General features: G+C 48.9%; 10 protein-coding genes and 1 pseudogene across 24 annotated transcripts in view; 4 read left to right on the top strand and 7 right to left on the bottom strand.

The window, feature by feature from the left end:
* Window positions 1-794: 794 nt before the first annotated feature.
* TRIM8 (tripartite motif containing 8) lies at window positions 795-15222 on the bottom strand. The gene is made up of 6 exons (XM_039243992.1): window positions 13606-15222; window positions 4425-4520; window positions 3837-4070; window positions 3011-3042; window positions 2757-2872; window positions 795-2403 (listed from the first exon to the last, which is right to left on the bottom strand). Exons 1-6 carry the CDS (start codon window positions 14173-14175, stop codon window positions 1796-1798), a joined length of 1656 nt encoding a protein of 551 aa, XP_039099923.1. The 5' UTR covers window positions 14176-15222; the 3' UTR covers window positions 795-1795.
* An 8334-nt stretch (window positions 15223-23556) lies between these two features.
* Window positions 23557-137580, bottom strand: SUFU (SUFU negative regulator of hedgehog signaling). Of its 3 annotated transcripts, XR_005530475.1 has the most exons (13): window positions 137234-137580; window positions 132242-132376; window positions 99758-99894; window positions 60889-61031; window positions 59880-59965; window positions 59530-59602; window positions 55839-55995; window positions 53667-53778; window positions 39961-40095; window positions 38003-38141; window positions 29198-29266; window positions 27438-27535; window positions 26722-26781 (listed from the first exon to the last, which is right to left on the bottom strand). XR_005530475.1 is itself a non-coding variant. In XM_039243984.1 (12 exons), the coding sequence occupies exons 1-12, from the start codon at window positions 137413-137415 to the stop codon at window positions 26692-26694; spliced, it is 1455 nt and encodes a 484-aa protein (XP_039099915.1). In that variant the 5' UTR covers window positions 137416-137580; the 3' UTR covers window positions 23557-26691. The 3 variants fall into 3 exon arrangements, 2 of the variants coding, with proteins under 2 accessions (XP_039099915.1, XP_039099914.1); XM_039243984.1 differs by lacking the exon at window positions 27438-27535 and having other exon boundaries at window positions 23557-26781; window positions 55839-55992; XM_039243983.1 differs by lacking the exon at window positions 27438-27535 and having other exon boundaries at window positions 23557-26781.
* A 2272-nt stretch (window positions 137581-139852) lies between these two features.
* Window positions 139853-157479, top strand: ACTR1A (actin related protein 1A). 2 transcript variants are annotated; one of them, XM_039243985.1, is made up of 11 exons: window positions 139853-140025; window positions 148722-148786; window positions 149279-149354; window positions 150102-150227; window positions 151042-151166; window positions 153073-153289; window positions 154030-154122; window positions 154494-154668; window positions 154770-154831; window positions 155477-155517; window positions 155690-157479. In XM_039243985.1, exons 1-11 carry the CDS (start codon window positions 139978-139980, stop codon window positions 155790-155792), a joined length of 1131 nt encoding a protein of 376 aa, XP_039099916.1. In that variant the 5' UTR covers window positions 139853-139977; the 3' UTR covers window positions 155793-157479. The 2 variants fall into 2 exon arrangements, with proteins under 2 accessions (XP_039099916.1, XP_039099917.1); XM_039243986.1 differs by lacking the exon at window positions 139853-140025 and adding an exon at window positions 146321-146382.
* A 1263-nt stretch (window positions 157480-158742) lies between these two features.
* Window positions 158743-171360, bottom strand: MFSD13A (major facilitator superfamily domain containing 13A). 3 transcript variants are annotated; one of them, XM_039244010.1, is made up of 10 exons: window positions 171277-171335; window positions 167791-167871; window positions 164229-164471; window positions 163803-163885; window positions 162768-163220; window positions 162502-162625; window positions 161815-161911; window positions 160895-161066; window positions 160624-160817; window positions 158743-159574 (listed from the first exon to the last, which is right to left on the bottom strand). In XM_039244010.1, exons 3-10 carry the CDS (start codon window positions 164394-164396, stop codon window positions 159312-159314), a joined length of 1554 nt encoding a protein of 517 aa, XP_039099941.1. In that variant the 5' UTR covers window positions 164397-164471; window positions 167791-167871; window positions 171277-171335; the 3' UTR covers window positions 158743-159311. The 3 variants fall into 3 exon arrangements, with proteins under 3 accessions (XP_039099941.1, XP_039099940.1, XP_039099943.1); XM_039244009.1 differs by lacking the exon at window positions 167791-167871 and having other exon boundaries at window positions 171277-171360; XM_039244012.1 differs by lacking the exons at window positions 163803-163885; window positions 167791-167871; window positions 171277-171335 and having other exon boundaries at window positions 164229-164292.
* Window positions 171361-178265: 6905 nt separating this feature from the next.
* CUNH10orf95 (chromosome unknown C10orf95 homolog) lies at window positions 178266-179398 on the top strand. Its single transcript, XM_039243960.1, has one exon. It carries the CDS (start codon window positions 178266-178268, stop codon window positions 178923-178925), a length of 660 nt encoding a protein of 219 aa, XP_039099891.1. The 3' UTR covers window positions 178926-179398.
* An 8884-nt stretch (window positions 179399-188282) lies between these two features.
* CUEDC2 (CUE domain containing 2) lies at window positions 188283-195866 on the top strand. 5 transcript variants are annotated; one of them, XM_039243906.1, is made up of 9 exons: window positions 188283-188455; window positions 193874-193960; window positions 194316-194459; window positions 194553-194614; window positions 194703-194833; window positions 194919-195101; window positions 195243-195304; window positions 195386-195446; window positions 195531-195866. In XM_039243906.1, exons 2-9 carry the CDS (start codon window positions 193887-193889, stop codon window positions 195675-195677), a joined length of 864 nt encoding a protein of 287 aa, XP_039099837.1. In that variant the 5' UTR covers window positions 188283-188455; window positions 193874-193886; the 3' UTR covers window positions 195678-195866. The 5 variants fall into 5 exon arrangements, with proteins under 5 accessions (XP_039099837.1, XP_039099839.1, XP_039099836.1 ...); XM_039243908.1 differs by having other exon boundaries at window positions 188283-188394; window positions 193877-193960; XM_039243905.1 differs by having other exon boundaries at window positions 188284-188394.
* Window positions 195867-195985: 119 nt separating this feature from the next.
* Window positions 195986-198488, bottom strand: FBXL15 (F-box and leucine rich repeat protein 15). The gene is made up of 4 exons (XM_039244017.1): window positions 197992-198488; window positions 197667-197820; window positions 196842-197347; window positions 195986-196318 (listed from the first exon to the last, which is right to left on the bottom strand). Exons 1-4 carry the CDS (start codon window positions 198042-198044, stop codon window positions 196129-196131), a joined length of 903 nt encoding a protein of 300 aa, XP_039099948.1. The 5' UTR covers window positions 198045-198488; the 3' UTR covers window positions 195986-196128.
* Window positions 198489-198850: 362 nt separating this feature from the next.
* PSD (pleckstrin and Sec7 domain containing) lies at window positions 198851-215348 on the top strand. 2 transcript variants are annotated; one of them, XM_039244013.1, is made up of 17 exons: window positions 198851-199110; window positions 201760-202496; window positions 202778-202880; window positions 203364-203718; window positions 204438-204878; window positions 206053-206247; window positions 206407-206487; window positions 206694-206806; window positions 207380-207438; window positions 207545-207634; window positions 211289-211332; window positions 212689-212879; window positions 212964-213034; window positions 213144-213301; window positions 213474-213618; window positions 213906-214049; window positions 214539-215348. In XM_039244013.1, exons 2-17 carry the CDS (start codon window positions 201843-201845, stop codon window positions 214767-214769), a joined length of 3075 nt encoding a protein of 1024 aa, XP_039099944.1. In that variant the 5' UTR covers window positions 198851-199110; window positions 201760-201842; the 3' UTR covers window positions 214770-215348. The 2 variants fall into 2 exon arrangements, with proteins under 2 accessions (XP_039099944.1, XP_039099945.1); XM_039244014.1 differs by lacking the exon at window positions 198851-199110 and adding an exon at window positions 200401-200492.
* A 78-nt stretch (window positions 215349-215426) lies between these two features.
* On the bottom strand, window positions 215427-223224 carry NFKB2 (nuclear factor kappa B subunit 2). 2 transcript variants are annotated; one of them, XM_039244016.1, is made up of 23 exons: window positions 223118-223224; window positions 221731-221807; window positions 221378-221459; window positions 221221-221261; window positions 220866-220964; window positions 220635-220786; window positions 220311-220417; window positions 220031-220189; window positions 219636-219740; window positions 219422-219507; window positions 219203-219341; window positions 218868-218996; window positions 218522-218731; window positions 218302-218443; window positions 217763-217877; window positions 217454-217667; window positions 217128-217297; window positions 216903-217005; window positions 216621-216772; window positions 216424-216493; window positions 216051-216223; window positions 215813-215924; window positions 215427-215710 (listed from the first exon to the last, which is right to left on the bottom strand). In XM_039244016.1, the coding sequence occupies exons 2-23, from the start codon at window positions 221749-221751 to the stop codon at window positions 215589-215591; spliced, it is 2703 nt and encodes a 900-aa protein (XP_039099947.1). In that variant the 5' UTR covers window positions 221752-221807; window positions 223118-223224; the 3' UTR covers window positions 215427-215588. The 2 variants fall into 2 exon arrangements, with proteins under 2 accessions (XP_039099947.1, XP_039099946.1); XM_039244015.1 differs by having other exon boundaries at window positions 221731-221827.
* Window positions 223225-228583: 5359 nt separating this feature from the next.
* GBF1 (golgi brefeldin A resistant guanine nucleotide exchange factor 1) overlaps window positions 228584-280532 on the bottom strand; it is a 121853-nt gene continuing 69904 nt past the window's right edge. Inside the window, exons 4-41 of one of the 4 annotated variants that reach the window (XM_039243940.1) lie at window positions 260481-260612; window positions 255421-255539; window positions 254780-254888; window positions 254187-254247; window positions 252871-252925; window positions 252075-252149; window positions 248973-249120; window positions 248416-248639; window positions 247714-247879; window positions 247056-247267; window positions 246620-246718; window positions 245828-246022; window positions 245415-245604; window positions 244311-244451; window positions 243922-244010; window positions 242546-242748; window positions 241971-242094; window positions 241577-241702; window positions 241225-241307; window positions 240322-240558; window positions 239944-240037; window positions 239360-239536; window positions 238739-238803; window positions 238532-238655; window positions 238263-238334; window positions 238021-238115; window positions 237614-237767; window positions 234386-234611; window positions 233469-233629; window positions 233088-233334; window positions 232769-232962; window positions 231461-231611; window positions 231226-231356; window positions 230924-231025; window positions 230530-230643; window positions 230218-230398; window positions 229933-230061; window positions 228584-229443 (exon numbers count right to left, since the gene is read on the bottom strand). In XM_039243940.1, the coding sequence (XP_039099871.1) occupies window positions 229163-229443; window positions 229933-230061; window positions 230218-230398; window positions 230530-230643; window positions 230924-231025; window positions 231226-231356; window positions 231461-231611; window positions 232769-232962; window positions 233088-233334; window positions 233469-233629; window positions 234386-234611; window positions 237614-237767; window positions 238021-238115; window positions 238263-238334; window positions 238532-238655; window positions 238739-238803; window positions 239360-239536; window positions 239944-240037; window positions 240322-240558; window positions 241225-241307; window positions 241577-241702; window positions 241971-242094; window positions 242546-242748; window positions 243922-244010; window positions 244311-244451; window positions 245415-245604; window positions 245828-246022; window positions 246620-246718; window positions 247056-247267; window positions 247714-247879; window positions 248416-248639; window positions 248973-249120; window positions 252075-252149; window positions 252871-252925; window positions 254187-254247; window positions 254780-254888; window positions 255421-255539; window positions 260481-260612 (5486 nt within the window). In that variant the 3' untranslated portion in view covers window positions 228584-229162. Of the gene's footprint in view, window positions 229444-229932; window positions 230062-230217; window positions 230399-230529; window positions 230644-230923; window positions 231026-231225; window positions 231357-231460; window positions 231612-232756; window positions 232963-233087; window positions 233335-233468; window positions 233630-234385; window positions 234612-237613; window positions 237768-238020; window positions 238116-238262; window positions 238335-238531; window positions 238656-238738; window positions 238804-239359; window positions 239537-239943; window positions 240038-240321; window positions 240559-241224; window positions 241308-241576; window positions 241703-241970; window positions 242095-242545; window positions 242749-243921; window positions 244011-244310; window positions 244452-245414; window positions 245605-245827; window positions 246023-246619; window positions 246719-247055; window positions 247268-247713; window positions 247880-248415; window positions 248640-248972; window positions 249121-252074; window positions 252150-252870; window positions 252926-254186; window positions 254248-254779; window positions 254889-255420; window positions 255540-260480; window positions 260613-280532 lie in introns of all 4 variants that reach the window. The other 3 variants (XM_039243939.1, XM_039243942.1, XM_039243941.1) reach the window with 3 other exon arrangements.
* LOC120239581 lies at window positions 266003-266298 on the bottom strand (annotated as a pseudogene).

Genomic DNA, 280532 nt, shown 5'->3' on the forward strand with positions numbered 1-280532 from the left:
ACCCAGGCGTCCCTGTAATAAGCAAGACCCTAGCAAAGCCTTCATGACAGCATGTCTTTTAACTGGGGCACTAAAATGCAGATTCCCCGGCCCTGGATGATTCCCACGGAAGGCCTCAGGAGTCAGCCCTTTGAACAAGCTCCCAAGATACGCTAGAGTTTGAGCCGCTCTGCCAAGGGGGATCGGGGTAGAATGCCTTCTTCAGCTTGCTACCCTACCTCCAGGCGTCTCATAGCCAAGTATTTTCCTGCCTGCTCTTCCTCCATGAGCAGGGGCAGGGGCCTGGACCCAAGCCACCAAACAAAGCATGGAGCAGAGTGACTCCCCCAGTGGTGGTGAAGGCCCAGTTCGACTAAATTCCAAAGACAGGGTCTGCTCTCTTTATGCCCGTGGCCCCACACAGTGCCTGGCACTTAGCAGGTGCTCAATAAATATTTGTGGATTGAAGGAGGTAATTTTGCAAGACTCATAGAAAGGTCTTTCTTTCTTTGTCTGTCCTAGCTGAGAACACGCTGGCAGAACCTCAAAGAGATGCCAGGGCCTATGCAGCAGGGGGCTGGGCCTGGGAGGCCCTCACTCAGCAAATATTTGTCAAATGAACCCAGGGCTGGGTCCAAGAGAGGATGTAGTAAGTACCTGACAAACTGACATTCACAGGCCTGGAACAGTCTAGACCGAGCACAGAATCAAGGCAAGGAAGGCAGGGGCTTCCACCCCTCAGTGCCCTTTCTTGGACCAACACCTGAAAACTCCAGGCATGGGGGAGTGGGTGGGGTAAGAGGCGAGGCAGGGAGTGGGACTGCGCCATTATGTTTATTAGAAGGTTGGATTTCGGTGTGTGCTCTAGACAGATTACAGAATAAATACCTGCGCCTTGAGAACAGGAAGTCCACGATTCATACAAAGTGCTCACTACAGGAAGTTGCTGTGTCAAAATCCAGGCAAAGACCCAACTCAGGGCAGCCCCTCCTCCCCCACTGACCTCAACAAGGGCTGTGCTATGTTTTTTTATTTTATTATTTCTTTTATTTCTCTTTATTATTATTAATATTATTATTATTTGCTTTTGCTGTGGTCACTATCATTGGCAAAGTTCCTTTTCCCCTTTCCTGGACATGGGGTTCCTGTCTTTAAGATTCCACTCTGAGGCTGAAGGTGCCAAAAGCTGCTTGAGAAGTGGCCTTTGAACTCCATCTGGGAGGATGTTGAGAAGAAGGAAGCAGGAGAAATCATTCTTGGTTTAAAAAAAATTAAAAAAAAAAAAAAGAAAGAAAGCCCACAATCTACAGGTCATTTCTTACTCAGTCAGTGATCAAACTGCCCAAAAGAAAAACAGAGGAGAAACAGGCCAGTGGGCACTGGTCCATCCTCCCTGGGCTGGGTGAGGAGGGTTGGATCCCCCAAGGCTTTAGGGGAAGCTGAGGCTCCTACCAGCCAAGGGGGTGGGAAGGGGAAGGAGTGGAAGAAAAAAGGAGAGACAGAGAGAGAGAGAGAGAGAGCTCCATGCCTTGAAGCAGATGCTTTCCCAACTCCAGGGCCACCTGCAGCCCAGCCCAGGCCAGCTCTCACTGTCACCTTGGCGTCCAGGAGATTCATTAAAAAAAAAAAAAAAAAAAATCAAAAACAAAGCCCAAAACAAAACAAAATCCAAAAGGAAAAGACTTGGGGGTCGGGGAGGTGAAGGAGGAAGGGAGGGAAGACAGGAAGGTAGAAGGGCAGGTCTCTGGATGCATAATTCCCGAGCCACTGGGGGCTGGGGGGGAAGATTCCCCAGCTCCCCACTGCCTGCGTGGCGTTAGCTCGTCACGTAGTGTTTGGTGGACGGCTGCCCATACACCCTGTAGAAATCCTGGTGGCCAGGCTGCTGGGAGGCGTCGAGCCAGTCTCTGACCGCCAGGCCAGGAAGGGACTGGGGGACGGAGGGTGTGGGCGGGAGCGGGTGTGAGTACTCCTGCGAGGGCACTGTCCAGGGAAAGTGGCCGGAGCGGGGGTAGGGCTGGTGGCCACCATGGTTGGCCACGGAAGAACAGTAACAGTTGTCCACAGAACAGACGAGAATCTTGCGGCCGCCATACTGGGGGAGCATGGGCTGCTGGGTGGCGGAGCCATTGGGATACTGTGATGGGGGGAACACAGGACTTGAGTGCACTGGTTGGGCGCCGCCCGGCAGGGCCACCAAGTGCTGCGTGGAGCTGCAGGGCCCCAGGGGCTGCCCTGACTGGCCCTCGCCGCTGGCTGTGCCTGCTGCCCCATATTGGCTGCCCACAGGGCCTGACGACGTCTCTAGGAAACTGGCCTCAGGGAAGGCCGTTGAGTGCTTGCGCTTTTCCGCCCCAGAGCTGCTCACGCCACAGGGGTACAGGGGGACGCTCTGCAGGAAGGGTACCGGTGTGCTGAAGGGGCCTGTGGAGAGTTTGGGGCAAAAGTCGCCAAAGCTCCCATCCCAAGCAACCCAGGTCTCCTCTCCCCACTTTCTGTCTATAGGATCAAGCTCATTACATCATGCACCATCTTGGTCAGTGCTGACTACTCCATTAGCAGGTAGATACCATTATTATTCCCATTGTATGGCTTGAAGAAACTGAAGTTTAGGGAGGGGATGTGGCTTTTCCCAAGGCCCAATAGCTAGAAGGGGCAAAGCCAGGGTCTGAAGAAAAGTCTATCTGACTAGGCCATGCTGCCTCTCAGAGAGAAGGCTCTAGGATTTACCCCTGCCCAAAGGGCTCTCTCCTTTCCATTGAGGATACCACCCTCACCTTCTAGCATCTTCCGCAGCTGCTTCTCCTTCTTGGCCACCTCATTCAGGAAGAGCTTGGAGTTCAGGTGGCCGATCTTAGGGGGAGAAAGGCTGCTGCCCGTGCAGGTCTGGGTCCTGGGGGCAGTGGACGGGGCATCTGCTGTGAGGAGGTATCACCGGTGAGCCTGCCCTACCTCCCCCCATTGGGCCTGGCCCTCCCTGCCCTCCCCCAGATGTGTTCGTTCCCCTGGGGGCTGGTGGCCATCTGCTCACCTGTCCATTAGGATTTTCACAGACTTGGTGTTCTAGGGGGAGAGAAAAGGGTTAGTCAGTGGGAAACGCAACACGGGAGAGCGGGCCTGCCCCATGCTCCCTCCCCCCCAGGCAGGGCTGACAGGCTGATTGATACCCGCCAAAGTATGGTAAGGGCCAGGGGAGGAGGGGTGGTCTTCCATTTCTAGAAGAATAGCTAACGTTTATTGAGCACTTACTATGTGACAAACACTGAAAGTGCTTTCTTTACATCCATCATTTTATCTACACAACTACCCTAGGAAGGTGTTCTAGGCACTCAGTCCTTTATCCGAAATCCTTGGGGCCAGATGTGTTTTGGAATTTGGAAACTGCTGGATTGTAGAAGGGAGATATGGTGCCTGACCCTTACATTACATATTATCCCCAGTAGGACACCACCATCCAATACATCAATGTTTCCGCAGCAAAATGTTTGAATTCTTGTGTCAAGCAAGATAAATAAAGCCAACATGAGCTCAGGTCAATTTTTTTTTCTGTTAAATGAGTTGTCAGAATTTTTTCTATTAGTTTTCAGAGATTTTTAAAATTTGGAATTGTGGATAAAGGATTGTAGGTCTGTATCATCAACCCCCATTTTATAGGTGAGGGAATTTAGGCACAAGAAACATGTATCCCCAAGCTCACGGAGCTAGAAAGAGCAGAGGAGGAGGGTTCTGAATCCATGCAGGCTGGCTCCAAAGCCCTGTGAGCACAGTGGTCGGGGAAACCGGTTGGGAGCAAAGAATGGCAGACTCCATTTGAGGAACGACCCGGATCCCACCGGCTGGTCCCGGTCCCAGCGCACCTTCATGAAGCTGACATCTTCTGTCTTGTCGAAGAGCAGCTGCAGGGAGCCCAGCAGCTTCTTGGCCTCCTGCATGCGCTCCCCGAGGTGCAGCGCCTGCGCTGCGTTCTCGCTGCAGAACTTGGCCTGGGCCTTGTCCAGGACCTCCACTGTCTGCCGCAGGTCCTCGTCCAGCAGCTGGTGTAGCTTTTCATACTGCAGCCGCACCTCCTCCTTCAGCTGGCTCACCTTCTCCTGCGGGCACGGGGGCAAGAGTGGGCAGGCAGTGAGCGCCAGGGGCCTCTGGCTGCACTTCTGCCTGTCTCGCATCCTGGGCGAGGGAGTCTGGGACCCTGAATCCCCAGGCTACCCAGGGCTCCAGGGGGCAAGATCTGAACTGCAAATTCCCTGCGGGTAGCACAGGGCTCTGGGCCAGCTACCCCTGGCATCAGTGGGGGCTCAGCAACGGACAGTTCACTGAATAACGGGCCAAGGGAATCTGGCACAGAGTCGACCACACAGTAGATCCTAGCCGGAACAGGGAACCGGCCCAACGCCCTGCACCCAAGCCGACCCACCCCATACCACAGGCTTGGGCTTAGCTACTACCTCCACCAGGCGCTTGTCGGACTCGAGTTTGTACAGCTGATCCTCAATGTCCTGCTCTCGTTCCTCCAGACGGTCCTGCTGCTTCATCAGCATCTTCTGCAGGGAGAGGTGGGGAAGGGGTGTCAGAGGAGGCTGCAGCTCTATCCCTTACCAAGGATGGGTGAGCACCATCCTTCCCGCTACAGACCAGATGCATCCTATAGATTCTTTGACTCTGATGACCTAAATTTCTGCCATCCAACCCTTTCTGGCCCCCTGTGCAATCCCAGGGGCCTGGTGACAGCTGTCTGGCAAGCCTGTTCCCAGGAACAGAAAGCCTGGAATAGCTTCCCACACATAACTAAACCATGAGCTTTCTGAGGGCAGGGTCAAGCCAGCCCCTGTTCTAAGTGCTTTTCCTACACAGACTTATCTAATCATCCCAGTAATGCTGTGAGTTAAGCACTATTATTATCTTCATTTCAGAGAAGAGGAAGCCAGAGAGATTAAGCAATCTGTCCAAAGTCACACAGCTAGGATTCAAACCTAGGTGATCTGGCAGCAGGGTCTGCTCTTATACAAGTCATGCCACTTCTTTCTGGGGAGCCCCATCTTAGAGATGAGGACCCTAAGATGCAGAGGGACAAACAGCCTTCCAAGATCATCCCGGCCCGTTGGCCTAGTCCAGAGATCTCACCCTATACTTGCCTCACTTGCACTTGAGGGTATCAAGGGCAGCTACCCCTTCCTTTGATCTTGATGCCAAGAGCCAGGCCTCTGAAGTCCTTGCTAGCTCCCTCAGCCTCTCATTTGGACCCAAGTGGAAGGGAGACCCTGTGGCTTGCTTAATAACCTGAGGCTAGTCTACTGGAAAGTGCTGGATGAAGCTGCTATTCTCAGCCCTTGATCTCCTGTCTCCACAATCCTCTCCTCCCAGCCCTGTGCACCCCACCTCTTCCATCCACCCTGTCATCCTCCCTTACCACACATGCTTCTTCAAACACGGTCTCTTCCTGCTCAAGAACCCTCCATTACTCCCTCCTTCCAATACTTTGGCAATGACGGCTCTCTTACAACTTGACTTACCCAGCCAGGTGGGCTGGCATCCTGTCCCCAATTCTCTGTGCACACTTGGAATCCCTGCACCCTGCTGATGTTTTTCTACAGCCCACCAGTGCCCCCTTCCTCCCTCTGTCCATCCTTCAAGGCCCAACTTAAGGCCCACCCCCTAGGAAACTTTCCATGGCCCCTGCTGGAAGTGTGCACAGGACAGTCCCTGTCCTTGCCATGCAGCGGGGCTGTCACATTGCGCCTTCCCTCTGCAGCTGTACTGTCCAGTATGGTAGCAGCTAGTCACATGTGGCTATTTAAATTTAAGTAAATTAAAATTTATATTAAAATTATAATAAATTAAACATCAGTTTTTTAGCTGTACCAGCCTCAGTGTGAATGCTCAATAGCTATATGTCACCAATGGCTAATGTTCTGGCTAATATTCTGGACACTGTAAATACAAGACATTACCATTATCACAGAAAGACCTATAGGACAACACTATTCATTTTTAAAAATCATTTACTTATTTATTTTATTTTAGAGAAAAGAGGAGAGTGTGAGCGGGGGAGAGGGGCAGAGAGAGAGAGAATCTTAAGCAGGCTCATGAGGGGCTCAATCTACAACCCTGGGATCATGACCTGAGCCGAAATCAAGAGTCGGATGTCAACCAACTGAGCCACCCAGATGCCTCAGGACATTATCCTGTAGTCTGCCTCTCAAAGTTGGTCTGATTCCCTGCAAAGCTCCGAGCCTGCTGAAAATAGGGTTTTGCTGCTGTCTTTTTCTACCTCCCTTCTCAGCCAGGCAACAGAGAGATCCCAGCACTTGACAGATGCATAACAGGTTGACTGAATAAAGCCATGGTTTTGCCCACAAAATAAGGTTTCCAAAGCAAGTTACATAGAACCTAGCTCACAGTGAGTGTCCACTCAACAAGGAATGACTCTTTTTCTTCCTCTGCGGGGGCCTCAGAGTGACCCTCATGTTTGACCTAAAACCCCCATTCCCACCCGCACCCAGCTGGTTTTCTCAGAGACAAGCCACCACCAATCCCTTCCTCACTCCTCCGACCCATTTTACATTTGGGGAAACCAAGGCCAGCAAGAGAGTTCAGCAACCTCGCTGTGAGTTGCTGGCTGCCCTGGAAACAAAAACCTGGGGACAGAGGGCAATGGGGGTGGGGTGGGGATGAAGCTCTCAGATTCTTAGCTGGAGAAGCCTGGGGCACTGCCTGCCCCATCAACTTGACCAATGACCTAGGGCAGGACCTCTAAGAACCACCCCCAGGCGACCCTGTCCTGTCCCCGGCACTTTGCCCTCCAAGCAGGTCCCCACACCGACCCAATATGCACTGGGGTCAGCAGCCAGCCGGCCTGAGAGTCAGAGCCTGTAAGGAAACAGCTGAGTGGTGGGGGAGGAAAGAGGCAGTCATGCGTCCTCCCTGCCGGTGAAACTGCCCGCAGCTATAGGAAGAGGGTAGCAGCCCCCCCAGATGTATCTCAGATAGTAGACCATTCTTGCCTTCCCAATGCTCAGGATATGGGAAAGCCCAGCCCCCGCCCCACTCCATCCCATACATCTGTGCACTATGGTCTACCTGCCCAGCTAATTCTGACCAAACCCATCAGTATCAGATAGGGGCACACCTGGGGCTAAGTCCCAGCTGAGGAGCAGGAAAGAGGCGGCCCCAAGGTAGGTTCCCAGCCCAATCTCCCTCAGAGGACTGGAGTGGGGGCTGTTCTACTCCCACCCTTCGGAGCAGTGGGAGGCCCCTCTCCCACCCCTCTGGAACCCTTCAAGGAATTCATGGCTGACTCCTCAGGGAAGAGCCAAAGGAGGCACCTCCTGTCCAGTCCTAGGGGTGGAGCTCAGCCCCGGCCCTCTTCTTCCAGACTTTTCTCAGAGCCTTTCCTGGCAGTACTTCTACTTCTGGGACACTGCCTGCCCAGAGCCCTCTGGGGTGGCAGCCCAGTCCAGGGTTAGCAAAGGCAGGGGCCACACACTCTTTAGCAGGTGGCTGGGTTTCACTTCCCCTCCCCCAGCTCAGAGGACACTGAGCTCCTGTCTCTGCTGCAAGGGTAGGTAGGGGAGGGGGCAGGAACGGGAAGGAAACCGGCCAAGGGTTGCCAGTCATAACGGAGGGCTGGGAGGGGCGCCTGGGGACCCACGCTGGCCAGGCCAGCTCACCTTTGCAGGGACGGCCCTCCCTTGGGGCCAGATGATCCTAATCCTGCCACAGACAAAACCTGGGGGAGGCAGAAGACGGGAGGATCACTATTACCTCAGGCTCTGGAAACTGGGGGAAGGGAGGGGAATATTCACTTGTTGCCTCTTCATCACCCCTCTTCTCAGTTCCACCAAATGACTGAATCAAGTTGCTGAGGAGCCAGAAGATGGGGGCAGAGGAAGCAAGGCCTACTTCCCTCCCCACCACCGGCAGCCTCTCTCCATTCCAATGTCCAGGGAATTGCTGAGAGCTGAGGCCCCATTTCCCATCTGGGAAAAACCCACAGCTGAGAGACAGGACCAGATCTGCCAGCTTGATTCAGAGCATGGGCTCTCAATGCAGGGGGTAGGGATGGGGGGGGGCGGGCAGGGCTCTGTCCAAAACCCTCCCAGCCCCCAGGGAGTCACCTGGACTGTGGCACACTTCAAGAGTGCAGTGCGGGAGCAGAGCGGAGTGGGGAACCGGAGTGGGGAACTGTGGCCTAGAGGAGAAGCGCTGGAGGGACCAGGCCTCCAGCAGGAAGGAGGGGGGTCGACAGGCTGAGCTCCACTCAGCAGCGCCTGTCCCTTAGAACCTAAGGCCTTTTGGGGTCTGCTCCAGGTCCCGTGAGGGCAAAAACATCAAGAAGACTTGGGGGCACTCCATTCCCTTCCCATCATACCTGACGGGTATGAGAACAGGCCCCAGAACATCCTGCTCCTCCTACCTGTGGCCCAGTGTTCTAGACTCTCTGTCTTGAGCTGCTGCCTCAGATGCCTCTCCCATCTCAGAGAGGAGGCACTCCTAGCTCCTTACATTCCTGCCCCAGGAAAGCCTCACATCCCGCTGGAGTCTGACTGGTCAGGCCCAGCTGGCATTTTTGATGCCAGACTAGACTGGGCAGGCGGGTGAGGCCATGGGGACTCTGGGCTGCATACAAGTTAATAAATAATAATACTAAAACCCTCAAGTCAACCTTGAAGAGAAGCAAGGTCAGGAGGGAACAGGGCCCCAGGGGTTGGGCCAGAGGCAACCCCTGTCTGAGGTTTTCAGGCAGGGCCAGTGCTGGATCCAGCAGCTCCTGTGCTGTGGGGGGGGGTTGGGGGGAGTAATGGGGGCAAGAGGGGGCTGGGCTCCCTGCTTACACCCCTGCCCAGAGAGCTCCCATTTCAGCTCCAGCTCTGGCTGCAGCCCCTGCTCAGAGCTACCGCATCCTGACCCCCACCCCAGCTTCCAAACCTGCCCCCCACTCTCACTGAAGCCCTCGTCCCAGGATACGCTAGCCTCCTCTCTCCCCCGGGCCACAGCGCTCTCCCCTTGTCACAGGGCAGCTTGCAGGCCTCGGCTCCTACCTTGGGCTCCCATGCGCACCCCCGGGGTAGAGGCAACCAGGGACACAGAGGGAAGAGGCTGGAGGGCAGAAGCCAGGGCGAGGAGAGAAGCAGGCTCTGTGAAACAAGCCCCGGCAGACCCCAGAGAAGGTCTCCCAGCTGCAGAGTGGAATTAGCTTTTGCCATGCAGAGAGCAGCGCTCTGGGGCAGCAGAACAAAGAGGCGAGAGAGAAAGCCCCCCTTTGTCTGGGTTTGAATACCAGGCCGGCAGGGAAGGAAGGCTTTCCCAGAGCCAGGGACAGGCCAGCCAGGCCTGCCTGCTCAGTCCAGGGCAGGGGCCCAAGCTGGGTTCACCTTCGTGGGCCCACCCACACTGCCCCCAACTCAGCATCACCCCAGGATCCACCTAGACCTCTGCCTCAGATACCAGCCACAGGCAACAAGCTGGCCCAAAGGTGAATTCCAGCTTTTCTTCCCCTCCCCAACACCCCCCTGGGTGGAGAAAGTCGCACAAGTCTCAGAGCCCGAGCAGGCAGCCACATGCTAGCAACATGGTGCTGACAGTCACGCAATACCTCAACTTCCGATCACAGGTATACAAGCAAGCAGGCCGTGCAGTCACCCTCCCCTCTCACGGACGCACACTCGCACACCTTCCGGACCCCACTGCCACACACAGGACAACTACAAAATTAAGTAGGTCCCTCACGCTGTACCTTCTCAGAGATACACACAGGGGATACAAAAAATGAGTCGCACATGAGATGTACAACCAGACACCCCGGGGACACGTGCATGTGCACACACCTGCAGACAGACATGGACACACAGCCATCCAGAGCTGCAGGAGGCAGAGTAATCAATAGGGCGTGCATGACAGGCGCCCGGCTGTGTCAGCAGGATCCTGGGGTGGTGGTGGGGGCTGGGCCTCAGCCTCAGCCTCCTCTCTGTCTGGGGCCCAGGGAGGAAGACCGAACCAGGCCCACCTTTCCTGCAGACTCGGGATGATCAAGGAAGGGGCAGTTACATGGCCCTTCATCTAACACAGGTCAGCTGGCGCCCCGCCTGAGAGGTGAGGAGTCTGGTCTGGGGAGGAGGGAGCAGTGGGGTCTGTGCTGCCAGAGTCAGCTGGGCCAGGGCAGCCCTCCCCCCACACAGCCCACCCAGAGACACGTGGGGGTGGAGACCCAGAGTCCCCTCCAGGGTCCCAGGGCAAGCCCTCCAGCTAGAAGCAACGGGACCGTGAAGGCATAACCTCACCTCTAGCAGCTACAAACCCCAAGTTGGCCCTGAGCAGCGGGTTCCTCTCCTTCCTTCCCCTGCCCCAGAGAACAGCTCTCAACACTAAACCTGTAAGAATGTAAGGAAAAGGGTTCTGGCAACATTTCCAGCCTTGATCTGGGGGCCTAGGAATGACACAGGGGCACTACTATGACCTAAGCGCGTATGCACGTGCGCGCACACACACACACAGGCACACACACACCCTGCAGAGCCCCTCATACATATAACTAGGTCTTCTTTCCATGTTGAAGGAGGTCATGAGATAGGGATGCTCTCAGCTTATTTCTACCAGTTCCCTGTTGCTCAGATGAACTCTAAACCTGGGGGCTGGAAGAGGCTTTGACTACCTAGGGCTGTCAGACTCAAGCCCACCTGGATATCCCCCATGTGGGGCCGTTGGCCTCTCAGAGCCCCAAGGGAGAACATATTTTGGGGTCTGGGCATGTCCCACAGAGTGGTCTATGGCCCCCCCCCCCCCAGTGGGCCTCCAGGCTTCAGGGCAACGTGTTCTACACAACGTGTTCTACACAACGGCTTTGCAAGAGCAGAGTGGAGCAACAGAGTTGGCAGGCCTGACTCCCCTGCTAGTGCCCCAGGCTGGAGAGAAGCTCTGCTCGCGTCCCCTGCTGGGCTCCTGCTCTAGGCCACTGGCCTTTGCACATGGAGGTACTTTTGAGTATGTGACTAGAGCCACCAGGGAGAGGTTGATCAGATTTTCCTTTCTAACCGATAGGGCGTTTCAGCAGCACCTCCCACCCCTACCCCACAGAAGACAGAAAAGGAAACACAAGAAGCAGAGCTGTATTTTAAGGGATGTGCCAGGTCTCCATGTATTGGCTCCTATATCCTATATCCCGGGAGAATTGCTCTCATCCATAGCCACAGCATCAGAGGCCCTCAGGCAAGGGAAAAAGAGGCTCAGGGAAAGGCCCTTCCCCCTTGGCTAGAGGAAGGACAGTGCAATGGGTTCTTCCATTCAAATTCCCTATGGCTCTTCCCCTCCCCTGAGGGTGAGGCCCCTTTCTCCACATTCAGTAAGTTTAACTCACGCTTAAGGGGTGCTGGCCTGGGTCACCAGAGAGAATCCGGAGGACCTGGGGGTGCGGGCACCCGGAGGGGGATAAGACTCAGGCTGGGTGCACAGAATTGCACATCTGGCCCTGATGCAACCCCACTACTTGTGCGCCTGCCCACACCAGGAACAGAAATGAACACACAAACACACACACAGGCATGCTCTCAGCTGCTGACAAAGTTCAGAACTTCCTTCTCAACCAGTTCCTTCCACAAGCTAGGATCACGGACCCGGTGGTGGGAACCCCAGAGTACACTCTGCATGCCTGGGCAACCCCCTCCCCCAACAATCCCCAACTATACAGACATACAGACGGGAGACAGGTGCATTTAAGGGCAAAGCAGTCTCAGAGACACTTGCAAACACAGACGCACGTCTAAAGATACCCTCCTACTACCGAACCCGGCACAATTCTGTTTTCTCCCCACCCAAATGAAAAGCACCCCTAGCACTCAGACAAAGTTAAGAGCAAAAGCGTGGGTGCAGGCACACATTCACTCATCACCCTGGCTGCTGCCCCCTCCTCGGTTCCTTTCAGCCACATCTCGGTCTTTTCCCTTCCCGTCACTTTCCACTGCCAAACCCAGGACAGAGAACTGGACAGCGCTCCTTTCTCCTGCCTCTGCGCTTTCCCCCTCCTCCCCTGCCTTTCCATCTTTATTAATAGCAGCAGCTTCCCAATACTGAGAAAAGTCCAGGCTCTGCCTGCCTGGAGTTGGGGGTGGGCACCAGGGGTTCACTGCTTTCTCTAGGCCTCTGATTCTCAACTCCAGGGAAAGGAAGAGAATGGCTCCTCTCTCAATCCCCTACACTTCCTTTAAGAAACCATAGGTCCTGTCCCGGTAGAAAAACCCAGAGTTAGCCCATCTGACTGGAAACTAATTATACAGCAAATTTTATTTGTTATCCCTGCCCTTGGCTTGTGGTGGCCCTTCTGCCTTTTGTTAGTTGTATGTGTGTGTTTTTTAATTGCTAAACAGTGACTCATTCTGACTGGTTCCCCCCCCCACCACAGGAAACAGCCCCCGTCCACAACCGTCCCCTGCTCAGAGCTTCCTCATACCCAAGCTCCCCACTGGCCTCAACTAGCCTCCAGGGCCCCCACCCATTAAACACTCCCAGTGCAACCAAAGCCCAACCTCACCCCCATGATATCACACCCGGGCTCCAAGCTGGGGCTTCTGAGATGGCTCAGCCTCAGGCCAACCCCTTCCTTCTGGTATGACTCAACCCTGAAAGCCAGGGGACCAGGGAGGGACCTAGGAGGAGCCCCCCTCCACTGAAGGGGACGGAAGTATTGCCTCAGTCCAGCTCCAAAGCCAGGCCCAGAGGCCTGAGGGGGAAGGCGGTTTTGACATTGGCCGCTGCTGCCGGGTGTATACAATGGGAGGGGATGCGGTTCTGTAATCACCCAGCCGGCAGCCCAGGGGAGCCAGCTGCCTGAAACCAGATTGCAAGGCAGCTCAACCTTAAACCCACAGGATTCTTTTTCCGTCTTCCACTTCCCCTCCCCAAATGTGGGAGGGCTGTGATAGAGGGCTGGGCTGAGAGAAAAAGGCTCAGGGTGATGAAGACACATACTTTAAGGTTTGTTCATGCAGACGCATGCAATATACACAGACACACAGAGAGCAGTGATTCAAAATACACGAAGAGTGGGCTATTGGGAAAAATCAGAACGGCTGAGACACTGTTCAGTGATGCCGCTGGCTGTCCAGGCCTTGTCCAGATAGATACCAGAGTTCTGTTCTCCCTCCGGAAGCTCCCCTCTACCCCACCCCCCCAGTGTGTTTCCAATAGGGCTTGAAACTAACATGGCTGCTTTTGTTTACTTCCTCATTGGTATGCCAGCATCATGGATCATGTCAGCCACAGCAGCGGCACCAGGACACTCATTACATAAACAGCAGCTGGAGAAGCAGGACCTGGGTCACTGCCTTGGTGACTTCCCATAGGGCCCACAGAAACAAGGCTGGGGGAGGGAGCTGTGAGCAGCACAGAAAAGCAACACCCAAACTCTACCCCTCACCTCAATTCTACAAATGACTTATAAGTGGACCCTATGTGCACAGGTGCAGGAATGTATCAAGTAATGGGGGACCCTTCTTCCCAGGACATTGCCCCCAAACTTTCAGGGTAGAAGAGTTTGGAGGGGGGGCCTCTGGCCTGATGTCACAAGAGTTAGCCTGTCTGGATGGGTGGTCCCAAGGAGGCAGGGAGTGTGAGAGTCTGTGTGTGCAGGGTACTTGCCCGGATCTCATTCCTCCGGATCTCCACGTCGCACACCGAGTGTCCCTGATGCGCACCGCTGTAGTAGCAGCAGTACTGGCACACGGCCACCTGCTCGGCCTCGCAGTGGTAGAGGCGGTAGGCGTTGTGCTGGGGGCAGCTCCAAGCCCGCACGTCGTCCGCCTCCACCAGGAGGTGCCCGCGGGCGGTGGAGGGCTGCTGCAGGTGCGTCTGCACGTGGGACTGGCAGCAGGGCGCCTCGCAGCGCAGGCAGACCTTCTGCGCGGGCAGCGGGGGGCCGCGGCGGCAGAACACGCAGTGCAGCGCCGCCGGCGGCTTCTCCACGTGCAGGGCGTTGAACTTCTCCACGATGTTGGTGAGCTTCAGGTTCTTCTCCAGGCCCGGCTTCTGGTTGTAGGCCTGGTTGCACTCCGGGCAGCGCACCAGGCCGGTGTCCTTGGCCCACGCCTCGCCAATGCAGCCCCGACAGAAGTTGTGTTTGCACGGCAGCTGCACCGGCTCCACGAAGACATGCAGGCAGATGGGGCAGATGAGCTCCTCCTCGAAGCAGTTCTTCCAATTCTCCGCCATGGTTGCTGCGGGCGGGGGGCCCGGGCAGGCCTCCCTCACTGCCCAACTCTGGGGGTACGTCCGGTGCAGCTGGAGACCCACCGAGCCCCAAGCTCCGGCCCCAGGCAGCCCCGACAGTCGCTCAGTCACCAGCGCCTTCCGCGCGCCTGCCCCCCAGAGGAGGGAGCCTCGGTCGTCCAGCCGCGCGCGCAGCCGGCTGCGTCTCCTCCTCCTCGCGAGCGCCTAGCGGGAGGCGGCGGACTGCGCCAGGGCCGCGGCCGGGGCACCAGCCCTGGAGGGGAGCGCCGGGGTCCAAATTCCATATAAGAGGCCGCCCCCCCCGTCCGCGCGGCTAGGCCAGCGGCGGCCCGCGGCCTGCGCCCGGCTTCGCGGCTGACATTGGGGCGCGCCCCGCGGCGGACAGAGCCAGAGAGCTGCACACTTCCTCCAACGACGGCGGCGGCGATGGGGCTCCCGCTCGGGTCGTCAGCGCCGCACCTCGCTCGCCTCGTCCGGGGTCCGAGAGGCCGGGGAAGTGGGAGCGGCCGCGCCAGCGGGAGCGGCCGCGCCGAGGGCGTCTAGATCGGGAGCTGGCGGACGAGGCGAGCTGGCGGTTCCCGAGCCGCGGCGCGGGCAGCCCCCAGCTGGCCGGCCCGGTGCGGGCGCGGGTTGCGGGGCGCAGGCGGGCCGACTCCGGGGCGCTGCGTGCGCGCAGGGGCAGTCATTCAGATGAAATTCCAGTCCTCGGCCAGAGACACCAGCCCGCCTCTGCCTTCCTCCTCCCTTCACAAATAGAAACGGAAGGGGGAGGGAGAGAAGTGGAAAAAAAAAAAAAAAAAGCCAACCAGAAAGGGAGGGAGAAGCCCCGGCGGTGCTCCGGCCTGACCCCCTCTTCGCGACTTCTGCGCTTCCCCAAGGCCCGGCACCCGGTGCCCCCGCAGCAGAAAGACCCCGCTCTCGGTCTCCGCGCTGGGCGGGCGCCTCGGCTGTGCCGAGGAAAACAAGGATTGATCAAACTAGAAAGGAATTTTTCTCAACTGCTAATGAACAGGAGGCTCGGATCCCGGCCCTCCCCTCCCCCCCGCCCCGGCCCTCCCCCTTCGCCACCCCGGCCCCCCTCCCCCCCACTTTCTTTTCTTCTCGGCCTCTGCTCCGGCCTGGAAGGCTCGGGGCTGCGGTCGGAGCCAGCCTGCGGCGGCGGGGCCGGGCCGAGCCAGCCGGGCCAGGCTGCCTCCCTCAGAGCCCAGCCATCTTGGGCTCCTGGCGGCGGCCGCGGTGGCCGGGGGTCCAGGCGCGCTCGCTCGAGGGTCCTGCAGCGGGCTTTCACTCTCTCTCTCTTTATCTCTCTCTCTCCCCTCTCTCGGTGGGATTTTTTAAAGGAGAGGGCTGGCGGCCTCCCTCAAATTAGGAGAGAGAGAAGAGAAAATGCCAAGTCCCGATTTCTCTCCACCTCTGCTCCACCCACCCCGGTCCTTTCCAAAAAATAAAAAAAGATTAGAATTGGAAAAAGTCGGCAGAAAGGCGAGCGCCGGCGGCCCCCGGCTGCTGCCCAGGAGACGCGTCCGGGGCGGGCCCACTCCAGTCGCTCTGTCTGTGGGTCCGTTCGTCCGCCCGAAGCTTCACAACTGAGGGGAGGGCACTTCGAGCAGGGTCTCCGCAGCGGCAGTCGCCTCAGAGCTTTATCTTCAGATCAAAAAAAAAAAAAAAAAAAAGGAGGAAAAAAAAACCCCAACACTCTCATCAGGGCCACCTTCAGCCATCTTGCGCGTATTATTATTATTTCAGGAATAATCTGTTTAATAAAAATAGCTGCGTCTCTAGCCCCCTCCCCCGCATCCTGGGCTCCCCGCCCCCTTTTAATAATAATCTCGATAATAAAAACGAACTGCGCGCCGGGCAGTTCTTTTCCTGCCTCTGCTCGCTAGGGCTCCGGCTCTCCTTCCCCCGGGAAGGGGACGCGGGGGGGGGGGGCGCCCCTGGGCCTGGGAGGGGGTTGAGTCCCAGCTGCCCGCCTGTCGGCCCCCGCCGGCTCTGCACCGAAGGAAGGGCGCCCTCGCCGCTACCTCGCCTTTGCAAAGAGGGCGGGCGGGGGAGGGGCCCGGTTCATGGGACCGCTGGAGGGGCGCACAGGGGTCCCCGATCTTCCCGCCACGGCCTGGCCTCGGAGTCTGCAGCCGGGGGCTAGGGGATACAATGGGCTCCAAGCGGAGTGCGGCCGGCAGGGTGGGGATGCGAGTGGGCAGGGGGCTGCGGTGAGCCGGACTCTCGAGCTACAGCGGAGACAGGCGGAGGGTGGTGTCACTACATCAAGGCCGGTCCCGCTACACGGGAAGGGGGCGGGGAGACGGGGAGGGGGACGCGAGGAGAAAGCGACAGCGCTACGGCGGCGCCTTTAATCGGCACCCGCTGGTTCGGCCCACCCGGTACTGGAGACCCAGACGGACCGAGAGGGGAGGAGGATGAGGGCGGGGCGTATTGTCCGGAAGTGCTGTTACAGCTGCTGTGGCTACAGCCTCCTCCCCTTTTCCCTGTCTGGAGTTGGGGCTGTTCCGGAGGCTGCTCCTGCTATTGGTCTCCAAGCTGAGGCTCCGCCTCTTCAAGGCGGGGCAGCCCCAAGAGCCTCACGTGACTTGCACTTACTTCGGTACATTAAACACTAGGGTGGGAGGAGAGTTCCGCGCTTCTTAAAAGGGCGATGATAACGCTGCGTAGTGGGACCACTTCTTCCTGGGCTTTTTCACCCGTCTGTTTTTACCTGGGAGGAAAAGGAGGGTTTATCAGTCTGCTCCTTCTGTCTGATGGAACTGAGCAGGGAACTGCAAAGGTTCTCTGTGGGGCAATTTCCCGATGTCCTTAACTTTACCCCACATTTCTGACGCTTAAAACTACCAAGCCAACGATGCTCAGCATCCCTCATCAGGGAAATACAAATCAAAACCACACTGAGATACCACCTCATGCCAGTCAGAGTGGCTAAAATGAGCAAATCAGAGAACTCTAGATGCTGGCGAGGATGTGGAGAAAAGGGCACCCTCCTAAACTGTTGGTGGAAATGTAAACTGGTACAGCCCCTCTGGAAAACAGTGTGGAGGTTCCTCAGGAAACTAACCATAGAAATCCCCTATGACCCAGCAATAGCACTGCTAGGAATTTACCCAAGGGATACAGAAATGCTGATGCATAGGAGCACAGGTACCCCAATGTTCATAGCAGCACTCTCCACAATAGCTAAAACATGGAAAGAGCCTAAGTGTCCATCAACAGATGAATGGATCAAGAAGATGTGGTTTATCTATACCATGGAATACTACATGGCAATGAGAAACAATGAAATCTGGCCATGTGTAGCAACATGGATGGACCTTGAGGGTGTTATGCTGAGCAAAATAAGTCAGGCAGAGAAGGACAAATATCATATGTTTGCACGTATAGGAGGATTAGGAGGAACTTGAAGGGGGAACAAGGGGGAGAAGAAGGGCAGAAATGGTGGGGGAAAGGGAGAAAGGCAAACCATGAGAGACTCTTGAATGCTGACAAAAACTGAGGACTGATGGATGTGGGGGGGAGGGGGGATGGGCATGGAGGAGGACACTTGTGGGGATGAACACTGAGTGTTATGTGGAAACTAATTTGACAATAAACTATTTGTAAAAAAAACAAAACAAAACAAAACAAACTACCAAGCCAAATAGGCATTATAATCCCTCTTCTATTAATAAGGGAATGGAGGCTTTGAAATAGTCTGCTGGAGGTCCATTGGTCAGTTAACAAATATTTAACAAAAGTGCCAGGCATTTTCTCGGGGATTCCCTGGAGAACATATGCCTACATACCTACATACACAAACAAAAAATAATAAATATGTAAGATAATTTCTGTGATAGAGTTTAAGGGGCTCACACAGGGCTCTCTGGAAAAGTGACATCTGAGCCAGCAACTGAATGTTCAGGAGGAGTCAGGCCATTGACAACCTGGGGAAAGAGTGCTTCAGTCAGAAGGAAAAACAAATGGGAAAGCAATAGATTAGGCATGTTCCAGGGCAGAAAGGAGGCGTTGTGGTAAGAGATAAGACAGTCATGGCCAGAACACACAGGGCCTTATAGGTTATGGGAAGAAGTTTAGTCTTGAAGCTAGTTATGAGAAGCATCAGATTTGGGATATATTTTGGAAGTAGTGCCAACAGGACTACATATGGGTTAGATATGGGGCGGAGAGGAATCAACCCTATACAGAAACGGGATACGAATGGGATCTAGATGTGCTTATTACTGTATATAGAATATCCTGCTGAACTTTCTCTCTCTTTTTTAAGTTTTTATTTATTTTGAGAGAGACAGAGTGTGAGCAGGGGAGGTGCAGAGAAAGAGGGAGAATCTCCACAGGCTCTGTACTGTCAGTGCAGAGCCCCATGCAGGGCTTGAACTCAGGAACCATGAGATCATGATCTGAGCCAAAATCAAGACTCCGTTGCTTAACCAACTGAGCCACCCAGGTGCCATCCTCCAAAATGTTTTTAAATGATTGTTCAGATTTGGCCTTCAGCAAGAGGCTGGATGGTGGTGCCACTTACCAAGAAGGAGAGAATTGAAGATAATTAGACTGGGTGGGAGAAATTTTCAGTAGTTCTGAGTTAAATTTGTGTTGGTTCAGATATCTTAGTGGAAATGTTGGGAAGACAGACTCAAGGGGAAGGTTTGTCCTGAGATTATAGATTTTGGAGTCATTATCAATTAACATGCTAAATGGTAGAACTGAGATTCAAACCAATTCACTATAACCCATGGGTCACTGATCTTTCCATAAAACCAGAGAGCCTTTCTGCTCTAGGACCTCCATCTCCTTATTCTTGATTGAGGGCGGGGGGTGGAGTGCTAATGCAGGCCCTTCAAGGACAGAGCCCGCAGCACTTGGCATCCCCTCACCTGGGAAATCTTATCCTGAATGAAGAAATAGATGAGTGGTTGCACGTCTGAATGAACAAACAAAGAGAAGATGGCTTCCAAGCCCTAGTCCTTAATTCTATGTTCTAAAGATGGTACAGAGAAACAACAAGGTCTAATTTGGAGCAGCTGGAGGGTCCTTCTCTGACTTCCTCACCAATGCTCTCCAGGATAATCTAAAGGATTCCTCACATTCCTCACCTTTCTAGAACCCTCCTCTTAACTTGTAAGACATCATACTCTCCTGATTTTCTTATCTTTCTAACCACAGACTTCTCCAATTTCCATCTCATACAAGTTGACAGTTCTCAGCATCCTGCCCTCCATCCTTGTCGCTTACTAATAATTGACACCTGCTCCCTGGAGCCTCTCGCTCCGAAAGCTTTATTTCTGTCTGCTGATGACTCCCCAGTCAGTATCTCTAGCCCAGACGTTCACCCTCCTGATTGCAGATCAGTGTAGCCAACCATGTTGTCCACCCAGATTGTCCCACGGGCACCTTGAATTCAATGTGTTGGAAACTAAACTCATCATCTTCACATTCCAGCCTGTTCTCCTCCACTGCATCCCCCATCTCAGTCAGTGGACCTGTCAGCCTCTTAGCTACCAAGCCAAGAATCAGGGAGGCTACCTTAATGTCTCCATCTTTCACCTCCCTTATCCATACAGTCAGTCATCGGGTGTTATAGATCCTTCTCTTAAACATCTCTCAGATTATCCACCCGTATACTAGTTGCCTACTTGACATCTTCACTTGGAGGCACAATAAATATCTCAGTCATTAGGTACTAAATTATACTAATTTCTGCACACCTTCCCCTACTTGCCTCTCTCCCACTGCCATCTCCAACTGCTCAGTGAACATCCCATAGCTAAACCGTCAGCAAATCTTGACTACTTCTTTTTTTTTTTTAATGTTTTATTTATTTCTAGGAGAGAGAGAGAGACAGCGTGAGCAGGGGAGGGTCAGAGAGAGAGGGAGTCAGACTCTGAAACAGGCTCCAGGCGCTGGGCTGGCAGTCAGCACAGAGCCCGACGCGGGGCTCGAACCCATGAACCGCAAGATCATGACCTAAGCAAAAGTCAGACGCTTAACCGACTAAGCCACCCAGGCACCCCAAATCTGGACTACTTCTTAACATCTCCATTAGTTCACCATAATCTCTAGCCTGGATTATCTCAGTAGATCCTAAATGGTTTCTCTCCTTCTGCCTTTACCTCCAAGAGTCAATTCTGAACACAGTAGCCAGAGAAATCTTTTAAAAATGTTAGATTGTGTCACTCCACTGCTCAAAATCTCCCAATGGCTTCCCACCTCAACCAGAATAAAAGTCAAAGTTTTATAATTGCCTGCAAAGTCACACAATCTGCCATCTGTGTAAGTAATCTCCTGTTATTCTTCTTCTCTCATTCTGCTCTAGCCACACTGGCTTCCTCTTTTGTTCCTCAAGCACACCTCGTGTGTCTCCCCAACCCCTGGGGTCTTTGCAGCCGCTCTTTACTTTGCCTGGACCATGCTTCCTCCAGATGTCCCTATTGCACATATCGAGATTGTTTGCTCAAACGTCACCTATGCAGGGAGGCCTTCCCTGACCTCTGTATTTAAAAACAAACTCCACCCCAACCCTCCCTATCTCTCCTTCTCTAATTTTTTTGTCCAGAGCGCATATACCTATGTACTATGTATTCTATTTTAAACAAATATTATCTGCCTCCCATCACTGAAACATAAGATCTGTGAAAGGAGGAATTTTCTTTTTTTAAAAGTATCATTTATTTATTTAGTAATCTCTACACCCAACGTGGAGCTCAAACTCACGACCCCGAGATCAAGAGTCACATGCTCCTCCAACTGAGCCAGACAGGCACCCCAGGAGGAATTCTCTTTAATGATGTATCTCTGGTGCCTAGAATGGGACGTATCACATAGCAGGTGCTCAGTAAATACTTGTTCAATGAATGAATGAATTACATTCTCTCCATCTCTACTGCTTCTACCTTAATCCAGGCCTGTCTGGTCCTTGCCTCTAATCTTGCTCTCTTTCGTTCTCCATCCAACAGGCAAGGGAATGGTCCTCAAATGAAAGCTTGATGCCTTAAACCTAAGGCAATTTGAACTCTTCCAATCCCAAGAAGAGTTGTGTGGCTTTTGCCCTTGTTGTTCCGTCTGAACAGTAAAGCCCCCTCTCCTTTTGTCCCTCATCCTTAAGTATCCTTCAGGTCTTGACTTAGAGGTCACTTCCTTCTGGGAGCCTTTTTTAATCTCCCCAGATTGGGTTGGGTACCTTTTCTATGTCTGTACCCTAGCATAGCCCTTTAATAAAGGGTTAACGCTAATTGAGCAATTACTATGTGCCAGGGGTCTCATGTGTATTAATCCTTGCAAAAGCTCTGTGAAGTGAGTATCCATTTGCAGATGAAAAACCTGTCTAAAATCATGACAATGACTTGACCTGACAGAACAAGGACAATTAGTGGTGGAGCTACTGTAGGACCGAAAGCAGCTTAACTGCCTTTCTCTTTTATGGCTCTTTCTTGCAATTGTTTCCTTTCCCCACTGTACTACCTACTCCTTAAGGCCCGGCCTGTGTCCAGTCTCCCAGCATAGAGCAGAGGGCCTAGCATGCGTTTGTTGAAAGAATGAGTGAATGAACACAGACCATGGACACCCACCAATGGCCCCTTCTCACATCCTGTCCTTAGCTCTCTCCCAAAGACTTCCGGAAGTAAGGAGGAGAGAAGGGGACTGTCCCATGGTACCCTTCATGGAAGGGGCCTGGAAATGATTGCCTCTCCCAAGCCACATCCTGACCTGCCCCCCCCCCCCCCCCCCCCCCCCCCCCCCCCCCCCCTCCTCTGGGCTGCAACCAGCAACCTGTAGCTGCCTCAGTGCCTGGCGGGCTGGGTTGAGTCACTTCCAGCTTGCATTCTCCTGGTCAGGCCAGTTTGGCAAATCTCCTAGGCTCCCATGGCTCTGGAGGCTGTGGGCCCCCTGCAACACAGGGCCCCTGAACCACCCCCCACCCCAGATGGGACAGAGCAGACACCTGGGGGAATGTACGGGTCTTTTGGAGGCTACATTGCATAACACATGGCAGATTTCTCCCCTCCCTAAATCTAGGGTGGGGTCTCTGCTATAGGCACAGGAGCCTCTTTCCAGAAATAACCACAGCCTACTCCTGTCTCCAGGAACTATCAAAACACAGGACCTTGCTATTCTGTACTCTTTGGGCCAGGAACTTCACTCTGACCCTGGGTCCTTCTAGGCTGGTCAGATGAGGAAGATTAGATAATCAACCCCCAACCTCCAAGGAGAAAAGAAAAGGGGAAGGGGTGTGGCCTGGGCCACCCTGTGGTCATCAGCCTGGCTCCATACCCTCCCAGCTCCCTTGCTCTGACTGCCAGAGTGGCTGAGGGCCCCAGACAGGACCTGCCCCACTGTTCCAGGGGCCAGCCACGGTTCAGTAGGAGGTCACAGGGGAAGGAGCACTGACCTCCGCTTGGGGAAAGCCCCCCCAGATACGGCTGGTTCTCCAAGAGGACAGGGAGTCCCTTCATAAGAAATGACCCTCCTTGCATCTTCCCTTCTTGTGATGCCCCCTAGGACCTCTGCCACCCCCTGGGTGCTACAGCTCCATCCTGAGGACCAGGGAAAAGACTCTGCTGTTCTCCAAGATGGCCAGCCAGGCCTAACAGGAAGGGAAAGAACACGTGCAGGCCCAGAGCAATCCTGCAGGTTCTGGGAACCCTGTCTGGGTGTGGATCCTCTCCTGCCGGTCTCTAAGGTCCCAGCCTGCTGCCTTCTCCCCACGGCACTCTGGGGCCTGTTGTGCCATGCCAGGCCCCGAAGAAACAGGAGCTGGGCAATCCATGGAAGGAAGGTAGGAAGGTCCACCACCTCCTCACCCAGGCCACAGGGAGGGAGGGCTGGCTTCTGTGTCACCCAGTGGGTGTGACGGCTCTGAGGCTGCCCCTTCATCCTGCCATGAGGCCATGGGTTAGGAGGCTGAACTTAGATGGTGAGGGGGGAGGCTGTCTCCTGGCCCTAGCTGGAAGGGGTGCAAGGACTCTAAAACGGGAGGTAAGGAAGACCCACCTTCCCAAGGGGAAAGGGCTTTTTGGTGAGAGGAGGGCGGAAGAGGAATAAAGAGGGTCTTGATCCACAGACTCCTCCCCAGACCTGTTCCTTGCTCCTACCGCCATGACCTTAGAGGAATTCAAGACCAGTGAAAGGGAGCCTGTCCCTGCAAAGTCATTTCTGCATGACTGAAGAGTCACCAGCTGCGTGATTCTGCTCCTTGGCACCCCCACGGCTCCCGACTACAGTCTTCCAGGGCCTTCCCCCATCCCGGCTTCTTCTAAGTGGCTGAGTCCAACCAACCCCCTCTAACAGGGCCCCAGGCTTTCCGCTCCCCTACTCCAGGCATCCAGAAAGGAGCACAAGATCCAGGCACTTCTGCAAATATGTTTAATGCACTTAGATTACACAGAGGAAGAGGGAGCAAGAAGGAAACGACATCTAAGTGAGTCACCCAAAAATTCTTACAAAAGTCCCAGGCTGGCTGCAGCCCCCAGGAACCGAGTCACAATTGACATTAGAAACTAATATAAAATTTTACAAAAGTCTGCTCAGTGCAGCATTCAGGTACTTGTACAAAAGGAGGGCTCTCTCTACAGGGCTCCTGTCTTCTAACAGGGACCCAGGTACCTCCCCTGGCACAGAGGACCTGGAAGCCAGAGAGGAAAGACAACTGGATAAAAAAATACAGTTAAGGGAATTCTCTACTGGTCTGCCCCATAGGGGCACCAACCTTCAGGGTTTTTTTCCCTGCTCTCAACTCAATCTCAAACCCCAGTCCCAAGACCCTGTGTTTATTTTTTTTAAATGCTCTAGCCCTTTAGACTCTCCCCAAGGCTTCCTGGTTCCTGCCCTGAAGCCTCACCTTTGGAAGAGGAAGAGAAGGGCAGGAAGAGGCACCCCGTTTCCTAGCCAGACCTGAGACCTTGCATGAGCCGCTCTGTCAGAACCACAGCTGGGTCTGCGGTCCTCTTGCAGCCCACACTGGACCTGAGGATTCCAGAGTCTGCTGTGTGTACGTGGAAGGCCAACTGCATGGGGGAGCCCCTTCCTCTCAGCAGCTTTAGCTACAGGGACCTGGAAGGGAGACACTGGGCAAGCCACAAGGAAGCCTGTGAAAGATGCAGATTTGGGGAGGGAGGCTTCTTACCTCCCCAACTCACTATGTCAGGGCATCTGAAGAGCTGCAGGGAGGGAAAGAGCCATTTAATGAGTACCCACCATATGCCAGGTGCTATGCTGGGCACGCTACATGGTCAGCCTCACTTGGTCCTCAGTGAGGGTCCCTTCTCATCAGCCAGAAGCTCAATAGAGAGGCCCCCTCCCAGAGAAACCTCTGGAAGGCCGGGTCAGAGATGGTGTATGCTCTGCTACTCCACCAAAGCCAATGCACTGTAGGGAAAGGAGATGGAGGCCTGGCCTCAGCCGGACCTTGGAGGTTCCTGACATCATGGGGCAGGAAGGGACCACAGGCTTCATGCTCATGGTCTCAGAGCTCACCTGCTTCCCGCCTGCCTCCGATACTGATGACAAAGCTCAGCCCAGAAAATACCCTCCTCCCCATTGGCCAAACCAGACAGGAAGAGGCAGATCCCCAGAAAGAATTTGTGGAGAGGCAGGTCAGGGTGGCAAGGAAAGGAGACAAGCTAAGGGCACCTCTCTGGCCATGAAACATCAGATGACAAGAGCTTCAAAGGCAGTGATGCTATGGTGGGCGAAGGCCAGAGAAATGTCCTTTTGGAAAAGTCGCTGGAGCAGAAGGCACAGCTATGGCCAACATCAGGTCCAAAGGAGCTTCCGTCTTCATTGGTGGAGGCCCAGAGCCTGCCTTTCCCAGGACTCCAGGCTGATCCACCTCGAAGCTCTGAGTTGGATGGAGTTAACTGGGTAGCCCTGACGGGTGTGCCGACAAGCAGCCAGGCCCTAGTGGCCCCTTGGAAGTCCAGATCTTGCTCCCTGGAGGGCTCAGCCACTGCTCTCACGAGCCCTGGAGGCAGCTCTTTGGCTGAATCTCTCATCAGAGGGGTCCTGCCCCCCATGGGCGTCCTGCGGCACCATGGTGGTGCCCGTGTGTGTAGCGGTGTAGACGGGGCAGGGCATGGTCCTATTTGGTCCCCCACAGACAAAAGGAGTTCGCTTTGGAAAGGCCTGAAGGGCGATCTTGAAATAGAAGACCCTAGAGTCAGAGGTGAGAGGGCACAAAAGGGGCTCGCTGATTCCAGGTCAGAAGTGGGAGAGAACTCAAGAGGAACCCCAAACCCACGGGCCAGAGATCAGTCTGTTTTTGGGAAGACCATAAGATCTGCAGTACGGGGGCTCAGGACTAGGAGAGGCAGGATGCAGGGAAAGAGGCATGGGGAATGGAATGGGGAGGGAAAGACAAGAAAAGAATGGACACAGGGAGGAGGAGGAGGAGGGCGGCAGAGGGCGGTGTTTGCAAAATCAAAGTGAAGGACATGTTGAGAGGTTGATTTTTTCCATTTTTAATATGCCAGCGTCCTGCAGCCTGGAGGCTGGTAGGCCCAAGGGGTGAGGAAATGGGACCCGGAGTGGTCAGAGAGCTGGAGACCTAGGCCCTGAGGGGCAGGTGGGGGCGGTCTACGCGGTGCTGGGCCTTGCCCTCTCTGAGGCAAGTCTGGCTGGGTGGGCCCGGAAGATGGGGCTGGGGCTACCGAGTCTCTGAGACCCTGGTGGTCCTTGAACTCTGCCAGGGGCCTGGTCCACTTGAGAACCAGCAGCACCTCCTCTTGGCCCCAGCGAAACCGGGCTGAAGGCTGCATGGGGGTGTAAGTCAGCTCCCCCCCGGCCCCAGGCTCCACCAGGCCCAGCTGGGAGGAAAAGCTTGTCTGTGAAACCCGCTCCTCCTGGCCCTGGGCTGGCAGGCGGACACCAGCACCTTCTCTGGTGGTGGCTTGGGGAGGGCGAGACAGCCGAGGGCCCCTGTCCTAGAGAGTGAGAGAGTTCATCTGGGAATAAAGTTCTGTTTAAAAAACATTATATACACGGCTTCTGGACATCACTGAAGACCAATAAAATACCATCCGGTTTCTACAAAATAAAATAAGGAGGAAGAAAAGCAAACACAGTCGGAGGAATTGTTCCGTGGCCAGAGGAGCTTGCCTACCAAAGGCTTCTCAGAGCAGAGCTGGGCAGGGCACGCACGCGGCCACTCCACTCCCTCGTGCGGGACTGCGTGGCAGGGGGTGAGTGAGGATGAGGCCTGTCTCCACCTAAGGCCACGGCGAAGGTCCAATGTCAAATCTCAAACCACAACCTGTGGCAGCAGCTGGAGGGGAAGGTTTGCATTTGCCGGCTCCCAGCCCAGGGGGCTTGGCTGGCTGGGTGGGGGGGAGGGGTGGTGAGGCCCCTGAGCTGCAGGTGAGGCGGGGGTGCGGCGGCCGCGAGGTCATCCTCACATGTGTCCTTTTATTTGTGGGAATCTCTTTCACGCAGCTGTTTACTGGAAGTCACCGGGGAGCAGCCGGGCTCTCCCTTGGCCCCTGCAGGGCCCAGCCCAGGCTAGTGCAGCGGACTATCGAACACCACGTCGGGCAGAATGGAGACTTTCAGCTTCTTTTCAGGCCAGCTGTACTCTTTGGGAAGTTTGAACTGTGGAGGGGGCAAGCACAGAGCCAGAGTGCACACAGTTAACAGAATTTACCTTCTTCTTTCCAGGCTGCCTAAAGAGAGGCCAGGGCCCTCACCCATGCTCTGTCCCCCAGGTGCTGGGGGCGAGGGAGGCCACTGGCTGCCTGGCTTCAGTTGCACACGCTCTTCCCAGGTGGGTGGCTGGGGTCAGGCTGCTGGAGTTCGGTGACCCTTTCCTTCCCCTTGCCCTGCCAATAATTAACTGGGGTTGGAGGAGGCATGTTTTCTAACTCTTTCTTGACTGTGCTGACCTCCCTCCAGCTCACTTCCTTGGTTCTGCCTCCGGCCACAAGCATGTAAGGAATCTGCTCCCTGAGGCCCTGGGGCTGGGGAGATGGGGGGCAGGGGGACGGTGCCCATGATACAGGGAAGTGGCTTGAGGTCTGGAACTCTGTGGTCCTGTCCCTGCCATGGCTTCTCTTTCAGAGGCGGGTGCAGAAGGACCCTGGAACCTGCCCTCTGTGGCCTTAGCCAAAGAGTCCAAAGGGAAGGAGGCCCTGGCTTGGCCTCAGTGGGAACAGGGGAGCAGAAAAAGGGTGGCTGGAGGTGATTCCTTGGGCCTGGTGCACCCCCATCCTGCTCTCCTTTGTTCAAGCACATCTGTTACCCAGGGTTACCAGCCTGAGCATGGTGCCAGTGGAAGCCAGAGCAAGTCCAAGTTTTTCCTACCCCAGTCCAGGAATCGCGGATTTGCTCAGTTTTGTTTCTTGAGCTTCTGTTTGGGGTAGGGAAAAGAGGCTAATTAGATCTTATTCCCTCTCAAGGACTTTGCATGTGGTCTGGTACACAGCTGGTGCTTAGTAGATGCTCACTGACTTGGAAACTGGGTCTGCCTTTTGTCTCCTACTGTCCTAGGGCTAGAGGAAAAGTCAGGCCAGGCTGGAAAGGTAAAACGAACAGGGCCCTCAGCCTGCCTAGAGCTGGGACTGGAAGTGGACAGGCCTAATACTTCCTGGCTGGCCCCCTCTCTCTCCCTCTGATGGGGGACTTGTCCAAGCCAGGACCAGAGTGAGTGGAGAGTGGGGCAGGATGTGGGGACAGCCTCTGCACAGAGAAGCAAAAAAAAAAAAAAAAAAAAAAAAGTCATTTTTAGTGACCTACTTTCCTAAGCTCCCCCTGGCTCCTGTCCCTCCTGCCTGGACGGTCCCCCTCCTACCCTCTCAACACCCAAGCTCAAAGCAGCGGTCTGGCACAGTGCCATCCCAGTGCGACACGGCCTCTCCGGAAGCACTTCTGGGCAGCTGGCTCTGGTCTGACTGAATAGGAGCCAGGCCTCAGGGACCAGTGACTCGTGGGGGTTGATTGGCTGGCACAGACTGGGTGCTCAGTGACTTTGGAATGTATAAATGAGTTAATTTATCAAGCCACATCCCAGAGGACAGAGGTGATCTCAGGCTCTGAGGAGTTCCTGTCCGCCTGGAGACCTGGACAGGACAGTCTCGCCCTGTGTACTCTCTTCCACCTGGTGGATGTCAGAGGCCACCATGTCCAGGCTGACACGGCCTTGGGAGCCCCGGCAGCTGTAAACTCCAGCCCTGGCTGAATGCTAGCTCCTGCATGGCCTCCCTCTGGCTTGAAAGCCTGGCCCCTGGGAGGTGAAGGAGTTCTCCCCCAAACACACTTCCCGGCAGAAAGGCCAACAGAAGGGTCTGTCTGTCTCTCCCACGGGCAGAGGAGGGCCCTCCAGAGGCCTGGCTAGGTTGCTAATGTTCCACTAACCTATGGAGCCTTGAGGCCAGGAAGGCTCAGAGCCCACTGGGGTGCAGCTTAGTAGGAGGCCAGGGGAGGGGAACGGGACTTTCCAGGATGAGGTAAGTCCCTGCAAATGAGGATGCCAGGAACAAGGAAGAAAAACAAAGGGGCTTATGGGCTCCATTCCTATACCCTAGATGAGCAGCCGGGGAAGGCACAAGCCCCCACCTGGCCTGTCAGCTCCTCCTGCTGGAAGAGGCAGACCAAGAAGGGAGAGCTCATGGCTGGAGAAGGAAGGAAGCTGACTCCTGGGTGGCCTGAGGCGAGAGCAGGAGTCCCTTACTGCCCACCAGAATTCTCCAGTAGAATGTTCTCTGGAAGTAGGCGTGGGCTTTCTGTTCAGGACCTGCCAGGGAACAGCAGGGGCTGAGAACCACTAGCCCAGAGGCCCTGGCTGCCTCTTCAATGAGGTTCTCGGGAGCCACCAATTCGGACAATTTGCTGGGTGTCCTTACAGCAGCTGGGGTGGGACAGGGCATGGTGGAAAGGCAGAAATAAAGCCATTTAACATCTCCAGGGTCTCCTTTCCAGCCTACCCCCACACCTTGGAGACAGACAGACAGAAAGACACACATGGGCTCCTGGGGACTGGAAGCTGCTGTTAGAGAGAATCAAACAGGCTTACTTCCTCTGGAGAAGTCAAATCTTCTAAGTCCTCCAACATTTTCTCTACAAACTCTTCAGTCAACAGAATCTGGGAAGAAGGCACAAGATAGGCTTGTATTATTATTTCTTAATGAGTGGTCTTTCTGCCAACTGCCAAGCTATGGATCTTTCTTCTGGCCACGGAGGAGATATGAGCCCGTGGTGATCTGTTCTAGGGACAGAGGGAAGTGCTGGAAGCCTCTCCTTGACTGTCATTTTGCCCCACTCCCACCGGCCTGCGATATCAGAGGGATAAGGGCAGTGAAGGAAGGGTATCACAGGACAATGGGGAAGCAAGGTGGGGGTACGTGTGAAGACGGTGCTGCTGGTCCCCAGAAGGGACACGGGAATGGGCAGGACAAGAACCTGTTTGACAGTTGGGGCCCTCTGCATGCGGCAGTGCAGCAGAGGGGAAACAGAAAAGCTAGTGGCTGGGGAACAGCGATTGCCAACATCCTCCGTGCCCAACTGGGCTCACATGTTCCCCCTCACCTCCCACTTGGTAGGACAAACGGAATCTGTTTGTATTTGGAATACAAGCCTTATCTGGAATCTGGAAATGCCCCGGAAGGTACATCCAAGAATGTGTGAGCCGGAGAATTTGCAGGCTGTCCACCAACGTCTCTCATTTTACAGATGGGAAAGGGTCTCTCAACTCTTGTTTCCCTCTGCAGTACCCACATCTTCTCAAGCCAGAAGGTCCCAAACCCTTGCCCTGTTGGCCTCATTTAGCCAGAGTGCTCTAAAGTTTCCTTCGAGAAACCTCTCCTCTAGGTCGCCTCCCAGCTGTCCCATTTCACTGTTCTAGTCTGATGCCTTGCCATGTCATGCTTTGATGTTTGGGACAGCCCAGCCCCACTACTCGGCTGGCACAGCCACTACCCTCACAGGCCTTCCTCAACCTGGTGGGCCATTTTCCCAGCAGGCTCAGGCTGGCTCTGCAGAGCTAGGCCAAGCTCACGCCAGGACTGTACCACAGTGGGCCCAGGCTGAGGATGTCTTTCCTCTTCCCAGCGTGACCCTTTCCCCCACTCTCTTCCTCCCTGTGCTGGTCCATGGGCCTCTTGGTCTCCACACCTGACCTTTCTCGACCCTCCAGGCTGTGGCTCCACCTGCTGCTGTTCTGCCTCCTCCAGCAAACTCTGAACGCCTTGGGTGAGGCGCAGAGGAAGGACAATGGGGTGAAGACCAAGGTGAGTGATTCTTCTGAGGGGAAAGCCCTTTAGAAGGATGGGGATCAAGAACCTGAGAAAATACCCTTCAGGTTTCCCCTGGGAGTTGTCTACTCTGGACAGAAGAGAAGTTTCACTATTTGGAAATACAGGCAGCTTGTGAGATGAAGTGAAATGGCAGAGAAGTGTGGGGACAGCAGCAAGCAGGGCTGCTGGGACCATGGAAGATGGCTGGCTCCATACGAGGGAAGTTGATGGCTTGGAGGTGGGAGCGAGGAATGAGAAAATGACCCCGAGCGAGCAAACCACTGCCGTACCAGGCACTGTGCTGACTGCTCGTGTATCTTATCTCCTGCAGTCTCCTCACAGATTAGGAAACTGAGGAACAGACAGATGATGTAGTTTGCCCAATGTCACATGGCTTGTGTGTGGCTAAGACCATACCCCAGTTGTGCCTGGACTCTAAAGTCATGCCTGAAGTACTGCTCACCCCCTGCACAACATTTATATATTTATTTGTTCTTCCACTCATCTGCCCATCAATCTGTTCAATCCCACAGCATTCCATGGCTGTCTCTGCTAGGCCTGGCCCTGAGTGGAGCCCCAGAGACAAGGCAAAAGCAATCTACACTCTACCTAGACCCGCACCCTCTCCTGGCTGACAGGGGGCCGAAGGACATCTCCTTCCCAGGCTGCAAGCCCACAGTCAACAGCAAACTGGCTCTGACCATTGGCTCCCATCTCATTGATATATATTTTTTTCCGTTTGAGGAGCTCAGGCCTCAAATGAGGACAGAGACCAGATTTAAACAGACAAAGTCAGTAGAGGGAAATGTCCACCTGGGGTGGCCCTTCCCACCCAAGTGCACCTTGGAGCACTCCTAGACCGCAGCGACTCTTTCCCAATCACACCTCAGTCTTCCCACTGCCTGGGCCCATGCCTCTCCGTTATCCCAGCACCCCCCCTCCCAAAGTCCAGAGTTTCCCTACCAGTTATCACCAGTCTGCGGGAGTAGTACAAAAGTCACATTCATAGTTTTGGCATTTCCGGGGCTTGCTGCCATCTCTGCAAATGCTAGCACAAACACAAGCATACCTAAAACCCAATTACATTACAATGGCTCCAGTCTGGGCCAGGCTGGGCTGATTTCTTACCCACAAATAATTTGGAGGGAGGGACTTTCTGCCAGAAAGGTAAATAGGTCTGGGACTACAGTGCTGGGGCTGAGGTAGAGGGGAGGGTTCACCGAGACTGTGACCACCCAGTGAGACGCCAAAGAGCTGTTTTTCAACAAGGGGAAAGGCAGCCCCACTAACACAGAGCTCCGTCCTAAGCCAGTTCCTCTGACAAAGGTCTGGAATAGGCAGTGGAGACAGGGTACACTATCATGGCTTTTAGCAGAAACACCACCAAGCGCATACCATCTGTGTGTAGACTCATTTTATACCCAGCTCGGGGAGGGGATGGCAAGACCAGAAAAGGGGACAAACCCTAGTTACTCCTCAATTTTCACTTTTGGTGCTTTGCTGGTTCCTGCTGGAAACTTTGCATTATTTTAAAAGAATTAAACAGAGAAAATTATACACAAGATCTGCATGATATTAAGGGTGACATTCCCTGCAAAGAAACACGACAGACTGTCATAGCTGCAGGCGTCTAATTTAATTTCCTTTGGGAGTTAAACCTTAGAAGCTTGGACTGAACAAGCAGGCCCTGTTCTTTGTATATTTCAGACCTGGAGCTGAGAATGTTAACAGATCTTATCCACAGGACACTAGAGATAGACAACTGTGACGGAGCAGCTCCTGGGCGCTCTCATGAGCAACAGACTCACTGTTGTGATGCAACTGTGGGAAAAGCCTGCACCGTGCGACGCTTGGGGCTCTTGAAACTCACTGGGTCCCCATGGAGCTGCCTGGCTCTGCCACAAATGATAATGGGATGGTTATGATGACAGTAGCAACGATAACGCCACCAATAGCAGAAGTAGTGCCTCCTCCGTGTGCGGGGCACTGGGCTAAGGGCCTGACTGGTATCATCGCACTGAACCTTCCTGGCAGTCCTGCAAAGGCGGTAGCTATCACCCCTATTTTGCAGACAAGCAGGTGTTGAGAGGCGACAAGGCTCCTGGATTTCAGAACAGTCATCTGACCTCATCGTGGTAGAGGATACTCTTTTTCCTGTCTGGGGAAAATACCTCAATTCTAGAAGGCTTGTATACTCATGGCTAACTCCTCTCTCTCCTCTGAAAGGGGAGGTAAAGGTGATTTTGGCTTCTACAGATGGCCTGGAAAACCAGCCATCCCAACCCCAACCGGCCATATATCTCCTCAAGAGGAACGACCCTGATCAGCTCAAGACGGCTGAGCACCATAGACACCCAGCTGCTCAAAAACCAAGTTGGCCAACTGGAAAGGAAGGAAAACCGTGCCCAAAGATGGTTTCCAAGTGAGAACCAGCAAGGCAAATTTCCAGGCCAGCTTAGTGAATGCATACACAGGGGAACATTTACTCTAACCTAGAAAACAGCAGTAGAAATAACAGTAATAATACTGAAAATGACAATACCACTCAGTAATATCTGCAGTCACCATGAGCTGGGCATAAAACGCTTGTGTTTCTGTATAACCAGCCCTTGGAGGGAAGAGGTTCTCTGGTGAGAGGAGAAAGCTCCCACCAACCAATCTGAACAGCAGACTCCCCTGGAAGCTTTTGAAAATATGGAGGTGCCACCCAGACCTTCTGTATTGGAATGTGCTGGCAAGGCTAAGGGGTCTGCATGTTTGAGGCACCCCGGGAGATCATGGGGGAAATACTCAGGCTCCCAGGGGAAGGGAGTTTGGGCACAGGCTTATGCAACAGGGGTGAGTTGGTGGCTGCAGCTTCATTACCTTCTAGTTGGCCAAGATTGAGTGGAGCAGTGGCTCCTTGCCCCCCGCTACCAACCCACACTTTTGGACAGAGGGAGGGCTTGGAATCCAGACCAGCGGCTTATTCCAAGTGCTCACACCAGGAGCCTTATCGTCACCTGGCTGGCTGGAGATGAGGGAGGGTTGTCAAAAGTCTCCAAATTCACCAAGTCCCAGCAAGGTCCAGAAGGAACTCAAAAAGTGATCTTTTGTGGTGCCTGCCCTGGGCAGGCCCTGCTGTGCTGCAGACAGGAGACCAGCTGCTGCAGATCTGATTCAAATGTCTGTGGTTGGTGCTATTTCTGAGTCTGCAAACAGTGCTGACAATGCCCACTCCTTCCCCTTGATATGACAATCCACACTTTGTCCAGGGCCCTGTTTGCTCTTCGTGTTGACACGTTGTTCTTGCTTCCCAACAAGTTTGGCTTTCTTTTCCCTCTCTTTCCTTCTCTTGGAGGCGGAAATGTGTTGTTTATAGGGTAAGGCCTGCCAAGGAGCTACTCTGGCGCCCACAGTGGCCGAGGAGGAGGCAGGACGAGGAAGCAGTCCAGTCTGTGTCCAGCCCCCTCCCCAGACTCCCAACAGGCCAGACGCAAGCCGGAAAACAGCTTGGAGACCCCCCAGGCTTGGGGGCAGAGGTGTGTGTGGCACACACTCATTTCCTGTTCTCAGTGGGTGGTGAGAAGTTGGCTTTGGTGGCCGGGAGCAGGCTCAGAGCCCTCCTGCTCTGGTCGCTGGCTGGTGAGGGCAGAGCAGGCCATCACAGTATTCTCCTGAAGGGAGGGTGCTGTACTCCCCAGGCGCAGTGCTGGGATTTAAACCCTAATGGGTGTACCCCCTGACAATGAGGTCCCATGATAGCAAAGTTCTCCTGGGAGAACAGGTTGTGGCCGGGTTTACCAGAAGAAAGAGAAACAGAGGCACTGGGGAGGAGCCGCCAGGGGCCGGGGCCAGGGACTGCCAAGTGTCTTCCATACAACATCCAAATGGGTGGATGAGGACAGGAGAAGGCGAGGGCTTGTCCAGAGAACAGTGGTGAGTCAGCCACTGGGCCAGTATGAGAGCCCAGTAGTGATTCCCAAACTTGGCCTGGAGCAGCGAGCACACTCAGAACAGCAGCTGAGCATCTTATACTGAGCCTGGGGCTTCCCATCAGGGCTGGTAGGGAATGGCTGGAAATGGGGGGGTTCCACCTGAGTGAGCTGTCAGACACCACACAGCTGAGAAAGCATTGCAGGGCTTAAAAAAATATTCTCATATTTGGTGATGTGACCCCCATGTGACCTTTGGGGCTGACTTCTCCCCCTCTTTGGATCAACCCTGGCTGGGGATAGATGAACGACTCAGTTCTGGGCTGGGCTCCTGCTCAGAAGACTAACAGCCCAGTGCTGACAGCCTCAAGGGAGAGAGGCTCGTTAAAGCTACCGGGATGTGGAATGCTGGGGGGAAGGTGTGCAAGAGAGGTGCTGGCAGGCCTCCCCCAGGGTCTGAAGACCCTCCCGCAAAGCTCTGCAGTTGCCTGACAGGCGTTACCATCTCCACGAGGATGAAAAGAGCAGATGGTAGGGCAGATGGAGTCAAGGTATTGACCTCCGGAAACTGAGAAGCCTATGGAACTGGCATAGGATTCCTGCCTCTCCAGCTCCTCCAGGAAGCAGGGAGTGTCCACCGAGCTCACCCTGGGGTTGCAGACGGCTCTGCCTTTCTCTGTGCTGGGGCCTTGACTTTCCTGTAGCTGGAGAGTGGGGGAAGGGGAGGAGCAGAGAGGGCAGGTGCAGGCCCAGGAGAAGGTAGGTGTGATGGCCTGTGTGGGGCCTCCGCACACTCCGGTGAGGGCCCAGATTCCCTCACCCTCTGCCTTTTTCTCTCAGCCTCTCCTCTGTCACTTTTCCCCCATGCGGGGTGTCTTTGCCATGCCTTTTCCCCAAGAGATAACAGGCCCAGGCTGGCAGCCAGGACAAGGTGCCAAGGCTGGGAGAAGGGCTTCCAAGGCTGTTGAGGCTGATGTAAGAAAGTCATCCCAGCCCCTCCCCATTCAGCTGGGATCAACAGGGAGAGTTCAAGCAGCAGCCAAGAAAACAGAAGTCTAGAGCTCTTCATGTTCTTGGGCCCGCCGCATTCAGCTCCTTCCTGCTCTTCTGTCCTTACCAGGCCTGGCACACAGAGGCCAAGGAGACACCCCAGATCCTGGGAGCACGAGCAAGAGATTCCTGCAGTGGGGGCCGTCCTCTCAGTGTTGGAGAACTGCCTCCAAAGGGGCCCGGGGCCGTTCTTCGTCCAGGGAAGAGGTCCCTCTTTGGTAATGAGCTTAACCCCGGGCCTCCAAGAGGTCCTGCAGACTCCTGGGGAGACAACCAACCCCAGAGGGAGCCCCAGAGGCCCACGAGTAATTACAAGCCCAGGTTCCCACAAGCTAGGCAGCTGCCTGTGACCACAGTGGCAAGACCCTAAAGGGGAAGGCAGGCTGGCAGTCAGACGCAGAAAGTGCTGACTGCTTTGGGGGCAGGGAGGAGGGCTGTCTGGGTGTTGGCTCCATGGCTGAGGACTGGAGGAGAGTGGGGGGGGGGAGGGGGTACAGGCAGAGGGTTTCCCAGGGCTCCTTAGGCCTGAGAATCCTCTCGGTGAGTGAGGGTGCAGGCTTGGAGAGTGGGGCCCCAGCCAGCCTTCCTAGGAGCTCCCCTGTGAGCTGGCCCGTGCTGGACCACACTAATGAGCCCATAACACAGGCCTTTGATTAAGCAGCTCCCAGCACAGCAACTTTATTGAAACATGCCGAGGCCAGTGGCTGGTTCCCACCGCTCTTGTTCCCTGGGCAACAGTGCATGGGAGGGGCCGTGCCCAGTGCCTCAGCTCCCTGGAGGGGCTGCCCCAGGGTGAGGGCAGTGGGGCTGGGAGCACAATGTTAGTAGCCCAGGAATAAGGGCCTCCTAGTTTGGGGTTGGATTCATAATTCTGAGGTCACTGAGGGCACCATGTCTGCTGAGTCCTCTGGGGAGCTGGGGCTCCTAGGCTGCCGAGAATGGAGATGGTGGCTAACCCCTCCTCAGGGCAGGAAGACTTTCTAAGGGGGAAGGCAAGACTCTAAGGACAGGTTCAGAGTTGAGGATGTGAAACGTAACTGGGGGGAATTTCTTGAGTTTGGGGAGATCCTGGCCCCTACTTTCCCAAGAAAATGTGCTTGAACCTCCAATACACACAAATGCTATGTGAGGATACTTCTGAGACCTGTCAGCGCAGTCGCCTCCTGGGAATGATGACCTGTGAACTCTCAAGCCTGGTTTCTCCTGCTGGGTCCCCACCTCCCCTTTCCTTATCAGCAAGAGGCAGCGTGGCTTCCTGGGACATAGCTGGGGGTGGTGGGGAGGTGCTGGGCTAGTTTCAAATGTTACACTTCAGAGCTTTTGCTACAGTAACTACCAACACCACATGGACAGAAATCTAATGTTACCAAGTGGGACTTTTAAAATGTATTTATAACTTTATGGTTCAAAGTAATTTTGTTATGGGACAATGTAATAACAACAGTGGAAAAAGGCAAGATAATTTACGGGACACAATATTCCTAAAGCACTAGCTTCCATTTCTACCTCACTTAGTCTGAGGAGTGTGGTTGGTGTCCTTTGTTTGCTGTTTGTTTTAATTAAGGGTTAGTTATTTGTGTGTATGTGTGTGTGGGGGGGCTGGCCTGAAGGAGGAGAAATTCAGTGGCAAGCTCGACCACACACACACACACACACACACACACACACACACACACATACACACACACACACAACCGGTTAAGTATGCTTCATAGACCCCCCAGACAGGGTTAAACCCACAAAGCCAGCATAATTCTCTTCCCCGCTACTATAATCATGCCTCCATACACCACAAACAAGGCACAGTCCGTTTCTGGATTAGGGTCAGATCCCCTTTCTCGAGACTCCTCAGAGAGGTAAGGTAGAGTGTTCTTCCTCCCACGCACCCAACAAACAAAGAAAAAAGGATGTTTCCCTAATACATCTGGGAGTGTGCTGGACCAGCCCAGTACCCGTTATAGACCTGGGACAGGGTGGGGGCTGGAAGGCGGCTTGTGGCTCTCAGGCCTCAGCACCCCGCTTGGCAGTGGCTCTGAAGCTGTGCTCCAGCCAGAAGAGCAAAGGAAGGACAAAGTGTTCTGGACAAGCCAGCAGGTTTCCATGCAGAAAAGCTGGGTTTCCATTAGGAGGAACAGGACAGCCATTAGATGAGGGGAGTGGGGAGGCTCTGTCTGCTGAGGCCTGCCCATCCCACCCCAGTCCACATCCACATGCCCATTTTCTAGGAATTTGGGTGGGATTCCACACAGGCACCTGCTAGTGGCTTCCATACTCCATCTTATTCTGCTTCACACTTGGTTTCCTGGACCTTGGTTTACCCGGGGTGCAGAAAGTCTCACACCCCTCAAACCTGGATTTCCAAGGCAAACCAATGGCCAGGGCCTAGAGAGTTATCCCCAGTGTCTCAGGTGACAGTGGAGAGGCCAGAAAGTACTCCTATAGCTGATGGGAGAGGCGGCAGCATCCACACTCCATACGGTTTCCCATAACCAGCCCCTCTGGAAGGGAGTCAACAAGAGGTGCCAAGGGAGGGGAGGGAGAGGCAGGTGTGGGAAGAGCCCACAGAAACAAGGTAGGGAGGGGCTTAAAAAAGAAGGCAGGGAAAGAAAATGAGCCTCTCACTTGTAACCAGGGTCCATGGGCTGCGTAAGGGTGCTCCTCAGTGGCAAAGGCGCCTTCCACTCCCGTGGAAACGAATGTGATGGCCATGTCACCTGTGATACTTTTATATGTAAAGTGCCGTCCATGCAGGAGCCTGCCCCTGGGGGTAGGAACACAGAGACAATGAGCAGCAGGCCTGGCCAAGGCTCAGGGACTGTGGGGACTGTGCTCCCTGGGACAGGGTGCCTGGCAAATGCCCTCCAGAAAGCCCACCTGCCCTCCAACAGGCGACCATAATCAAACATGTTCTAAGAGAAGCCTCTCACGAGGTCTCTACTGCCATTCTTCCCAAGTGCTCAAAGCTGGCAGAAACACTAGATTAGCATCCAAAGGGCCTGCGGGGGAGGGGGGGCAGGGGGGGAGGGACTACACCTTCATGTCCTGGTGAGGAAACTGAGGCTAGAGAAGGCAGTTAGCAATATGCCCAAGGCCATGCCCAAAATTAAGAGCAGCGTCATGTCCCCCCCTTTGTTTTGAAGGTGGGGGTGAAGTAGTACCTAAACAAATTTCCCAAGCCCCTGGGAGGATGGCATAATGCCTTCGCAGCACAACTCCTGTATTCAGGGCAGTGTCTACCACCTGCTCCTGGGACCTCCCACAAGACTACAACGGCTATCCCTGGGGCGCCTGCGTGGCTCAGCCAGTTCAGCATCTGACTTTGGCTCAGGTCAGTATCTTGTGGTTTGTAGGTTTGAGCTCCACATCAGGCTCTGTGCCGACAGTGCAGAGCCTGCTTGGGATTCTCTCTCTCTCTCTCTCTCTCTCTCTCGCTCTCTCCCTCTCTCTCTGCCCCTCACCCACTGTGCTCTCTCTCAAAATAAACTTAAAGAAAAAAAAAGGCTAGCCCCAAGGCCACAAGCATACCTCAAAACAAACAAACAAATCATAAATCATCATCATCATCAAAGCTGAAGGCAAATGGGGTCACTCTGAGGGAGCCACAAGAAGCTACTGCTAATCCCCAGTCCGGAAATACACCTGGGGGGAGGGCAGGCAGGGACAATGTCAGTGGGGGAGAGATGCCAGCCAGCAAAGGAAGCAAAGCCTGTCCTTTGCTTTCTGGGGCTGCCTTGGATTAACCCTTCACCGGTCTAATGATCTGGAGCTTGGGCCAGAGAGGGAGCTGGGAAGGAAATGGCTGGGGTCCTGGTGGGGGGCCCTGCCAACCCCTGTTCATTCTGACCACTTGCTATCTCTACCCTGCTGCCCAGGGTGGCTGGCCAAGGTTGGTTAGCATCCAAACTCTTTTCTCAGGCTCTGGGCTCAGTGGGGAGAGACCAAACCAGGGTAACCCCGTTCTTCCTTGTCACTGCTGTCTGAGTTCAGAGTTATTCTGGTCACCTCCCCTGCTATAAAAGTAAGGATGGAAACCCCCAGGGCTATGCAAGAAGTCAGATGAACAGATCCGGCCCAGTGCACCATCCCCACACAGAGAGCTGAATGCCGGCCACAGGGCTGGGTTTCTGGCACTGTGGACAGCAGCAGAAAGGACACAGCTGGGCTTCTTGGTCCCTCAAGGAGTTTGTTGTGCTGGCCACTGGGTTTGGAGAGCTGAGCGTTATGCATGGGAAAAGCAACAAGAAGAAGAAAATAGAGCCCGGCCCACTAGAGCCCTGCCCTGCGACTCTGGTGCTACTGACGTGGGGCTTGTGGGATGGCAGGGGCGTGAGACTGCCCAGACCACTGGGCCTTCCCAAGGGAGCAAGGCTGAAGGGACACCTCTCTGGACAAAGGAGTGTTCTGCCGCACAGTGCAGGCTACAGGCTGGTTCAGAGTCCACAGCCCTCCACAGGCCCAAGATGGAACTGCCTGGCTGGCCCTCCTCCCTCCCTGGGCCCTAGACTCCACCCAGGTGTGGGGTGAAGGCCAGCACAGGCCTGGTGGCTCCCTGAGGATGAGCTGGGAGCTGTGGGGCTCACCTTAGGCAAAGGGGAATGAGAGCCCCTGACTCCTGGTTGAATTTCAGATGCACACTCTCGAGTTGTCGTGTGCGGATCAGCTCATGGGGAATGATGGCCGTGGAGCTGTCGCTTTCCAGGCTGTCTTTGCGGCTCCTGCAAGCAAGCACAGGGACAGGTTTGGCACAAGGTAAACACCACGAGGAGGGGCAAGATGGGAGTCTCTCAGGCTGGGCTCCTGAATAATGACAGTGACTGTGATTGATGATAGTGGTAACAACACCCACCGTTGACCGTGTGCTGGCCAAATGCCAGCAGCTGTGCAAAGCCCTTCTCACTGACTCCTCCTCAGCATCGCCACAAGGTGGGTACTATTGTTACAGCCCTTTTACAGATAAGGAATTGGAGATCAGGGAGGTGAAGTAACTCGTGCTGGTCACATTGCCAGGGAGTATGGAGCTGGGAGTTGGTCACAGTTAGATTGGGTTCCAAAGCCTCATCTTTGGCCAATATGCTATATAAAAGTTTATGTCGCAGTGAGTGGCTTGTTCTTCCCTATATAGCAGCAGGAGCATCTGGGAGCCCTTCTTCCCCGCCCTGGAATCTCAGTTCCCAAGTTCTCCAAAGCTGGGGAGCTAGAGTACCAAGAGGTGCAGCTCCAAGAGCTTCCTTCCAGCCGACCTTGAAAAGGCTGTGACTTTCAGCAGGTTCTGAGCACACACGCTCCTGCTAATGGCCAAGAGCTGCAGGGACATACACATCCTTCACCTAACCAGGAAATGTTACAATCCTCAGTGAGGGGGCGGAAACCAGATTCTTAGGAGTCAGACCAGTGGGCCTGGCTGGGCAGCAGAACCAGGCCACCATCCTGCTGGGCTTTGAGGCCCCAGGGGCCCTGTACCAGATTCCTCTTGCCTGTGGCCTTGGCCACAGTGAGCTGTCCCTGCTGCCTCACACTCCCTCCTGTCCTGCTTCCCGCCAACAGCTTGCCCACAACTGGGCCACAGGGTCCCTTTGCAATCTAAGATATGTTCTTTCAAATTCAGCTGCCCCCACTGACAGCCTCTCAAATATGCCTCAGCCAGAAATGAGGGTTACCCACTGATCCTATTCAAAAGGCCGGATTCTGGTTTGGGCTGTGAATCTCAGAACAATTCCCCAAGTGTCCATCAAAATACTGGGTGAGAAGCTCTAGTTATTTATCATGCAAGGGGCAGGAGCCACCCAAGATGTCTAGGCTCCACAGTGAGCCAGCCAGTGAGGGGCAGGCCCAACCTCTTCACACGCTGCGGGCGCTGAGGTGCTAGGGCCTTTGGCTACTGAGGCACCCCGATAGGCAGAGAACCTCCCCAGAGGGAGGGTGTGAGGTCAGCAGGCAAAAGGATGGAGGGTGACATGGGGCGGCCTGGGAGTTGAGGCAGTGGTTTATGAAAGCCCCTGAGGTACTGGGGACCAGTCCTACCAGCTGTGTGGACCCGCCCCCAGATGTAACTCCTCTTTCACAAAGTGGTCCCTTCCTCTGGTTTCCCAAAGTGAATTCTGAAACTTGTCCTTTCCCCTAGCTTCTCTTTTGACAAACCCTTTCACAAGACCCATGAAGGAGATAAATGCTACGGCCAAGAAGGTCATGGAAGTTCAAGACTGGAAGGAAACTCTGAGAGGTGGTTTAGTGTACTTCTTTCCTTTACGAAAGAGAGCTGGTAACAAGTCCAAGGCCACAGAGCTGGTCTGTGGCAGGCCAGTGTGGGAGCCTAGGACCTCTGACTACATCGTTTTTCCCTTACCACCGAACACCACATCTCAGCGGGTGCCCCCAGGGCCCAGACAAGGGCAGAACTCAGAACAGCAGCCCTATTCCACCCTAGAGCAACGAGGCCATAGACTCACTTGCTGAGTCCTCACAGCGAGCATCCCATGTATATTCTATGGTTAACCCTTCTTTCACAGAGGAGGAAATGGAGGCTCAGAGAGGTGAGGTGACAAGCCTGTGGTCAGAGTGAGTTTAAGGGGAAGAGCCAGGGTGCTTCTTACAATCACTTCCCTGTGCCGTTTCTGACAATGGGCCCACACAGAGACATACCACCATGTGCCCGAAAGGGGCTGACGCCTGGCTGCCAGGCGGGGCTTCTGAGCCTATGGGGCCCACTAGAGGATACCCGCCTCTCTGGCATAGGCAAAACACTGATGAATAGCAATCAGGGTAGGGGTGGGGGTGGGGGCCTGAGAGAGAAGAATCAACTGCACACAGGGCTAGAGACATCTCACGCTGGAGGGAAAAATAAATTGTTGAAAGTCAGCTAAAGTCACCTTGGTAACTGCTACAACACACTCACCCGGAACGAGGACATCAAACCCAACTGCAAACAGCTTTAAAGAAATGGAAAAGAACTTAATCATCTGAAGAATTAATGTGACAAGTGCCCACATTTACACCTCCCACCAACCTTCAATCATTTGAAAACGTACTTTAATCTTTTAAGAGAAAAAAAAATTGCAAAATGCTAGATCTGCAATCCTGGAGCTTGGGTATTTCCGGCATGCTGCTTCAATGGAAACACGGCTGCTACACACACACACACACGCACACACACACGCACGCACACACACACGCACACACACACACGCAGGAGGCTAGCTTTTTGCTGATTTGTTTTTTCTGGACATCGATGCAGAAGCATGAATTATTTGTGTGGCTGGGTGAGGTATTAAATCTGCAGCCAACACAGGTTTGCAATGTTTTGCATGGTTGTCAGCTTAATCTTAGTCATAAAAAAATAAGTACTGTGCTCGCCAGCGTGGCCTAATTTTTCAGCTGGGCTGTTTTTGCCCTGAGTTCCCCATGGAAGAGAAGGCAGAGCTTTGGGGGGCTGGAAGGGAGAAGGACTCCCTGGGAAGCACCCCGTACACCCACTGGGGACTGCCAGGGATAGGTGGCCAGGGGGTGAAGGAGGAGCTATTGCTCCAGGTGGCAGAATGGCTGACTCACAGGTTCTGAGCTCGTCACTCTTGTGACCTTAGGAAGATAACATACCCTCTCTCTAGGCACCAGTACCCTCTTGATGGGAATAAATAATAATACCTTTTTGTTGTAGGGATTGAACAAGTTGACTGACACAAAGCATCTGACAGTGCCTGGGATGTGGTAGGGGCCCAAAATATATCTGGAATGTATCAGAAGGCTGCCTCTAAAAGTCTGTCTGCTCTTCCTGCAAGAATGCTGATAGCTTAATAGTGACTTATTTGCCTTTACCAACCGCCTCTGCCAAATCAGTCCTTACTTCTGCACAAAGGTCCCTGCCCTGAGCTTGGGAGACAGGACTTCTGAGATGGGCCTTAAGGGGCTCCTGACTCCCTGAGAAGATACTGTGGGTCCTGGTCAACTGCTGGTCCTCTGAGAAGGCCCAATCACAGGCCAACAAAAACCCCTGAGGCCTCTGTTCTTCTAAGGGAGGTACTAGCAGAGTCATCTTCCTTCTACAAAGCACAATGGTCTTCCTGCAATTCCCATCTGCTGGACCTCAAGCTACCCAGAAGTCATTTAATCTCTCCTCCCATGCCAGCCTTTCAAATCCCCAAGGCTGCTCCCACAGGCCATCATCAGTTTCTCTCTTCCAGTATCTGTGGCCCCGACTTTCAGCTATATTCTTTTTTTTTTTTTTTTAAATGTTTTATTTATTTCTAGGAGAGAGAGAGAGCGTGAGCAGGGGAGGGTCAGAGAGAGAGGGAGTCACAGACTGAAACAGGCTCCAGGCTCTGAGCTGGCAGTCAGCACAGAGCCCGACGCGGGGCTCGAACCCACGAACCGCGAGATCATGACCCAAGCGAAAGTCGGACGCTTAACCGACTAAGCCACCCAGGCGCCCCACTTTCAGCTATATTCTTAAGACATGGCTCTGAAATCTCCCAGCCAGCCACCCACATCACTTTCCCTTGCATTTACTCTAGCTTATCAAAGCCAGAGTGTCGTGTCCAGAAGGGGAGTGCTGTGTGTGGAAATAAATACAGCATGTGGTCTAACCAGGGCAGATCAAAGAGGGACTATGAGCTTTCTTGTTTGGGAAACTTTATTTCTATTAGAACTGTCATCAAACTGTCTATTCTTTATAACTTCAAATTACCAACTCTTACAGCATACCCTCTGTCAACAACATCTCCCTCAGGCTCTCTCCCATGGTCCGCACTTGGACCTCCTCTCCCCCATCTTGTATGTACTGTGGATTAGTTGGAGCCAAGAGCCAGACTCTGTATTATCTGGCTACTGTTTCTAGCAGTCCAGGTATTTCTGAAACCTGATTCTGCCATCCATTGTACTGGCATTCCCTCCTGACTTCAAGTCACTGACAAAACTGATAAACTCACCATCAATGTTCTCATCCCAGGCTTTGATTAAACAGTGAACAGGACAGGACCAGGCAGACAGGCTGACATCATTACTCCTTGGGTAGGCTCATCCAACCAATTATAAATCTACCCAACCATCCGTCACCAAGCCCTTCCCCCCTCGGTCTTGCCAGCAATAATGTCAGAAGACATTCTGAAAATGTCTTGCTAAACCCCACCTATAGAAGATCTATTGCACTTCCTTTGTCTATCAGGTAGAAATCTTTTTACGGTGAATTTTTTTTAAAAGTTTTTATTTATTTATTTATTCATTTAAGTAATATCTACATCCAATGTGGGGCTCAAACTCATAACCCTGAGATCAGAGTCTCAAGCTCCTCCAACTGAGTCAGCTGGGCACTGCTTGCCACCCCCTGCCTCCCGTCCCTGGCCCTCCCCATAACTATTTCTAAAAATAGATGAGGATGGTCTGGCAAGCCTGATTCTGATTCTTTGTGAATCCATGCTGACTCTCAGTGTTCACTGTGCCTCTTAAAGAGTATTCACAGACTGTTTGACTTATAATCTAGTCCAGAATTTTCCCTGATGGTTGACCCTAAGCGTACTAGTTTGGAGAGTGCAGGATGCTTTTTGCATTTTGAAACTTTTGAGTGCTTTTAGTCTGCCAACACCTTTTTCTTATTCCTGCGAAGGTTAGGGACACCAGCTTCGTAAGTCCCATTTGCCAATTCTCCTGGTGTTCTGGGGCACAACACATGTGGACCAGGCAATGTGAAATCGTGGCTTCCATCTCCTCCTCAATGCCTGTGTGACTCTACTCTGATAACCATTTTTGTTTTTTTTTTTTGAGATGGAAGCATAACAGAATTCGAGTAAATCTCATTTTTTCTCTGCCAGTGATTAAAGTTACTGTGTCCAAACGATGGAGCCTAGATTTTCTTCTTGTTGCTATTCCAAACAGAAGTACAAAAAATAAAGGCCTTTTTGCTGGTCAGAGCATTGTGTTGCAAGACTCAGTTCTTGAGTTTCAGCCTATCTTGACCCTGTTCCTTAACAGTCCGTGCTGGTATAACATACTTCTCCTTCCAGATTTTGTTAAAATTCTTCAAGAAATCTGAGGTAAGTAAAAGATTCTCTATATATCTGTAGTGGTCCCTGGATGTACTGCACCACTTTTCAGTTTCCAGGGGACTAGTCACAATGATGATAATAAGAGGTGCCCTTTACTGAGTGCAGACGTGGTGCCATGGTGCCAGGTCCCTGTGAAGGCCCTTGACATACTTTGCTTCCTTTCATTTTCATGGCAACTCAATCAAGAGGTATTCTTTTCCCCAATTTACAGATGAAGAAACTGAAACTCAGAGACTTAAATAACTAGCCCGAGGTCACACAGTGAATGAATAATGGGCTGAGACAAAATCCCCAGGCCTTCCTGACACCAGTTACAATCACCACAGTATTTCTCCTTAAGAACTTCCCATTCCTTTGAGTGGGCTTTCCTTCTGGGGTTTCAAGGCCATGAGGACACATCTATTTTTGCCCTGAACTCTTAAAAAGAAAAACAAAAAAACCCTACTTCCTAGAAGCCAAGGCAGGACCTCCCAAAGGGTATTTGATGGAATCTTAGTTTAAGGGAAACTCATAGAAAAGCAGATGGGGGCAAGGGCTGGATGCAGCACACTGGGTCTCTCTTGGGTTAGAGACCTAAAATGTTGGCATTTTGAGGACTCTGAGGAGGACTGTGGAGGGCAAACCAGCCAGTTTCATTTTATGTAAGTCAGCATCTTGAAACCTTAGTCATGGAACCCCCTTTCCGCTTAACACCCAGCAACCCCCCTAAAAGGCTGTGAGGACCCTCCATCTGGGGAGGACTGACCAGGCACTGCTCTGACAGGGCACAGGGTTTTCCTTCCTGATGTCGCTCTGCCCACATGCTCTCTTCCAGCGCGCTGTCACTGCCGCTCCATCCGCCTCCACTGCTGGTCAGCAGCAGGTGCACAGCCGAGCGCCCCTCACTGTTCCCATTATGGCAAGATAGCTGCTCTGAGGGGGCCTGTCAGGCAGCTACCCCTGCTAACCTTCAGCGCTCAGCCTGGTGCTGGGCAGCTGAAGTGCCTCTGCATGACCAGGGCTGCCTCGGTGCCGGTTCTGTGATTTTCAGTGGGAATGGTTATCCTTCCCTTTCGCTGGACGGGGTGAGCTGTAACAGCTCCTACAGTATCACTTCTTGGACTTTTATTTATGATTCTTTTTAAAGTTTAAAGAGTCACAGAGTCCTGGTGAGTTCATTCCAACAGCCAGCAGTCTTCCCAAGCCACTCCTTGGAGACAACAATGCTCCTCTCTGTTGGCTGACTCTTGGTGTTTTCCTCAATATTTCTAATAGACTTAATTTCTTTCTATTTCCCGGTATTCCCCTCTCAGGTTTTACCTATTGACTTCCTAATAAGGAATATGAGCTTTTAGCTCTCTTCTGTCCCCTACTCCCGCCCTCCCACCTTCCCAAGAGAACTATATCGTAAGTTGGTTTGGATCAGTATTAAGTGTCTATATTATTATACGAAACCAAGACTGCTTACAACTGAGCCGTGGAATGTGCTATGATGTTATACTCTTAGGAAAGTATAATTTTCTGGTGCAGTTTTCTATTTTCCTTGGTTTTAACAACAATCTTGGTTTTCTATTGTGTTTATTACTAATTCGATCCTAAACTATCAATGGTCTACAGATTTCCCCAAGATACTCAAATACACCAAATATTCATCAATTTTATCTCTTTTTAAAAATTTTATTTGGGGGAGGGAGGGACAGAGGGAAAGAGAGAGAATCTTCAGCAGGCTCCACGCTCAGCCTGATGCAGGGCTCAATCTCATGACCCTTGGGATCATGACCTGGGCTAAAATCAAGAGTCGGACACTCAACTGACTGAGCCACCCCATCACTCCTAAATTTTATATTTTCAAAGACCTTCCTCCAGAAGTCCTTCCAAACTGGCTGCCTTCCATTCTTGCTGCACACCTGTCCTCACCGTCACCCTCGTGTTCCCCTTGTCTCTTTCCCATGCTGGACCTCATTTCCTGTACTCTGCATGTATTCCTCACTCATTCTGGTGGAGTAGTGAACAGAGTTCTTTTCTCAGACTTGCTTTTCTCAAACAGCGCCCGCTGACCTGCCACCCTCATGGGTTTCGAGGCAAACTAAAATACCAGTTTTACTCTGTACAGTGGTATATAAACTTCCAAGGCCTACTTTCCAGCTATTTTTTCCTATGAATTGGCAGGAACCCCCTCCACTTTATCCTCTTTTAAAGGCAGTACCCAAGTGGTGAGGAGGCCTGGATCAAACAATCCAATGTTCAAATCTTGGCTCTGACAATGATTCCCAGATTACTGGCCCTAGATAAGTTATGTAATCTGTCTGAGCCTCTGTGTTGTAATGGGTACACGGGGACAAGAGCAGCCCACAACATAGCGCCCAGCACATGGCAGTACTCAATAAACACTGCCTGCACAGCCACAGGGGCCTGTCCAACCCAGGATTCTGCCGGTAGTGGGAGCAGCGAGGGGTGGTATATGGGACAGCTTAGATGCACACCTCAGTAGTTCAGGAATTGATCTAAATCTTTCCATTTATTTCTTTACCACCTGTCTATGTAACACATTCTATATTTATGCTTCCCACTGCATAAGGTGACTTTTTACATATCCTAAAACACTCTCTCCTTCCAGTGTCCAGAGAGATTCCATATTTCTAGTACTGTATAGTTTGTGGAACGTGCCCCTGTTCACCGTACCCACACTTTACAGACTGACAGAACTGTATCCATAGCTCCTCTCCACCTGGGTCTCTTCAGATCAAAAAGTCTTAATTTTTCCATTTTAGCCTAAGGGCATTTATCGGTCATATTCTATCAATGGCAGCAGGCATGGAAAGGAGAGGAGCTGAACCTCTAAGGCTCCTTTGGGCCACAATCCCAGTCCTGTGACAGTGGTGACATCTGGACTGGCCACACGACTTGGGGCCTTCCCCTTGGAGGTGCCCGGGAGTGGGAACCAGGGCATCAGAGCTGGCAACTATTCAACAGTGAAGTGGGTTTGGCATGCAGAGGCCAGCCCAACCTCTGGCTTCCGCCTCTAGCCTGGGAGATTATTCCTTTTGCTTTCAGACTGCTGATGAAAGCTCTGAACTTTCCAGAGAAGAAAACCAGTTGAAGGTTCCCCTTCAGGGCAGGATTGGGACAGGGTATAGGTGTGGGGTGGGGTTAAATGCACTAGCTCAGTTCCACAGCTACTACTAAGCACAAGGCTGTATCACCTGGTAAACACCAACAGCCAAACGATAAAGAACAGTATTTTCATTGTGAAGACCCCAAGGACAGGATGTGACGATGGAACAGTGGGGCAGGGTGTGGCTAAAGAAGAGAGAGTGAGCAAAACTGGCATGCTGATTAGGGGATTCCTTAATCAACCATTAACTCTTCTGGGCACCAGGACCCCCACTCCCTTGCCCGGCCCCCTGACTTGAGTGGGAGATGAGGATGCCTGCTTTCCTGAGTGAGCCCACTCTCATCAGAACTCCTGGCTTTCTGTTTTCTGAGACACTGAGTCATTTCCTCTCTCCAGCTCTCACCTTCGAGCCTTCCTTTTCCCTTCCCTGGAGAAGTGACTCACTGCTGAAGTGTTGGGTGACACTGAGGATCAAAGATGGGCGATAAAAATATTCCTGATTGTGCAACTTGAAGAAGGGGGATGCAGTGTAGACTGAGGATTCAACATGCTGGCCATGAACTCTGAGGCTACGGTGTAAACAGTGGCCATGGCTCCGTGTCTCTGGGGTAGTGGAGCAGAGCAAGGAGTTCAAATGCAATCTGCCTGGGCCGGATTTGCCATGGGGCCCCCTGGTGCGTCCCTTCAGAAAGGCACACAAAGGCAGGCACTTAGCACAACACGCGTAGGTCACAGAGGCCTGGGCCCTTCCTCCCATCAGCCCTGTGGAGCCTGGCTGGGGCCCTGTGAGCAGGGCTGTTTCTTTCTGGGTTTTCTCTCCAGTGAAAACAACCATACTTCTCCCACGTGGGAGTTGTGAGGGAAGCCAACGTGACAGACTCAGGCTCGGGGCTGGCCGCTGCACTGATGTGATGGAGCCTTTCAGCAGGGTCACCCTCGACTGCCCTGCACGTGAGCGGTGAGCACCAAAGGCCCAGCTGTTTTCCCGGACCAACACTCACATTCCTTCACCTAACTTACTGGATGCAAACTAGATACTTTCTTCTTCTAATTAATCATCATGGGCCTCAAAGGGTGAGCAAAGCAAAACACAAGGTTCTCTAAAGGATGACTCCCTGGCCAGGTTCTAAGCTATTCAAGATGGGAACGGAGGCAGCAAAGTCACTGCATCCAAAAGGCAAACAGATGGGAGCACAGACACTCATAAAAGTGGGGAGAAATCTATGTGCACACACACGTGTGTGTTAGGAGGGTTGTGCAGCAGTGACTGTCACAAGCGGAGAATTCATGCTAAAACCCTTAATTTTTCAGGAAATTAAGGCAAAAAAAGCAAAAATGAAAGAAAAAAAAAAGGCTTAAAAGCTGTTGGCATGATCCCAGAAGACTGAGAAACTTGGCTCAGAAATGATGGTTAGTTTGCTTTTTAAAGGTGCCTCAACTACAAAGTGGTTTTCTCACAGTCAGGAACCTTCCCCTGCCAGCACATATATACACACATGCATGAGCCCTGCCCCTCTGTGGGAGGGTACGCGACCCAGAGAGCTTTGTAAAGGTCTTCCGACTTCAGCCAGTGAGGTCTCAGCGGAGGGAGGAGGAGGTTCTGGAACATTACTGCAGGTTCCCAGCATCAGAGAAGATGTTTGTGAAAATGCAAAGCTCTCCACCCAATGCACCTGACCACACACATCCTCTGAGTCCCTGCACAGAGGCTGGGGAGCAAAGTCCAAACTCCGTATAACAGTGTAGGCAGCCTCAGACAGAGAAGAGGCCCAGGGCCTCTTTCCCCACTCCCATCCCTACGAGGGCCGGCAGGCACAGTCCCTAAGCCAGGCTCTCCTCAGTGGCAGAAAGGACTTGCTTCCCATGCTTCCCAAACTCACCCGGGCAGGCAGTGGGAAGGGAGGCGCCAGCAAGCCGAAGGAGGCTTTTCTCAGCTGATCATCTTGGGAAAAGCCAGATACAAATTTCACGGCTGGAATGCAAGGGTTGTGAAACCCTGAAAGAAGCCCCCGAAAGGGGCCAGGGACTCTCCTTCCAGGAAGGCGGTGGGAGGAGGGCTGGCAAGCACAAGTAGGAGAGGGGCAGGTTACCCAGAGGGGCCTGACTTTCTGGGAAGCAGGAAGTAAGGTCTCAAGAAAGAAAGAAAAAGAAATCCCCTAGCCCTGAGGTGGTAGAGGGGACAGGGGTTTTGTTTCTGAACATAAAGAAAACTAGGCTTTGTGTCAAAAAAGTAATTCTGGTATAAAGGAGCCAAATATGATACAGCTTGTTATCTCTGGGATTTGGGAGCACCAATGCTGACCACATGCCCTCCGCCCCGAGTTTAATATGCATAGTAAGCTTCTACCACGGAGCTTAGTCTTGTCCTCAGTGTCATGTGAGAGGTTCCTATTCCTGCCTCAACTAGTTAGATGAAGTCCACCAAAGAGGATCACTAGTCCCTCAGCCTTGTGTGCCCCTCATGCGGTCCTGAGAATGGGGTAAGGAAGGTCACACGTAGGGAAGACTGTCCTAAGCTCCACCCTTTTCTGACCTGGGACAAGTTACTTATTAGCCTCTCTATACCTCAGTTTCCTCATCTATAAAAGGGGGATAATAAGATTATCTACTTCACAAAGTGACTCTGAGAATGAATTAAGTCCATGTGGCATAAAGCACTTGGAACACGACTTGGCACCCAGAAGTCACTATGGAAGTGTCGGCTGCTTTGGGGGTGCGAAAAGAGCAAGGACTTGACTGCCCCCCACCCCCAAGCATGCCAGAGGTCAGCTGCTAATGCCCAGGCTCCTTTGGCTCTTCTGAACCGCAGCCTTCTCAGACCATATCCAGACCTATGTGGAACCAGCATGCCCCCGCCTAGAAAGCCTGACTAAAGGAAAATCAGACGTGCACACACAATAAGGCCCATGCTGGTTGTTCCCCCACAGGGAGAGGAGCAAACACTAGTGCCAGCACATTTTGGGCCGGCTTTCTCAGTCATGTCCATGTGGTTTATCTGAAATGGGGTCAGGTCCCAGAGTGGGCAGCATAGATATTACAATCGTGCTTGCTGATCTAAACTGAGTCCATCATCATCGATCGTGAGATAACAGCAAGTTAGAGCCTCGAGACACTTGAGGGTGTGCTGGAAAAGGTTTGTGGCAAAGCAGGAGGAACCTTTTCTCAACTAACTGCTAACAAATCGGTAACTAGCACTGAGAGCCTCAGAAGAGACATTCTAATTCCCTCCAGGCTGCAGATTCCAGCACTTTGGAGACATGACTGGGCACCTGAGCTGCAAGGAGCGGGGATAACCCCAAAGGCCCGGCACCCCTGATCTCTTTCCACCCATCTACAGCTAGCCTTTGGACCAGATCCACTGCCTCTCTGTCCAGTCGGGCTGTATGTACGCATCCAGGGAGCCTGAGACCTGGGTCCCTGCAACATCTGAAAGTGCGGCAGCCAAACATATGCCCAGAATAGGGTGTGAGATCTCAAGCCTGTTCTACATATACAAGAGGGGTAAGTGGGATGTGTCTCTGCAGGAGCCCCTGTCCTTCTTCCCAGAAACCTGGACCTTCCAGAGCTGACGGGGCCATCTGAACTGAGAGGGTCTACAAGTTATAGGCAATATACTTGAGCCTTTAAGCCTTCAAGTACCTCTAGGTCAGTGCCAATGGGGCCTAGAAGGAGAAGCCAAGCTCAGAGCATGGGAAGGAGCATGCCCCTGGGACAGGGTCCAGACTCCTAGGTGGAGAGCTTCCAGATGCCCCACGCCTCAGCCTGGCCATCTGCTGCTGCCAGGGGACGATCATGGTGCCTCACGCCAGCTACATCAAAGCAGATGGCCAGAGAAACCCACTGGCTGGAGTTGAAAGCTGCTCAGAGGTGGCAGTGGAGGCTTCTCCAGGCTCTTGCCAAAAAGTTCAGCTCGTCTGGCTTCTGGACAGCAAATTCACCAGGTGAGCCCGCTTGGGCAGCCGGAGTAACCCTCCCTCCTCCCGTTAACCAGCCAGGCTTCCCCTGTTCCACCCATGTCAGCTCCTTCTCCTGCTTGAAAATTCTAGGGCATCTTCAGGGTCCGTCTCATGTTCTTTCTCCTCCCAAGCAGCCCTCCCTAACTATGCCAGATCATGTTGACTTGTCTTTTCTGTAGACTAGTAGATCACTACCACTTCTGGGAATCAGGGATGAGCAGCTGGAGCTAGAATTCAAAGATGTAGCTATTTCTAACAAAGTGCATCTGCAGCCAGACTCACACCAGCTTCAGTTCGTGCCCCCCTAAAGGAAGAGCCTATATCCTAGATGGCCCCCTGGGCCCTGAGCTCGCCACACAGAAAGCGGGTAATAAAAACTTCTCAGGAGAAGGATAGATCGCCCTGGTCTTGCAGGAGTGCTGTGCTTCCCTTTTAGCCTGGGGCGCAGCAACTTCCTCCCTGGCAGGCAAGGTTTATGCTCTGGGCTGCCAGCTCCCAGGCAGCCCCTGCCAGCAGCCATTCCCTACAGCTTCCCTGATTCAAAGGGCAGAAAGGGGTGCCCAGCTCCAGCCCTGCCTACCATTTATCCCCTATCAGAGGAAGAGAGGTCAGCAGGAAGAGGATCTGACCTGTGGGGGTGGCCACAGTCTCTCCCAAGGGCTATAGGGGCCCCAAGACAGGCAGCAGAGGCCTGCAAAGCACTTCCCGTCCCTTGCCTGGGCCCCATGGAAGGGAGGCAGGAAAAAGGGCCTCAGCAGCAGGCATCCACTATGGGGCTGGCCAGACAGGGAGGCCCCTGGGGCTGTAGCTATCAGCCGGAGACCAGGCTCCAGGAAGGAAGGAAGGAAGGGCAACTCTGGCCGAGGTCGAGATAAGGAGGGGAGTCGTGCTTAGCACAATGGGCTCCCATAAGGCTAGGATTTTGCCCCAACTTGGCCTCCCGTCTGCTCACACAGCCCATGTAAATATTTACTGATGTTTATATTCCTGGTCCGCTGGGTCCCCTCTGAGGCCCCTTTATGACCCACAGATCTGTGTGCCCCAGAGACCCTGGGCCCATCCAACAAGGGCTATGGACATTGTTCTCTCTCATGCAAGCCCCAGGGACAGACCCTTCAGGACAAAACTTCCCCCCAGCTTGTACCAGCCCTGGAATGCTGCTTTCAGGAAGCTGTACTAGCCCCCTCTGCAGGCAAGGAACTTACGGGGCCCGGTCATGGGTGAAGCCGTTCTGCCGCTGAGGGTTGATTGGCGGAAGGACAGGTTTGCTGTTGATCTCAAGTCCTCTCCTCAGGGTCTCCCGGATCTGCTCCGTGTCTGTAACAACACCACTAAGTTGCCCGATGGCCCTTTTGGCTCCTAACATCCCATTTGGAACCTGGCTCTGCAGACATGCTGGCGAAAGGCCCTGTGAAGGCCATGAGCCCACCCTAGACATCAGCCTTGAGAGCTGGGTGAGAGCAGTGTAAGCACACAGCGCAGATGAGGCCCCATGCTCTCAAGAAACTTCTGGTCTGAAGAGTGCCATTCTTGTAGAAGACAACGGGGCGGTCTCCGGACTTCAGAAGGCAGGGCTCTTCACTGTCCTTTCCCTTGCTGGGCCACAAACCCTAGGTTTACCCTTAACATAGCTCCAGACAATGACTAACAAGGTCTTTGCCACCACCCAAGACCACCCAGGGATGCTGCCCACTGTAATGGATGCCACTAAGAGCTGCCAAGTATCTTGCCACGAATGAACTCTTATATAGTTTCTGGGTTCCTGTTGGTCATATGGTATTTGGCCCCACCACCCTTCTCCTTGGGCCAGGTCAGTGTGACTAAAGTCCTCTCCCTACCTTGGCCCCAGGAACCTGCCTTTCCATGGGTCTGCCAAGGGCCATGGGATGAGAGAGGAATCTCTTGGTGGGACTATTTCTTTGCAATATGCTGTGCTGGTATCTTTGGGAAGAAGCTCACTATTCTGGTCCCCTACAGAGATTTTGGTCTAAGATTTACCTCTGCAAACTGCAAACACATCCAAAAAAGCAAATTAATGCTAGGCATTTCCAAGGATGGGCTTAAAGCGGACTACAGAGGCAATAATACTAACTTTTCTAACTATCTGACTTGTTACAGTGGTGTGGATTACTTTAATAATTTTTTTTTAATATTTTTATTTATTTCTAGGAGAGAGACAGCATGAGCAAGGGAGGGTCAGAGAGAGAGGGAGACACAGACTCTGAAATAGGCTCCAGGCTCTGAGCTGGCAGTCAGCACAGAGCCCGACATGGGGCTCGAACCCACGAACCGCGAGATCATGACCTAAGCGAAAGTCGGACGCTTAACCAACTAAGCCACCCAGGCGCCCCTTTAATAATTTTTAAAAATTAGCCAACCATGGTTGCAATTATGGACGAGACTATGAATCCCTCCTTCTACTACCTATTTTGTCAAAAGCAACTGAATGATTTTAATAACTGCTTACTTTCTCTCGGAACTTCCTATGGGTTCAGCACACCATCAGAACAAGCAGGAAGGCAAAAGGGGGTCTGATATTTGCACCAGGGGTTTAAGTTTGTCCTTTATGGGAAGAGAAGTGCGTTTGTAAGTGCGATATCAGATGTGTAGGTATTTTATTCAGGACTGTGGGTATCTTATTCTTCAAACAGTAAGAAAAGGTAGAGGAATTGGAGAAAGAAAGTAGAAAAAGCTATGAACATATGTATATGTAAATGCCTGCTTTTCTTTTGCAGCTAGGTAGGGATGCCCTCTGCTAAGAAATACAGCTGTTTCTACAGCCAAGACCACCTTGGTGAGCTTCTAACAAGAGAGCCATATCCTCCTTCCCCAAGGCCCTGATCAGAAGGCAGTGGGTACAAGGTGCCTGGCACACAGCCTCTTACACTGTATCTGCAGAACAGTGAGGCAAGGAAGTTGGTGGGCTGGCCTCACACTCAGGCCTCTCTCATTTAAGGCCTGGGAGGGCCTAAGGCCAGAGTGATTCTTGGGTCTGGAATGGCTTTCAGGCCAGAGCTGGGCCCTCTGTCAATTCTGTGGGTGGCCAATGCTTGTTCTTTTGCACTTGGGTGGACTACGGCCTTTTCCTGTAACTGTTCTGTGGCTTCCACTCACCTCCATGACCTCAGATTGCAAGGGGCAAATCTAAAACACAATGGTCACTGCTTGCGGTGCATCTGAAATACACACAGGAAACACAGGAGCAATGGCCCAATAAAGCTCTCTTCATGCCACCCTTTGGGAGACTTCACTTGCTGTTTAGATCCTGCCAGGAAAGGAACTATTGAATGGGCTGCTGTTGTCAGAGACTTGTCCTAGAGGGCCTGAAAACTGGGCCTGGGGCAAGGAGAAGGGGAAGGTTCGGTGGTAGCAGCTACCTTTGCCGGACAGCCGCCGTGGCTGCGTGCCAATACAGATGCTCCTGCTGTCCTCGTCGTCCTCAGGGGGCCGGCTCAGGTCATCCCAGGCACACTTGGCACTGACGCCACTCAAGTTGGAGCCATCTGTCTCGATGCCTTTGTCAACTCTCTCCTGCTTGGAAGGAACCAAAGAGCCAGAGTTCCTTCAGCGAACCGGTGGCCCAGGGTCACTACTGCCTTTCTGGTATTTACTGATTCTTGTAGGTGCTGAGCACAGGACCAGTGCTCGAAGAGCAGGATCTCTGATCTTGTTCTGCCCTGGTTACTAACACGTGATGGTCTCTGCCAGCCACTGGACTCCTCCAGGGGACCCAGGGATCGGGGGAAGCCAGGAAGCATGAAAATCCCAAGGGAAGCTAACCTTCTCTATCTCAACCTTTCAGTAAAATGACCTGCAAACCTGTTTCAGACCCCTAACCCTGCCCACCTCATGCCAGCCCGTGGAGCCGATACAGCAGAGCCAGGAACCATTTCCCTGAGGAAGGGCACAGTCCTTCCTCTCCTCCCTGGCCAGCCAGGAAAAACCCCTAGTTACTGCTCCAGAGGACAGGGCAGAAGCCTGCCACAGGCGAAGAGGCCAGGACTCGCCCAACTTCTCCAACCTCACACCTGCAGTTTCCTCCTCTAACGGCAGAGGGTGTGGTCACCCACAGAAGCGCCACCAGAGAGCAGAAGGGCAGGACTGTCCTAGCTGCATCACTAACTTGTTTGTCAAAGGATTCTGGATGGAGTTTCTTTTCTGTGTCTTAGACTGAAATGGGGGCCTGGAGGGCAGTGACCAACTACAGACCCCACCAGAGGCCCTTCCTTTGTGCAGGCCTTGGCACTGCGGAGCCCAAATACTCTCCAAATAGCCTCAAGGAAGAGTTGTACCCAAACATCTCTGGGATTTCTGGTAAAGCATAGTTGTGTGATGCTGGGCGTTGGACTAAAGGTCATCTGGAAGGCTCTAGCAACATTGCTTATAAACAGCCACGTGGGCCAAATAAAGTTCCTAAGTGAAAGCACCTCAGTAAGAGTCTGCACACCCCTGTCTGCCTAGCCCTCTCCCAGTGGCTCCAGGGGTCCCATACCAGCCTGCTGCTCAGCCAGGGAGCCTATGTGTGCAAACACAAAGAACAGTCCTTATTTCTTGAGACCAGTCAGCAGATGGCCCTGCCCTAATGCCGCCTTTCCAAAAGTCATCTTTCCTCCTTTCCAGCACTACCATCAGCCTAGGCAAAGCTTTTTTTTTTTTTTTTTTAAGATTTTATTTTTAAAGAATCTCTAACACTCAACATGGGGCTTGAACTTAACACCCTGAAATCAAGAGTCGCTGCTCTCCTGACAGAGCCAGCCAGGTGCCCCAAAGCTGAGGATTCTGAGCAAGACAGGGAGAGGCCAACAATAGGAGCAGCTCCATGCTCCAGGTATGGGCCTGGCTTTGCTGGGGGTAGAGTCTGAACTTTTCCCTTTCCATTGGCTGCCCTGAGGCCTTTCACCTAAGCAAAGAGGAGGAGGTCTTTTGAATCAACTAGTTCAGCCCACTTACTTTATAAGTAAGAAAAGGAAGAATTAGGACCCGGAGAAGGGATGTCTTTAGGCACACAGCTGGCTGGTAGCAGAGCCTGGAGTGAAGGAACAGGAGCCAGCTCTAAAATGAACCACCTTGTGCAGGCCCCAGACAGCTACAAACGAGCACAGAAGAGTTCCCGCTTGGTGCACAGGGCACCAGGAAGGAAGGCGGGACTTTCTTATCAAGGTCTCCCTTTTTTTTTAAAATTTAAATTTTTTATTTTTAAGTCAACTCTACACCCAGTGTGAGACCTGAACTTACGACCCTGAGATCAAGAGTCGTGTGCTCCACCAACTGAGCCAGCCCCCCAACACCTCCCACTTGCTTTTCAAGACCAGTTGATGCTCCGGGTCCTGCTGGCTGGTCTCAGCAGGGCCCCAAGACAAGGATGGAGAACCGTTCTTGGCATGCAGAGAAGGACGGGCTGCTTACCCTACTAGTTCAAAGGACCAAGTTCTTTCTTAGTACTTGGCACTTATGACAGGGGCTAAACAGTGCCCCATGCTGGATCCCGGTGTGACTGCAGAACAATGACACAGGGAAACAAACCACAGTTCCTGGTTTTTGCAGAAGCAGAAGCTACAGGGAAACCAAGTATAAAGGAGCGAGCGGTAACAGAGGATTCTTCCAGCAATTTGAAAACTTCAGTGTTAAAGGCGCTAGGAAAATAGAGGAGCATCATCTGTGAATGAGGAGGGCTTCTGCCCAAGGACTCACAGGTCTATAGGAAAGAACCCACAGGCACTGCTGGCTGTATGTCTGCCTGCTACCTCTCCCCGGCCACCTCTCCTTCCTCCTGAAGGACACGGAGCTCCTAGTGCCTGCCCGCGGCCTACCAGATTTTTACAGAGACATAAAAGGTTCAGAGATGGGAATGACCTGCAATTGGTTGGGGGAAGTAGAAGGAAGTGAACACAAGCCAGGGACATTCTTAGTTGTGTGCTGTCCTGTTTCATGAGCAGCCCATTAGGAAGGAAGTTATGCTCTACGTGGTTTTCAAAATTAACTTGCATGCAAAGAGTGTTTCTTTTAAGAAACCAAAGATGTCACTGCACAGCTGGGCCACAATGAGTGGGACACTGCAGGCCTGCATGTGTACAGACTTCCTTTATACATCAAAGAATGCCAGCCTCTCCAGGGGAGGACCTTGGAGTCTGACTGCCCAAGGGGAAGACGTATCTAAAGGGGGGATGCGATCATTACACACATCAGAATTCCCGCCGCGACTGGGCCATGGGGTCAGTATCACCTGCCTGTCGGTTACAGGGTGCTGGGGTGGGCGGCTCCCTGAAGGAAAGTCTATGTTCTTTTAAGACGGGGGAAGTGGGAGGAAGAATACTGGGTAAGCAATATTGATTTTTTGTAGTTGCTGCTGATCTTTTTTTTTTTATGTCAGGTTTACTGATGTATGATTTACATTCAATCAAATTCATTCTATTTTATCCTTAAAAAAATTTTTTTATGTTAGAGAGAGAAAAAGAGTGGGGGTGGGGGCAGAGGGAGAGAGAGGGAGAGAATCTTAAACAGGCTCCATACTTGAAATGGAGCTGGATTCGGGGTTTGAGCCCACAACTCTGGGATAATGACCTAAGCTGAAATCAAGAGTTGGAAGTTCAAATGACTGAGCCACCTAGGTGCCCTTTTTCATCCTTTTTTTTTTTTAATTTTTTAACGTTTTATTTATTTCTAGGAGAGAGAGAGAGACAGCGTGAGCAGGGGAGGGTCAGAGAGAGAGGGAGTCACAGACTGAAACAGGCTCCAGGCTCTGAGCTGGCAGTCAGCACAGAGCCCGATGCGGGGCTCGAACCCACGATCCGCGAGATCATGACCTAAGCGAAAGTCAGATGCTTAACCGACTAAGCCACCCAGGTGCCCCCTTTTTCATCCTTTTTAAATGCAAAAAGACACATGCCAGAGGCAAGCTTTCCTGGCCTGAAATCTCTGCTCCCTGTGTGCTCTGCAGAATTCACAATCATGCATATTTCTATTCATTCACAGATAAATCTCCTCCATTTTCCCAGCATAAAAGCCAGTGTTATTTGGAAGAGGCCTAGGCATAGTGTGCTAGAAAGGTTTTCCTCACTCAAGACATACTTGCAGGTGTGGATCGATCTCAAATATGGTCTCTCCCCTCCGCATGTCAGTTATCAGCCAGGGGCCGCCAGCGCTGTGGACAAGGAAAGGGGACAGGATGGTAACTGTGGGTCTGGGGCTGATGGTCTGGGGATTCAGACTGCCCTGTTTGCTGCCCTAGGCCCAGAACACAGGGGAGCAGTTAGAGGTCAGGGGCTGTCAGGGAGCAAGTCGGCAGGAATCCCGGATCTGAAAAACCAGTGCCTGAAAAGCAACGTAAGGGGAAGCCCACATGTGGGGTTAAGGAGGAACCCCCACCCCCAGGCCCAGGGAGCCAGGCCCCCACCTCAAAGGGTGGGGGGAGTACTCACACGGGCACCGTCCGCAGCAGCTCCAAGATGCCCTGTCCGTTCCACTGCTGGGCTGCGTGGAGCTCCTCGGTGCAGACGCCAACAATCTAAGACCCCAGGGACAAGATGCCATTGTGTGTTAATGACCACTTCCCCCACCCCCACCCCCAGAAGGACCACCACCTAGGCCCTTTTAGGGTCAACTCAAGTTGGGGGGGGTGTCACAGGCAAGATCTGGGGTCAGGGGCCAGTATCTCCAAAATGGGACGGTTTCCTGTCCAGGAGGGAATAGCTGCCTGGCTAGGAGGTGGAAGAGTCCACAGACTGGGCACTAAGGCCCGACCCTTGCCCTCCTATAATGGGCCGGACATCGGTCTGGGGGACACAAAGTCTAGCCCTAAACTATAGAGGCAAAAATCAATCTGGGTGCTCAGCCCATGTCTCTGGAAGCAGCGGGTGTTCAGGGAGATGTTCCTGCCTGGGCTAGGATTGCAGGGAACATGAAGGGAGGAGACTGTGAGACCCATCAAGCTCAGAAGGGCCCCAGCAGTTTGCACAAAAGCTTCCTTCCTCATCAGGGGCTGGGCCTGTATGTAAACCTCAAGGGAAACAAGTGAACCTTCACACAGACCCCACCATGAGCACAAGCAAGCCCAGGTGCAGCCAGGGTGGATGCATACCCTTCGGGTGAGGGCAGGGCCAGCCCAAAGCCACCCTCCTGCTAGAAAGTCCTGTGCCTAGGGCTGTCTGGGTCTCTAATAGTTCACCAAATACCTGCCCTGTTAGCCACTCAACTACAGCCATTCTCCAGCCACCCCTCACCTGGCCCCTTACCTTTCCCCCTTCTCCCATCTCAGCAGACTAAATAGGACCATCTGACTCTACCTGACGAACCATCAGAGGGGACAGAAAATGCAAGAAGACTGAAGACACTCTCCTGTTGCCTTCACTCCCCCTCCCCACACCCTTCTGTCCTACTAGGACTTCTCCCCCAGGGAAGGCTTGAGCCCACGTCCGACCTGCGCCTCACCTGGAGGAATGTAACTACCCCGAAGGGTGTCTGCACGGGCTGCAGCTGGGGGTCTTCTGTCAGCAGCATGTGTTGAATTCTTGACTCACTGTTATCCAAAGGGCTGTGCCAAGACACGTGGTCCCCACTGCAGAAGGTGTTCTCTGAGGGAGAGACACAGCGATGCTCAGTATTGGAGTCCTCGCGTGTAGGCCTGGAGCCCTGGCGTCTAGATGCCCAGGCTGAGGAGCTGCCCGGGCTTCCCAGGGAAGCATTTGCTCATATGGGAGAAAAGCTGGTGGATTTTTCCCCAGAACCGAACATGTCCCCACCTGCCAGTTCTGCCAGCCTTTGGAAGAAGAGGACAGGCTGCTCGTGTGGATGCTCACTTCGCCGGGCACATCTAGAAACTTATTTGGGGTAGGAGGGAGCCATGATCAGGTCTCCAAGAAAGAATAAAGTGCTTTAGTGTGGGGCCACCCGGCCAGAAATTCCTAGGGAGGTTGGAGGGTGGTGAAAGCACTTCCCCTTGGAAAAACACACCCCTGGTTCCAATCCTTTTCTGTGTTGCTGAAAGTGTTCTCAAAGGAAACAGTGACTGTGGAGGGCCTTTGAAATTGGTCGCTGGTTTCCCACGGGTAGACGGTATAGGGATTTCTGAGGACCACTGGAGGCTTTAAGTACATGGAGGTCTAAACAGGGCCTCACACACCTTAACAGAGATGTATAGTCTGGAGGGATGGAGGTTTCCATGAAAACACAGACACTGTGCCCAGACCGACCAAGAGAAACGTGCAAACATGGCCAGCTCACAGCCTCACCACTGCACTTCACACAGGCTCATCACTTCAACAAACGGTTTAGGGTACCATAAACACAGAAGAAAACACCCATGTGGCATGAAGTCACCCGGACCCCTGACTCCTATGCTGGGTCCCCTTCCAAAGGTGCTCTGCACTTACCAGCCTGTGTGCATCTGATAAGTGCAGAGCATCTGGAGAGACTGGCCATCTGTCTCTCCACCTTTTATTTTATTCATTTATATAATTTTGTAATACAAATAGCAGCACACTGTTTTGCATGTTTTGCTTAATGACATATCTTGGGGGTCATTTTGTACCAGCACATAACACTACCTCATTCTTAAAATGTTTTAAGTTTATTCATTTTGAGAGAGAGAGGGAAAGAGAGAGAGAGAATCCCAAGCAGGCCCTGCACCATCAGCATGGAGCCTGACTCAGGGCTCGATCCCATGAACTGTGAGATCATGACCTGTGCTGAAATCAAGAATTGGATGCTTAACCAACTAAGCCACCCTAGGCGCCCCAAAAGCTACCTCATTCTTTTTTTTTTTTTTTTTTTTTTGAGAGAGAGAGAGTGAGAGAGCAAGTGAGTGAGGGGCAGAGACAGAGAATCCCAGGAGGGGCAGAAGGAGAGAGAGAAGTGGGGCTCACCCGAACCGAAGCAGGGCTCATTTTTACCTGAAGTGGGGCTTGTGTTCACCCAAAATGGGGTTCACGCTTACCCGCAGCAGGGCTCAAGCTCACCCAATGTGGAGCTCAAATTCATGAACTGTGAGATCATGATCTACCTGAGATGAAGTCAGATGTTTAACGAGAGAGCCACCCAGGGGCCCGTTACCTCATTTTTTAAATGGCTGTACAGTAGTTTATTGTAGTCTGTCACTTATGACCTGGGAATCTTAATAGCTGGGAATCTTCACTTTTTATCAATATTTAAGGCAAGGTAGAACATGAAAACACACACACACACACACACACACACACACACACACACGAGCCAGGGAAACCTGAGAGAGCTTCTGTTCTCACTTGTCTCAGTCTGAATACTAACTCCCTCCTGTGTCAGGTCTGGTTACAAACTACTTTTCCCACCTAAGAAACAGGCTCAGTTTTTTGGTCCTAACCTCAAAAGCATTCATTCAGGAGAGTGAAGGAAGACTACTTTATCTAGGAAACATGGGGTGATAAAGGGAGAGAAGGTACATCTTCAAGCAGGGCCAACTAGAAACCTTCAATTTTCCCAATTCCTGCTGTGCCTGCTCTTCCCAGATTCCTTCTCCTTTTACAGAAATTGTGACTACGAGCAGCTTGCATGATCTACAAGTTAGAAACAAAGCAACAAGTGAAAAAGATTGAATTAGTTAATTTAAAAGCTTATCCCACAATAAGCTTACCCCATATGACCTCAGTGGTAAATTCTACCATTCTATACATTTAAAGAATTAGTACCAATTTTTCACAAACTTTTCCAAAAAATATAAGAGGTAACGCTTCCCAATTCTTTCTATAAAACCAAAATTACCCTGATACCAATGCCACACAAAGATATTACAAGAAAAGAAAGCTATAGACCATTATCCCTTATTCATACTGACAGAAAAATCCTCCACAAAATAGTAGCAAACTGAACATAGCAACATATAAAAAAGGGCCACATACAATGACTAGGTGAGATTTATCCCAGAAATACAAGGTTGATGTAACATAAGAAAATCAGTGTCATATACTACATCAATAGAATAAAGATTAAAAAATAGCCCATGATCATCTCAATAGGCAAAGAAAAAGCATTTGCAAAATCCAATACTCTTTTATGATAAACACTCAAACTAGGAAGAGAAAGGAACTTCCTCAATCTATAAAAGGATGTCTACAAAAAACCTACAGCTAATATCATATTTGACAGTAAAAACTGAATTATTTCCCTCTATGATCAGGAACAAAACAGAGATGCCTATTCTTATCAGTTCTATTTTACAATGTACTAGAGGTTCTAACCAGGGCAATTAGGCAAGAAAAATAAACAAAAATCTGGGTAAACTGGAAAGGAAATGAAAATATATTTGCAGATGACAAGATCCTGTAGATAGAAAACCCTAAGGAATCCACTAAAAAACTATCAGGATAAACAAGTTCAGCAAGGTCGTAGGATAAAAGCAATGTATGAAAATCACTTGTATTTCTGTACACAGGCAGTGAACACTCTGAAAATGAAATCAGAAGGCACCTGGGTGGCTCAGACAGTTAAGCATTCGACTTCGGTTCAGATCATGATCTCACTGGTGGTGGGTTTGAGCCCCACATTAGGCTCTGTGCTAACAGCTCAGAGCCAGGAGCCTGCTTCAGATTCTGTCTCCCTCTTTCTTCACCCCTCTCATGCTTGTGTGCTCCCTCTGTCTCTCAAAAATTAATAAATGTTAAGAAAACTCATTTACAATAGGATCAAAAAGAAAACAATGCTTAGGAATACACTTAACAAAAGAAATATAAAACTTGTACTCTGAAAATTACAAAACATTATTGAAAGGAATTAGAGAAGACCTAAATAAATGGAAAAATATGGAATATTCATGGACAGAGAGACTTAATATTGTTGATAGTAATATTCCCCAAATTGATCTACAGATTCAATGCAATCCCTATCAAAATGCCAGGTTCCTTTATTGCAGAAATGCATATGGTGATCTTAAAATTCATGTGAAAATGCAAGGGACCTAGAATTGCCAAAACAAGCCTGAAAAAGACAAACGGACACCTGGCTGGCTCAGCTGGTGAAGTGTGCAACTCTTGGTCTGGGGGTGAGTTTGCCCCAAGTTGGATGTAGATATTACTTAAAAATACAATCTTTAGGGGTCCCTGGGTGGCTCAGTTGGTAAAGCGTCTGACTCTTGGTTTTGGCTCAGGTCATGGTCTCACTGTTCGTGGGTTCGAGCCCCACGTCAGGCTCCGCAGCAGCCGTGTGGAGTCTGCTGCTTATGGTTCTCTCTCTACCCCTCTCTCTTTGCCCCTCCCCCTCTTGCTCTGTCTCTTTCTTTCTCAAAATAAATAAATAAACTTCAAAAAAAAATCTTTAGAAAGGAAGGAAGGAAGAAAAAGACAAAGCTGGAAGACTTAATCTTCCTGATTTCAAAACTTGATAGAAAGCTACAGTTACCAAGACAGTGTGGTGCTGGCAAAAGGATAGACATTTGATCAATGTAACAGAATTTACAGTCCAGAAATAAATCCTCACATTTATGGCCAATTAATTTTCGAAAAGAGTGTCAAGACAAGCCAATATACGATAGTCTTTTCAGAAAATGGTGCTGGAACAGCTGGATATCCACGTCTGGAAGAATCAAGTTGGATCTCTTCCTTACACCATAAACAAAAATTAATTTAAAATGGATCATAGGCCCAACTATAAGAACTGAAACTGTAAACCTCTAAGAAACACAGGAATAAGTCTTCAGACCTTAGATTAGGCAGTGGTTTCTTAGACACCAAAAGCACAAGCAACAAAGAAGAGATAAATTGGACTTCATTAAAATTAAAACCTTGTGTGCTCCAAACAGTACTTCCACAAAAGTAAAAAAGAAATGCAAATCAAAACCACAACGACACGATACTTCACAACCATTAGGATGGCTATTCTACGACAAAATAAAATATCACCCAAAAACCAACAAGTGCTGGTGAGGCTGTGGAAAAATTAGAACTTTGGCGCACTGTTCCTGGGAATGTAAAATGGTGCAACCACTGTGGAAGACAGTATGACACTTCCTCAAAAGGTGAAACAGAATTATCATATGACCCAGCAATTCTACTTCTGGGTATATACTCGAAATAATTATTAAGAGTTTTTTTTTTTTTTAATCTTTGTTTTTGAGAGAGACAGACAGAGTGCGAGCAGGGGAGGAACAGAGAGAGGAGACACAGAATCCGAAGCAGGCTCCGGGCTCTGAGCTGTCAGCACAAAGCCTGATGTGGGGCTCAAACTCACGAACTGCAAGATCATGACCTGAGCCAAAGTGGGACACTCAACCGACTGAGCCACCCAGGTGCTTCTATACCCAAAAGAATCAAAGAGACTCAAACACGTATCTGTATACCCATGTTCACAGCAGAATTATTCACAACAGTGAAAAAAGGGGAAGCAAGCCTACTGTCCATCAATGGATGAATACATTAAAAAAATGTTTAGTTTTTAGCCTTAAGAAGGAAGGACATTCTAATACATACTACAAAACAGATAAATCTTGAAGACATTATGCTAAGTAAACTAGTCCCCAAAAAGTGATTCCATTTAGATGAATTTGAGTAGTCAAATTCATGGAGAGAATGTAGAGGGGTGGTTCCCAGGGGCTGGAGGGAGAGCGAAATAGGGAATTAGTGCTTAGTGAGTATCGGATTTCAGTTGTGGAAGACGAAAAAAGTTCTGGAGATGGATGCTGGTGACTATTGTACAACAGTGTGAATGTATTTAACGTTACACAACTGTACACTTAAAAAGGGTTAAAATGGCAAGTTTTGTGTTATGTAGATTTAAATACATTTTTTAAAGATTTTAAAATGTTTATTTTTGAGAGAAACACAGCATGAGCAAGTGAAGGGCAGAGAGAGAGGGAAACACCGAATCTGAAGCAGGCTCCAGGCTCTGAGCTGTCAGTAGAGTTCGACGTAGGGCTCGAACTCACTAACCATGAGATCATGACCCGACCCGAAGTTGGATGCTTAACCGACTGAGCCACCCAGGCGCCCCTAAATACAATTTTTTTTAAAAAAGTGAAAAGGCAATCTACAGGATGGGAGAAAATGTCTACGTAGATCTGATAGGTATCCAGAATATATAAAGAAACTTATAGCCCAATAATAAAAAGACAAATAATCCAACGTTATAATGGGTGAAGGATCTGAATAGAATTTTTCTCCAAAAAAAGATATACAAATAACCAATAAGCACATGAAAAGATGCACTACATGATTAGCCATTAGAGAAATGCAAATCAAAATAGCAGTGAGATACCAATGTTTCACACTCACTAGGGTGGCTGCAATTAAAAATAACAATAACAAGTGTTGGTAAGGAGAGAAATTGGAACCCACACACACTGCTGGTGGGAATGTAAAATAGGGGAGTGGTTTGGAATACAGTTGGGCAATCCCTCAAATGATTAAACATGGGGCTGCCACAGGACCTAGCAATTCCAATCCTACGTATACTCCCAAGAGAAATGGAAACACATTCACACAAAGACTTGTACATGAATGTTCACAGCAGTGTTCTTCACAATAGCCCAAAGTTGGAAACAACCCAATGTCTATCAACTAATGAAAAGATAAAGAAAATGTGGTATGTCCACACAATGGAGTATTATTTGGCAATAAAAATGAAGTATCGATACATGCATTTGCGATACATTTGCGATACACGCAAACCTTAAAAACATTATACTAAGTGAAAGAAGCCAGTTCCAAAAGGACATATGTGATTCCATTTGTGTGGAAGGTCCAGAACAGGCAAATCTATGGAGACAGAGAGATCAGTGGTTGCCTATGGCTAGAAAGCTTAGTGACTCGTAGGCCATTACTTTTGGGGGTGATGAAAATGTTATGGGATTCGTTGTGGTGGTGACAGTTTCACAACTGTGAATTACACAGTATATGAATTATATCTCAATAAAGATGTTAAAAAATAATATAGTAGGTGAAAGGGAGGAAACATGGGGGAGAGGCAAAGTAGTCAAAGCAAAGCCAAGGTCTTGGATTCTTGGTTACTACCTTCTCAGGTAAGCTGAGGCCTGGGAGACACGTGACTCATAGTGCTGAGACATCACAGTATTTTATACGCTACATGACCTGAATGACCAATATTTTCATTTTCTACAAATCAGGAAAGGATCCGTGAGAGAGACTGCCCAAGGTCATGGGGCAAGTCAGTGACAGTGAGCACAGTGCCATATCACCCAAACTTTTGAGTCATCCATAAGATTTCTGTGTTGGTACCACCTGTATAATAACGTGCATTTACCCCGAGGTTGACTCACTTTTTAAAACCTAAACAAATTTAGTTTAAAAGGAAACTTCAGGGGTGCCTGGGTGGCTCAGTCGGTTAAGCGTCTGACTTTGGCTCAGGTCATAATCTCGCGGTTCGTGGATTTGAGCCCCGCATTGGGTTCTGTGCCGGCAGCTCAGAGCCTGGAGCCTGTTTCAGATTCTCTGTCTCCCTCTCTCTCTGCCCCTCCCCTGCTCATGCTCTATCTCTCTGTCTCAAAAATAAATAAACCCAAAAAAATATATTTTAATAAAAACAAATAAAAGGAAACTTCATATTACTAGTAAATCAGGAGAGTAAAAGGAAAATCGGTGTTGCTTACAATAACTGCAAAGCGATTTCATGAAAACAAATTTAATTTCTAACAGCTACTGTTGTCTACCTGACATTATTAAAAACTGAAATGAACCAGAGTTAAAGAGCCATTAGAGGTTTAAAGAGTCATATCAAACTGATAAATCAGCAGGATTGAATCAGAGACCTGAAGAGGGAAGAAAGTCTTCACTGATCGGATCACTGAATGCCTTGTCCAGTTATGAACTAAAGTCTCCAGCTGGCTTTGGCAAACCCTGCTGTCATAGTTAACTTTGCAGTTGGGAAGGCTGGCTTCCTATTTGTCTCTGCCCCCTACTAGTTATAACCCTCGGTAACTTGCTCAACCACAACTTCCAAGCCAGTTTCCTCATCTGTAACCAGGGAATAGTGTGCCTACTCAGTTTGCTTTCTGCTGTTACATGCTATTCTGTAACTGGAGTATGGTACAGCTATTCCTGCCCAGGTGCTAGTCTCTCTACCAGAAATTAAGTATCGATACATGCTGTAACTCACAGCATGTGTCAGTAGGTGGCACCATCGCTCCTGTTTTAAAAAAGAGTCGGTCCAGTTCTCTCCCCTGCCCCACATCTGGCTGTCTGGTCTATAGAAATATACACCAAACCTGGCAGGAACAGAAATTGGAAACACGGAAAAGGCTGAACAGGTTTGGAGCCATGACCTTTATTAACCAGAACTGACCTGGGTTTAAAAATAATTGTTGTACAAACCCAAACTGTTTAAATGAAATAAGAATGACCAAAAAATACCTTGTACAGGTTTAAGTTGGGAAGGGGCCTAATTTAGGCAGCTAGCGGGGAGACCCTAAGCCAGAAAAGGGAGACAGACCCAATTGCTGCTCTGGGACCAATGCGTGTGGGAGCAGGAGTGAGTTAAAAAGACGGAAGGGGGAGGAGAATGCATAACTAAGCACAGAAAGGTTTGGAGTGTGAGATGCTAACAGCCTTCCAGCCTGGGACATGGTCTTTCTTCCCCAGCCCTGCCTGGTGGGGGAACCAGACTTATTAGCTCTGCTGTGGCCAAGAAACAGTCTTTCTTAACAATGAAAGAGCCTTGGTCACAGTTTTCAAGCCTGGGACAAAGCCACAATGGGCTCATTCTTGAGTCCAGTCTGGTCTTTATGGCCTGGATGCTCGGCCCCATTCTGTGTGGAGCCACCGCGGGCCTCAGCACTCAGGCCCCAGCGCCCACCCCAGGAAGCTCTCAGCCCCTTCAGATGGGTTTTCAAATGCTAATAATGCCTCGGTCGGAGGCCCAGCTGTTCAGTCCAGTGGTTAGAGGGGCGCATTCCCTCTCTCATCAGCTCCCTGAAGTGTCCTAACCAAGACATTAGGATGCAAATCCCTGGGACCTCCGCCCAAACCACATTAGCAGAGGGGCCTTCTGAGGTCTCAAGGCAGGCCATTCCAGGTAATCCTGGATGCTCACTTTCCATTCACTTCCCTCTTCCTTTGAGCCCTGCCTCCAAGTACCCTGAGAAACCTCCCTCAGCTGCTGCCTATCTGGGAAAGGCACAGAGGGGAAAGACCACTCCAGGCTGTAGTTGGGTATACTTCTGCCCCTTGCTTAGCTGAGTGAGAGGGTTCACTACTCTGTGTCTCCTTCCCCATTAGCAAACAACTCCCTGGCAAGAACTCTTAAAAGTTGGGGGTGCTATATGGGAGTGCGAGTTCTAACAGGCCCCTCAGATTGGGCCTCCCCCTCCCCCCACCTCCCAAACATTCAGCTTTCGTCTTGCTGTTTGAAGTTGGACTGTGCCGGATATAAGAAGTTAGCAAAATCTAGGGAAACGGGTTGCAGAAGAAAACAGCCATTGTTTGTAAAATAATTAGTGCTGCCTTTGAAACACTGAGGAACAAATACATTCTCTAAGAGTTCTTAATTCATCCCAACTCTGGAAAATGACTGTCAGTCTCCATTCTGTGTGAAAGTAGTCCCAGCGATGATGTTTTACACAACAGTTTGGAAAGTGGTGTTCCACCCCCCACCCCCTCTACTTGAATTAATACACTTGGTCGGAGGAGAACGGGTTAATGTCGTCTTGCAGAGCTGGAAAGAGTGGGTTTCTCATGGCTGAAGCCTGGACCCCCAAAGTCAAAAGCACTTTTGAGAGAGTGCTCTGAGAGGATGAAGGCCAAGGGCAGGAAACCTGGCAGAATTGTGCCAGGTATCAAGCGAGTGGCTAGTATACAAGGGGTATTTCAGAGAATGCAAGGAAACGGGGGGGTGGTGCAAAGCAGGCTGGCAGACTGGAGTTTGTCAACTTCAAGGTCAAATTTTTGAACAATGGGGAAGCCATCACAGTATCTCAAGAAACACTCTCCAGTTTTCTTGCCTTCTTGGTGCTCACAAATCACACCAGTGATCATACCTGGTTTGATAACGTGGCCTTAAGTGTCCTATACAATGACAGAGCTGGCTGGTTGCTAGGACGGCTCAGCAGTTCTTCCCTGAAATGCCAAATGTGCCAGACACGCTGCCAGTAACACAGACTGCTGACAGGGAAGGGTCAGGTAGCCTGTCCTTCTGACTCCTGAAAGTCCCAGCATGAAACCAAGACATGCGGGGGGCATCTGGCAACTGCACGACCCCACCTTCCTTGCTGAGAAGGCCTAAGAAGCTACTGCAGACCCTGTGGCCTGCTCAGCAGAGCTGAGTCCAAAGGCTCCCTCTGAGATTAGAAGGCAGCCTTAGAGTCAACTGAAGGCCCACAAACTGAAATATCCTTTTGGGGCCGACACACAAATCTGCACAGTCCCAGGCAGCCTGATGACACCACCCCCCCACCCCCCCACCCCCCAGTGAGAAGAGACAACCTGGAGGTTTTGCTGAGTGAACTAGCCCTGGCCGGGGCAATGGAGGAGGTAAAGTTCAAAATCAGTCCTGCTGGCCTCTGTCCAGCCCAGATGCTCCTCACTGGGGCCACTGAGTTGGCCCACTGCCCCTGCTGGATCTCTCACGGAACCCTATCCTAATTTCTAAAGCCCAGCTGCTTTTTCCTTGCTCTACACCAAGCTGCGAGGAGGGGAGGGATGTGTGCGTCTTGTCTACTTGTTTCTCGAGCCTACAAAATTTTAGGAGGGCACAGCGTGTAGGATAGCCTAATGTCACTAAAACAGTTTACATTTCTGGAGGCCTCAACACACCCATGAGATGCTACTATGCTGATTCTAGGGAGAGTGTGATCCCAGGCACTGCACTAAGACCCAGGGCCTCCTCCAGGCCTCCACTGCTTTCACCGGACAGCACCTGTCCACTGACTGCGCACAGACCCTCTTCTCACTGGGGAAGATCAGCAGCTCTCCTTCCTCCAGGAATCCAACAAAGCAGTGGGTGAGCGCTTCCCTGCCTGCCAGCCTTTACTCCCCATCTCCAAACCAAAGCTAGGAGTTCAGCTCAGAGACTTGCAGCAGTGGTGAGGCAAGGCCCATCTCAGGAACTCAGGATAGCAGTGGACGGCAGTGATGCATGCACATAAGAGCAAAAAATAAATATGTCCTGGGTTAATTCTCCTCTAACACTTCAGCGTTGCAAAGAGAACATATAAAAGGACGGGATATTCTGGAGCTTAGAGGCTTCAGCTGGTACAAAACAACAGAATTCGGCACCCTGCTCTTCTTCACACATGCATGGCAGACAAGATGCTTGCAGAGCAGGAGAACTCAGGAGCCTGATGCCCCCTACATCCCATTGCAGGGTTTCAGATCAAACTCCTCCAAAGAAAGGCCATTTTCTTTTAAGAAAGAAAAAATAACAAGAAGACAAACTGTGGGGGGAGGGAGAGAGACAGATTCTCTGGACATGTGCTAATGAGCTTTGGGGGCTAGCGGGCAGAGTTCTTTGTAGCTGGACGGTGTACATGGTGGCCGGATGACAAATTTTTCCAACCCGGTCAAGCAGTGGAAGAATGAACTTCTCCCGGCCCCTCTGAAAGTTCTGAGTGCAGGTTCATGACTTGAAAAGTTAAGTTGAGTGTTTGGTTAGAGAGCGTCCCTCAACCAGTTCTGTCTGATATTAATTTGTCTAAATGTGGTTGCAAGACACTGCAAGGGAAATGAATGTGCCATACCGCTTAATTAAATAAAGAGCAAGGGGACACGTTTGTTCTTACAAAACTGAAAGGAAACGTAAAGGATATTCCTTCTAGGTTTTGCCCGGAATCAAAGGAATCGCAAAAGACTAGAAAGCCAGTCAAAAGAGACTCAAAATTGTTTCCCTCTGTATGTATTTTCTCAAAAACCTCTGGCTCCCCAGCTCCCTCCTTCTCCCTCAAAGCCACAATCATGAAGACAAATAGTGAAGCATAAGGAAAATCCCTTGTATAAGCAGAGAAGTTCAGCAACCTGGAAAAGGGGAGGCAGCAAAAGGGGCAGGAAGCTGGCGGGCTGCTGGCGCCTCCGGTGGCTCTCACCCACAAGCAAGTCTCCGGGGCCTGGGTGGGCAAGCACCTCAGTGCAAACAGAGCTCAGTAGGGTTTACCTGCCACAGCTTGCTGCTGTCACAAATCCCGTCCGTCCACCCTCTATGCGCCATGCTCTCCTATGAGGAATATGGATCCTTGCTCTCCATTTCCAGAGAGCCCTGAGTCCTAAGCTGACAGATGCTTTCACTTTTCTTTTAAAGCAGCTCCATCTGTTTGGACACCTGTCAGTATGGGAAGAAGTCTTTTGCCCAGGGGCTTGGAACCGGGCAAAGCCCACCCCTGCTCCTCTCACCCTCCTGAGCCAGCACGGAGGGCCTACCGCCTGCAGGCAGGCTCCTTTGTTCTTAAAGCCAAAATAACCATAGAGGGTTTTAAGTGTGCAGTCCCTATATACATTTCAACCCCCCTCCCCAAAAAAGTGCCAGGAGATGCTTTCAAGCTTTAAAATCAAGCACATGCTTCTACTCTTTCCATCTTTTTCCTGAAGAGACTAGGTAGGTCTACAATGAAAATTCATTTAACTGCCAAGCATCTGTAAAGTAGCAGAGTTACCTTGGAGGGCGGTGTGGCAGAATCTGTTAATATAGAAAGAACTTTCCCTTTGACCTAATCATTCCACCTCACAGTACATATCTGCCCTAGAGCAAAACATGTTCACAAGGAGGAATGAATAAGGATGCTCACATCTGTGTGCTGTTTGTGATAGTGAAGAATGGAAACAACTCGAATGTGCATGAAGGTTAAAATATGGCTTATCCATCCTATAAAATCAGAAGCAATAGTAAAATTAGATAAATCTTTATATGTTGACGTGGAAAGATCTCCAAAATGTACAGTTAATTAAAAAGTCCAATTGTGAAGGACAGAACAGTTGCACTTACATAAAAGGAGGAAAGAGGCACCTGGGTGGTTCAGTTGGTAGAGCATGGGACTCTCGATCTTAGGGTTGAGTTTGAGCCCCACGTTGGGGACAGGGTTTACTTTAAAAAAAAAAAAAAAAAGGAAAAAAGTATATACACAAACCCAAACCACTCCTGTAGGTACCCAGAAAGTGGCAAATGCACAGAAAAAGTCTGGTTGGGTGCAAGGAAGCCACCAAACAGATAAAGTGGTTTGGTGAGGGGCCTGAGATTGGGTCATGTGGTCAAGGAGGACTTTGCTTTATTCAGAGAGTCTGAATTGTTAACTTCTGTTAAGTTCCAAAACGGATTTATGTACTATTTGTACGCTTAAAATAATAAAATGAGAGGGGCACCTGGGTGGCTCAGTTGGTTAAGCACCCAACTTCTTTTTTTTTTTAATTTTTTTAATGTTTTTTATTTATTTCTAGGAGAGAGAGAGAGAGACAGCGTGAGCAGGGGAGGGTCAGAGAGAGAGGGAGTCACAGACTGAAACAGGCTCCAGGCTCTGAGCTGGCAGTCAGCACAGAGCCCGACGCAGGGCTCAAACCCACGAACCGCGAGATCATGACCTAAGCGAAAGTAGGACGCTTAACCGACAAAGCCACCCGGGCGTCCCAAGTTAAGCACCCAACTTCGACTCAAGTCACGATCTCACAGTTCGTGAGTTCAAGCCCTGCATCGGACTCTGTGCTTACAGCTCAGAGACTGGAGCCTGCTTCGGATTCTGTGTCTCCCTCTCTGTCTGCCCCTCCCCCACTTGCATTCTATCAAAAATAAAGATAAAAAATAAAAAAATTTTAAATAAATAAAATAAAGTGAGAAAGAAGCACCCCTCTGTCATGCCTCCAGCATGCAGTGTGACTCCTCTGGCAGCTCCCGCAGCCATCACACTGGCTACCAGCTACTCACTCTGGGTACAGCTGTACAGAACTGGATGGTCCAGGAACCTAGGGGCCCATCCTTGGCTCATATCTAAAATGTCCAGTGGCACTTTTACTAGCTAACCATTTAAGTTCTTGAACAAACACCCCACCTTATCCTAAATGAACTAGGCTAATGATGCTGGTACTCTTGCCACAGACTTCAAACTTTTCTTGTTTATTTTTCTTAGTGGTTATGGTCAGTTACATAAAAACAATCCCCTTTCTCTTCATTGCTGTTTTTGTTCTTAGTCCTATTTCTGTACACTGTGCACTGTTTCTCATTAGCACTTACTGCCTAGCAGCTCAGGGTTAACACAGCCCTGAAAACATCTAAAATCTAAGATCAACATGGTAGACACATCTATAAGAGCAACAGGCAGACAGGGCCAGGTGAGGATTGCTGCACACACCTGCTACTCCCATTTGTTAGGCGTGGACAGAGCTGAGGCACTTCTGCTCTGGAGCATCTGTATCTATGAACATTCTCCAAGTTGAAGAACTTTAGCGCAGCCCTCATTTTGCCTAAATTCCAAGGAGGAAAGGCATTTTGCCCCTTTGCAGTAGTCTGGAAATCTGGAGGGACACACTACTTTAGGATAAACTTTTTTGCTTTGTTATCATTTTGTGTTTGCTTTCGGGAGTGGAGAGAGTTGTGTTCTTGGCACTTACAGGCTAGGGAGGTGCAGACAAAATAAGCATCTTTGTTTTTCCTTCAGGAAAGAGGATGATGAGGACAAAATGTGGCTCTGGCATCTTTCAAAAGAAGAATCTGGTTCTGCCCTGGCCCCATGTACATAAAGCATTAGTTTCCAATTAATATAAAAGGAGAAACCTTCTGGAGCCAGATAAGAAGCTAAGTAGACCAAAACAGACATTGTTATCACGAGTGCTACCCTCATTACAGAAAAAAAAAAAAGTCTATCCTCACCTAGACTGCAAGTTCAAGTGTAATCAAGTGTGGAACTATTCAAGGGCAGGCCTGGTGTGGAGCATTCAGTTTTGCCCCAATACTCTCAGGAAGAATCCGCTGCTTAGTGGCTCACTAGACTCAGTCTGGTGGCAGAGAAAACTGGGTACATCAATCAAACCAAATCAATAAACCTCAATCCTTCTTCCTATCCACCAACCATACTGAAACAGTCTGAAGAGAAAGGAAAGCAGGTGGTATGAAGGTGACCTGAGTACTAGAGAAGACAGTTTCCAAGGAATTCTTTCTCACATAATCCACTAGGGCTTGGCCAACCCACCATACAGCTTTGAACTTCAAATGTCTCCAAAGCACATTAAAAAATTTTTTTTCCACTCCTGGTCTGAAACTTAGGCCTTAAAAACAAAACAAACAAAAACAAATAACTTGTTATGGTGAATTTTCAACCAAAATAGAGAAAATAATACAATGAACTCCCCATATACTCATCCCTTGGCCTCAATAATTATCAACTCATGGGCAATCCCAAATCATCTATAACCCTACCCCCAAATTCCCATACTATCCCCACAGGATTATTTTGCAGCAAATCTCAGACATCATACCATTTCATCTGTAGGTATTTTAGTACAGATCTCTAATTGGTAAGGACTCTTTTTTACTTTTTTTTATTATTATTTTTTTAATGTTTTATTTATTTCTAGGAGAGAGAGAGAGAGACAGCGTGAGCAGGGGAGGGTCAGAGAGAGAGGGAATCACAGACTGAAACAGGCTCCAGGCTCTGAGCTGGCAGTCAGCACAGAGCCCGACGCGGGGCCCGAACCCACGAACGGCGGCGAGATCATGACCTAAGCGAAAGTCGGACGCCCAACTGACTAAGCCACCTAGGCGCCCCGGTAAGGACTCTTTTTTAAAAATTAATTATGATTACAATCATCACACCTTAAAAAATTTGGCAGTAGATTCTGCCAAAGTTATTGTCCAAATTGACTTTCTAGAAATGTCATTTACAGTTGGTTTGTTCAAATTACTATCCAAATAAGGGCCACACAGTGTATTTGGCTGGTTTATTTTTTAAGCCTTTTCCATCCAAAAGTTTTTCCCTTTTCCTCTTTTTTTTTCTTATTAAAGGAACCAGGTTGTTTGTCCAGTAAAATTCTCCAAAGTCTGAATTTCGCTGATTGCATCCCCATGCCATCATTTAGCATGTTCGTCTGTCCCTTGGTGTTTCCTGTAAATGCCAAAGGTTAGAGCCAGAGTTTGTGAGGTTAGTACCATGATGACAACTGCTAGATCCAATATTTCATTAGGTGGTTCCAGAAATGATTCTACCACTCTTTATAATTTTTTAGCTGGAAATCTTTAAAGGTACCCTGAGGTAATTTACATAGGAAAGGCAGATAGTATGGTTCTTTTCCGTTATTTACTATTTTCAGAATAATAAATTATCAAATCTTCTAAACATGATCAGTGAAGTTTTCCATTGTTTGTTTGCCTTTTTAAGTATTATTATGAACACATGGATTTTAATATATTTGATGTGTTTCAATCCACTGCAGTAGTGATTGTTATTCATACTTATACCATCTTTGGCTGGTAGAAGTCTCTAAAAACAGAGGCTCTCCTGGGTCTGTTGATACGACTCTGACAATCTTTGAGGCTGCCTTGTTTTCTGGTATAAAAAGATGTTATAGGCTCATCCTGCATATTTTCTGCTCTAGAATTGGAATCAGACATTTCTCCAAAAAGCCTTAGTTTCTTTTAGACATGATATATGGTGACCACAATCTGGACCCAGAAATGCCTACTGTTACTGGTTTATTGTTTCAAGATTTTTTCAGTAAACAAAGATAAAATATATGGTTTTTTTTAAAGAAAAAAGAAAATAATCTCAAGTTCATTGATATTTCCAGTTAAAATTTAAGAATACAGAATTTCTATTTATTTGATTTTATATTGGTGCTTCTTTTTCTCTTACTGAAAATCTTGGTTCCTAATATAATCATTTATCTGCTTTATCCTTATTATATCAAATACTATTTTCAGACTAATACTAATATTACTATTAACAATATGATCACTGAAAATAGTTTTTGTCTTTATGATATGTAGATTAGAGATCTACAGTCACATTACTGTGTTTTAAAACCTATGTGTATTGGTATGACATCATTGGATATGCTATGAATTTCATTTGTTTCATTTTGCTTATAATTTTTAGGAGTGTTGGTGGCCCCCATAATTCCTCCCACCTCCAGGGTTCATGCCTTGAGTGTGAACAAGACTTGTAACTTGCATCTTGTCAACAGAATACAGCAAAAGTGAAGGTATTCTACAGATGTAATTAAGATCCCAAATCAACTGATGCTTTTTTTTATTTTTAATTGTAGTAAAATATACATAACATATACCATGTTAATCATCTTTAAGTTTACAGTTCAGTCGTGTTAAGTACATCCACGTTGTCGTGCAACCAATCTCTAGAGTTCTTTTCTTACAAAACTGAAACTCTGTACCCATTAAACACTAACTCCCCACTCCCTTCAGCCCCTGGCAAACCACCATTCTACTTTGTCTCTATGAATTAAATTAATTCAGGTACCATATATAAGTGGAATTATCCAATATTTGTCTTTTTGTGACTTTTTTCTAAGTACCTAGCACAATGTCCTCATGGTTCATCCATGTTGTAGCATGCTCAGAATCTCCTTCCTTTTTAAGGCTGAATAATTTTCTATGATATGTACATACCACACTTTGTGCATTCATCTGTTGATGGACATGTGGGTTGCTTCCACCTTTTGGCTTATGAATAATGCTGCTATGAACATGGGTATACAAATATCTCTTTGTGACTCTGCTTTCAATTCTTTTGGATATATATCCAAAAGCAGAAATGCTACATCATATGGTAATTCTATGTGTAATTTTTTTGAGGAACTGCTATACTGTTTTCCATAATGGTTACACCATTTTACATCCCTCTCAGCAATATACAAGGGTTCCACTTTCTCCACATCCTTGCCAACACTTGTTATTTTCTGGTGTGTGGTTTTTGTTTTTTTGCTATTAAGATTTTATTTTTTAAGTAATCTCCACACCCAACATGGGGCTCAAACTCACAACCCCAAGATCAAGAGTCACATGCTTTACTGACTGAGCCAGCCAGAAGCCCCTTCTGTTTTTTAAATAGTATCCATCCTAATGGATATGAGGCCAAATCAAATAATTTTGAGTTAATTAAAAAAATTTTTAACATTTATTCATTTTTGAGAGACAGAGGGAGACAGAGCATGAGCCGGGGAGGAACAGAGAGAGAGGGAGACACAAGCAGGCTCCAGGCTGAGCTGTCAGCACAGAGCCTGTTGCAGGGCTCGAACCCATGGACTGCAAGATCATGACCCAAGCTGAAGGATGCTCAACCAACTGAGCCACCCAGGTGCCCCAATTTTGAGTTAATTAAAAGGAAGATCATCTTTGATGGACTTGACTGGATGAAGGTAAAAGGCCTTTAAAAGAGGACTGTACACTCCACCCCACCTCCACACTTTTCTGCATTGCTTGCTTTGATGAAGCAAGCTGCCCTGAATCCTACAGCTACAAGGAAAGGAATTCTGCCAACAACCTCAGGGAACCTGGAAGCAGATCCATCCTCAGTAGAGGCTCCAAATAAGAATGCAGACCAGGGGTGCTTGGGTGGCTCAGTCAGTTAGAGTTAAGTGTCTGACTCTTTGTTTTCGCACAGGTCATGATCTTGAGATCCAGGTTCATGGGACTGAGCCCCGTGTCAGGCTTTGTGCTGACAGCACAGACTCTGCTTGAGATTCTCTCTCTCTCTCTCTCTCTCTCTCTCTCTCTCTCCCCCTTTCTCTCTGTCCCTTCCCCACTCACATGCATGCTTTCTCCCTCTCTCTGTCTCTCTCAAAAATAAGTAAATAATTTTTAAAAAGAAGAAGAAGAATGCAGCCTAGCAACACTGATTTCAGCCTTGTGAGACCCTGTAAGACTCCAGTGAGGTCTAAGAAATACCCAGATACTAACCCAAAGAGGTAATAATAAATGGTGTTCTTTTAAGCCACTAGGTGTTTTTTTGCTTTATAGCACAAAAAAACTGACACAGAAAAAAATATTCATTTTGATTTGTCTTATAATTATATAAAATTTTAAATGGTTCCAAAGTCATAAATCTAAGAACAAGATTTATTCTGAGAAGTTGGCTTCCTGTCCTCTCCATCTGTTCCCTCTTTCTACCATAGATTACCATTTAAAAAATATTATGGTTTACCCTTCCATTTAAAAACATAAAGAAAAACATGTTTTCTTATATAAATGAAACGTACTGTAGATACTTTTCTCTGCATTGCTTTTTTTCTTTTTTCCTTTCTTAAGTTTGCAATGGCCATAGTTTTATTTTGGTTACACTGCCACCATACACTTGATTCCATATCCCTGAATGTTCAACAAACCTTTAGGCTACATGAAAAACAGAATTTTTTTGCTTGATTAATTTGCTGAACTTTTTAAATAACTGAGAACACCGCCCAGACATTCCTGATGAGGGAGTTCCACTGGTCATCCTCATCAGTGTTACCACCATTGCCATCAAATCTTTTACTGCACAGAATGATAAGGATTCATATTCCCAAATATAACTGCCTAATGTATACTGAAATATCTGAAATAGAGTAGTTGGGTTCATACATTTATTTAAGAGACATCTTGTTAACTTAGAGTGTGTTCTATTTATATGATCAAGATCATAAATCTATAAATGCCGTATGAATTACAAGAAAGATCGTAAGTTCCCTATGGTAACCTGATTGCATTAATGGCCCCAATTAATACCATCTCTGAGGGTATTGACTTTGTAACTTTGTAGTCCCCTCCCTCTCTGACCCTAGGCTTGACCATGGGACTTACTCTGGCCAATGGGACAGTATCAAACCCAAGCAGAGGCCTGACAAAGCATGCACAGGTTTCCACTTCTTCCCATGGCCCCACAGCTGTCATGAGAAGGTCCTTGAGCCTGTTATTACAAACCTGCTTCAGCTAATAGTCACTGGTGAATATCTTTTCATGTTTTTGCTCGTGTCTTTGGGATTCCAAGAAGTGGAACTGCTGCATCAAAGGGTAAATAGATGTGTGTTTTGCTGGATATTGATATGTTCTCCCCCACAGGGAGAGCACCATTTTGCATCCCATCATGAACACATGGAAGTCCTTGTTTCCTCACAGCTTGACAACAGGATATGCTATCAAATTTGGAATCTACCAATCTGACAAGTGAGAAGTGGTATCTGAGGGTAGTTTGACTTGCATTTCTCTTATTTTGAGTGAGACGAACGTCTTTCTTTTCATGTGTTTATGGGCCATTTGCTTGAAATATCAACATCTAACCCAGAGAGCTTTTGGGTTGGCATCATCTCCGGCAACCTCAGAAAAGATAAATTAATGAAACACTAACTTCTCTCAGATCTGTCACTGGCCACCATGGTGTGAGGGGAAGCATCATTCAGCACTGACTGGCTTTCTTCTACCAGATCATGGAGGCAAAGTCACCCTATTTTTTAAAAACTGTTTAATGTTTTATTTATTTCTGAGAGAGAGAGAGAGAGAGAGCAGGGGAGGGTCAGAGAGAGAGGGAGACAAAGAATCTGAAACAGGCTCCAGGCTCTCAGCTGGCAGTCAGCACAGAGCCCGACACGGGGCTCGAACCCACAAACCATGAGATCATGACCTGTGCTGAAGTTGGATGCTTAACCAACTGAGCCACAGGCGCCCCCAGTCACCCTAAATGTATATTTACCCTCAGGTAAAAGGCAAAAACAGATCCTCAAGTAAAGGATCTCCATGCTATGGTACTTCCTTTTGCTTTATTCTTGGGTGCACTTTTCTTTATGACTTGTGTAATTTCTTTGCATTTGTTTCTTTATGTATCAAAACATGATCATACTACCTACCTTGCAGATAGATAGTTTTTAGAATCAAATAAATGAATTAAAATACATAAAAATTGCCCTATGTGCTGAACGTACTATACAAATTAACCAAGTGTTTTTCATTGGAAATAGTCTACCACTGGAAAACACAACTGCTGATTATAAGAAAAAGATTAATCCATCCACTGTGGCAGAGCAGACACCTTCCTTAGGGAGCCAGGATTCTACATTTTGGCTCAGGAAACTAACCTATTTCCATAGTTTACATCAAGAAACACAGCTAAAGTAGTTATGGGTGTTCTCAGAGTTCACCCAGCTGGATGAGACCTGGAGGGTTGTGGGACAGAAAGCACCAAGGAGGTGGAGGAAGTTTGCAGAAAGCCAGACTGGAGCACAGCAGAAGGGGTCATAAGCATACTGGATTAGAAGAAAAATCAACAGGTATTAAGTGGCATCTTGGGCTCAGTGGTCTGAGCTCCCAGATCACCAACCCCATATTCAGCACTTAGAGCCCCTCTACAAAAGCCCTGGCCAGCAGCTGCCCAGGACTTTACAGGGGCAACTTCAGAGATAGTGAGTTTACTGCCTCCCAAGGACTATTCATGTTAGAAAATGATTCTACATCCAAAAGAATAGTTAACAGCTTTCTAGTTCTCTCCTCTGGGCAACAAAGAAAAAATCCAATTCCTCTTCCATATGGCTAGACCTCAATATTTTTAAAACACCTGTCGTAGGTCACAGTTCACTACTCCTCACACCTCATCCCAAAGTCTTTTCCTCAGACTAAAATGTTGCCAGTTTCCTTACTTGTAAAGCCATTTCTCACAGACAGCAGTTTAAGAGCGATTTTGCCAGCCTGAAAGTCACTTTTCTGGGGATACACTCTGAATTGTCCATGTCCCTTGCAGAATGTGGCATCCAAGGGACTGTTGGGTTGGAGACAGAACATGAAGCAGGCACTTACCTCTGGGTATATGTGTAAAGACCAGACCCCCAGCTGTCTGTGTGTCTGCCCACACACTTCCAAAGTTCCCTATCGATCAGACACAGGAAGAGGGCTGAAAATAACCAATTTTGGGTGATGTGGGTATGGGAAGAGGCAGCAGTAAATTATGCATGATAACATTTTGGTGCTTAGGCCAGACTCCTTGCCAGGACATTTCTTCTTGCTTGAAGGGATGGAATAGGGAGTGAACATGAGGGTGAACTTGGAAGTTTAGCTGGGTTTTCCAAGAGCCTTGGAGTCTGCTAGGCCTAAAGGACCCCAGTCTCAAAGAATTTCCTTAACTTTGGAGTGAAGCCAGCCTTGAAGTTACTGAATCTGGAAGACTCCCGTGACTCATTCTGTGGACTTCAAAGACTACGCAGTGCTTCCTTAGTGGCTGGGTTGCCAACTGGCCATGACTATAGGTTACAGCACAGCGGCAGTTGTGACCAGGGGCCAGTCAGCCTCATGGAATGTCCTTCATGGGGGAGAGCTGGGCATATGTACCAAACTGCAAAAGTGGAGACCTTCTGACCCAGAAATCCCACTTTAGAAATTTATTCTGAGACAACTGAACATGGCTACCAAGATGTACATACCTGTTCCTTAAAGCACTGCTTAAAGGGAGGAAAACTGGAAACTCTCTGAGGGTCTGTTTGCACTGGAAGAATCTGTTATCTTACTATCTGTGATATCACGATATAATAAGAAATATGGGTTTTGTCCCTGGCTCTTGCCTAGAGTTTTTTTTTTTTTTTTAATAATTTTATTTATTTCTAGGAGAGAGAGAGAGACAGCGTGAACAGGGGAGGGTCAGAGAGAGAGGGAGACACAGACTGTGAAACAGGCTCCAGGCTCTGAGCTGGCAGTCAGCACAGAGACTGACGCGGGGCTCGAACCCACGAACCGCCAGTCATGACCTAAGCGAAAGTCGGACGCCTAACCGACTAAGCCACCCAGGCGCCCCTTGCCTAGAGTTCTTAAAATGTTTGTCATTTCCTAAGTAACAAAGGTGTTAGGAGCCTCTTTTGTGCTTGGTCTCTGACCCCAATTCATGACAGAGCTCCTAAATTCCTAGAACGTCCTGGATGATAGGAGTGTCTTTTGTGGTAATGAAGCAACTCTTATGGCCTCCTAGGTAGCTTCAGAATGGGAGCTAATAACTAAAAAGACCAAGTCATGATTATAAGCTTGGAACGTTCAGTCTCCACGCTCATCCTATGAGAGGGGGGAGAGGGGCTGCACACTGAGGTAGTAACTGATCATGCCTACATGATGAAGCCTCCATAGAAACCCCTGAAGTATGAGGTTCAGAGACCTTCCAGCTCGGTAGTCAGGTGAAGGTACTGTGAGAGTAGCACACTCAGACAAGCATGGAGGCTCTGTGCTCCTTCCCACACACCTTGCCCTATACAATACATCGTTTCCATCTGGCTGTTCTGAGTGGTAACTTTTCTTTCTTACTGAGATATAATTGGCATATGACATTATGTTAGCTTCAGGTGTATAACATAACAATTCGTATTTGCATTATTGCAAATTATGCACCACAATAAGTCTCGTTAACATTCATCACCACATGCAGCCATAATTTTTTTCTTGTGATGAGAAGTTTTAAGACTTGCTTTAGCAACTTTCAAATATATAATACAGAATTAACTATAGCCACTATGCCATATATTGCATCCCCATGACTTATTTTATAACTGGAAATTTGTACTTTTTGACCACCTTCACTCATTTAATCTGCTCTCTATATCTATTAGTTTGTTTCTTTGTTTTGTTTGGTTTTTTTTTGGGGGGGGGTGGGGGTTATTTAGTTTCACATATAAGTGAAATCATATGGCATTTGTCCCTGTCTGACTTATTTCACCTAGCATAATGCCCTAAAGGTCCATCCACACTGTCACAAATGGCAAGATTTCCTTCTTTTTATAGCTGAATAATATTACAGCATATGTATAAATAGCATTTTCTTTATTTGTTCATCTGTTGATGGACCCTTAGGTTGTTTCCCTGTCTTGGCTGTTGTAAATAATGCTGCAACTGAGTTGTATCCTTTTATAAGAAATTGGTAATCTAGTAATAAATTATTTTCTGTGAGCTGTTCTAGCAAATTATTTGAACCCAAGGAGGGAGTCATGGGAACTCTGATTTATAGCCACAAAATCAGAAATATAAGTGACAACCTGGGGCTTGTGACTGGCACAAGCCAGTCCTGTGAGACTGAGTCCTGACGTGTGGGATTGGACACTGACTCCACAGAAATAGTGTCAGAAGTGAATTGAATTGTAGAACACCCAGTTGGTATCCACAAAGAACTGGAGACTTGCATGGTGTGGCCAAACCCACACGTCTGGTCACGTAAGTGAGCAGAGCAGTGAAGGACAACAGTGCATTTTCCCTTTACTACAACGGAATGCTGTACAACCATTACAAACACTGCCACTGATCTCTATTCACTCAGCTAGAAACACTTCTATGATGTGACGCTGGGTGAAGAAAGCATGCTAATATGTATGGCATTAAGTTAGTAAAACTGTCTATTTTTTGTGTAGAGACATGTCTAGAAGGATGGTAACCAAATGTTAAGAGTTGCTATCTTAGGAGCTGGGATTTAGATAATGTTTTGTTTTGTTTTTTAATGTTTGTTTATTTTTCAGAGAGAGAGACAGACAGACAGACAGAGCACAAGCCAGGAAGGGGCAGAGAGAGAAGGAGACACAGAATCTGAAACAGGCTGCAGGCTCTGAGCTGTCAGCACAAAGCCCAAAGTGGGGCTTGAACCCACAAACTGTGAGATCATTGCCTGAGCAGAAGTCCAATAGTTAACCATAGTAGCCACCAAGGCATCTCAGATAATGTTTTTTTAAAAAATATTTATTATTTATTTTTGAGAGAGAGAGAGACAGAGTGCAAGCAGGGTGGGGGGAAAACAGAGAGAAAGGGAGACACAGAATTTGAAGCAAGCTTCAGTCTCTGTGCTGACGGCTCAGAGCCTGACATGGGGCTCAAACCCACAAACCGTGAGATCATGACCTGAGCCGAAGTCGGACACTTAACTGACTGAGACACCCAGATGCCCCTAGATAATGTTTGTTTTTCATTTTCAATTATATGCCTATTTAAATTACAAAGTAATAGGGCTTCTCATACAAAATTCAAACAACAGACCTATGTATAATGTAAAAAATGAAACTCTTTTCCCATAAGTCCCATTTCTCAGAACCACTGTTAATGTTCGGCATGCATTCTTCAAGATTTTAAGCATATACAATCAAATTCATCGTTTTTTCTTAATTAAAAAAAATACACTCTACCCACTGTTTTGTGACTGTCTTTTTTCATGTTTTCAACATTGCTTGGATTTTTTTTTAACATCATTTTTAAACTGAACAAACAATAAAATTATTTTTGTCTGGGGGAATAAAAATGCATCAGCCAGGACAGAACACAATGCATGTGTGATGTGAGTGGCCTCGTGAAGAAAGACACAGGACAAAGGCTTCCTGTGTTCAGATCACCATGCTGACCAATATGGGTAGAGACCCTGACATGCCCAGTCAGCTCAGGAAACTGGTAAGTGTCCTGTTCTTCCTAAATCTTTGAACCTACAGTAGGACTATCAGAAGTAGGTCCGGGGCTCAGGAGATGCCTCCCTGTGTCAGGGCCCGTAGGTACAACTTCCACAGGCCCAAGCAGGACAAGGCAGAGGAAGGAGACCCACCGCTGTCTGGAAGGCCCCCTGCTAGGTTCCAGCAAACTACCACCATTGCTTGGGCTTGCTGCAATCCCTCTTGAAAAGCACCCAAGGTTCTTTTCTCTTTTCCTCCTCTGGTTCTAGCTTCAATTGTCATATTCCTAGAGAAGGGGTTGTGTGAGGGGTTGAAATGCTGCTGGAACCTCATCAAAACTCCGCAAGGAGGGGCAGGCTGGCCTGCTGGCCCCCGAGTCCTGAAGAGAAATCAAACAACAAGACTCTTGCCACGTCTGCCCTGTAAGGCAAAGAGGTGAGGCCTGACCATGGAGACCTGACACCAGGGGAGCCAGAGCAGGGCTATGTCTGGCTTGGGGCAGCCACTGATTTCCCACTGAGAGAATTATGAAGAAACTGAGCAAGAAAGCAGAAACCCTCACTCTGGCAGATCACCGCATGGTATTCAAAGCGGGTTCCAGTAACCGCATCAGAAGGCACACCCTGAGGTGGTGACTTGTCCTGTGGTATTGGCCTGAGGCTGCTTCTCAGGGCTCACTGTCCTGTCCTCTTGGCAGTTCTTTGAAAAATTCACTTGTGGTTATCCTTTTGGTTTTTCTTTTCTGATAATAACACCCATGCTCTGTGCAGAAAATTCTAAAATGGCAGGAAGGTCCCAAAAGGAAAATGTCAATGACTCATAACTGTATCATCCTAAAATGGCCTCTGTGATACATCTTCATGTGTCTCTTCCAATCATCTACGTGGACAGGTATACGCTGTTAACAGAATTAGGACCCAATTCTATACAGTGTTGTTTAGAGTTTTTTTTTTAAGTCTGTTTCTTTTTTTCCTACAATATGCTTCTTAAACAACAATGTAAATAATATTAATTGCTTCCATCTATTATTCCAGATATAGTACCAGGGGCATTAAATATATTGGGAAGTAGATATTACTATTACCTTATTTCTTAGATAAAATAACCAAGTCTTAGAGATGTACTTTTTTAAAAAAAAGTTTATTCACTTTTGAGAGAGAGAGACCATGAACAGGGGAGGGGCAGAGAGAGAAGGGGACAGAGGGTCCAAAGTGGCTCTGTACTTACAGCAGCAAATCCAATGCAGGACCCAAACTCACAAACTTGAGATCATGATCTAAGCCGAAGTCGGAGGATCAACGGACTGAGCCACCCAGGCGCCCCTTAGAAATGCGCACTTTTGACCCCAGGTCCCCCAAATCCCACAAGGTCAAGCTGGCAACCTGCCTCCCGGGCTCCTACTCCCATCTGCACTATTCTCTAGCCCTCATCATTGATCACCCATTCCATCATGAGCCATTTCAGGGTACCAAAGAGCTTTACCTCCTGCAGAGATGCTGGGTCCACTCCTAACTCTCCAGCTGCTGGGCTCTACTTGCCTGAAGCTTGCACTGCCCCCTGCAGGGAGCATCCTGAAATACAGGTGCTAGAGACAAAGGAGCCACATGTTGTTCAGTCAACAAATTAACACTCCACAGGGGGCCAGAGATCAGAAAACTAGTCTAAGGGTGAATCATCCTAGCTTAATGCCTGTTTCAAATACTGCCCCCCTTTTAAAAAGAGTATTTTTAAGTAACCTCTACACCCAACATGAACCTCCCAAATCAAGAGTCACATGCTCTACTGACTGAGCCAGCCAGGCACCCCTCAATCAAATAACCCCTTACTACTAGGAAGCTCAAAGCATTTCATGTAGTTCTCCAAGTAAAATACAGACCCATGTAAGCTGAAGGAATTTCCCCCAAATCCTGCAGCAGCTCAGCAGGACATGCCTTCACTCCTTCCCAGCAAACCTCTAGGTACTGTGATTCTTCAAACCTGGGCCAAGGCCCAGACCCCAGCTAAGGTAATTCATTTCACTGGGCATCTGGATATATCATAGAGATTTAAAGATGACCACCCCTCCGTGTAAGTAGTTATTCAGAAGTGGAAAACACGAAGTTAGAGGTCAGCAGACTTTTTCAGTAAAAGGCCAGATATCAAGTATTTTACACTTTGAGGGCCATATACTATCTGTTATAAACTACTCAACTCTGCTGTTGCACAGCACAAAATATGCCATAGAGAGTATATAATGGCATGGCTGTGTTCCAATTAACATTTTAGTTACAAAAACAGGCGGCCATCAGGATTTGATCCGCAGGCTGTACTTTGCCAACCTCTGCTTTTGGAGTGTGAGTCTCCCTTAAAAATGCCTAGATTTAATATTGGATAGACTAAAATTTACATGCAAACCACTTAAATTTTAGGGCATACACTCATTTCTGAGGGTTTGGCTTCCTCCCTACCCCCCCCCCCCCCCCCCAGTGGAGTATCTTTCAACTATTAATCTAAAATCTTGGGGAATTGCAGAGAAGACAAGGATTGTTTAACCTTATAGTTGGTTGGTATTACTAACAGATGAAAGGGGAAATATTTCGCAGATCCATAGCAACCAGAAAAGAGGATAAATCAGGCTGAGGGAAAGAAAACGTCAGGAAAATTAAAAAGAGTACAAGGAAGAAAAATGATATTAATATAACCAGGCAGTTCCATTTGGCTTCAGTTAGCTGTCTGGGGCGATGGGCAGCTTATCCAAACCAGGAAACGAGAGACCTCGACAGCTCTCATTGGCAATGATGGAGCGCCTCCTTTCAGAAAACTTTACTTGAGGCAAAGATATTAAGATCACATCCACTTGGGATCTCTAGAAAGAATGCCAGGTAAGCTGCTGCTGAGAAGCTGAACTGCAGCCTAGCAACACCTCACACCTGGGGACATGCTCTAAACTCCTCACTCAATCTTCCTGACTGCCTTCACTCACCTGCAGACCAGGGGTGAGGAAGCAAAGTCTGATCTGCCTCCTGGACCTGGAAAGAGATCCCTGGGGTATGCTGTTGGGCATAGGGATGCAGAAGCTGCTTACGCCCCCAAGAGGGATGAGGGGCCCCTCCCTAGGCTGGAGGGCCTTACAAAAGAGGGGGCTGGGGCCAGGATTATATAATTTAAGGTCCCAAGCATTAGCAGGGCAAGACTGAGAGGAATCCCAGGGACTCCAAGTGCTGCAGGGGCCCTGACACCTTTTGGGGAAGAGCCACTCTCAAAATCAGGCAGAAAGTCTCCAACACCTTGAATCCAAGCATGGCTTAATATTTTAAAAAGGGGGAGGGTGGTTTCCATCCCCAGACTGGTCATTTCACCTTCCTTCAAATCAAAGTCAGATTCTTCACGTGACTCTGAGTGCCTGCAAGCTCAAGCACTTCCCCACGCCTGCTAAGCCTCCAGCTCTGCCTGAGCCCTCTCTGCCCCCTCCCCTCCCTCCAGCCTCAGGAGACTTCTTCCAGCTCCTCATATGCCTCCAGCTCTCCCCCTCCTCTGGGGACTACATACTGTGTTCCTTCTGCAAAGAATGTTTCTTCTCACCTTTTGCCTTCAGTCCTGTCCTTGCCTGACTCTACAATCTAAAATGAGTCCACCATCTTATTCTTTTGAAGCATCTTGATCTTATGGAATCAGATATTTCTGTGCCTGTGTTTTCAGAGTCTCTAATGCCTAAGGGGAGGGACCCGATCTGTTCCACACAGCTTTCTTGGCATCTGGTACAGTCCTTGGCATGTAGCAGGCCTTAAACAGAAAATACAACTGATGAGGGGTGCCTGGGTGGCTCAGTCAGTTAAGCTTCTGACTTCACCTCAGGTCATGATCTCACAGTTGGTGAGTTTGAGCCCCGGGACGGACTCTGTGCTGACAGCTCAGACCCTGCTTTGGATTCTCTGTCTCCCTCTTTCTCTGGCCCTCCCCCACTGGTGCTCTGTCTCCCTCTCAAAAATATAACAGAACATTAAAAAAATTTTTTTAATTAAATACAATTGACAAAAAAATAGCTCCTTTCCTCCAAGTCCTCTCTTCATTGAAAATGTATCCTTGGAGGCTCAAGAGGCTACAGGATGCAAACCAGTGCTGATTAGGGTGTCCCTGGAGGCTCGCTCAGCTGCAGGAAATTCTGCAAGGCTCACCACCTCTCTAGCCCATATCCCCATCTGAAAAGTGGCAATACTAATATCGTTCCCATCAGGCCACCTGCTGCGGAGGTTAAATAAGAGAATGCAAGTGCCTAGGATCACTTGGTGCTTAACAGTTCCTGTTCTATTCACTTACTTTTAATCAATGAAAAAGAAAGGGCCTCAACAGCAAAAGACTGAACTAAAAAGAATAATTTTAACTTTAGAAAAGGTAGGAGGAGGCAAAACTCAAGAAAATGCCGTAATTTATTGAGATTCTGTATATAAAATTTGACTGGTTGTCAATACCTGGAAAAGTCTCTCTGACTTCAGGCGGCAGGTTGTGTCCCTCACCACTTCCAACTTCAGAGCCAAGAAGCATGATGGATGTGTTCCTGTGCTAACTATAAACTGTACAAGACACTGTATAGGGGTCTGTTCTCTTCCTACCCCCACATGTATGCCATTTGATGTGTATTAACGATCTCTCTTGGGCCAAAAACCTAAGAAAGGGGACCAATTCTCAACAACTCAGGAGAGTATCCTGTCGTTATAAAAACAATTTTATATAACAACTATTCGGTTGTTTGTTGACAACAAAAGCATTTACTGCACAATCACAACAGTACTATTCTAATAATACAACCACTCATCTCAATGGCTATTAACATGTAAAATGTTCATTTCACCTAACCTAGCAATCGTGCTTCTAGGAATTTATCCCACAGAAATTCTTAGGCAAGAGTACAAAGACATACATACATAATAAGGATGCTCACTGCAGGTTTGTGGCAGGGAAAAATTGGAAATCACCCAAATGCCCAACAATGGGAGACTAGATAAATAAAGTACAGTGTAGGGACATCGGGTGGCTCCATTGGTTGAGTATCTGACTCTTGATTTCTGGTCATGAGTTCAGGGTCGTGGGATTGAGTCCCACCTCGGGCTCTGTACTGACAACTCAGGGTCTGGAGCCTGCTTCAGATTCTGGGTCTCCCTCTCTCTCTCTCTCTGCCCCTCCCCTGCTCATACTCTCTCTGTTTCTCTCAAAAATAAATAAATGTTAAAACAATTTTTTTAAAAAGAACGAACATACTAACTTGGGAAGATGTCCAAAGGTAAAGTAAAATAAGCAAGCTGAAAAAAAGTATGAAAAGCATGGTCCATTTTTATAAAATAGTGACTATTCTATACAGATCTATGCATTGAAAAGAAAATCTGGAAATAGGATAACCAACGTTTTCTCAGGAGGGGGATGAATTATGAAGGATTTTCACTTTCTGGGTCATAAATCTCTACGTTTCAGTTCTCATAATGAGCAAGTATTTCTTTTATAAATGGGAAAAGGAAAGAAAATGTAAAAAAAAAAATCTCTGTTGGCCTTCATCTGTCAATACCACAGAGTTCAATCAGCCAAAGGCTCTGATGGCTCAGGATGCTCCCCTGTGCCACCCTGTCTCCCTGCTTAGGCTCAAATCAAAATTGAGCAGACTCAGCACATGTCATGAGGTTGCTGTTAAACAGCAGCAAGTGAAGGCACTTGAATTTCCACAGTGTCAGTTACAAGGTTGGGGGGTCATGTTTCTCCTAAAACTCAAGTGAAATTGCCTTGGAATCTGTGGTTAAGGCCCACCAATGGCAGAATGGGGAGCAGACAGTCTCTCCAGCAGAATTCTGAAGTGAGGCTCGGAAATCAAGCCCTGCTGAGTTGCGGAATGGTTTCTCCTTAATGAAACCCAGAGGGTGGGGGGCAGGGGAGCAGTCACTGGCAATCTGAGAAGAAGGAATAAGCTGATCATAAAATTAAAAGGGAATGGGAAGTAAGAGAAACTGGCTACAAAGTGGGAAGGAAAGAAGCTCAAGTGTCTGCTGGTAGCTCCTGACGTATGTACTACAGAACTTACCAAATGATTCATGCCAGAGGCTGGATTTGATTCTAAATCTCCTCCAGCAGGTGAAATGACAGTTCCCCCTGACTGGAACATTCTCTTTCCACTTGACACTTCAGCAGTGGCCGAGCGTACTGATCAATATGCAACGGTCCTCTGATCCCAGGCCGGGAAAGGGCTTCTTGGGTGGGAGTGCAGATACTGTTTCGCCCACCTGGAGCCATTCCCTTCTTTACTAACAAAACCCCAATTTTCTTCCTCTGCCTGTTCTTGGCTGACCCCTCAGGGAACCAGGGCCCATCCCAGCCCTGGGAAGTGGATACTGATCAGTAAACCAATGCAACTGTCCTGGTTCCTGACATACCCCTAGCCAACGAGATGTAAGGGGAGATCAATGAGGGCAGTTCTATGCAGGTGTTGACTGGTCTTTAAAAGAGACACAGGACAGAAGTGTATCTTTTCCTGCTTATGGACTCTGTCAAATGTGATTTCAGGATACAAAGGATAATGGTAGCAATCTTTGGACTATGAGAGAACCATTTCACAAGGCAAGCCAAAGTGCTGAGGAAGGCAGAGCAGGAAACCAGAAGGAACTCAGGCCCTAAACAGATGACCACCAACCCAGGAACTGACCCACTTCTAGATGACTTGTAAGACAAGTGCCATCATTGTTAGGCTATTTTTGTCAGGATGTTCTATTACCTGTAGTCAAAACCATCCCAACAGATACAAGGCAGGACAAAAGGCACCCATATCATCTATGCATTCTCCAATGATTTGACTTCCAAGCATAACTGCACACCAGGATTACTAGGTAACAGGTACCCCACGGCCTGTGAGAGCAACTGGTTTTGCCTACCCAGAACTATACCTAATTTTTCTGGGGAGTTACTCTTTGCTTTCAAGGACTTCTTTCCCACTCCATGTGGCTGGAAGTGAGGAGAAAGGAGAACTTTAAACATAAATTCTGGTGCTCAATCTCAACCACCACCAACAACCAGGGTGGTCACATGGCCCAGGCAGAACTAATCTGAGTCCTTCCCCAAGACTGATGTAGGAATGTAGGAAAAAAGCCCCCTGACTGCCAGGACTACAGACTGAGAGAACCAGGAACTAATTGGTGGTGGTCCAATTTTCCTAGCATGTAGGGAGAGTCAGTCTACAGTACAAGACCAATACATGAATCAGAGACCTGAGGACACTGTTTGAACATATAGATCAAGCCATGCCTGAAACCCTGGGCATCCCATGTACCTGAGCCATAAAGTCTGTTATTGTGTAAGGGAGTTTGAGTTGGGAGTTTCTGTCATTTTCTTATAACTAGAAGCAACCTGACTAAAATAAACACTAACCTGCCCCACCCCTACAGCTTGAATGCTTCACTTTCTCTGGATAGTCTTTCCCAGGCCTCTCTCATTTCTACTTCCTTTTCTCTATAGCTCAACTTCCCACCTCTGAGCACACCAACCAACCATCCTCCAGCTAAGTGACAGGACCATTCTGAGTCATTCTTCAGAGCAGGCTTCAGAGGCAGCCTTACGCAGCCCCACCAGTGGGTGTGTGTACTGCTACCCACCACCACACCCCCCAGACCTCTGTCCCTCTTTCCCTTGCCTATCTCTGCCCTGATGCTACTTCCAAGGCTGTGGGTGCTATTTAGACCTGGAAAAGTAGGTCTAAGCATTCCACATTTTTTTCTTCTGAGAGAGAGAGACAGCACGAACAGGGGAGGGTCAGAGAGAGAGGGAGACACAAAATCCGAAACAAGCTCCAGGCTCTGAGCTAGCCGTCAGCACAGAGCCGAATGCGGGGCTCAAACCCATGAACTGAAAGATCATGACCTGAGCCAAAGCCGGACGCTTAACCGACTGAGCCACCCAGGCACCCCACATTCTACTTGATGACAATGCTCAGCATGTTCTCACATGCAAATAGGTGAGGCACTCCCCTCAAGGTCACTGAATTTGAGGTAGACAGCACAGGTGAGGCAAAACCATCAAGCAGAATTAATTACACATTAGTTACACATGTAGGTATATCTGTGGATATATCAAACATAAAATATGCGTTCTGTATGATAGCAAACGTGTAATCCTTGTAGAGGGTAACCACCCGGGGCCAGAGCAATGCCCACTCACCACAAGGGAGGTTCTCTGCAGCATCAGAAGAACGCTCTGAGAAATCCAGAAAGGCCTAACCTTAGTCTTACAAAACAGTTTCAAGAGGGGCAATATTCACACTCAACAGAGTCAGGGAACCTGGGTGGCTCAGTCAGTGGTTAAGTGTTTGACTCTTGATTTAGGCTCAGGTCATGATCTCACAAGTTCATTAGTTTGAGCCCCGCATGGGGTTCTGCCTCGGCGCTAATAGTAGAGAGTCTGCTTGGGATTTTTTCTCTCTCCCTCTCTCTCTGCCCCTCCCCAGCTCGTGCTTGCTCGCACATGTGTGCATGTGTGCTTTCACTCTTTCTCAAAATAAATAGACTTTTAAAAAATTAAAATTAAATTTTTTTTTTTTCCTAGGAGAGAGAGAGAGACAGCGTGAGCAGGGGAGGGTCAGAGAGAGAGGGAGACACAGACTCCGAAATAGGCTCCAGGCTCTGAGCTGGCAGTCAGCACAGAGCCTGACGCGGGGCTCGAACCCACGAACCGCAAGATCATGACCCATGCGAAAGTCGGACACTTAACTGACTAAGCCACCCAGGCGCCCCTAAAAAATTAAAATTAAATGAAATATTCTTCACCTAATAAAAGGAATTACTACAAGGCCTTACTAAACTGCATGGGCTCTGTTGCACTTAGAATAGGAGTTGATTTGTATATGATTTTACAGGTACTGTCAACTACATAAATCAAGGAGCCAGAGTTGAATTGAATTTTTTTGTTGTATAAGGTGACGAACACAAAGTAACTTTATTTGTATCACTATTATTGATTTTCTTTGTGGGAGAAAGATAATGGCATCAAATATTATCATATCAGCTGAGACAAGCATCTGATTCAGGGACAAGCAAGTTATTTCCTTCCTAACAGGGTTTTGTTGTCCAATGGCATCTTTATTCTCACTGCAAAAAAGACCAAGGTACTCACCTTCTCTATCCATGTAAAGTTTATCTCCTAAGAACATGCACATTATCCCATATATCCATTATATCATATCATACCCAAGGAAGTTCACAGTTGTATATTTTTATCTAATATACAACCTATATTTATATTTTTCCAATTGCCCTAAAAATGTCCTTTTTCCTCCCAATTCAGGATCCAATCAAGGATCAAAAGTGCATTAAAATTTTTTTAATGTTTCTTTTTTTCTAGAAAAAGAGAGAGAGAACAAATTGGGGAAGGGCAGAGAGGGAGGGAGGCAGAGGATCTGAAGCAGGCTCCATGCTGACAGCAGACAGCCCAATGTGGGGCTTGAACTCACAAACTGTGAGATTATAGCCTGAACCCAAGTCAGAGACATTTAACCAACTGAACTACCCAGGCGCCCCCCCTCCCCGCTTTAAAAAAATTTTTTTACTGAAAAGTGCATTTAAACTGTCATGGGTCCTTTAGTATAGCCCTTACCCCCTGCCCTTGTATTATCTTGCATAGCACTGACATTTTTGAAGAGTCCATAAAGTTGTCTTGTAAATTCCTATCAACTAGATTTGTCTGACTGTTTGCTCATGATTCAACGTAGGTGAAACATTTTTGGAAAAGTGCTACTCAGTTGATATTTTAATTATTATTTTCTAATATTTGTTTATTTTTGAGAGAGAGAGAGCACAAGTGGGGGAGAGACAAAGAGAGAGGGGGACGGAAGATCCAAAGCAGGCTCCATGCTGAGAGAAGAGAGCAAAAGCAGGGCTCAAATTCACAAACTGCGAGATCATGACCTGAGCCAAAGTCAGATGCTTAACTGACTGAGCCACGCAGGAGCCCTCCAGTTGATGTTTTACACTTCACACTGCCACACATAAGAAGGTAAATAAATAACAATTTGTTGCATTATTGGTATTGCTACATTTGAGCATTGGGTTAAGGTGATGTCCACCCATATCTTGTCATTGAAAATGTATTTTTCTCTGTAATAAGTAAGTAATCTGTGGAGGTCTCCTCTGAGTCCCTGAGACTATCTTGTTCTCCAACCAATCTTTTATCCAATGGTTTCAAGCAAATGTTGATAATCTGCCTAAATCAATGACCACATTAGTGGTGTAAAATGGTCACTAGTGATGTTTACTGTGTGGGTGAAATGAACCACTGCAGGTTAAATCTTATTTTTCCACTTACTTGCACTATTACTTCAGAACTATAAAGCAGAACTATTTCAGAAGTTCATCTGCTTGACTCTTCCTGACAATGATTCATAATACCCATTTTTACCTTTCTCTGATCTCTATCCACCCGAGCAGATACATTAAGTGGAAACAAACATATTAATGCACTATCTTAAGCAGTGGGCAGGGAATCACCTGTCTCTACAAGCAAGACCTAGTTTTTAGAGTCCCCTTTCCTACAGCAGATCAAACTCTCCATCAAGAAAAGTCTATTTTTCCAAAGACGGTTCTTTTTTTTTTTTCTTACTATTTATTTATTTTTGAGAGAGAGTGAGGTCAGAGGGTCCCAAGCAGGGCCTGAGCTGACAGCAACAAGACCAATGCAGGGCTCGAACTCACCAACCATGAGATCATCACCCAAGCCCAAGTCTGACTCAACAGACTGAGCCACCCAGTCGCCCTTCCTGGCACAACGTGAAAGATGCTGCAAACCACATTAGGACAGTACCAAATCACATGGTCCACTGCTTCAAGCAGCCTGCTCCCCCTGCTCCTGTGAATGTTACTTCTTCCTGGCTAACCATCCTTTAGAGCCCAAACATCATCCCCAGACCAGCTGCATGGAATCGCCTGGGAAGCTGATTAAGAAACAGATGCTTCAGTCTCACCTCTGACCAACTGAATCACAGCAATGCAGGGGGGTTGGGAATCAGTGTGTGGACACACTCCCTAGAGGATCCCATGAGCAGCCAGGTTTGGGATCCCTTGCTTAGAAAGGACCTGCTATAGCCTCCCAAAGGGGGAGTATCCTATAGGACACACAATGGTAGATAGTAGTTAAGGATCAGTCCTATTATGTGACAGGCACCCTGCCAACAACTCACCCCAGGGGTCTGGAACAAGGACAGATGAGTGCAGCCTAGAGGATCTATTGCACCCCCAATTTATAACCTACCCAAAGCTAGGGGGGAAAGTCAGATCTATGGTTATTGCAGAAGATGTACTTATTACAGAAGATGCCAGATCTATGGTTTCCAAATTTAGTCTCCACTAAAACACAGAAGCATCTGGGAACATCACCTGTAAAGACTGAGTCAGAGGTCTCCTGTAGGGTCTAGGAATGAGTGTTTGTAACAAGCTCTCTACGTGGCTCTGATGCAGGGGATCCAAAAACCACACTTTGAGAGACCCTGGCCTAGAGGCTGCTCATCTGTGGCAGTCAATGAGCAAATGGGTTGGATAGAGGTGTCTTGGCCTTCATCTGAAGGCTACTTACCAAACCCAAGAAACAAAATCTGAGGTTATATGGGAAATGTTTCTGAGCAATTAATTACCCACACAGAAACATTCAGATAATAAGAAACCCTTCATTTTTTTTTAATGTTTTTATTTATTTTTGAGAGAGAGAGACAATGTGAGCAGAGGAGGGCCAGAGAAAGAGGGGGATACAGAATCTGAAGCAGGCTCCAGGCTCTGAGCTAGCTGTCAGCACAGAGCCTGACACGGGGCTTGAACCCACGAACCATGAGATCATTACCTAAGCCGAAGTTGGATACTTAACTGACTGAGCCACACAGGCGTCCCGAAAACCTTCATAAAAGGTACTAAATTTTGCCCTAACATTTCATCCCAATGGAGGACAATAGGCATGCTGAGCTAAGAGCAGGAGACCAAGGTGCCAGCACAAAGTCCCCACTTCAGGTACCATGTTAGCAGTCTCTAGAGGGGCAGTAGGAGCACAGGACCTTCTCTGGAGGCCACTTGAATCATGGGAATCAAATGTTTCTGACTGTCAAGGTCCTGCCTGATTCCAGTTTCCCCTTCATACTCTGAGGGAGCAAACCCCTGGCAATTCTCTTTCTCTGCCACACCCTCTACTGTTAATCCAAGCCTTAACCAAGATTAACACATGAGCTTGTGACCCCAGAAATAGAGATGGCTAGGCCACTGGCAGCATGGAGCAAGGACTATGCTAATTATGGGAAATGGGACAGACAGAGAAAGAGCTAGTCAGCTTCATGCTGAGTTGGAATTTGGCTCACTGGGAATCAGAAGAATGACTGGCAGTCTGCAACAAGGGCTCAGGGCATTAGAACAGTGGCAGGAAACAATCTTTGACAAAGCAGAAAAGAATATTCCATGGGGAAAAAAAAACCAGTCTCTTCAGCAAATGGTCTTGAGAAAACTGGACAGTGGCATGCAGAAGAATGAACCTGGACCACTTTCTTACACCATACACAAAAATAAACTCAAGATGATAAAAGACTTAAATGTAAGATAGGAAACCATCAAAATCCTAGAGGAGAACCAACCACCTCTTTGACCTCAGCTGCAACAGCTTCTTACTAGACATGTCTCCAGAGGCAAGGGAAACAAAGGCAAAAATGAACTGCTGGGACCTATCTCATCAAGAGAAAAAGCTGCTGCACAGTAGAAGAAACAATCAATAAAACTAAAAGGCAACCAATGGAATGGGAGAAGATATTTGCAAATGACATATTGGATAATGGATTAGTATCCAAAATCTATAAAGAACTTATCAAACTCAACAACCAAAAAACAAATAATCCAGTGAAGAAATGGGCAAAAGACATGAACAGACACTTTTCCAAAGAAGATATCCAGATGGCTAATAGACACATGAAAAAATGCTCAACATCATTCATCATCAGGGAAATACAAATCAAAACCACAATGAAATACCACCTCACACCTGTCAGAATGGCTAAAATTAACTCAGGAAACAACAGATATTGCAGGAAAAGGGGAACACTTTTGCACTGCTGGTGGGAATGCAAACTGGTACAGCCACTCTGGCAAATAGTACGGAGGTTCCTCAAAAAATTAAATATAGAGCTACCCTATGACTCAGCAATTGCACTAGTAGGTATCCAAAGGATATAAAAATGCTGATTTGAAAGGGCACATGCACCTCAATGTTTATAGCAGCCAAATTATGGCTATTTACTATCAACAACAGCCAAATTATGGAAAGAGCCAAAATGTCCATCAACTGACTAATGGATAAAGATGTGGTATATGTATGTATGTATGTATACACACACACACACACACACAGACACACACACACACACACACAAAATGGAGTATTACTCAAAAAGAATGAAATCTTGCCATTGCAACGTGGACGGAACTAAGATGTATTATGCTAAGCAAAATAAGTCAGTCAGAGAAAGACAAATATGATTTCACTCATATGCAGAATTTAAGAAACAAGACGGATGAACTTAGGTGAAAGGAAGGAAAAATAAGATAAAAACAGAGAGGGAGGCAAATCATAAGAGACTTTTAAATACAGAGAACAAACTGAGGGTTGCTGGGTGGGGGGATGGGCTACATGGGTGATGGGCATTAAGGAGGGTACTTGTTGGGATGAGCACTGGGTATTATATATAGGTGATGAATCACTAAATTCTGCTCCTGAAACCACTATTATACTACATGTTAACTAGCTTGAATTTATATAAAACTGAAACTAAAAAAAAAAGAACTGTGGTAGGAACTCCCACTTGCTGCTGGAGGTCACAGCAGCACATCCTTCTCTTCCCTGGCCCAGATAGCTTTCCACCCAGGAAACACCAGACAAAACAAGCCACCTTCATAAAACAAATGGGATATGGTAGACCCAGGAAAGGTCACTCTACAGCTATCAAAATATACCTATGAGTTCCCAAAGCCAACCAGGCTTATGGCAAAAGAACCCCCACACCAGCCAGCTCGTGGCGCTCTTACCTGACTGGAACACGTATCTGGCCAAGCCCTGCATTAGCTCTGCTGGCCATGTTGGGGGGGCAGACTCCCCTGTTTCTCTCTTCAGACGAAATGTCAATTCAAAGCCAAAACCACTAGGTCCATCTGTTCCTGTAAATCTGAAAGGAATAAAAAGCAAATGTTTTTAGTTCAACTACCTTAGGAAAATAGTTTTTATTTTTTTTATTAAAAAAATTTTTTTAATGTTTTTATTTCTTTTTGAGACAGAGACAGAGCATGAGCTGGGGAGGGGCAGAGAGAGAAGGAGACACAGAATCTGAAACACGCTCCAGGCTCTGAGCTGTCAGCACAGAGCTCGATGCGGGGCTCGAACCCACGGACCGCAAGATCATGACCTGAGCCAAAGTCGGATGATTAACCGACTGAGACACCCAGGCGCCCTGGAAAACACTGTTTTTAAAGTTCATTAAAGTTCTCCCCTATTTTTGGTGGCCTCAGCATCCAAACCCCTTAATCAGAGGAATCTCCCTCAATAGCCTTTAAGGAGCCACAATACTAGTCTTCTTGCCCTCCGGCCAGCCCCGGTACATGGGTATGACCTTGTCTCAGCCAATCAAATTCCCCTGGTGGCACTCTAAATTATGAGTTCCACATTTTGTGACTCTGAAACATTCTACTATGTGATTAAGGCTCTATTACTAAAAATCTTCCTTACTCACACTCCTTATTCCTTTGAACTGTTAATAAGCACCTACTTAGTTTGCTAAGGGTACAATCCTACTGTATGCTCTGTGAGGACAAGATCCTTTCTCCACTCTCCTCTGTACCCTGCCCCACAAGGGTACAACCTTTGGGCTGGGCTGGCTGCTCTCCAAACTCAGCATTTGTGGCCACATCCCCAGGCAGATTCAATACTGGGAGGGCCTGTATTCTTCCTGAAACCCAGCAGCCCACATGCACTCATCAGTCGGCACATGCTCTTCCTGAAACCTGGCACCCTGTGTGTGCCCATCAATCACTGGAACATGGGAGGAAGCACGATTTGCTCCCCCTTCTCATCCCCAGGTGGCCAAGAATGATGACAGTTACTGCCTCTGCGGCCACACTCATCACAGTGACGATGAGGTGAGGATGATGAGCCTGTCTCTGACTGCTAGGAAACGCTCAGGAGCCCCAGGTCTTCAGGGAAGCCCCTGAAATGGACTTCTGACAGAGAGGAAAACAATGTATATGTGATAGTGAGGCCTGACTGGGGGGTGACATGCCCCCTTATGTGAGGGAAGAGTCCAGGGGAGAGATCCTGAGAGCTCAGGAGGCTTGCCAGCATGGGAAGGGTTAAAAGTGAAACTATGTTCATGATATAATTTTCAGTAATTATATCTTGTACAAACATGAGCCACAATGATTATACACATGTAAACTCCTCAGCAGACAAATACAAACCATAAACTAAGATGACAACCAGCACCTCCTTGCTAGACAAGTACCGGAACAGGCAGTCTGAGGCAAGAATTCTGAAGGGATGATGAGGATGCCCAACCCTGGAACTCCACGTGGCACCTTTCCTTCATCATCGGCCTCCTCAGCCTCAAGAGGCCAGGCCAGGAGGTCAGACAGAAAGAGATTCTAAAGTCTCCAAACCTCGGACACCTTGCTTGTATGCCTGGGTGAGCTCAGCCGTCCTGCTCTCGCTGCAACAGGGAGATCACCTCTGCAAAGCTACTGAAAAGGAAACTGTCCTTAAAGTTGTCATGGTTGTGCCTAATTATATCTAAAGGAGGTGTTCATGGTTTGCATTTCCTCTGGGTATCTAGCAATGTGGAAGACAGAATCCATTGTGAGGGTACACATGTAGAATTTCAGAGACCAGACTAGAAGTTGTCTGGCAGGACACTGTGTGAGCTGTTTTCTTCCCCTGATAAACTGTCAGGTTTGAGGGCAATTTGATGCAGGGGGACTGAGGGAATAGTTAAGCAAGCTGAGGCTGGAAAAGTCACCTCCCCGCGGCTGCAAGCGTGAGAGGTGTGTGAAAATCCGAGGTAAATGCAAGACTGACTCAGAGTTAAAACTCCACCAAAGGAGATGGGTCACTAGGCCAAAGGGAAGATTTCAAGAAGCCTCCAATTAGAAGCAGCTTTGTAAAATGTATTAGACCATTATTCCAGGGCTTTCATCTGGGGCCAAGAAAAATACATGATTTCTAACCACAAAAACTTGAGAAACAGACAAAAAGAACATGTTCCTGAGGCTGCGTGATGGGAAGAACCCTCAGATGCAGAGAGAAATCATATGCATCCAAGCAGCACCACCTCTCTAAGGAGGTTGTACGCGCGCGCGCATGCGCGCACACACACACACACGCATGTTGGGGTGTGCATGTGCGCACGTGCACATGTCCACCATCTGCCTGCACGCAGGATGCTTTCTGGGCCAGCTCCGTGGCGGGCAGGCCAGCCCTCACTTGGCTGGCTGCGAGGGACAGGCCCGGCCAGATGGCGTCCACCTGCGTTTGATTACCACCCACCAGGCTGGCTGGACGCAACCTCCAAACTCTGAAACATGCGTTTGGAATGGCCCAGCCTCAGGATAAACACACAACCTGGAGCCTGTCAGAAGGTCTCTTTTTCAAAGCAGACTGCCCAGGCAATAGCCAACTGACAAGGTCACTCAGTCTTTAAAGTCCCCTGGAGAGGCCCAGCTTGCTCTGGACTTCCTCACGTGAGGGCTTCTCCAACCAAACCGGTTTTGTCTGACCAGAGGATGAAGCCCCTCCTAGGGGTGGCTGTCTCTCACATCCTCTGAGAAGGAAAAGCAGGAGAGAAAACTGGCACGTGCTACAGGAGGGGGGAGTTGGGTCAGAGCAAAGAATGTTTCTAACACAGAATTCTGCTAAAGTACTAGCTGGTGGTAAAGAGGGCTGGTGGAATTTCTTCCTACAGAGATTTTAAAGGATTTTAAAGGAATACAATACAGACTCTCCCCAATCTGGTAGGAGGGGGCGAGGGGTTCTAACGGTCTTGATGCAGAAGGATGATTGAGACCGTTTCCAGCTGAAGAACTTTGGATCCTGCTCACTGAGGTCCCCCAGGGGAGAGGCTGGCTTTGGCCCAGCAGTTTGGCGAGCCTAAGAATGGATGTGGCAGCCTCAAGAGTAACACCAGCCTGTGCACAGAAAGAACCTGTACCTTTAATCCCAAACACAGCCGCCCCAAGCACCTGGACTAAGAAGGTATCAGTCAGCCTCCAAGAGGCCAGAATGACCACTAACACCAGGCAGAAGGTGAATGGGAAACCAGGAGACAATTTCTGGAGGAACCACAACAGCCGGGGTGGGCAGAAAAGAGCTGACCTAAAAGCTGGCATTTCACACTCAACACCATTAGTTAAGAGGGAAATTTACATCAAAACCACAGTGAGGTATCACTTCACAGCCTGTAGGAGGACTAAAATAAAAGACGAGAACGTGTGGACAAGTATGTGGAGAAACTGGAACTCTCACACACAGCTGGGGAGAAGGTAAAATGGCAGAGCTGCCTTGTAAAACATTTTGGCAGGTCCTCAAAAAGTTAAACATAGACTCACCATAGGACCCAGCAGCTCCACTCCTAGGTGTACACCCAAGAGACGGAAAATATAGGTTTACACTATACGTGTACATTAATGTTCACAGTGGCGTTATTCGTAATAGCCAAAAATTGGAAGTAGCCCAATGTCATCAATGGACAAACAAAATGTAATATGTTCATACAAAGGAATAAAGAAGATGATGTACTTATACAACATGGATGAACCCTGAAAATGTGATGCTAAGTGAATAAAGCCAGATACAAAAGCCACATAGTGTAAGATTCAACTTATATAGAATATCCAGAATAAACAAATCCAGAGACAGAAAGCAGATTAGTGGTTGCCAGGAGCTAGGGGGGAAGAGAGAATGGGGAGTGACTGCTAATGGGTAGTTTCTTTTTAGGATGATGGAAATGTTCTGGAATTAAATAGTGATGATGGTTGTACAACCTTATGAATATACTAAAAAAAACAACTAACTGTATACTTTAGAAGGATCAGTTTCATGGTAAGTGAATTATACCTAAGAAAAAGAAAAAAACTGGCATCTCAGGTTCATCTAAGTGCTAGAGGAGGCAAGGCAACCACACCAAGTAAGCTGGGTTTACCTGACTCTACCTATTAATAACTGCTATGATTAACTGAATGACTGTTAAGTTCGAGGCCCTGGACTAAGCACTTTTCTTATAGCATTTAATTTTCCAAGACTCACCCACTGCTATCTTCATTTTAACTAACATGAGAAAAAGACACTAGAGAGAGTTTAAGTAATATTCCCTATGTCACACAGCAAGCGATAGAGCTTGGACTTGAAGTCTGCCTGACTCCAAAGTCCATCTTCTTATTACTATGTGACCTCAGCGGGACATTTAACCTCTCTGTACCTCACTGTCCTCATCCATAAAATGGGGATAATAAAACAGTCACTATATCAGAGTTGCTATGAGGATTAAATATTAGAAAATGCCTGGAGTATGTAAGCATTACATTACTTAATGCTAAGTAAGAGGAGCCAGTCACAAAAGACCACATACTGGGGCATGTGGGTGGCTCAGTTGGTTTAGCATCTGACTTCGGCTAAGATCATGATCTCATGGTTCCTGAGTTAGAACCCCACGCATTGGGCTCGCTGTCAGTGCAGAGCCTGCTTCAAATCCTCTGTCCCCCCTCTGTCCCTGCCCCACCTGCATTCTCTATCTCGAAAATAAATAAACATTAAAAAAAATTTTTTTAAAGACAACATATTGGGGCACCTGGGTGGCTCAGCCCATTAAGCATCTGACTTCGGCTCAGGTCATGATCTCACGATTTGGGAGTTTGAGCCCCGCATCGGGCTCTGTGCTGACAGCTAGCTCAGAGCCTGGAGCCTGTTTCAGATTCTGTGTCTCCCTCTCTCTCTCTGACCCTCCTCTGCTCACGCTGTCTCTCTCTCAAAAATAAATAAAAACATTCAAATTTTAAAAAAAGACAACATATTATATGATTCCATTAATATATGACAAACGGTATAACTTGTAACATATAATATAAATTATGTATATATTATATAAAGTGTCCACAATAGGCAAATCTGCAGAGACAGAAAGCAGATTAGTGACTATGCAGGGCCAGGGGACCGAGGACAAATGTGGAGTGTCTGCTAATGGCTATGGGATTGCTTTTTAGGGTGAAGAAAAAGTTCTAAAATTAGATAATGATGATGGTTACATAACTCTGTGAATGTACTAACAACCCCTAAATTATACACATTAAGTGGGTGAACTGTAGGATATGTAAATTATATCTCAATAAAGCTGTTCTTAAAAATTGAGAGGAAAAAGAAAAGATTGATGGTAAAATAAAATCACAAACTATAGATACATAGAGATAGGTACAGATATATCTGCTGTAAGCATACAAGGAGATGTTCAACCTCACTCATAAGAGAAATGCAACTTAAATACAAATTAAAACAAGAGACATGATTCTCATCTATCAGGTTGGCAAAAATTAAAAAGTAGGAAATCATTCTATTGGTGAGGCTGTGGGAAAGAAGTATTCTCTACACTGCTGGTGGGAATACAAGTTAGTACAACCGTTTTGGAGCACCAGGTAGCAATACCTAACAAAATTACACATATTTTACCTTTTCTGAGAGAGAGAGAGAGAGGGTGCAAGTGAGCGAGGGTGAAGAGAGAGAGAGGGAGAGAGAGAATCCCATGAGGGGCAGAGAGAGAGAAGCAAGGCTCGTGCTCACCCAATGCAGGACTTGAACTCATGAACCTTGAGATCATGACCTGAGCCAAAGTCAGATGCCTAACCCACTGAGCCACCCAGGTGCCCTATATTTTACCTTTTGACCCAGTAATCCCACTCCTAAGAATCTGTAATTGCAAAATATTAGATATAATCCAACTGCCTATTCATAGGAGAGTGGTTCAAAGAGGGTTATGCAGCTATGAGGAAGAGCTAACAAATTGATATGGATACTGTCAAGTAAAAAAAAAAAAAAGCACTACAGTATACTATCTGTTGAGGAAGAAAGAGGGGGAAGATAGGAAAATATACATATATCTGCTCATTTGTGCAAAAAGCAACACAGGAATGATAAATCAGAAACTAGTAAGATTGGCTGCCTACAGGAAGTAGGCAGGGACTAGGTGGAAAGGACTGCAGGGCAGGGAGCAGGGACACTTCTCTGAATATCTGTCTTGATGTACAATAGGTGCTCAATGAAGATGAAAAGAATGAGCTAACAGACTCATGCAGCAACCCTTTCCATCCAGTCTGACCCCAGAGGAAGTGACCGCAGCTGGTCTCGAGATCCCCTGATACCCAGTAGAAATGCTCTGGCAATCCTACGGTGTAGCTGACAACAAGCCTTACCCCTCTCACGTCACAAATGTGACCACCCACCTATCTTTTCACGATGTGTTTGCCCACTGCCAGCCCACAGCTCAGGATGTTGCAACATACCTGGGCTGCACAGAAACACTCTAGGCATTGTATAATTACACTCAGCTGGGCTCCAGGCAGAAGAAGTGTGCTGCAGGGGAAGGGTAGGCTGTTAGCCAGCCCAAGCATCCGGGGTCCTTTTACTCCTCTCCAAAAAGCAGCAAACACCCACCAACCATCAAAAGACAATTAGTCAGTAAGAGTCATCATATGATGTGATCTACTGCTCTGTCGAGCAGTTTAAATTCCAGAACACCAAGTAGGAGCCCTGGTCAGTGTGCCCAGAAACAAATGTGGAGAGGCCAGGAAACAGGAAGTGTATCTGGCAACTTCCCTCATCCTTCTGGCCATCTCTGGCCTCCCATGATCTGGCAACGCTCTAGCTCTTGACCTAGTTACTAAAAAGACTTCATCATGGGCCCCAGGACTCCGGTGTTGCTGAAATAAGGTGACCAACTTGTCCTTGTTTTCCCAGTGCTTCCCTGGCTTTAGAATCGAACACCTCATGTCCTGGGAAAGCCATTAATCTTGGGCAAATTGGGACAATCACCCAACATTGAAGTGTCATTATCTGACCCACACAAAGCAAAATTTTGCGAATTAGAAAGCACTTAGTATGCATCAAGAACCACCAAAATGTCAGCAGTGCAGAAACAGTCTTTGGAGCCAGGGGACCTAAGTTCAAGTCCTGGCTCTGCTACTTCCTGGCTGGAGGGCAAATCACTTATCCTCTCTGTGCCTCAGTTTCTTCATCTGTAAGAATGGGGATATGAAGAATAACCCCTAAGGTAAACTACAGAGTATAGATAAAAATGATGTGTCAGTGTAGGTTCACCAATTGTAACAAGCATACCATTCTGGTACTGGATGCTGACAGTGGAGGAGGCTGTGCATGTGTGAGGGTAGAGGGTATATGGGAACTCTACTTGCACCCAATTTTGCTGTGAACCTAAAACTGTTCTAAAAAATAAAGTCTATTTTTTTAATGGAGATATGCTTGTATTCTCTCTTGCTCAAAAATAAACATTAAAAAGAGAGAGACAGAGCGTGAGTGGGGAGGGGCAGAGAGAGGGAGACATAGAATCCGAAGCAGGCTTCAGGCTCTGAGCTGTCAGCACAGAAGCGAGGTTCGATCCCACGAACCGTGAGATTGTGACCCAACCCAAAGTGGACACTTAACCGCCTGAGTCACCCAGGTAAAAATATTTTTAGGGGTAGCTATCATATGGCAACTACTTAAATGAGTTAATATATATGAAACACTCAAAACAGTGCCTGGAACATAGCAGGTACTGTCTTAAATGTCAGCAATTATCTATAGTAGTTCTCAGTTCTGGAAATTCACCCTAAGAAGATAATCTTGTATTTGGAAAAAGTCTTTTGCATAAATATATTCCGTGGTATTTATAATAGGAAAGAATTTAGAAACAGTCTAAATGTTCTACAAGCAGAGGTATTCTAAGTTCTGATGCATCGTGTCTGGTGCACGACCACACAGTCACCAAAAATGAGAGTTTTGAAAACAGAAGGACTAATCTCTGAGCTTTGAGAAGCCAGGGGCTTTACACCTCTACCTGGTGAGAGAAGGCAAGATTATGTCAGAACCCCACTCTAAAGCCTCTATTGTTTGCTGTTCATCTACTGTTAACTATAGAATAAAAGTATAAATAAAGTGGTCCTGAAACTTTATGTCTGGAAGTCTTGTGAGTTGCTGGTGGAAATATAAAATAGTGCAGCTGAAAAACGGTATGGTGGTTCCTCAAAAAAATAAACATAGATTTATCATGTGATTCAGCAACTCCACTTCTGGGTATAACTCAATAGAGATGAAAGCAAGGACTTAAACAGATACATGTATACCAATTTCATAGCAGCATTATTCACAATAGCCAAAAGGTGAAAACAACCCAGATGTCCACCCACGGGTGAGTGGATAAACAAAATATGGTATATTCACACAATGGAATAGTATTCAACCTTAAAAAGGAAGGAAACTCTGACACAGGCTACAACATGGATAAACCTTGAAAACATTATGCTAAGTGATATAAGCTAGACACAAAAAGAAAATGTATGATTCCAGTAATATGAGGTACCCAGAGTAGCCAAATTCATAAACACATAAAATGACATGGTGGTTGCCACATCTCCATAAAAAATGGAGATAAGAGTAACTAGAATAGGGGTGGGGAGAGGGGGGAATGTGAGTTACTATTTAATGAATGCAGAGCTTCAGCTGCGAAGATGAAAAAGTTCTGGAAAGGGATGGTGGTGATGACTGCATAACAATGTGAATGTATTTAACTCCACAGAACTGTACATCTACAAATGGTTAAAATGGTAAATACATATTTCACTACAAATGGTCATGAAAAAGCATGAAGCAAAATTTAATACAAAGTGTAGTGCAAAATAGTTGTGCAGGGCCACCTGGGTGGCTCAGTCGATTGAGTGTCTGACTTCAGCTCAGGTCATGATCTCATGGGTCTTGAGTTCAAGCTGCACATCAGACTCGCTGCTGACAGTGAAGAGCCCGCTTCTGATCTTCTGTCCCCTCCTCTCTGCCCTTCCCCTGCTTATGCTCTCTCAAAAATAAATAAACATTAAAAATACATATATTTGCGGGGCTCCTGGGTGGCTCGATCAGTTAAGCAAACGACTTGGGCTCAGGTCATGATCTCTTAGTTTGTGAGTCTGAGCCCTGCATCAGGCTCTGTGCTGAAAGCTCTGAACCTGGAGATTGCTTTGGATTCTGTGCCTCTCTTTCTCTTTGCCTCTCCCCTGCTCACACTGTCTCTCTCTCAAAAATAAACAAACATTAAAAAACGTTTTTAAATAGGTATATTTATGCATACACATACAATGCAAAAATACATAAAACATGTATGTATGTATGTTTGTGAAAAAGAAAAAATACAATAAGATTATTATAGTGGCTATCACAGTGCCATTTTTCTCTTTTAAAGTCTTTGTATTTTCCACATTTTCTGCTGCTTATAATCTCTGGTCTAGACTGTAAATCCCCCAACGACAGAGCTGTGTCATATCACTACTGTATCTGACACACTTCTCACAGAATCTGTTGGCTAAGTGTATATATTGGACATTCATGATATGACAGGAGAGGTCCATGGGCAGTGCCCCCTTTCCCTCGTGGTGGCTTGGATCTGAAGCAAGGAATGCTTGGCCAGCTAAGGCTGCTGTCAAGGCTCCAGCTTGAGAAGGTGGTACCTCTAAAGTCAGGTCTAGGAACTGTGGCTCAGTCTCAAGCTCAATATTGTCAAAAGAAAAGGAAGAGTAGGCTATTTACCTTGGGAAACATAGGGCACAAGAGGCCAGTCCAGTCCAATTCCAGAACCAGGAGTGATGTGACGTCATTCCCTACAAAAGCTCCTGTTGTCTCTTCTTCCCCATTCCTCTTCCCTACTCCCTTGTTGGTCTTCCCTTCTCACCAGCCCTTCTTGGAAATTAAGCTTAGTTCCCACCCTCTCTGTGTTGGACATTCTTTCCCAGAAGAATGGAGCCTTTAGGTCCTATTCTGGGAACAGACCTACAGATCTTTTCCTTTGATGGCTTCCCTCCAAGAGTACATACACCCCCCCATGCGTGTCTCTAACAGGCAGAGAGCAAAGCCTAGCCTTAGCCCTGGCTGGACACAGAGATTATAGAAAGACCTCAGTCGAAGACCTCCAGGAGCTCTGGGGCTCTACAAGGAGACTGCCTGCCTCTCCACCTCTGCCTCCCAGAGCAGGCCAAGTAAGTTCAAGGACCACTCATCCAAACTCTGGCACTTTCTTAGGGCGCGAAGTTTCTCAAAGTCAGTTTGCTCCAAAGCCCTCAGTGCTGTCCCAAACTTCATGATGCCCTGGAATTAGTCACTGCTCTGTCCCTTATACACACGCAGAGAATAAAGATTTGCCTGGCAAATAGAGGGCACCATTGGAAAGCACTTCCTGGTGCATGGTCTTCACCTGTCCTCTAGGGGGTTTTGTAGGTGATAAAAGAAGGACAGAAGCCAAAGCCCCACTTCCTGCAGTTTCTGCCATCTCCTTACCACACAGTCTCTGCAGGTAGCCACACAAAGTGGCTTCAGGCACCATGCCTCTGTTGAGGATTCCCAAATCTATCCCCAAACAAAAGACCACACCCAGACACCCCAAACTCAATATATGCAAATCTGAACTCAGTATCTGCCCAAACCTGATCCTTCTCCATCTTTCCCTAACTGAAAGAGAGTACTACTATGGTAGCCTATAAAATGGCTCCCCAAAGATGTCCACATTCTCATCCCTGGAACCTGTATATGTTACCTTACATGGCAAAAGGGACTTTGCAGATATGATTAAATTAAGGATCTTGAGATGGGGAGATTATTCTGGATTACATAGGTGAGCTCAATCTAACTGCGTGAGTCCTTCAAAGCGAAGGTGAAAGGTAGAAGATGTGGAAGAATAGGCAGACAGGGGTGGTATGAGGACTTGGCCTGCCCTTCCTAGCCTTGAAGATGGAAGAAGGAACATGAACCAAGGAATCAACGTGGCTTCTGGAAGATGGAAAAGAAAAAGAAAAAACAAAAAACGGATTCTCCCTTCAGCCTCCAGAATGGAATGCAGCCCAGCTGACATCTTGATTTTAACCTAGTGAGACCCATGTCAGACTTCTGACCTTCACAGCTATGAGATCATAAATGTGTGTAGGTTTAAACCACCAGTAATAGGAAACTAATACAGCCACCAAGCCAGAATCCTGAGTTTCATCCTCCAGTCCTGCCTCATTCCTCTGCGTAGCCAGGCAGGCAGTCACCAAGTTGTCAACTCTTCCTCCTCCCTCCTCAGCAGCTCCAATCAATCTTCTTGCCTCCATCCTAGCTGCCATACTATGGGTTGGCCTCCTGCATTCTTCCCCTGGATGTCTATTAACATTCTTCCTTACTGATCTGCTTCTTGCCCTCCTTAGTTATTTGCTCTGACATTCCTAAAGGGAATATATCTCTTCCCTGCTTAAAAATCCTCCAAAGTTCACTCCAATAAACCTTCAGGAGAAAGTCCAGACTTCTCCCCAAATCTCACAATGACCTGGGTCCCATCCACCTCTTCTGCCAAACGCTTTAAGTACCAAGCCTAATGCATGGAGTGGCAGATGTATGGATACCCTAATGACCTCCTTGCCTCCAAGACTCCACATAGGTTGTTCCCTTTTTCTCTGCCCTCTGCCAACCTTCAGGAAGGATCAGGTATTAATTATGTTGTCTGCACCCAGTGTCTGAGCTGAATATTTTCTATTTGGCCTTCCAGATCCATCCAGATTATAGCTGAGGACCATGAGCTACAAATCATAGGCTTATAAATATAAATCTATATCTATAATGGATCTTGAGGTGGCCCCTGTGATCTCTGCCTCCTGGTGCTCATGCCTTTGCGAATCCCCTCTCCCTGAATGACAACAGGACCTGTGACCTGCTTCTAACCAACAGAATATGGCCAGGTGATGGGTTATCACGCCCATGAGGATGTTACATTATATAAGACCATGTTTTGCTGGCAGTTGCTATCTCTGACGCTAGCTTTAAAGAAGCTTCCGTGACCCTTATAGCTACAAGAAAAGGTATTCTGCCAACAACTTGAGGGAGTTTGGAAGTAGATCATTCCCCAGTGGAGCCTCAGGTGAGAATCCAACCCAGCTGACACTGTGACTGCAGCCTTGTGAAATCTGAAACACTGAGCTATGCTACACCTGGACTCCTGACCCAAAGGAGACGTGAGGTAATGTGTATTGTCGTAAGCTGCTAAGTTTATGGTAATTTGTTACGCATGGAAAACCAATATACTCACCTTGCTCTATCTTGTAAAGCTGACCTGTGTGGGGCTCCTAAGCCCTCCAGCTTCCAACTGGGTTCAGCCAGTGGGAGCTCTTAACAGGAAATTAAGAGGGAGGGAGGAGAGAGAGGCCAGGGCTTACTCTTGCAAGACTGCCTAGGGCTGGCAATCCCCCTCGATGGAAGGTCACTGCTAAAGATCACTCTGAAGAGGGACACCCTACACAACTCTTTCCTTGTAGGTTCTCACATCTCAATCCCTCCTTTGGTCCCTTCAGCACTAGGAGAGTGGCAACCAAGCCAATGACTATAAACTTACACAATAAAGAATTACTATTTTCTTAGTTCACAAATGTGGATCGACTTTTCATATTAGAATTCATTTTCCCTATTATGAAAAGAGTAGAACTATAATATATTACAAAAAAGGAAATTATATATGGTACTTTACTTGACCATTGCTTTCTTGTAGGACAGGCGGTTGCTTCCAAAGCTGCACTCTTTTGTGCTTTGGCAAACATCTTGATGCATGTCACTTGCTTGCTTTTTTTTCCCTCAAATAACCTATATTGGGGGAAATCCATATGATTTCCTTGGGTTTAGGAGTCCCAGAATAAGAGACTTCAGAAGCTGATCTATGAGCAATAAGGAAAGAGGGCATGATGCCTAGGATCCAGGTGTGTGCGTGCGTGTGTGTCCAAGACTGTATCATGTGATCATGTGTAGCTAACTTCATCCACCCTTTCGTGTAGGGTCACCAAACTGGTAGGTCAAGAAAATGGCCACAGGTGTCAGGAAGCGTTTCTGACATTGACCTGCCTTTCTGCTCCTAGGTCCATACCATTACCAACACTGCACTGTGACACCCAGCCAACCCCCATGTCCCAAACACATCCCCCACCTCATACCATGATTACTGCTGACCTCTCACCCTGGAAGGCCCTTCTAGTCCAGCCTTATCTTCCCAAGTCCTCTTGTCAAAGCCCTTCTCAATTACCATGTCTTTAAGTAAAACTATGCTTTTTTTTCCCCCACACTATGTTCTCTCAAACATGTTTTGTCTCTAATACACTTCTCTGTGTGGTCTCTCTTATATTTTAAGGAAGGGTCTTTCCCATTACACTGTGGAGTCCTGCCATTCTTCTACCTCTTTGTAGCCCCCAAAGTGACACACACTGAACACAGATAAATGCTGGGTACTTAGTAGGTGTCAAAAGATATTAGATGACTGACTACTGGTGACATGCACATACTAAAACTAAACAAATGTTTACCAACTAGATTGAATCTGAGAAAAGAGGCAAAGTTTTATAAGATTTAGAATGGTAGGTAAGGGGTAAGGAGGGAAATGCCAGCCTTAGGTTATGGGCGGAAGGGCTTAGGCAGAGTGGTAAACCTGCCAGCAGTGATCAGGAAGTGAGGAAATGAGGAAAGCAGACCTCAGAAAGTCTTAGTCTTGGTCTCCCTGGACCCTTTGGAGATCCCAGGCTAGACTTAGGGTGAAAATTACACAAAATTATACTACCCTAGCATCCAATAAGATGCCAGAGAGGAGTCGAGCAATGTGGGCAACGACACAGGCAGAGGAGGTCGCCCGAGCTAACACAAGCCCGGTCCACCACTCCCTAGCTGCCACATGGGCAAGTTAAGTTCCACATGCCCCCATTTCCCCAGCTATTAAATTGGGATAAGGATACTTGCCTCAAAGCGCAGATAGAAGGCTTAAAATGGGATGGCCCAGTGTCTGGCACCTGGCCAGCACCCCCCACCACCACCAGAGGCTAGTGTTCATCCTTCGTGTGCTTAGTGCTCACTAGACACCATCAGGCTCTGTGCATTATTCCTCTCTTAAAACATCAGCAGATGACTCCAAGCTACCAACTTCTAGGCTCTGGAGTTTAATCAGCCTTCAAGGGCTGCCCATGTCTTCCAGTTTTGCCCAACTTCCCAATCTTGGACCTAAACATTTGCAAAGGTGATGTTTTATTTTTGAACAATTCACATTTACATATACTTCATTGGCTGTTCTAAAACCGTGTTTGGGGACTACACAAATATACTGGGCAGTGAAACTTTGTAAAATTCTTTTGAAATATGTTTTTATGGTCATATTTTGGCATACCTAAGATTTTTTTTAATGTTTATTTTATTCTTGAAAGAGAGACAGAGTGTGAGCAGAGTAGGAGCAGAAGGAGAGAGAGACACAGAGTCTAAGGCAGGCTCCAGCCTCTGAGCTGTCAGCACAGAGCCCAATGCAGGGCTCGAATGCTATGATTTTTTTAAAAAACTTCCAGCTATGGGGCGCCTGGGTGGCTCAGTCAGTTGAGCATCCAACTTCGGCTCAGGTCATGATCACACAGTTCATGAGTTCGAGCCCTACATCAGGCTCTGTGCTGACAGCTAAGAGCCTAGAGCTTGCTTCAGATTCTGTGTCTCCCTCTCTCTCTGCCCCTCCCCTGCTTGCACTCTGTCTGTCTGTCTGTCTGCCTCTCTCTCTCTCTCTCACTGAAAAATAAACATTTAAAAAAACTACCAGATATATTATGGTAATTTTTTATAATCGTAAGAAAAGATAGGGAGGAAGGGAAAAGGGTAGAGGGAGGAAGGAGGGAAGGAAGGTAGGAAGGAAGGAACGAAGAACGAAGGAACAAAGGGAAAAAGAACACCCACCAAGACTGCATTCTCACACTGAGCTGGGAATCTGATGAGGTCACGGTGCAGGGCAGCTGCCTCTGAGTTTTAACTCTGAGTAGTAGATGCTCTTTCCACTACACGGCACCCAGATTCATGGAATGCATTTGCCTCACTCAAGTAGATGTTTCCTGAGATCCTTTGCTGGGAGCCAAGGACCACATTCCCAAAGCATTCCTCAAGTTTAAAAACAGTAGCTCACAGGACTGATTCAGCTGAGAATCCAGCTGAGCTCACCTGGCTCTCGACACTTAGGGCATTTAACTCCATCCCAGGCTTTCAGTGAGCAAAGAGCTTCCCCGGACTGAGATATCGAGTCTAAGAAAAACACCAGGCAGTTCAAACATACAAGCTTCCAGTTACAAGCTAAGTCCCAGGGCTGTAATGTACAACATGATGTCTGCAGTTAACACTGCTATATAGTAGATTAAAAAAAAATTTTTTTTAAGTAGGCTCCACGCCCAAAATGGGGCTTAAACTCATGACCTTGAGATCAAGAATCACATGCTCTTGGTGCGCCCAGGTGGCTCTGTCGGTTAAGCATCTGACTTCAGCTCAAGTCATGATCTCATGGTGGGTTTGAGCCTCGCATTGGGCTCTGTGCTGACAGCTTAGAGCCTGGAGCCTGCTTCAGATTCTGTGTTTCCCTGTCTCTCTGCCCCTCCCCGTTCTCTCTCTCTCTCTCAAAGTAAATAAATATTTTTAAAAAACTTAAAAAGGAAAAAAAAGAGTCACATGCTCTAACCAAATGAGCCAGCCAGGCGCCTCAATTTGAAAGTCGCCAAGAGAATAAATCCTAAGAGATCTTATCTCACGTGCGCGCTCGTGTGCGCGTGCACACACACACACACACACACACACACACATTTTTTCTTTCTTTTTTTTAATCCATATAAGATGATGGATGTTAACTTACTGCGGTAATCATATCATAAAATATGTAAGTGAAGTCATTATACTATATACCCTAAACATATATGATTGCTATATGTCAACTATATCTCCATTGAACTGGAAAAAATTTTTATGGTTATTAGTTTATTTATTTTGAGAGAGAGAAACAGCAGTCATGTGGGGGGAGAAGGGCAGAGAGAACAGGAAAGAGAGAATCCTAAGCAGGCTCCACACTCAGCACAGAGCCCAATGTGGGGCTCGATCTCATGAACTATGGGACCACGACCTGAGCCAAAATGAAGAATCAGAAACTCAGCTAAGACACCCAGGCACCCCAGGAAAAAATTGTTTTGATTAAAATAATTTTACAAAAGGAAAAACACCAAGCCAAAAGCAGCACCTTTTCTGCAAGGTGGTGGAGGCTCAGAATTTAGCCTCCCTTAGTGGAGACCTACTATACCTTCTCCCTTCTACTCCCAACTACCAGCAAAAAAAACAAAACATCAGTCCCCAAGGTGGGGCACCAAGCCAGCTGATGCTATATAAGAATTCTGGGCCAATGGGGCACCTGGGTGGCTCAGTCGGTTAAGCATCTGACTTCGGCTCAGGGCATGATCTCACAGTTTGTGGGTTCGGGCCCCACGTCAGGCTCTGTGCTGACAGCTTAGAGCCTGGAGCCTGTCTTCAGATTCTGTGACTCCCTCTCTCTCTGACCCTCCCCTGCTCACGCTGTCTCTCTCTTTCAAAAATAAATTTTAAAAAACATTAAAAAAAAAAAAAAGAATTCTGGGCCAACGAAAAGCATAGTGTTTGGGTTTTTTTGACATCGTTGTAATAGCTCCCACTCTTGGCTTTGGCTTCAACATCTGTACGAAACCTTTTTAAAATTAAGAATAGATGGGGGGGGGTGCCTAGGTGGCTCAGCTAGTTGAGTGTCCAACTCTTTTTAATGTTTATTTATTTTTCAGAGAGAGAGAAAGAGAGAGAGAGAAACAGAGAGAGTGAAAGCCAGGGAAAGGCAGAGAGAGGAGACACAGCATCTGAAGAAGGCTCTAGGCTTTGAGGTATCAACACAGAGCCTGATGTGGGGCTCAAACTCATGAACTGTGAGATCATGACCTGAGTCAAAGTCAGACACTTAACTGAGTGAGCCACCCAGGTGCTGTTAAGCGTCCAACTCTTGATTTCGGCTCAGGTCATGATCTCATGATTCATGAGATCAAGCCCCAAGTTGGGCTCCAAGCTAAGCATGGAGCCTGCTTGGGATTCTCTCTCCATCTCTCTCTGCCCCTCCCTGCTCATTCTCATTCTCTCTCTCTCTCTCAAAGTAAATAAACATTTTTTAAAAATAAGAAAAGATGGGGCGCCTAGCTGGCTCAGTCAGTAGAGCACGCAGCTCTTGATCTCTGGGTCATGAGTTTGAGACCCATGTCGGGTGTAGAGATTGCTTAAATAAATAAACGAAGAAGGAGGAGGAGGAGGACGACGATGTGAGGGAAGGGAGTGAGAGGAGACAGGCTAGACCAACTGTGGTAAGACCAGTCTGATATGGGAAGCAAGATGCCACCTGCATATAGGTGTACAGCTTGGGGCTTCTTACAGATCCAAGGGCCAGAACAATCTGCCCAAGGGCCCTTTGTCCACCCACTATCCTCCAGGACCCTGGGAAGCCAGCCGACCCAGAAGATCAAGACATCTGAAAGAGGATAATGGGAAGAAACAAATCTTTTCAGCATCTCAGTTCCCCAAGGGCAAGGATTGTACTTTTTGTATGTTCTGTACATGGGTACATCATGTCACAGCTGAGCAAATGCTAAATGGTAATCATAGTCCCATTGCCATCCAAAGAGATAATAAGGCTGAGACATTCAACAACAAGCAAGATAAGAGAGTATTAAAAAAGCAATGAGCCTTCCTCTCAGTCACTATCAAAATGACTTAATGGCATTTCCTTTGAGCCACTTTTGCTGCTGTTTCCTTTTTAGGAAAATAAAACACATCACTTGACTCTGTTCCCATGCCTTCATACTGGTGCTGAGGTCCCACACGACTGGAAAAGTTTCCTAAAACCATACTCCTGCTTCCTCCCATCACCTCATCCCTTGGCTTCCCTCGAGTCAACAGATAATTTGTTGAATGTCACATTCTTTACATTGCCTTCAAACTCGCCAGCCTCATCTTGCTCCACTGTCCTTCTCTCTTACCAACTCCCAGACATACTGACTTTTTTTCCCCCGTTCCTTGAACACCTCAAAGTCCCTCCTGCCTCAGGGCCTTTGCTCTAGCTATTTTCACAGCCTACGATTTTTACATGGTTGAGTGACCAGAGTACTGTACAACTCTGAGGAGCACCAATTGCACAGAATAATATGAATGGTGCCCAAGGACTTGTATAATGTGACAGCCCTGGTTGCCACTTTGTCATCAAGTTCAAATGTTTTATCTTCAGGGAAGTCATCCTTGGTTCCCTACTAAATGTACCCTCTCCACCCACCTCAACTCCTACTTCCACCCATGTACTCCCTAGCACATCATTCCTGCTGTATTTTCTTTTTAAAAAAATTTTTTTAAATGTTTTATTTATTTCTGAGAGAGAGACAGACAGCATGAGCAGCGGAGGGTCAGAGAGAGAGGGAGACACAGAATCTGAAGCAGTTTCCAGGCTCTGAGCTAGCTGTCAGCACAGAGCCCGACGCGGGGCCCGAACCCACCAACTGTGAGATCATGACCTGAGCCAAAGTTGGATGCTCAACCAACTGAGCCACCCAGGCGCCCCTCCTGCTGTATTTTCAACACAGCACCAGCACTATCTAAAACTATACATACCTTTTACATGTTTCTCTTATAAGAATGTAAGACCCATGAGCATAGAAACTTTACCCCCATGGCACTCTCAGCATGTCACAGAGTACCACACATTTGGATAACGTGCACTGAACAGGTACAGAAATCAATTAAAGGTTTATCACGTACCAAGCACTGTGTCAGATGCTGGAGGTCCTCCACCACCCCAATAGAGCAAACTTCATTTTTACCAAAATCACACACCTCCTCTCAAAGGAAGGCTCTGACTCTATGAAAATGCTATGCACTTGGATTATCTCCCCTCTAAGGGAAATAAGGGTCCAGACTGAAGGAATCCTCCTGAAAGAGCTAAATGCTCAGATGTTGTGCTGGACTGAGAGAATTCTTCACCTCTAGTGTGAGAATGCTTTCTCGACAGCCAGAGAAACTCCAAAGTGAGGGCTGCCAGTGGGAAGCCACTGGATGGTTCTGAGCAGGGGAGTGACATCCGTCAGCTGCCCTCAGCCAAGAGCTAGCACAGAACTAAGGGGTCCATATCAGCAATGCTCCTGCAAAGCTCCAACCCCAAAGGTTCCACGTGCAGTTATTGCCTTCCTTCTGGGCCTTTTCTCTGCACAAAACCCTGGCCACAGGGATGAAAAATTGCCAGACCGGCTCCAGAAGGGCAGGAATCCAGGGTGCCTGCAACCTGATATATTGGAAAAGCCAGAGCAGAAAGGAGAAGGGGTTAGGGCAAGCCACGCCATCATCAGCTGTCGGTTTTCACTACACTTTCTCCTCTAACCAACCAAGCTTTTCAGAAGCATTTAGGAGTCAAATCCATCACAAGCAGAAATTGTAGCCAGCTGGCTTGACCCCTTGGGATCGGATAGAGAGCCTGGGCCAGGCCCCATTCTCTAGTAGTTACCCCTCCCTATAGGCATGGCTCCTGAGCTCCTGACCTCATGTGGAAAGGCCTGAGATCAGAGTAAGGGAAACCGGTGGTCAGAGGCAGGGCTCCAAGCGCCCCCAGGCATCACATGGTGGTCAGCCCTGGAAAAACAAAAGCGTCTCCTTGACTGGTCTTCTTGTGGCAAAGTCGGTTCTGTGACCGGAGCCTCAAGAAGCCTGAGTAACATGGAAGGGAGCAGGAAGGAAAGGGATCTTTGAAGGCCACTATCTTTTACTAACACACTGATAAAGGGCCTGGAGTCCAGTGGAAGACGTCCCTCTCAGAAGCTGCTACAAATCCATGTTCTCCCCAGCAAATGGGCAACTGGTCTAGCCCCAGACACAGGCCTGGCCATGTTTCTGAACCTCAGGACTCCTGCCTGAGAAAAAGCTTTCCACCCAGCCTCAAGGTAGGGACTGCAGAAAGGAAGGCAAGGAGGTTCCCTGTGAGGACCTAAGGCTCTGAGGCTGTATCAGGCCCACCTGCCCACAAAGCTTTCCAGTTCCAGGACTCTTCAGCCAAAAACACTAGAGGCTCCGTGAAGACCAGACCAGGAGTATGCTGTCATTAAAATATACCTCATGCCCAGAATTGCCCAAGCCGTGACTATCTGTACCAAATGAATGGCTGGCCTCCAAACAGGCTGGTGATTAATGCTGGATGGGAATCAAGTGTCCCCACCCATCACTGGGAGACCCAGTGCCAGGAGAGATCTATTATTAAATTATTTGATTCCCATGTATGGCAAAAAGCCTACACAAGCCCTAAATGATAGCCCATTTATTTCAGGCAATTACCTGAAAAGGATCTCATCCTTTGTGCTTATACTTGTGCTTATACCTAGGAAACTTCTGTGCACGTTGGGTACGAGGAGCCTGGGACACTCTGTAATCCGTCTCAGTCTTCTGTATCCACATACCCAAGAAAGGGAGAAATAAGGAGGCTCATGATGTTGATTTCCAGGTGACGGTGATCGCCAAATCTAATCAACAATCACCCTTCTAAAGGGAAAACAACAGCTGGAACAACACATACCCTCAGGACTGCCACCAGCAGCATGGTGATCTGTACTTAAGGGACTAGGTATTAACTGAGAGGTGGGGGGCCAGTACAGCACTTTTACTATGTAATCTACTCTTCATTCCGACGAGAAGTCAATCAGCAAAAGGATGAGAATGAGGAGAATGCAGTTAATGTAACATGGCAATGGAAAGGAACCATCTTCCCAAACAAATGTACTGTTTTCAGAATTTGGAAACTCTAATAGCTGTGGGCTGATTGAATTTCGAAAAGAGCATTAGCCATGCAGTGGGGACGCTCTGGAAGACGTTAACTCCCAAACTGAGAGTATTGGCACAAGACAGAAGCCCTACACATCCTGGGACAGCAACACTTGCCATGAATTATGTACGGAAATCATTATGAAGATAGACAGAGGATCACAAACAAAAGGTGATAGGATTAGGAATACTCTTTTTCCCTCCCTTCTTTAATTTCCAACTTAATTTGGGTAAAAATGGTTCAACTGTATTTATAAGTGAAAAAACCAAATTTATAATTAAAAAGTAACAACGATGATAGACGGAACAAGAGAAGTATAGGCCAGGAAAGTCTTGGACTTTGGAAAGTCTTCTCCATGCTGGTTCAATTAAGACGGAGAGTTTGAGGTCTGGCTGGAACCTCAAGGAGCCTGCTATTAATTTCTCATCTAAAGCAAAGTGAAGCTCACCAGGATCTACAGTGGACAAGTCTGCACACAAGTCTATCATCTGTATTGGAAGGCACAATCAATCCTGAACCTTGGTATTGAGACTATAAGTCCCAGTAGCAGCTATGGATTTTATGGAAGACACCATCTTTGGGGAAAAGGTCTAGAATTCACGAGCTAGCCCCAGTTAGTACCAACAGAGATGGAGGAATTCAGATGTGGACTCAGCATCTACTCTGGGGAACTAACTCACTTAATTGCTTGAGAAGTGACCAAAAGGCAAATATGCTAAAAACGTAATTAGCCCTGCTGCCTGAACGCATAATATGAGAAAAAGGGTATGTGTGTTTGGATGTGAAGTGGGGAGTGGGAGGGCGTTAGGAACAAAAACCAAGCTATGTCACTGAAGCAGAGAGAGATGGCAGATACACATATGAAAAGATGCTCAACATCCTATGTCATCAGGGGACTGCAAATTAATACAACAATGAGATAGCATTCCACCCCGATTAGAATGGCTAAAATCCAAAAACACTGACAACACCAAATGCTGGTGAGGACATAGAATAAGAGGATGCAAAATGGTACAGCCGTGCTGGAAGACAGTTTGGCTCTTTCTTACAAAACTAAATACAGTCTAGTCATACCATATGATCCAGCAACTTTACTCAAATGAGTTGAAAACATGTCCACACAAAAACCTGCATATGAATGTGTATGGCAGCTTTATTCAAAATTTCCAAAAACTGGAAACAATCAAGAAGTCCTTCAATAATAAATAAATAATAAATTGTAGTACATATGCACAATGAAGTATTATTCAGCAATAAAAGGAAATGAGCAAGACACAAAAAAGGCTTCAAGGGACCTTAAATGTATATTGCTTGTAAAAGAAGTCAGTCTGAAAAGGCTACATTTTGTATGATCTCAACTATGTTGGAAATTGACATTTTGGAAAAGGCAACACTAAAATAATCAGTAGACACCAGGGGCTTGGGGAGAGGGAGGATGGGATAAATAGGCAAAGAACAGCACATTTTTAGGGCAGTGAAACTATTCTGCATGATACTGTAATGGCATTTGTCAGGACATGTATTTGTCAAAACTTACAGGGGCGCCTGGGTGGCTCAGTCAGTTGAGCATCCGACTTTGGCTCAGGTCATGATCTCATGGTTTGTGCCCCGAGCCCCGCATCGGGCTCTGTGCTGACAGCTAGCTCAGAGCCTGGAGCCTGCTTCAGATTCTGTATCTCCCTCTCTCTCTGACCCTCCCCTGTTCACACAGCCTCTCTCTCTACCTCAGAAATAAATAAAACATTGAAAAAAAATTTTTAAAGGGAAAAAAAAAACTTACAAACCTGGGGGTGCCTGGGTGGCCCAGTCAGTTAAGCATCAGACTTGGGCTCAGCTCATTATCTCACAGCTTGTGATTTCCAGCCCTGCATCGAGCTCTGTGCTGACAGCTCAGAGCCTGGAGCCTGCTTTGGAGTCTATGTCTCTCTCTCTCTCTGCCCCTCCTCCATTCACTCTCCGTCTCTCTCCCCCTCAAGAATAAACATTAAAAATAAATTTTTATTTTATTTTTTTTAAATTTTAATGTTTTATTTATTTCCGAGAAAGAGAGACAGACAGCATGAGCAGGGGAGGGTCAGAGAGAGAGGGAGATACAGAATCTGAAGCAGGCTCCAGGCTCTGAGCTAGCTGTCAGCATAGAACCCAACGCAGGGCTCGAACTCATGAACTGTGAGATCATGCCCTGAGCCGAAGTCAGATGCTTAACTGACTAAGCCACCCAGGTGCCCATAAAAATATATTTTTAAAAAAACTTACAAAACTGTATAACACAAAGAGTGACCCTAATGTAAGCGGTGGGTATCAGTTAAAAATAATGTATCAGTATTGGTTCATCAATTGTAACAAATGTATTGCAGTAATGCATGATGTTAAGAACAGGGGAAATAGAAAAAAAGGAAAGTAAAGGTGTGTATGGGAACTCTGTCCTATCTGTTCAATTTTCTATTGAGCCTAAAACTGCTCTAGAATATAAAGTCCATTGATTTAAAAAAATCATTACAGTTCATTCATATGTGGAAATTAAGAAACAAAACAAATAAACAAAGGAAAAAAAGAGACCAAACAGTAGACTCTTAACTATAGAAAACAAACTGATGGTTACCAGACGGGAGGTGGGGGGCGGGGGATGAGTGAAGTAGGTTAGGGGATTAAGAATATATTTATCATGATGAGCACTGAGTAATATACAACATTAATGTGTTAACTATACTGGAATTACAATTTTTAAAATAATTAAACAAAAGTTTTTGAATGTTTATTTTGAAGGGGGGGCAGAGGGAGAGAGAATCCCAAACAGGCTCTGTGCTGTGAGGCTCAATCCCACAAACTATGAGATCATGACCTGAGCCGAAGCTGAACGTTCAATCCACTGAGCCACCTAGATGCCCCTAAAGCTTTTTTTTAATAAACTTTTAAAAATGAATAAAATGGTAAATTGCATGTTATGTATATTTTACCAAAACAAATTAATTAATTAATTTCAGGAATTAAAATGTTTTCAAAGTAACATACTAATTTGCATTAATATTTGGACAGAGGAAAAAAATATCCTCTCCAGGGTGACAAGATACCTTTATATCAGAACAAATATCCTTCCCAGATCAACACTGCTGATGCCTCAGCCATAGGCTGTAGGAACTCCCAACTTTGAAGTGTTCCTCATTTCCACATGCCCTCCCCAGAGAGAGTGAAGGGAGACCCCCACACACCTGGCCAGGACATGCTCTGGGCTGATGGAATGCCGGGCACATCCCTGACCCCTGAAGAAGCGTGACTGTGTGACCTTGACACGCAAGCTAGGAGCATCACCTGTATGCTTTTAAGAGTTGCAGATTTTTCCTGGAAACTTACTACAAACGACTACAGTAAGGCAGCAGAGGCCTTGACTGGAAAGATGACACAGGATCTTGTCACCTACAGTCCGGTTTCACCCTCTTGCCATTACCCAGCGAGGCTCTTTCTTCTCTACGAAGTTACTTCAACATCCAGCTCAACATTTCTCCTACAAAGCACTTCCTGCTTAACTACTCACACTCCATTAAGCCAAGATATTTTGAACTTAGGTGCATAACTGTAACAGCTGCCCCCCACTCTGCTCCTGTGCAAGCAGAGGAAGGGAGGGGTGAGGACTGGTGAAGCCAGACTACCTGGGTTCACAGTCCAGCTCCAGCATTCACTGGCTGGGTGCCTACGTTCCTTAATGTCTCTGTGCCTCAGTTTCCTTATAAAAAAGATATCAATTCTTACCCCACAGAACTGCTGAGAGAAAGAAATTAGACCAGTGCCTTGCACATAGTGAGAACTAAAGTGCTTACAATTATTATAACATATTTTGAGTTTTTCAAAGCGCTGAAGATCACAGGGTGAGGGGAGGCAGCCTCAAAGCCACGGAAGTCAGCCAAAGCCAAAAACACTGCTCCCAGCTCCAAACCCCATTGTCTTCTTTCCCAGGGTCTCTGCTATCTTTTATCAAGCAGATGTGGGGTGTTTCAAGGACAGAAGGCTAGGTATAACCTCTCATTGGACCCCCACCCTATCCAAACACATCACCTTCCCAAATGTTCTGTCTGTATCAGACACTCAAGATAGCTTTGCTGGGGAGATGTGCTATGCAACTCCAGGCTCTGTGTCAGCTCGGCAGGCGGGGCAGTGAGCTACAAGGTACGTGCCGTGTGAGGAGACCATTCCTGTGGAGCTTGGGTCAGAAAGGACGAGATTACTGCACGCATACCTTAGGACCCGACACCTGAACTACACTACTGAAACAGGAAACGTAACTGAGTGGGATACCTCAGAGGCAGGATGGAAGAATGAATTGAGGAGTCAAAGATTAAAGTCCAGAGTCATGAGCCCTGAGTCAGAATTCTGGGCAAGGGAAACGCTGGGAAACTGAGACCCAGAACATGGCAGGTGTGAGGACCAGCATTCAATATGGAAAAAGCCTTGGGTGTGGAAGATGGGACACTAGAAGGGCAGGCTGAACGGGGGAAGATTCCTGGGACTGAGAGACCCAATCATGTCAAACCCATAAAGGCTTCCAAGTCTTTGCATCTCTCTGTGAAAGAAAAGGAAATCTTCCAGCGCTGACCAGCCCAATGTCACTGTGAGAGGCAGTCACTCTTGATAATCAGGCTGCTCAAACCTTGTAGAGTTTGACTGGGCCAGCTCAAGGAACCTCTTCCCAACTGTCCCCTGTCTGAATTGTCTCAACTGTCTGAATTGAAAAATCTGGAATCCTTACCCCATGAAGGAGGAGATGATCCACACTGCAAATGAAATGCTTTTTTTTTTTTTTTAATGTTTTATTTATTTCTAGGAGAGAGAGAGAGAGAGACAGCGTGAGCAGCGGAGGGTCAGAGAGAGAGGGAGTCACAGACTGAAACAGGCTCCAGGCTCTGAGCTGGCAGTCAGCACAGAGCCCGACGCGGGGCCTGAACCCACGAACCACGAGATCATGACCTAAGTGAAAGTCGGACGCTCAACCGACTAAGCCACCCAGGCGCCCCATGAAATGCTTTTTCAAAGGATGAAGCTACATACCCACATAGATCTGCTAGGAGCCCCACAAAGCCTTAGGTCTTCCTGTGGTTACAAAAGAAACGGAATTCTCAACATTTCAAAACTTAAGAGATCTGGGCCCTGAAATCCAACCCAAAGTGGTGGTTTCAGCTTCAAGAAGAATTCTAGCCCTGCTGCTGGCCATTACTCCCTGGGCGAGGGCCAAGGGCACCCCACTCTTTCTAGGTAGCCCAGACCCTCTGCCCTCAGCAGACAGCACCACCATTTCACACAGTCCTCCCGGAACCCGACACCTCTGGGATAACGGCTGAGGGACCAGAGCCTCAGGGAGGCCTGGCCTGCCATGGGCCTGCACAGCACTTCCTCAACCTACTGTGCCAGTCAGCAGGAGGGCCGGGCCTGCCATCTGTGGGTGGTTTACAGAAGGGATTCCAGTCGTCAGCTTCTTGAGAGCTCTGGGCAGAAAGTAAAGGCCCGACCAGAGAAGGGACATGCTCCCAGGATAGGTGTATTACGGCAAAGACAGGATTTCCATTGGAAACCCCGGGGGATGAAATGACACATTAAAAAGTTCCTGCAAACCCAGCTTTCGGGAGGGAAAATTAGCATTTCCCAACTGCAGGGGACCAAGGCCACACAAAACAACAAGTGGAAAAGTTAATCTGTATCCAGTGTTTTAATAAATAACTCATTCGGTACAGAGCCCAACTTAGAGGAACCTGAAGAGAAAAGGAGATCCTCTAGCAACCCAGCAGGGCAGCCACAGAAAGCCAGGCAGCAGCAGGTCCTGCCCCAAGGGGAACCAGAACAACCCCAAACTCCACAGACATACCTGCCAAGAAGCCAGCGTCTGTGGGCCGAGCCCAGAACGACCATGGGCACGGGCTCTCCCCTGCGGAGCTGCCAGCCTGGGGCCCAGCACGACACAGAGGCTGCCTTTGGAACCAGCCGATGCGTACAGGAGATGACCTGCCCTGCGGAATCCCACCAGGGAACCTGGCCTGAGATCACAAACACACTGCGCAACCGGCCAGCCTCTTGCACCCTGGTTTGGCCCCTGGTAGTCTGGGTCCAGCCAGGGCTGCTGGCACTACCAGGGCGGCTAGAAACCCTCGGAGAGCGGTACCGAAGCCACCTCTTCCACAGCCTTGCAAATCGCCACGTTCCAGTCCACAGCTGCCGGCCACAATGGGAAGGGCCACAACCAACGGGCACTTGGCAGCTGAAGCTCACCCCATCCCAGTCCAGGGGAAGAGCCACAGGACGAGCCTGGCCACTGAAGTTGGCTGAGGGGAGCCTTCAGGGTTCATAGAAAAGCCCTCCATCCTCGCCTGCGGCTGCCGGAGCTGGAACTTGCTCCATCTCTCCAACTTCATAAAGAGTTTCTTAAGAGCCTTTTAATTCAAACAAGTGCTCTCTTGTCCTGTTTCCTTTGGTGAAATGTGAAGAGGGGAAGAACCTGGCCATCTCAGGGCTCATGCAACCAGCTTGCTCTTCACTCCTTTTAGGACCATTAGGGTGGGGTCCCCTCCTGCACCCATGGCAAGCCTGCTAGGAGCCAGAAGACATGCACGGGAACCTTGGACTTCTGCTTGTCCCTATCCTTGACAAGCTGTGAGAAGGAAAGATCTTAATGGGAGGAGGCACACTGCAGGCATTTCATAAATGCCAGTAACTGATTAAAATGGAAAGGCAGGGACGCCTGGGTGGCTCAGTCAGCTGAGCGTCTGACATTGGCTCAGGTCATGATCTCACAACTCATGGGTTCGAACCCCACGTTGGGCTCACTGCTGTCAGCGTGGAGCCCACTTGGGATCCCTCTGTCCCCCTCTGGCTGCCCCTCCCCCATTTGTGCTCTCCCAAAAATAAATAAATATTTTTTAAAAAACAAATAAATGAAATAAAATAAAATGAAAAGGCAATACAGCACAGTGGTTCAGAATACAGGGTGTGGGATCACTAGACCTGGCTTCTAATTTGCCACCTATGCAGGAAGTTCACTAAGCCTAAATTTCTGTATCTATAAGCAAGATGTAATAAGAATTCCTTGTGTCACAGAATCACTATGGGGATAACATAAAGGAATAACTTTATAAAAAGAATTTAGCACTAACCGGGAATAGAGTAAAAGCTAAAAAAAAAAAAAATTGCTTCTGTTATTATGTTAAAGACAAACAATGTCCATGCATTCCTTTCTTCCCAGTCATGGAAGACAGCATAGAAGAGTGGGAACACTGGGAGACCCTGCCTCTCTCATTTGCTTGCTGTATGGCCTTGGGCAGGCCACTGTGCTTTCCTCTACTGACAATTAAAGGACACGAACTAGATCAGTGTTTCCTATCTATCTGTGACAATAACAGTACTGAATCATACTTTTAAAAAAAAAAGTTCCCTTTACAATTCACTTTCAATTTTTCTAATCATGTCTAGGGCCAGGCTTTATTTGGTGTTAGTGTATCATTTTAATACCTCTCTCATACTTGCTAATCTCTTGAACAAAGAGAAAGATGGCCTCAGCTTTAGAATCTTCTGTGACAGGCAACAGTATTAAGCCAGAATATAATAACATTGCTTTGTTATCACTGCATTTATTTCTTTTTTTTAATGTTTTATTTATTTCTGAGAGACAGCATGAGCAAGGGAGGGTCAGAAAGAGAGGGAGATACAGAATCTGAAGCAGGCTCCAGGCTCTGAGCTAGCTGTCAGCACAGAGCCCGACGTGGGGCTCGAACCCACGAACCGTGAGATCATGACCTGAGCCGAAGTCGGACACTTAACCAACTGAGCCACCCAGGCGCCCCTCGCTGCATTTATTTCTATAGTTACCTTTAAATTATGGGAAGTGATACTGGTTTCCATACATGGTAGTGACTAAACTTTTAAAAATATATTTATAATAGTTTTATAAAGGGGAGGGTCATTTAGTTTATTTTTAGTGAGCTCTATGCCCAATGTAGGGCTTGAACTCATGACCACAAAATCAAGAGAATCATGTTCCTCCCACTGAACCAGCCAGGCACCCCAAAAGGGGGTTTAGTTTAAAGAGACATAGAGTAGATGATCTTACTACATGGCAAAAACCATGAAGGCAGCACTAGAAGTTTGGGAAACACTGGGCCAGAAGATTTTTAAAGTCCCCTCAATCCTGAAAGTGAGCACTAGCCCCCTCGAGTGTCAGGGTGCAGATCCTTCCTCCTCACCCCACCCCTGTGCCCTTCCTACTGGCCTGCAGCTTGCAGGTGCCTCCCAAACATCACCTCCTCCCTGGAGCTTCTTCCAATCCAGCAGCCCGACTAAAAGTCACACCCTCTACTCTGCTCCCAGGTCATGTTCTTCAGCCATGGACTACAGCATTTATTACCCAGTACTATAACCTTCTCTTTATATTTATTTCCCCTCTAGAACATGAGCTCCTTAAGATAGGAATTATGTCTTGGCATTTTCTCCCTAAGACACCTATTATGATGTTCTGCATCTGGTACAAAATAGGTGCTTGAGGAATGTATGCTGAATAAATGAACCAATGCTTCGGCCCTCTTTTCACCAAATGGAAAGAGAAAAGAGAGTGGGAGAAGAACATTACCAGACTCATTTGCCACAAGTCCAGTTGAATATTTCTTAGCATTTAAACTGGATAAGAGGACACTCACCTTTCTGACCTCAACTTCAAACACTAAACTAAGTAAGAATCTTTAAATCTGTTTCAAAGAGGCCTTGCCACATGAAATGTTTGGAAAAGCAAGCTTTTCTCCAAGACACTTACCAGGATCGAGAAGAGACCAGTCACACCAGCACAAGGCCAACTATAAAGATACTTTTGACTTCTGCAACATAGACCAGAACTGGGTAAATATCCAAGAACATTCCTTCTGTGTCCTTCTAGAGGCAGGACATAATATCAGAAAACTAGATTCCAGTGGTGAGATACAACCCAAATGGAGATCTCACTATTGTCATAAATGACATACAAATATCAAAGTGCTTTATCATACAGAAATGATACACATATAAGGGGATACTCTCAAATGTGGAAAAACAGTAAGGAAGGCCCTCTTTAAAATTCAGAGGTTGCCCCTCTGAAATATGGGGCTTTCTCAATTATGTTCTTCTTGTCACTTTGGGCCTTGGATCCATACCTGATAAGCAGGTAGACTGTAAGATTCCGCAAGCCACATAGGAAATGATATTCTTTTGACTGGAATAAATCTGTCAACAAAAAGGTATAGACTCACTGCACTCTGCAGGTTCTTATTAAAAATATACATTAAAGTCCAGCATAGTGCCTTTACTCCCTACATCTGTTTGCTATTTTATCTCCATTTTTAATATTGTAATGCAGGGTCCCCAGTCAGGCAAGATTAATTCACTGTTCCCAAAGCCTTCTGCTGACATTGCAATGGATCTGTTTGGAAGGCTGTAAAGGCAGGCATTGCACTCGACACATGATCAGTAAGGAGATGAGGCCTGGGCCCCCTGCTTAACAAAAGAGAGAAGAGGAAGTTGGATTGGACCTGTGACCAGAGAGGTAGAGTAGTACAGTAGCCAGACTTTGGACTCAAGATAGTGAATCCTAGTTCTTTTATTTTAGGTAATTCTTTTACCCCTAAGTGACTCACTTTTCTCATCTATAAAATGGAGACAACAAAAGAACCTGGTAAGATTGTAAAGTATTTGATGCAATGATAAAGAAGCTAGTAAGAACTACAACAAAGAAAAAAAAAAAAAAAAGGATTATATCATCTTCATCATGATACCATCATCATCTCCAGAATCAGCCTCTTATGCTGAGGCAGGGCAGGAAGAACCCTGCTAGTCTTTCAACCTACACATGCTAAGTAGTCATCACCAAGATATCGAAAAGATAGTATAAGAGGCAAAAGAAGACAAGAAGCAAAAAACAGGAGACAATATGATAATAGAAATAGAATCAGCTCTTGATTAACCATGCTAACAAGGGGGAAGGGAAGGAAAACAACATTTACTTATTTATTTTTGAGAGAGAGAGAACAAGTGCAAGTGAGCAAGGGGCAGAGAGACAGGGAGAGAGAGAGAAACCTACAAGGGGCAAAGATAAAGAGAAGGAGAGAGAGAGATGCAGGGCTCACCCAAAGCGGGGCTCAAGCTCGCCCGAAGCAGGGAAGTGGCTTGTGCTCACCCGATGCGGGGCTCAAACTCATGAACCGTGAGCCAAATCATGACCTGAGCCAAAGTCACAAGATTAGCCTACTGAGCCACTCAGGTGCCCCAGAAAACAACATTTAAATGAAGAAAAGAATCCTCCCCACGAAAAAGTGTAAATGAAAACAAAACAGAACAAAAAAAATTCTGTTTTAATTACAGATAGTAACTTACTGGAGTACATGATATAATTGTTTAAGAAACAGGAAAGCAGAGTCATTAAGAGGGGTGCCTGGGTGGTGCAGTCAGTTAAGGATCTGACTCTTGATCTCAGGTCAGGTCATGATCTCATGGTTCATGGGTTCAAGCCCCACATGAGGCTCTGCACAGAGCCTGCCTGGGATGCTATCTCTCCTTTCTGCCCCTTCCCTGCTTGTGCACTCTCTCCTTCCCTCCCTCCCTCAAAATAAACAAACTTAAAAAACATTAAAAAAGAAAAAAAAGAGTATGAACTCTGAAGCCAAAATGTCTGCATTGGAATCCTAGCACTACCATTTCTAAGTTATGTGACCTTAAGCAAGTTATAGATTCTCTTTGTGTCTCAGTTTCCTGATCCATAAAATGGGGCAAATATGAGTATCTACCAGTATTATATGACTGTGTTGAAAATAGGATTAGTTTATATATACAAAGTGAAGAATACCTGGCTCATTATCAATGCTTAATAAATGTTAGCTTTCATTATTGTTAGTGTTACTGTTATTGTTTTAGCTGACTTAATACTAAATTTATGTTTAACTTAATATTAAAATGTGTTTAAATTCAGTGATTATAGGGGGGAAAGCAGGTAGGATTTAGAAATGTACAGGGCAGAAATTGGGACTAGACTAGAATAAAAAATGTACTATGAATAATCTGAGTACAGACAACTGTAGGTTAAAAGGAAGTAGGTAAGATCAACAGAAGGACAGAGATGGATATATTCATAATAAAGCAAGTAGGTAAAATGTTAATTGCAGAATCTAGGTAGTGAGTATTTGTGTGTTCACTATAAAATTCTTTCAACATTGTTTTATGTTTAAAATGTTTCATAACAAGCTAGAGGGAATAAAATAAGTAGACTTAAAGGCATCAACTCAAATTCCAGGTCATAGCTATGCTGCCTGTCCCCTGAGCCCAAACACCAAAGCAAGCTTAGGAAAATCCGACGGTTTTGGAACACTTGCTCACCATGAACACTGTCTCACACCAGATGAACAGAGCTCGGGTGCTGGCCTGGATCACTCGGCATAAGCAGATATAAGCAGGGGGCAGAAACCCAGAGGTTCTACCTGAGAGATGCCAATCTCACAGAACTAGGACATTATCACCCCTGCTCAGGGAAACCCCAGAAATAAGGCTCAAGGCTAAGAAACGGACAGGTGGAGGGAAGGCGGTGTCATACACTCACTCATGGACTCTGCTGTCACCATAGAGATCGCTCAGGCCGAAGCTGATGTAGTGCCAGTGTTCAGGGATATTGGCAGAAGGGCTCCCCACGTTCCTGTACATGCTAACATAGTCCAAGGGGTCCGGGCCACCCAACCTGCAAAAGACAAAACACAAGGTAGTCAGTGTGAGCCTGAAAGCAGGCAGTGTGAAGCTAAGCAGTTATGCCTTACAAATCTAAAGGGCCCATTCCAGAGGAACATGGAATGAAAGATAACTAAAAGGAGGCCATACCTCTCTGGGACAAGACCAAGGGTTGGACAGCTAGAAGCTGCCTGATTCCGTAAGCACAAGAGGCTCCCTTCTCCTATCCCCAACATGCAGGAACTCTTTTAGAAATAAAACAGACAGGGTGCTTGTCCCTTTTGCTTGCTCCTGTTTCAAATTACCAATCCCAAATGGAATTGGCAGGGATTATCTCTCTTCCATGGTGCCTGTAAACATGCCAAGCTTCAAAGCAAGAGGTGCATTAGTCAATCAATTGGCTTCTGTTGAAAGACCATCCTGAGCATCTCCAATGGGCATTGTTCCTGGAAGCAGAGGCTCAGCTCCACTCCTGCCTCTTAGACAGCTAATTCCTGAAAGACTATATTGTGCCCTATGTTAATTACAGTTTGTTCTAAACAAACCCAGTGCTTCCAGACCCGGGCCCGCACCCCACAGACCAAAGCTGGTCTTTTATCATGCAAGTGACAAAGGCCAAACCAAGGCTGGCCCAGCTCTGCAGAGAATCGCAGCAGGCCAGGCTGAGCCTTGTGAGCTCCTGCATTTGGAAGATGATCCTAGGAGACTGTCGCCTCAAAGGTAGAGCTACAATATTAAATAATTTGGGGCCTCTGAGGACCACATTAAACTCCCCGCATAATTCCAACAGAGAAGCAGCTGAAGAAGAGATTCAGTCATTATCTTACTCTGAGGATTTAATTCCATAAGGGTTTCCTTTATTCCTTTAGTAGAGCAATTAGTGTTCTTAAAAAAAAAAAGTCCTGTGTTTCTTCAGAATGGATAGGGAAACTTGGAAGACTTGAGAAACAGACTAAATGAAACCATCAGCGGAAGGAAGTCTGCATTTAGCCCCCAAACACTCTGCATTTGAGCTGCCTCAAACATCTGACTGTTCCACAGACTGCAAAAACTCTGCCTGTCCCTGAGACACTGACGGAGTGCTCTTTGCAATTGGGAGCGTATGCTGAAGGAACACTAATAACCAAATAAAATACATGTTACATTTGATCCCAGCACATGTGCCCGTATCATGCAATTTAAATACTATTTAAAAATAGTAGGTCTAGGGGCACCTGGGTGGCTCAGTCGGTTAAGCCTCCAACTTCAGCTTAGGTCATGATCGAGCCCTGCGTCAGGCTCTGTGCTGACTGCCAGCTCAGAGCCTGGAGCCTGTTTCAGATTCTGTATCTCCCTCTCTCTCTGACCCTCCCCTGCTCATGCTGTCTCGCTCTCTCGCTCTCTCAGAAATAAATAAAACATTTTAAAAAAATAGTAGGTCTGGTTTCATCCTCCTTTGTCAGGGTATTACTTGCCTTTATAGAAATCCTTAATTTCTGCTAGGAAATGCTAAATTATTTATAGAACTTGTAAGAGAGTTGCTACAAATAGCTAAGAATCTGAACTAAGTGGATTAGGAAAGGGGACAAATCTCTGTGTCTTCCCTTAACTTTGACTTGGCCAAATCATTAGACTACTTCCACAGCCAGTTGAATACAGAAAAACTTGCTGGGGGAAGGAGGAAACAAAAGGGTAGCTATCCCTGAAAGAACCATACGGTAGGTACAGGACCCCGGAACAGATGGGAGTGACTACAGTCTTCATATCTGCCAGGGTTTGCTGCAAATTCCCAATCTTGCTCCTTCTTCAGCCTCGGTCCATCCAGCAACAAGTGGCAAAACTGCATCCACAGTTCCACGCTCTATCTGCCACACCCCTGCAGCCCTCTTTCTGGCCAAGTCTCTCAGGGGACAGATTATTAAGGAATGAGGATTTACCTTTTTATTTTTTTAGTTTTTGTTTTAATGTTTTCTTTATTTCTGAGAGAGGGAGAGAGACAGCATGAGCAGGGGAGGGTCAGAGAGAGAGGGAGACACAGAATCCAAAACAGGCTCCAGGCTCTGAGCTGGCTGTCAGCACAGAGCCCGACGCAGGGCTCGACCCCACGAACCATGAGATCATGACCTGAGCCAAAGTTGGACGCTTAACCAACTGAGCCACCCAGGTGCCACTAAGATTTATCTTTTTTTTTTTAATTTTTTTATGTTTTATTTATTTCTGAGAGAGAGAGAAAAAGAGAGACAGCATGAGCAGGGGAGGGTCAGAGAGAGAGGGAGATACAGTTCTGAAACAGGCTCTGAGCTAGCTGTCAGCACAGAGCCCCACGCGGGGCTCGAACCCACGAACTATGAGATCATGACCTGAGCCAAAGTCGGACACTTAACCAACTGAGCCACCCAGTCGCCCTGAGGATTTATCTTAAAACTACAACTACAGGGAATAACCAAGAGTCAGACAAAATTAACCTTCTCCCCAAGCACAGAGTGTTTGGTTCTTACAGACCTGACGGGAAGCAAATGAGTATATAGAAAATAAGCATGTTTCGCACTTAGAAAAAGATGTTATCTAAGGACCCAGAGCATCCCTTGATGCTCTTCCTTGAACTTACTTCCTTGAACACCTAACTACACTCCACAAGGCAGGTGCAGGGCCACAGCGGCTCCAGGGTACAGGCTCTGCCTGTGTTTCCGCTCCTGTCCCTAAAGTCTTGGCTTTCAGCCAGGATGTTCCTGCTGGCCAATGTCCACCAGACAAAGACCTAAACTTCCGTCACAAGAAAAAGTAACCTCAAGGTACACGGGGCCACAGCCAGACCCAGGAAGCCTTGGTTAGGCAAACTGCTAATGAGGCCTTGTGGGATCCCAAATGGGAGGTATATCAATGAATTAATTTCAGAATCTTATTATGCAAATCCTTCCAAATCTTAGAACCAGTCACTGAGCTGCTCCTTACATTTTCTGCATCTAGCCAGCATTTCTAATTTCACTAAATGCTCTTTATTTGTCATTACATGTCACCCCAGTTTTGAAGACAGTCCTGCCTGGTTAATAAGTTTGCGACTGGGGGGAAGGTACCAAAATCAGTCTTAGTCCTTTGCATGGGCTTTCATATTTTTAGCACACAACTCTATCCTTCGTGGCTAATTGCGCGACATAAAAGAAGTTGCCCAAGTTCGTGTAGGGATTTCTGTTGTACTCAAAGGAGGCCTGAACAAATACAATCACAGAACCAGGTCTACTTTTCTCATGACACAATCCAATAGATTTCACCACAATACATATTTAAATATATAGGTGCAATGCAAATGGGTGATTAAATTAGCAAGGACTGCTTTTCACTCAGAAGCTCTCTTCAGGAACTCCTCTCAACCAAAGAGCAGTTTGCCTGCCAAGGAGAACTGTTTTGAGGGCCACACCTCCTCCTGGCTACCAGACATGGCCCTCCCGTAGGACCAGGTCCCCAGGTCCTCCGTAGGACCTGGTCCCCAGGCTCTCCATGCTGTCAGCCTCTTTACATCCTCCCACTGACACAGGGAACTGGCCTCAGCCCTAGCCGGTCTAGTTTCTGCCACCTCCAGAGGAAGTTAAGAGGTTATCCTGGAGGAGACTCAGTCCCAAAGGGAAAGATAACCAGCAAAGACATAGATTCTATCAGCCTCCCCCTTTGGGTCTACCTGCCCTGTTGGTTACATTCCAAGCTGCTTCCTGAAGAGTCAGTTTTTCAAGACTCAGTGAAGGGGATCATCTAACACAGTGCCTGCATGAATGGAGCTCTGGACAGATTCATCCAATTCCTCAATTTGGTTCAGAAAGGCCATGAAGACAGGCTCTTTGTCAGAGTCCCTAGAACACCTGTCTTGCCCAAAGACTGTTGAAAGAGGAGGTTGCAAACAGAAATGGGAAACAAGACAGGACCATTCCTACCCCAAGGGCAGCGCTTCTGTAAACAGGTCTGATCGTTACAGAGCCACTTGAGGGTTACTCTCTGCTTCCGAGAGACTACAGCCTAAATAAATCCTGAAGCTGTGGACAGGAAGCTCCTCTTAACATCTCACTGCACTTCTTTTCCTCCGTGTCCACGTCCTAGATTTTCATTATTTACTGTGGTCCCCTTCAATCCCAAACCATGGCTCTCCTGGATCTGCCTCTACTCTAGTCAATGTCCTAAAGCAGAGCAGCCTCAGAGCCATAGGCAGCTCTGCTTGGAGAAAGAACTGTGCCGAGTAAGCAGAAAGTTTATCGAGAAAACTTGCTCCGTGAAACTTCAAACGCGAAAGCACGGCACCGACCTGACGTCTGGGTTTACTGGGGAGGTATCAAAGGAGACCTCCTCCTCCACTCTTCACAAACACAATCTCGCAACTTGCTCCCCCTCTTAATCCACGGGAGAGCCGGGGTTCCCAGAGCAGCCCCTACCCTGCCTGTGCAGTGTCGAGCCCTTTCTCAGCTCCGCCAGCCGCACTCCTCCAAAGCCCTCTCCTAGGCTCCCCAGGCCCCGCCTCACCTCCCCCAGCCCACTTCAGCCGCCCCCCGCCCCCGGCTTCCCCTCGCCCACTAATGACCCCCTACAGGCGCCCCCTCCTTTCACCACGTTTACAGTTCCCTCTCTCCTGTCGCCCCCCCCTACACACACCCCCGATTCACTCTGTTCTCCTAATCCCAGTTAACCCTTCATCCCCCCTCCCTCGTTAACCTTGCTACCCACAGGCTCCGTTAACCCCTTTGTCCCCATTCTCAACTTGAGCCTTAACTCCTTCCCTCGCAGCAGGACGCCCTCCTTCCAAGTGCCTTAACCATTCTCCACCTCCTCCTCCCCCGCAAATGACTTGGCCCTCGGCGCCCTAACCCTTCCCAGCCCGCCCCTGTCCTTCTCCCCGCGGCCCAGGGCATACCAGTACTTGACGATAGCGGTAACCTGGAGCGGGTTCGGCTGGTCAGGGTAAAGGCGGCGGCACTCTCCGTAGATGGCGTGCAGTCCCGGGGGGAAGAGCGAAGCGAAGGCCGGGGGCGCACTAGGGCCAGGGGCTGGGGGCGCGGAGGGGCCGGGGGCGCCGCTAGGCCGCAGCTCCGCCATCCGGGTGCGTAGGGCGCTAGGGGGACCGGGGAGGGTGGACGAAAGGGAGAGCACTGACGCGCCAGCAGGCGGACTCTGTGGGTGCGACTCCCCGAGGCGATGGGGGCTGCAGCGAGGTCTAGGCTCCGCGCCTGCGCACCGCGCACAGTCTGCCCAGGCCGTCGCCGCCGCAGAGACGGCCAGAGGGTGCCTCGGGAGCCGCGGGGCGCTCAAGGGGGCGGGGCGTCAGCGCGCCTTATCCCGGCATCCATTGGCTAGTATGTGTGCCAGTCACAGTTGGGGAAGGCGTGACTTGACAATAGGTCCCGCCTCCCTCTCCCTGTGTTAGGGTATCCCAAGGCTCTTGGTCTCCCCCTAGTGTTAGGAGGAACCCAGGTTTAAATAGCGATGTAGAGGCATTCTGAGGTGCTAGGGTCCCACGAAAGCAATGGGAAGTGCGCCTCCAGAGTTTGTCACTGTTCTACTGACAACGCTCCTCACAAGAATTTAGACATAAATCTGACAATAACGGGTTGATTCATTCGTCCATTAGTGTGACATTAGTTTTAATAGATTATAAATCTGAATGTTTCCTACTGTTTTTGAATGTCTATTGACCTTATTGACTGACGCTAACACCGCCAAATTCAGGGGTCCTATGTGGAAATACTTATTTTGGAGTCCTGTTAAAAGTGGCAAGAGTTAGTTAAACTAGGATCAATTTAAAAGACTTGGTATGGGGCGCCTGGGGGGCTTAGTCGGTTAAGCGTCCGACTTTCACTTAGGTCATGATCTCGCAGTTCGTGGGTTCGGGCCCCGCGTCGGGCTCTGTGCTGACTGCCAGCTCAGAGCCTGGAGCCTATTTCAGTCTGTGACTCCCTCTCTCTCTGACCCTCCCCTGCTCACGCTGTCTCTCTCTCTCTGCTAGAAATTAAAAATAAAAAATAAAAAAAATAAAAGACTTGGTATTTGTTTGTTTATTTCTTTTGAGAGAGAAAGCACCTGAGCAGGGGAGGGGCAGAAAGAGAGAGGGAGAGAGAATCCCAAGCAGATTCCCAAGAGAATCGGCTCTGAGAGCGTGGAGTCCTATGCAGGGCTTAAACTCAGGAATGGTGAGATCAGGACCTGAGCCAAAATCGAGTCAGGCTGTTAACCGACTGAGCCACCCAGGAGCACCAAGACTTGGTAATTTTTTTTTGATAAATGCTTTTAATGATGACAATCTCTTCTTTGTTCTGTTTTATGCAGATGCATGCAGCTTGCCCTGAAGAACACCAAAATTCGTTATCTACTATTAAGCTGCTCTTTCCCATTACCTTTGACTTTCTGTAACTGGGAGAATTTTTTAAAAGATTATATTTTTTAAGTGATCTCTATACCCACTGTGGGGCTGGAACTTACAACCCTCAGATCAAGAGTCATGTACTCCTCCCATTGAGTCAGCCAGGCATCTCTGGGAGAATTTTTAGTTCCCAAGGCACCAGGCTGAGAATTATTTTCTTGTGTACAGTAAAAAATTCCAAGAGAAAGGAATAGAAGGGAGTCCTAATTACCAATGCTATTGACTAAAGGGTCCCTGCAATTTGAAGAGGGGGGTTGCCTAATCTGGAGATAAATCACTGAGGTCATTTGAAAGCGGTAGACACAAAACTTCTCACCTCCATTTTCTCATTCATCAATGTCAATTCTAATTCTCCATGAAAATTAGAGATACTAATTTTATCTTAGAGATACTAAGATTAAAAGCAGTTCCTGAAACCAACTTGACAATAAACTATTAAAAAAAAAAAAAAAGCAGTTCCTGAAGCTATTAAATGAACAATGTTTTAATGACCAAAAGAACATTTGTGCCCGTAGTTACAAATGACAGTCTTCAGGCCAATGTTAGCCTGTTGCATGGTTTACACCTACCCAGGGAAAAATGTGAAGAGAAGCAAAAATGTGCTGGTTTTTTCCAAAAGGCAAATTTTATAAAATGCATTTTCTTTTGCTCTGAGAGTATGTCCTCCTTCCCCGTGTGTGTGTGTGTGTGTGTGTGTGTGTGTGTGTGTATTAAATGTCCCTTTATTAGAATGTGATGCTGATAAATGTTTATTGATGTCTTATTGACCCAAATAAAAACATAGCAACCTTATATTGTACAGGGGAACTGGTGGCAGGACTGACCTGGAAAATCTAAACATACACGAATTACTGGCCAATTGAAACCCAACTACAGACAAGTACTCAAGAAAACTATATACTTCAGCATGCACTGCGAATCCCTTCAGTGAAACTACAGATCCAGGCATGCAATACAGCCATCAATCTTGCGTCCCCGTCTATTCATCTAAGGAGACTACAAAACCCAGGGTACTGTGCGTCGAAATGCGACACCGCCCTACTCAAGCTAGGCGGGGCTCGAAGGGGCCTGGCACGTTAAACCCAGGTGTAAGGCATGCTGGGGGTTGTAGTTCTTCGGAGGAGAGGTCCGGCCGCTCCCCAGCCGCCTTGCACCGGTGGCTAGACTGCGCATGCGTGTCGGTGGCGTTAGCAGCAGACCCGGCTGGCAGTTCCTTCTTCGGAAGGAGATACTCTTCTGCCATGGAGTCCTACGATGTGATCGCCAACCAGCCTGTCGTGATCGACAACGTGAGTTGCGTCTTTCCTATCTCTAAAGGGGTTTATGTTATCTTCCCCAAAGGGATCGCTCCCGGGTTTCGGCCTGGGCCACCGGCTCTTTGTCACTGGCCCAGCCTGTCAGGCGGGTTCAGCCGCCGCCGCCTCCGTCTTCCCCTCACCCGTAGTCCGCAGGCAGGGCGGCTGGCCTGCAACCATTGGATGGAGAACTTTGGGATGGATGTAGGGAAAGGCTGTAGTCCGAGCCGGGTCCTTGGGCCCTTGGCTCGAGGGGCCTTAACCGCTCTGTGAGCCGGCGCCCGCCCAGTCCCCTGTTCCGATAACTCGATTGGCTACTCTGGCTGTCCATCTTGACCGGTGACCCCGCCTCTGGGCCTCGCCGGATGAGGGCAGCCCTCCGCAGTGATTGGCTTGCGCTCCTGCCGTTCTTCCAGGCCGCCATAGTAGTTCCTCTCTCTAAGGGGCGGGCGGGTGCGCGAGGGCTGTGGGGATTGGCTTCCGGAACTCAACGGAGGGGCCTGAAGGGCCAGGGCCCGCCCCCGCGTGGGGAAGGGCTAAGTTTCCTTCGGTCCCCAGCAGGGCGGGCGACTTAGCGGTGTATATGGGTGGGGCTCGGGAATCTGGTGCCGGAAATGGTCAAAGGATTGCAGTAATTTCTGCGATTATAAATTATAATGTTAATAAAGGACCAGAAGAAAAGAAAGTGAACAGGCAAGCAGGGAGGTACTGTCCTTTTCGGAATGTGGGGGAAAAAATTACTAAACGTATTTGCCAGGTGCTCTAGCACATACAGGGGGCTTTCACATACATTTGAATTGGAAAATTGGGTGCATGGTTAGGCAGGAAGTTTGATCCTCGTTTTACGAATGGAAAAAAAACAACAACCCTGAAGCATGAAGTAGAGTGAACCCAAGGTCGCACAGTAAAGGTGACCTAAAACCGGTGCTTTATCTGCTATTCCTCTTGCTAGTAGCCGTCGTTTATGCCTCAATAGTGACCAACGGAAAGAATCCAAACACTGCTTTTATTTTCGGCGGAGGGTGATTGTTGTAAAACAACTCAGTTTCTGCCTTCCACTTCCAAAGCCTTCGTCCTGTCGAGATTGGTTGGTACCTTCTGCGCCCCTTCTAGGTCTCTCTATGGAGGCAAAACTGTCAGTTCTATCTGTTCTAAGCTATCAGATTCATTATGCTGATCCAGCCCTTGAGACTTTAGGCATATTAAAAAGGTGCTTTTGTTTGCGTCATCTCGTTTAAGCGTCAGCTCTAGCAGGTGGATAGGAATTACTGTCCCCCGTTTATGCAGAAAAGTGAACCTTAGAGAGGTTAAATAACAGTATTCAAGCCACCTGTCTTTTTTTTTTTTTTTTTTACATTTATTTATATTTGAGAGACAGAGTGTGAGCGGGGTACGGGCAGAGAGAGAAGGAGACACAGAATCCGAAGCAGGCTCCAGGCTCTGAGCAAGCGGTCAGCTCAGCACAGAGCCTGACCCCGGGCTGGAACCCACGAACTTCGAGACCAAGCGGTCAGCTCAGCACAGAGCCTGACCCCGGGCTGGAACCCACGAACTTCGAGATCATGACCTGAACCGAAGTCGGACGCTTAACCAACTGAGCCACCCAGGCGCCCTTCAAGCCGCCTGTCTTAGAAGTTGAGGTTGGGGGGCGCCTGGGTGGCTCAGTTGGTTAAGCGTCCGACTTTCGCTTACGTCAGGATCTCACGGTTCGTGGGTTCGGGCCCCGAGTCGGGCTCTGTGCTGACTGCCAGCTCGGAGCCTGGAGCCTGTTTCAGTCTGTGACTCCCTCTCTCTCTGACCCTCCCCTGCTCACGCTGTCTCTCTCTCTCTCCTAGAAATAAATAAAACATTAAAAATTAAAAAAAAAGAAGTTGAGGTTGGGCTCCAAGTTCTTCACTTTGGGGGAGGGGGGTTCTCTCTCACTAGACTGTTAAATGCTTGGAAGAAAAGATGGTATTCCTTCATTTGTTTGTTACTCTACCCTTCCCACCTTCCTCCATACACAGCACCTAGGGCCTAGCACCACTGTGTGCTCAGTAAATGTTTTTTTGTTGTTGTTGTTGGATTGATGGGTGGGTAGATGAGTGACCAAATATCACAGTAACAAAGATGCCCCTAAATAAAGATTGAGGTGGGGAGAGAAACCTAGTCAGTTGCTGCAGAGGGCTGAGTAGGGCTCCCTGTTAATTGCTTTTCAGAAAACACTGTTTCTATCTTCAGCGAGTTTATGGGTATTTCATCTACCTTTTTCTTAATTTTAAAAAGAAAAAAATAGAAATGAGCAATTTCCTGTTTTCATCAGCAGTGCAGAAGGAGCAGTCTGTCATTGGATCCTTTGATTCTGGAATTGTTGAGCAGGAGTTCCATCTCCAGCCATTTTCTTTAATGTCACTTAAGCAAATGCTTTTTAGTTTCTCCTTTCTCTTTCTTCATAGTATATTTGAAATGCACCGAGGCAGTGGTGCATTTTGAGTTTTAAGGTTGATTTGTCTATTTTCTCTAGTATGCCAATAATAATGCCAAAAATTGAAGTAGGAGAAATTTTCCCACATTAAAAAAAAATTTTTGTGTTTAATAAAATAAACTTTAATGTTTATTTAGTTGCGAGAGAGCACGAGTTGGGGAGGGGCAGAGAGAGAGGGAAACAGAATCAGAAGCAGGCTCCAGATTCTGAGCTGTCAGCACAGAGCCCAATATGGGGCCTGAACCCACGAACTGTGAGATCATGACCTGAGCTGAAGTCAGTGACTCAACCACCTGAGCCACCCAGGTGCCCCTCTTCCACATTGTTAGGTCTGGGGCCTCAGATAGTTCTTGCTGTTTGACATTTAGAGAGCTTTGTTTTGTTTCCAAGCGAAAGATGGTTTAGGAAAAATAATTTGAAATGTTTGAGCCAACTTTATGAGAATGATGTGTATCTAGCAGATTTAACTGCTCCATTGCTTAACACATTGCTACAATTTTATTTCTGGGCTACAGAGTGTGTAGTTAAAAGAAAGGAGAACAAAGAACAGGAGAAAGAGGAAAGAGCCTCATTATCATTTCATAACCTTTCTCAGTCTTAAAATAATTGTTGACCACTCCTTTCTACCTATTCTGGCACCAAACCAGTTCATCAGAATTTAATGAGGAAAATGGAAGAAAAAAACTAAACACAAGTCATTCTTCCCAAAGGTATGTAGCAGATAGTAATACCAGAGGAGGGCAGCTCCCAGGCCACATTTTGAGGACTTATTTTCCGGCTTTCTTCTTTTTATTATAGAAAATATCAAACAGAAACAAAAGGAGAGGAATATATAACAAACATCCACATATTCACCTCGCTGTAACAGTTATCAACTCTTGGCTAATCTTTATTCCCACCTACTTCCCTCTCCCATACTTTTTTTAAAAACTTTTTTTTTAATTAATTTTTTTAAGTAAGCTCTATGCCCACTGTGGGGCTTAAACTTACAACCCTGAAATCAAAAGCCACATGCTCTATGCACTGAGCCAGCCAGGCGACCTCTCCCACACTCTTTTAAAGACATAATCAGCATACTATTATCAAACCTGACAAAATTAATAATTCCTCAATATCATCAAATGTTCTGTCAACATTCAAATTTTTCTGATGGTCTCAATTTTATTATTTATTTTTTTACAGTTCGTCATCAGCTCTTGTGTGCTGATTCACTTAAATTTAGGAAACACTAGAGTTAGCTAAGGAACTCACTCTATTTACTTTACACTGTCACTTGCGATGTGATATTGAGCCTGTTGGTTGTACAACAGCAAGAATCTACCCCTAGTTTCTTGGAAAGGCTGAAGAAGAGATGACTTACAGAGACAGCTCCCTGTTCAATTATGTGTATTTCGACAGCCAAGGATGTGCTTCACACCTAAACAAACGCTCTGAGGGTAAAAAAGAAACCAGGTACCATGTGGAAGGAGATATATCATAACTTAGTTTCTGGGAATGCCTTGAATAGGAGTGTCAAACTCAGTGCTTGAAGAGACCAAGCAGGAATATAAAAAGAGGGAGGAAGAAGATAGCTTAAAGAAGGCTTGAGGACTCCGAAAGGGCTCTGAGCATGCCTAACCAAAGGGCCAATTGCTTTTCATTTCCAACCAGTTGCCCCTATGCAGGAACGGAGGCCCAGTGTTGCCAGATCTTCTGATGTTTCAAGATAAATCAGAAACATCAAATTTTATATGCTATCTCTCATTTTCAAGTGTTGGAAGTTAACATAAAAGTAATTTGTGGTCTGCAGAGATGGTAAGTAGATTAGTGGTTCCCTAGGACTGGTTGGCGGGAGAGGGCAGGTAAGATGGAGAGTGTCTGGTAATGGGTACAGGTTCTGGGATGATGACGAAGTTCCAAAATAAGATTGTGCTGATGATTATACTACTCTGTGAATATACTATGAACCACTGGGTTATATACCTTAAGTGGGTAAATTATATGGTAGTGAATTTTATCTCAATGAAGTTGTTTTTCAAAAAGTACTATGTGGGCCAAAAAAAAACATGTCTTTATGCCAAAATGAGCCACCAGTGTCCTAGACCTTGAGGCTCCACCTCCCAGCATCCTTTTTCCACCTGTAAAATGGGAGACAGCTAGCCTCTTTGCCAGCATGTCAAGAATAATCAGGAGGGGCACCTGGGTGGCTCAGTTGGTTAAGCGTCTGACTTCAGCTCAGGTCATGATCTCACAGTTCGTGGGTTCGAACCCTGCATCAGGTTCTGTGCAGGCAGCTCAGAGCCTTGGAGCCTGTTTCAGATTCTGTCTGTCTGTCTCTCTCTCTCTCTCTCTCTCTGCCCCTCCCCCGCTCATGCTCTGTCTCTCTCTCTTTCAAAAATAAAGAAAAACTATTTTAAAAAATTAAAAAAAGAAGAAGAAGAATCAGGAGTGCTTAGGCTAATTGTTGCCCAAAAGAAGAAGAAGAATCAGGAGTGCTTAGGCTAATTGTTGCCCAAGCCACAGGCCCATAGTTAGCACGTACTGGGAAAGCCTTGCTGAGGGATTTGCTATTTATGTGCCTGCGTCAGAAAGAGAATGGTCATCCATGGCTGGCTGTAGACTTGAGTCCTCAAAAATCGAATATTTTTTATGGAACTACTTTTTCAAGAAGCCTCTGCAAGGCATTTGTTTACTTGGCTTTGCCAGAGTGAGTAACAGAGTGGCAGCTCGTTTGCCAGGTACAGGGTTCCTGGTTAACAAAGACTATTAAAGAAAGTGACAGGACCTTTTTTATACTCTCTGGTGTGAGCAGAATAGAAGCAGCTCAGCCACCGCCTCCATCCCCACTCATTCGTTCCCCAGCTGCTGGCCTAGCTGGCCAGCTCGTGAGACTGCAGGGACAAGCTGGGTCTGGTTCGCCCTTGTGCATCATTCCCAGTGCTGTCTCCACCTTTCCTGCGCCACCTCTGCCTGGGGCTCCGGGCATTCCAGCTGCTTGTTCAGGTTCCATATTTTAGGCTTCATCTGCCAGGCGTTTGAGCTGGGATTTAATTTTAGGCAGCCAGCCTCTATTTGAGTATCCTCAAATGCCAGATACTGCTGATATAGAAAGTCTCTGAGCTTAAGGAACTTGGGCTGAAAACAGACAAAAACCATAACTCAACCATATGAAACCATAAACTCAAACAGAAGGCAGAAGAGAGGGGTGCTTGGGTGGCTGAGTTGAGTAAGCGTCCAACTCTCAATTTCGGCTCAGGTCATGAGCTCACACATTCATGAGATCAAGCCCTATGTCTGGCTCTGCGCTGACAGCCCAGAGCCTGCTGGGGAGTCTCTCTCCCCCTCCCTACTGGTGCGCTTGCGCTTGCACTTGCACGCTCTCTCTCTCACTCTCACTCTCTCTCTCTCAAAATAAACATTAAATAAAAATAAATATTAAAAAAACAAAGCAGAAGGAAATGCAGACTACCTTATGCTACAGGTACTGGCGATTTTGTGAAATAATAGTAAGAGAATAAGAATTCCAAGGGGATTATTCTTCATGAGGAAGACAATGATATTTGTACTGGTTCTTTATACTATCTTGCTGGGAGGGACAGAGAATGAGAAATGTACCTAACATCTTCATTTGTCTTAATTTACTCAGACTCTAGTCTGATTTTGCTAGTAAATTCAAAATTAAATATGCAGGAAAATCGTCTCTTCAAAATATCTAGTCTGAGATGCAGGTCTCATCTTTACTTTTCTTGTTTCAACCTCTGCCAGAAGGTCCAATTAGTCTGTTGGCATCACCACACCCAGGTGAAGGCGGTGAACAATTACTGGAAGCCTGAGCCAATAAGTTCCCGGAGTTCTGTTCGGCGCTGGGTGCACTACCCATGCCACTGTCCCGGAGCCCGCGGGCTGCGGTACGACGGCTCTCCCTCCTTCCCGGTCTCTCAGCTCAGTTTACAGCTGCACCTCTTCCAGGCTCCTTGCTGCTCTGCCCAGGCCGATGAGTTTGCACATTGTCTGCTGTTTTCTCTCTTTTCTGTTGGCAGAGGTCCCTGCTGTCTTAGAGAACTGGCATTCCTGTCCTTCAGCCACTTCATCCTCCCTCTATCTTGCCAGAGTCAGGCACCAGGATGGCCTCTCTGACCGCCCCTCATTGGCACTTCTCCTACGAAAGAGCAGGGATAAGAGACAGAGAGGGAACCAGGGGTGCTGCAGGAAAGCCTTTGGTGCAAAGATCACCTTGGCTGGTTAGCACCTCCTGATGTGCTTACCGCTCGCTGTGTGCGTTTTAGAACTGTCACTCCCCGCCCCTGGAGAAGAGGTCACCAGGCAGCAGGAAAAGGCTTGCCCCTGTTAGGCGCGCAGCGGCAAACCGTGTTGGGGTAGAAGGGTGAGCGTATGGGGTGTAGCGGTGCGAGAGTTAAGAAGGAAGAAGACAGGCTATATTTGCAAGTAGTATCAAGCTTTGACATCTGTCCTGCACAGAGTTGGTATCTGTATCTAGAGTCACTGTTTACTTTGGTCGGGCCCCACGTGGTACCAGAGATGTTGGTGGGCAAGTCACTCTCTTCGGGCACCGCCCCACCCGACTTACCAAGTATGGGAGCAGCGGGATTGTAACGTTGGGTCTCCTTGCAGCTGGTGCTCTCGAACTTCCCTGCTCTTTACCATCAGGAGACCAGTGAGTAAAACAAAGCACAGTTAAAACAAAAAACAAAAAGCAACCACAGTCCCCGCAACAGAACATAGAGGTTTGCCCTGCAGTGAAAACCAGACAGCCCGTGCGCCACCCGAGGCAGCTGCAAGCGTGGCAGTGTTCATGGTGGTGTCAGTCCTAGAGCCCTTGGAGGGCAGGGGGAGTTCAGGCCCCAGCTGGGAAGGCAGGTTAACAGCATCCCACGGTGGTTTAACAGAATCACGCGTTCTGCCCACTGTGGTTATGTTCCTGAACTTGGCTGCTCTGATGCTTCTAGGTACTTTTCTCTTCTCTCCTCAGGTTTTCTCTTTTTCTTCTCTTTATTAATAGTATTTCTTTTAATGTTTGTTTATTTTTGAGAGAGAGTGAGCATGCATGTGGGGGAAGGGCAGAAAGAGAGAGGGGACTGAGGCTCTGAAGCAGGCTCCACGCTGACAGTTGAGAACCTGATGTGGGGGTCGAAATCATGAACTGCAAGATCATGACCTGAGCCAAAGTTGGACGCTTAACCAATTGAGCCACCCAGGGTCTCCAATATTATTATTATTTTTTTTTAAAGGAATCATTTTTTTTTTAAGTTTTTTTATAGTTTATTTATTTTTGAGACAGAGAGAGACAGAGCATGAGTGAAGGAGGGGCAGAGAGAGAGGGAGACACAGAATCCGAAACAGGCTCCAGGCTCAGAGCTGTCAGCGCAGAGCCCGATGCGGGGCTCGAACCCACTAACCGTGAGATCTGACCTGAGCCGAAGTCGGATGCTAACCAACTGAGCCACCCAGGCGCCCCTCCAATATATATATATTTTTAATATTTTTTATTTATTTCTAGGAGAGAGACAGAGACCGCGTGAGCAGGGGAGGGTCAGAGAGAGAGAGGGAGACACAGACTCTGAAATAGGCTCCAGGCTCTGAGCTGGCAGTCAGCACAGAGCCCGACACGGGGCTCAAACCACGAACCGCGAGATCATGACCTAAGCGAAAGTTGGACGCTCAACTGACTAAGCCACCCAGGCGCCCCTCCAATATTATTTTTAATTCCAGAAGTAAAGCGTGTTCAGTGTAGATAAGTCAGAATACAGAACAAAATCAACTAATACTTTGAGGGTGCAGTGAAATCTCCTCCCCATCTCCAGTCCCCACTTCCCTCCCAGTGACACATGTTCCCTCTACAGGTGCTCATACAGATGGAGATGCTGTGCACAGATAGAAGGTCTCTGTCTAAAATGGAACCAGAGGCGCCTGGGTGGCTCAGTCAGTTGAGCAAACTACTCTTGATTTCGGCTTAGGTCATGATCTCACAGTTTTAGGAGTTCGAGCCCCATGTCAGGCTCTGTGCTGACAGTGTAGGGCCTGCTTGGGATCCTTTCTCTCCCTCTCTGCCCCTCTCTCTCCCTCTCTCTCTTTCTTTCTCTCTCAAAAAAAAAATAAATAAACTTTCAATAGATAAATAGATAATAAATTTTTAAAAATGGAACCATATTATACACATTGTAAGATATATATCTCCTCTTGTTTTTGTCATACTTCTGACTTTTCTTTCTCTCTCCTCTCTCCTCAGGGATCCGGTGTGATTAAAGCTGGTTTTGCTGGTGATCAGATTCCCAAATATTGCTTTCCAAACTAGTAAGTAATTCTGTACCTTAGTCAGAAGCTTGATAGGCATGTGGGGCCTGGCCGGCTCCATTGGTGGAGCATGCAACCCTTTGATCTTAGGGTTGTGGGTTTGAGCCCCACATTGTTGTAGAAAATACTTTAAAAAGTAAAATCTTAAAAAAAAAAAAAAAAAAAAAAAAGCAGCAGCACCTTGGAAGGCTTGTCAGCTTTGTTGCAGGGTCAGCCCTCTACCTTTGAGAGTGAAGGGATCTCTCGTTTGGGTCAGAAACATGAAATAACATACAAATAACTTAAAATAATACATGTTCACTGCGGAAATTGCAGGAAGTGCAGAAAAGTAGAAAAAAGAAAATCAAAATCAACTATAACCTCACTCCTAAGAGATAAACATGGTAGAACTGAGTCCAACTCTTCCTGTCTGCGCTCGCACCTCTGTACATCCTTCCTGTGTTATATCATAAAAGGAAAAGTGATGGTTGGTCCTTCTGATCTCTTTCGTAGTGTGGGCAGACCCAAACATGTCCGTGTCATGGCCGGAGCCCTGGAAGGTGACATCTTCATTGGCCCCAAAGCCGAGGTAATTCCCAGTCCTACTGTAGAAGCCTCAAACCAGCAGAGGACCTTCATCATTCCCAACCGGGGCAGTACCCCCGCAGCAGGACAGCCATGCGTAAAAGGAGCAGTGTCCTCTTAAATCTTAGGTCCTCTCATCCTAGGTCTAGTTGGTTCTTGTCTCCCAGGAGCAGCCTCTGGTTTTGGAGAGGAAATATCTAGAACCCCACTTTGGGAAACAGAAACTAGTCTAGAAAATAGGCTTTTGCTTTCCTTCTATACTCTGTCACTACCCTGCCGACAATGAGATCGGCTAGCTTGGTTCTTTTTGGCAAAAGGGATTCCGGGGGATACCCTAGCTGGTATACCCTGGGGATGAGTCCATTAGCACAGCTTGGCAGAGCCCTGGGGCAGCCTCTAGATGCAGAACAACAGAATCATTGTTGCCAACCTGCACTGCAAGTGCTGATGTCCAGAGGTGGGAGCCAGGAGATTGTGTCCTGGGACCAGATGGTGAAAAGGGTGTCTCCTGTCACCCATCAGAAGGGCACTGAGGGCCCGTGGAAATACGGAAGCCCTCTGCTTTGCCAGCTAATCAGGCAGTGAGAACAGTTTACAGCATACAGTTTAGAGACTTGGCAAATGGGGGCCTGCCTTTAGCCCTGGCTAAGGACTGTGGGCTGGGAGCTCCCATTGCTGGAAGAGTGGGGCCCCACTGGGTCACCTGGGGGAGAGACCAGCGGCTGCTGTAAGTCCTGCTCTCTGCCCCCAGGAACACCGAGGGCTGCTCTCCATCCGCTACCCAATGGAGCACGGCATCGTCAAGGACTGGAACGACATGGAGCGCATCTGGCAGTATGTCTATTCTAAGGACCAATTGCAGACTTTCTCAGAGGAGGTGAGGGTCCTGTGGGCAGGGCACCCCTGCACAGTGTGCAGAGCTGGGCAGAGCCACTACCCCAGAGAGGAGGAGGGGGAGAGAGGGCAACTGCTGGGAGCGTTTGAGTCTTGCCGTGGCCCCAGGCCATGTGCTCTTCATTCGAGTTTGCATGCAGTCTTCACACCAGTCCTGTGAGATACAGGTAGTGTTCTCTCCATTCTGCAAACAAGGGAACAGAAAAAAAGTTCAGAGAAGCCAAGTAGTCTTTCCAAGATCACCTAAGGAATAAAGCAGTAGAGCTAACATTCAAACCCATGTCTTTCAGAGTTCAGAGTTCATACTCTAACTTCTAAAGAAGTAATTCCCAACCCAGGAAAACGAAGTTGTGTACTAGACATCAGAATTGCCAGCGGAAGGACATATTCCGTTTTTTTAAAATACATTCAATATTTAAATGTAATTTCCTATTTTGAAAAAAATTTTAAACAATTATTTTTATAATAATTCCACATTCAGAGTTTAGCAAAATCTTCTGGGTAATTGGAGCTACACAGTAAATCTGGGGGCCTGTGTAAGAATTTTAGAGGTAGGGAGGGGAGGAAGGAGACAGAGGCAAGGATGCAATGAGACTTCGAAGCGAGCGAGAATTTGGAAGGTTGAAAAACTGGCTTACCCTGGGGTAGGTGGCAGCCCCAGCTTCCCGTTTGGGGAGGGAGGCTCACAGAGTTGCCCTGGGCTCTCGTGCATACCTCACAGGGGGCCCCTGCCCTGCTGCTCATGAGAGCTAGAGATCTCACCTGGCCCTGATTGCCGTCTGGGCATCTTTCACCAGCATCCTGTGCTCCTGACGGAGGCACCTCTAAACCCACGGAAAAACCGCGAACGAGCTGCTGAAGTTTTCTTCGAGACCTTCAATGTGCCAGCCCTTTTCATCTCCATGCAAGCTGTGCTCAGCCTGTGAGTAGCAAGCAGTCTGGCCCGCTGTCCCGGCCTCTTGCGGGCAGAAGGGAGGCTGCCTCTCCTTGGGATAGGAAAGCGAGTATTGAGGGGCTCCTGGGTGGCTCAGTCGGTTAAGCGTCCAACTTCAGCTCAGGTCATGATCTCACAGATCGTGGGTTCGAGCCCCGCGTTTGGCTCTGTGCTGACAGCTCAGAGCCTGGAGCCTATTTCAGATTGTGTCTCCCTCTCTCTCTTCCCCTCCCTTGCTCATGCTCTGTCTCTCTCGCCTCTCAACAAAAATAAATGTAAAAAAAATTTTTTTTTTTTAAAGGAAAGGGGGCATTGAGATCTTCTCCCAGTCTTACTTCTCTTATTGTCTCAGCGGTTTGGCACCCAAGGCTCTCTGCTGTGCCTGTTGGGAAGGCCACACGCTGCTATAGCTCTTCATAAAGGCCCCTGTAACCTACTCCAATATTTATCCGGTGCCGTGTGTGCCAGACACTGTGCCAGGCTGGTGATAGAGTCGGGATAAAAACACCACCATGGTCCTCATATCCCTGTCATCCCTGTCCTGCGCCCAGCCTGCCTCACACTAGGGTTCGGTCTAGGGCTGAGATTATGCACTGGTAAGCTGCAGATAGGATGTGTTTGACCCCATTAAAACATTGTGAGCTAGCATTTTTTTTTAAAGTTTATTTATTTTGAGAGAAACAGAGAGTGTATGCGTGCGAGGGAAGGGGGGAAGGGGGAGAGAATCCCAAGCAGGTTCCACACCCATTGTAGAGCCCAGTGCAGGGCTTGATTTCACAAACCATGAGACCATGACCTGAGCTGAAATCAAGAGTCAGACACTTCACCAACTGAGCCACTCGCCCCAAGCCAGCATTTTATTTTTTTTAATGTTTTATTTATTTATGAGAGGGAGAGAGTGTGAGCAGGGGAGGGTCAGAGAGAGAAGAAGATACAGAATCTGAAACAGGCTCCAAGCTCTGAGCTAGCCGTCAGCACAGAGCCCGAGGCGGGGCTCGAACCCACCAACCGTGAGATCATGACCTGAGCCGAAGTCAGACGCTTAACTGACTGAGCCACCCAGGTGCCCCCCAAGCCAGCATTTTAAAATTGGGAGATTTCCAGGGTATCTGGCTGGCTCAGTCAGTAGAACATGCAACTCTTGATCTCAGGGTCATGAGTGCAAGCCCTACACTGGGCATGCAGCTTACTTCAAAAAAGCGGGGGTGGGGCGGGGGGGTTAGATTTCCTATGAAAATCCAAATTTGTGGGAAGATCTGGCAATGCTGGGCATGTATTCCTGTAGGACAAAAATCAGCTAGAGCTCAAATAGCCACTGGCTTGTTAGGTAGTTTGCAAGTTTGACTTCGCTGCAGCCTGCTCTATTCCCTGTCCTCCCAACACCAGGCAGCGTCAGTTGCTGCTTATCAAACATCACCGGTTTTTCCCCTTCGTATCACAGAGATAAATGTCTATACCCTTGTCTTTACCATAAGAGAAAGAAAACAAAACAAAAAACAAAATTACAGACCTAGGAAGCCATGTGAGAAAAAAGCGAGTTTTTTGTGGAAGCGAAAATCTTCTTATAGTAGGCACTTAAGTTTTTTCCTCCTGTCTGGAAAGTAAAAACTGTCCCTGGGCGGGGACCCTCTAGTGGTTAAAGGCTAGTCTGTCTCCTGAGATTGGAAGGCCTCTTCTTCTGGAGCAGGGGAGGGGCTGAGAGAGGCTGAGCTCCTTTCACTCGGGTTTTTCAGGCTTTCTTATGCTTGGACTTAGTACTGTGGCCAGTCTGAGGCCCCTAGAGGAAAGCAGGCCGCAGCTTAGTTTAGCTGACTTTGAACTCTAAAAAAAAAAGCAAGTGTTTTCCCAGAGTGAGGAGGCAGGGGTTAGTGATGATGTGTTCCCTGTGCTTCAGTTATGCCACAGGCAGAACCACAGGTGTGGTGCTGGATTCTGGGGATGGCGTCACACATGCCGTGCCCATTTATGAGGGCTTTGCCATGCCCCACTCAATCATGCGCATCGACATCGCTGGCCGAGATGTCTCTCGCTTCCTTCGCCTCTACCTACGGAAGGAGGGCTATGATTTCCACTCATCTTCTGAGTTTGAGATTGTCAAGGCCATAAAAGAAGTGAGTGCTGCCCCATGGGTCCAGGGATGGGATGGAGAATGGGAATAGGGTAGCCGGGACCTCTGACCTGGAGCGAAAAGAGGTCAAGCTCTTGTCTCAGGGTGGGGGAGGGGGTGTCTCTGGTCAGGCTCTGTTCTCCCCAGCCAGGCTGCCTGGCCACCCTCTTATCCCAGCTAGGCCCCCCTCACACTGACAGTCACTGTCCCCCAAGTGCTGCCATCTTGTGGGGGAAAGGGAGGTGCTGCTGTTTCTTAAAGAGCTGGGTATGGGCACCAGTATTCATTATGTCCTTATATCTTATGTACAGATGACGTATGTTCTTTTACATCTTTGAAGAAATCACAATACAGTTTTCTTTTATGTAAACCAAATCCTGCCACCCATGGCTGTAGGGAAACCTCTGAGCTGGGTAGATGGGCCCCAGAATCATGAGTAGTAACAGGAGGAAGAAGCCTGAGTCTGGACCAAAATTGGGTTGTGGTCTCAGACCCAGCTCCAGAGAGCCAGTTTCCACGCCTGCCCACAAGGAAGGTGGATCAGGTAGGAACTGTAGTGGTAGGAACTCCACTATAGGCGGACAGAGGCCTCCCTGCCCCCACTCCAGGGCAGCAGCTCCGTGGACCTTTAGGGCAATCGCTGTGGAGAGGCCAATTTCTGCAGGGAGGCATCCAGCAGCCCCCAGGGCTTCGACCAGGTGAGCCTGGGTTCCCTGCCTGCCTGACTCCTGTTCGGTTCTGCAGAGAGCCTGCTACCTGTCCATAAACCCGCAGAAGGATGAGACACTAGAGACGGAGAAGGCTCAGTACTACCTGCCTGACGGCAGCACCATCGAGGTAGGTGTGGATCTCCCTTCAGTCCTCCCAGACCCTCAGAAGCTCTGAGCCCAAACAACTAGGCTGGGGTCAGATGCACCAGCCCTTTTACACCCTCTGCCTGGAGCACCAGCACTCTCTCAAGCAGCGCTGTCTCTTGCAGAGCGAGGCTGTCTACTGTAGAACGAGGCAGCAGGAACTCTGCTTCTCCTGTGCGGAGGAGGGGCAGCACCAGAGGCATTTTCCTAGGTCGGGAAGGGGTTTGGAAGAGGGTGGTTAGTGCCGTCCTCAGTCACTTGGGCATAGTATAGTGTGAGCTACCTCTTCTGTTTTCACTCCCAAAGGGACCTCAGCCCTGGTCCCAGCCTCTGAGTTTGCTCTCCACCCTGCAGATTGGTCCTTCCCGATTCCGGGCACCTGAGCTGCTCTTCAGGCCAGACCTGATCGGTGAGGAGAGTGAGGGCATCCACGAGGTGCTGGTATTTGCCATCCAGAAGTCGGACATGGACTTGCGGCGCACACTCTTCTCTAACATCGTCCTCTCGGGAGGCTCCACCCTGTTCAAAGGTTGGTCTTTGCTCCTGGCCCATCTCCAGGTAGTTTCCAGATCTTGCTGGGCCCAGACGCCCAGAGAATTGACCTGAGATTCTCCTGTCTTGCCCATTCAGGTTTTGGTGACAGGCTACTGAGTGAAGTGAAGAAACTGGCTCCGAAAGACGTGAAGATCAGGGTAGGAGCATGGTGGGGGCTGTCTCTGGGGCTGTGCAGAACCAAGGCTCCCCTCCAAGGCTAGACAGTTCCCAGATTGCACATTGACCTTGAGGTCTGCCTGAGGGGAGAACCCATTTTCCTTCTCCTTCCCCACACCAGGGGGCAGTTCTGAGACCCTGATGTGGCCAGGTGCTAGGCTGAGGCCCCACGTGTGGTCTGTCAGAGAAACTGTAGCATTGGCATACTGACCCTTGCTGCTCTCGTGACACAGTCCTTAACGTCTTAGTGTTAACTACCTAACTTAACACTTAACATCTTAGTGCCTGCTGAGGGGAGCAAAATGTTGGAGTGTATTTCCTACCATGGAGGCTGCTTCCCATCAGCCCCCAGCAAAGCTGGATCCCGGCCCCTGTTAACACCAGCTTTCCTGGGAGCTGTAGATTCATAGGGCTGCCGGAAATCTGCTTCTCCAGACAGGTGTAAGGCCAGCCACAGTAACCCCCCAGAGAGGCTATTGGGTCCAGCAGGGACATAACTGAAAGCCTGTTGTGTGAGACACATCCACTTCCGTGGGCACTGGGATTGGCCATAAAGACGAGCGTTGGGCGGGAAAAGGACAAGACGGATCAAAGTCTCAGATTCCTCTTTCCACCCACCCTTTCAGATATCTGCACCTCAAGAGAGACTGTATTCCACATGGATTGGGTGAGTAGTTCTCCTGGGAATAAGAGTGGAACAGGAAGTGAGGGCATCGTTACCTCTCACCACCCCATCCCTTTAAAGCAGAGCCTCATCTGCTTTGGCCCAACGGGGGCTGGCTGGCTCCATGAACACTTCCTCCCTCTCACAACGTACCTTGGGATTCCCTCCACTCCAGGGGCTCCATCCTTGCTTCCCTGGACACCTTTAAGAAGATGTGGGTCTCCAAGAAGGAATATGAGGAAGACGGTGCCCGATCTATCCACAGGAAAACCTTCTAATGTCGGGACATCATCTTCACCTCTCTCTGAAGTTAACTCCACTTTAAAACTCGCTTTCTTGAGTCGGAGTGTTTGCGAGGAACTGCCTGTGTGTGTGAGTGTGTGTGTGAGTGCGTGGGTACAAGTGTGCGCGCATATGCGAGTGCCCTGTGGCCCAGGGATCCCAGGGCCCAGAAAGGACGATGAACTACCCATGATGGTGACGGCCTGAGGCCTGGGGTTGACCACTAACTGGCCCCCAACAGGGAAGAGTGCAGGCAGAGGGCCACCTCGTCAGCTGGGCCTTTGTCTAGCTGTGTGGTACTACGTTTACTACCATAGAGAGACAGAGAGGGTAAATCCTGGGAGACCTTGCTGCTGCCCATCCAGGCTGGGCTAGCCCCACCCCGTCCCACCCACAGGGTGCCCTGAGGCCCAAGGCAGCCACTGCCTCCCTTGCTCGCCTTCTGCTCTTGATGCCAATCAATCGTGGACTGAGGACTGGGGCCAGGGTTGAGTTCTGTCTGGTTTTGTTGCAATTTGGGTTCAGGAGGCTGGAAAAGCACTCCGGGAGCTATTACTGAGACTCTGGGGTCAGGAGATGGCAGGGTGCCCTCAACCTCACCTGGGGACCAGTACCACACTGGGCATTCAAAGAGGCGGGAGCAGTGCTACTTGTGATTGATGGCAGAGTGAACACCCCAACCCTCAGCCCCTGTCCAGGGGGGTTCTTGGGAGAGTTTCAGGAGCCTGTCAGCCCCAGGCTTTTCATCCATCCTTGGGCAATGCCATCTTCAAACAGTTTTATTTATTGAAGTGTTTGTTCAGTATGGGACTGGAGAGAGGGAGCTCATCGCCTCCTGCCCACCAGTCACCCTGTTCACACTAATGTTTACAGCACCTCGGTTTAGCATAGCGTCCAGGGCCCTGCCACTCCCTGCTAATGGTGAACTGACAGTATCCACAGGCATCAGGCCTATTTAGGATCAGAGGCTACATTCAAAGTCAATACCACCACCCTCTTTCTTTCTCTTCCTTTTTGCTCACTGACCTGGAATCAACAGGCTGGCTGCCGGTTAGATTTTCTGAAATAGGAGGTAGAATTGCTCTTTGGCAGAGGCCCCTAGCAAAGGAGGGGTACTGGGGATCCAGGCCTCTTAGGAGTAGAGAAAGAGCCACAAGTAACCAGGTCGCCTTTTCCCATTCTAGCTGACCCAGGGGGACTAGGCTGTAGAGAAGGCCCCCACTGGGCTGATTTGTGCCATTCATAATTTCGGACTTGTCTGGTTAAGGAGGGAGGGGGCCAGACCAGAGTGCCAGGAACTAACAGGCCTAGGCTCATCTCCCCTGATCCAGTGGGGCCAGGTGCCTACCCTGGACTGGGCAGGCCTCGCAGTGTCCAAAAAGGCTCCTCAGCCCGGATGTGCAAAGCCAGGGCTAGCAGATCTTCACCGGCACCCTCACCTGTGACACCTAGATGCACCCCAGTCCCAGATTCCAGGCAGCATTCTCCCCCATGCCGTCCAACGACCAAAGGCCCTGCCAAGTATGGGCCACAGCAGCAGGTGTGTGTGAAAGCGATGTGGCGACCCGCGGACTGCAGTGTGCTTAACCAGCTCACCTCCCTTCTCTTAGCCCAAGCCTGTCCCTTGCACAAACCACATTACCTGGTGGGGCCCAGTGTATTAAATAAAGTCGTTACAATAGACTCTGGCGTCTGGGCCTCTGTCTCTGGTGCTGGGAGGGGAGAGGAGCTGCAGGCCCTGAATCTGAGGCAGAGCGCAGGCCTCGTCTGTCCTCTAGAGGGCACTCTTGTGCCAGCCAGACTGCTCTCGCCCTCAGCCCAAGACCCAGCCTACAAGTAGATACAGAAGATGGTGTTCATGTCCAAACCACAGGAACTGAGGGTCCCAGCCCTGCACATACAGCACATACACAAAAACCCATGAGTGAGACCACCTCAAATGAGGGGAGCAGCTCTTGAAGTCAGAGGCTCTTAAAGCTTCCACATGGGTGAGAAGCTCAGGAACTTCTTAAAATGTAGTTCCTAGGGCCTACACTTAGATATTCTGACTAATCAGTCCTCCATTTTAAACCTGTATACTTTGGGGGGGGGGTAGCGGGGGAACACTAACCTATATGATCCAACAACCCTACAAAGTGTGTAGGTATTTTTATTATTCACCTTGGAGACGAGGAAATAGAGCCACAGAAAGGTTATGTAATTTCCCAAAGCTCTGCTCTTTACTAGCTAGAATTTGGACCCAGGCAATACAGCCCTAGAGCCTAAATTTTTAGCCACTGTACAAACCCTCAAAAACCACTGGCCTTGAGCGGTAGTTCCTAATCAAGGCCAGTTTTGCCTGTGGGACACATGTGATGTCTGGAGACATTTGGTTGTTACAACTGGTAGTGAGATGCTACTGGCATCTGGGCAGAGGCTAGAGATGCCGCTCTAAATATCCGCAACAAAGAACTATCTGGCTCCAAATGTCTCTAGGTTGACAAACCCTGACCTAGAGCACAGGGCCGTTAGTCCCAGCTGCACAGTAAAACCAGAGCTTTCCAAACCCCGGCGCCCAGGCCGTACCTCAGATCCATGGAATTAGAATCAGGAGGAACAGAACTCGAGACCTCAGCATTTCTGAAAGCTCCTGGCGACTTCGGGGCTGAGGACCCCAGTCTTGGAAGCAGCTGTCCTCCTTACTCCTCGCGCCTGGCAGTGTGGTGTACAGGGCGTGCACTGGGACAGGACCACAGGCCTCCAGGTCATCTTGCTCCCAAACGCCCATGCAGCTACTGGTCTGTATGCTTTTCCTGCTCCCTCCGTGAATCTGATGAGGGTGCGTCCCTCCCCCTTCTGCAACTCGTCTGCAGAAGAATATTCTCAGGGTACTTTTCCTGTTAAGTGAGGAATCCTGTTCCCCGGCCCTCCCAACCCACTGCTCCCACACAGCACAGACCTCAGGAATGGGAATAGAAATGACTGACTTTAATTGAGCTGCGATGAAATGAGCCTCTTTTGGAGGCCAGGTGGGGGTGGGGAAGCCCTGCAGCAGCTAGGGCACACTCCTTCAGGCACCGCTGAAGCAGACGGCTCAGAGAAGCCACTGGAAAGGTGGAGGGAGGGGGCGGTGGGACTCCCAGCTTCCCCTGAGTGGGTGAAAGTGGCTTCTAGACAGCACAGAGCACCAGCCCCAGGCAGGTATGGGATAGGCCTCCATGCCTCGCAGCAGCCCCATGACCACAGGATGGCCCCATCCCTTCTTGGTCCTCTTCTTCCTCCTGCCCCATAGGGGGTAGAGGTCCCTGAGCACATACAGCCCAGCCGTTGCCCGAGCTGGGTCAGACAGCCAAGCAGGAACTTAGAACCCAGTGACGCTCCCGGCTCAGCCTCAGAAGGCTCCCACTCTGCCTGCCATCTGTCCTCCAGGCTGCGCCCCGGAAGGCACAGCAGCAGGATGAGGGACTGGCAAAGGTGGCTCCTGGCCAGGGCTGCAGACGGTGTCGTCAGCAGGATGGCCTTGCCGTGCCCACCTCTCACACCATCTTAACCTCCAGGGTTTGGGCCCGTGACAGGTTCTGGCGCTGGGCTTTGACCATGTGCAGGCGCCTCCCGTGCAGCGTGAACTGGGACCACGTGAACAGCTGCAGCAGGGCACAGGTGATGGGCACCAGCACCAGCAGGTAGAAGCAGCCCTGGCGGAGCGATGGGGCCTGCGCCGGGGGTGGGGCCGGGGGCTCTGGCCAGGGCTGGGCGCTCCCCACAGGGGCCAGCGGGGGCTGCTGGAAGAGATCGTGACCTAGGACAAGAGAGCATGCAGAAAGAACGAGGTCAGCCCTGGTCTCCTCCGAAGTCCACAGTGCGGCGCCACATCTCAAATGACACACGTGTACATCTAAACCACAATTCAACTCCTCTCCAAACGCACTTCTCTGCTCTTCCCTTCTCGGTCACCGGTACCACCGTCCACCCCAAAACCTCAAAGTCTTCCTGGATTCCTCACTTAACCTCACCACTCCCCAACAGCCAATTCTTCACCTCCCCCCAGTTCCAAAACACATCCTGTACCCGGACACCTTCTCCCGGCCCCCCTAGCACTGCTGCTGCGAGCTTCCACCGCCTCTGCCACAGCTCCCCACAACCCATTCTCCATACAGCAGTCAGGGTGATCTTGAAAAAACATAGATCATACCACGTCACCCCCCCTGCTTAAAACCCTCGCAAATAGTCTCCCTTCACACCGAGGATAAAATCCAAACCCTGCCCTGATTTACAGAGCCCTGTTACTTTCCCAGCCTCATCTCCTAACCACTCCTGATACCTTGGGCCTTTGCACTTGCCTCACCTTCTGTCTGGGATTCACCGAGGTCTTTCGAGACCAAATCCTTGCCCTTCAGTCCACATCCTGGGTGTCATCTTAGAGAGGCCTTCCTGGACCACACTAAGTAGCTTCTCAGTCACACTGTCCATTGTACCATCCTCTTACCACTACCTGCTACTTTCTCATTTCACTGTTTATTGCCAATCCCATCCCCCCCCCGACTAGAATAATAATTCCACGATGGCAAGGCCATTGTTGTCTCCCTTGAGGGACCGGGACCAACTCTTGGCAGAGAAAGTATTCGAAACACATTTGTTGAATGAATGAATGAACTATTGAAAGACTGGAAGAACTGGAACACTCAGTTCCTCTACCCATGTAGGGAGGGAGGAGTGGCCCAGGGATAGCCTCTATCGGCCAGCTGCCATCCTCTCTCCCTTACTGGACCCAGTTTGTCGGCTGGTGTGCTAGGTAACCTTTGACCCCGGGAGCCTCAAGAGCCCTGTGCCAGCTCCCAGAGCCCTCACCTGTATAGAAGCACAACAGCCAGGTGCCCAGCAGCGGGGCAAAGGTCTGGCCTGGCTTGGTCACCAGGGCCACCATGCCAAACAGAAGAGCTGAGGCCGCCTGCTTACGGTGGTTCAACACCAGGTCCTCGTCCACCAGATCTGTGACCACCAGCGTCAACAGCTTACATGTGCCCTCAGTGAAGACACGGTTGCTGCCAGCATAGAGAGAGAAGGGATGAGAATGAAGGGGTGGCACAGAGGCACAAGGGTGAGGGAGGGCAGCGTGTACCTGGCAATGAAGAGGCAGAGCAGGCCAGGGCGGTCAGGGCCAGCCAACAGCATGAGCAGGCTCAGGCCCAGCTTGAGCAGGAAGAGCCCCCGCACCACAGCATAGACGCCCCAACGCCGGCACAAGGGCAGGAAGTAGAGGTTGTTGAGGTGGGGAGCAACATAGGAGATGCCTGGGCAGAAAGAGTGCAGCCTTGTCAGGGGCCACTGCCACAGCGTCCACAATTGTCCGCAACTTGGGGGAGCCTGGGCAGCTCAGTCGGTTGAGCGACCGACTTCGGCTCCGGTCATAATCTCACAGCGCGTGGGTCTGAGCCCTGCATCAGGCTTTGCACTGACAGCACAGAACCTACTTCGGATTCTCTGTCTTCCTTGCTCTCCACCCCTCCCCTCTCAAGTACTCACTCTTTCTCTCAAAAATAAACATTAAAAACATTTTTTTTTAATTATCTACATCTTAACAACCAGTTGGCATTGACTGAACACTGGTGAGTGCCAGGCTCTGTGCTAAGAGCTTCACATCCTTTTCTTTAATCCCCACAACCCTTTAGGGTAAGTACTATATTATCCCTACTTTATAGGTAACAAAGGAGGCCCAAAGAGTTTAAATAAAACACACCCAAGCCTACACAGCAAAAAAGCAGAGAATAAGCAGAGTCAAGATGCACACCCAAGCCTGTTGGCCTGTAATCCTTGCTGTTAAATAGCTACCGTGGGTGGCACCCTGAGAACGGGCCCACCCCACTCACACCCACAACAGGCCCTGCCCCTTCCTCCCGAAATGGAGGCCTTGCAGCCCCACAGAGGCCTCTGCCCCTGCCAGCCAGGCCCCAGCGGGGGAGGGAGCTGTGTCTGCAGCTGGGGGAGGGGTTCTGGGGTGCAAGCTTCGGTCCCTCCTGCCTGCACAAGGCACCCACTCACCCAACAAGAAGGAGCCCGTGGACAGGGAGATGTGATCCGACAACAGATGCTCCAGGAAGAGGGGGAAGAAGTTGCTGTTGAAGTGGCAGTGAAATACCTGCAAGCCGACAGGGGCAGGGCGGAGGCCGCTGGGCCAGGCAGCAAGGGCAAGAGCAGACTCTGTCCCCGTGTCCCTTCACCTGGAGCATGCCAGAATCAAACCCCAAACCAAATTCCTATTGCTTATCTAATTTTGCTAAAAGGTAGAAGGAATGCTAAGATTCTTCGTGGAACGATTAAGATTTTTTTCTCTTTAATTGAAAATACTCGAATAAAACAAGCCTGACGATATGAACACCATCTGTGACTAAGTTGGGCTAGCCTCTACACCGCATGTTTTAGCTAGGGCACTCAGTGTTTGAAGACGACTGTCACAGAGTTCCCAAAAGGGCACCCCTTTATCATATCCTCCCTTTGCAGGTGAGGACACCCACGTCTGCCCCGACAGGCCTGCCCAAGATCACACAGGGCGTTAGAAGTTCTGATGGCACTGGGATCCAGGCCTCCCGACTACCCGACCTGTGTTCCCGCTATCCAATCACCCAGCGCTTCTCATACGAGGCCCAGAACTGCTTCCCCGGCTTTCAAGGAGCCTGTTCCCTCGAGTGAAGTGCAGCCTAGCCGTTGGGCAGACGACTGCTCCCATACCTGCACCAGATCCATGCCCACGAACCACAGGAAGTTCCGGTGGCGTGCCAGCTGCTGCAGGTACTGGCCCAAAGTGATGCTGGCTGCCTCCCTGCAGCCCGCAAAGAGCTCGTCTCCACATAGGCTACAGGGCAGAGGGGAGTCACCAATGGGCCACAGCCACCCGCCACCCCAGGCCAGCCACCCATCAGCCCGGGCCCTCAGTGTTGACCTCACACTCAAAAGAGTGCTGGCAGGAACCAGGATAGCTGGACCGGGCCACTCACCTGCCATCCGCAGCCAGGGCTGAGCACTCCGGCTCCCTGCCGGCCGCCTCAACCCGCCGCCTAAGCAGCCGTGTGGCCCCCACAAAGCCCAGCCCGGAGCCAGTGGCCAGTGCCACGCAGAAGGTGCGGAAGGAAGAGAAGTCTTCCTTGTTCCAGAAGGCATAGGAGGCAAAGACAGAGAGGGAGCCAGCCGCACTGAAGAGGGAGCAGTAGAAGTTGAGATGGGTACGGTCGTGGGCAGAGAGGGCCAGGTCAGCCAGCAAGGCATGATGGTGTAGGTCCACGAGAGTCAGGAAACCATCATAGAGACACAGGCACAGCAGGAACTGCAGGCCAGCTGGGGCCCAGGGCACCCAGAATGCCAGGAATGACACCGCCAGCAGTGGCCCGTGCCAGCCCAGGGCCCGCACCCGTGCCAGCACCACGGCCCTCGAGGAGAGCCCGGCACCCGACCTGCCAGAGAGAGGAGGAAAGTTGGGGGATGTTTTTACAGACTTGGCAAGCGCCAGGCCCCCACCCCCGCCCCTCTTCCCCTGGCCACCCAGGCCCCAGAGGAAGCACAGAGGCCCAGAGTATGGAACTCACACCAGGGTGGTCCCACTGAGCCCTGATTCAGGAAGCACAACTGTCCAGGGTGTACACGCTTTTGTCTGGTCCCTTGCCAAGCCTACCAGGGCTGATGGCCAAAGGGTGGTGGGACACCTATTTCTCAGGCTTGGGGCCAGTGGTGGGCCCAAGCAGGATGGGGTAAAGGAATCAGCCAGAAAGAACAGAGAGTGTTGGCTGTACAGCTCCCAGTTCTAAGGACCTGACAAGGGTGGGGTGGGGTAAACCTCTCCCCACGTGAGCAAGGCAACAATTAGTCAAGGCCACTCTCCCACACGGAGAGAGACTAACTGACCTTGGGAAGGGGGCCTGGTCAAAACCTGAAAATGGTCTCCCTTTTCTCTCCCACCCCGAACATGGGCACCCCTGGGCTGGAGCGGGGAGCAGGATGGCATAGGACCCGTTGTGAGCCATCCGCAGGGCACAAACCGAGGTTGGGAGCTGAGGAACTGCCGGTCACTCAACCAGCCGAAGAGGGGGTCATTGAGGCTGTTCCAGAGGAGAAACACCGTCTGTGGGCAGAGGGGAGATGGCGCAGGTGGGCTCCAAGCAGCCTCCTCTTCTCCAGAGTTTTCCCTACGCAGCCTGCTCACCACCTAAGACGAGCCCAGCTTTCCTGCCTGCAAACCTTTGCTCAGGTCAGTCCCCCTGCTAAAACCCACTCTATCAACCACAGCCCCCTCCAAGTCCCACCCATCCAGGGCAAATTTATCCAGCTGGTAAATTAACATTCATCAAAACTCCAGCTTTTCTTGTTGAATTGAGGTGGGCCACCTGGCCTGCCCCCAGCTCCAGACTAAGTGGGACCCAGCCCTGCAACCCGCCCCGGTTCCCACCCAGTGCCTGCTGACCTACCTCTCCAACCCAGAAGGCAGTCTTGTTGATCTTGTACACCGAGACAAAGGTGTCCACATAGTAAAGCAGGAACACATTGTGCAGAACGGAGATGAAGAGAGCCAGGGAGCCATAGACCACGGCCGTAGGCAGGTGCAGCATCCAAGCCTGGAGCCTGCCCAGCCCCATGGCTACCAGCTCAGCCTCAGCCCCAGGGGCACCGAGGAGCACTCACAGCCAAGGGCAGTCTGGCCATCCTTGTCCCTGGGGAAGAAGGAGCCTGTTAGCTGCAGGGATCAGAGCCAGCTCTGCTCCCAACCCCAGACCTCTGAGTCATTTAAAAACTCATTTCCCCTGGGAGAAAGTTTGTACATAAAAACCAAGCTGGGGAGTCATCAATGACTGTACAGCTGAAACGGTGCTGGGCTGGATACCACTGAGGGTAACCCAAGAAGACTGACAAAGGCATGGGAAAAGAAGTGCTGAGCCAGGTCACGTGCTAGGGAAGTATGCTCAGTATCTTCTTTCATCCGCACTATCTTGTCACACAGACCTTCACAATCTGGATGTGATAACTGTGGGCCTAGGCACCTCATAACCCTCAGGCAAGCTACTTGACCTAAGCTTCAGTTTCCCCTTCTGTAAAAGGGCAAAGGGGATGATCATGCCTACTCTGCAGGGGAAGGTAAGGGTCAAGTGAGGAACTCGTGGGAAGTGCTCAATAAATGGATGGTGGCAGTGTCATGATTATCTTTATAAAGTCCATACAAAATTTATAGCATGATTACAATGTTACAGAAGAGCAGCATCAAGCTCAGAGATGTTAAGTAGTTTGCCCAACGGTATACAGCAAAAAAGTAGGAGGTTTGAACCCTCACTTGTCTGGCTCGAAAGTGACCTTCCAAATCAGGTTCCTGTGCACTGCTGGGTAGAACAGAAAAAGTTGCCATGATGTCAGGTTCCACAGGTATAGAAGAGTGATAAGATCTGGTAAGAGTCCACACTTACTCATGCACTTTGATTCTGGATATGCTACCTCAGGGAACTAAGCCCAAAGGAGTATGTACAGAAACGTTCATGGTTCATGGCAACAACAGTAGTAAACAGCAAAAAGTTGGACACGGCCCAAGACCCAACAAAGGGACTGGCTCATTAAGGCCAATGCTTTCCAGAAATGGCAAGCACGTGGGCCACCTTGACACGCAGGAGAGAAACTCAAGAACATGTTACATGAAAAGAGAGAACAAAGCACAGCATGGTTGCCTGTCTTCCAACCAGGCTGATTATCCAGAGGCGGGAAGGACAGACTGGCCATGAGTGGGAAGGAAATAAAAGTCAGATTTTTACTGGAGCGGCCTTCTCACACTGGAATGAGCTTTCAAGCCACTTGGCACTTCATCAAGATTTTTGACTCAGGAGGTCTGGGGAGGAATCTGAGATTCTGCATTTCTAAAGGGCACCCAGGTGGCGTCAATGCTGCTGGGCCATGACCATACTTGGAGCATCGAGGCATTAAGTTTGGCCATCTCTTTTTTTAGATTCAAAGCTGCTGTTCTCTTTTCAGAATAACCCTGTGTGTGTCTGATCCCCCAGAAGGAAGCTATAGGACTTCTTTCTAACTCCCTGTTGCAAGTTAAATCATGTCCCCCCAAAAGATATGTTCAAGCCCTAAACCCCAGTACCTGTGTGACTTTATTTGGAAACAGGTTCTGTGGAGACGTAACCAAGATGAGATCAGAGTGAATTCGGTGGGCCCAAATGCAGTGATGGGTATCCTTACAAGGAGAGGAAGGAAATTTGGACACAGAGACAGAAACACACAGAAGAAAGACAGCCATGTGAAGGCAGAGGCAGAAACTGGAGTGATACAGGTACAAGCCAAGGAACGCAAAGGGCAGCAGGCAACCACAGGAGCTAAGAAGGAAAGATTCTTCCCTAGCACCTCTGGAGGGAGCATGACCAACCAGAGTTGTTACAGATGGTGAGAGAATAAATTTCAGTTGATTTAAGCCACAGAGTTCCGAAGTAATCTGTTACTGCAGCCCTCTGAAATTTACACATACCCTCAGGGGCCGTTCCTCTTAGAGCCCTTGTGACCCAAGCCTAAACTGGGCATGATCTACATATTGGTATAGACACACACACAGCTGAAACTTCTGCTTCCCATCATGGTCAGGCCCTGGAGAGCCAATTTCTGCTTCAGTCCCAACAGTAGTGACCCCCAGGACCTGTCCTTGCCCCATGACCCACTATGGCTCCCCCTCTATCCCCACCCTTCCCGGGTCTCTGCGGTCTGGCTTCTCCCTGCCTGTCTAACCTGGCCTCTCTTGAGTCTTCAAGTCACCCTCTCCTCTGGCCAGATCTTTGTCCTTGGTGGTACCCCTGCCAGAAGTGACCTCCCATCTCTGCATCCTTCAAGAGACCGCACCGTATCCAGACTTTCTCCAGTCCCTCACGAATGCCTCCTACCCAGACTCTCCTGCCTGCCTCCACTCCAACCCAACTGTCAGTTTTGGAGGGCAGGGCCTGTGTCTTTGCCATCTCCCTCGGTGGGCCGGACTCCACCACTCTCGGCTAGAGAAACAGGCGAGGAGGGAATAAGTAAGGAATCTCAGTGGGGCTTCTCAGGCTCAATGGAAAATGAGGGCAATTCATTCAAGAGATCCAACCTGGTGCTAGTCTCTGCCTAGTGGTGCGGAACAAGGGAAGGAAAGGCAGCTGGAAGACCAGCCATGTCTGTGAGACTATCTCCCGGGCTACAGTGGTCCTGCTTTGGTGCAAAGTGGAGATGGCCAGGTACCCTCTCGCTGGGGCTCTTGAGCCCCTTGAAGAAACATTTGTTGGGAAATGTTTTGTGTGGTTTTTTCCCCCCACAGCTTTCTTGAGGTATACTTGATACACAATGATCTGCATATATTCAAAGTGTACCGTCTGATCAGTTTAAACATGTTTGCACCTGTGAAACCACTACCACAACTGACCTCAGGAACATATCCATCACCCTAAAAGTGTCCATGGCACTTTCTAAGGAATACAGCAGAAAGAAAACACAATTGAGGGTCTCATAAGCTCTGACTCTACCATTTACTACCTGCAGGACCTGGAGCGATTTGCTTAAACTCGCTATGCCTGTTTCTTGATATCCAATGTGGTGCCAACTATTGTTTGCAGTCTAGGGGAAATTATTCCAAAGCCCTTAGCACATAAGTGTGGTGAACACTCAAACTTCAGAGATTACTGCTATTGAGCCTCTCAGGACCTTCTGAACCCCACACAAGGATGGGGTGAGTATTTAAGTAGGCTTCACACCCAGCGTGGAGCCCAGCACAGGCTTGAACTCACAACCCTGAGATCAAGACCTGAGCTGAGATCAAGAGTTGGACGTTCAACCAACTGGGCCACCCAGGTGCCCCAAGGATGGGGTATTAATTTAAAGGTGCTTTGGGGTTGTAAAGCACAGTATCTACCTCTGTTGCTATCCTTAACCCTGGTCACTTTCTCTGAAACCCCTCCCCCGCCCCCTCCACCCCACCCTACCTCCAAAGCCTTTGTCCAAAGGGAGTGAAGCCTCCCAGGCCCCTACCCAGATCTCCAGTGACCTGCCCTTGTTGCTAGAAGGTGAAGCCTGCAGGCAAGTTCCCAGTCTCCACCAGCTGGCTCCCTGCTATAAGGGGAGAAGAAAACATCAAGAGGGTGTTGAAGTGGGAGGGAAGGGTGTGACTTTTGCCACCAGAAGAGGCAGAGTTTAAATCCCAAAAGCACTTCCTACTAGTAATGTAACCTCAGGCAAGTCACTTAACCTGTCTGAGCCTTGGTTTCCTCACTTGTAGAATGTGAATAATAATATCCATCCTTTAAAGGAATGCAGTAAGGATTAAACTCATGTCCAGAAGCCCAGAGCACTGTTACATGGAAGATGTTCAGAAACTGGCTTTTCTTGGGCTCACTCATAAAAAATCGGAGTAGGAGCAGGGGAATATCCTGGTAATCCAGCCCCTTCTCATGGTAAGGGAATTTGGGAGAAAAGACAGAGCACACAAGGTAAGTCAAAAGAAGAGTCTAGGGGCACCGGGTGGCTCACTGGGTTAAGCGTCAGCCTCTTTAGTTCAGCTCAGGTCATGACCTCATGGTTCGTAAGACAGAGCCCCTTATCCTACCTGGGATTCTCTCTCTCTCTCTCTCAAAAGAAATAAACTTAAAAAAATAAAATAAAAGGTTAAGAGGAGGAGAGTCTACAAGTAGCAGGAATATATGCAAAATTCAGGAGTGCCAGACACAGGCCAAAGGTGGAAGCAAAGCAACCGGTCCAGAGGAGCCTCGGCCTAGAAGAGGGGTTGGGGAAGGAGCGTCAGGGGTCCCCCCAGCAGTTTCCCTTCCAGATTCTGCTCTTCCCTCAGGAAATACCTTCTCCTGCTCACCCTCCCCACCCTCAATACGCCCCAGCAGAGAACAACAGCCCTGCCTCTCCAGGGGAGGAACAGCCTGGAACCCACACCAGCTTAGTTGCATAACCCGGTGAAATATCCTGTAACCAACTCCACCCCTACCCTGGCACTGGCTGGAGAGCCTGGTGGAGGCCCCCAGAGCCTACCCCACCCCCATGCTAGTACGGCCCCGGTTATATGGCTCTGAGCCAGCCTCTCCTCCCGAGGCCCAGTCTTCTTATTTACAAAGTGGGGATGATAACGCCAGCCTCTCAGATGGCTGCAGGGCTGAGAAGCAAAAGGTATATAACACACCAAGCACAGAGCCTGGCACGTGCAAGATCAATACATAGCTCCTGTTATTTTTCTTCATATCTCTGATCTTTAAAGGTTTCAGTCAGCGTCCCCGTCTGTCAAATCCGTGATTGGTCTTTCTAGCACCCAACACTGACACCTCTTGCTGCCATCCCTCAAATTCTCTTTTAAATGCCACCTCCGCACCTTTGTTCATGCTGTTGCTTCCACCTAAAATACCCAAGATGTAACTACATATTATTTCTCAGGCATCTGGGTACGTCTGGCTTTTACATCCATCACAAGAAGCCTTACAACTCCTGTTACTATTCCCATCTCGTATGTGAAGAAACCAAGACTCTGAAGGTTAAATAACTGGCCCCAAATCACAAAGCTATTAGGTTTTGGAGCAAAGATTCAAAACAGGTGTTTTTGACTAGAAAATCTCAGCATTTCTCAAGTCACTGTGCCCAAACCCACCACCATCTTATCAAATACTGCTGATTCAAGGCCCAGTTCTGTGGCATGACCTTCCCGAGCCCACCTACTCAGGTGTTCTCTCCCCTTTCAGGTCCCTTGGCTTCTTTATCAGGATCCAAATACCTCCTGTACCCTCCCTCCAGCACCTAAACTGCTTGAGAGCAGGGCCAGGTCAGACCCGTTTTCTACTCCCTGCCTCCACAGGCTTCTCCAATTAAGACCTGCTGGGTCAATTTGCCCTTAACAGACCGATAAGGGCATCCCCAGGTCTAGGGAAGAGAGCAGCCATAGGAGTGCCACCCCCAAATACCACTATACCCCTCAGCTCTGCCTGGCTGTGGGAATCAGAAAAAGGCAACCTGGGGAGCAGTGATGCACCCTGCCGATAAAACCAGCAAAGCAACTGGTACACAAAGAGAAGTAGTGATAGCAAAAAGTAACATTTATTAATCTTGTACTGTGTGCTTAAAAAGCAGATACAGTATGGAAAGAGAGCTCAGAGCAAGGAGGTAGAAAGACACCAGATCAGGATGGGTTTTGTGGACTACACACAGGATTCTATCCTGAGGACAATGGGGTGGGGGACCCTGGGGGAAGTGCGATGACAGAACCAGATCTGTTTGGAAGGAATTCCCTGGCATAAAAACTCTCTCATCTTGACCTATGGGGCCTCTGGAAGAGAAAGAACTAGAAAGAATGGAAACCGGAGCAGCTCCCTGATTTCTGAATCTAAAGTGGGTAGGGGCCTGGTGGATTTGGTGGAGGAAACCAAGAATGCCAGACTGGGCCCCTAGAGTGAGGGGCATGGGGAGGCTGGGTGTTGATTCCCTTCAAAAGGACTAGTGACTGCAGGCAAAGCGGTTTAATGCTGAGGGAAAAGGCTACTCACAAGCATAATTTGGAGTTGGGAACCCTGAGTCAAGTCTGAACATTATTCACTACTAACTAGCTATCTGAGTTTATTTCTACGTCTGTGAAGCAGGAGAAAACAATCCCATTCGCTACCGGTCCTGGGGGGGGGGGTATCAAATGAAATTGAAAGGTATAACATCCTATGCAAATATTAGGTGTCCTTTTCTCAACAAGCAGCTGACCTCTGAATTGTCTGCTGCGTTTTCTGTTTCACAACCACTTTGCCTCCCTGCCCCGTCTCCCCAGAGCAGGGTCCAGCCCTAGCAGAAGGACCTCCCGGGGGAGGGGGGGGGAACACTCTCCATTCCAAATACTCATGGGCCTATTCTCTGACTCAGGCTGGAAATGAACTTTCACCTTACTGGGGAAGAGACCTTCCTCCTCTCCCTCCCCAACAGGTAACTACAGCAGCCACTTCACCCTAGGACCACCTGCCCCTCCCAAGCCACTGAGCAGTCGGGCTAACCCAGAAACTGGCACTGAAACATGTGGTTCTCCATCCCGTCTGTAAATTAAAATCACCTGAGGAGCTGCTTGATCTCGAGGCCCAAGCCTCACTCCTGACCAATTTAATCGGAATTTCCAGGGACGGGGCCCAGCATCAGTGTTTTTTTAAGGCTCCCCAAGTGGTTCTACTCTGGCAGCAAGGTTAAGGGCCATTATGTTAATGAAATGGATCCCAAACCTGATGTATCCCGCGACCTCAGTTCCCCCGCCCCCCAAGGGGGCCCTTCTGCAAAGATTCCACCCTCACCCCTTGGGCCCAAGCTTCTCCCACCCTGACCCTGGGGCTCTCCCATCCCATAACCTCATCACTTCAGGGACCCCCCGCAGACAGCTCCCTGGACTCTCAGAGCAGACAGCATTCCTGTCCCCCTCGGGTCCGTTCTTTGTGTGTGACCGGCCCCCAGTCCGGCCCGCTCCTGCCCCCGCGCCCGGGCCACGGGAGAACCCCTCACCGCAATCGTGGCAGGCGAAGCCTTATCCCGCGGCTGCCTGGAGCCAGGTGCGAGCCAGTGCGCCTGCGTGCTCCCCGCCGGCGGCTTCCCCAGCCTCTCCCTCCGCCCCCGCGCGGCGATTGGCTCCGTGCGGCTCCCGGGACCGCGCCCCGGCAGGTGCCCGCGCTCGAGGCTGCCGCCGCCATATTTGTCACGGGCGTTTGCCCTTAGGGACTGAAAAGAAAACGTGGACGCTGGCAGGAAGAGAGCAGTTGGCCTAGGTTTCTGACAGTTCACCCCTTCTCTTTCAGCTCTGTGAAAGCTTAAAGTCAATTTCAGTTCAAATCAACAAGGCTTTTCTGAGCGCTCCCCTTCCTCTCTCCCGTCCTTCCTTAGTTTTAATTCACGGAACGGAGAGCACAGCACCTTCCTACAAGCCTTGTGATCTGACTAGATGCACAGCTCGGCAGGTGAGATGACAGTGGTACGACCTGGGACTTCCTGATGCTGGACTGTGAGCCCCTCATGAGTAGACAGTCCCAGCTTAATAATGTACGGCCACCGGGGCTCAGGCCGCAGGTGCCAGGCCCCGGAGAGTAACCATGCAACCCAACTTCCTCGTATCAAAAATAGTAATGATAAGGGCGCCTGGGTTGTTCAGTTGGTTGGGCCCCACTCTTGATTTCGGCCCAGGTCATGGTCTCCTGGTTCGTGGCCCCACTACAGGCTCTGTGCTGACAGGGTGGAGCCTGCTTGTGATTGTCTCTCTCTCTCTCTCTCTCTCTGTTCCTCCCCCACTTGTGTTCTGTCTCTCTCTCTCTCTCTCAAAATAAATAAACTTTAAAAAAATTGTAAATAGCAATGATAAAATATAAGGTGTACTGAGCTCTCACTATGTCCCCTGTACTGTGTTAAGCACTCTACATGCATTATGTTGTTGAGTCCTCACATCATCCCTGGCAGGTTGGTGATATTATCCGCACTTGACAGATGAGGAAACAGAACCAGAGAGATTCAATGACTTTCATACAAGTAAGAGGCCCAGACCACCTGGAGCCCAGCTCTCCTGACTTTCAGAACATGAGTCTTTCCTCTTCCTACCACTGCCCAGGCCCTAAAGTTTTGTTTTGCTCAGTCCAGTTTGGTGAGGATGTCCCATGCCTTCTCCAATAAGCCTATAAACCTGGGTAGGTTTCCAGGCAATCAAACAGCACACACTTCAGACCTACTCTTTTCCTATGGAGTGATGAGCATGGCCTTTAGCTTCTGGGGGACCTGGGGCTCAGTCCTCTAGCTCCACTTCTTTAAGGGACCCACCTTTTGTGAGCCTCTGTTTTATGCCTTAGAGGGATTTTGTAGGCATTTATGAGAAATGGAAGTGTGCTTTGCAGGCTTTTGGCTCCTCAACAGACTTGATGATTGTCAGCAGGGAAATCATCCAATTCCTCCTGCCTGACGACCTGGCAAAGGGCCCACCCACAGCAAAGGGTCCAACACAAGAGCCCTGGTGTGCAGGGATTAGAGGAACCCCAGGAGTCTCATGAACTTTGCTGCCAGCACCCACCTCTCACCAATCTGTCTCATTTCCCTCCTCCCTAATCCTGCCACTTCAAGCCCTCTTCTTACCTCCTATGTATTCCCTAAACCACACACATCATCTCTCTTCTGGATTTCAAAGCAATTTCTGGAACCCATTCTGCTCCAGAAAGCCCTCATGACTAAAAAGAATGTGACCATTATCCCCCATCCCAAGCCCATAACCCCATCTATGCTTTCCTGGATGAGAATACAAGGCAGCATTCAGCATGGTGTCTGGTACACTACGGCCTCCATAAATTGACTAAAGTTGTTCCCCTTTCTATCTCAGACCAGTATGTGCCTTTGTTGCAAAGCAACCCTGACTCTTTACTTAGCCTTCCCTGGGTGTCCAGTGGGGAAACAGGGGACCAGGTAGTGCTGCCACAGGGCCAGAACTTAATGTGACCGAACAGGAAAAACATTGGCCTCTATGTTGCACTTAATGTCCCGTAGTTACACTGAGGTTTCTCATCCCTCTGATTTTATAGACGATGTAACCAGTTACCCTCTTGTGTCAGCACCAGAACTGGGTCTTGTAATTACCTCGGATTTCCCTTCCTGGTTGGCAACCAGAGCTGACTAGGAGGAGACATAGGGGTGCAACTAGGGAATCATATCATCTGCCTGGATTCTTGAGTCGTATCAGAGTCCTTGAATTGTGGGACAAATAGATACATAAACACTCTCTCTCCTTGAAATTTTGTCCTCCCTTGGCTTCTGACCTCTCCAAGCTAGGGTCCATCATGTTCTCTTCCTATCTCATAACTCCTCCTCAGTCCCCTTCTCTGGGGCACCTTTCCCCTGAGGCTTTCTAAAAGCAGAGGGCAGGTCCCCAAGTTTCCATTTTCAAAACTCTTTTCATTTATTCTCTCAAACTTGCCAGGCCAGGGTAAAAGGGACCTCAAAAACAAGACTGCTGCCTTCAAAAGGAGAAGTGGAACCCAACAAATCAGCAGCCATGATGACAAAGTGACGTGTGGGCCAGGGAGCAGCTGTTCCCGTCCTTCACCTATTATTTTTCCCTCCATGACTACCCCACCTCCCGTCTCCAGGCTGAATACAAAACTGCCTGTCGGACAGCGCAACGGAGCCAAAAACGTGTGCATCCTCCTCTGTTCTACCCTCTCCACCCAGGCAGTTACATGGGATCAACTCTAGCTGAATCTCCTCCCATCTCTTTTCCAACTCCTATTCCTGTTTTGGTTGTCAGTTTTCCTGGGCTAGCGTGACAACCTCCTCCAAGACTGGCTTCCAGCCTCTCTCTCACCACTCCATCCTCTACTTTGCACACAAGACAGCCTCTGATCATGGGGTTCACTGATCAAAAACCTCTCAGGTTGCTGTATTTTGAAAATTTTCATAAAGTGCTGGGGAAAACACTCGGGGCATATTGTCGAAGCAAGCACAACAGAAGGACTCCACTCCACAGTGTGAGAACCCAAACTTTTATTAATTTCCTAAGGACATAGGTAATGGTGCTTCGTAATTAAAAATAAAAGCCTATTTCATTACATCTTCTGTAGTTAAATTTATATAAACACAACTGGCTGTGTGGGGAAACAAACAAAAAGACTCCACTCAAGAGGCGCCTGGGTGGCTCAGTCAGTTAAGTGTCTGACTTCAGCTCAGGTCATGATCTCATGGTTCATGGGTTCAAGCCCCACATCAGGCTCTGTGCTGACAGCTAGCACAGAGCCTGGAGCCTGCTTCGGATTCTGTGTCTCCCTCTCTCTCTGACCCTTCCCTGCTCACACTGCCTCTCTCTCTCTCCCTCTCTCTCTCAGAAATAAATAAAACATTAAAAAAATTTTAAAAAAAAGACTCCACTCAAACCAGACCAAGCAAGAAAGGAATTTATTGGGGGGTATAAGGAGGTAGCATTGAATGAAGGTAGTCCAAGGTACAAAATCCAGTTAAATAAGTACTAGGAATGTAGTATACAACATGATTATAATGGACACTGCTATTATGCTGTATGGTATATTTGAAAGTTGTTAAGAGAAGAGATCCTAAGAGTTCTTATCACATGGAAAAAATGTTTTTTCCTCTATAAGACTGATGGATGTTAACTAAACTTCATGTGATAATCATTTCACAATATACATTCATTATGCCGTACACCTTACACTTATACATGTCAATTACATCTCAATAAAACTAGGTGGAGAAAAAAAAAATTTATTGGCTCATGTAACTTTATTTTTTTAATTTTCTTAACATCTATTTCTTATAGAGACAGAGAGAGACAAAGCATGAGCATGAGAGGGGCAGAGAGAGGGGGAGACACAGAATCTGAAGCAGCTCCAGGCTCTGAGTTGTCAGCACAAAGCCCGACTCAAACTCACAAACCACAAGATCATGACCAGAGCCGAATTCAGATGCTTAACGGACGGAGCCACCCAGGCGCCCCTTGGTTCATGTAACTTTAAAGTTCAGGGTTCAAATGATGTCATCAGGACTTAATTTCTCTCTGTGTCCCCTGGTTCCACTTCTTCTGTGGTGCCATGCTCAGGCAGGCCTTCACCTCTCCCCCCAGACTGCACACTTTCAGATTTCCACCCAGGGGAAAGAGAGCACTTCCCTCCACTCCAAGACAATAAAGTCCTGGGCCTGGCTCCCACTGGCCCAAACTGAGTCACGTGGCTACTCTAAACCATCCCTATGGCCAGATGGATGGCAGTGCAATTGAACTTGCCATAAAACATTCCTAACTTTAAGGGCAGAATAGAGCCAACTCCCCAAAAGCCACTTTGCTGAGTAGATAAGGTATAGAATCCCAAAAATCTAGGAGCTGTTACTGGAGTCAGGGTGAATGAATATTGAGAAACTCACAGTTTGGTCCTTATTTTTCACATTTTGACTGAACCATCTCCAGACCAGCAGAAGTCTTCAGGAAGCATGTAGGGACCAATTAGTAAAATACAGGCTTCTCATCCTCTCAAAACCCCAACTTGGGCTTGGTCCAACACTTTCCCCACTTCCCACCCAGATGAGACCAAATCCCCATGTGGAGGCAGGTGGAGAAAGGGGCTAGTCCCATAGGTCCCATCATTGAGCTCCAGGCTGGGGTGAGGTCAGTCTATAGGAAGTCCTGGACATTCTTCAAGCACTGAGATTTGGAGAGGGCAAAGTTGTAAATAGGAATGGGGAAGGATATTAATTTCCTATTGACACTGTAACAAGTTACTAAAAACTTAGCGGTTTAAAACAATACAAATTTATTATCTTACAGTTCTGGACCTTAGAAGTCAGCCTTATTAGCTAAATCAAGGTGTTGGCAGAGCTGCGTTCCTTTCTGGAGGCTCTAGGGAAGAATCCATTTCCTTGCCTTTTCCAGTTTCCAAAGGCTGTGTGCATTCTTTAGCTCATGACTCCTTTCCATCTTCAAAGCTAGCAATTCTGACTCTGACTCTTCTGCCTCCCTCTTCCACATTTAAGGACCCCTGTGATTATATTGGATCCACCTGGATAATCCCAGATAATCTCATTTTAAGGACAGCTAATTAAAAACCTTAATCCCATCTGCAACTGTAATTCCCCCTTGCCATGTAACATCACATATTCACAGGTTTGCAGGGATTAGGCTGTGGACCTCGAGGGGGGAGGCCTCTCCCAACAAAGACCACTGTGTTCTGGGATCCATTCTTAGGGTGCACAGAAGGTGAGGCTCCCTACTTGGAGCTCTGGGGTAGGGACTGTTAGGTAGATACCCCAGCCCAGTCCCAATAGCTGTCCTCACTAGGCCAAAGGCCCAATTACGACTTGGGAAAGTAGCTCACTCAGGAATATAAAAGTGTGACATCACCAAGGTGAGTGTAGAGAGCACCCCTCCCCAGAGAGGGATGCTGAGAACTTAGAGAACCTGAAGGGGTTCCTGCTGATGCTGCCTGAGTCAACAGAAGAGGAAGGAAAGTATGATGGCCTCACAGCCCAGCAGCTGAGAGAGGGTATCATAACCATTCAGCAACTAACACTGATCCCACTGGAGAAGAGAGAGGTCTGGAGGGCTGTGGCTTGCAGCCAAAGGAGACTGGAGCGTAGACAGGGCTTCACACCATCTGGATGAAACAATCCATCTGGCTTCATCCAAGTAGCTTCTGGGCTTTGGCCTTAATTGGACTCGGTTCAAATTCCACTCTGCTATTTAGACGGTGTGAACCCTGGAAAATGACCTAACTTCTCTGAGCTTCTATAGTCTTATCCATTAAACGAAAATGGTATCACCATGTTCTTCACATGGCTATTAAGAATTAGTCTTGGGGCACCTGGGTTGTTCAGTCAGTTAAGGGTCCAACTATTGGTATCAGCTCAGGTCACGATCTCAGCTCTGGTTGGTGAGATTTGAGCCCTGAGCTGTCAGCTCAGAGCCTGCTTTAGATTCTCTCCCCCTCTCTCAAAATAAACTTAAAAAAAAAAAAAAAACCACACACAAATAAAACAATGGATTCTTATGTAACATTCTAGAGGGGAGGATTGTGAGAAAGTGTGAAAGAAGCCCCAGCATGAATTGGCGATAAAGTTACTTAGCAATCACGAGTCTTGAGGCCACATGGGGTTGAATTTTGCCCTTATCATAACTAGCTGTGTGAGTCTGGGCAAGATACTTAACCCCCAAAAGCCTACAACACTGGGAGTGTTTCCTAGTCATAGAACACATTTCCCGTGTACCAAATCTGAGGCAAACCGCTTCCTGCTATATAAAGTGGGGAAAATATTAGTATCTTTTTCCTAAGGTTGATGTAACTTCTAGATGCTCATAAGCAACTTGATTCTCTGCCGGATAAGGGAACTTCACTCAAGTTAGGATAACTCAACCCATCTGGAGGTGCTGGGAGGATGGGGGGGTGGAGAACAGAGGGCCAAACTGATTGCAAGATACCTTCAGGGATGTAGTGGTGAGGGCATCCCTGAGCACAGGCCTCTAGGGCAGGCCAGTAGGACCGGCAGGCTCACCTAGTGTAGACACAGGCTGGCTGGCTTTTAGCCAGCAAAGTGTGTTTCCCTTTGCCTGGAAACCAGGAAGGCGTGGCTGAGGCAGGGCATGGAGAGGTGCCTGCTCTGAACCTCTCTGATTCCCTAAACGCTGGGGACCAGCAACCCCGGGGCTGAAGGAGACAAGCTGAGTGGGAAATCACCTGGAAAAACACTTCACGGCTGATGGCTTGAAAAGGCCTTGGGTCCTACTGCCTACTGGGAGCCTAGGGTTCGCGCCCAGCCCTGGGACAACAGGTGAGATGGACGCTGAATGCCTTAGGAAGAGTTCCCCCAAGCCACCATGCGCTGTGCATGGGCTCCTGCTGTGAACTAGAGCTCTGGTTTACCAGGCCCCAGGGACGGGTGGTGCAGGCAGAACAAAGGGTATCCACACACACTTCCCACCGCAGGTGTGGACGAGGCGCCAGTAAAAATGCCCGCTGCCTGAGCTTCATACTATGTACTCGTACAGCTGCCTGGAGCCCGGAACGGGCGTCTGGCCTCCGCTGCATCCGGTCACCTACTCCTACCTGTCCTGCCCTCTGCTGCTGCCCCCACTCCACCCCCACAGCTGCTGCAGTCGGCTCACGAGCCTGACCGCCGGCGAGTGGCCGGCTCCGCGGGAATACCACTGTTTCCACGGCCCAGGCGCGCCCCTGACGGCCGCGCTGCCCTCGTGGGCCTTCCCGCAGACCTACGCCGCGGGCCTGCGCCCGCCTTACCCTGCGCCCGGCTACCTGGGGCCATCCCTACAGGGGCCCGCGGTGGAGGGGACGGCGGCTGTCCAGCGCGGGGCGCCGTGGCCGGAAGGCAGCAGCTTGCAGCTCGAGCTGCGGTGGGGCCGCGTGGAGCGCGCTCTGGGCCCACGCCTCGAGCTGCCAGACGTGGTGCGCCGGGAGCTGCGGCGAGTGTACGGCACGTACCCGCGCACCGACGTGCGCGTCACCTACCGCGGCGGCGAGTTCCTGCTTCAGGCCGCGCCGCGCGTCCCCGAGCCCGGGTACCGTGTGCAGAGGCGCGTGCTACGGCCGCCCGCAAGTAGCTGCAGCGAAGACAGCCGCCCGGCCACTGAAGCGGCGGAGCGTGGCCGTCGGAGGAAGAGAAAAGGCCAGAGCTGAGGAGGCTGCAGGGTCCGGTGGCCGCAGGTGGTCTCCCCTGCGCGCCGCTGCGCGCCGCTGCCCACCCGCGACGAAGGAGGCCTCCACGGTTCGCAGGCGCTGGGTGCACCTGTCACCTCGCTTTTTGCTTTTTTTTTTTAACCAAGCCTGCACGTCGCCCACCTGCTGCACTTCCCTGATTTATGTTATTCCTGGATGGCGGGGGAATGGCGAGAAGAGATCAAGGACATCTCTTCTTGTTTCTCTTCCCTTCCACTTTGGCTTGGGAAGCCTGGGTGTGGGGTGGAAGAAGGGCCTGGACCCTTTGTTTCATCTCTCCCTCCTGCTCCCCGTCTTAGAAGCCTGCCCTGTACCAAGCCCCCACTTTCCCTTTTTCCTCTCCTCCCTCTACCAATGCTCCCAGAATTACCCAGGTTCCTTCCCAAGCTGAGAGCCCACCCATCCGCAGGTTGTAGTGAAAAGTAAATAAGTAAGTGAAGTCAAGTGTATGCTGCGAGATCATTTTTCTGTTTGGGGTGAGTGGGGGTGTTCCATTTGTGCAATGTGAGCCTTACTTCCCTGCCTCTGGAAGAGCCCGTGTGCCTCCTCTTGGGCTGGGCCTAGCTCCCTTTTTCAACAGCTCTTCTCCAGTGTGCGGGGAGGACACCCTCCTGGGCCCTGCAGCCAGCCAGGTCCCGTGGCCCACCACCCACGAAGGGGTTCTGAGAGCATAAGCTCTTTTCTTGAAGCATGGGTGGTAGGCGTGGCTGAGGAAAGAATGCCCAGGATGTAGATTTAGGGCTGTCACTGACATTTTCTAGTCATGCAACTAGGCTTTCTGAGCCTCAGTTTCTTCATCTTGTAGAAGCATAAAATCAACCTAGCCTACCTGGAGAATTCACTAGGGTTGAAATTTAAGATGAATGTCATTTTTTGTCTCCTAATTCTTGCTAACAGTCTTTAACAGGCTGAATTTGTAGTATTCCAGAAGTGTGCAGGAGGAGTAGGCCACACATCCTATGTGAACTATGGTTCTGGCCAGACCCCAGATCTGATGCCCATGCTGTATAAATTTGGCTCCTTGTTGAATTGCTTTTACTGAACTTCCATTTGTTGGATGACCAACAGCTGCCTGGGTATACAGGGATGTTATTGAAGCTGTAACCCACTTGACTGTATACTGCTATATTTATGAACTTCATGGAGAAGTTCTCTCAAGCCTCACTACTTGGGAAAAGTGTTTCTCCTGATGAGTGGTTTACTTTTATCTTGGAAGCACCAAGGAGGTCATAACTGATTATATTTTTCTCTTTGCCCTGGCTTCTACGGAGCTCTGAAACAAATTTGTTTAGCATCTTTTGTGTAAAGCTTGGATCGTGAAATTAGGATCACCCCGAATTTCATCTTATTTTCCTTTCCTTTTTTTTTTTTTTTTAATTATAAAGACACAGGGAGGTGGTGTAGTGTAATGAGTCTGCTGTGTGACCTTAGGGAAATTGCTTAATGTCCCTGAACCAATTACCTCACTGCACATGGGGATGATGGGGACTTCTATCTCATGAAGTTATTGAAAAGATGCCATGAAAAACTGCAGACAAAATGTTTACCATAGTGTCTGGCTCAAATGTTAGTTGTTTGTTTGTTGTTGTTTTTTTAATAAAATAGTTGGCCATACAGAAATCTATGAAATAGGACAAAAGTCTTTTTTTAATATCTTCACCCCCAAATGATTAGTGGGGTCCAAGCTATTATTTTTCCAATTTTTTTCTTGGCACATAATGGTTTTTTTTATTTTTTTTAATGTTTTATTTATTTCTGAGAGAGAGAGAGACAGCATGAGCAGGGGAGAGTCAGAGAGAGAGGGAGACACAGAATCTGAAGCAGGCTCCAGGCTCTGAGCTAGCTGTCAGCACAGAGCCAGATGCGGGGCTCGAACCCATGAACCATGAGATCATGACCTGAGCTGAAGTCAGATGCTTAACCAACTGAGCCACCCAGGCGCCCCCTTGGCACATAATGTTAATTACATGAAGGGAATTTCACTGTTTTACCTGTTACATTTTACAGTAAATATATTTTGGACATCATTACATGCCAGTGCACCTGCAGCTACCTCATTCTTTAACAGCCACCCAGTATTACATAGCATTTGGATTCTTTCCAGGTTTTAACTATTAAAAGTCCATCCAACAAATGTCTTGAGTGCTTATTATTATTTGTTGAGTTTATTTATTTTTGGGAGAAAGAGAGAGAGAATGAGTATGAGAGGGGCAGAGAGAGAGGGAGACACAGAATCTGAAGCAGGGCCCGATGCGGGGCTTGAACTCAAGAACTCTGAGATTATGACCTGAGCTGAGGTGAAGAGCTTATCCGACTGAGCCACCCAGGCACCCCTTGGGGGCTTATTGTTTGCCAAGAACTGTTCTAGACCCTGGGGATACAGGGATGAATGACATAGCCATGGCAGTTTCTGCCTGTATGGAGCTTGCATTTTAGGGAAAGAAATGAGGATGGGGTAACAGGCAAATAGATAAAGGGAAGTTGTTATAAGAGGCTGAAATAGGAAATGGAACCTAGAAGAAGGTAATCAGAGAAAGGTTTTCTGAGAAGATGACATTTAAACTGAGATCTAAAGAATGTGACAAAGGTAGCCATGCAAACAGAAGGGTGAGGGAGAAACCCGGCAAAAGGTATAGTGGGGGCAAAAGCCCCAAGGGATGAAAGTTATCTTCATCACTCAGGAGGCATTTGAGAATCCATAGTATGCCAGGCCGTATTCTAGGCACTAGGAAAGAGCCAAACAAGTTGCTGCCCTCACGGAGCTTACTGTAGAGGTGTAACACAGAGAAACAGAGACTGACAACAAGCAAATGGGTGAATATATGACGTAAGGGTCAGATAGTGATAAGTGATGGGAGCTCTTTTTTTTTTTTAATAAAATTAATTCTTTTTTAAGTTTATTTTAAGAGAGAGAGAGGGAGTGAATTCCAAGCAGGCTCTGTTCCCAGCATAGAGCCCCACATGGGGCTCAGTCTCACAAACTGACTTGAAATCGAGAGTCAGACACACGAGGGGCGCCTGGGTGGCTCATTCCACTAAGCATCCGACTTCAGCTCAGGTCATGATTTCACGGTTTGTGGGTTTGAGCCCCACCTCTGGCTCTGTGCTGACAGCTCAGAACCTGGAGCCTGTTTTGGATTCTGTGCCTCCCTCTCTCTCTGCCCCTCCCCTGCTTGTGCTCTGTCTCTCTCTGTCTCTTGAAAATAAATAAATGTAAAAAAAGCAACAACAACAAAAAAGTCAGACACTTAACTGACTGAACCACCCAGGTCACCCCTGGGGTGCTGTTTTCACTAGGAAAGTCAGGAAAGTCTTCTCTGAAGAGGTGATTCTTGAGTGGAGACCTAAGAAAGGCCTTTACAAGTCATCTGAATACCTAGGGGAGAAAAGGAGGTACAATAGCCCTGTGGCTGGAGTGTCCTTGTCCTGTGAGAGAGCAAGAAAATGATGGTTAATGAGATTAGAGATGAAGCCAGATCATGTGGCATCTGGAAGCCATGTTGAAAATTTTGGATTTTATTCTTAGGGAGTGGAGGGTTATAAGCAGAGAATGTGATCAGATTTTTTTTTTTAATTACTCTGGATGCTGTGTGGAAAAGAGACTGTAGAGGGGCCATTGTGTAAATAGGGGGACCAGTTAGGAGGCTTTTAAAGTAATCCAGGCAAAATCAGACGGTGGCTTGGTCTTACTTGGAAGAAGTGAGGGTGATGAGAAAAGGAATGTCCTTGAATATGCATCTTTGTTCACATATACAAGCATTAAGTTGTTGAATATAAAGTCTTAGAATTAGAAATCGAATCACTGAGCAATGACACCCTGGTGGCAACAAGCACAGCCAGCACCCAGTCCTTTGGTTCTAAATTCCATTCTCCACTGAAAGAAACTAGGTGCATGGGGAAAGTGGCTGTTCCCAAGGCTGTAGCAGGGCTACAAGATGAGCTTGGAACTTGTGCCAGAAAATAAAGGACTGCTCAGACATGTCAAACAAAGGAGCCAGTTTGAAGGGACTTTCACTGGCCACAACAGGGACAATTTCAGCATCAAAACAATCACAGTAACAGATTATTACCTATTAATGAAATAATATCTATAAGTACATACTAACCTTAACTAAATAAACCAATATGAAAGGAAAGCTCTTGCTCACAGCAGGAGGGCCAATGAGGTTAGAAAATCATTCCCAATCAGTAATCATTGATTCCGCTGGGAATCATTCATTGGATACTAAAACTAACGGATAAAAGTTTGATGAGAAACAGGCAGTTTATATAGTTTAGAAGTATGTTCCAATGAGATATTTATTAATTACAAAGAAAAAAGTAGTAACATAGTAGAATTGTAGGGAATACTGGAGGATAACACTTGAAGCCCACTGCCCAAGTGGTCCCTCTGGAATACAGTCTTTCTCACCATCTTTAATGAGTGTCTTGAAAATTTTTTCTTAAACAAAGACAACACAACATCATGTGCTTTCTGATATCTTAAACTGAGAAAACACAACATCAATTCAGCAGTAATACATAATCATGAGGAAACATCAGATAAATGTAAACAGATAACCACAGTGGTCTTTATTGTTCAAAAATGCCCATGTCGTAAAAGACAAAGGAAGGCTAAGAAGCTGTTTCAGGTTAAAGGAGACTAAGAGACAGGAAAACTAAATTCAGTGTTTTGGATCCTGGAACAGAATGAAAGTTGTTATGAAAGAGACTATTGGGACACGTTGCAAGATTTGAATAAGGACTGTAGAATAGAGAAAGCAACATGGCAAAAGGTTATTAACTGGTGAATCTGGAAGAAAGGTAAGCAAGAGTTCTTTGCATTATTCTGCAAAGTGTTTTACCTCCAGCTTCCAGCCCCAGTGAGGGAGGAGGGCCCATGATTGCAGGCTTTTTGAAAGAGGTACTACCACTCAGCTCAGTCTACATGCTGCCATGCACATACTTCCAAATTCCAGTGTTTGCTCCAGGCCATATGGGTGTAAGAGAGCCCTAAAGGGAGCCTAGATGCCCTCTTCTTTGATCTTTTCTTTGAACTTAACCCTTAGAAGCTTTGAACTCATAAAACATCTCTGCTGCCAGGGACCTTGCTGTTCACCTGGTCCAATCCCCTCAATTTACATTATGCTGGGAATCCAAGGCCAGAGAAAAGCAATGAGTCACCTAAGGATATACAGTAGGTGGGAATCCAAAACTCCTCGATCTCAGTAGGGCTTGGGCCACCAAGCCCAGTCCTGATGGCCTCCTCCTTATCTTGCCCCAGCCTTACCTGACTTTGGCATATGGTCTGGAGTCCTTCACTCAATAAACCCTGGCTGACCAATTTTAAGCTTTAACCCACCCCCCAAAAGAGTAGCTCACATTCTACTTAAAGGAATGACCCTAATAAATTCACACACATAACTGAGAACTCATTGTGTGCAGGTACTATGCTAAAGCCCTAAACAGAAACTATTGACTCATCTAATTTAATCCTCACAAAACTTTGATGTCTATATAATTATTTTTTCCATTTATAGATGAGGAAGCTGAGGCCTATGGGGTCAACAACTTACCCAAGGTTACACATGGAGAATGCACCTGGGAAATCTGACTGTACCATAACTTCTAGGCCAAACTGCCTCTTCATACCTTAGACACACTCAGCAAAAATGCAGGATCATTTTCTGAACACCTACTATGTGCAGAACACTGGACTAGACTCTGTAGGGCTCACAAATTGAGCCCCACTAGAGAGTTGTGTGGAAGATTTGCAGAAGATCATCTGCACTGTTGGAAAGTTGAGGGAGGCCTCTTGGAAGAGGCATCTGAGAGAGACTTTGAAGGTCTCTCTGACAGAGACCTTATGTCTGAAGGATTTATAGGATCCCAACAGGTGATGATGGAAAGGAAGTGTCTCAGGATGAACTGAGGAGGGTTCAGCATGAGTAACAGGGAGCAACGGAGTTCCAGCAGAGGGCAGGTTATGACCAGGGAGCAATGGATTTGGGGCTTGAAAGCTAAGTGGAGGCCATACTGTGAAAGACTTTAATGACAAAGTAAGGAGTTTGAGGGAGCCACTGAGGTCTTTGAGCAGAAAGGTAGGGCAAGTTGAAGTTATTAAAAGATCTGGCCAGTGCCTGGCGGAGCACCTGGCTGGGACTCAGTGAGCTTGAGCCAGCAGCTTCCATGACCTCTATAGTGATGTAATAGCACAGCCGAGCACCAGAACTGAGTCCCTAGGCCATTTGCTCGAGCTTACAGCCTATGGAATTCAGTTCTCAGAGCCAGGTGGCCAAAGTTCTCTCAGCCTTGATTCTCCCCTCCTGTACTCTCTTCTGTGTACTCCCCCCATCCCCAGGGTGGGTCAGATAAGGGACCTGGATCCCATCCCAGGGAGGGTCTGAGCTTAGAGCTGAAAATAGAGCCCATAGGCAGGGAAAGGAGCAAGGGTTTGCTGAATTCCAAAAAGATTCAGACAGGATATGAGGGGAGGGAGGGAGGTCAGGGCCATGGCAGGGATTCTGTGAGTATTATGGAGTCATTTCTTGCCAGATGTGCTCCTGCTGGGACCAGATGTGGAGATGTACTCCAGACGGAGTTGGGGCTACAGGAAGAGCCAGAATATGTACACTGAAAAGAGCATCTCTCTGGAAACTGAGGGGCTCCCTGAGCCAGAGGGTACCCCTAAGATACGGATCCTTAAGATAAGAGCCCAGAAGTTCCAGCTCCCTAAAAATTCCCCCACCACGAATGAAGATCTGATGTACCAGGGATAGATAGGGGAGTGGAAGAGAAACCTTTCCCTGAAACACACTTTCATTTCTGGAGAGTTAAACAGAGGGCTAGGTGCTAGTCCCACTCACCAGGCAGAGGTGTGGCCTATCCCTAGGGAGGGAAAGGCTAGCCTGCAAGCTCAGGAGCCACCCTACCTCCACCCTCCTCGTGTTGTGAGCCAGGGCCCACACTTACCAATGAAGCTTCCTCTCCTGCTCCTGGGGCTGCATCTGCAGTGATGCTCTTAGAGAATGCTCCTTAAATAGGGCCCCCTCCCCGCCCTACTAGCCAACTCCCACCCCCGCCCCATCCTGGCTCTTCTGAGAAAGGAGGAAGGTGTGGGAGGGCTGGGCACCTTGCCCAGAGAGCCCTTTCTGACCTCAAGCAAGAGCAGGGACCCCCCTTTCCCCCCATCCTTTCGAAGTGTACCCTTCCTCACTTGAATCTGTGACTGAGTCCCTCCCCACTTGAGAACAGCCAGCTGGGCTTTATCTCTGCTCTTAATATCTAGGATATCTGCCCTTTATGCCTAATTCAAGCCCAATTCCTCATTCTGAGGTTAGATGATGGGGAATTGATGTTCTAGGGGAAGCTTCGGCATAGGCTTCTGAGCTTTTCCCTTCAGCTGAGGGAACCTAGGCCTCCAAACATCAGCTGCAAAACTCACTTGAGGGAATGGGAAGAGAGGAGTCATCATGTCACCTTCTTGCACCTTATGTGGCTTTCAGCAGCACCCAAAGGGCAGGTGGAAGTCTGTTCCCATCTTGGGGATGGAGAGACTGAGACCTGAGGGGACAAAAAATGAGGGGCTTAAGGTCCAGCCAGCTATGGAATGCCAAGCAGGACAAGTGTTCCCCAGAGCCCTTATTTTACAGTTCGTGTGTGTCCTTGTGTCTGTGATGGTCCCTCTCCTCGGCCCATCCTCTGTCCTCTGACCCCAGAACCAAACCCCTGCAGCACAGACTTGGAACCCTTCAGGATCTGAGCTAGGAATCAAGGGGCTCCCCCTAAGAGGTCTTTCCCATCATCCTTCTTCCAAAGCTCAGGAAGTTCTTTCTGATATCTAGCTACATCCAACTGCCATCCATGAAACAGGCCAGAGGAGAGGGGGACGAAAGGCACTGGGATGGCAGCAGGGATATTGGGCCAGAACTAGGGACAGCTCTACTAAGGAAACTTGAAAGTTCCCGTAATGGGGGTGGTAGGGAGAGAAGAGTCATCAGCATTGTGCAATGCGGGCAGGCGGGGCAGCAGGGGGGTTGGGGGGGTGGAGGAATGGCCAAGCCTTTAAAGGGCTGGCAGAGGCCTGAAGCTGATGAAATTAACCTTCACCTCCTTGGGGGGGGGCAGCCTAGTTCAAGTTCAAAGTGGCTGTCACCCCACCCCTCATTAACCCTAGCAGCGCCAGGCTGGCACCGGCAGTGTTTTTATGGGAGACGCGACGCCTCCCTCCCCTTTCCTGCCCTGTCTTCCCTGCAGCAAATGTCTAGCTTTTTGAGGCCAAAGGATCCTGGTGGGGGGAGGGGGGAGCCTGCATCGAGGGACAGAACTGGAAGCATCAGTCCTTAGTCCTTCTCCCTTAGGGGAGAAGAGTGGATGGGACTTTCTACCTTGGACTATGAGCTCCTGAGGGCAGTGACAGTCTCTGAGTACCCAGCACCTTATGAGAGTACTAGCTGAAGGGGCTCATCCCTGTTGATTGGGGATGAGCTAGCTTAATGAAGGGATCTCTTTCCTTCATGACCCATTGTGGGATTCCTGGGAAGGGATGGCTGTGGGCTTCCCCACAGAGTAGCGCCAGGAAGCTGAGGCAGCAGGAACAGAAAGAAGAAGCTGAGGCCTTGCTGGGTCCTGGAGTTCAGTTGTCCTGTCCTGAATGAGAAGTCCTGTCAACATGGTCATGAAGGCCCTGGGAGTAGGCATGGCCTTTAGGCTCTCCTAGATCTGAGCTCAGGTCCATCCTCACCCAGAGACGTGCTCTCTGCTGCCCCCATCCAAACCAGGCTTCATGGTCCCAAGACCCAGACCCTGCAACCCACCCTAATTTGGGGGAATAAATACATCGCTGTTAAGGGAACGCAAAGGGGACAGATACGGTGGGGAAGTCATCACCCAAGAATTGATTGGGTGACGGGACTTGAACTAGACTGGACCTAAAGGGAGAGGAGACACTGGGTTTTGGGAAGACCACCAGGTCTGGGTGTAAGGGACCACCAGATCCAATCAGGGAGCCAGGCCTACGGAAGAACGGTAGAGATAAGGGGAGGGGAAAAGCTATAGGGTTTGAGGGGATAGATTTTGGGGCAAGGAAGGTGGACGGGAAGACAACTGGGTGGGGTCGAAATGTTCTTGGTCTTTGGCAGCTGACAAGGAACTAGGCGGGGATGATACAGTCAGTCGCTGCGACTCCACCCATTAACGGGACCTCCACGCCTAATTCCTCCCAACCCGCAACAAAAATGGCCGCCGCGGGAGCCTGTCCAAAACTCTGAGATAAATGAAAATGGGAGCAGAAGCCCCGCCCAGTTATGGGCAATTGCCCTTCTCAAAAATGGCTGCCGCTGCGCTTCTGGAAAGGAACCGCTCTGGGCCCCGCCTTTGATCTCGTTGGTGGGGCTGGGGGATGAGAGCTGTACCGCGCGGGACAAGTCGCCGGCGGCGCCCGACGGAGCAGGTGATTTCCCCTCCGGCCCCTGACCCAGGGCTAGGAGAGTCGCGGAGAACGCTGACCTAGGGTACCTGCCTTGTGTGTTCCCCCACGGTACTCCCTGGGGCCCGTCGGCCCCCATCTCTGATTCTCTCCATGGCCTGTATCAAGGCACATTCCAGCTTACTCAGGCCTCCCTGGTCTTGTGTCCCCAGGGCTGCAACCGCATTCCGGTGCCCTCGGGCCCACTATTCCGGACCCTTAGGGGTATCCCGCCAGCTTGTTTAGGGAGCTCCTGCTTCAGGGGTGGGCCGTCTTTGCGGTTCCACTTCCTGTACACCCCACCATCCCCGTTTGTGCTCCCGTCTGACTTTGGATGCTGGAATCCCTTGTAGCCCTCAGTGTCCTTGGCGCCTCTAAGACTTGACTTGGGGGTCAGAGGACAATGATGTCCTCTGGAACCTGCATTATGGGACTACGGCCCCAAGAGCTGGGGCTTCATAGTGGCGGGGAAGACAGTGAAGACCTCCATGCCAGGTCCTCTGAGTGCCCATACTGGTTCCCAGGACTCCTCCACATGGCCTTCTGCTCCCTCCACCTTGAGCATCGCCCCACTCCAAGGGAACAGCATGGTGCTCCTTCCAGTCTCAAATTGGTCCAGAGGGTCTGTACTGAGCATCTGGAGAGTCCAGGCTTAGGCCTGGTCCTGCGGGCACTCTCAGGCCAGCCAGGGACAGTGAGGATGGGGCAGTCAGGGTTGGCTACAGAGAGGAAATGAGCCCCGCAGAATGAGAGATAGAGGGAAAGGCATTCTGAGTAGGGTGAATGGCGTGAGCAAAGATTCTGAGGTAGGCCAGAGGGCAAGCTAGGCAGGGCAGGAGGATCAGAACATGCGCTGGGGCCATATAATTTGCTTCATGAGAGGTGGTGTAGCGTAGTGTTATCGGTGAGGGTTCTGGAGCCAGACTCCTTGGGTGTAAATGTGCCATTAACTTACTGTGTGACCTTGGGCAAGTTACTTAACCTCTCAGCGTCTCCATTTCCTTGTGGGTAAAATGGAATAGTATATTAGTATCTATATTTCAGGGTTATTGTGAAGATTAGGTAAGTTAATACATGTACAGTGCATAGAACAATCCCTGACAGTGTGAGCATTCAGGAAATGCTCATCATTAGCATCATCAGAGGTGTTTAAACAGGACTCATGACAAGATGATGATCGCATTTCATGGATGCTAATTAACCAGTGAGCCTTGATTTGAAGCCCCCAGGAAATAATGGAGTTCTGCGGACTACATCCAGAATTTTAAAAGTCTCACGGAAATCATGTTCTTCCCCGGGAGAAGCCTGGCTGTGTAGGCTGCAGCTTCCCCAACTCAGGGACAGTGGAGGAGAACTATTAGGAGAAACTTCTGGGTAGGAAAGCAATGCTGAGGAAAGCTAGGGGGATGGAGAAGGGTGAAAGAAAGAAGGGGCAAGATTTGAAGGCTGGGTAAATTTTGGGCAGACCTGAAAGAGGAGAAGGGAGGTGTTGCCTTCGGAGATAAGCCAGAGCAAAAGCTTAGATGAGGAAGACTTTCTTTGGGGACACAGTGAGGGGTTTCCCGATAACAACTCGCTGGGATCACACAAATCCCTTCTCCCCTAGAAACTAGACTTTCTGGTGGCAGCCTTTGTCCCAGCAGAGATGGCCAGGCAACTGACAGCAGCCAGGATTTGATGGAACCCAGGGTGGATGCAGGACTCTGTAGGGGGCTGATATCCTACAGATGGGGGAACTGCATCATGAGATCTGGTCCACCTGGTGTGAGCAGTTCTGCTCCTCCCCAGGGCCCAGGCTAGGGTCTGGAGCAAGAGTCAGACATTCCTCCTGGAAGCCTAGAACTTCTCAGTTCTGCTATCCAGAGTGGCAACACTATGTTACTACTCAAGGGACCCGGGAACTGTGATCACAGATCGAAGCTCTGTCTCAACCCACTTGGAAGTCTTCATATCCCCTCATCCCCTGGAATATACATTCAGCTAGGTGACCTGGATTTACACCTGAAGTACCACAGTCCAGCCAAGTGATGTTGGGCAAATCGTTAAACTCGCTGAGCTTTAGTTCCTTCATCTGTACAGCGGGAAGTAACTGTTTATTGAGTGTCCTATTTCATGGGATACACAGTGTACACTGATTAATAAGCCAGGAGTGTAGTCCCTGCCCTCATGAAATCACTGGAAGAAACATTAAACATTGCCCTGATAATGGTTTAATTATACCTATGAAAAGTCCTACTAAATAGGGAAAAGTGTAGTCTGCAGTGAGGGTATAAGATGGAGGGACCAAAGCAGTTCTAGAGGGTCAAGGGCAGCATCCCTTGAGGCAGGAAATTTTAAACAGACACAATAGATGAGAAGCTGTTGGACAAGTGAAGGGGTGGAGGCGGAAGTTGCCCAGGTGGAAGAAACAGTTAGTGGAAAGGCTCTTGCCATGAAAGAGCTTGAATGTTGGCAAACTGAAAGATAGCCAAGGTGGATGGGAGTGACCCGGGGAGGATGTAGTGCCTGGTGAGTCTACAGAGACTGTAGGCAGGGGTAAGGTCCTGCACCAAAGGCCACAAAAAGAATCTGGGCTAATCAGAAGGGAAGTGTGTGTGTGTAGTGCGGGGGGTGGGGTGGCTCAGTTGGTTAAGGATCCATTGGGTAAGCTTCAAGCCTTGCATCGGGCTCTGCACTAATGGTGTGGAGCCTGCTTGGGATTCTCTCTCTCTCTCTCTCTCTCTCTCTCTCTTTCTCTCTTTCCTCTCTCTGCCTCTCCCTTACTTGTGCTTTCTCTCTCCCCCCAAAGTAAATAAATAAGTAAATTTTAAAAAAGGGAACTGGGAAGTCACTGGTAGATATTAAGCAAGAAAAACATGATTCTTTTTTTTTTAACAGGTACACAACTGTGATCTTTGTAAAGAATAGGTTCTTGGGGGCACCTGGGTGGCTCAGTAGGTTAAGCACGTGACTTCAGCTCAGGTCATGATCTTATAGTTTGTGAGTTCAAGCCCTGCTTTGTGTGAGCCCCACTTCTCTCTCTTCTTGTCTCTCTCTCCCTCTCTCTCTGTGCCCTTCATTCACACACTTTCTGTCTTAAAAAAAAAAAAAAGTTCTTGGCAGGGGGGCTCTTGGGTGACTTAGTCATTTAAGCATCTGACTCTTCATTTTGGCTCAGGTCATGATTTCACAGTTTGTGACATAGAGGCCTGTGTTGCGTGCTGTGCTAATAGCACAGAGCCTGCTTGGGATCCTCTCTCTCCCTCTTTCTTCTTCTTCCCCACTTGCTCATGTGCACACTTTCTCACTCTGTCTCTCAAAATAAATAAATAAACTTGGAAAAAAAAAAAAGAATAGGTTCTTGAGGAAAAGACAGTAGTTGGGGAAGGGTTAGGAAGCTCTGGCAGTGAAGGCAAAAGGTGGAGCAGAATGGGAGGAAGGATGGAGAGAAGCACATATGTTGAGATGATGGTCAGGCCTTGGTGACTGGATGTGCGAGGCAAGGGATAGCATGGTGCCAAGGCTAATTCCCAGACTTGTGGCAGAAGCAGCTGGGTAGATACATGGACTTGCATTTACTGATGACAGTCTTGGAGGAGCAAAGGACTTGGGAGAATGTCAGTCTGGAACACATTAAGTCACTCACACAGAGGTGTCAGAGAGGTAGACATGCAAATGTGTAGCTCAGGAGAGGGAACTGGACTAAAGGACTGGCATTTGAGGATTGGTGACATAGAGTTGGTTCATAAAGATGTGGCCCAGACAAGGTCTTCCAGAGGGAGAGGGTGCAGAGTGAGGAGGGACGAGGAGCAGTTTTGAGCCTGAGCTTTCCTGCCAGCAAAAGAGGGGGACAGAGAAGGAGCCTGGAATGAAAGGGCCAAAGAGGTAGAAGAGAAGCAGGAGAGTGTGATGCCTCAGAAACTAACACTGACACTGCTTGAAAAAGCAAATGTTGGGTGAAACCGTAAGAAATTGCCTTTCTCTCCTTCCCTTCTTTCTGTTGATCAAAAACAAGTAGTACTGGCAAGCTTGTAGGAGTCAACCTGAATAGACCAAAACTGAAAAAGTAACTCATGACCTTAGACTGAGAAATTTTGGTAGAGATGTTGTAGCAGAAGCCAGGTGAACTGGGGAGAGTGGATAGAAAGGAGACTAAAAAGAGAATAGACTCAACCGGATTGGTGATCGGCTGAGTGCAGCAAGTGGAGATGAGAGAGGGTGAAATCAAGAGTAATTCCCAAGTTTCAGGTTTGGCAACTGAGTGAGTGAACGGTTGGGTCAGCCAATGAAGTAGGAGAGGGGATGTACACTAATCATGAAAATATTGTTGAGTGTGAGGTAGATGGAATTTGAGATACCTCTGAGGCTTCAGAGTGGGATGATGAGCTGATGGTTGGACCCGTGGGTCTGGAGCCATTCATTACCATCTGTGTGTTCCTGACTCCCATGTATGAACTTTGGGGAGTCAAAATATGTAAGCGGAAATGAACTCAGTCAGTATGTATTTAATGAGCGTCTGCTAGTGCTAGGGTTACATTGGTGAATAAGACGAAGTCCCCCTGTACCTTGGAGCTTATTACAGTCTATGAGGGGCAAACATAACACAAAGCTGTAGTAGATGATATACAGAGAATAAAGCAGGGTAAGGGACTAGGGAGTAGGAGGAATACCTATTTTTGGTAGGTTAGTCAAAGAAGGTCTGTCTCGGAGGGCAACATTTGACTGGAGCCCCAGAGGAAGTGAGGGGATGGATATATGAAGGAGACAGGTAGGAAGAAACTGGGCAAGTTCTAGGACCAAAAAGGAGGCTGGTGGGGCAGGAGTGAAACGAGCGTGAGGTCGGAGAGGCAGGCAAAGGCAGACCCTGTAGGGTTTTACAGGCTTTGGGAAGGAAAATGGAAAGGCCTTTGTAGATAGCCTTTTGTGCAGGAAGAGAGGATTCCTGAAAGACCTCCCCTTCTATCAGAGCCCTATAGCCAGAAAAGCTCCTTTGTGCAGAGGGTGGGTGGCCCATTCTGGGTGGGGGAAGGCTGTGCTTGGTCCTGAGGCCTGCTCCTTGGGGGGCTGGACAATGGGCCCCTTGTGGTTAGACTTGAGGGCCAAGTAGCCCTCTCAATGATGGGATTCCTCAGCCAGGAGGCATGTGACCCCAAGACCTTGGCTTCTTGCCAGAGGGTCTGGGCTTGCTGCTGGGGAATGGGGTGGTGAGATGGGGAGAGGTCGGGGGGTGAGGGAAACCACTTGGGAGGCCTTCTCCTGAGACAGTGCCCTGTCCTGTCTTAGGCTGAAGGAGGTAGAGAGATGGGCAGAAAGGGGGCTGTGGTTCTGCTTGAGGGAGCGGGGGCGGGCTGGAGAGCTGGAAGCTATGGACAACAGCAACAAGTGGTTTCCACAGCAGGGCAGGAGGGAGGAGCTGGCCGCCCCTGGGCCTCGTGGGTGGGAGCGGGCAGAAGAGGGCCTGACAAACCTACATCTGTCCCTTCAGAAGAGGAGAGAACATGGAGCTGGAGAGGATTGTCAGTGCAGCCCTCCTTGCCTTTGTCCAGACGCACCTACCAGAGGCTGACCTCAGGTAGCAGCAGCTTTCCTGGGAGGATCATGGAAGGGTCCGGGTTGGAGCTGCTGGGCAGTGCTCTGGGCTCCAGCCAATGGGAAGACTGGGATGGGAAGCACTCAGCTCTATTCCTAAGGTGAGGGAGGGCTGATTATGATTTGCCGGTATGGCCTTACATCTTAACCCGTCCCTGTCACCTTGTTGGAGAGATGGAAAACCAAAGCTCTGAAGGAGGAAGGGATACTTTCTGGCTTCAAGACTTGAAGTCTGGCTCATAGACCCAGGGAAGCTGAGGGCTCAAGTCTCAGGCTAGGTGGGGGTGCTGGAGATATCCAGTGTTCTACCTAGGACTTGTCCTGTCCCCTTCCTGCAGCGGCTTGGATGAGGTCATCTTCTCCTATGTGCTTGGGGTCCTGGAGGACTTGGGCCCCTCAGGGCCGTCAGAGGAGAACTTCGATATGGAGGCCTTCACTGAGATGATGGAGGCCTATGTGCCTGGCTTTGCCCACATTCCAAGGTGGGATCTGGCTGGGGTGAAGAGGGGGTGGAGGGCTGGCTGACTGTGGAGGGTGGGCAGAGTTGTCGTCTTACCGCCTTCCTGTCTTTTCAGGGGTACAATAGGGGACATGATGCAGAAGCTCTCAGGGCAGTTGAGTGGTGCCAGGAACAAAGGTGAGCTTGGGGACTGGGCACTCAGGTAACTCATAACCCCCAGCCCCCAAAGCCCTGGCAAACCTGATGCTCTCTCTGCTTCTTTAAGAGAACCTACAGCCACAGAGCTCTGAGGTCCAAGGTCAGATGCCCATCTCCCCAGAGCCCCTGCAGCGGCCTGAAAAGCTCAAAGAAGACACTAGGGCTTCTCCTACTGCTGCTGGAGACACCCAGGAAGAGGTACTGGTAGAAGAAGGGACTGGTGAGGGAGTCAGGGGCCAGGAAAGAAAGAAGTACTGCCTCTGGTCAACATCTATGCCCACAGGCAGCCAGTGCCGAGGAGGAGCTGCTGCCAGGGGTGGACGTACTCCTGGAGGTGTTCCCTACCTGTTCGGTGGAGCAGGCCCAGTGGGTGCTGGCCAAAGCTCGGGGAGACTTGGAAGAAGCTGTGCAGATGCTGGTAGAGGGGAAGGAGGAGGGGCCTCCAGCCTGGGATGGCCCCAACCAGGTATCCTCTGCTAGACGCCCCCCTCCCCAACCCAAGTAACCTCAGCTACATTCCACCTCAGTGTTAAGCCCCCACCCCTAGCCTGTCCCTGCCTGGTCTGCTGGTGCCCTAAGGTTTAGATTAGGCTTCCCTTCTCTGCAGGACCTGCCCAGGCGCCTCAGAGGCCCCCAAAAGGATGAACTGAAGTCCTTCATCCTACAGAAGTGAGTCTGGGCTGGGCTGGGCTAGGCCCTTAGAGGGTCATCCGAGGGTGGCAGGAGCTTCACCCAGCCAGTTTTTGGCAGGTACATGATGGTGGATAGTGCAGAGGATCAGAAGATTCACCGGCCCATGGCTCCCAGGGAGGTGAGACGGTTATGGCTGCTAGGGGCATGGAGTGGGTGGGACTGTCTCCTGGCTTCTGCTCCTCACTACCCAATTGCCTCACAGGCCCCCAAGAAGCTGATCCGATACATCGACAACCAGGTAGTAAGCACCAAAGGGGAGCGATTCAAAGATGTGCGGAACCCTGAGGCCGAGGAGATGAAGGCCACATACATCAACCTCAAGCCAGCCAGAAAGTACCGCTTCCACTGAGGCATTCGCCAGACTCTGCCAGAGCCTTCTATCAGATCCCAGAGGGATGCAGGAGCCCTACACCCCCACACAGGGCCAGCCGGAACTCCTGTCCCCCTTCTCTACCCTCCTCTCTACTTCCTTGCCCCACAGTGTTGACCTCCTCTTGGAGCTGCCCACGGGCACAGTAAAGGTGGCCCCAGGAAGATGTGAGTGCATTCTGGTCATTTCTGCCTCAGAGCTGGGGTGCTGGGGTACTGTGTCTGTCTGACCTTATCTCCCAACTTTGCATCCCTTTTCTCCCAAAAGGGCAGCAGCGCCAGGCAAGAGGGGGTAAAAAGCTCTTTATTTGAAGCTCCAGGGTGGGGTAGGGCATCCGCCTCTAACCATAGGCCCCCCGCAGTCCCGTTTCCCTACAGTTCATAGTCAGGCCCCCGCCACACAGTCCAGCTGTGACCCATCGGCAGGCAGGTCAGACCTGCAGGTTGACAAAGGGTGCAAAGCCAGCCATGTCCTGCAGGAGCACGAGGGCCTGATGCAGCGGCGGCTCCACGTCGATGTCCACGCCGCGCTTCCGCAAGCGGCTCAGGCTGGGCTCGGCCACATGGTGGCAGTGCCGCACCCGCAGCGAGCGCAGCGCCGGGCAGTACTCCGCCAATGTCCTGGGGGAGGAGCCGGGTGAGGCTAGGGGCCAGAAGCTGCCACGCCCACGGTGGGGGAGCCAGCAAAGCCCCTGCCTCCCTCAAACTTAGAGCATACATTTTCCCTCCAAAAACGAGGGAGGGGGCCTCAATGAAGTCATACACCAATGTCTCCAGTGAACCCGGGACTTCTTCCTATCTCTGAAAGGGAGAACCTGCTTCTCAGCTCCGCCCAGGATTTCAAGGTGTTTCCCCTTGTTGAAGAGAAGCCAGAGAGCTTACTGTATGTGACATCTGCTCATGTATACATACTGGTTTTAAAAAGTATGCATACATACTTTTTTTTAAAAAAAGTTTTTTAAACTATGGGTTCTCTGGCATAGGCAATCCTAGAGGTCTTTCCTGGTCTGAATGGGGGTGTCGTGGTAGCAGAAAAATCCAGAAATCACAGTTCTGTCTTTTGACAGCTGCAGCCCGACCCTAACCCAGAGGCTCAGTAAGTGATTGCACTCTTCCCATCCCACCCAACCCCAGGCCCAGGCACCTGACGCCGTCGCTTCCGACGCGGAGGCAGCCAGTTAGATCTAGGTGCTCAAGTTCCGGGCAGTTCCGAGCCAACTCCTGGACAGCGGCGTCCCCCACATTGGCGTTGACTGCCAGCGAGAGGCTACGAAGGCCTGCGCCGCGCCTCTGCGCCAGGTATACGATGGCCTCATCCTTGAGCTGACGGCAGGCGGTGAGGTCCAGCTCCTCAAGGGCCGGACAGCGGTCGGCGAGGCCGCGCAGCGCCAGACCGTCTACCCAGTCACAATGCGCAAGGGAAAGGCGCTGCAGGCGGGGGCAGCCCTCCGCCAGCGCCCCCAGCGCGCGGCGGCTCAGTTGCCCGCAGCCGGCTAGCGCCACGCTCCGCAGCTGCGGATTCCGCGTCAGCACCGGCACTAGATCCTCATCCGACAGCCATTCGTGACACGGTGCCAGTGCCAGTTCCTGCAGTCCCTCAGCGTCCCGCAGCAGCCAGGCCAGTGCGGCCCGCGGGATCTGCGGACCCACCTGCGGGCAGGGAGGCACCTAGACTTTCAGCTGGTTCCGGGGGCGGGGCCGGCGCTGCCTCACCGCCCCAGAAGTTATTTCCCGGCAGCAACCCGCCTTCGGAGTTTGCCCCCTGACCTCCCAGGAGAGACCCCACGTGCCCTCTGAGTTGATACCCGGTACTCGTCCTTTGAGAGTACTTCCCGAAAGGTCTAACGCTTCCCGGGCATTCCTGGATGCCCAGAAGGTTCGGAAGAATAGACCACTGGGCTGGGGGCTGGGCTGGAGGCGGGGAGGGGGCGGTACCCGGACGGGGGCGGGGCTCTGGCCCCTGGCTCACCTGAGCGGCGTCGAAGCGGCGCAGGCCCGCCAGGTGCAGCTGCACTAGCGCCCGGAAGGCCCGGCTGACGCGCTGCAGCCGGAGCAGCTGGCGCAGCGGCACCCGGCTCAGGACGTGTGGGAGCAGCACGTCTTCCCAAGGCAGGTCCAGGAGCCTGCGGGTAAAGGGGCGTTGGCGGTGGCGTCCCCGGGCCGCTATATCTACGAGTCCGCCTCTGTTATGCTTCTGCGCCCCGGCTCCTAAGAGCGATCCCCAAACGCGACCCAGTTCAGTTCCCTTTCCCCAGGTCCTTCTTCCCTCTCTTGGCCCCTCCGGTGCTCGGTACCTGACGGCTCCGGGCTCTTGCTCCCCTCCGGACGGCTCCATCGGTGGCTCCATCGGCTGCCTATTGCGCGTGCGCAGTAAGGTCCTCTCGCTTTGGCCTTGGAGCGGCCTCAGCGAACCCGCCTCCTTGGGCTGTAGAGACAGACCGATTCAATCGAGTGCGGTCTCACTGAGGACCTATCTGAAAGCGTTCCGGATGGATCTCGAAACTGAGGGCGGAGCAGACCGGTGGGGGAACATCAGACCTCGCCTTCTCGACTACAGGGCTTGAGACCTGAAGCTGAAGAACGAGATAGTGCTGCGGAGACTGGCTCTTTTTTCGTCTTGGGCCAGTGGCCGCCGCTGAATGAAGTGGTGATGGGAGGAGCATGCAAAGCCAAACGCAGAAGGGGCGGAGCCAAGACTCCAAGGTTCTGGGCCTACTCTCTGCCCTCTGGTCACGCTTAGCGACTTTGAAAAATGGGGAGAAACTATCCAGGCTTTTACTGTCTCATGCGTAGTAGGTGCCCGGTAATTTGTTGAGTGAGTTGAATAGGCGAAGCTAGAATTTTTCTTCCTTCATCAAGCAAAATTGCCCAAACCTCACATTTCTGGTTAGTTGTGAAGTACAGAGCTGTCCAGCCCCTTCAACTCCCAGACGATTTGGAAAAGGTTTGCGTCTTGAGGGGAGAGACGTAGGGGGCGCTAAAAAGGACTATCTTCCCAGCTGGGTCCCTTTCTTTTCCCCCGGAGGTCTAGAGTCCTGAGAACAATGAGTGCACAGCTCGGCTCACCAGGAGTACCGCTTCGGGGCTGACCTGGGGATTAAGTTGTGGGGTTTGGGGCTGGGCCCGCCCTGGGGCAGTGATGCCCCAAAACTCTAGGCTCAGACTCTGGGCCGCCCTCTCACCGCGTCCACAGTTCCTGGTTCCAGGGTCCGCTCCGGGAAACCTCCGGAGTAGTGCTTTCCCCATCATCTATTGGTGGGGAGGGTATGAAGGACGTTGAGAGCTACTGCTGTCGCCGAGAGCTGCCCCCCAGCAGGGCTGCGCTCTCCCTTCGTGCAACCGCTTCACCTGCCTCTGCATAACGAAAACTGCTTCCCATCCATTATTTCATCAGGGTCGGGCACTTCTGCAAGGTGAGCAGGTCTGTGCTATTACTCCATTTTAAAGATGGAACCGAGGCCTAGAAAGGACGCGCCTTGTCCAGGGTCAAGCGAGTCGCGATAGAGAATTCAGGCATCCTAGTTTTCCCAGAATCCCTTACACACTCCCCCACTCCACCCCCCAAACGCTGCAAGAAGGGAGAAGCCAGCAGCGGGGAAGGACCAAAGAGTTAGCTTGGGTGAGGGACTTGTTTCCTTTTCCTCAGCCTGCTTGGGGAGGGGGTAGATGGGAGGACAGACCTGTGCTAAGATAGAGCCTTGTAGGCGCGCACCACCTCGCGCGGCGCGCCTCCTCCCAGCTTTGTTCGCGCCTCTGCGCCTGCGCAGTGCGACAAATCTGGCGCTGTCCCCTTCAGCACCACGCGGAGCCCGCGCCGCCCCTCCCCGCGGTGAGCCCCGCGCGCCCCCGCCTCTCACGTCCTCGCGTCCCCTGACCGCCCGAACAGACCCCTTCTTCCTTTCGAGGTCACCACCTGCCTGCCCTGGCGTTCCCAAGGAGAGCAGTTGCCATAGGAACTCTGGTGGAGCTTTCTTAAAATAGCTGGGCCCTTTCTACCTTGGCCAAGGGCACAAGGGTTGCCTGTTCCCCACTTCCTCCGCTCCAGGCGTCCTCCCATCTAACCTTTTACCCCTATATGGGCATGATACCTAACTCAGGCAGCAAGGAAGTTCTTTCTAAAGTCTGACTAATATCCCTCCGGCTGATTCCTAAACGAGCGGTCAAGGGTTGGGTCTCCTGGGTCCGAGACGCCGAACCCCTTAGGGTTTGAGGCAGTGTTTCCTAGATCCCTTTTCCATAAATTGATGGTCTCCTGGATTAAGGGGGCGGGTCCGGTCTACACCCATACGGTGTGCTTGGCGCGGCCGCGTGCTCGTGGGGGCGGGAGCGCGTGTGGCATGTAACAGGTCATGTGGCAACCTCCTAGGGACACGCGTGGGGTCTGGAGCGGGACACGCGTGTGCAGCTGGGTCCGGTGTGTGGCTCAGGGGGCGGTGGAGGAAAGGGACGGGGACAAGATCGGGGTGGGGCACGTGAAGGTCTTGCGAACTGAACCGGGCGTTCTATATATCCTCCCCCTCGTCAGGGGCGGGTCTCAGGTTGGCGGGAGAGCCCAGTGGGGACCTAACGTCGAGAAGGGGGGCCAGCCTCCGGGGCTCAGGGCCCCGGGAGAGGGCGGGAGGGTGGGTGGGGGGATTAGCTCTGCCTGAGCCGCGCGTAGGGGGGAGGGGGAGGGACTGAGAGGCAGGCGGGCCTGGAGCAAGCGGGAGCAAGCGGGAGCCGCGCTACCTTCACAGCTGAGCTGGGCCCAGCCTCTTCCCTGCCTTTCCTCGGCCCCAGCTCCAGGCGAGCAGCGGTGAGTACTGAGGCAGCTCCAGGTGGAGCTGCCCTGGGAATGCCCTGGGCCCCCACCGAGCTTCAGAAACCTGCCTGGCAGGGTTGCTGCTCCTGACCTCTGCCCCTACCCTGCATTGCCACCAGAGGCCCCTTTACCCCTTTAAGGGCTGGACAAGATCTGTCATTCCCTTGAGAGGGAGGAGGGAGAGGGGTCTGGTGCAGCCTTCCCACTCAGAGACAGGTGACTGGTGGGGGTTGGGGGAGAGGGTGTCTGTACCTGCTTAAGTATGTGTGTGAGCATGCATCTGTATTTGTGTGTAACTGTGACCAGTAGGTTTCTGTGAGTGTCTGATACGCCTATATCTGTGTGCATTGGAGAATGAGGGCCTGTGTGTATATTTGGGTATCTCTTTGTGTGTTCTTGTTTGATGACTGTATGTGTAAAATAAGCATGTGCCTTTACATTACACGCATATTTGTTATGACTGTGAGAGTGTATGAGGGTGTGTCTTTGAGCAATGTGTGTGCCTTGGTCTGTGTTCGCTGGAGAGTGTTGCCTGTGAATGTGTTTAACTGTGTGCTGGGATTATTTGTCTCCTGGGGTGTGTGTGTGTGTGTGTGTGTGTGTGTGTGTGTGTGAGTATGTATACCTGTATGGAGAAAAAGAATGTCCCTTTCCCATTCGGCATATATATATCAGGAGTAGGGGCTTCGGTTCAGTCCTTTCTCCTCCCCTTCACCCTATGCCTTTCAACCCCTTGTGGTCCCTATATAATACTCCCCCACCCCCATCTTCCTGCCTTTCCTTCTAGGAGGCCTGGGTTGTCTTTCACTGAGTAAGGGGACTCCATAAGAGAGACTCTGGGGGACCCATGGCTGTATGATGGTTATGATTGGCTGATATTCCTGGTCCACAGTGTGGGGTACCAGCCTTCCCCACCCCCCCATCAGAAGTAGTTCCAAAATGCCCCAGGGATTCTGAACTAACTCAACTTCTGAAATAGCTTCCTTTCTCCTCCCAGGGTGATGCTCAGAGCCCCCAGACAGAAGGAAAGGAGCCAGGGGCCTATTAGGGGTATAATTCTTTTCTTCTGAGGCCTCCATGGAAGTAGCCCAAATAGGAGGCCTGATCACCTCCAGGGGAGAGATCAGTGATGCTATATTCCCAGGGTGGGCTAGGCCTCTGGCACTCAGATGGCCTATCCAGCTTTCCCCTCCCTATCTCTGCTCTCCTGCCCATCTTCCTCCCCTGCAGCTCACCCCCGGCTTCCCTTTCTCTCTTGCAGGCCTGTCTGAAGAGCATGCTGCCCCCTCACTCCCCGCCTGGCCTTGCCATCCCTGCCCCCCCAGCCTGACCCCCGGCCCCAGCATGGCCCAAGGTGCCATGCGCTTCTGCTCTGAGGGCGACTGTGCCATCTCCCCACCACGATGCCCACGCCGCTGGCTCCCCGAAGGCCCAGTGCCACAAAGCCCCCCGGCCAGCATGTATGGCAGCACAGGCTCCCTACTACGGCGGGTGGCAGGGCCAGGTCCCCGAGGCCGGGACCTGGGACGTGTGACAGCACCCTGTACACCCCTGCGTGGTCCCCCTTCACCCCGTGTTGCTCCTTCACCCTGGTCACCCTCTTCACCCACTGGACAGCCCCCACCAGGGGCCCGGAGCTCTGTGGTCATATTCCGCTTTGTGGAGAAGGCCAGCGTGAGGCCAGTAAATGGGCTACCTGCTCCCGGAGGCTTAAGTCGGAGCTGGGACCTGGGTGGGGTCTCTCCTCCCAGGCCCACCCCAGCCCTTGGGCCTGGCTCCAACCGGAAGTTGCGGCTAGAGGCATCCACATCAGACCCACTCCCAGCCAGAGGAGGTTCAGCTCTGCCTGGTAGCCAGGGCCTTATACATGGGCCACCAGCCCAACCTCAGGTTGGGGCAGATGGCCTTTACTCCTCTCTCCCCAATGGGCTGGGGGGACCCTCTGAGCACCTGGCCAAGCTCTTCCCAGGACCTGCTGACACGGGACTCCTGAACCAGGTATGCGACCTCCTTTGGGCTCCCTGGAACCCCAGAGCCCCAGCAAAGGGGCAGGGTGTGGCCCCTTGGCAGTCCTGAGTCTGTCAGCTCTGCACTCTGAATTCTTCGATCTGTCCTAAATCTGTCTCTTTCTTGCCCTCTGTGTTTGTCCCTGTGTCTCGGCACCTCTATATCTGTCCCTGTACATTTTTCTTTCTGTGTTTCTGTCCCATGTTCTTGTGTCTTTGTATGTGTGGCTTTATCTCTGGATGCCTGTGTCTATCTTTCCCTTCTTGGCTTAGGGGGACACCTGGTCCTCCCCCCGGGAAGTCTCCTCTCATGCCCAGAGAATTGCTCGAGCCAAATGGGAATTCTTCTATGGCTCCCTGGACCCCCCAAGCTCAGGTAAGGTCCTGGACTAAGGCAAGGGGAGAAGGGCAGGGAGTTCTCCCCAGCATCTGAGGCATGGTAGGGAGCATTCCTTTAAACCTCCCCTAATGCTTTCTGGGCTCATGAGTTGACTAATGCCTTTCCAGGCCTCAAACTTTCCATCTGTGTTATGATGGAGGGTTGGGGATCACAGCTGGGTTGGACACCTAGAGGAAGCTAGGTAGAGGAGATGACAGGATATCAAGGGTCATTCTGTGGAGCAGATAAGAAGCTGGTCTCCTGCAGGCTCCTCAAAGCTATTTGACAAGAACTTGATTTGAAATGAGCTCTACTGGCATGAGGAACAAGCTGAGTTTGTGGCTGGAGGAATGGTGGCTAGACAGTGAAGGAACTTCCTGCCAATATGAGGCAGCAGGGAAGAGCTCCTTCTTAGAACAGAATCAGGACAGGGAGCTGTCCAGGACAATTTCCTGACCGGGATGCCTATGCATACTGCAGGTGCTAAGCCCCCAGAGCAAGCCCCCCCATCTCCATGCGGGGTGGGCTCAGAGCAGGGCTCTGGGGTGGCTGTGGGGCGAGCAGCCAAGTACTCCGAGACGGACCTGGACACGGTGCCCCTGAGGTGCTACCGCGAGACCGACATCGATGAGGTGCTGGCCGAGCGGGAAGAGGCTGACTCGGCCATTGAGAGTCAGCCCAGCTCTGAGGGCCCACCTGGCACTGCCTGCCCACCTGCTCCACGTCCCAGCCCATGCCTTGGCCCTTGTCCCAGCCTGGGCAGTGGCGATGAGGATGAGGCAGGTGGGGAAGAGGATGTGGACGACGAGGTGTTTGAGGCTTCAGAAGGAGCCCGGTGAGTGTGGGAGTGGGAAGGGACAGTGGCTTGCCCCTTTGGGCTGGCCAAGAGGCAGAGCTGGGGTCAGAGGGGCTGGAATAGAGATGGGGGCTGGACCGGGAGGGTCAGGACCACGCTAGCAGTGCTGACAGGGTGATGCAGCAGGAGACTGGACAGAGGCCCAAGGAGGGGCAGAATGCTGGGGATGTGGAGGGTGTTGGTAAGAGCCCATAGGGTAGGGGGCAGCCAGGACAGAGAAGGAAAGGGGTTCTAGTGAAGAACAGGAGGTAGAGTGAGAGGCCAGGTTCCAGAACCAAGCCCAGGGCACGAGAGCATCAATCCAGATCCTGGCTCCTGACAGGAGAGTGGGGAGTGTGGGGGCTTTCCTCTCTGTCTCACACCCCACTGCAGCCTTGGAACCTCATCTTCTCCTAAGATGTTGCCAGAAATAGAAACAGGATGGCAGGAGGGGAGAGGATCAAGGAGAAGGAGGAGAGAGGGAGATTAGCAGGAAGAGAGGAGAGGGATTGGGCGTTGGGTATGGTTGAGCCTGGGATGCCTCAGGGGTACTGAATAACTTGGTGAATCTGTAGTGGGGACTCCCTACCCAGGCTCCTTAGAGGGCTGGGGACCTGTGAGAAGGAGATGATAATCCCCTCCACAGAGTCATATGCAAATTCAGCTACCTTAGAACTGTCCTCTGGGCCCCTGATCAGAGACTCTCCCTTTCCCTGCAGGCCAGACACCCGGATGCCTCACCCTGGGCCTCTCAAGTCGCCTGTGCCCTTTTTACCTGGGACGAGCCCCTCGGCAGATGGGCCTGACTCGTTCAGTTGTGTGTTTGAAGCCATCCTGGAGTCACACCGGGCCAAGGGCACCTCCTACACCAGCCTCGCCTCCCTGGAGGCCCTGGCCTCACCTGGCCCAACCCAGAGCCCCTTCTTCACCTTTGAGCTGCCTCCCCAGCCCCCTGCGCCCCGGCCTGACCCACCTGCTCCTGCCCCACTTGCACCTCTTGAGCCAGATTCTGGTACCAGCTCTGCTGCTGATGGGCCTTGGACACAGAGAGGGGAGGAAGAGGAGGCAGAGGCTGGAGCCAAGCAGGCCCCAGGAAAGGAGCCCCCTAGTCCCTGCCGCTCAGAGGACAGCTTTGGGCTGGGAGCAGCACCTCTGGGCAGGTGAGTAATTCCTTTGGTTCCTCAGCTGTTTCAAGGGAAAGAGCCTGAGTGCAAAGATACAGTTTATGTTCCTGACACCTGATAGAATGGTTAGGGGATGCCAATGTTTGTTTTTCCATTTGGAGGACTACTTATTTTGGCTATGAGGGGGAGCCCCTAACAGCCTACCCCTAGGATTCCCTTGGTTCTAGATCCAGTGACTTGACAAACGATGATCCAGGATGGAAGGGTCCCCAGAGAATACCCTCCTTTCTTTCCAGAAAGCCCTTCCTTCCACAAGCAGAGCCTTTAACCTGCTTAGCATTCTTGTGACTTTATCCCTACCCAGCCTGATGGCTTCTCCTCCCAAAGATGCAGCCACCATCCTCTTTCAATGCCTCCGTCTCATATTGCCTCCCATCTTCAGTAAGGAGCTTCTCACCCTTCGCCAGGAAGTCCTGTCACCAGTCTAACCTTTCTGCTCTCCCTCTGCCAGCTACCCTCTCAGTTATGGAAGCCATGGCAACAGGAGGGGGTGGCCAGGGATACAGGGTTGCCTAGCAACCAGGAGTTTCCGGCCTCTGTCTCTGGGGTGACAGGTGGCTTTGCGAGTAGAGCAGCTGGGATGGCGGGAATGGAAGGGGAGGAGGAGACAGGGGATGAATGGAGTGCTCTCTGACCCCCAATCCCCTCTACCCCAGAGCCTGCTTCTTTGTGAGTGGAAGAAAAGGACCAAGGAGGAGGCTCCTCTCCCTAAAAGGCCAGAAGGGGAAAGACATAGGAGTGGGAGGGTGTCCCTGCTGCCCTCAAATCATTGTGTGACCCTCCACTGTCCCTCTCTGCCAGCCTATCTGTCCCACTCTTGCCCATATTCTCCGAGACAGAGGACTGTGTTCTGACTAGGGCCAGTGTGATGATGGGGAAACTGCTTAATAGCAAATCTAAGACCTAAGGGCTTTGGGGAAGCAGTAAAAATTCCCACCGTAGAAAGATGGATGCGGATTAAATTTGATGCAGGACTTCTACAGAGAGATGGTAAGGATGGAATTAGCTGATCCTTCTCTGGAGAAAGGAAAAACGCCTTCCCTGTGTCCCAATCTCCCCTGCTCTGTCTTCCGGGTTTGGAGGCAGAGGAAGGATCTGGATGGCCCCAGAGGGACTGTCCCACCTCTGAGCTGGTGTTCTACCCTGGCAGTGAACCACCGCTGAGCCAGCTGGTGTCTGACTCGGACTCGGAGTTGGACAGCACAGAGCGGCTGGCCCTGGGAAGCACAGACACCTTGTCCAACGGGCAGAAAGCAGACCTGGAGGCTGCGCAGCGCCTAGCTAAGAGGCTATACCGACTCGATGGCTTCAGGAAGGCTGATGTGGCCCGGCACCTGGGCAAGAAGTAAAGCCATTGGCTGGGACTGATAATGGGGGGAGAGGGGATGCATCCGGTGGGCAGCACTTCCATCCCCTCCTCTAATGCCCCCAGGTCTCTAGGTAACCCCGTCTGGCCCCTTGACCCTTTCCCTTGAGACTACCTGTCTATCTGCCCTGCCCACAGCAATGACTTCAGCAAACTTGTGGCTGGCGAGTACCTCAAGTTCTTTGTCTTCACGGGCATGACTCTGGACCAAGCTCTCAGGTGGGTGTTAAGCCCTTTGAAGGCAGGCCCCACTCTCCAGGCCTGCTTTGCAGCGCCTCAGTTGTGCCTTCTCTGAGCACCTGTGCCTTCCCTAGGCTGCTCTGATGTCATCCTTTGCAGGCTGGCAGGGCATGGCTAAAAGCTGGGGCTGTCTGGTTAGGGGACCTTGGGTAGAGGTGACATGCTCCCTCTTCCCCCCTCCCCAGGGTGTTTCTGAAGGAGCTGGCCTTAATGGGTGAGACCCAGGAACGGGAGCGCGTGCTGGCCCACTTCTCCCAGAGATACTTCCAGTGCAATCCAGGAGCCCTGTCCTCAGAGGGTGAGGAAGCCAGGGGGCAGGGCTTTCCCAGCTGGTCACTGAGGCAGATGGGCGCAGTGTATGCGCATAGGAGCATGAGTGTGTATGTAAGAGTGAATGCATGCATGGGCTTGCAGGCATGTGAGCATGCACGTGTGCAGTGCTGACATGGCTATGAGGATGTGGAACTGAGCATGTGGGCAAGCATTGCTAGGGTCTAGTGTGTATTGTGAAGAGCCAGGTGGCAGGTGTGTTTGCATGCCATTGTTCACATACCTGTGCAAGACAGTGCTGGGCTTGAGTGTGGATTCTGTTTGGCTGCAATGGTCTGCAAAACTGTGAGGGGCCCCCTGACTTTCGTGTAGTGCATACTCACAGAAGCATGTAGATGTTGGCGAAGATGTCCCTTTTAGGGATCTGCTGGAAGAGAGAGGTCTTTGGCTGGAGGAGGTGGGATTCGCTGTGGGGTTCAGGACTTACAAAAGTGTAATTGTGGGCCAGAGGGGGCTGGGGGCGAACTGGAAAGCTGGGGAAGACAGCTGTGGGAAGAGTCCCTGGGAGGTGGGCTGAGGCCGAATGTCAACTTTCCCGTAGACGGTGCGCACACGCTGACCTGCGCTCTCATGCTACTCAACACTGATCTCCACGGCCATGTGAGTGACAGGCTGGTGGGAGGGAGCCCACAAAAACAGACTGCCTCGAGACTTAAAGGCCTGGGAGCCCAAGGCCCCCCTCACAGGCCTCTGTGCCCTCCCTTAGAACATTGGGAAGCGCATGACCTGCGGAGACTTCATCGGGAACCTGGAGGGCCTCAATGAAGGCGGAGACTTCCCCAGGGAGCTGCTCAAGGTGGGGGCGGGGTGGGGGGGCAAAGCAGGGTAGAGGTTGCTGGAGGGGAGGGATTGGGGACCAGTCAGGCAGCACGGAGGTTGGAGGCTCCTGCTGCTGAAGCCTGGACTCCCGTGACTCAGCTTGGGGACCGCCCCCTCCCCCAACCCTAACACACAGGCTACCCCGGAACATGCGCACTCGCGTGCAGTCTTGGCTGCTCAGAGGAGGAAGGGAGACAGTTCTAGAAATCCTGTGATCCCGGGGCCTTGGACCTTGCATTTGCCTACTTCGGTGCCCCTCCTCCAGTGTTCACTGAGGATAGGAGGGGTCCCAGCGCGGGGCAGGCGCACTGCTTCCCTCCTCCTACTCCACCCCCGGCCCCAGGGTGTATGACCACAAGGCACTTCTCATACCTTTGCACTGGAGGGACCTGAGGGTAGAGGGGCCCGAGGGACAAAGGCTTTTCCAAGGTCTCGAATCCAGTTACCTCCAAGCTGGGAGTAGATACTGCTCTTCTGACTCCCTTGTTGCCAGGCCCTGCGCCCAGGCGCCAGCACCTGAGGGGTTAACTACACAGGGGCTAGTACGCATGGGAGGAGAAGAGGTTGTCCAGGTCCAGTGGTTTTATCCAGAGATGCCTGGACCTATTTGAAACCCCTATGGTTGGCAAAGGGGCTCTGGGCCATCACATACATATGACTGCACAGGAGTGTCCTTGGTGCTGGGCTTCTGAGTTTGGGAATGTATTTTGGGGGTGTCCATTGTGAATTTGGGGTGTCAAAGAGTTGCGGTATATGAGTTGAGTTGTTTATATATATATGTATATATATGTATGCGTATATATGCTTTAGGGTGTTGGTAAATCCAGGTATGTTTGTGCTTACAATTTAGAGAGTGTGTCTGAGTTGAGGGGTAGATTGGGTGTTTCCGTGTATTCGGGTGTACATCTAAGAATTGGCTGTCTGATTTATAACATGTATCCATGACCAGGGGTTGTTTATGAGTTAAAGACGAAATTTTGCGGTGTGCACCTGAATTTGTAGTGTTTGTGAGTTGGGGTGAGTGTGAATTGATGCATCTGGTTAGCTGGGGTGTACATCTGTAAACTGGGGTGTGTGTACGTGAGCGGGGGTATAGCCTCGAGCATCTGAGCTGTCCTCGGTTGGACGAGTTGGATGAGGCTGGTGCGATTCCATGCCTGCCTCCATCCTGCGCCGCCCCTACTGCGTGTCCTCTCCCGGCGAGGCGGGGGTGGGGGAGGGGTGGGGGCCGCAAGAGGACGCGTTCCTACCACTCCCGCCCCCGGCCCCCCAACCCTGACCGGCCAGGAGGGAGCTGCAGACCCTACAGTGTCAGCCCGCCTTTGCAACGGCAGGCCTAGGGACTCCCGGCGCCATCCGCAGCCTCCCTGGGAGCCGCCCACCCTCTGGCACTTTCGCGGGCTGGCCCTCGAGGCCCCGCCCCCGTGGCTGCGCGCTGCGCCGCGGGGCCCCTGCGCGGTGGGACGCCTCCATTTTGCGCCGTCCCCGCCCCCAGCCCTCGCCCTCCTTCCCCGTCGGCGGCCCCCTCCCGCTCGCGCCGAGCCGCAGAGCCGACAGCGCCGCCGCCGCCGCCGCCGCGCGCTCCGTGCGTCGGTGGTAGCCGGGCCGGGCTCGGGCCGGGCCGGGCCGGGCCGGGCCGCTCGCGCCGGCTGTCGGGGGAGCCGTCCGCGGGCCGTCCGGGCCGTCCAGGCCGAGGGCGGACGGGGGCATGGCCGGGGGCCGCAGCGCGCCGGCCGGGCCAGCATGATCGGTGTCAACAGCATCCACAGCAGCGCCGGGCGGCTGCGCTCGCGCTCGCTGTGCTCCGTGCGCTACGGGCGCACCCACCGCGGCGCGGAGACCCTGTGCTACGGCTGGCCGCAGCGCTCTCGCAGTCTCAAGCCCGTGCTCTACACCGACCTGGTGGTTAGCCGTCTGCAGAGCCGCAAGAAGAAGAAGGCGGTGAGGGCGTTGGGGCCTCGGCCCACGCCAGGCTGGGGGGCGACCGAGAGGGTTGCGGAGGGCGGCGTGGCGGAGGGGGCGGCTTGAGGGAGGCACGGAAGGTGGCACGAGCTGAGGGGGGGCATCGGTCGGAGCAAGGCGGGAGCCCAGCAGGGACAGAGTCTATGGGTAGCCAGGAGTGGGCATGGACTGGAGGGGGAAGGGCACACACCGTCGGATCAGTTGGGCATCTCAAACCAAAGGGTCTTTGGGTCTTCTACCTGGGAGCATGCCATGGGGCTCACCGATGGGGTTTAGGACTTTGGAAGGAAGACGTGGTTGTGGGCCAGAGGTGGTCCTTTGAGAGGCCAGGGGATGAACTGGAAGGCTGGAGACAGGTTGAATCTGGGTGGACGCGTCAACCTCCTGGTCCGAATTGGAGAGAGGATTTAGGGTAGGGGTTATGCAGGGCTTGGGCTGGGGATGTGCGGGGAGGGAGGGCTGTGTGTGCATAAGGCTGGGTTGTGCTGTGTAGGGGGGTGGAGGTTGTGGGATGTACCCGTCCCTGGACAGGGTGTGCACATGTGGGATGCTTGGCTAGCTGTGTGGTTGAGTGTGACAGTGGGCAGTAAGATAACCAGAAACTGTGGTATGTTGGTGGTGGGGTGGAGGGCTGTGTCCCATCACGGTGAAGGCACCGACGTCACCACTGCACCCAGCTCACGCAAGCAGCATCACACGCCACACGCTTAGCCCAACACGCACATGTTGGGGACACACCCACTCACAGACAGGCTGGTGAAATCGCCCCCACAGTGGGAGGTGCTGCTGTGGACCCATGCTGTATGCCACTCCCAAGAAGAGGGGTTCCCTATACGACTCCTGGAGCCTATTCTCTACTCAGATCATCCCAAAGCCCCCACAGATTCCCCATGCCAAATGTACAGAGGGAAAGTGACTGGTTCAGGAACTCACAAGCAGTTTAGGGTGTGCAGGGTTTGGAAGCTGAAACTTCTGCTTTTTAGACTAGTGTTCGCTCCCCAGTAACACCAACGATGGGAGTGGGTGGGAGCCTGGCCGGCCTTGGCATTCAGCTTGGTGGGGCTGTCTGGGTTGGGGGAGGCACTCAGCTTTCCCTGGGGTTAGGAGCCATGAAAGTGTGTTCTCTACTAGACAGGGAGGGAGGTGACAGGGTGAACCCTTGTTGCTGGGCCTCAGTTTCCCTATATGTTCTGTGTGGGTTTATCCTATGGAAATAGGCCAAAGCCCATGGTCCAGGAAAGGAGAGATTCTTGGGAGTGCTCTTTTCTATTCCTTCCAGGGCTGTGCTTCTCCCACCTAGGATCTGGGCAGGATGACCTCTAACAATAACAACAGCAAAGATAATAATAGCAGCTGCCATTTATTATGCATCAGCCACATGCCTGAATGCCCTGTGCTAATTGCCTGCCCTATGTTACACACCTGTTAGTACGTTTGTTCTCCCCATGGATACTTGCCCAAATTCGTGCAGCAAAAGTGACACGGTATTGTGTCCTAATATTCTGTTCCAGAGCCTGTGTTCTTGGTCCTTACACCCTGCTCCCCCCTCCCACCCCATTGTCTCCTCCCCCGAGTTTGGAGGGAGGGCTCTGAGTTCTGGCATTGGGGTACTTTGTTTGCCTCCCTCAGGAGTGACCCATACCTGCCTGATTTGTTCCTCCCTTCTCAGGCCTTGTACAGCTCCATCAAGAATGAAAAGCTGCAGTGGGCCATGTGAGTCCTGGAGCTGTGTGGCGAGGGAGATGGGGTGCGGGGAAGGGGCTGCCTGGAGAGGCTGAGAGCGCTGAGATGGGCCCTGTGAGTCCGGGTTGGGTTGTGGGGCAGGGAAGGCTGGTGAGGCCATGAGAGGCACTGAGGCTGCTTCATGTCCTTCTTTGGAGATGGCTGCCTGGGCTTGGAGTTCTGTGTCTTTTCTCTAGCTGGGTTGTTATGACAAGCTAGGTTGGGATGGATGGCCACTGTCAGCTGGCCTGGGAGGGGAGGATGCTGAAACAAAAAGGGGAGGTCCCTTGGCGACCCAAGTGGGAAGGCAGAAGTCTCTGGAGGTAGAGCCCTGACCAATAGCCTGAGACCCCCTCTCAGGTCCTAGGGAGTCCAGAGCATCACAGAACAAGGGACCGTATTGCCTACTTTTGGCAGTGGAAACAGACTCAGAGTCAGTCTTAAAGGAGTCCAGTCTAAAGGAGGAGGTTCAGTTTTAGCCTTCGGTCCCCCAGTCTGAGGGTAGAGCCTCATCTAAACAGTCAGTAGGTCACTCATGCTTGCTGGTGTCTGCTGAGAGTTCAGTCACAGATCAGTTCGGTCGGGAGCTCCCAGTCTGCAGGAGAAGACCTCAGAGGAGGCAGAGCTCAGGACTGGGATGCAGATCGGAACGTGGGGCAAGCCTTGAAGGAAGGGAAGCATCTGGGAAGAGGGAAGTTAAAATTCGGGAGGCAAATATGTGGTGGCTGAAATGAGCGTGCTGTGGGGAGACCAGAGGAGGCTGGCAGGGATCTAGCAGAGGCTCTATGCAGGAGGAACAGGGAACCACTGTAGCCCTTTGTTCGATGGAGTGACAGGACAGAAACCGATTCTTCAGATGATTTCTAACAGAGCCTGGGAACCAGGAGGTACCAGGTGACCACTAGCAATCCACTTCAGCCACCATTTAGCCAACAAACTATGAGCAAAGCATGTTGTTGGGTGTGGTTGAGACGTGTCAGTTGGACGTGCCTGCCCTAGCGGAGAAGGGTGTGAGGGCTGGTGCATGTATGCGCAGAAACAGACGATGGGGAGGACGGGACAGCCACGGCCCTACCCTTGGGAGCTCTAACCTGAGCAAGGAGATATGCTGACTGGAGGAGCCCTCCTCTGAGCAGGGGAACACAGCTACGCCCGGGGAGGTCTGGTCTGTGGCAGGAAACAAGGCTCCAGGAGCCTCAGGTGGAGGGGAGCCACACCCTGTGAGAGGGGCAGTTCTCCCACTCCCTCCACAGGCAAGAGGGTACTTTCCTGGGTGGGCAGAGGCCAGGGCGGAAGCGGGGGTTGTGGCTGCAAGGCCAGCCCCCTCTGAGGTGATCACACCTGCAGAGACGAGGAGGAGCTGAGACGCTCTCTGTCTGAGTTGGCCGACCCCAACCCCAAGGTCATCAAGCGGGTCAGCGGGGGCAGTGGCAGCGGCTCCAGCCCTTTCCTGGACCTGACTCCTGAACCTGGGGCTGCAGTCTACAAGCACGGGGCCCTGGTGCGAAAGGTGCACGCAGACCCGGACTGCAGGAAGAGTACGTGGCTGGGTGGGGAGGGTCTGGGGGATGGAGGGGAGGGGGCCTGTCTCAGGCCCCCTGACCTGTCTTCCTTCCCCCCAGCACCTCGGGGCAAGCGGGGCTGGAAGAGCTTCCACGGGATCCTCAAGGGCATGATCCTCTACCTGCAGAAGGTGCGGGGCCAGCCCAAGGGGTTGGGGCTGAGCTGGCTCAGGGGAGTGTGGGTGGGCTGGGCCAGGCTGGGCTGGGACCATGGCCAGGACAAGATGTGTACCCCTGCAGGAGGAGTACCAGCCTGGGAAGGCCCTCTCAGAGGCAGAGCTAAAGAACGCCATCAGCATCCATCACGCCCTGGCTACCCGCGCCAGCGACTACAGCAAGAGGCCGCATGTCTTCTACCTGCGCACAGCTGATTGGCGGGTCTTCCTCTTTCAGGCCCCGTGAGTGCCCTTTTCCTGCCCATCTTGGACCCCTTTGCCCCACTCACACTTTGCTCCCCTCCCTTGTCCCTGGATTACCTCATTCCTTCCCAGGCCACACCCGGAGCCAGGACAGGCATCCCCGGACAGGAAGCCTAGACCCAGGTCCTAAGTGATGGTGGTATCTCCTCAGGAGCCTGGAGCAGATGCAGTCCTGGATCACTCGCATCAATGTGGTGGCTGCCATGTTCTCCGCACCCCCCTTCCCAGCTGCTGTTAGCTCCCAGAGGAAGTTCAGCCGCCCCCTGCTGCCCAGTGCTGCCACCCGCCTCTCCCAGGTACCCCCAGCTCTGTCCACCTGGTGCCACTGGGATGGAGTGTGGCAGGCCCAGGCCGACTGCACTCAGGTGCTGCCCTGTGTGATCATGTAGATGTCCGCTGCACCAGGACACTGGCCATGGCGGGTGGGGGAAGGCTGAAATCCAGTCTCCACTCCAGTTGTCAAGGTGTTAACATGGACATGGCGCTTAGCTCATCCAAAGGCAGGGGCACCTTTTTAAAAAAACTTGCATGAAGGCACTGTATGTGCTAGAGTGACCATGACCACGCTCCCCCTGGCCTTTAGGAGGAGCAGGTGCGGACCCACGAGGCCAAGCTAAAGGCCATGGCAAGTGAGTTGCGGGAGCACCGGGCTGCACACCTGGGCAGGAAGGCCCGGGGCAAGGAGGCTGAGGAGCAGCGGCAGAAGGAGGCCTACCTGGAGTTTGAGGTGAACCTCCCTGCCCTGGCATCTCTTTGGCTCGTTTCTTCATCTGTGGGGTCTCATTGCTGCCACATACAGGCTCAGGCTAGTGGTTAAGGGCACGGACTCTAGTAGGACAGTGGGACCACCTGGGTGACCTTCGGTAGGTTGCTTAACCCTTCTGAGTCTTTTTTTTTTTTTTTTTCTCTTCTGTGGGCCAGGGATGACATTCTGTACCCACCAGGGTAGTGAAGGGAGATGAGGTCTCAGTTTTCCCAACTCTGGTTCAGGCTCAAGAATTATTAGATGTTATAATATGCAGTCTCAGGAGAGCCCAGAGAGGGTAACTCGCTTACCAGGGGATCGTGTCACAGCCCCTAGGGGCTTTGGGGGCCTCAGAGTTGGGCAAGAACCTGTTTTCTCCTGGCCTTTTTTGGCATCCCTCCTTGGTCCAGATGGGGGTGAGATGGGCAGAGGGTGGAGAGCAGGCTCACAGACCCTGCCCTTCTGCCTCAGAAATCCCGCTATGGCACATACGCAGCGCTGCTTCGGGTCAAGCTGAAGGCGGGCAGTGAAGAGCTGGATGCAGTAGAGGCAGCACTGGCCCAGGCCGGGAGCACGGAGGATGGACTCCCTCCACCTCACTCCAGTCCCTCCCTGCAGCCCAACCCCGCCAGCCAGCCCCGGGCTCAGTGTCACGGCTCAGAGCCTCGTGGAGGGGCAGTCAGTGGGCGGTGGAAGCTCTGAGTTGAGGGTAGGAGCGTGGGGGGTTGGCGCCCATTGGGCACCTGCATGACATGGCCCTGCCTGAGCCCGGGCCGGCCTCGGGCCGCCCATGAGGGCCCCTTGGCCCAGGGCCCGACCGCGCCGGACGCGGTGTCCGGGGCAGCGCAGGGCTAGGGCACGGGCCTCGGGAGCCTAGGCTAGGGGCCCCTCGGAGACCCCCATTTTGTGATAATGTTTTGCACTTTTTCGTACGGGGGCTGGGGTGGGAGGGGCCAGGGCCCCTTGGACTTTTGATGCTTTTTTGGGGGGGCGGGGGGAGGCCTGACGTTTCTGCTTTCTGCTGAGACCACCCCCACCCCAACACCAGCAATCCCTCCTCCATGCTGGGGCATGGCTCAGATAGAGGCCAGGAGTCGGGGCTGAGCTGGTTTTCCCTCCTTCCTCCCTGAGGCTCACCCTCTCTCTTTCCAGAGGTGGAGGAAGGGTATCCATGCTGAGGCCCCCGTGCAGTCTGGGGGCAGCATGGCCTTGCTTTCCCTCCTTCAGTGGGCCCTGCCCTTTGTACAGCCTCCAATCCCATTAAAACTGCTCTGGACTTGCTGGCTGGGCCTCCTTCTCCTCTCTCCAGTCCCCGGCCTGGGTAGGCGGCTGGTTCCCGGACAAGAGCCACATCAGGGGTTGCCATAAGTTAGGGAGGGAGCCGAGCACCCTCCCTCTCCCATGAGAATCCTTTATTTGCCCCAACTGAGGGGTGGGCATGGGGTGTTAAATAAGAACTGGAATAGGCAGGGATGCTGTACAGAGGGGCCCTGGGAGGGAGGCTGGTGGGTGGGCAGCAGTTCAGTGCACCTGAGGCTGGGGGTGCCCATGGCAGAGCCCTCCTGGCGGCTCAGGGGGTGAGCCCAGCTTCTCTGCCTCCTGTTCCACCGACTGGCTCCCGTATGCACTGTCCTCTTTCACCTCTGCTAGGCGAGCGGGCACGGGGAAGGGGATAGGAAACAGTCAAGGACTTAGCCCTCCCACCCTCCAGGCCCGGATCTGCCTATCAGGTGGGACCCGTTTACCTGTGCTGGGCAGCTTATCTCGGGCCTCAGGGCCCCTCAGCAGCCTCACTCCTTCCTCCAGGCCCATTTCAGACAGGGCGTCCAGCAGGCCCGCCAAATCCCCACCAGCCAGCTGGGGAGAAGGAAGAGGCATGAGATCTGAGTGTGGGGGCAGGAGCCCTGGGGCCAAGGGAGCATCTGGGATCTGAGACTGCGGGAAGGAAGTGAGGCATGGAGCAGGGGATGGGGACCAACTGACCTTGTAACTGCGCAGGAGGCTGCCGCTGGGTGAGGCTGTCTTCCGATACGTGTCCACCAGACTGCGCAGCCCCAGCCGTTCTGCCAGCTCTGCCCAGCTGCCCTGGGCTTCTGGCCCATCTAGCAGATGCTCCAGGTTCTGTAGGACTGTATCCTCAAGTGGCAGCTCTGGCCCTGATGGGGACATACAGACGTGTCTGTTAGGCTCAGAGTTGGGCTCAGGCAGACACTTTTCTCTCAAGGTAATCTGAAAGAGCAGACGGGATACTGGGGCAACAGGGATGGAGCAAGCCCCCCCCTCCCCCCCCAGGTCCTAAGAAAGAGCCGTTTGTGAGCAGGGGTCTGAAATCTGACAGTGGGTGAAGAGATCTCACCTGCAGGGCTGGGAGGGGTCAGGGGGGGTGCCATGGTGTCCTGAGCAGCATTTAGCAGCAAGGTCTTCACCTGGGGAGACGGCCTCAGTTTGATGACCTCCCATCCCAGTCCTCAAGCCCCGGTGCCAATCCTCTGGGCCCCAGACCTGAGCCCAGGTGTGCCACTCCCTGGGCTTCTAGTTCCAGGCTAGCCTCACCTTGGTGCTGCGAGTGAGGTCAAGAGGTGTGTGGCCCCGGAAGCTGCCTCGGGAGTCCCTCTCAGGTCCCTCAGAATCTGAGTCACTACCAGAGGTGGGGGGCGAAGGCAGTGGGCACAGGGGCTCCTCATTCTCTGCATGGATATCAGCGCCTGAGGAGGGAGGTGGTCGTGGGGGGATGCAGTGAGAGCCCACATTAAGAACTGCCAAGTGGGGGAGTGCCAAGTAGGCACCGCTTTTTCTCCCCCTGCCCTGTTCATATGTCCCAAGGATGAGGCTTACCAGCCTTTAGGAGGAGGCGGGTGAGAGTGGGAGATCCCAGTCCAGCTGCCAGGTGTAGGGGTGTGTTTCCCGCAAAGGTACGGGCATTCACATTGGCACGGAGCTGCAGGGTGCAAGGGAGTGGTTGATGACACCACTCACTGGCCGCCCCTCCCCCTGCATCTTCATTGTCCTCGGTCCCTCCACAACCCTTGGCCCCACCCGTTCAGCAATCCTCAGTCCCACCTTGGTGACCAGATGTGTGACCAACCCCAGCTCCTCCATCTCTGTGGCTAGATGCAGGGCTGTTCGGCCCCCCTGCCGCTCTGCAGCCTCCACTTCAGCCCCACTGTCCACCAGCAGGTCCAGGCACTCGGGGCTTCGGGCACGGACCGCCAGGTGTACCGGGTACAGGCCTAGGGACATGGATACTTAACCTACAGCTGTGTGACTCCAATGTGGCCCCCAAGCCGCTGACCTTGACAACTCACGTTCACCATAGGCACTCACCAGGTACCCTCCCTTGGCCTTCACACCTTTGCCCCCTGGTCCAGATAAGGTGATGAACTCACCCTCAAAGTCTGGCATGTGCAACAGTTGGGGAACGGCGGGAACCCCACTGAGCAGAAGGGCGCGCAGCAGTTCAGGGGCACTGGCACCGGCCCGGAGCGCTAGGTGCACTGCGGAGTCTCCGTGCCGATCCAGTAGGGCCGGGTCTGCGCCCACCTGCAGCAGGAAGCTCACCACGCTTGTCTGCCCGGTGATCACTGCCAGGTGCAGCGGCGTCTGGAAACGCAGACAGAGTAAGCCAGGTCCATCCACCCCTGGCCTCTGCCCACCCCCTTCCAACTCCTGCCCCCTCATCAACCCGTGCCCCTCACCTGGTGCAGGTGATTGGTGAGGTTGACAACACCAAGGTGCCGGGCATGGTAGATGACATGGGCTATCTGCTCGATGACACTGGTCTGCCCATGGATGATGGCTAGGTGCAGTGGCCTGAGGGTTGGGGAGTGAGACTCTGGCCTAGCAAGCCCAGCCACGCAGAACATCCTCTACATCAAAACCCCACCACCTCCATAATCTCCGTCGCTAGGGCGTCTGGAGCCCAGATGTCTCCAAGGACATCGCTGCACCTGAACTTAATCCTTCGGAGGACCTTGTGCAGTATATAAGTACTATCACCTTACTCTTTTAACAGTCAACAAAACTGAAGGGTGGAGAGATCAAGTACCTTGAGCAGAACTAGTACATAAGGAAGCCGGACTTGGAACCAAGTCTGTCCAACTCCACGGGTCCGGCTCTTTGCAAGGTCCTTCCCCGCCCCGCAACCCAACCTTCCACGGTGCTCTAAGTCCGGAGCCCAGGCCAAGGGAGCACGCTTCGCCCGCCAGCCCGCCAGCCCGCCAGCCCTCCCACCTACGTGTCTCCGTTCTCGTCCTGAGCTGTCAGCAGGTGGCGCTGTCCCGCCAGCAGCGCGCGCGCGTCCGCCGTGACGCCGTAGTCGAGCAGGGCTCGGGCGCTGCGCTGCGCCAGGCCGAAGAGGCGCGCATTGTACTCCCGGGCTAGGGGCGACAGGGACGTGGGCGCGGGCTTGGTTCCCACCCGAAGCGTCCCGACCGCCCGGATTCCAGAGGCCGTACCTCGCTGCAGCAGCTCCGGGGTCTGCGGTTCGCGCTGGGGGGTCTGAGGGGACGCGCTCGGCTCTGCTGCTTCCTCGCTGGCATCCACGCCAGGCGCCCCGGCGGCCATCTGCGCCCCGCCCCCGCCTCCTGGGTAGCAGCCCATAGGGGCCGAGCCGGACGGGTAGGGGCTGTAGGCCAAGGAGGAGGGGAAGAAGCCCAGGCCGCCACCTGCGGATATAGGCCGGGCTGAGGGTACAAGGCACCATCTAGGACTCTCCCCGATTTCTTACCCCACGACTTCTCTCCCCCTTACCCCTCCCTCTTCCATCTCCCTTCCTGCCACCAGCACCGCCCCCCCCCTCACCTCCTCCTCCAGCTCCTCCATAACCTCCGGCTGAGCCCCCAGAGCCTCCACCCATGTGGGAGCCACCCCCGAAATGCTGGGAGAAGGTGGGCAAGGCTTTCCTCCGCTTCCGCTGCACTTCTTCCTTGTCTGGGGCCAGAGGGAAATGAGATGTTAAAACCCCAACTCCTGCACCTTGCCTCAAGAACTGTCCCCAGTATGGGCACGGCCCTCCCTCCAGAAGCCCCGAGGACCACCTCTTTCCAGGCCCTTCCCCACTCCTGACTTGACTCATGGGTCCCCTGATCTAGTCTGGGGACACTCCAGCCCAGCCCCCATCTTCAGCCCAGCTCCACCTTCCACCAGAGGGTAATAGGTGAACTGTTTGGAGTCCGAGACATCCCCCCCACGCTTGCGTTTCAGTTGCAGGAACACGGTTACAGGCCGCTCAATCTTCATCTTGTGATAGGGTGGGGTCCGGAACACAATGGCATACTGGCAGGGTGGGGAGGAGGACATAAGGTGTCATTGAGGCCTTGGCCTAGTTCAGCCCCCCAGCCCTGGCCCTAGGGTACCTGTTTATGAACATCTGTGGGAGAGAAATCCCCAAAGGCCTGCCATCCATTCTCATCATCCTCGTAGAACCGCACTTCAATGTCATCTATAGGGGGAATTGAAGCTTGGCCACACCTCCTAGTACAATCTCTAGGGCCTTTTGTCCTAGAGCTGCCCTGGCTCCCCGTCTTGATGCCCAGCATCCCTAGGTTCCAGCCTGAGGTCCAGACTCACCTTTCTGCACCTTGTCACAAAGCAGATAAACCTCATCTCCACCCCGCACAGAGCCTGCTGTCTTGTCCATTCGAGAAATCTTCAGGTTTGAGGCCCCAGGAGACTCTGTGGGGGTGGGATATCAATTACTTGAGCTGATACGATAGCCATGGCCCCATTTATGGAGCCAAGTGTTTTGTATTATTATTTGAACAACCCCAAGAGGTACAGAAACTATTAGTATCTTCATTTACCCAAGACGGAAGCCATACTCAGGGGAAATGACTTGCTCAAGATCATTCAGCTCATATGTGGTGGGTCACGTTCAAACTCAGGCCTGACTCCACAGCCTGAAGTTGCCCCCCATGCTTCCTCTGGCACCTAGCCCTAGCACCCCAGATGGTCAGGATACTCACTGCTGTCGTGGATGGGCTGGGAAATGACCGGCTTCAGGGGCAGGGAGAAGGAGCCATCACTGGCTCGAAGGAAGGCAGAAAAGCGCAGCCTCACAATGCTCAGGTCCATCACCTTCTTCAGCTCCTTGGCCTCTTGCTCCAGCTCCCGCCGCTCAGCCTCTGTGCGATGGATGTACATGTGACCCCGGCACTCCTCCTCTTTCTCCATTCCTTCCATGACCACCTCCCATGACTCCCTCTCTCCCTACAAGCGCCTCCCCCAACCTCCCCCCCCCCATACCCGTAAGGCCCTGGGGCCTGGAGCGGAGTCGCTGCCTCTGAAGTTTTTGTATCATAATCTCCATCATGTTCTTCTTGGTCACATGCAGGACGCCCAGGTTGTTAAATCTGAGTGGGGGAGGGGGAGTGAGAGGCTTCGCAGGCAGTTCTTTCCTCTTGAAGCACCCTCCCCACTGACAGGGCTCAGCTCAGCCCTACTTCCTCCAGGAAGCTTTCCCGGTTTTTACTTGGGGCCTTGGGTTCTGGGGCCAACCTAAGCCTCTCCCCTTGGTTAGATGCTAAACTCGTAGAAGTGGGCTGGGGCCTAGGACGGAGGGACACCTACTGGGCAGTCATGTCCTTGGGCCCCACAGACACGGCGCAGACCCCCAGCTCCGAGCATTGCTTGCCCACCAGGCTGTGGGCATGAGCACGAGGTGGGTCACTGTGCGTTACCAGGTCCACCTCGATCTTGGCTGGTCCCTCGTAGTTACAGATCTGGGAGAGGTGAGGGCTGTCAGTAATGTCCCCGAACACACTATCCACTAGCCCACCCTCCAGCACCATCGTGACTCACCTTGACTGTGGGATAAGTCTTCCGGCCCTTCTCACTGGAGGCACCTGGCAATCCTCCATGGGAGGGGCCTTCACAGCCATAGCGAAATCGGAAGCCACGCTGAAGGTCCCAGGGCAGATTGACATTGTGACCAGGAGAGACCCCCACCCCCTAGCCAGCCACACTCCCAGCCAGCAGTGACCATAATAATTGGCAGTGTCTCTCTCGAACCACAACACAACCATCGTGATTAGCAGCAGCAGCCCAGCCTGAAGCAGCCTCTGGTCAGTGCCCCTCTCCATGGCCACCCAACTACAATTACCCCGTTTGTCCCCAAGGCTGAAGGCATCCCACACCATCCCTTCCATTCACTCACCTGCTTAGGCTGTTCCACTATCACCAGGTAGGGGCCATCAGCTGGGGACAGAGACGCCTTGCTGAGCCAGGATTTCTGAGCCCATTCCCAAGGCAGAGGGCACATGGTCCTCCCTCCCCCTCTCTCTGGGACATGGAGAAATTAGGAACTTACTAACCTGTCTCTGGGGCGGGCTCCTTGGGCTCCACAATAGACGGGTCGAATTTGAAATCATCATATTCAATCATGCCATCCAGACCCTGGTTTGGAGACCAGCTGGGTGGCAACTGATTCTGCGCCACCCCAGAGCCCCCCACTTCCCAGCCCTGAGTAACCACTCCCTTTCCTCCCGAGGCCCGTAAAAAAGCTCCTAGTGGAAGCCGTTTGCAGATAGACTGACTGACAGGCAGGCAGAGATAACAGAGGGCATTACAGGTGTAGAGAAGCAGAGGGGACTCCGACACATAGGCAGACAAGCAGACAGACATGGGGGGTAGCCGGCTGGCTTCGGGGCCAGGAGGCGTGACTCACTGGGTCGTAGCAACTTTCCATGTCTCTGGGCTAGGCCCGGCTCTGTCTGGTGGCTCCGGCCCGCCGGGTTCTGTTTCCTAGAGTTTCAGGCGCCCGCCTTAGGTGTAGGGGGGAGGGGAGTGGCGGGGGAGGGGGAGAGACAGATCAGGGCAGGAGATGGGGGGGCAAGGGGAGCCCAGATTTGGGGGAGGGTCTGATCTCTTCCAGCCACCCGTCCGGGTGTGGCGGGCGAGATCCGGTGGAGAGCGAGATCCGGAGCTGGGCTGGGTTAGGCCGGGGAAGCAGCAGGAAAGTTAGAACAGCTTTAGGAAAGTCCCGAAAATACCAGAGGGAGGCGGGGCCGGAGGGGGCGGGCCTGGAAATGACGCCACTGGTCACGCCCCCGAGGCGGGAGGGGCACAAGGTTGTTGCTGGCCCGCAGAGCTCCGGTAGCCTCTCTTCGGGCAGAGGGGCAACCTGACCAAGGGAAGTGTTCTCGGGGGTTGGTCCCCCCTCCTCTCGTCAGGGCGGGGGCCTGGGACTGGAGGGTCTTTCAAGTCTGGAGGACGCTGTTAGGCAGGGGCCAGGCCCGCCTCCCACCCCCTTCGCCCCCTCCGTCCTGGAGCAACCTTGGGATTTTCTACCCCGAGAGAGGCCACGGCTGATTCACCCGGGGGCTTTTGGGGGGACATTCCTGCTGTAGGAAGGCCTCCTTTCTGAAGCCTGTAGGCGGGGGCTCTTCCCGGTGGGGGGCCCCAGGGTTCTACCCCAAGAACGGACTCTGGGACCTCGGGGCGGGGGAACGAAAGCTGTCTCCCTCTTGGGGGGGGGGGTCTTCTGTTCTCCCCGAAACGTCTCAACAGCCATTGGATTCACACACCACACCTGCTCTGGCTGCCCACGCCCCCTGCCCCCGACCCATAGCCGTGTGTGATACTAATGTGTGTTGTCCCATGTGCTTGGCGTGAATGTTGTGTGTGCGTAGCGTCAATATGCATGTGCAAGTGAGCATGGCTGTGTACAGGTGAGCGTCCTTAAACTTCTCAGTGTGGAGGCGTCCGAGTTTGTCTTAATATAAAAGCATAGGTGAACTTGAGTTTGTGCGTGAAGAGTATGGGTCAAGGCACCTGCGCACGGGTGAGCATGTACATATGTGCCAGTCTGAGTGCATGGACAGTGCTGGACACTCGCCGGCGTACACGTAGGTGCACATATGGCTCCGCGTGTTTTTTTATACAAGAATGTCGATGGGAATCCGTGTGTCTTGTTCGTGTACGTGCTCTGTGTGTGTGTGTGTGTGCGCGCGTGCATAAGCCGCTCTCCACCCCTGGGACTCGGTCAGTTAAGGGCCCTCCTTCCGCCCTTCCCCGTGTCCTAGCCACTCAGGGGTCTGAACCCGGCCACTCACCGCGCCAGCGGCTCCGATTCCGGCTTCTCTCCCGGCCCGACCCACCTCGGACGGGTCGCGTCACCTCTCCACAGCCCCCGAGGCTCCAGCCGGGAAAGCCCCGTTTCCACCCCTGGGAGGGGGGAATTCCCGTGACGTTTCCGTGCGTCACGCCCCGTGCCCTTTTTCATTGGCTGAAAGTTTAACTCCGGACTCGTGCAGCCAATCGTGAGCGACTCAGGCGCGCCCCTTAGAGGGGAGCTGTTAGCTTCGGCCCAGGAGCCTGCAGCGAGGTTTACCGCCAGCCAAAGCAAGAGCTCTGGCTGGGGGGACCTGCCCGAGGCTGGATTCGTTGACCAAGAATCGTCCCCTGGCTAAGGGCCCCGGCTCCGGTCTCTTCACCCACCCTGCCTGCCCCAGACGGCTGGCAGTTCCCGCTGCTACGCCGCTTATGCTGCACCTACTGCTTGGCCACCTCTGAAGCCGGGGAACCCCAGAGGGATGCTGGCGGGCCCCAGCCCTCCGGTTCCCCGCCCGGAGCGGGGCCCCACTGCCGGGAAGAGGGGAAAAGGAAGTTGATCTTGCAGTCGGTCCCGGGGCGCCATCTGGCGGCCTTTGTGGAGCCTCAAGGAGACTCCATAATCCTCTCTTGCTCAGTCTCTTAGTCTGACCCCTGAAGAGACCATCTGAACCTAAATCTTATTCTATAAATAGCAGGGTCACAGAGGGCCAGATTTTCAGACCTGAGCTCCAGAGCTCTGGGCTGAATAAGGGAAAAGAGGTGTTTATATGGGAGACTCAGGTCTTGCTCATCCATCAGGGAGATCTGGAATATTAGAATTGAAAAGGCATCCAGGGGCGCCTGGGTGGCTTCAGTCGGTTAAGCGAAGGGACTCTTGATTTCGCCTCAAGTCGTGATCTCATGGTCGTGAGATCCAGCCCCACCGTTGAGCTCCGCGCTGGGCCCGGAGGCTGCCTAAGATTCTCTCCCTCTGCCCCTCCGCCCCCCAAAAAGAAAAAAGCTTTTTTTGAAAAGGCATCCAAAGTCTTAATAGTTCAAACTTCTCCAGTGTAGGAAATTGCCTTTTATATACCTCCCAGTTGCGCTTGAACACGTTCAGTGGCAGCAAGATCAGTACAGGATTACGTACAGTATGTACTCTGAGGTTGAAGATCTGTGATTGGCAGAGTTTCCCTTTAGAGGGTCCATGAACAATCTCCATTCCTGGAGTAGTCCTCCCTTATGCTTATGGCCTTAGGCTCAAGGTATAACAATGATTTTTTTTAATGTTTCTTTTTGAGAGAGTGCGAGTAGAGGAGGAACAGAGAGAGAGGAGGACGGAGGATTCCAAACTGGCTCTGCGCTGACAGCAGCAAGCTGATGCTCTGCTACAACTCACCAACCTGAGATCATGACCTGAGCCAAAGTTGGATGCTCAACCGACCGAGCCACTCTGAACACAGGCTTTTGTTTCAGAGTTACCCTGCAACTTGTCTCTGACCTTAGTAATGAAATTACAGGCCTGCATGGGTCTGCATAAAAGGCAGACTGTTATGGCCCTTGATGTGGGCTATTTGCTGTTATTTCCCCCTCCTCTTCATCTTCCCTGCAAAGGGAATGTGCCAGGTACAGTGTTAAGGTACTATTAATATAAGTTCTTATTCTTCCTCCCAACTGCCTTGGAGGGAAATATTATCTTTAGTGATGAAGAAATTAAGGCTCAGAGAGGCGAAGTAACAACCAAACAAAAGCTAGAAATGAAAATACCCAGTCTGTTAATTCTGGGATAAAGCTCTTCCTTAAACTGATACAAAAAAAAGTAGGCCTTTCCATTGTGGGCCTCTCAAGTCAATATCATAGGATACCACCAGAACTTTTGCTGGCATCCAGGGATATTATCTGCTATATTCCCCTTAGAAACCCTTAATTAAAATGGAATGAGGTTGGTTTGATAAACTCCAACTTAGTGAGCTTGTGCTGGTTGCCAGTGATCACAACTGTCCTTTCAAAGTGCTCATAAACTACCAGCTGAAACTGGCATGAATTCATCCAGTCTCCATGACTGACTCTAAAAGAGCTCATACAAATTGAACTATTTTATTTTTATTTTTCTTAAGTAATCTCTCCAAACAATACGGGGCTTGAACTCACAACACCGAGATCAAGAGTCACATGCTCTACTGACTGAGCCAGCCGGGCACCCCAAGGTGGAGCTACTTTAGTTATAAGATTCTGACTTGTAATTTATCTGAAGATTTTTATTATTTTTTAAAATTTGTTTAATGTTTATTCACTTTTGAGAGAGAGAGAAAGAGAGAGAGGAGGAGGAGGAGGAGGAGGAGGGGCAGAGAGAGAGAGGGAGACACAGAATTCGGAGCAGGCTCCAGGCTCTGAGCTGTCAGCACAGAGCCCGATGTGGGGCTCGAACCCACAAACCGTGAGATCACGACCTGAGCCGAAGCCAGACACTTAACTGACTGAGCCACACAGGTGCCCCTGAAGATTTTTGAAGAAGAAAAACTTTATTATAGAAAAATTCAAACATATAAAGAGTGGAGAGAGTAGTAAGATGAACTCCCATGTATCCATCAGTCAGCTCCAATTCCCACTATTGTGCCTGGAGATTTTGCCTGATTCAAAGTAGTTTGTCAGTTACTATAGCCTCATCTATCTGGGACGAAGAAACCTTTTCAATGCTTATTCCACTAATTTCCAGCCTAATGATTATCTCTGGTTTTGTACCTAGCCCTAGCACTATACCTGGCCCAAAGCAGAGGCACCATGAACTCACTCCATTCATTCACTAAGAGTGAGGGCCTACTCTAGAAAACAAGGTCTTTGTTTGTAGATAAAAATCAAATGGATTTTATCAGTTGGTGATAAGTGCTAGTAGAAAAATAAAGTAGGCAAGGAGACAGTAACAAGGGTTTTCTTTGTAGCAATGAGGGAAGACTTGTATGATGAGGCAACATTTGAACAGTGACTTTGAGAAAAGTGAGGAAGGAAGTGATGTGGACATTTAAAAAAAAATTTTAATGTTCTATTTATTTCTGAGACAGAGAGAGAGAGAGACAGTGTGAGCAGGGGAGGGTCAGAGAGAGAGGGAGATGCAGAATCTGAAGCAGGCTCCAGGCTCTCAGCTAGCTGTCAGCACAGAGCCCAACGTGAGGCTCGAACCCAAGAACTGTGAGATCATGACCTGAGCCGAATTTGGACACTTAACCGACTGAGCCACTCAGGCACCCCAGTGGACATTTGGGGGAAAGGATTCCAGGTGGAGGAACCAGTTTCAACACAGATGTGTTTGGTATATTTGAGAAAGAGCAAGAAGCTTAGGTAGGTGGGATAAAATAAGAACTTTGGACTCTATTCTGATGGGATGTAAAGCTTTGGAGGGTTTTGAGCAGTGGAGTGAAAATGATATGACATGTTTTAAGAAGATACACTTGTCTGCTGTTGGAGAGTAGAGAGTACAGGACTGGAATGAAGGAGGGAGACCAGTGGTCCAACAGATGGTGGCTTAGGCTTGGTTGACAGTGGGTGATGGTGAGAAGTAGCCACATTCTAGATAGACTTGAATGACAGAAGCAATAAGATTTGCTAGAGGAATCAGATGTAGGATGGGAGCAGTTTGGCTGAGAACCTGGAAGAAGGAAGCTCTCCTTTAATGACATGGGGCACACTGGGGAGAAGCAGGTTTGTAGGGGGGGGTGGGATCAAAACTTTTTCCTTTGAGAGCTGAGGCATGCAAGAAGAGACGATGGGGGGAGGGGGTGGACAAAAAGTCAGTGTGATGGATGGTCTTGAGAGTGGACAGTATCACCTAACAAGTAAGTGAGGAGAAGGAATTCAAGGCCCAAGGGCCGAGCCCTGGGGCATTTTAATGATTACGGACTGAGAAGCTAGCACAGGAAACTTGAAAGGTATGGCCAGTGAGACAGAGGAGAACCAAGAAAAACTAGTGTCTCAGAAGCTGAGTGAAGAGTATCAAAAGGAGGGCAATTTGAACTAAAAATTACTTTTCTTCAACTGAAGCCCAGGGGCTGAGTGGTTTTTACTTACTCATGGCCACCTGTCTCTCAAGCAGTGAACCCAGAACAAAGTAAATACCCGAGGGGTGCCTGGGTGGCTCCGTTGGTTAAAAGTCCGACTTTGGTTCAGGTCATGATCTCATCGTTGGTGTCTTCAAACCCCAACACTGGGCTCTATGCTGTCAGTGTGGAGCCTGCTTGGGATTCTCCCTCTCTCTCTCTCTCTCAAATAAATATTTAAAGGCAGTGATTGTGGAGCTCAAATGGGAGAACAGAGACAGCATAGCTCATAGCTGAAGCAGAGGACCCTAGTGCCTACTTGACTGAAGACGCAGGCCTGTCTGCACTCATACAGACAAGTGTAGATCAGGGGTGCAGCCATACTCCTAATTTTCCTAGGGAAGGGGTCAGGCAAGGCTTCTGGTCAGTGTGGAAGCCAGGCACAGTCTGGACTACCTGGGGAGAATGAAGGACGAGGGAAAAGCTAGTGTAGGAACTTCACGACGTTGCATGTACTTTTCCACATCAAGCTCTTTCTGTTTCCAGCCCTTTTCTACATGTGAGGAAGGTATTCCTGAGGTTTAGACTCCCAGCAACATCCAGGTGGTGGTACTGAGCAAAGGGAGGCCCGAGGTCCTGAATGATCATATAGTCAGCTGGGCCCAAATGAAGAGGGTGAGTGCCCATAACTCTCCAAGGGGGAGGCCAGCGGGTAGTGCAACAGGTAGTACCACTCCTTCGCCTTGCCCCAGAGGGGGAAGTCACCACTGTGAAGGAGGAAGCCAAGACGACATAGATGCTTCACCTGGAAAAGCTGAGTACACATCCCACCCCCAGTGCCTCAGCCCTGTAGGAGCCACACTGCCCCCCAACACACTCCTACTTGTCTTACCATAAAACAAAGGGGAAGAAGGAGAGGCGCTCTCCAATCATGTTTCAGTAACTGAGATGGATGTACAAAATTGTCCCTCCTCAGTCCAGGGCCAAAATGAATGCCCTGTGCCCAGAAACACACGATCACAGCTGTGGACAGGAGGGCATCCCTCCTAAGCCCCACGGGCTCCCCTGTGTTCACCTGGACCATGAGGCACATCTGCAGGAAGACTCCTGAAGAACTACAGCTCAGCTCTGGTTCACTTTCTCTTTGCCCCAGTCTAGGCTGTCTCAGGTGTCAACCTTGGAGCATTTAGGGAAGAGGACAAGTGCCAACACCCTTGGCATAACTCTGGTAACAAGGGCGCACTGCTGTGGTGGTGATGACAGTGTGGGTGGTGGTGGGGCCAGCAGCACTGGTGACGGAATCCTGACTGGTGCCTGGCTGGCTGATGGCCCGGGGCCACGTGGGCCCGACTGTTGGTAGGCCCAGCCTCACTTCTGTTCAGCAAGGCCCAAGTCCTGGGTATCCCAATAACATGGAGCCCATAAGTTCAAGAAGGAAAACAGAGGGAAAAGCAATGACATTGGTACTAAGACATTTATTACATCATAAAAAGTCCATTGTTGTCCTGTTTTTCCATATGTACATGCTCCTGTGGGTAGCAGTCCCTCTGCCCAGCCCCATCTGCCAACCCTCCACCGTGCCAATCAACTCTCCAAACCGACCAACTAATTAATAAAAGAGGAAGAAGTGGAGGAGGAGGCCCAGGGCTGATGGGAATGGAGATGGGAGAGGGACACAAAGTGCAGAATGGTTGGCCTGGCTCTCAATGTGTGACCACAGGGCAGGAGGGGCACGAGGGCAGGCACTGCAGGGCTGATATAGAGATGCCTCCCCAGGGCTGCCTGGCTGCAGGCAATACCTGAGTGCGCTCTCAGGTTAGAACCCCAGGAACGGAGAGCAAAGGAAGAAGGTCCCTCAGCCTGATTGTGGGTCCCAGGAGGGGCTATAAAAGTTCTCTTTTTCAGGTCCCCATCCAAGCAGCAGCGACAGCAGCTCAGGCTGGGCCTGAGAAGTTTGTGGCCCTTGGGACAGCTCAAAGGGTGGCCGAGGACAGCCTGGTAGGAAGTACTGGTCTTGATCTCTGAGGGGCCTCCTTAGTTGACCTCAGAGGTGGGTATGGGGTCTGTAGGGCGGGGTGTGGCCAGGAGGGGCACTGGTGAGGTGGCCTCAATGAGAGCAGGGTTGAGGATGATGGGCAGAGTCATGGGTGGTACGCCCACCTGCAGTGGGGAGGCCAAGGGCTGCAGGATCAGTGGGGGCTGAGCCAGGGGAGGAGGCCCATCTGGAGTAGGGCTCAGTCTGCTGGGGCTAGACGCCACTGGTGATCCAGGGGAGCTGCTGTTGGCAGGTCGAGGGCCCTCCGGCTTCTCAAAGTCTACAGGGAGAGTGAGGGGCTGGTCGGACTTTCTCACATTCCCCAGGTGGCTTACCTAACCTCTGCTTCTCCCCACTGCTGTGAACAAAATGACTTCTGCCAGGCTACGTAGTTGGCAATTTCCCCTTTAACTCATTCAAAAATGCAGCTACCTTGTATCTACCCTCTATCTCCTTTGCTGTACCTCCAGTCAAGTAAATTATGGTCTGATCTCTATGAGGATCCCTGAACGGCAACTGCTGCATATTTATCCCAAGCCTCTGATCCAGCCTTCTCCTCCCAAGCCTGAAAATCTCAAGCAGGTAGCTCATCAGAGCTTATTTGGTCTTGTCACTTCCCGCAGGAAGAGCAAGCGACCAGAATACTCTGGTTCCCTCCTTTCCCTGGCTCACAACCCATGCTCAGTGGCAATCCCAAACTACCCTGGGCTTCCTCTTAGGCCTCCTACTTCTTGCTCAACACCCAGAAGGCTAGCTCAAAAGGACTCACCAGAGACCCCCAGCTCAGAAGGCATCTCGGGGGGAGGTGGATGGCCAGGTGTCCTTGTGTCCCCAGCAGCAGGAGCCATGTGGGCTGAGGCCATAGGTTTTTGGGCGTGTGGCTCCATGGGCATGGGGTCTAGGGAGGGCAGAAAAACCAGATGGCAGCTCTTAGTGTTTTCCTTCAAGCAGAGCTCTGGAATGTGCTCTCCAATATGATATACAGAGAACTAATTATTGGCTCCAGACTCTTTGATGGGGACTCTTTTTGATAAAATTGAGGTAAGCCTCCTACCCTGGATGACAGTTTGTTTGAAGAGCTCATCTCGTAGGTGGGGCAGAAAACAGTCAATGCGTTCCCAGGTGATCTCCCAGAGGGCTGAGGGGCTGCCTCCTCGGGCATCTGCGTTGTGGAAAATTTCCGCTGTGTCCATCACCAGGAGCATGTTCTTCAGAGACTCAGGGATGGCCTCTGACTGTAGGTGGCAGTGGGACCATATGAAGAGGAAAGAGGGCATGGGGGAATATGGTAAGGAGGCAGCCATCAGGGGAAAAAAGCATGTCTTGCTAGCAGGTGGGGGAGGAAGCAGGCAGTGGTAGAACATACCAGTAAGTCACTGGAGCCTGCATGCATATACTTGTCCATGAAGTCCAGGATGGTCAGCCAGAGGGCCGCAAAGGTAGACAGTGACAGCAGTGGAGACAGGTGCTGCAGAAAGACCTATGGCCCAACAGCCCCTTTTAGCAGAGGGATGGGAGCCATCTGCATCCCTCTCCAAGGCTGGGAAGCAAGCCTGCCCTATCTTGCATGGGAATCCTAGAACAGAGATTCCTCTCAATTCCAGGATCCTCCCAGGTCCCTGGGTCCTGTGAGTCTCCACAGCTGGGGGGCCTGAGCACCCACAATACATCTCTAGGTCCTAGCAGAAGCCCTGGCTTCCCTCCTTGCAGAGAGGCGAGTATGGGGAGAGTGAGTGGCCTCAGGAGGCCCTGAGCAGTACCTTAGAGAGCAGTGTGGAAGCCCTCATTCGAGTCTCCTCCATCCCGCCCACATCTGCAGGGCTGATGTTCTCCAAGAGTTTGGTCAGTAGAGGAAACAACACCTGTTAGGTAAAGAGCCAATGTTTTCCTGGCAGGGTCAGTTGGCAGCCTTGCTCCAAGGATGCCAGAGGGTGAGGTGGCTAAGCACAGAGCAGAAGGGAACATAGGAAGCAGGCTGAGGACTGACATTAGGGGCTCTTCAGGCTGCCCAGCTCTATCTTAAGGATTTAAACTTTACCTTAAGACCAGAAGGAAGTCCTACCTTGTTAAAGCAAGACTCCCACTCCAGGGCATCTAGCTTCTGCAGATCATGTACCAGTAGTGCTCGCTGCAGATAGGTCAGTGCCTGCATCCGCACCTGGCGCCGGGCATCACAGCACAGACAGGCGATGCCTGAGAGTGAGAACAGGCTCAGGATCCTTCAGGCATCCTGATCCTGGTACTTCCCAAGCTCCAGCTCCACTTCTGCCCCTGCCCTGCCTGTTCCCAATGTTTACCCTGCAGTAAAGGGCACCAGCAGTGGGCCCAGAGGGTGCGTGAATCTGCTTCGATCTTCCGGCCACCTGTCTCCAGGTGGCGCTGCTCCTCTGCCCATGAGCTGTAGATAGAGGCGGCTCTCGTGTGTAGGGTGTGCATCAGGTCTAACAGCTGGGGTCACAAGAGAGGCAGGATGAGTTGAGGTAAGGTCCGTGGGTACCCCCCACCCCCAACAACACTGTCCCTGAGTCCTCAAGGGAGCCCCTAGTACCAGTGACACCAGACTCTACCCCTCTCATCTCTCCTTTTCTCCTTGACCTTCATGAGCTAGCTGCCCCCTTCCAGCCAGTGCTTCCCAAAGTTGGGTATTACTCCTAGTGGAGCAGGCGTGAGGTGTGTGGAGTAAGTATTTAGTAACAATTAATTACATGGTAAAAAAGTACTTTCTTTTCAATTCTCTTTCATACCTTCTGATGACAGATTAAGCCTCATTTTGTTAATTTCCTTTTACAAACAGAAAGCAAACCTCAGGCTCAGAGGCTTCAGTGGGCAACAGTGTGTGCTCAACTTTAATAATTTTTTGTTTTCAGGATTTTTCTGAAATCCAGGTTATTAAGGCAATTAGTCCTCGATTTATTCAGTGATGTGAAGTCTGCTTGTAAAATAAATTTTATACGCCTTGTAAAGACAAAGAATAACTCTGGAAGGATAGACAAGAAACTGGTGGCAGTGTCTACCTCTGGAGAGGGGAACTTAGCAACCGGGGGCAGGAATGGAATGGGAATTACTTTTTTTAAATGTTCATTTATTTTTGAGAGAGAGAGAGAGAGAGAGAGCGTGTGCAAGAGAGAGAGAGAGCACGCGAGCAGGGGAGGGACAGAGAAAGAGGGAGACACAGAATCTGAAGAAGGCTCCAGGCTCTGAGCTGTCATCACAGAGCCCGATGCGGGGCTCAAACCCACAAACAGTGGGACCATGACCTGAGTCAAAGTTGGATGCTTAACTGACTGAGCCACCCAGGCACCCCGGGACTTACTTTAGGGACTTACTTTTATCTACTTACCCTTTTCTACCTTTGAACTTTATACCATATGCATATATTATTCAAAACATAAAACTTAAATACTAAGCAAACAAAGACAGATGTTTGCTCCTGTATTTCCTCCACAAGGGAACACTGTGGAGGTAGTGGCCAAGGGCCTGGGTTGGAAAACAGGCCCTTCCTCTCAGCCTTGGCTCTCCCTGTCCTTGTCCCTGCCCAGGCTCCCAATGTCACGGGGAGGAAGAGGAGAGGAGGTAAAGGATGCCATACTTACATCCTGACTGACCTGTAAAGACACCGTATGGTAGCTGGCAGGCACGCCTTCATCTTCATCATCGTCACTATGTCCACCTCGAGTGGCATGTTGGCTGGAGGTTCGAGGCCGCCGAAGCACTGAGCCTTCCTTGGATTTCTTCTTGAAGCGGTTTCCTTTGCTGTCATATTTGTGACTCTTGCCACGTTTCTCCTGGGACTTGCACCCTGAGCAGAGCCAGACCCAGGTCACATTTCTACATCCATGGACACAGATGGCCTATCTTTTCCTCCCTTTACCCCGCATATTCACATGGCTACTCCCCAACTGCCCCTTCATTGAGGTAACCCACCGCCATTCAGACTGGCCTCCACAAAGATGCGGAGAGTCTTGACGCAGAGCTCAAAGTTGTCAGGTGTAATGTGGGCAGCATCACGCACAATGAAGGACAGAGATTCCACACATTTAAGCAGGGACTTAGTGTCATGTGGCCCGAGGTCCAGCCCCACTGTTAGGCTGTACTGATTGACCAGGGGTGAAGGGCCTAGCCGGCTGGGCCCAGGACCTGGCTTGGAGTTATCGATGTCATCCTTCCCCACCTGTAAAGTACACAGAGTTGCTGGCAACCCAGGCTTGAGCCTGATCTTCCCCCTAGATGCCCTCTTGGAGGACCAAGAATCTTTCCCACAGGCCAAGGAGGGAAGACTCACCCACTGCCCATATGCTCACTCACCACTAGCCAACCGCTGTTGACCACATCAGCATCTGTGGCTGATCGGTGGATCTTGCCAGGCCTACAATGGTCAGCGTAGACCTCTGAGTCAGAAGTGTATCCTCGGTCCAGACTCACATCATTCTGATGGTAGGATGGGAGTTCACTGTCTGATTGAGCCCCTAAGTCAGCAGGGAGAAGGGCAGAGTCAGGGTGGAAAGAGGGTCACTGGGATGAGGGGTGATTTCAGCTCTGAGAAACAGGTGCTGAAGCCTGGCCTCTCCTCTCTCTTGGTCCAGCTTAGTTTCAACTCTGTCACCAGAGGGCTGAAGGATGGTCTGGACAGATTCTTTTTTTTTTTTTAAAGTTTATTTATTTGGGGGGAGAGAGAGAGAGAGAAGGGCGGGGAGGGAGAGATATGAGTGGGGGAGGGGCAGAGAGAGAAGGAAGAGAGAGAATCCTAGGCAGGCTCCGTACTGTCAGCACAGAGCCTGCCATGGGGCTTGATCCCATGAACTGTGAGATCATGATCTGAGCCGAAGTCAAGAGATGCTTAACTGAATGAGCCTCCCAGACACCCCTGGACAGATTCTCTCTTGACCAAATGTGGCAGCAGGCTAATTTGGGCTCCTGATGGTATCTAGTAACAGCCATCAGGAGAGGGGTGGTGATGAGGACATAGTTTCTGATAAAACAGTCCTCAGGACAGTAGGAAGCCTGGTGTCATAGCTGTTTACATTGCTTACTAGCCTTCATGCTGTTTAACCCATGGGTGCTGGGGAAAGGCCAGTGGGTACAGGAAGCTCTGGAAGCAGATGGAAGAAGCCAGGGGTGTTTAATCTGCTAAACGCAATAACCTGTATTTTGTTTTCCTGTCTCAACCCCTGGGGCCATAACTGTTTATCTGCCAATGTGGGTCTCCCTGGGAAAGGGCTTACCAGCATCAGGTGCATCAGCCCTGGCAGTGGCCTGCAGGGCAGCAGGGGGCTTTACGCCTGAGCCAATGCATTCCAGCAGCGTGAAGAGGGTGGCCCAGTCATCACCTGAATGGATGTTGGCTGCATTGGTCTTAAGGAGTTCATGGAGCCCATAGGCTACCTGGTGACTGACTCGGGACAGCACGCTGGGCTTCATTAGTAGCAAAATGCGTAGGGAGAGCAGCACCTGGGTGGGTGGGAAGCAGGAAGTGGGCGCACAGCTTCTTGTCTAGTCTCCTTTCCCACCAGTTTCCTTAAGCCAGTGAGGATGGTTTGGCTAGGACCCAACTGGTCCTGCCTCCGGTCTTTCCTTTCTTTCAGGTTTTTTTTTTTAATTAAAATTTTTATTGAGCTATAGATTCATATGCAGTTGTAAAAAATAATACAGAGAGATCTCTTATACGCTTTGCCCCATTTATCCCGATGGTAATGTTATGTAAAACTGTAAGTATATGATAACTGGGATACTGACATTGATACAACCCACTGATATTATTCAGGTTTCCCCAGTTTTACTTTACCCACATGTGGACACATATGTGTATTAAGTTCTACACAATTTAGTCACCTAATTTTAGGTTTGTGTATCCTTTACTAGTCAAGATGCTGAACAGTTCCACCACCACAGGATTCCTCGTGTTGCCCTTTTATAAACACATCTGCCTCTTTTTGCCGCTGTCTCTAGCCCCTGGCAATCTGTTCATAACTTCTAAAATCCTGTCGTTTAAAAAATGTTTTATCAGTGAAATTATATAATATACAGCCTTTTGGGATTGGCTTTATTCACTCAGCATAATTCCTTGGAGATTCAGCCAAATTGTTGTGTTTTCTCAATAATTTGTTGCTTTGGTTACTGAACAGTATTCCATGGTACATACGTACCACAGTTTAACTATACCTGTTGAAAATCATTTGGGCTGATTCCAATTTTTGGCTATTACAAATAAAGCTTCTATGAACATTCATGAATAGGTTTTTCTGAGAAAGTAAGCTTTGATTTCTTTGGGATAAGTGCCCAAGAATGCAAGAGCTAGATTGTGTGGTAACTGCATATTTAGTTCTATTAAGAAACTGCCAACAGATGAGCTGGACCATTTTACATTCCTATCAGCAATATATGAGTGACCTGTATATTTGCCGGCATTTGGTAATATCAAAATTTTTTACTCTAGCCTTTCTGATAGGTGGGTAGTGATACCTCATTGTGGTTTCAACTTCCATTTCCCTCCAGGCTAATAATGTTGAACATCATTTAAGTGTTTTCATGTGCTTATTTGCCATCTGTGTATCTTCTTCAGTGAAATGTCTGTTCATATCTTTTGCCCATTTTCTAACTGGATCATTTTTTTAGTTTATTCCTTTATTTAGGTTAGTCTTTTCTCAGATATGTAATGTGCAAAGATATGCTCCTTATCTTTTCATCCTTTTCACATGAGTTTCCACAGAGTATATTTTTAATATTGATGAAGTCCAGTTTATCCATTTTTCCTTTTATAGATTGTGCTTTTGGTATCAAGTCTAAGAATTCTTTGCCTACCTCTTGAAGATACCCTCCTGTATTTCTTCTTAAAGGTTTCATACTTCTATAGTTTACCTTTAAATCAATGATTCATGTTTTTTTAATGTTTGTTTATTTTGAGAGAGAGGGAGGAAGAGAACATGTGAGAATGAGCAGGGTAGGGGTAGAGAAAGGGAGAGAGAGAATCCCAAGCAGGTTCTGCACTGTTAGCATGGAGTCCCATGCCGGCCTTGATCTCATGAACCATGAGATCGTGACCTGAGCTGAGATCAAAAGCCGGATGCTTAACCAACTGAGCAACCCAGGTGTCCTCTATGATTCATTTGAAATAATTTTTCTATAAGGTATAATACTTAGATCAAGGTTCACTTGTTTGTTTCCCAACCCATGGATTTCAATTGTTCCAGCAACTGAAAAGGCTATTCTTCCTCCACTGAACTGTTTTTGCACTTTGGTAAGAAAATTAGTTGAGCTGGGGCACCTGGGTGGCTCTGTTGGCTGAGTGCCCGACTTCTGATTTAGACTCAGGCCATGATTTCACAGTTTGTGAGATTGAGCTCTGCATCAGGGTAGGTGCTGACAGTACAGACCCTGCTTGGGATTCTCTCTTTGCTTCTCCCCGACTCACGTGCATGATCACTCTCTCTCAAAATAAATAGATAAATATATAAGCTAGAAATAAATTAGTTGAGCATCTTTGTGTAGGTCTATTTCTGGGTTCTTTCTTCTGTTTCAGTGCTTTATGTGTCTGTCTCCCCACAAATACCAGTCTTGATTACTACAGCTATATAGGAAGCCTTAATAGCAGATGGAGTGATTCCTCCCACTTCCTTCTTTCTCAAGATGTCTGGCCATTCTAGGGCCTATGCTTTTCCATCCAAATTTTAAAATAAGCCTAGGTCTACAAAAAACCTTACTGGTATTTTCATAGGCATTGCATTAAACTTACAGATGAATTTATGGGAGAACTGACATCTTTACTATGCTGAGTCTTCAAATTCATTAACATGGAAGGCAGCTATGCTCACCACTATACCACCAATGCTGCTCTCAAATTCATTAACATGGTACACCTCTTCATTTACTTAGATCTTCTCCGATATCTTTCATTAACATTTTCTATTTTTTAGCATACAGATCCTATACATGTTTGTTAGGTGTGTATCTCAGTATTTCACTTCATTTGAAGCACTTGTAAATGATATTGTGTTTTTGGTTTCATTTTCTATATGTTCACTGTTAGTATCTGGACATGCGATTGATTTTTTTGTGTTAATCTAATATCCTGTGACCTTGCAGAAGTCACTTACTGGTTCTCTGCTGGCTGTCTTTTATAGTTGAGCCAAGAGATCTCAGGAGGGTCCTAAGCATGAGAACCAGGAAACCATGTATAGGGCTGAGACTGCCACAAGCAGTAGCCATCCAGCCCTACAGAGCAGAGCAGATACAGAGCCTGCAGAGATGCTAAGGACCAGCTTCATGCCTGAGACCATTCCAGGCTCACCTCCAATGCCAGCTGTTAGATTTCCTCCAGCTCTGTGATAGGTCACTGGGTTCATGCTATGGAGCACTAGATGTACCTACTCTCTGTCTCAGGCATTACCCATAACTGATACTGTGGCTTTAGTCCCCTGCATAGGTGCCTGCCCTCCCAACTGCACTCTGCTTACCTGGCCACTGATCTCTTCTCTTCGGAGCAGTCGAATGGCCAAGCGAAGCAGCCCCACCACTGCCCGCTCCACAAGGAAGCAGAAATCCTGTGCCTGGACACACAGGTGGTATAGATGGTCTCGAACAGTCTGCCACACACAACCCACACGATCCCTGAGGAACATAAAGGTGAGGAAAGTCTCAGATGGAGAGGCCACTAGGCAATAAGTCTCTTTAGATCCAGGTTAAGCCTTATAGGGCTTGTTGGTTATTATACCCTAAGAAGGCAGGTATAATGAGCAAGCTTCTCCACTGTCTACAGCTTCATGTACTTCTTGCCCCTAGAGCCCACTCAGCAAGATCGCTCCAGTCTTCCATCCCTTTGGCACAAGCCCAGTATGGGGCCTGCCTAAAGACTGCCTTCTACCTGTTCTCCAGCACAATCCTCAGCAGCATCTCCAGGCAGAAAGCAGCATCCTCCTCATCATATGTCTCTTCATCTGGTGTCACTGAGACCAGAGCCTAGAGGAGAACAACAGCAGGAAAGCATGGAGAAACCAGCCCACTGGGCCTGCCTGACAGAAATTAAGGCATTTTAACAACACTGTGCCCACCTCCCCTCCCAGACACAGCCAGCCCTTCCATCTCTCTTTCTTCTTTATTCTGTACCTTCATGAGCTCCTGCAGTGACTCCAGCTGGAGAAACTTGCTTTCTGTGATCATTTTTTCTGGGTCACATTGCTAAAGGGGCATGAGAGAGAGGGGTGTCAGTGATAAGTGCTAGAGGGAAGAGAATATTCCCAAGACGTAGGGAGAGAGAGCAGGAGGAGTCAGCTCTGGTCACAAGCTGGGTGATTCTACTCTTCAGTTCCTAGGGCAGCATCTATCTAGTAGGGAGGGATCTAGGCTTGTTTATCAGGGGTAGGCAGGACAGTTACCTTGATACAGTCTAAGGCCACTTTTTTGGCCTCTTGGTTCTCAGTGGATGGGCCTCGCACACTAGACTGCTCAGTACCACTTAGTGTCAGCCAGCTCACAAAGCTTAGCACTGTTGACTCTCCTCTGTAGAAAGAGTTCAAGCCTTGGTGAACTCCAGAGTTCTGACCCTCCCTTCCCACAGCCTTTAGCCTCTGATCTGCCCTTACCGGTTTGATGGTGTCTCCTCCCTCTGTAGAGAGATCTTGCCATTAGGATCCACAAAATCTTCTACCTGGAAAATCAGGTCAAGAATAATTTCTCTCCACATGCCCTTTGCGTTTCTTGCTCCTCCATGCGTAAGTTCTCTGGCTTTCTCTCTGTAGCTCACTGCCCCACACTACTGACTAGACCCCTTACAGTTGGTGACTGGCAATGGCTTATACCAGCCTTCATTTACAGCTATTCCTTTGGCCAAGATCTGTGGTCTCACATTTGAGGTGTCCCTGGTAAGCTTCAACAGTCATCAGGCCCAGTGCTACTCTCAACTAGTTCTATACCCAGATAGCACATAGTTTATGAGCTTTTGCCTTGTTATTATCCATTAGTTTCATATAAGAATTACTTCCAGGGGTGCCTGGGTGGCTTAGTTGGTTAAGCGTCCGACTTTGGCTCAGGTCATGATCTCACGGTTCGTGGGTTTAAGCCCCACACCGGGCTTTCTGCTGACAGCTAGCTCAAAGCCTGGAGCATGCTTCAGATTCTGTGTCTCCCTCTCTCTCTGACCCTCCCCTGCTCATGCTGTGTCTCTCTCTCTCAGAAATAAATAAAAACATTAAAAAAAAAATTACCTCCACCATAGCTTTGGGCAGCAGCTGGGCCCGGAAGAGCTGCAGCATGGCCTCCATGATATTCTTCCAGCCCTCCCGCAGTATGTCACCATGACGATGGGCTAAATGGAATACCGTCTTAGCTGCAATGTGGGCTTTGGGGTTGCTTCCAAACACACTAGGCAGGTTCTCAGTGGACTGAAAAAAAAGATGAGAAAAGACTTAAGGTCTGGCAAATATCTAGAAAGAAGATCTCTTAGGCCTCTACCTACGGCTCCCTGAGGGTCCTTCTATTTGCTATGTTTCAATCCCCCCCTAATACCAGTCAGAAGGGCTAACCTGGATAAGGCCTTCCCCAGTGATGCATCTCTTCTCCCATCCTAATTACATGAGGTGACATTATTCTCATCCTAAGGGGTACAATACATGAGGTGACATTATTCTCATCCTAACGGGTGTGAAACAGAAATGGCCTAAAGTGGTACTGTAGTCTAGAGAGAGTGAAAGAGAGAGAGAAAACAGTTCCACAAATAAGGATAGATCCATGGTTAAAAGAGATGTCCCTCCTTTGTAACTCTAAGTACACAGTTCTTGCTGCTGCTCACCTCACTGCTGAGAGCTGTGAATTTGCACAGAGATATGATGAGATTGTCAAATACATCGCTGAGGCCATAGTGAGCGGAGATCATGGCGCACTTCCTGTAATGTCACATCCCAGAAACAGAGTGAGTCACTGGAAGGCCAGGAAGCCCTTCCAAGTCCCTGAGGAAGCTTACTTGGGATTTTTCCCCAATCAGTTCCAGGAAGAAACCTACTCTTGAGTCTGTTTAAGACTGAGCTTTCTCAAGCTTCAGACTCCCTCCAAACACTTAAGAGAAACCCTTTCTAAGAAACACAGGAGCAGGAGTCTGAAAGGCATGGAGGCAATCATGTTAACTCACAGAGGTGGGAGGAGGTCAAGACCAAGGCCAAAGCTGGGCTACCTGAAGCCTGAGATGGCTTTCTGGATGATTGTCTCCTCAAGGCTTTTGTCAAAGACATAAGAGAGAGCAGCAATAGTGGGGCCCCAGGTCATGGTGAAGAGGTCAAGATCATAGCTGCCAGCAGGCACACGCAGGAATATGCCTTCTGGGGTGGCACCTCGATGAAGCAGCACATTCCACACATAGTTCTCCCGAACCAAGCCTGTCTGCTCTTCAGGCATCACAATTTCCTCATTCCTGTCAGGAGGTAAAGGAAAGAGTAGGTGCACTGCTGTGAACCTGACTGGTTGCAAACTAGGACAACAGGTTTTGCTCATACTGGTACAACCCATCAATGAGACCCAGCTCAGTGGTCTGCTTCCTACCCACCAGTGGGACCAGGGTGAAAAAAAGGAAGTATCCAATAACCGCCCCCCCCCCCATAATCTCAAAGCTCTGTCTCTAACTGTAGCCTTTAGTTTTCTAGCGAGATCTCACATTCTTTCTGGATATGAGAGGATGAACATTTCTATCTTTTCTGATTTACAGTGAAAAACCTAAGTGCCCATCTCTGACCTCTGACCCAAAGCTCACCCTCCAGAGCTCATCTTGGGTCCTCTACCAGCTTCAGAATGCATTTTGTGAGCTGTACAAGAAAACCCACCTGCTTTGGGTTCAGAAAACGAGCCCATGATACTCTACTTAGCAGGGGCAGTTTAGATCCTGGCTCAGAATGCTAGAGCTCCAGTACTGTTCAGGTTTCTTTAAAGAAGAAATGGGAAAGAGGGGGCTGCCCAGCTGAGTCTTGAGGCTAAATCCAGGGCAAATGAATCACTGAAGTCTGGTGTGACTCTAAAATATGGAAAAGCAAGCAGTGTGCTTCTGCTTAATAGAAAGGCCAAACTATTTTCCACAAATACTCACTTGATGGCATGGTACATGTCCTCCAGGATGTCTTGCTCAAAGTCCTTGCCTCCATTCACACCTTTTAGGTTTTTGCGAAACTCCTAGAGACAAACCAATAAGCTTTCCCAACCACGTGTCAACGCTGAAGCCCCATCCAAAGAACTCCTGGGTCTATGGTAAATAGGACTTAGGTAACAGAAAGTGAAAGAACCCACCTCCCTAACCCAGTTCTTCTCCTGGATTGGCCAGCCCTCTCTGATTCCTCTGGACAAACTCTGTCCTTTACACCCACTGGAAATCTCATCTCCTTCCTGTTACACCCCCAAAACTGTGCTGGACCCTCTCTGCCTTGGCTGGGATCCAAACTTACCTCTAGAGTCATGGGTGCATTCTGTTTGCGAACATTGTGGTTGTGCTGGTCAGTATTAAGCATGATGACAGCATAGGCCAGGGCAAAGCAGGCATCGCTATTGGCAAATGGGGAGCCATTACAATTCTGAAAAAGCAAAGATCCCATCTGTGTCAATGCCCTTCTCTGGCCAATCAAACCTTTACTACCAACCCGCTGGCCGATGCTAGGTAGAGTGGGGCTCCCAGCAAGAAATCCGCCAACCTCTTGCCAACTCCTTAACAGAAGATGGCCTCTCTATGGAAAGCTCACTGATGTTGCTCTCAGCCTTCTTAGGAAACAGCAGCTGGAGCCATAAAAACCCTCAGTCAAATGAACTGGGAATGCTGGGCTCAGGCTCTGCCACTCAACTCACCCTCCAATGCTCTGTGAATGCCTCCAGCAACCTCTGGATGACTGGCGCTTCCCCAGGTAAGCGGAAGGCTTCCAGGTAGAGACGAAGAGCTTCATCCAGACGCAGACCCTGAAAGCTGAAGGTGCTACAGGGAAAGGAAGAAGGATGAAGAGACTAAAGCTGTAAACTCCAGTCCCTCTACCCTCCTTATACTAGAACAGAGGAGGCTCAAGGCTCTGGCAAAGGGGACCTATCTCCTGGTCATCTCTAACCCAGAGTAGAATCTGACAACTCCTAACTTTGGTCCTTTCCACATCAGTGAGTTCTTGTCTGGAAACCTCATCCACTGGAACCTATAACCTACTTTGTGCTCAGTAACCCTGTTCCATCCCTTTGCAATGCTCTCTATGCACAATAGAATGGCTCCCAAAGCTGTCTTGCTGGAAACTCCTTCAAGTCCAACAAACATAAATCATGGGAAGAGGAAGAATATGTGACCTATGTCACCAGCAGGAACTGACTGAGACTATTTTGAGGGAGGGGTGCCCTGCCCCCTGATCACCAACTATGTCCCCCATTTCCTATAGCTTCCTTACCTCACAAAGCTCTCCAACAGGTCAATGTTTTTGCGGTCACTCACAAACTCTCCAATCATTTTCTTGTCCAGCCGAGGGTTCTCTCGGAGCCACTGGGCTACCTCTGTGTTGTCCATTGGGATGGTGAGGAGGCCTTTCTCTTGCAGAAACTGGATCCCTTTCTTTGGTTTCTGATTGAACTGTTCTGTGCCAGTGATTAGCAGCTGGAGGAGAAATACTAGAGGTGTCACAAGGTGCTCCTAAACCTGACAAGGCCAGGCTGGGCTCCATCATGGTCTACAGCTGGTCACCTAATGGACTCCTAAGATGTGGTTTTAAGTGACTCCAAAACTAAGGCTGGACCATACCGGCTTTGGCTTTCCCCAATCTTCATGCCTAATTATAACTGGCTGAGGAGTTCCTTTTCGCCCATTTCTGAATTCCCAAGATGCATAGGACAGTCCTTCTCCACCCACTTGGGGATCAAGAAAAAGCAGAAGAGAGATTAGAGAAGATTCTCTTCTCTCCAGTTTTATAGCCATCCTGCCATCTATTTACAGTCTAGTTTGGATTTCTCTTCTTACTTTGGTTTCCCAGCTCTTAAGGACAAGGTGAACTAACTATGATGATAACTCCACTTTTCATCTGTCTAGTCACAGCCCTGCAATCAAGGGGACATGTAAACCAAAGTCATTTAGGCTGACCATAAGAGGAAAAAAAAGGTTTTCTTGGGGCATCTGAGGGATTCAGTCAGTTAAGCATCTGACTTGATTTCGGCTCAGGCCATGATCCTGCAGATCAAGCCCCATGTTGGGTTTCACACTGACCGCGCAGGGCCTGCTTGGGATCCTCTAGTTCTGATTCTCTCTGCCTCTCCCCCACGCACGCATGCGCGTGCTCTCTCTCTCTCACACTCTCTCCCTCCATTTTTTTTAAAAAGAGAGAAGGTTTTCTTTGTTTTAAAATACACACACACACACACACACACACACACACACACACAGAGTTATTTGAATTTTACTAAAGCAGCAGATAAATGTCAATTCCCTTTCACTGCCAATCTTCACCTCAGAGCTCAAGAATACCAATTAACTTCCAGTGACCTACATGATACCAGGTCCCAGGCTCTTGTTACCACCAGTAACATTTGGCTGTCACCTACGGCAGCATTTGCCCAGAGGCACACAACAGGGTATGGTTAATTACAAGGCTTAGAAGTGAAGGGCTTTAAAGGAGACTGGGGTTTTGTTGAAGTCCCAACAAATGCAAAGATTAGCCTTGGGGAAACAATTCAATGAGCTGCTAGACTTTCCCTTAACCTTTGGGACACAAAACTACAAAAGACACCCAGATAGAGGTAGGCAGAGGTTAAGCTCTGGAGATAATTATATATATACCTTCTTTTTGTTTTTAATTTCAATCAGTTCCCGTGGATCTGGCAGGAGACAGGAAAATCGAGGTGGCTTCCGGGTAAACTTTTTGTCAGCTAGGAATGGGAGATGGGTGGGAAGAGAAGAAAAATCCCGTAAGACCTCTTTCCCCAGGCTTTTAGAAGGCTCCCAATATATTCTAGTAAAAAAAAAGGAGAATGCCTCAGAAATTTTCTTGTCTTCATCAGTTTTCCTACAAATCCTATCTTCTAGGGCTCCACTTTATTTCCTCTCTCTAGGTTTGAGGGTATGGGTGAGCCTGGACATACTGCCCTAGGGTGTCTGTGCTCCCTGCCCCTCTGTTCTCCACCAGACCCTCCAGTTGAGGGGGCTGAGGATCAGTACCCAGTACCCACCCCCAGAGTCACCAGCTTCTTCCAGATCACTGCATCCTGGCTTCCCGTGTTCTGCTGGCAACCGCCCTCCACCAGGCAAATGTAGGCCGGGGACGTCTGGGGCTATACCTACAAGTTTCCCGTCGAAGGCTGCTCTCTCAGCTGGTAAGAGAGAAGAAGATAAGTGAAGATGGGGTAGGAAGCCAAGCAGAGCTGCAGGAGAAGTTGATTCCTAGGCCAAGGGGATCTGCATAGGTCCCACATAGACCCACATAGGTCACCAGCCCTCCAGCCCTGAATAGGACAAACCGAAGCCCAAATAAGTAGTCAGGTTAGCCAAGCATTAAATTCTATAATTTATAAATTTTTTAATGTTTATTTATTTTTTTTTTTTTTGAGAGAGAGAGAGAGATTGATTGATTGATTGACTGAATAGGGCAGAGAGAGAGGGAGACACAAAATCCAAAGCAGGTCCCAGGCTCTGAGCTGTCGGCATAGAGCCCAATGCAGGGCTTGAACTCACGGACTAAAAGATCATGACCTGAGCCAACTGAGCAACCCAGGTGCCCCTAGGTTCTATAATTAAATAGAGATTACCCAGTCCCATTCTCTGATCATCTGCAACCTTAGTCTCAAGGGGATGTCAGGGAAGATTAATTAGGGTGGAACCAGATACTGGGGTGGGAGACAGTAGGGACTGGAGCTCTCAGGAACAGAAGTCCTATATCCTTTAATCTAGGTTCTCTCCCCCCCATAAAGAAATAATAATTCTCCTATTGTACACCTGAAACTAATGTAACATTGTGTGTTAACAACACTTTAAATAATTTAATAATTACTATAATTAGTATTTTAAATTATATTAATAATATATATTATCAATTAGTAACTTATTATTGTTATTATTATTCTGTAAGAAAGCCAAAGTGTGGAGAAGAAAAGGACAAATCTATGAGTCTTGCAAACCTGTCTGCCTACCCTATGATTCAAACTGCCAAATCCTGGAAACACAGAATTGGGAGAGCCCCCAGTGGAAGTGATATAAGGGAAGGAGAGAGGATTCAGTGAGTAGAGAAATGATAAGCATAGAACCCAAGGATCCTCAAAGAAAGAAATGCCTCTCACTACTGCTGGTTTCTCGGGTGCCATCTACGGTCTCATGGCCAGGTCTGGCTGCTTCTTTCTTCTCTTGTTGGGTAAGACTGTTGAGGACTTTGGCTTGGCAATGGGCCTCAGTGCTGTTAATCACTGTTAACAGGGCATCAAGAGACAGGAGGTGTGTTGTGTAGAGCTGACCAGACACAGGGAAGGCATTCTGGAAAATAAACAGATCCAGTAAACTTGATGTTAATACTTTATCCTTTTCCAAAAATCTTGAAATCACCTATAACTTCTACATTGCCCTGAGAAAATGCGTTTCTTCTTCCTGTTCCCCAGCTCTCATGTGTTTCACTCCCTATGTATAATATGCTCACTACCACCAAAGAGATTTCCTTAATAAAGCCTTCTTTCTAGAGGCCAATAATAATGCTCAGCACCTTGGACAGCAGCTTGGTGAGGTCTTCAAAGAGGTTGGAACAGTAGTAGTCACAATCATAGTTGATATAGAGCTCAGTGACAAAGCTGGGGATGTGCCAGAGCTGCACAATAGCCTCCAGTGCCATCTCCTTCATCTCATAAGGCATCTTGGGGTTCTCCACAGTGATGATCTCCATAAGCTTTTTGATGTACATCTGGCAATAACCCAGTAATAGCCATTTGGGTGGGGTAAGGATTTAAGACAGAAGAAACAAATTAGTCAGGAAAAACATTAAATACAAGAAGGAGCAGCCCAGTCAGGAGGCATGCATTAACAGATCCTTAAAGACAGTTCGCCCTTCTCTTTGGCCTCCATGTTGGGGGAGGCCTGGCTCACTATCAGGCTCTTATGCCTGATCCAAAACAAGTTGCCTATTGCCTTCTTTGTGCTTTCTACAGGAACCTTCCCTGGTACTATTCAGAGTTCCTTTTTGCAACTTAGTGGCAAAGCCAGTTTGACTTGCCTGCCTGTGTTGCAGAGGAACTGCTGGGCAGAAAAGCTGTACCCACTCATGGTGAGGTTATCCACCAGTCCTCATATTTGGCTTCTCTCATTTTATAGCCAACCAGTTTTCTCTGGTCTCCCTTTAATTTCTTCACCAAAGAGGGCAGCCAATGAACCAAATTATGGAGGCTAAAAGCACTCTTATAGGAGTCCCTAAATCCCATCCCTGTAGCAGGACAGAGCTGGCCCCACTGAAGGTGCTATACAACTTGCTATTTTTTTCTTCATCCAAGTTCAAGAAACTCACCTCCAATTGGAACTTGAGGTGCTCCCTCATGCTCTCAAACAGTAGGAAGCATACCCGCAGGGAAGCAGCATAAAGGTTTAGTCGCTCTACACTGAGTAACTGTAGATCAGAGTAGGATTAAGTCATTAGGTTTCTGAACCTATGGCTCAACCAAGAGAAGAGCAGTAGAATAAACTCTGTGAAGTTGCCACGAAGGTCTTGTACTCTAAGGGAATTCTATATCTAGTCATTCCTATATTTCTCTTTGGCTGCCAGAGTCCCCTGGGAACTAGTAGAGTCCTCCTGATGATGACCGATGGCCAACTGGGGAGGGAGATTCTTTCCTGGATCCTATACTCTTTGCACCAATCAGCCAACCCTCCTTGTGTTCCCCCTGGTCCCTGAGACTGTGAGAAATAGCCAGGGGCTCAGAGCCCTTCTAGAAATCCAGTCTTACCTGGAGTAAGTGGCGGCACATCTCATCCTTGATGAGGCCCAAGAGGGTTTGGCACTGGGCTACAGGGGCTGACTCAAGAGCCACTGTCAACAAATGTAGTCCCATGTGGATCATAACCTCTGAATTGTGGCGGTCGTGTGGATTGGTGAGGGAAATGAGGAAGCGGAAGAGTTCACGGATGCAGGGAAGACCATAGGGGACCAATGCTGTACCTGGGGAAAGCCAGAAGTAAAGTGGAAATGCCAGGAAACAACTGGCTTGAGAGCTTGGCCTGCCCTGCCCTGCATTATACAAGGCAATTTCAAATAAGTGATTCTCTTTAAGGGGGGGGAAAAAAAAAAAAGCTTTCTTTCTGGGGAGGTAAGACTAGTTTCACTTATTGAAGGGAATCAGAATTGATGACCTTACTTTCTATTAAAACTCTCAAGCTTTCTATTCTTCCCTCTCATTTCCTCCTGTCCATCAAAGTCCCTCCCTGTATAGGCTGGGGAAGGGCAGCATTCATGCCAAAGTCCCATGACTTGATTCCATTTCCTGACTGGAAAATGGCCTAGAATCTGGACAGCAGACACCTTGGATCCAAGATGGTCTAGGCTCAGGACGCTTAGTGGGCAGGATGGGGGAGGTGAAGAGGCAGAGACTGCCCGAGAGAACTCACCTTCCTTCTGGGAGGACTGTGTAAAGCGTACACCCCGGGGATTGACGTAATCCATGTCATGGACAGAGGCAGAATCAGAGTGGTCAGCAGGGGACGTGCACTCCTCTAACACTTCGGGGATGGATTCCACGGATGCTGACTGGGCCTTTTCCACATGGACCCCTTCCTGCCATGACCAATAGCAGGAGGATAGGAAGAGGAATGAAGAAAGAGCAACTTGGAACTTACTCCCCTGAAGTATCTAATGTGCAGGTATCTCTAATGGACTGTAGGTGTAGGGCCAGCTCAGTGAGCTATGAATAAATGCAAGATAGCTCAGGGCAGAAGTGTGAAGAAAGACTCAGAAGACACCTCCTGAGGCACCACTGACCTAAAGTGAATGGAACTCTAGAGGCAACAGAGGTTCTCATAGGCTTGGGATTTATATCATTATCTTCCAGACAAAGCCATGGCCATCTCCCTCCCCTTTGCCTAGTGCTACCTGTATGCAAGACTCCATAAATCCCATGAGCTACCTCTTACAGTGAGTCATGCTGTGGATTTTCTAGACTGCACAGCTGATTCTAGGAAATAAAAATAACGAAATAAGGGCCCTGCCCCCCCCCAACACCAACCTTCTTTTGAACCAAGGCCCGGATAAAGGATGCAAAGGGTCAAGCCAATTCCACATTAGAAGATTAAAGAGGGGCCTTAAAGCCATACCTGGGGATCAGGCTGCTCAGGCACCCCCAGCTCACTGCTGCCAGGCTCTGTAGCTGTGCTATAACCTGGAGAGCCAGGTTGTTCCAAGTCAGTGAGGTCCTCCTTGGAGGTGGTTTGGGAGGAGAACTCCAGGCCACTGTCTGTAGAGGGGCTGACCACCGCTGAGGCAGCTTCTGAACTTGCAGAGGAGATGGAAGTGGGCACATCAATGAAGGGCATTCCCCCTGCCAAGCAAAGTAGGTGACGTTTGAAGAAAAGAGACTCTGTAGGAAAAACATACCCTCCACAGCACTAGGGGCTCTTTTCCTAGACCACATACTAATCTCTGAATACCCTGGTCTCTAAAGTAGTCAGAGTCCCTCTGGAAGGATAACAACCCTAAGTCACTGCAGAATTGCTGAATGATCACAATCTGAACATACCTGTAGTTTTCCCTTTTTGCTCTTAGCAGAAAGATCAAAGCCTCTCAGTTGGCTAGTTTTCAATGTTAAAATCCCTGAGAGAGGAAAGTTTTCTTCTATCTATTCTAATCAGAGGAAGCAAACCAGGGCACTCACCAGTGAGGTTAGAGGATAAGGTGGTTCCATTGGGGGTGGGCAGCTCTGAACCTGGTGTGACTTTGGTCATATGGCGCAGAGGCCTGGGGGATCTCTTCTGTTTCTTCCACTTGGATGAATCACTCATGCCTCCTGCTCTCATTTTCAGCTGGAAATATCATACCTCATTAGCACTAGTACTCAAACTAAGACTCTTACCCTAGAAATATCCCTTCTTATTCCTACTGGTCCCTAGAAAACAACCTATATGCTGTGTCTATACCAAAGGAAGAATCTAGACCATCAGAGCACATTCCTATTCCTCCAACATGGCTTCTATACCTGTCATTTCACAGCCTGGCGGCCTCCTAAATATTCTGCTTTTCAGCTGGACACACATAACTCTGCTTCCCTGAGTGCTGGGTGGCAACCCTAAGTCCTATAGATGGTGCCTGACCCTCTAGCAGGAAAGGTAAGGACAGAGGTTCATTTGCCTGAGGCTTCAGATCTACAAGGATTCCAGGGCTTTGCTCTTCAACTACCTGTAGCACAGCCTCTACTCCTAGGTTCTTATCCAATTATGAGAGTCTACTCCTTCCCTGTCACATTCTTAGCTTTCCTACTGGTTCGTGCATGGGGCCTAGACCCTAAATATATCCCTGACTTTCTGAATTTTTGTATCAAAGTGGTCAAGGAAGGAGTTAAGGAATGAGTGGTATCCCAGCTGATTTTTGGAGTTAAGGATGGAGGGTCATGTCATGCTGCTGCTCCCAATTTTGGTACATCAGTGAGACCTCCTGTCCGTCTCACTGTTGGGTCTTTCTAGGTATAGTTTTATGTTTTCAGATGGTAAGGCTACTGATTTCTTGGACCTTGCTCTATTCCATTTCCTTCTCTCCTGCTGTATTTCTGTTCCTCCTATAGTTCTATCTATCTATCTATCTATCTATCTATCTATCATCTATCTATCATCTATCTATCTCTGTTCCTTTTAGTTACAAAGGAAAATCTCTAAAGCCTGTTGTGGGAACTACTCTAGGATATAAGTTTTTGTGCATCTTCTTCATCCTCAGTTCACAGCTACTTTATTTAGGCCCATTTCACTTTCCTGGTCCTGATGCCTTCTGTTAGGGTTGGAGACTAGTCCCTCACCAGTCTCTCCATAGTTATACCATACTATTCCAAGACTGACAGACCATTCCTGGACTGGGCAACTGTAATAGTTGAGGAACCATCAGAATGCCTCTAAGAGAGTAGGAGCATTTTTCTTCCCTGCCTCTTTCTAAAGGCCAAATATACCCTGTCATCCTTGGTCTGTTCAATTCCTTCTAGCATTTGGGGGATAGGCCTCCTTCTTCAACCTCCCAAAAGCCCTCCAGAACCTAGGTAATCATTAACCCTTTGCTTAGAAACCACATAATTCTTCCTTCCTTACCAAAGCTCCACCCAGAAAGGAGAGAGGTCCAAGAATGAACCTCACACCCAGCTCTTACTAATGTAGGAACAACCTCACACTGAATTTACATTTATGCCTCCATCTCCAGAACGCCTACAGTCATATGCCTAGAATGGAACTTCAAGTGTTCTAAGCACCGTGGCTCAACAGGAACTAGGATGCTCTCTCTAGTAACCACTGAAGCTCATCTGAAGCAAGTTCATGGTAAAAAAAGAAATGCTCTGGGAGTAAGAGTCAGCCAAACATATAGACAGACAGTTAAGAAACTCAAGAGATCAGTGAGGGAAAACAAGAACCTCCTAGATTTACTGGCAATTGTCACTGAGGTCCAAAAAGTACTAACATCTGGATCCACTTTTGTGAGATATCTTTTCTCTCTAGGCAGACTCCCAATTTCAGGGACTCCAGGTGGTCCTACTTCCACTGAGAAGCCAGTAACTCAATGAGATTCCTTCTGACACTAGGATTAGTACTTCCTGTTTCCTTCTTTAGCCATTGCAAAGCTAGCTCCAACCTGATCATTTCAATTAGTATTCTCTGCCCCCTGGCTGGAGTAGGAGATGAGAAGCTGCCAGTTCTCACAAATGCCTGAGCCCTTACAAAGTATAGTTATACTCCCTGTCCTAAGGTAGGGAGGTGGGTCGTAGGTGTTCATGGAACCCTCCAACACCTAATCCATATAACTTTGTATATCCAAAGGGCATTATAAGCTTTACAAAGAAAGGGCAGGTCCTAGGTTAATCATGGCAAAATGCAGGGTATCCACTGAAGAAAGAGCTGCAACTTGAGACAAGTCAAGCACATAAATTAAAACTGACACAGCGCATGCAAAAAGAATGCAGGCCTAGAGACCATCTAGCTAGGTGTGTACACACACACACAGTTCTTTTAGTCTTCGGTGACCTGGATGTCCACAACCACAGCTCCAGAATGCACACTCAGGCGAAAGACAGCCTAGACACAGACAGCTCATACTTCCTTCTCTCCCTCTTCTTTCTAAAGCAGGGATATGGGGATAGGGGTAATCTTTAACTTGGGACTCTCCCCTGAACTCCTCTACATCTCGACTCTTAAGGGACAAGAGAGATTCTCTACAGAACCCATCCTGAGCTCCTTCCCCTCCATCTAGAGTCCTAAACCTGGAAATGAACCTTTAATGATAACTATGAAAAATAAAAGATCCCAACTAGATGGGACTATCCTTTCCTTCCAAACCCAGTTCAAGTATCTAAATAGAGCCAAAGACTGTGCTTAAGCTCCATATGTCAGGTCTGAGACAGGGAGAGGGCAGAAGAGGGAAGGGCCTTGCTCAGGGGTCCCTCACAGTTCCCTCAAAAGGGTAGATATTAAACATCCCTGTGAGATGTCAGCAGGACTCAAACTCTCTACCTAGGCTCACTACATGATATATCACCAGTTCAAAGCTTCCTTCTGCCTTCAGGCAACCAGATGTCCCCCAGGGAAATTCCCAACACTGCAAAGCTACAAACACATGCAACTCTTCCAAAACCGTGCTGTGTTATTAGGGAGGGGTAAATTGTGCTTTGCACAATGGAAATGCGACCCAGATGTTACATATAAAAAAAATAAATAAACATTTAAATAAATAAAAAGAGGGGAAGGAGAGGGAGAGGGAGAGAGACCTTGAGGTTCTTAAAGAGTAGTACCCTCTCTAACTGGTTCAGGGCTTTGGTCTGCTCCCCACTACTTAGCTCCAGTTTGTTGAGGAGACATGGAGAAATCTGTGAAAGACAGGCAAACGAACGATTTAAACAAAGTGAAATAAACTCAGACACACGCCAATAGGGCATAGGGCAGGAAGAGGGATGGAGAGCTGGGGAGAAGGGAAGGTCAGGTGCATGCACCAACAGCCAAGGGTCATCTCCATGGGCAGAACCTCTTAGGGCTGCAAGTAGAATCCTCATCAGAGGTCTGTGAAGCTCAGGATTTCAGTTTAAAATAGAAAGAGGCCATTCTTCTGATCACATTCTTGTAGCAGTTTGAGAACCTTCTGATCTAGAGTCAGGCTTGATTTGTCTCATCAACAGAGATAAGCCCAAGTGTGAGCCCATTCTAATCTAGCATGGGGGTAGGACTTTGGGCATAGTCTCCTTAGGCCTCCTACCTGCTGATAAGTCTGGGCCTTGAGGGGATGGCAGGAAGTTCACCTTTATCAACATACACTTTTAGCCCAACCTGATGGGCCTTACCAAGTTTCCATGAAGGCCTGGATCACCAGCTTATGTGGTGGGTCAATAAAGATAGGCTGGGAAGGAAAGATTGGGGAAGGAGAGGTATCTGGGAAAGAATAAATTTCTCACTAAAGGAATGATAGTTATTTCTGCATTCCGAGCGGACCTGTCTAGGCAAAAGCATGTTTTTGCCAAGCAAGGGTGTTCAGGGAAATCCCCATAGCACTAAAGTTGAGAGACCAAAGTTTGGATGAGGGACAGCAGGTCATACCTTCTTCATGTTGGTACCCATATAGTTCTTGGGTTCTTCTTTAAATTGAGGTAACCTACAAGATAGAGAACCCCATGGACTGTCATTAGGGATAACAACAAATCTCCCCTGCATGCTAGCTACAGCCCAAATGTGCCGTGGGCCAGGGCATGCCCTGTCTCTTAGGAAGAGCTAGGAAGAGAAGCAGGCTAATTTCATCCTTTTGAGAACCCTATCAAAGGAAGAAGTTGGGGAACTTATAATACTTTCTTAAAAAGGAGGGAGTCACCAGGACAAAGTGATTAAATTCCCTTGGAGTGTGGAGGCTCTTTTCATCCTAAACCGACTCCTTCCAGCTTGGGTTTACTTAACAAGTACTGATGAAAGCCACAATAAGGGGAGGGGAGGGGACAGTCTATCAAAACCCCAGGAGACTGGGCATAGTGTGAGGAATAAAAGGCAGGTTGAGTTCTGAAACCAATAAACCTGAGCCTGAAGAGTAAGAACGCTTTGCAGTAGGGTCCAGGGGCAGATCTAGTCTGTAGATAATAAGAATTATTACTTACAGATCTGAGAGAAAAATAAAATCCCATGGGGAATTTTTTTTTAACTAGATTATTTTTAGAGAAATTTTAGGTTCATAGCAAAATTGAGAAGATACACTGATTTCCTATATAACCCCAGTCCCCACAGATACATAACCAACCCCATTATTAATATCCCCTAGGGGAGGCTTTAAAGCTCTTGCCTCAGTCAGCTTTTCTCAAAGTTAGTCTACTGAAAAACGGTGTAGGAAACAGGCAGTTAGGCATAATATGAAAAGGCCTCATAGCCCCGAAATTGAGGGCCTTGATGAGGGTAACCAGCGGTCTTGGTTTGCCGGAGAATGAAGTGCTTGCAGGGATGCAGGATTTTCAGTGCTAAAATTGGGGAGAGTCTGGCCAACAAGGTTGGTCACCCCAGCCTTGGTCCTTCCTCACAGAAACTGGACTGAGCTCTGGGAGCTCAGCACCCTGTTCCAGGCTCCCTTGAATTTGGCTTCCTCTCTGTGTTCCCTTTCCCAGCTGCTCCCTGCACGGAAACAGACACAAGTTTGGGAAGCCGAACAAGGTCTGTCGGCCTAGATCAAATAACCTCTGCCTCTCTCTGAGGCCAAGCCAGCTCCAATCCTTCTCCCTTATTCAGTAACCCTGGGCCCAGTGAACTACCCCCATCCATAATCCCAGTGGCCCCTGAAGTGGCTGTGGGGTTGGCCAGGTCCCTGAAGTGGCTGTGTGGAAGCAGGCAGGCTCAAGAGGCCTGGGCAGCCGGGCTGAAGCAAACAGCAGCAGGTTTACCTTGTGAAGAGCAGCTGCACCATGTCTACGAGAGTGTGCTCTGCGGATTTTCTCAATAACTCTGCACAGGCAAAAACAAATAACACAGGTGTCATTACTTGCTGTGCTATTATCAGGAGGCTTCTCAGAGCAGACTCCCCTCCAAACCTTGTTTACTAAGGATTATGCCAAACTTATTAAAACCAGCTTCAGCTCAGCCTGGCAGCCACAACTTCACTAGCCCACAAGGTGGCACTCCTGAGACAAGGGAAAAAACGGGGTCGGGGGGGCTGGGGGAGGAGTGCTCAATGATGCGTTTTCAAGGGTTTCAGGCTGGTGTCAATCCCAGAAAGACCCAAGGGAGACAGATTTGGTGCCTGGGCTAAGTCAGTTGGAGATCTATCCCAATTCCTGTCCTGGCACAATGAACTAAGGTCTCTATATTCTAGCTGTGCGATAGTCAAGTAAAGACTTCTAGACCCCTCTGACTCCACAAGGTAGACGAACAAGTCCTGAGTTTTCCACCTCTCTGGGGTTCAGAGACAGCATTCTATATTTATACTCACAGACACTGGCCCTAGGAATGGTGACAGGCCCAATATTCAAGCACCTACCACTGAGCCTCATTTCAAAGCAGATCCGGAAGCAAGACTGCATAATCTCACACACAGATTCATTGGTTAGGTGGGAACCCACTGGGGTCAGCAACAGAGTTCGCAGCACCTACCAGGAGGAAAGAGGAGATACAGTGATAAATGAAGCAGGCTAAGTAAAGTAGGATGTACCTAGAGGAGAGAAGCTGCCTCCTATTCCTTTAGTCTCCTACAGAAGCACTCGGGTGAGAAAGAGAGGTTAGCAAGAATGCTGACCTCACTTCAGTTTGGGGGCGGAAGGCGGATCTCTCAGGAACTTAATCTTGGGAACTGTGCCTTTACTCTCCATGACCCTGACAGAGATCAGCACTCATTCCAGCCCTAGTCCATGAGCCCCACAGATGGATGGCAGATATGGTCTGCCAGAGGTACAAGTGTATTAAGGGCTTCGGTATTTGATATCAATTAATTTAAAGCTTTTAATTATTTTCCTTAGAAAAGCTTTTACTCTGGGTACTCTAGCTGCTTGTTTGGAAACAAAGTAGCTCCTTAAGCCCCAGTGGAGTCAAAACACAGCTTTGTGCCGCCTGCAGTCTTGGGTAAGGAGAGCCGTTAGCACCAGCTCCTGGCCATTAGCCTAATTGCTCTTCCCCTCCATTTACCTGAAGGATTTTCATCAGGACAACCTCATCGCTGGCAGGATCTGTGCCCACAAAACGGGCATGGGTGACAGCATCTGCCATGTTCTCCATGCCCTCTGCTGTGCCCTCATGAGTGGGATCTGCTCCAACAAAAAAAGAAAAGAGTAAGTGGTATGGAGAAGAGAGACGGGAAAGATATCCTGTATAGGGACTGCCTTGAGAGACTTTGTTTTTCTCTTCTTCAGTTTCCTAACCCATGGCTGCTTGAGCTACCTGAGAATTTTTGCTAATAACTGGCTTTCACAAGCTCCTCAGCATAAATCCCACTGTGTAAAAACAGTGGTTCTCAAACCTAAGTAGATATCAGAATCACTTATAAGATTTGTTAAAAATATAAATTGCTGGGCCCACTCTGAGAACTTCTGATTTAGTAGATTTACAGTGGGGCCTGAGAATGTGCATTTCTAACAAGACCCCAGGAGAAGTTAATGCTGCTGGTCAGGGGGACCATACTTTGGACTCACTGGTATAAAGCTACTCATTTCATAGAGGAAGGACCTACAAATAGGAGATTTTGGCCCAGAGCAAGGGCCAAGTAGGACCAGACCTTTGTATACCACGGTTGCAGACTTTCTCTGTTCATGTGTTCTCTCTCTTTTTTTTAAATGTTTTATTTATTTTTGAGAGAGATAGAGACAGTATGAGCAGGGGAGGGTCAGAGAGAGAGAGAGAGAGAGAGAGAGAGAGAGAGAGAGAATACAAAGCAGGCTCCAGGTTCTGAGCTAGCTGTCAGCACAGAGCCCGATGTGGGGCTTGAACCCAAGAACCGTGAGATCATGATCTGAGCCGAAGTTGGACACTTAACTGAGCCACCCAGGTGCCCCTCATGTGTTCTTTTTCAACACATCTCTCTGATTGCTTTTGGAGTTTTGTGTTCAGGTGCAAGTGAGGTAGAAGAGTAGGGGAAAGAAATGGACAGTCACTGCTGCCAATACTTATATCTGGGTGCCACGTTATGGCAAATGAGAGACTTCTTCCTGCTTTGGTTTCATTCTTACTTAAAACAATATGACATGGAGGAAGAATCATTTTACCAGTTAACTAAACACATATTAGAAGAAAAAGGGGACAAACTAAACAGGATTGGAAGTTGGCTGACTGGGGAGTAGGAGGAAGAGAGAATTTCAACAGTGAATAAGAAGAGGGGAGAAGCTAGATCAGACAGCCAGCACCATGCTGGAAACTAACACAAATACTGCCAAGGAAGAAACTGCTCCCATTAATCTGCTAAATATCCACAAGGAGTAGCCAAAGAAGTGGCCTTCATCAAGGCCTGCAAGGGTCTTGCAGAACTGCCTGGATTATCCTTGAAAGGGAAACATAAGTAGGGAAAAAAAGGAGGGAGATGGCAAGGCTTTGCGAGTGACAGAGAAAGGTTGCTCCAGAGGTGGCATGGTGTAATACAGGAGCACCTCCTAGTTTTAAGCAGTGGGAATTAAGCTTATCATTTTTTTCTTTCTTGGTACCCGAAATTAACAGAGTTCCTGAGCCTAAAGTTCAGGGGTATAGCTGAGAAACCATAACATTTCCCTCATAACAACAATCCTGAAGACTTTGATGAATTATAAGCGATTCTCATTTGTTTTCTTCTTTTTCTGTCCAGGTTAGTCTCTGACACCTGGTCAAAGACTCTGTCCATACAGCATGCTCCCACTCAGCATCAGGAGTGGTTACTTAGAGTTCATGCAGAAGGAAGCTAATTTCATGATAACATAGTATATGGGGTGCCCTAGCTCCTTCTATCACCCCAACTCTCCATGTTTCTCCCATTCAACTCAGGAAATATAACCTGAAGGCCCTTGCCTGAGTCTTCTCTTACAGCCCTTGCCTGACTGTCCTTATTCAGGCCTCCACGATCCATAGTAGGACTTTTCCGTGCACAGGAAATCCAGGTCTTCAGTGTTGTGTGGGGTTTCAGAGCTCTGTAAATGGCAGCTTTACTCCTGCTTCATAAGGCTCCTACAGGTCTATTTCTTACCCTCTTTCAGTAATCTTCCTTGTTAAAGTAGTTTAACGATCTCTTTGTAGCTCTTATCCTCTGAGCTTGAATGAAATAGCAAAGTTAATTTTCTAAAAAAGGCAGGTACGAATGATAGGTCTTTAGAACCACAGGCAGAGCCCGCCAGGCAATCAGTGGCACAAATCCTGGTCTGGCAGCTGTGTGGGGCCAAACATATGCTGATCCTTGGAGCAGGATCTAAAATAATTCTAGAAGCCTTGGGTCACAGGATTGACAGGTGAGGGATAATTTCTTCTAGGATAGCCTAAACAAAAGATTGTTTGGCTTGAGCTCACTTAGCAGAACTTGTCTTCCCCAGGACCCTGTCCTTAGAATGTCCTCCTTTCCTAGCCACTCTGGAGCAGACTGAAGGTAAAGCTGCCAATCTTGTCTCCTTTGCCCTCTGGCTTTCATACACTCCTTCCTGCTGTCCCCTTTCTCATGCCCACTGCAATCACCACCTCCAGCATTCTCTTTTCCCACCACAGGAAACTCCAGTGACCAGCTGGCCTGAGGTCTCCAATGACAAGCTTGTCTGCCAAGTCCAGGAAAGAGAGAGAGGAACACTGACAAGGGAGCAGAGGGAAGAAGCATAGAGGGCAGCTGCTGGAGGCTGTGGAAAGAGATGACCTGCAGGTGGTGCTCAGGGCAAGGCTGGAAGTAGCTGGGCCCGATTTTTGCTCAGGAAAAGTATGAAGCTAAGACTAGGATATCTGAAGAGACAGATGCCCCTCTTCAGAAGCTAGCTGGCACCCAGGATTTCTGCTCAGGATCCTGAATGCTTCTGCTAAGCAAATCCCACTTTCTAGAAAAGATAAAGTGCCTTCTTGCCCTGAACCACAGGCCTTTTTTTTTCTCTAGCTAGCTACAGCCTGAGCTGCTCTTTTCTTGTCTCCTTACTTAGAAACAAAGACAGCTGTCTGTTTTCTATGTTCCTCATCCCTGTGCATGGGCTAGCAATAGGGGAAAAGTAATTCAGGATCCTGAGTGACAAGACCAACTAATAAGGAATCCAAAAGACACCATAAACAAATTCAGACATAAACAACAGACTGGATAAAATATCTGGGCTAGATTGGGAGAAAATATTTGTAATACTATAATAGACAATTGGTTGATATCCCCACTATACAAAGAACTCCTGTAAATTAATAAGAAAAACAAAACTTCAGTAAAATAATAGAAAGAGGAGAAGAAATGCAAATGTTTAACTTAAAATAAAAACAATAAAATACTAGTTTTCGCTCATCAAATTAGCACAAATGAATAGTGCTAATATTTAAAAAAAATTTTTAATGTTTTTATTTATTTCTGAGAGAGAGAGAGAGAGCGTGAGCAGAGGAGGGTCAGAGAGAGAGAGGGAGACACAGAATCCAAAGCAGGCTCCAGGCTCCGAGCTGTAAGCACAGAACCTGACGTGGGGCTTGAACTCACAAACTGAGAGATCATGACTTGAGCCAAAGTAGGACACTTAACCAACTGAGCCACCCAGGCACCCCGAATAGTGCTAATATTCAGTGCAGGTGTCAGTGTGGGGAAATGGAAACTCAAACACTACTGTTGGAAGTATAAATACTATAAGCTTTTGAGAAAGCAGCCTGGTAGCACATAGAAAAGTGTAATATGCTCATGGTGTTTAATCCAAAAATTTCAAGTACAGGAATCTATCATACAAAGGAAAATTAATAAATAAGGACATATGAACAAGGATGCTTATTTCAGCATTATTTGTAAGTTGCTCAAATTAGGAAACTGAAATATTAAATATTATTCAAGAAAAAGATTGATGTTATAGCTATACTATAGAAATTATACACCTTTACTAAGAGGAAAAAAAATCTTACCAAGGGCTCGAGGGGATGGGAAATGGTTCCTTAATGTTTAGAGTTTCTTTTGGGGCAAAAAAGTTTGGGAAGCAGATAGTGGTGATGGTTGTACAACACTGTGAATGTAATTAATGCCAATGAATTGTATACTTAAAAATGATAAAATGGCAATTTTTATATTATTATATATCTTACCACAATAAAAGAAGAATATATAAACTTCCAGTTATAAGATTTATAAGTTCTGGGGATGTAAGGTACAACATGATGACTACAGTTAATAATACTCCATTGTGTATTTGAGGAGCACCTGACTGGCTCAGTTGGAAGAGCATGAGACTCCTGATCTTGGGGTTGTGAGTTTGAGCCTTAGGTATAGAGATTACTTAAATAAATAAACTTAAAAAAAAAAAACAAAAAACTACATTGTATATTTGAAAGTTGCTAAGAGAGTAGATCTTAAAAATCCTCATTACAAGAAAAAAAAGGAAACTATGAAGTGATGGATGTTAGCTAGATTTATTGTGGTAATCATCTGTAACATATATTAAATCATTATGTTGTACACTGTAAATTAATACAATGTTATATGTCAATTATATCTCAATAAAACTGGGGGAAAAATAAATCAGATGGATAATTATGTCATGTACATCTTTCTAAGCTAATACTATTAAGTGAAAAAGGAGAAAATCCATAGCACATAATCCTGTTTTTTTTTTTTTCTAAATGTTTTATTTATTTCTAGGAGAGAGAGAGAGAGAGACAGCGTGAGCAGGGGAGGGTCAGAGAGAGAGGGAGTCACAGACTGAAACAGGCTCCAGGCTCTGAGCTGGCAGTCAGCATTGAGCCCGATGCGGGGCCCGAACCCACGAACCACGAGATCATGACCTAAGCGAAACTCAGACGCTCAACTGACTAAGCCACCCAGGCGCCCCATATAATCCTGTTTTTTAAATGATACTTTATATAGCACAAACGAGAATCCCAAGGAAACGTTCCCTCCCTCCCCATACTGTAAGACCTGAGTATATTAGCATAATGAGTAACCAATAACAGTCTTATTTCTTTCCTACAAGGAAACAGATGGCTGGGAGAAACTTTCCAGTATCACCAGACCATTGCCTAAGGCCTGACCACCCAGGAGAGGCAGGGAATGAAGTGCTGTGGTCATCCAACAAAGCCCAAGTTCTTACCTATGAGTGCATAGGACAGGAACTTGTTGACAGAGGTGAGTGCCAGTCCAGTGATAGGACCAGTGGTATCTTCAGAACGAATCACTTCCAGAAATGGACGGAGGAACACATTGGGCTCAATTTCTGAGAGTTCTGCAAGAAAAGAAACAGAAATAAAGTGATGCCATCTGACAAAAAAGTAAACTCTAGAAAAAGACCCTTCTTATCTGTGCCATGAGGCTAGAGTTCTTAGTTCCTGGGTCAATTTCCTCTCTCTGGATTACCTTAAATCAAATCACAGATGTTATCATTTTATCTGTAAAAATTTTTAGTAAGTAGCTCAAAGATTAACAAGTTAAAAAAAAAACCCACAGTATGCTTAATAAATGCTTAAAAAGTTAGCAATAGGGGTGCCTCAGTGGCTGTCAGTTAAGCAACCAACTTCGGTTCAGGTAAAAAAAAAACCATCTAGCGGTTCTTGAGTTTGAGCCCTGCATTGGGCTGTCAGCTGTCAGCACAGAGTCCACTTCAGATCCTCTGTCTCCCTCTCTCTCTGCCCCCACCCCCCAAAAAACATATAAAAAAATTTTTTTAATGTTTATTTTTGAGAGAGAAAAAGAGAGACAGAGACAGAGCGTGAGTGGGGAGGGGCAGAGAGAGAGGGAGACACAGAACACAAAACAAATTCCAGGTTCTGAGCTCTCAGCACAGAGCCTGATGTGGGGCTTGAACTCACAAATTGAGCCAAAGTTGGATGTTTAACCAAATGAGCCACCCAGGTGCCCCTAAAAATAAATAAACTTTAAAAAAATTAGAAATAAGGGGTGCCTGGGTGGCTTAGTTGGTTAAGCGTCCGACTTTCACTTAGGTCATGATCTCACGGTTCGTGGGTTCGAGCCCTGCGTCGGGCTCTGTGCTGACTGCCAGCTCAGAGCCTGGAGCCTGTTTCAGTCTGTGACTCCCTCTCTCTCTGACCCTCCCCTGCTCACGCTGTCTCTCTCTCTGTCTCCTAGAAATAAATAAACATTAAAAAAAAATAGAAATAAAATGGTTAAGATGGTAAATTTTATGTTATATATATTTTGCCACAATTTGAAAAATTAAAAGTAATTCTTTAATATCACCAAATATTGTTGGGTCAATTTTCCATGTCCAATTCACCATTCTCCCTAGTGACACATGGATAAATCTCATCTCGAGTATAGCCAAAATAGCCAAAGAGGTCCTAGGATGAGCTGCTGTCTTTATGTCTTTTGCTGTTATGGTCAAGGTCACTTCTCTTAGAGATAAGGAATAGCACATCCCAGGAAGGTGAGGGGAAACCCTGAGGTTTATAGTCCTTTGCCGGAAAAATAAGCCTAAAAAGAACAAAAGGCTGCACAGTCCCTACTCCCGGGGATAGTTTGTAATTTTGGAAGGTCCTGTCCACTCTTTAGCTCCCTTTCTGCATAGCGTAAAGCAAAGGGCTAACTGTGCTGAGATGAAGGAGCAATTCATAACCTTTATTTTACAGATGAGAAAAATAAGGCTTAGATAAACTACAAGATTGGCTCCAAATTACATAGCTAATAAGAAGCAGAGCTGGGATTTGAACATGGTTTCAAAATTTGTGAAACCATTAGATCTATTCTAATTACCAGCATGTACTCCTGAATTTAGGTTTCATTCCAGGTCTGAGAAGCTGCACTACACTGGACTTGCTCCCCACACTGCTCTAGAGAGTCTGTTTTTCTAGATTTGGCAGTCCATCCATCAGTCTTGCAGAGACTAGCTCCCTAAAAGGCTTCCTAAATTGCCTAGAGAGATTTAGGGACAAGATCAAGGCTGCCCGCCTTTAGAGACAAAAGAAAGCTGGGTTTTCTGAGCACCATTATTTTCATGCAAATCTAAGGAGCTTCCCACTCAATTCCTACCACTCCCTCTTTGAGTAAACATTCCCCAGCCCGGCTGCTCCTCAGATTAATGCTTTAATTAATTGGCAGATTGGGTAGCATTTTCCAAGCCTGTATGTACAGTGATCACATCAGCTGTATAAAACCTGCTTCTTATCCCCCACCTACCCCTCCTAGAGATGTACAATTTGCAGGAAAAACCTGGAGAAAAACCTTTGTGTGTGTGAGGTGGTAGAGAGTTGAGGTATAAGGAACAGAAATACTAAAAAAGCTGAAATTTATAAAATATTTTTAAAGCACATTAAAAAATATAAAGTCAACTAGTCTTGCTGCTTTAGAAACATAACTATTACATATGATTTGGTCTGTCATTTTAAAAATATCATTGGGGCCCCTGGGTAACCACCCAGGCAGGTGAGCATCTGACTCTTGATTTTGGTTCAGGTCATGATCTCACAGTTCATGAGACTGAGCCCCATATAGAACTCTGCAGAGATAGTTCAGAGCCTGCTTGGGATTCTCTCTCTCCCTCTCTGTCCCTCCCCTGCTCTCTCTCAGAATGAATAAATAACTGAAAAAAATATGGTCATGTTTACTATATTTGAGATATAAAAGTCTAGATGGAAAAAATCATCTTTAATTGAGAGGCGGGGCAGGGAACAGATTTTCTGAGCTTTCATCCAGTTGCTATAACTGTACTTTCTGGAAAGACTGGGGAAATTTCACAGCCATGGTTTGACACTTCCAGAGCCATTACATATTTTCTTCCCATCCAAGCACTAACCACGTCCAACCCTGCTTAGTTTCCGAGATCAGACGAGATCTGGTGCGTTCAGGGTGGTATGGCCATAGACCATTACATCTTTTCTTAAATTTGGTAAAATCGACTCTCTTTGGTATAGTGTTCCATAAATTTTAACATATGTATAGATTCCTGTAATCACTGTGAAGATGTGACAACTGGGATACAGAACATGTTCTGTATGAACTCCCTCTTATCTCTTTATAGTCACAGCCTCGTAGCCACCCGAACCCGTCAACAACCATGGATATATGCCTCCACACTACAGTTTTATCAAGAAGGTCATAAAATGGAGTCATACAGTGTGTTACTTTTTTTTTTAATTTTTTTAATGTTTTATTTATTTCTAGGCGAGAGAGAGACAGCATGAGCAGGGAAGGGTCAGAGAGAGAGGGAGTCACAGACTGAAACAGGTCCAGGCTCTGAGCTGGCAGTCAGCACAGAGCCCGACGCAGGGCTCGAACCCACGAACCGTGAGATCATGACCTAAGCGAAAGTCGGACGCTTAACCGACTAAGCCACCCAGGCGCCCCAAGTGTGTTACTTTTGAGGCTGGCTTCATCATCCTCAGCATGATGCCTCTCAGATTCATGTAAACTGTTACATAGATCAATAGTTTGTTCCCTTTTAATGCTGAGTGGTATTCCATTTCATGGATGTGCCAATTTGTTTATCCATTCACTAGTTGGAGGACATTTATTTGGCTTATCCAGTTCAAGGCAATTTTGAGTAAAGCTGCTATAAACATTCATGTACAGGTTTTCGCATGAAGAACTTTGGTTTGCATTTCTCTAGGATAAATACCCAGGAGTGGGATCTCTGGGTCAAAGGGTAAGTGTATGTCCAGCTTTATAAGACACTGCCAAACTGTTTTCCAGTCTCTGTGTGACTTTGCATTCCCACCAGCGATGAGAATTCTGGGTTTTGCCCATCCCCTCCTGTACTTGGTATTTTCAGTATTTTTAGTTAAGCCATCCTAGTAGGTAGGTAGTGGTATCTCCATTGGTTTACATTTGCATTTCCCTAATGGCAAGTGACACCGAACATCTTTTTTCATGTGCTTATTTGCCATCCATGTATCCTTTTTAGTGGACATGTCTGTTCAAGTCTTTAGCCCATTTTTTAAACGGAACTGTTTGTTTTCTTACTGTTGAGATTATTTTCTTGTTTTTTTTTTAAAGTTTATTTATTTTGAAAGAGAGAGCGAGAGAACGAGCATGCGAGTGCTCACAAACGGGGGACGGGCAGAGAGAGAGGGAGAGAATCCCAAGCAGTCTCTGCACCATCAGGGCAGAGCCTGATGTTGGGCTCAAACTCATGAACCCCAAGATCATGGCCTGGGCTGAAAGCAAGAGTCAGACGCTTAACTGAGCGATCCAGAAGCCCTCTTACTATTAGGTTTACAGACTTTTTTTTTTTTTTAAGTTTTATCTATTTATGTTGAGAGACACAGAGACAGCACCAGTGGAGGAGGGGCAGAGAGAGGGAGAGAGAATCCCAAGCAGGCTCTGCATTGTCAGTACAGAGCATCATGTGGGGCTCAAACCCATAAACCGTGATTCAGTGACCTGAGCTGAAACCAAGAGTCCGACACTCAAAACGACTGAGCCACCCAGGCACCTCGAGTATAGAGACTTCATTCATTCTGAATTCAAGTCCTTTATTGGATACAGTGATTTACAAATATTTTCTCCGAGTCTGTAGCCTGTCTTTTCAATCTCTTAATGGTATGTTTCACAGAGCAGGCATTTTTACTTTTGATGAAGTGGTGTATCACATTTTTTTCTTTTGTGCATTGTGTTTTTGGTGTCATATCTAAGTAGTCTTTACCTAATCCCAGGCCACAGAGATTTTTCTGTTTTCTTCTAAAAAATATACAGGTTTATGCTTTTTGTTTACTTCTGTGATCTGTATTCAGTTAATTTTTCTACAATGTGTGATGTTTCGATAGAGGTTCTATTTTGTTTTGCATATGGATGTCCAGTTGTTTGAACAGCTTTCCTTGAAAAAGAATTCTTGCTCTACTGAATTGTCATCACTGCACCTTTGTCAATCATCAATTAGCCTTATTTTTGTGAGTATATTCTAGGTTCACTATTCTGTTCCACTGATCTTTGTCTCTAACTCTCTTGAAAGTACACTGTCTTGATTAACTTTATTCTAAGTCTTTTTTAAAAAAAATTTTAATGTTTTTATTTACTTCTGAGAGAGAGAGAGAGAGAGAGAGAGAGAGAGTGTGTGAACAGGGGAGGGTCAGAGAGAGAGGGAGACACAGAATCCGGAACAGGCTCCAGGCTCTGACCTAGCTGTTAGCACAGAGCCTGATGCGGGGCTCGAATCCACGAACTGTGAGATCATGACCTGAGCCAAAGTCGGACACTTAACTGACTGAGCCACCCAGGAGCCCCTATTCTAAGTCTTAAAATTAGGTAGTGATCCCTCCAACTTTATTATTTTTCAATACTGCTTTCAGCATTCTAGTTCTTTGCCTTTCCATTTCAACATAAATTTGTCTGTATTTACAAAAAAAATCTTGTTGGGAATTTGATAGGAATTGCACTGAGTCTATAGATCAGTTTGGGGAGAAATGACATCTTTACTAAGTTGTGCCTACCAATTAATAGACACGGTAATCTGTTTATTAATTTCTTTCATCAGTGTATTATCGTTTTCAGCATACAGATTTTGTATATGTTTTGTTAGATTTATACCTAAGAATTTAATTTTTACTTGGTATGTTTGTAAATGATATTGTGTTTTGTTTTCAGATGTTTTAATATTTAGAAATGGGACTGATTTTGTTTTGTTTCAAACCAGAACATTTATTATGTGGCTGATGACTGAAATCCTTAAGATGAACTGGATACTGCAATAGTTGCCCTCTTGGGCTTAGGTGCTGTTCTTTTGTGGAACCCATGCCTGAATCTGCAGTATACAATTTTTAGGTGCCTCATTAGACCGTCCCAGTAGTATTTCATCTTTTACCGTTGGCACTCCAGTTGTACTTTCTCTTCTGCTTAGCAGGATAGCCATAACCTGCCACAGGTTGACTTCTGAAGGTGGAAGGCCTTACAGAGTCACAGCAGTGGCACAACTTGTGTGTCTTATTGTGACACTTTCCAAATGATGGTATCCCCTTCATCATCTCGTTTCTGTGGCCAAGACCAAAGAGATGAAATAGGATTGATTTTTGTGTGTTGAACTTATATTCTGGGACTTTACTAAACTCATTTGGTTAGTTCTAGGATTTTGTTGTTGTAGAGTCCTTGGGGGTTTCTACATAAACAATTATGTTATCTGCAAATAGTTTTATTTCTTCCTTTCCAATGTACATGCCTTTTATTTCCCTTTCTTGTCTCACTGCACTGGCTGGGACTTCCAATAGCATGAAAGTAGATTTTTTTCTTTGTTGCCAGTCTTAGGGTAAATGCATTCAGTGTTCCACTGTAAAGTATGATGTTAGTCACACGTTCACTACCATGAGTGGATATTATATTTTATCAAATGCCTTTTCTTCATCAATTGATATGATCAAGAGCTTTTTCTTCTTTAGAATGTTAAGATGGTAGATTGATTTTCAGATAGTGAATCTTCCTTGCATTCCCAGGATTAAACCTTACTTAGCCCTGGTATATTATTCTTTTAATATATTGCTAGACTTCATTTGCTAATCTTCTGCTTTGTAAGGTAAAAGAGCTCACTATGGCATGAGAGGCCCGGAGCAGGCAGGAGTGTTATCATATAAAGCTTGGACAAAGTCCCATAGAGAACTCTCTGGAGGCTGTGGATGTGGCTCACATAGTATATAATCCAGTCAATGGACAAGTGATCATTAGTCTCACTACTACCAATAGCCAGGCATATGACACCCAAACTCATCTGTCAAATTAGGTAGCTGGAATCTATTACCGCTAAACTGCATTCATTCCAGCACTTCTATTCTGTGAGTCAATGCTTTTGGAGACTTAGTGATGGAAAACTAGAAGAGCTGGACTTTTTTTTTTAAGATTTTATTTTTAAGTAATCCCTACACCCAATGTGGGAGTCAAATACACAACCCCAAGATCAAGAGCTGCATGCTCCACAGGCTGAGCCAGCCAGGCACCCCAGAGCTGGACTTTTTAATGAGCCCACCAGTAACCTTCATTATCACCCTCACTCCCATACCCCTACAAAAAAATGAAATTATGATATATACTTTGAACTTTCCCAAGAGTTTGGTCTAGGCAGAATTGGAGTTTTGCTCTCTAGGTTCAACTGCTGATTGCTAGGAGCATCACTCTAACATGAACAACTCCTGCAGCTTTCGGTGGGCAGGGGACACTGTGTTTCTAGCAGGGCATCACTTGTAAGGCCATTTCTTTCTTTGTTAATAAGCAATGTTTTTTTTTAAATGTTTGTTTATTTATTTTTATTTTATTTATTTATTTATTTTTTAAAAATATTTTATTTATTTCTAGGACAGAGAGAGAGAGAGAGACAGCGTGAGCAGGGGAGGGTCAGAGAGAGAGGGAGTCACAGACTGAAACAGGCTCCAGGCTCTGAGCTGGCAGTCAGCACAGAGCCCGACGCGGGGCTCGAACCCACGAACAGCGAGATCATGACCTAAGCGAAAGTCGGACGCTTAACCGACTAAGCCACCCAGGCGCCCCATGTTTATTTATTTTTAGAGAGAGGTAGAGCATGAGCAGAGGAGGGGCAGAGAGAGAGAGACAAAGAATCCCAAGCAGGCTCCACACCATTAGCACAGAGCCCAACATGGGGCCCAAACTCACAAACCACAAGATCATGACCTGAGCCAAAATCAAGAGAGGGACGCTTAACTAACTGAGTCATCCAGGCGCCCCAGGACATTTCTGATTTGGTGTTTTTTTTTTTTTTTTAATTTTTTAAAATGTTTGTTTATTTTTTTGAAGGAGAGAGAGACAGTGTGAGCAGGTGAGGAGCAGAGATAGAGGGAGACACAGAATCCCAAGCAGGCTCCCGGCTCCAAGCTGTCTGCACAGAGCCTGACATGGGGCTCAAACCCATGAACTATGAGATCATGACCTAAGCCGAAGTCCGACTCCCAACCGACTGAGCCACCTAGGCACCCCAGGCCATTTGTGATTTCAGAGGTACCTCTTTGTAAACACATTAGTAAACCCTTTAAAAAACAAAACAAAACAAAACAATACTGGAATTTCAATTCATAATCTTGTTAAAATGTTCATATGGTCCTCTAACAAGGTGCTTCTCAATTTGCCTGTGGTTAAGGGCCAATTTTTTTTTCCTTTTATTAATCCACTGCAGAGGCATTGTTTTATAAACTATAATAAAATGAACTGCTAGAGAATGATATTTAAAAAACAAAGACATAATACGATACAAACTCAATTTTATTATTAGGATCAACATATATAAAATTACTTTCAAGATGTTAGAAAAGTTGCTAAATGTTTTCCCTCAATTTCTGTACACATCGCATCATAACAAGCAGCAGTTTGTGAACCTAAAATGGTTTACAGACTATACTCTGAGTAAGAGTCCTCTACAAAAATAAACCTTAATTTTCAACTGGCCGTTCTAGAAAACGCTCCAAATCCTAGGTATTACAGCTAAGATAGGCCCTAAAAATAATTTATGAATGAGAGACTTAAGATTTAGAAAGGTTAAAGTAATTTGTACAAGGCTACAAAGCCAGTTCGTGTTGGACCTGGGACTAGAAGTTGAGGGCACTATGTAAAAACATGAGCTTCTGAGCAGGATTCAAATTCCAGTTTTACAACTTAATGGCTGTGTGATAGATACTAAATTTTCAAAGCCTGTATTTTATCAGGTGTTAAAATAGGTGTTAGAGAATTAAAATAAATTACATTTAAAAACAAATAACAGTAGCTAACATTTATTGAGCATATACTATGTGTCAGGCACTGTGCTCGGTAATTTACATATATTATCTCATGTAATACATGTAAAATATATTGTACAATTCTAGTTTGTTAGCTCTGGAGTCCCAGTCCAGGATTCTTAATACTCTAGTTACTGTAAGTTCAGTTTATTTCCTGAGATTTAAGTAAATATCAAAAACTTAAAAGGCAAGCCTTCTATTTTTGATTACTAAACCTTAAAAGGGATAAAAATGAAGGATAGATGCTGAGATAACTAATGGTTATTATTTATGTAGGGTGCAATTTGGGACAGCTCTTTTAATTTCTGAGGGTTTCAGCTTTTCCCAAGGTATGCATAGTTACCAGAGACAGGAAGAGGCTTCCCTTTTTAAACAAATGATTGAAACATTCATCCTTTTTAGAAGAGATACAAATAACAACATTAATAGGAGCTACTATTTATTACCTTGTGCCATGCCATGTGCTAAGACTTTATATACCTTTTCTCTTTACTCCATTTTGAAGATGAAAATGAGACTTAGAAAGTAGATCTACCCATCAGCTAAGGCTGTACAACCAGCAAGTGGTGTAAATGGGAATCAAATCCAGGTTCATGTGACTCCAAAATCTGTGCCCCTAGCTATTCAACTCCACTGCTTCCTATGAAGCCAGAACAGAAAAGTTTCTGGTGTTCTGCTTCCTGGCTCAGCCTGCCTGGGGAATGAGATTCAATTGTCTAGATCTTCAGAAGAGTGAGGGGCGCCTGGGTGGCTTAGTCGGTTAAGCATCCGACTTTCGCTTGGGTCATGATCTCGCGGTTCGTGGGTTCGAGCCCCGCGTCGGGCTCTGTGCTGACTGCCAGCTCAGAGCCTGGAGCCTGTTTCAGAGTCTGTGACTCCCTCTCTCTCTGACCCTCCCCTGCTCACGCTGTCTCTCTCTCTCTCCTAGAAATAAAAAAAAAAAANAAATAAAATAAAAAAAAAAAAAAAAAAAAAGAAGAGTGAGAAAGCTGCCTGAGTCCTTCAGGGGAAAGGTGCCATGCTGCCGCTCATAGTAAGCAGGCTGATTAATTTCACAACCAAGGAGACATCTGATACCACTACCAAGCGGCCAAAATTCCTGCCCTGGAAGGCTGTCAACTTCAAGGCACAAACAGTCCAGTAAACAGAGAGTGCAGATCAGGTAGAGGGGTACTCTGAAGGTGACTGGTTCATGTTCCAAGATGGGAAAGAAAAAAAAAAAAAAAAGGAATGGTTACAAGGAGGGGAAATTCAACTCCCCATTGGAGAAAGAACACTTGGGATCCTTCTAGGACTAGGCCACCTGCTTCTAAAACTAAATCTGAGTCCTACTTCTGGCTGCATAAGAACAATTACAACAAGAATTATTAAAATATTTCTGAAGAAGCTCATGAACCACTTCAACACAAAGCAAAGTGAAATCCTTTAGAGATGTCTTGGTGGTACTCTGCTCATACTCTCTGTTCAACAGCAGTAAGCAGGGAGCTCAACTCCATATATAATGATAGTAAAACAGAGAAGTGTCAGTTTGGCCCTATAGCAATTTGAGAGTCTACAGATGTCCCCCAAGTCTCTTGTCTTTTTAAACGATAAGGTGACCTGTCTGAAAGGGAATATATCCTGACGCTGTTTTCTCTTTTTACGTGAGAGCCTGCCACCCTCTCTGATAATCTATGTCAAGGGTCTCAACAGTGGCATCAAGGACTGCCCTTAGACAAAAGGAAACACTTTCTTCTTAGCCTACAGGGGAGCAGTCACCAACCTCCCAGGAGGGTGGTGTTCTCAAGCCTGCAGCAGCCTTTTCTCATTTGGCCAGCATTGGGCTGGCACATTCCTGAGCCAAAATGCACACATAAGCTGCTTTCCCTGGTAGCGAAGCTCTTCACTCCTGAGTGATTCTTGTCAGGGGCGGTTGGGCATTCTCAATTGGATTACGCTGACAAGGAAAAAGGCCTGTGGTATATTATTTCAACACCATTTGGCTTCAGAAATGCCTGTCTCGACCCTTTTGCCCTCAGAGCCTACTTCTCCCTTCTTACTTTCTAGAGGGTCACCAGCCTGTTCCTATCCTTGCTCTTCATCCTGCAAATATTGGCTCATGTTCCTGGAGACTGAATATCGTCATTCACAAGGTAGATCATGTATAACAGACTAATAAGTCAGAGCATGATATAAACAGAAGTTCATTTACCCCTTTTGATACTTCTATATCCAGAGAGACACAGAACAAAATTATCTGAGCATAAAAAGCTTTTTGGTTTTTGGCTTTTCTGTTTATGCCTGCACATTCCATTTTAGGAGAAAGTGTTAGGTCCTCATATTCTACTTTTCTCACTATGCTATACCCAAGAATATTTCTTGTAAAAGACAAAGCAAGACTGGGAATGATCTACAAATGGAAATTTTGAGATACTGTCATTTCAGTAGGAAGGAACTGTGCTCTTTGTGGTCACTAAGGGGGACATCAAGCGTAGTGGTCCAAAGCATGAGCAAAACTAAACTTTGGTAAAGCCAGCAGCCTCTGGAGTATCTGCCACACCTGCTATACCTGTATCTTCAGACCTCAGATGGTCAGGTGGGGATTTAGATTTGACTTCGGGAACTGACCCGAAGGGAAGACTATTAAAGAACAGCTCTCAGAGAAATGCACTACCTTGCAGGCTTAAGGGTCAAACCCAGACAAGTCCTTGCAAATTTCTCTATACAATAGGAAAAATAAAATAAAGAAACGTCAAGTCTTGGCCTCTTACTATGTGACCTTGGGTAAAAGACTTCACTACTCTGGGCCACAGTTTTCTCACCCATAGAGTTTTCCTACGGAAGGTGGTGGTGGCAGTAGTTTCAGTGAATTCCTTAAGCCTCCTTTAGATCCTTAAAACTTACAAAAAGCAAAGTATAATTTGGGACTAAGTGCACATGAATGTAGATAGTCTGCTGTGAAGGCAGCCTGTGGGAAAGCAATTTGTCTAAGCTCTTGACAGTAGATCCTCTTTTTTCCTTTTCTTAAACAAATGCTTAGTTTCTCGAGGCACCATCAGACTTGGGACAGGGAAGGGAGGAGATTATCTTTGATAATATGACGGTGGCTTAATCACTATTACATCCAGATATAAGGTGGGTCCATGGGCCAGCTAGAAGATAATAGTACCAACCATTTACACTAAGAAAGGCAAATTATTTCTAATCCTTGATCTTTAAAAATTCTTTGGGAAGTATTCATTTTTTAGGCTGATTCTAGCCCTTAATGGCCAATCCAACATGAATAGCCAATTTAGCTTACTGCTAGAAGCTGCCATCTACCACCCTTACAAGAAGAATCCTCCTATTCTATTGTCCACTACAACAACTTTAAATTGACTCAGACATCAGTAACAGCTACACAGATTATTAAGCTTAATTGTTATACATAGATTATGTATTTTATCCTCTCAATAATCCTGAGAAACGGTATTACTGTTCTTATTTTACAGATGAAGAAACCAAGGCTTTAAGTGGTTAAGTGACTTGCCCAAGATCACACTATAAATGAAAGCAGCAGAATTTAGAGCCAGGTCTGTTCTGGTTTCCAAAGTCTATGTTCTTAAACACTGTATTATATTCTTAAATATTATGCCATGCTATTGCTATAGGTTTACTATTAGATATATTAATTAACTGTATGAGTTGGATGGCAAATAAAAATTTAAAACTCAAATATTCTGGAACTGAAGTTTCTTCTCTACCTTTCCTCCTCCCTAACCAATGACTAAACACTGTTAGTTATTGATTTTAGTACTGTCATGAGAATTAAGTATCAGGTTTGCCCAGGTTCCTTCCTAATCCAAGAGGAAGAGTGAGGCCCCTTTAACAAGGCCGGTAGGGCTAAATGAGGCCCACAGGGACTGGCCTCAAACGTATTGCAGAGGCCCGAGGACAGACTGATCCATCTGTCTTACTGAGAGCAAAGTTTGATGTGTATGAACTCTATAAACACTAGTTTTCTCCCTTCTAGAGGAAATTGGCACGTATTGAAAGGAAAGCAATTAGGTTGTAACATACAGGCAAGATAGAGATGCTCTGGTCCTTTACTCTGCCTTGCCATTTTCTGCATACATTGTTCAAGACCAAGCCCTAACTTAAGCAGGCAATTTGAAAGCCCAGGAGAAATTAAAAAACTTGTGTTACTATACTTTAAAACAGAACAATTCACCCCAACTTTATGCAGTCATTATACTTGGAGCAACTTTTTCAATCCTAATTCCTCTCATATTTTAGTAAAAAGTTCCAGTGTTTGATAACAGGAAGAGAAGACAATTATAGGTATATTATCAATTACCACTCTGTTCGGTCTCCTCTAGAGGCCCCAAAGGGGCAGTGAAAGGAACTAAAAAAGAACTAAATTCTTAATTAACATTAGCAAAGTCTACAGATATGGAAAAGAGTAAAGGGTCAATAGCCAAAACTTTTGGAGAATCAGAATCCCTAAAGAGTATCAATTATAGGCCTGGGAGCAATCTTTCCCTGTCCCTTAAGTGTACAGAATCCTGTTTTTCAAAATTTATTTTTACTTGTTTTACTTTTTACTTTTTCTTTTACTTATTTTTTCTTTTTTCTTATTTTTGAGAGAGAGAGAGACAGAGCATGAGCAGGGGAGGGGCAGAGAGAGGGAAGGAGAGAAAGAATCCCAAGCAGGCTCTGCAGGGTCAGCAAAGAGCCCGACTTGGGGCTCAAACTCCCGAAATTGTGAGATCACCACCTGAGCAGAAATCAAGAGTCAGACACTTAACCGAATGAGCCACCCAGGCACCCCCGGAATCCTATTTATTCACTTTTCTCTAACAGATGAAAATGGTTTCTACAGCAGCAGATCATAAATTCTTAGGACACTAAGACTAAGGAATCTTACTCTGCCTCAGCCACTCCTTGCACTACTGGGACTCATTAAGAATTTGATGATAAGAGGGGTGCCTGGGTGGCTTAGTCGGTTAAGCGTCCGACTTTCGCTTGGGTCATGAACTCGCGGTTCGTGGGTTTGAGCCCCACGTCAGGCTCTGTGCTGACTGCCAGCTCAGAGCCTGGAGCCTGTTTCGGAGTCTGTGACTCCCTCTCTCTCTGACCCTCCCCTGCTTACGTTGTCTCTCTCTCTCCTAGAAATAAATAAAAAAAATTAAAAAAAAAAGAATTTGATGATAAGGTACATTTACCATTTTACAGATGAGGAAAACAAAAGCATCAAAAACGTAACCCATAGGGACCAGGACAACTATTCTAACCACTTACATTCCTGTCTCTAAAGACATGTCTATGAGCTGGAGAATGAAAAAGAACATTTTTGGAAAAAGCAGTACTCTGAGAAGTTATGCTATTTGCTCTGAAAGGTGCCCAGGGAAACTTTTAGACAGCTGAATCTGGAGGAGCAATCCTAAAAGCATGGGGAAACAACCACGTTCAGAGTACATGCAACAGAACCCGAGTTCAGCCAACACCTGTTTCCCCAACAATAACTGTCTATCTATCTGTCTCTTATTTTATCCCAACTGCACACAATACAAAAGCTGCATTATTCTGGTAAAGTTGCATACCAGCTCAGAGTGTACAGTTAATGTTTTTTACAGCTCACATGTCTTCTTGTGATGGATGGCCATTTTATAATGAAATATTTTATGCTCAATCAACTTACAAATAGTAAGTTCCATTACATGCCATTAAAAATAAACCCCAATTCATGAAGACTCAGAAAGAAGTAAGGAACAAGAGTAGGGTGATTCCTGGAAAGAGAGGAGGGACCCAAGAATGAATCCTCTGTAACTCCTTCAATCCTAAAGAAGGTATAATCCTAAGGAGAATTTGGTCTAAAAAAAGGCATCAACTTCAACAAATGATGCTGGGACAACCGGACATCCATATATTTAAAAAAATAAAAAAAAATAAAAAAAAAAGGACCTCCAATGAGACATCATACATTGTAGAATAATTAATTCAAAAGAGATCACAGATATAAACAAAAAGCATAAACCTGTATATATTTTAGAAGAAAACATAGGAAAATTTGTGTGGCCTGGGATTAGGCAAAGAGTACTTAGATATGACACCAAAAACACAATGCACAAAAGAAAAAAAATTGATGCACCAGACTTCATCAAAAGTAAAAATGCCTGCTCTATGAGAGGCACCATTACGAGACTGAAAAGACAAGCTAGAGACTCAGAGAAAATATTTGTAAATCACTGTATTGCCAAAAAAAAGGACTTGAATCAAGAATGAATAAAGAAGTCTCTAAACTCAATAGTAAGGGGACTCCTGGAAGGCTCAGTTGGTTAAGCATCTGACTCTTGATTTCAGCTCAGGTCATGATCCTGGGGTTCGTGAGTTTGAGCCCAACATCAGGCTCTGTCCTGATGGTGCAGAGACTGCTTGGGATTCTCTCTCCCTCTCTCTCTGCCCCTCCCCTGTTTGTGACCACTCTCATGCTCATTCTCTCGCTCTCTCTTTCAAAATAAATAAACTTTAAAAAAAACCAAGAAAATAATCTCAACAGTAAGAAAACAAACAGTTCCGTTTAAAAAATGGGCTAAAGACTTGAACAGACATGTCCACTAAAAAGGATACATGGATGGCAAATAAGCACATGAAAAAGATGTTCGGTGTCACTTGCCATTAGAGAAATGCAAATGTAAACCAATGGAGATACCACTACCTACCTACTAGGATGGCTTAACTAAAAATACTGAAAATACCAAGTACAGGAGAGGATGGGCAAAATCCAGAATTCTCATCGCTGGTGGGAATGCAAAGTCACACAGAGACTGGAAAACAGTTTGGCAGTGTCTTATAAAGCTGGACATACACTTACCCTTTGACCCAGAGATCCCACTCCTGGGTATTTATCCTAGAGAAATGCAAACCAAAGTTCTTCATGCGAAAACCTGTACATGAATGTTTATAGCAGCTTTACTCAAAATTGCCTTGAACTGGAAAAGCCAAATAAATGTCCTCCAACTAGTGAATGGATAAACAAATTGGCACATCCATGAAATGGAATACCACTCAGCATTAAAAGGGAACAAACTATTGATCTATGTAACAGTTTACATGAATCTGAGAGGCATCATGCTAAGTGAAACACTAAAAGAAGTCAATCTTACTATGATAATGAAAAGAAAAATACCTATAGAAAGAATTGTAGTCTATGAATCTCAGCCTACTTCATACCAAGAACAGCAAACACGTGATGCAGCCCAAGAGTGCAAGAGGCCCTGCATTCCAAGAGTGAGGTCTGAAAATGTCCAGATTAGGTGTAAAGGAATGGCCACCTGTGAAGGTGGACCTAAATTCAGAAATGTCCTTTCCCCTCAAGGATCTGTGGAAAGGCTAGACTAGCATGGGGAGCTTATTTCTTCTCTCCCTGTATTCTTCTAACCAATATTAGAAAAGATTTAGAATTGGAACCTATTCTTCCAAAATCTTCAGTTGAAGCAGCCCTGTAATGACAGATTACACTTGTCAACTTTGACCCCACTCTGAGCATTCATGGTTAGAGAAAATACAGTTTGGTAAAATAAGTCATTTGGCTTTAGGTGCCCCCACCCTAGCATTCAGTTTCTTGCTTTAACCTTTGAGAATTAGTTCCCCAAGGCCTAGGTAGGATAGAGGCATTAAAAAATATAGAGAAATAATTTACCAGAGAATAATTTATCTCCCATAATATTTGACAAACAGGATACCAAATCCTACCTGGCTAAAGGCCTTTGGCAATAGTAACATCACTAAGGGAAGTGCTGACTTCTACTGCACATAGCTTCAAGGAAAAGAGTGGGGGTAAGAAGCAACGGTAAGGAAGGGCATTCATCTAACACACAGACTACCCTATGCTCAAGAAGCACTTGGGACCTAAAGGCCCCTCTACTACATAAACACGTACATCTAACTGCTTCAAATATATCAAGTCACAGTATATACACTATTATGTAGCTCTGTCCTGCAAACGTCTCTAATCCAGCATCCATTAGATTAGGTCTGAATTCTGCTGGCCAAGCCCCAGCCTCTCAGGGGGCTGGCATCAAATAGGGAGGCTGGAGTAGGGTTTCAAACACCTGTTTCAGCTTTTTAAGTGTCCAGTTCAGGCCACTGTTCTCTGGCAGCAGGAACCCTGATGATGTGGGTTCTCTTCTCCTGCCAAATCCTCAACTTAAAGAGCCTAGCTCCTCAGGGGAGAAAAAAGATGGGACTGGGTGTTACAGCCACTTTGAAAAACTATCTCTTTTAAAGTTAAACACACATCTACTCTATGATTCAGTAACTTCACTCTAAAGTATTTACCCAAGAGAAACTAAAACATACATTCACAAAAGGAATGTTTATAGCAGCCTATTCATAATGCACAAAAACTGGAAACAATCCAAATGTCCTTCAGTTAGAGAATGGATAAATACTCTGTGATTTACCTATACAATTGAAAACTACTCAGTAAAACAACAAACAAAACAAAAAAAGATCAAAACAAACAAAAAACTAGTGATACGTGCACTTAGAGGGATGAATTCTAATGTGCTAAGTGAAAAGAAAGAGTATATCCTGTATGATTCCAACTATATGAAATCCAAAAACAAAACTGATCTATAATAATAGAACACAGAAAGTGGTTTTGTGTGTATGTATGTGCTAGGGGAAATTTAAAGGGGACCTGAGGAAACTTTCTAGACTGTTTTTCTTAACACTCTGTATCTTTTTTTTTTGGTATGGTGGTTACAACGGGTTTCTATAAATATCAAAATTTATCAACTAAACACCTAAGGTCTGTACATTTTATTGTATACTAATTATACTGCATTTTAAAAAAGGGAAAGAATGCTGGGAATTTGGGGTAAGCCTCTCCTACTTGGCATTATTTGGAAAAATGAAGATACAGAACAGAAGAAACAAATTTGCTTCCCAACTCACCAGAGGCTAAACAGCCAGCTAAGCTGCCACTTCAGTGCCCCTTGGGCAACCTTTGGGGAAAGAAGAGATTTTCAGGTGGTAACTGACAAGCCCTTAGGGGCCCTGTTGCTTCCCAAAGGAGTGTCACTGAAATGTCTTCAACAGTGTTTACTTCCCCATTGCTAAGAGTATAATCAGAGTTCCAATTTAGAAGAAAGTTCACATATAACAAAAGCTAGGGCCTTAGTAATCACAACTCAGTCTTCAAAAAATTAAATTATAACCAGACTAACAGGACAAGTAGGTCAGCACTCTAGTTTCAGAACGGCCACTACTGTGTCAAGAGGCCTTGCATAAGACATGGCCTCTAAGCCACAGTGTTCTGTACAATGGACTAGAGGGCTTCTATGTTTCAATTTTAACTCTACCACTGTATGATTCAATTTGTGGGTTTGAGCCCCATGTTGGGCTCTGTGCTGACAGCTAGCTCAGAGCCTGGAACCTGCTTCAGATTCTGTGTCTCCCTCTCTGTCTGATCATACCCTGCTCATGGTGTCTCTCTCTCTCTGAGATAAATAAAACATTAACAAAAATTTTTGGGGGAAAAAAAAGAGTTAGATTCAGAGAGGAAAGCAACAAATCTAAGCTGTGAGAAGCTGCTTAAACGGTAAACCCAAAGTTTGCACAGGATAAAAGAAGAGTAAATATTCTCAAAGTCCAGTAGGAAGATTGGAGAAAAAATAAACAAATGTGTGTTGAGTGCCTTCTGTGTGCAAAGTATGCATTGTACTAGTAGGCAACTTGCACACATCATTTCATTAGTCCTCACAAGAACCCTATTAGACAAGTTTTTATCTCCCATTTTACAGATAAAAAATGGAGGTTCAAATAGGTCAAGTAATTGCGCAAGACCATCCAATGGCAGAGACGGGATCTGAACCTAGGTTTGTCCAACGCCAAAGTTTATGCTTTTTTTCACAAACATTTGGCAGGAAGTAAGCTAGAGATCCTAGATCTTCAAGGGGCCCTATGAAATCCTAGCATTTTCTCCTTGCAAATAGCTCATTTAATCTATCTTGGGTAGCCCCTGACACTACACAGAAAAAAGGGTTAAACCTACAGTTAAGAAGAGGAAATTCCCTGGAAAATTGAAACACATGCTGTGGCTCTGACTAAATTTCACACCCGTTCTGTTGAGCAACATCCATAGTGTGTGAAAAAAGATTCCTCCCACCCCCCTGCCCATACCCCTATCTTTTATGCATTCCATCACCTGCTGCCTTCCTTCAGACCAAGCTAAGGGGGAGGAAGGGAGGAGGACTATACATCTTTGCTTGGTGCATATTTAAGCCAGAAGTTAGTAAACCCAGGGTGGGAAGAAGTACTATGTGAAAAAGAGTAATATTTTCTTTTATTTCTACTTGAACTAGCATAAGAGGGAGCTCTTGTGACAAGCCATGATGAGAGAAGATGTTGGACTTCTGCTGGGGAGGAAAGGAGGAGGTTGTCCTTCCTGGAGAGTAGGCAGATTGAGGAGAACAAGTCCAATTTACACCTGTCCCCTTGTCTGGCATTCCATGATCAAGTGAACTCTGTATTTCTGTCCATGAGAGTTATGCCTCACCAAGGAGAACAAATGGGAAGGTGGAAACATTTTTGTTTTTCCTCTGCTACCCCGTTCAACCAGATTCCTGCGTATAATAATGAATATAGTTATTTGGTACTGGAAGTTGAATGGACAAAAAGATGGTTGTGGGAACCTAAGAGTTTAGAGTCATTACTTGGTATAAAAGAAGGAATTAAAAAAGAAGGTAGGAACAAATTCCATTACGATAATTAGTCTTCAAAAACAGTCCCATACAGGAGTACTTGAGGGAATCAGTTGGTTGAGCATCTGACTCGTGGGTTTTGGTTCCAGTCATGATCTTGTAGTTTCTTGGGTTCGAGACCTACATAGGGCTCTGTGCTGCCAGCGCAGGGCCTGCTTGGGATTCTCTGTCTCCCTCTCTCTCCTCCCTTCCCCTACTCACACGGTCTCTGTCCCTCTCAAATTGAATAAAAAAACTTAAAAAAAAATAGTTCCATATCTACCCCTCACAATCAAGAGGTAGAACTGGGGTGCCTGGGAGGCTCAGTCGGTTAAGCATCTGACTGCAGATCAGGTCATATTCTCACAGTTCATGGGCTCAAGCTCCACACTGGGTTCTCTGCTGTCAACACAGAGCCTGCTTTGGATCCTCTATGTCCCTCTCTCTCTGCCCCTTCCCCACTCGCATGTGCGCTCTTTCTCTCCCTCCTAAAAATAAATAAACATTTTTAAAAAGGTGGCAAAGATAGTAAGAGAAAAAAGGAGGTAGAGCTTATGTCTGCTCCTCTTGAATACAATCTATGAGTGCCTTGAAAGATACTATGTGGAGGAAATGACAATCTGAGACTTCCCACACCTAGGCACTAAAATGGCCTTGAAGCTTCCATTTCTTCCATTTTGGAGATCTGAACTGCCATGTACAAAGTATAAGCTACACTGTGGGAGACAGAGGTTATGAGGAAAAGCCCTGGGGACTGAAGCATCACGTCAAAAGAAGCCACAT

This window comes from Hyaena hyaena, unplaced genomic scaffold (assembly GCF_003009895.1).
Source record: "Hyaena hyaena isolate Hyena2069 unplaced genomic scaffold, ASM300989v1 scaffold_233, whole genome shotgun sequence".
NCBI lineage: Eukaryota > Metazoa > Chordata > Mammalia > Carnivora > Hyaenidae > Hyaena > Hyaena hyaena.

Coding starts and splice junctions, on each gene's coding strand:
- TRIM8 (XM_039243992.1), bottom strand. CDS start 14,175: ATGGCGGAGAATTGGAAGAACTGCTTCGAGGAGGAGCTCATCTGCCCC. Junction 4,521..13,605: donor TCCGGAGGAATGAGATCCGG/GCAAGTACCCTG, acceptor CTCTCCCTGCAG/AAGATGCTGATGAAGCAGCA. Junction 2,404..2,756: donor GCTGCGGAAGATGCTAGAAG/GTGAGGGTGGTA, acceptor AACTCTCCACAG/GCCCCTTCAGCACACCGGTA.
- SUFU (XM_039243983.1), bottom strand. CDS start 137,415: ATGGCGGAGCTGCGGCCTAGCGGCGCCCCCGGCCCCTCCGCGCCCCCA. Junction 59,966..60,888: donor GGGTAGTTACATTCCTCCAG/GTGAGGCGCAGG, acceptor CTGGGGTCTTAG/ATTGTTGGCGTCTGCACCGA. Junction 26,782..29,197: donor ATTTGACTTCTCCAGAGGAA/GTAAGCCTGTTT, acceptor CCCCCTCCACAG/TTCAAACTTCCCAAAGAGTA.
- ACTR1A (XM_039243985.1), top strand. CDS start 139,978: ATGGAGTCCTACGATGTGATCGCCAACCAGCCTGTCGTGATCGACAAC. Junction 149,355..150,101: donor TCATTGGCCCCAAAGCCGAG/GTAATTCCCAGT, acceptor CTCTGCCCCCAG/GAACACCGAGGGCTGCTCTC. Junction 151,167..153,072: donor ATGCAAGCTGTGCTCAGCCT/GTGAGTAGCAAG, acceptor CCTGTGCTTCAG/TTATGCCACAGGCAGAACCA.
- MFSD13A (XM_039244009.1), bottom strand. CDS start 164,396: ATGGGGCTGGGCAGGCTCCAGGCTTGGATGCTGCACCTGCCTACGGCC. Junction 163,221..163,802: donor TTCCTCAGCTCCCAACCTCG/GTTTGTGCCCTG, acceptor TCTCTCTGGCAG/GTCGGGTGCCGGGCTCTCCT. Junction 159,575..160,623: donor GCTGTTGTGCTTCTATACAG/GTGAGGGCTCTG, acceptor CTCTTGTCCTAG/GTCACGATCTCTTCCAGCAG.
- CUNH10orf95 (XM_039243960.1), top strand. CDS start 178,266: ATGTACTCGTACAGCTGCCTGGAGCCCGGAACGGGCGTCTGGCCTCCG.
- CUEDC2 (XM_039243906.1), top strand. CDS start 193,887: ATGGAGCTGGAGAGGATTGTCAGTGCAGCCCTCCTTGCCTTTGTCCAG. Junction 194,460..194,552: donor GGCTTTGCCCACATTCCAAG/GTGGGATCTGGC, acceptor CTGTCTTTTCAG/GGGTACAATAGGGGACATGA. Junction 195,102..195,242: donor CCTGGGATGGCCCCAACCAG/GTATCCTCTGCT, acceptor CCTTCTCTGCAG/GACCTGCCCAGGCGCCTCAG.
- FBXL15 (XM_039244017.1), bottom strand. CDS start 198,044: ATGGAGCCACCGATGGAGCCGTCCGGAGGGGAGCAAGAGCCCGGAGCC. Junction 197,348..197,666: donor GCCGCTTCGACGCCGCTCAG/GTGAGCCAGGGG, acceptor CCCTGCCCGCAG/GTGGGTCCGCAGATCCCGCG. Junction 196,319..196,841: donor GTCGGAAGCGACGGCGTCAG/GTGCCTGGGCCT, acceptor CTCCTCCCCCAG/GACATTGGCGGAGTACTGCC.
- PSD (XM_039244013.1), top strand. CDS start 201,843: ATGGCCCAAGGTGCCATGCGCTTCTGCTCTGAGGGCGACTGTGCCATC. Junction 206,248..206,406: donor GCCCGGCACCTGGGCAAGAA/GTAAAGCCATTG, acceptor CCCTGCCCACAG/CAATGACTTCAGCAAACTTG. Junction 211,333..212,688: donor GAAAAGCTGCAGTGGGCCAT/GTGAGTCCTGGA, acceptor TCACACCTGCAG/AGACGAGGAGGAGCTGAGAC.
- NFKB2 (XM_039244016.1), bottom strand. CDS start 221,751: ATGGAAAGTTGCTACGACCCA. Junction 220,418..220,634: donor CCCAAGGACATGACTGCCCA/GTAGGTGTCCCT, acceptor TCCCCCACTCAG/ATTTAACAACCTGGGCGTCC. Junction 215,925..216,050: donor GCCTCCTGCGCAGTTACAAG/GTCAGTTGGTCC, acceptor CCTTCTCCCCAG/CTGGCTGGTGGGGATTTGGC.